We start from the raw sequence: 219116 nt of genomic DNA on the forward strand, positions 1-219116 counted from the left end.
AAATGCCAATAACCAGATAATAGCCAATCAAATCACTGGTACCGGCCACACCTCCAAAAGCCAGATTGTCGTGCAGACTGTCTATCTAACAGCTGATCCATTTGGTACCATATTACATATTAGAACCTTGACTATGATCTGTCTAAACATGTGTACCGAATATCAATATCAACACAGTCTGTTCAGTAACTTATGACTTTTTGTCCTTAACGGAAAATTTTCAGTCTGACCTCAACTCAACCCAACCCAACCACAATAACAATAACAGAATGAATTTTTTGTCATTATGTTAAAAGTCCAAAATAGCAGTATCTTTCAGCATTATTTTTACTTCCAAACTAAAACAGGTTGGTGGGACTGTACTCATTGAGGGGTGTTTATACAAGTATAATAGACTCTCCGCTGGGACTGCATGTGCAATTTTGAGCAAGATAAATAATAAACGTTTGCCCAAACATTAAATGGCGCCCTCATGCAAAGAAAGCAAAACCACTGTACATCATGTATATATGCATCGGAATCTTCACAGAAACAACAGAGTAGTCAAATATAATGCATAGTGCTGAATGTTTTCACTGGGACATCATATGCTTTGTTTTCTTTGTAAAATCAACTGTTCTTAAAAATGGCGGGAAATCAAAATAACGATTAAAAATTAAATCTACTAGTCCAATTTTTCAGTAGTGAAAGACTATACGACTATATCCTTTAAATTTGTAGAATTTATAGAAAACCAGAGAAAATAGCCCTTTTTAGGTCAACAAATTTGGAAAGTGACAGCTACAGGGGCTTTAAAAATTGCCCAAAATATAGTATTACAGGTTTCATCACAATTTGCACAAAACATAGGTCATCAAGATCATCCATTGGGTCCCTCATATCAAATTTCAAAGCAAAATGATGAGCAGTTTCAGAGATTTTTCTACAAAAACTGCAAATATTGCCCTAAAAGTGCAAAACATAAATTTCATCACGATTTAAACAAACTTGAGGAAGGTCACTCCAAGCAACCCGGATTCAAAATTTCAAAGCCATTGGACAAGGTTTCACAGCAGTGAATTTTTGACCAAAAATGGGGGAAAAATGCCCCAAAATACAAATAAGCAGCTCTTACCACAACTTGAACAAATCTGACTGAGATCACTTTAAAGAAACTACCAAACGCCAAATTCAAAGCAATCATATGTTTGGTTTCAGAAATTGCGCTAAAATGACTATGCAAATATTGACATAATTTCAATAAATATCACAAAGGTCACCCTAAGGAACCTGCGCATTAAATTTCAAAGTAATCTGATCAGCTGTTTTGGAGAAGAAGTTTGGAATGTGAAAAGTTGCCTTGCCACTGCCGATTGACAACAGACGATGGTGGACACCCACCTATTTGATAAGTTTCAAGTCGCCAATTGTGGAGCTAATAACTGTGGGTTTCCAGGTTCTGGAAAATAGCTTGATAATTAGTGAATTCCAGATGTGTTTAACTGATAAAAGCCATGAAAAGAATTCACAATATATAAAATTAGGCGGGTAAGAGACTGCCCTTATGAAACAAGATAAACTGCAATAGCCATGCCTATATCTTTTCTCTTTAGATAATGTATCGAATATATTTTGAAATTTCATAAATACAATGATAGTGATACAGTAATTGTTTCAGCTTGTTTGAACTTATGGTGAGTTTTTATCTGTGTATAGAACTACTGCATTTTTTAAAGGTTATCTATTAATGCCCCAGTGCTGCTAACTTTTGATGATAATATCACCATTTTTATTTTGAATGTGAACCATAATTCCTTGTTCTTCTCATCAAAGAATGTTGATATGCACAGTACCCAGCTTGTCAACTCAGCCCCTATGGTTGTAAAGTGCATTGTTATTGTTGAAAACTGACTTCTGGTCCGGACTAGAATTCAAATGTAAACAATATTCATGCATATGTACGCTAAGTTGACAAGCTAAATAGTGGGTGTTTCAACATTCTTTGGGGAGTAGAATAAGAAGTTATATTTTTTTATTTATAAAATAAAAATAATGAAAAAACCATCGAAAGTTAGCAGCACTGGGGCTTTAAAGCATTGAAGTACAACTTTGCTAATTGGCGGTGGCTTAGTGTCGCAATTTGTGATGTTGACAACATTGGATCAGGGGTGCAAATTCACAATCATATCTTTCATACTGTGATTTTACAAATCTTGAGTGCATCAAAATTATGCTGCTTAACAAACTTTATTTGACAAAACAAAATGTTTTTTCAGCTTCAAGATGTCTCCTAATGACAATATTATGAAAGTGAACACAAGTAATTCAAATAATCAAATGAAAATTACTCAAATGCAAGATGAAAACTTCTTTCTTGCTGTTTTCTTATGACATCATTCTGCTTGGTAATCTCATCAACCTTCCTCTGTAACATTGCTGCAATAGAAATCACATTTGTCAATTAGTTAGTGATCATCATGTTCTTATTACTGACAAGATATGATGACACAGAGCAGTAAAACACTAACATTTGAATTAAGCTTGTGTCCAAAATCACTTGCTAGGGTGTCTGGAAGACCAGCCACAGCTGCCGTACGCTGAACCACGGTCATTTTGTCGACAAAAATGGGGCGAAAACAAGCTGTAAACAACGATTTTTGGCCAATTTGGTCTTTTTTCAGTTTAAAAAATTGAAATGTTGTCACTACAAAACAATGGCACTACAAAACAATGGAGACACAGGAATTTTTTTCCATGTGTTTTTGGGATTATGTTGGACAATACAACAGCACTTTTTTTTTCTAAGAAGGCTATTTCTCGTGCTATCGGCCTTCAAACTTAATTGTCCTGATATTGATGGGTATCCATATCTTTCCGATTGTTATTAGCAGAAGGGGGACATCCACGCAAAATCTGTCCCGTAGCTAGCATTATCAAATGCCTTGGAATATATTTTTGTACAAAAACCAGGGAGAAAATGCTTGAGTAGATTTTGTTTTTGAAAATTGTAAGAAATTAATGATTTATTAATTATTAAATTAAATGGTGTCATATTTTGCAAGATTGTGACATATTGACAATTATTTCCTTTTCTACATAAAGTTGAATATGTGATTACCAAATCCTGAAATTTTTAAGTCTGTATCTTCATTTAAACTATGAAGAAATAAAAGTGAATACCATGAACCTTTGGGGTCAAAAATACCATTTCCAACCACCTTTAATACCTTTCACAGCTGATATGTATGTCTTGGTGTGATCAACATTTGTAGCAAATCTAATCAAATCGCATGTAATCGTTCCCAATGAATATCCATTTTTTTTTAATCATTAATTATGCAAATGATTAAAAAGTAAACAAGACACACCTACCAAAAACTGATAAGTTCTTGCCATTTGCAAACTGAATTTATGTACCAGATTTGATTCTGATCTGAGCCATTTTTTGAGATTTGAGCACACGGACAGACAGACAGACACACAGACAGACAGACAGACACATAGACAGACAAACAGATATCGCTGCGGCATTAGCTCACGTGTGTAAAGACATGTGAGCTAAAGAGTTTTGCAGTGTCAAAATGTATTTTTCCACTTTCTATGTTCGATTCTGCATCTTATTAACCAAAACAAATAGGTGCATTGTTCTTTGGGACATAAAAAAGCAATGCATTGGCATGAAACACAATTATTGGAGATTATAACAAAAGTGGAATCAGAATGGTTGATATTTTAGAGCAAAAAAGGCACTTCAAGCATCATTGTCCATGCATTTGTGTAAGTACATACATACAGATGCAGGAGAAAAGCCTAGATGGATGCTTATTCCGAACTTGTGTTCAGAAAGAAACTATATTGACTACATCTGTTTTTATAGCAATTTTACAAAACCCAAAGATTGTCCTGAAACCACTGCACTTCCTTCTTTTTACAGAGAAATTTTATTTATGCACAAATGCCTTGAAAGACAGGTGAAAGCACCAAATAAGAGAGTTTCATGAAATTTGATGAATTGTTTCTCGCCATATCAGCCAAATTACAAAAATTCATTAAATATGCAAATCAGCAGTTAACTGACATGATACTACTACTTATCTTTGCATGCAATAATACTACTGGAAGATCAGATCTGTATGATGTTTCTTCAAATTTGATACAGCATTTCTAGACATATCACACTAATTATAAAAGTTCATCAAATATGTTAATTGGTAATCAATTGATGTCTTTATTCAGTATAACAATACTAAGAAATCAACAGCTGTACGATGTTTCATCAACTTTGATGCAGTACTTCTGAGATAGCCCACTAATTAGGAAAGTTCATTAAATATGTAAATTAGCAATTTATTCCCATGACACTGTTAAGTGTCTTTGTACACTAATATGAGACTGTGTGCTAAAGATCTGAACCAAGTTTCATCAAATTTGCTGCACTATTTCTAGACATCACCTAATTACAAAAATTCATCAAATATGCAAATCAGCAATTAATGATGCAATGACTGTGTGCTATCAGAGTTCTGCTTTAGAAATAGAGCTCTTTTTTAAAAAAGTCATTGTCAATGACTTAGTCCCCACTTTTTAGCTCACGTGTTCACACGTGCGAGCTAATGTCATAGCGATGTCTGTCTGTCTGTCCTTGTGAGTGTGTGTGTCTGTGTGTCTGTCTCTCTTTCTCTCTGTCTGTTCACACAATAACTCAAAACGCCTGAACAGATTAAAGTCACATTTGGTAGACTGGTACCATATGCTACTCGCAAACACTGATTAGATTTTTGTTAGTGTGGCTTGCATATTAATAAAGTTATGACGTATCATTTTTTTCATATGATGGCTTCCCTATGAAGACAGTAATGACAGTGTTGACATACCGGTATATAAAGAAATACTGCACAAAATTTCATGAAACTTTTCACAGATGACAATCTCAGAACATTATGATGATACTGTGAGTGTCATATCAATTATCTGCTCATTTGCATATTTAATGAACTTTTGTAATTAGTGACATAACTCTGAAATTCCTGCACCAAATTTGATGACATCTGCTGCAGATGGTGGTCCAAAAGATATCTAACTATGGTGTAAAGCATTTAGTAGTGTGAAGTTAATTAAGAGTTCATTTACATAATTAATGAACATTGTAATTAGGTATATACCTCTGAAATAACGGCATCCAATTTGGTGAAACCTGCTACAGCTATTGATCTGATAAATATCTAATTATGCTATGAAACATTGAGCAATGTCAAGTTAATTAAGGGTTAACTTGCATATTTTATGAACTTAATCTGTGATATTACTCCAAAGTGACAGCGTTACATTTGATGAAACATGCTCCATATGTTGATCTGATATATATCTAATTGTCCCATAAAGCATTGAGCAGTGTCAAGTTTATAAACAGCTCATTTGCATATTAAATTAAGTTTTTTTAATTAGTGATTTAACTCTGAGAGTACTGTGTGAAAGTTGATGAAATCTGCTACGTATAACGATATAATAGATATCTGATTGTTCTGTGAAATGTACTACTATCAATGGCATCGTTATAAAACATGTGAGCACATTCAGTTCACATCTTGTTTAATAAAATGTCTGTCACACGGCCATATTAGATCAGATCACAAAAAAAAATAGTGACAATGTCACTGGTCGCTCCCATATAGTTATCAAAACAAGCTAAAATCAAGCTAAAAGATTTTTTTATCACAAATAGAAACAATTCCCCCAATAAAATAAAATTATGCAAATTTCACCAGAATTTGATCAAATCTTACTGACGTCACCTGTAAAAACCTCTACACTAAGTTTCAACTCAATCGGACGTGTGGTTTCAGAGTTAAAAAAAAATTTTTGATCAAAAATGAAAAAAATAGCCAAAAATGCAAATATGCAAAGTTCACCACGATTTGCCCAGATTTGGGAAAGGTCACTCCTATGCACTTCCATACCAAGTTTCAAATCAATCAGACTTGTGGTTTCAGAGAAGAAGATTTTTGACCAAAAATGGGAGAAAATTACAAAAAAATTCATGAAAAATAGCAAGTCCAAGATACTGACCCAAGATGTGCACAATCATTTCAGGTCAGCCCAAAGTACTTACATGCTAATTTTTCATCTAATCTGCTCAGTGGCTATTGAGATTTTCAATAAAATGTAAACTAGTAAACATATATACATACGGCTATAAGAGCTAACAAGCGACCCAATGGTCGACAGAGCTCTGCTGTGTTATGAGAGAGCAACGTTTTGTGACATATGTATTGATGAAGAAGGTTGAGATCTTTGATAGCTCATTTCAGGATGGCCTGACCTAAAATGGCAAAATTAGCTGCAAAAATACAAAATTGATGATTTCATCATAATTATGTATAAAAATGTATACCAAATATCAAAGCTATCACATGAGTAACTTTGAGAAACAAATATTTTGACCAAAAACGGCAAAAACTGACCCAAAAATACAAAAATTGAAGATTTCATCAAATTTCACTATATCACACTAAGAGAACCCCCAGGAACCTGTATACCAAATATCAAAGGCATCAGACAAGTAGTTTTGAGAAACACATTTTTGACCAAAAATGGCAAAAATTGCACCAAAAAATACAAAATTGCAGATTTCATCATATATTCCGTATATCATATTTAGTTTATCTGTAGGAACCTGTATACCAAATATCAAAGCTGTCAGACGAGCGGTTTTGATGAAATAAATTTTTGACCAAAAATGACAAAAAAATTCCTTAAAAATACAGATTTGCTTATTTCATCACAATTTGAACAAATCCAAGTTGGGCTATCCCTAGGGACCTGTATACCAAATATCAAAGCTGTCAGACAAGCGCTTTTGATGAAATAAATTTTTGACCAAAAATGACAAAAAAATTCCTTAAAAATACAGATTTGCTTATTTCATTACAATTTAAACAAATCCAAGTTGGGTTATCCCTAGGGACCTGTATACCAAATATCAAAGCTGTCAGACAAGCGTTTTGATGAAATAAATTTTTGACCAAAAATGACAAAAAATTCCTTAAAAATACAGATTTGCTTATTTCATTACAATTTGAACAAATCCAAGTTGGGTTATCCCTAGGGACCTGTATACCAAATATCAAAGCTGTCAGACAAGCGGTTTTGATGAAATAAATTTTTGACCAAAAATGACAAAAAATTCCTTAAAATACAGATTTGCATATTTCATCACAATTTGAACAAATCCAAGTTGGGTTATCCCTAGAGACCTGTATACCAAATATCAAAGCTGTCTGACCAGCGGTTGAGATTTTTTACCAAAAACGCCTTTTTTGGCACTAATTTGCATATTTTTGGCAATGACAACTTCATTTGAACAAAATCTCATCTACAGCCCATCATCCATGTACACACCAAATATCAAGATGAAATTGCAGCGGTTTTGGAGTTTTTGATGTTGACGGACAGACTACAGACATACAGACATACAGACATACAGACATACAGACATTTCCCTAGCCTATAAGAATAGCTTCCATTGCCATATATACATATGGCTATGGAGCTAAAAATTCGACGTGCATAGATACTAGGTATGACACAAGGACTAATCCTTGTACCAAGTTTGAATGAAACAGCTCAAGGCATCTCTGAGATATCTGCATGAACAGACAGACGGACAGACAGACAGACATGACCAAACCTGACTAATACAACTAGAGCGATATACGAGTGAAAAAAATGGTACATGGATTACAAAAACTCAAAACTGTTAAAAAAGCAAGAAAATAATCCATTTACTTATAGCTTTTGGTATCTCCGGTGATATGTGATTTGCTTCAGCAGCTAAAAATTCATACTTAAAGGCAGGGGAGCCATAAATACCCCCATCTCCCTGGGCATTCATAATCCAATATGAGTGGCGTATGGTAACAGCGTCAACGAATGCTCCCGAAAATCTGGAGCTGTCAACAACCATGGTGTAAATTAAAGCACTGTTCCAACATATTACGTTTTGTGAATACTTGTTGCATCACCTTGTCGGTGAAATTCTCTCATTTTTTCCATTTTAAGTTGATTTTTGATGCCAAAACTGCTTCGATGTTGTGTTCAAAGCGTCCACAGAACAATAGATGAAAGCATTCAAACAGCTGCCAATCACGAGGGGACGCGAAAAGGTGCAAACGATCAAACATTTGTTGTGTACATCGGATCGATTACGATGTCAACAATGAATAAACGATTCTTACCACTGAGCAAAATACTTGACCAACGGTTACTGAACACTAGTCTCAGATGAGTTCAGACACAAACGGACTGCTTCATGGTTTCAAGCAGATTGCCTCTCCCTGTTTGTTTGTTGATCTGTGTACCTGTAGGCCTATGAATGGGTGATGTGTATGTTGACCTGCAGTACGATATTTTATGATAGATCTCTTTTGGAAGTATATAGTGGCCTAGCCCTGCGTAGGATGCCGTGTGTTCCCGGTGTTATACGGCCTCCCACCCTCTGCTGATTGCCATGGACAAAACCGGCAACATGCGGATCAAATGTGGACGGAGCACGAAATACTACTTTTCTGACTGTTTTCGGCCGAAATCAACCCGAGTCCGATCCAAATCCAATTGCCTACCCAATTCACTCAACCGCTCACAGAGTGCGAAAAGAATGCTCTTGTGACGTCTAAAACCGTTGTTTGCTGGCGATGCATGGTCAATGGCCGAGGCAGTGGACGCACATTGGATACGTTCATGCCACGATTATGCAGGTGCCCATGAGCTGCATTATTTCCTGTCGGGTCGGGGCGATGAAACTAAATCGCGATTGACTCATCTCTGTCGGATTCGACCAAAAAGAGAATTTGAATAGATTATAGCATCAAATGTTGACATTTAGACTGAAACATGATGAAAGGTCTGAAGATCGCCGTGATGTCATTCTTCTCTACACGTTTTCTGAGCTTGTTTTTTACTAAATTGCTCTAATATTATCTGACGTTTTTTTGATCAATTTTTCTTTCCCAACCAGGGCACAACATTACCTTTTTTACTTTCATAGTAACCTAGGATTCATTTAATTTGCAGATTACATGTAATAGACTCTTATGTTCTTCCTCGATTGTCTGTGACTGATTTTGCTTTCCCGATATCGATATTGCGTTCGCACTCACATGTCTTGAACCTTACGTCATTCACTGAAATAGTTTTCGGACAAACTCAAGAAATTCGACAACTACTAACGAATAGTCGGCAAAATTTACAGAGACTAGCAATAATAATTATGGTCATTTTACCATCTTTAGCTAAGCGTATTCGCTTGGCGGAAGCAGCGTATAACGATCTGAGTTCCCAGTTTTACCCTACAGTGTGAGTGTAGTATTCGAACGAGTGAGATCATAATCTTACGATGTTCCGAGTGGCCTGGAGATTTTTTATAATATACAATAAATTGACCCTATCAAAATTACTCTGTTTTACATTGCTTGGATATTGATATTTTTCTATACTTTTTGACTTTTGATTTTTTGATTCTCCATTGGCGGCAGCACATGTTCGGTTACAACCGTCATGTGATGACCGGAGTGCGATTGTAAAGTTGTCGGGAACAGTTGTTGTTCAGAAGAAAAATCATTTTGTATTTAGAGGCTGCAGTTCTGGATTGTTCATGATAAACAACCAATTATACGTTTCCTACATCTTTGGAACGGGGATTACGGTAATCTTCATGTGATGAAAATTTTTTGAACGTATTTGCAATGTGTTCCCACGATAAGTGTGAACTGATTCTTTGTCAGTAAAAATCGTCAGAAATGGTCCAGTAACCATGGTAAAATAGACACATGAAAAAATCATTGCGAGGAAGATAGTAAGAAATTCAATTGCAATATTTGCTGTCGTATTTCTCAGCAGGAATAACCCATTTTTACACGTTGTGTATAAGAACAGCAAGCAGGTGTTCGGCGGTCAATTGCTTCTATCATAATGATCTTGATCGCAGCTATTTGGCGAGAAGACAGCGGGTACTTATAATCTCGCAAAATTATTGACATCATGTCTTTGTATTGACAATTTTCGATCGGAGGCAGTTCAAATCAACAGCCGTGGTATATTAGGAATCGTGTTTATCACTGGACACCGAACTACCTGCTATCAACAGTACGTTATGTACCATCGGCGGTAACACATTGGTCGTATCTTGTCTAATTCTGCCCCGCCTTTTGCACCGTCCTGAAAAAGCTAGAATGTCCAGACATATAATACAGCGACCTTGCACACTAATGATCATTCCAATGTTTCTGTTGGGGTTTGTTGGCTTTTTATTTGCTCAGTGGCCCGGTAAGATTTTTTTTCAATACGATACACAGTTTGAATTTTTTCAACGTAAATTTAGTATATTGCCAGTTTGTTGGGTAAAGTTGTCTGGAATGAAAGTTTGAGTTGTCGCTGACAGAGTAGACGTCGAGCCCGGTACAGTTGACTGAGATCCGGTCGGTTTGGGGTCGTTTAGTCCGGAAACCTGCAGAGTTCTGTATCGATCATCGTTCGGAATTTAGGTGAATTTTTTGGTCAAAGTAATTCAGTAACAATGTACGCCAGATTCCTTGTGTTGCTCTTGTCACCGTCATACACGTATACGGACGGTTTTCGATTAAAAACGGTAAAAATATCCAGTGCTCGTAAATGCGTGCACAGTTTATTCAGTGACTGTTTGCGCAGCAGTTGTTGATTCGACCAGGATTTGCCACCTCGTAACAACTGTAAACACCGCGTCAACAGTCCATACGAACATTTTGTGCTGAATAGAGTAAGATAATAATTGGCTTGCAGTGGGAAAGGTCAGTCCATCATCCGTCAAAGTTGTTGATCCAAAAAATCACCACTGTGCACCAACTACATGAGTGGCTGTTATAGTTGTACACGTAGTTCCATGGACTTTCCTCTGTCCCTTGTTACGAGCTATGTTCAAAGTGCGTCAAGCAACGAATATCGGTGAAGTACCGGGTACATTGATTTTGTTCAAAGCCACTGCCTGTTTGTTCCCCGTGTTGTTTTTTGTGTCCCTAACGTTGGCTGGCTCTATATGCGTACAAACATAGCAGTCGGGATTAAGATTTCCTGGATAAATAGATACACTCATAGTTTATTCCGCCTCTGACGCAAAGATACACACTGTTTTACATGTGCCACTCCTAGGCCCTGGGATCGATTTCCATACCTTTAAGAGTTTTTACATCTTGTATTGATACCCACTTCAATAAGTGTTAATACATAAAATTTCAACCGGAAATCTTAAAGCGTATTTGCTAAAGGGAGGAATACTCATTTTTGGAAAGTTCAGCAAAATGCTTGTCACATGACTCTTATGCAAATAATGACTATATATTGTACACGGTTGGATTTCTCTATATCAGGGCTTTCCAAAATAAGTACTTAATTGGGGTTTTGGACTTCTTCAAAATGAGAAAAATAGTGACAACATCACTGTTCGCTCCCATATAGTTATCAAACACAGTCAACAATTGTATGAAACATGGACATACATATACAGACAGACTGACATACACAGACTGGCACAGAGTGATGACATTGACCCCAAGTGTGCCTTGGCCATGGAGAGTGATAAAGATATAACAAACAGCTGAATGTAATGATAAAATAGTTAAGTATAGGCCTATACAGGCACTGAGAGTGAATATGTTACAGCAATTTGATTAGTTTCTTTTCCTTTTCTACTTCTGTGATAATCTTTAAGACAATCAATCTGCAAGGCAGTATAAGTATTGACAAATATTACAAGCACACAGTAAACTGTTCTTGATTTTTCATTTACAATATTTGACATAGACTGAAATACATAACATGCAACCAATGTTACACTTTGCCCATACACCAGATACATGGAGAAATTTCAACATACAATCATCAACTCAGAAACTCTACAGGGAACGGTAAACATTGTTTTCTTCCAGAACAGCTGGTGCATCCACATCTGGAACAACTTACAAACTTAACCAATTACACAAGGATGATGACACAAGAGATAAAGTTAATAACTGTGGTGAACTTGACTATTCCATTCAAATCCTTACCTAACTTGACATCTTATACTAAAATACACTGCATGGTTAATTGCGCACAAAATTACATCAGGGTGGACCATTTGATAAGGGGTGGTGTCTGGAAGATCGATGAGGTACATTATCTTTTTATCCGATCCATTGTACATTCTTTGTTCCCCCTCTCCCACCTTTTCTTTTTGTCAAACCTTCTCTGGCTGAATTTTTATTGGCATTTGTTTGGAATTTTTCAAAATCTGCCAGGATTTTTTTACCGCATTTCAACACCAAATCAGTTTACCATATCAAATGCTTACTAAATCACCACATTTATATACTCTGAGTTCCAGTCGATATAAAATTACCCAAAAAAATCTTAAAAATACAAAATGAAAGATATCCCAGTAAAACTGACAGTTTCGCAAAGTTGCCCCAAAAATTCAAAATTCCGGATTTCAACTTAATTTCAATATATCTTATTAACAAAAACCCTAAAAAACCGGTTTACTAAATATCAAAGCAATCAGACTGGTAAATTTTGAGAAACAAATTTTTTGACCAAATGAGAAAAATTGCCCCCCAAAATACAAAATTGCAGATTTCATCCTAATTTTGAATATATCTAATTTTAACATAAACCCTAGGAACCTGTACACTAGATATCAAAGCTACCAGATCAGATGTTTTAGGAGAAAATTTTTTGACCAAAAAAGCAAAAATTGCCCCAAAAATAAAAAAAAAATTGCCAGTTTCAACATACCTTCAATACATTATATTGAGATTAATCTTAGATACCTGTATACCAAATATCAAAGCTATCAAATCCGTAGTTTTTGGATAAAAATTTTTTTTATCAAACATTGGGAAAATTGCATCAAAATTACAAATATGACAATATCAATACAATTTGTACAAGCATGACTGAGGTCATCCTGAGGAACATGAATATTAAGTTTAATAGCAATCAGACGAGTGATTTCAGAGAACAAGATTTTTTGACTAAAAACGGAAAAAATACCCTAAAAATACAAACATGCAAATTTCATCCCAAATTTTTGCACACATAATTTAGATACCTAAAGAAATCTGCATACCAAGTTTCAACCAAATCTGACCAATGCTTACTGAGTTTTAGCCATTTGCAGGATTTTTCCTTTTTCCCCCTCATTTGCATATTTTTGGCACTGACATGTCATTTGAACAAATTCACATCTCCTGCCCTAGGTACACCTGTACACCAAATACTAAGACAGTAGGTGCTACGGTTTAGGAGTTTTTGATGTGGACGGACATACATACATACATACATACATACATACATACATACAGACGACATTTTTCCACCTTATACGAATACCTCCCATTTGCATATATACATATGCATATATGGGAGTTTAAAATGTCGAACTCTGAAAGTATCCATTTGGTATGTAGCTACCGTACGAAATCGAGTGGGACAAGTGTGATATATCTGTGTACACCCACAGACACATGCACAGAGCCTTCTTTATGAGTCCCCTGGACTTAGTATACGGGGGCTTTAAAAGACAAGATCTCCTGTTAAGGTGAAGTACTACGAATTACGTCAAAATTAAGTTGTGGTGTCATTTTCTTGAAACTTTGCACAAATATTCTTGGAAGTTGTGCAAGTGCAAAAATAAAATAAAAAATAGGGGTCACCACGCTCGTTTCCATGGAAACGGACGTTAAAATGGCGTCGTTAGAAATAAATAAAAATGATATAATTCACTTAAACTAAAGAAAGCAATTATAAAAAGCTTAGCAAATGAGTTAATTTTAATAAATACCAAGACTTAAGATCCAATCTATCGAATATATAGTTTTCATAATGTTTGTAAAGAAATTTTACATAAGTATCGATTACAAAATGACGATATTGAAAGTACATCACTACATAATTTTCGAACTTTCTTCCTGTTGCTTTGAATGGTGTCATTTTGAACAAACTTGGCGAATAAAATCCTGATATAATACCATTTAGTTTACACTTTTAATAAAAGGGTGTCACCACGCTACTTTTTACAATATCTCCAGGTGAATGGGTAATATGCGCCATGTAAATGGGAGAGAAATGTTAATTTTTCGCTCATATTGAATAAAAAGCCAGCTTCCTAGGGGGTCAAAATATGACAAGGTATAGGTCACATGTATTTCTAAGAGACTGGGTCAAAAAATTAGGTAAAAGCGCAATTTCAACAATGACAGGTGATGTTAAATACATGCGCTACAAAGTAACCCATTTGCGAAAGGCTGGAGTTAAATCTGCGCGCAGAAACGTTCTAAAGCGTGTGCGCGCGTCCGAATTCGACGCCCTTTACCTTAAAGGTCATTCTACTATACCGACTTTATATTGAACAGTATTATTGTATTTGAATGCTGTTGGGAATATATTAACCAAATGTTGAAGTCACAAAGAAAGTACTTTCTTTATATTTAGAAGTCTTTTACTATATTTGAGGATGATCTTTGCTCATTTACATATCAGCAACATGAAAGTGATCAACTTTAAAAAATACCGCAATTATACGGTGTCGCTCACATTTGATCAGAATTTGTACATACCAGTATGGGTACCAAAGATCAACAATAAATGTTTCCATCTGTTCAGTGCAGGAAAATTCTACGTTGATGTTACAACCAGGAAAACAACAAGAAATATTTAAACCAGAAAAACAAGAATGACACACTTTAGGTACTGGCGGTCAACTTTAGCAACATGCATAGCAGATACAGCTAGTCCCTCTTAGTTTGAGCAGGTCTGTTAATATGTAACAGTTCAAAAACAATGACAGGAAATGACTCAAGGTCAGTGGAGTAGCCTGTTTCAGTCACTGGCATGCCACCACTCCTTGCACATTTGCAGGATTTCCCTTTTTCTTACCTCATTTGCACATTTTTGACACTGACATGTTCATTTGAACAACGTAACATCTCAGCCCCTGCATCTACCTTTACACCAAATACTGAGATGGTAGCTTTGGCGGTATGGGAGCTTTTGTGTGTGACGGACATACATTCGTACACAACTACCCACATACATACATACATACAGATGCCACCGACTAGCCATATAAGCTCTTTTTGGTATTTATATACATACCAAATATGAGTTAAAAAACCTAAATCTGCAGCAAATTAGAAAGCTATCCACAAGATTTCAACGCCTTAGAACAAGTAGTTTCTAACTGCAAAGATTTGTACCAAACTTTCTATTTATCATTGTTTATATGCATATAAGTCACGTGATCAACATGGAACAAAATTAGATCTGCAACCTTATTGGTCAAGGTTTGGTAGTTTTGGTATTTAAGTTTTTTTCAGTTTTACATTTATTGAGCTTATTGCATATTTTTGGATCAATGACATTAAGATGAGTGGCCTTGTTTCAGATAAAGCCGAGTTTATGAACAATGAAATACAGACATACATACATTTATACAGACAGATGATGGACCCTGGACGGCTACTATCCCTAGAGATTGTTGCCATGGCAACTGAAAGTTAGTGACTGTTGTTCAGGCTTGCATGCGCAACAGTTCAGAACGTCCTGTGAAGTGAATTTAAAAGTAAGGATTTCCTTTTGTCAAACTAAACCATCAACTAACCTGTGCTTTGATCCACCCACAGAAGAGAATCCATATGTGCATTTAAGATTTTGGAGATCTGTTGTATCTGAAAGAAACCAATATAATTCAGTGTTTCATCTAGGATGCTACACCAGAGGGGGATTGGTCCCCCTCTACTGTAATTTTTGAGGGGGATTTTAAAATTTTGGGGGGGGATTTAACTGAAACATATAATGACATCTTTATACGTAAGTTGTAATGTTGCAGTGATGTTACTTGTATTATACATACTACAAGCCATAAATAACTTGCTTACACAATCCAAGCTGCTGACTGCAAACACCATCCTCTATAAGATTTTTTCAAAAGTCAACGAATTTGCGTATCACTGTTGTGAATGTATAGGGCTTCCAAGAGTGGCAGACAGCTCATTAATATTCATAAGCATTACTATTCCTGAAAAAATTGAAGCATATTCTGTATGCTAAATTATTCTGTATGTTTGTTTGTACATATTCTGTATGTTTGCTTTCTTAGGGCTTAATGTACTTTCAAACATAAAAATTAACAATAGTTGGCCATTCCCACTGTACTTTCAAGGGATTTTTTCATTTTTCACTGAACTGTCTGCACTACAAAAAGCAAGAACTCTTTTGTAGTTATAAAGGAATGTTTTGTAGCTTCTGAAAAAAATAATGTGCTTGTTTGTCACGTTTTTACTGTGCGTATATCATCCCTCACTACTGTAAGTTTGGATCAACATTGCCCTTTGCAAACCAGTGAGCTGTATTTTTCTAGTGACCTAGCTGGTCTTGTAATTTTGTGCGCAGACTCAGTAGAGTTAAAACGAACAACTCAGGGGGTCGAATATTAGTAAGCCATGCGGAGTTTCTCGATGTCAGATTCGCTCCAGTTGCTTTTTGTCAGTCATTTTAGAACGGGAAAATAACAAACAGAAAGGTTGGTTGTCACCGACAGTTAACTTTAGGGTTTATTTGCCCCGAAAAATAAGTCAGTGTCTGTTCCATGAATTCAAAAACCGGACCCATTGACACCACAGCATGCTGTGACTTTCATTGCATGCAGCATAGAGGTAGTACTACCTCCAAGCATGCATGCAGTCTGCACTGAACACGTTTCTATGACAGTAAAAGTCCAAATTTTCGTGTCAATCTTGCTATCAGATTTATTTTCAGAGTGTTATGGACACCCATACGATGCATAAAAACTTCAGTTTGTGTCCTTTTCTCAATCGTACAGAGATAATGTGACACAGAAACCTTATCGGGCTAGGGCAATGAACTTTTGTGAACGTAACTCGCAGCTGCAGCTGGCTGACAGGCTTTCATATGCAAAATCAGCGTACGGAAATTTACGTGTGGTATTGTTTCAACAGCAATTTATTGAAGTAGTTCAAAAAGTATCAAAATCGAACTAAAATTAGCCCCTTCCATGTAAATATTCTTGCAACACTATACAATGCCCGTTACCACAGGTGCCGATAATGGGTCAAATGCATCGAAGTGTGACACCCATGACTAGCAGCCATTCCAGCCAGCTCAGTGCAGTGCGCGATGGGTCGCCCCTTCCACCTGTGATTGGCGGCACGCAGCACACAGAAGAGGGGGAATCGCGCAATCGCGCAGCCTAGATGAAACACTGTAATTTTCTGGTTACTTTTTGATCAATACTTTTTGATGTGATTATTTTTTGTATAATACCTTGGCAACCTTGATACAATACAGTTTTGCAAGGGTCTGGTGTGGGCTGCCAGATAGCAGGTAATATAATCAACCATTTGCTCTGTGCAGATGGTATTGTATTGATTTGCCCTTCAGTTAAATCACTCAGAAAATTGATTAAGATATGCACACTGTATGGAAATCATCACGATATTCTCTTTCACTCTACTAAATCTGAATGCATGTACTTTCTGCCAAAGTCTTGGAAATTAGTAAGTAACCTGAAAGTGTACCTTTATGGAGAGTTGCTCACGCTTGTAAAAATAATAAGCGACCTAGCGGCCGATATAGCTCCACTGTGTTTATGTAGAGAATAACTATTTTTGACACATGTTGATGAAGAAGGGTGGAAATCTTTGATAGCTCGATGCAGTGGCCAGAAAAAAGTGGCTAAAATAAGCTGCAAAAATACGCAATTGAAGATTTCATCATACTTTGAATGTATCACATAGGATCATCCCTAAGAACATGTCAACCAAAGCTATCTGATGAGTAGTTTTTGAGAATAAATTTTTTGACCAAAAATGGCAACAATTGCCCCAAAAATAAAAATTGCAGATTTCATCATAATTTCAAAAGATCAAATTTAGTTAATCTATAGAAACCTGTATACCAAATTTCAAAGCAGTTGAAAGTGTTAGACAAGTACTTTTTGAGAAAACGCATTTTTTGACCAAAAATAGGAAAAATTGCCCCAAAATTCAAATTGCAGATTTCATCATTATTTCAATAAATATCATTTAGTTCATCTATAGGAACCTGTATACCAAATTTCAAAGCTATCAGATGAGTAGTTTTGAATATACACATTTTTTGACCAAAAATGGCAAAAATTGCCCCAAAAATACAAAATTACAGATTTCATCAGAAATTCAATATATATTACTTAGCTCATCTGTAGAAACCTGTATACCAAATTTCAAAGCTATCAGACCAGTACTTTTTGAGAAACACATGTTTTGACCAAAAATGGCAAAAATTGCCCCAAAATTACAAAATTGCAGATTTCATCATAATTTCAATAATTATCATTTAGTTCATCTGTAGGAACCTGTACACCAAATTTCTAAGCTATCGGACGAGTAGTTTTGGAAATACACATTTTTTGACCAAAAATGGCAAAAATTACCCCAAAATTACAAAATTGTAGATTTCATCATAATTTCAATAACTATCATTTAGTTAATCTGTAGGAACCTGTATACCAAATTTCAAAGCTATCGGATGAGTAGTTTTGGAAATACACATTTTTTGACCAAAAATGGCAAAAATTGCCCCAAAAATACAAAATTACAGATTTCATCAGAAATTCAATACATATTACTAAATTCATCGATAGAAACCTGTATTCCAAATTTCAAAACTATCAGACCAGTACTTTTTGAGAAATAAATTTTTTGACCAAAAATGGCAAAAATTGCCTTAAAAATGCAAATTTGCATATTTCTGCACAATTTGAACAAATCTGAAATAGATCATCCCTGGGGACCTATGTACCAAATATCAAAGCTATCTGACTGGCAGTTTTGAAGAAGAAGATTTTTAAAGATTTTTTTACCAGAAATGACAAAAATTGCCTTAAAAATACAAATATGCAAATTTCGCCACGATTTGAACAAATCTGACTGAAGTCACCCTAAGCAAACTGCATATCAAATTTCAAAGCAATCGGACAAGCGGTTTCAGAGAAGAAGATTTTTTTACCAAAAACACCAAAAAATGCCCCAAAAATACAAATATGCAAATTTCACCACGATTTGAACAAACTGAAGTGAGGTCACCTTAAGTGAACTGCATATAAAATTTCAAAGCAATTGGACTTGGGTTTCAGAGGAGAAGGCAATTGTTGACGGACGACGACGGACGACGGACGACGACGACGACGGACGACGACGGACGACGACGGAAAATCAACCTATTTGATAAGCTCCGCGTCGCTGACAGCGGAGCTAATAAAAAGGTATTTGGGCTACATGGTGTCGTCTACTGGAGATAACAATAATGACATCCAGAGATAGCTGAAGTGTATGTATGCCAGGGCAAACTATATTATCTGTAACTTCAGTCATTGTTCGTATGAGGTTAAAAATGTTCTTTTCAGAGCTTTCATGTACAGTGTATACTGCCTGAATATCTGGAGTGACTATTGTGCAAAACAGATGAATAATATGCGAGTTGCGTACAATAATTCTATGAGAATCATCTTTCAACTTAAATTTGCCTGTAGTATAAGCAACAATTGTGTGCAGAGGAGCATTCTGAATTTTACTTCACTTCAACGCCAAGCTCTTTTTAAATTCAGGGTTTGTCTGATTGAAAGTGAGATTATTTTAATTTGCACTTTTATGGATTTTGACTCGTTGCTGTTTTCATCCTTTTGGCGTCATTTCAGAAATGTTATGTACAGATAAAAATACTTTTTAATTCTTTTGTATACATGTTCTTTTATCACTGTTTCTTTGTACTCTTTTTTGATACGGGCCTATGTCTGCCTGAAATAAACAATAATAATAATAATAATTACAGGGATACTTTTCAAGAAAAAAACAAATTTTTGTGTTTTTGACATAAAATACCCCGGTAAAGGTGGAAAGCTACCTTTAGTATCATTTTTGGACTGAGTACTTGGGACATTCACTCAAAATAAGTATGGTATATATGCTTAACGTTTTGTCCTGAAAGCAGGACTCCAACAGAAGCGGAAAGGTTTAATGAGCAGATACATAGCAAATGTAAAGATAATTAGACATGGCAAATTATTTGAAAAAGAGAGAGTTCCTGCCTTTGTGTGAAATATATATTTATAATTGCACATCCTCCTTTTCCACAAGTGACACAGATCTTATAAAGACCCAAACAACTGAGGCAAATAACACTTCAGCACAGTTTATACTTTCACAAAAAGTGCAAATGTGGAGACATTGAAACAACATAATATGACATTTCTGCTTCCTTGAAACAAATATTCACGGCTGAAACAAATGAACCATTGAATCTTGTTTCAATATATGCAATCAACTGCCAATTCTGTCATTGTGAGAGGTCATATTATACTTGCAGTGTACCCTGAGTGCCAATATTTGATGTGCCAATGATTCAAGAAAGTCTTGCAGATCACATGCATTGTAATGCCTACATATCAAAGATTACATGCAATGATATCAGGTCACTTCAATGACATTTCCAGAAATTCCACAGTGGAATCAAAACCTTTACATGTTTGACGTTCCAATAGCGCTGATCGCAAAAGACGTCACTGTTCTCTCTCATTAATATGCATAAATAAATATTTGTCCGCATTTTCCGCATAAATGACGAAAATAAAACCTGCGAGTGTTAGAATGGCTATTTAGCGTCACACTTATTCATATGAATTGATGACTGAGACTACAAGCTGCAACAACAGCCGCGCATACCACGACAAAATTTGTCCGAATTTCAGCATATTTGTCCAAAAGTCACGCGCGTGCAGCTATATTTAGTAACAAACCCGAAATCACGATCAACGCTATGGATACTTATACAAATGTTTAGCTTGTAATTTGACCATTGATGATGATAGTAACCACTTATACTTACTGGATCATCTGCATCTTGTGACGTCAAATTGACGTTATTTACATGCTCAATGATTTCTCTCAAATCCTGTGACATTCTTTTCAATTGAGAATCAATATTTTCAGCTGTTTGATATCTAAAAATAGAAACACATATTTGATCCTGTTCATTCAATATACATCTGATTCACAGGCTTCTCTGAGATAGTCAGAGCAATGAGCCAGTTTTCATGGTACCTTCTTAATCCTGTCTTAGTTGAACACACATAATGTTCCCAGCATTCTTCTCACATTTCATCTCACGCATTTCCATCTGTATTTGCTATCTACAAGCAAATTTCTAAAGTAATCAACTGAATTTAAGACAAATGTATCCTAATCTCACTAACATCATAAATAGCAATGTAAAGACACCATAATTCTGCACAAGTATCTGCTGAAAATAACGCATTAACATTTGAAAATGGATTAGTTATTGGGTTAAAGGTCATGTACAGTATGTAACTATATTAGAGTATGCCATAAATAAAATATACAAATTTAATTTAACTAACTTCTTCAATTATATATTATTTATTTCTAAATCTTGAAAGAAAAGGGTTTCACACAAGGGAAGGTTATTTCAGATTTACTTACGTGTCTTCTCTTTCAAGATCTGCATGTTGAGCGTAAACTGATCCCTGCTGGCTTTTTATAGCTTCTTCTAATGGTTTCAGTATATCGTCTAATTCCCTTTGTTGACTCAAAATGAAGTCTAGTTCATGTTCCAGTCTGTTGATAAAAAGCACCTCCAAAGTATGACTAAATGTCTATTGCAATCATGAGGCAACTTTTGTTTTGTACTTATACAGTATAGCTACAGTGCAGCCAAAAAAAATGGGAATTGTTTAAAGGGTGATTGTTATTGTTGGTATCATAGACAAATATACTGTGACACAAAACTCTTCAAGTGAGAAAGATAATAATCTTTGCAGCACTGATATGGTTTTGATGGACCAAGTGTGCCAGGGCCTGTACACCATACAACCAAGATACGCAAAATTTGTATCAGGGCCGTAAAGATTTTATCACATATACCTCACAGAATGATAAATAACATTCGGTGCAATTTTGGAGATTAACATGTGAGCGACATCAAAAAATCGCCATTTATGTCAGTTTTTCCCAACAAGTGACCTTTGGACTGATAGAGCTCCCCTGTGTTATGTACAGAATAACAGACAGTGATGTATGTATCTGATCAGAAATACATGTGATTGCTACACTTTTTAGACTTTTCAATCTAGGCTTGTCTTAGCAAAGTCAACTTTGTACCTGTCTTTATAGAAAGATAATTAGTTTTGATAGTTCTCTTTACAAGAGCTGATATTTTCATACTTGTACATCAAAAAAATGTACGCATATGGTAGTCATTTGAGGAATCGCATTGTCAGTCAAATCTGGTTCACAATTATTGTTTTTCAAATATCAAATAGAAACGCAGACACTCCAAAAATTGTCAGCTGTTCCAAGTGTAACAGACGGAGTGACAAATCAAGACGGTCAATCTAAGAAGTCCACCATGTAAACAGAAAACATAGTGATGGCAATGGGGATGACACCATTTATGCGCAGGGTGGACAATGTAATTATAACCGAACATGTGCATACTAAGGTCATCAACGTTCTCAAATAGTTAACAAAATTATTTATTTTGACGAGATCGATCACAAACATTTTCAAATTTTTGTAGAATTTATTCATTTGATGACAAATATTAATTGGTATTCATGCATTACGAGGATGAACCCACCCATCAAAAACAATGATTTCTGACATGATGACGTAAATGCCAATAACCCGATAATAGCCAATCAAATCACTGGTACCGGTAACACCTCCAAAAGCCAGGTTGTCGTGCAGACTGATAGGGTATATGGGAGCTAAAAAGGTAACTGTATGGTATTTGAAATATTTCTGTCTATAAGTACATGGTCTATGAACCATAGACAGTAGAGGGGGGAACCCCTACTGTCTATGGTTAAAGCTTCGGTTAAAAGGACTAAAATGAGGTTTGGTAGTCCAATGAACAAGAAAAATATGTTCCTTTTATAAGGTATGGCTGCTAGCCTATAAATAATGAAGCTCTAACTACCTTTGCTGATCAACTTTGACTTTTTCAACATCTGTGTGGAGGGTTTTGATCTGTGAAAGTAAGTCATATATTGTTACATGGTAGAAAATAATTGTGTCTTGCGTCTGAAATATATATATATATATATATATATATATATATATATATATATATATATATATATATATATATATATATATATATATATATATGTATTATATATATGTATATATAAAGATTGTTGGTGAAATGATTTTTACAATTTCATCTCTACAATGTGGTTTTGTGAGCCAGTCCACTTCAGTCTCCTGACGAGTGAGCCTCGCGACTCACAAAACAACATTGTAGAGATGACATTGTTAAAATACCGTCAATGACACTGTAGTTTCTCCAGTGTGTGGCCAGGTCAGGGTATTGGTTTTTGGCAAAAAGTTGATGATGCAGCTACATGAGGTTGGATATCGACCCAATGAACCCAAAGAATGACTAAATATATAAATGATCAATTGGAAAAATTTAAAGCTACTTACAGGAAACTGCTTAAAGATAGTTTAACCCTTTTCCTGCCAAGTCCATATTTCACCACCAGGTCAAGATGGTTAAAATTAATAAAACACAATGTATTCCATATGATGTATTTTAACATAATACTGTACATTTGAAGGCTGTTGAAAACATAATACTGTAAAGTTGATTTTTTTTTTGGACAAAAGTTGCTATAACATACCAAGCCAAGTGGGTGAAAATACGTCATGTTTTGGCTCAATACCGCTTTTTACTGACTTGGCTGATGGGGAAGTGATACTGTCTGGTAGGAAAAGGGTTAATGTGCAAAGAAGTTAAATAATGCAGAAATACAAAAATAAATAGTGTAAACGACACTGTGCTCCCATTTTACAGAAATACTAGGTACTACTTAATTACATTCTAAACATGCCTTGCTTATAGCTCAGGTTATAAAGAATCTTCACCTGGATTCATTCTACTATAAACCAAGTACATTTTAACTCTCAAATTACCATTGCTATTTTTGACAAACTAAGTAATACTTGCTGAATGAGCTTAGACTGTAGGTACTCACAGAAAGCACACTGAAGAGACAAATGTTTGCAACTTAAGAAGTTCAAGGTAATCAAAAGCATTATAATGAATCATGTAACACTTTCATTGCACTGTTTACATGATTGCATACTTGCTATAAATAGCACATAAGGAATCTTATAGCCCAGCTTGACCATAAAAACCCTATCACTTCGACCACTCTTCTAATTTGACCACCCTGCTTTTTTCCCCTCAAAATGTAATTTTATTTTATCCTTATCAAGTTGACCGCAAATAGAAATTGGAACTTTCTCTATCTCCATTTATTCCACCAACCTATCACGACAAACTATTTTGAGCAATTCCTTTTAGATAACATACAGAGAACAATACATGACGGTACAGAATATGTCAAAGTTGGGATTCAGGAAAGTTGCCTTTTACATGTTTTAATCGTCCAAGATGGTAAGCATTTCACTATAAACTGTCAAAAAAGTTGAACTTTCTAATAATTCTACACTAAAATTATTTTGACTTTGTTGATTTCCTATTAATTCGATCATTTAAAATCATATACATTATTTTTTCTGGTCAAATTGATAGGGTTTTTACAGTAGATGAGTTACATACAATGTAACTCAACATCAGTTAAAATATCAATAACCTTCTAAAATTGCATCATTCCTATAAATAACACCTCAGCCTGGAACAGCACAATCATAATCTGCTCATAACAAAACCATTTACACAGGCAGTACCTGACTAGTACATTTCATCTGTGTATCAAATTTGAAAGCATGGCAAAAAAGTTCACAAAATTTGCAAATTTTGCCTTCAGTTCACCGAGTCATCTTCAGGTCACTCCTATAAACCTGCACACCCAATTAGAAATTAATTGCATACACAGTTTAAAAGAAGATTTTTTGGCCAAAAACGGCAAAAATTGCCCGAAAATAGAAATATGCAAATTTTTCCAAAATTTGGATGAATCCTATTTTGGGTTATCACAAGCACCTGCACATCAAATTTTAAAGTGATCGGACCATTGGTTTAAGACAAAGATTTTTTTACAGAAATGGCAAAAAAGAAAAACATTAAAAATAGAGAGCATCAAACATTGACATCAAATCTATATGTTTAAATGAGTTGGGCCTAAGGTACATAAAAACCAAATATATATGACAATGGTCAGATGAGTAGTTCCTGAGTTATTGATTTTTGACCATTTTTGCCTTTTTTCTACCTCATTTGCATATCTATGAGACTAAAAAGTTCATTTTGACAATGGCACATATGCACCATATATGGCATCACTAAACCAAAAATCAGCTTAATACAAGCAGCAGTTCGGGAGTTTTTGAGATAGATGGACAGACATCCATACATACATGTACATACATACATACCGATACATACAGACAGACATCTCACATACAGACTTTTTTCAACCATATAACCTCCCAATTGCCATATATGTACGGCAAATGGGAGCTAATAACAATCCGGAAATAGTAATGATGCACTTCCCTGCTGACCTGAGTGCATGTGAAATACACAAGCTAGTGTTTGTAAATTTAATGTACACCAAGTGAACATTTTAAGTCACTATTAAATTTTTTTATGCAATTTCCAAAGAGTGCTTTGAAAATGGTGGAAAATACTTATTTGGTCAAAATCGGTTCAGTCATGAAAAAGTTAAGAAGATTTTAGTGTTTGTAAAACCTCACGGCTGATAATTGTCATGGTATTGAAAAAATAGTGACAATATCACTGTTCGCTCCCACATAGTTATCAAAACAAGCCAAGAATTGTATGAAACATGGACATACATAGAGACAGACTGAGTAGAGTATTCCTTTGGACAGACAATGTCTCTCTTTGTTTTACTGTTTACTGCTATGATTGTTGTGATCAAGTCTGCAACGCTGCACAACATCTTGCAAATTTCAACTCATCACTAAGTTACACTATTACACAACTTCATTAACAGTTCAAAGTGTGCAATAATTGTCAAGTCATCAGTAATTGTCATTTCTTGATTACTCAGTTTGTTTGTATTCTGTCAAACTTAACATCTGTAACTCAAGTCCTTTGCATATAACCACTTAGTCAGTCACCCATGCAGAGGTCAATAACAGGTCAAGTTGATCTGTTCTGAAAATACTGAAAATTTTCTAGTGGATTTACTGGGCATCAAACATAAACCAAGTTAACATGTGTAGTAGTGTAGTGAAATGGTTCTAGAACAAGATGTCAGCCCACTATTCACCCCCATGGACCTCCATAATTATTACTCTGATAGTGACTGATTTTTTGGACCACCAACATTTTGCAATTGACTACCAATATTTAAATCTAGTGGTCAAAGTTGACCGCCAAACAAATAAATCAATTTCGAACCCTGTATATACACCAAAGTATACAATTTCTTCTAGGAAAATTACAGTGCTTAAGTCAGAAGCATAGCATTACACAAACTAGTTCAGATATCTGTCTGCAAGATGCCTGAAAATTAAGTGACGGATATCAAAATTTAGTTCTTAATTTATACTTATACATGGACATATATTTATATCCATCTATCTGTCTGTCTGTGTGTTCAAGTCTAACTTCAGAGGTCCATAAGTCCATAGGTCCATGGTCCAGAGGTCCATATATCTTTCGTGAATATGACTTTGTTTGTGTACCGTCTATTTACTGTCTGTTCTGTGCTGTTTTGTGTCTATGTTTACAACTATTGTCTTACGAATTCTGACCTACTGTCATTGGATTATGGATTGGTATGATTGCGATTATTTTTCTACAAACAACTAAATGTACACATTACCTTTTCACCATTGTCAATCAATAATCTGTCCCATGCATTGACTTGTGTTGCTTGAATCAAAAACACTTTTTCTTGGTCTTCTAAATCAACTGTCCATTTGTTGATAGCCTCTTCTAATTGTCTGTAGTTCATTGTCGTGCCTGCACTACTGTAAGACAATACAGAGTCACACTTTTTGCTGTAAAAATTTAAATTTCAACGTCGAATGTATTTCCCTAAGGGATACCACGAAAAATCTTCTTTCACTGCAATTACTTCAACTATCTATATTGACAGATATACTCCACTGTACAATATGATGAAGCAGTAAGGTTCAAAAACATAAAAAAATCGCAACGAATGGTCATCCAGTGGCCATATTGGATAGTATCGCAAAATATATTGACGTGCATATGTATGGCATAGTACTTTATCCTTGCATACAGTTTGAAGAAAATCGGCTCAGGGGTTAATACAGAGAAACAGCTGCTGACGGACGGATGGGCCGACGGGACACAATCTATAAGTCCCCATCGGACTGCGTCCGTGTGGACCAAAAATACATGACGACGGCAAAAGTACCATTACCTTCAACTTCATATTTATGAAACATATTCAAATACAAACTGAAACATTTACAAAGAAAATCTGACCAGACCGAGAAACAAGATTCTTCAACTCAAGATTTTGTCCTTCAATTGTGCGCAAGATTCTTCAACTCAAGATTTTGTCCTTCAATTGTGCGCATGCACAGACAGGGGACGACCATGGATCTCACGCAAGTTTATCGGGCGCTTCCGGTAACAGTTTGAAGTCCTCAAACTCGAGTATTTGCTGTAGCGCTCCATTGATCTTGCCAACGTTGATGTCTCTCACTGTTTCTACGCCTGGAAAGCCTTCAAATTCCTCCATTTTGTCATTGTCAAGGAAAATTCTCATGATTTCGGCGTTCGAGCGACCGACATCCGCGATATTTCAGTGAGGATTAACGCTACAGCAGGACGTGAGCAAAAATTTAAAATTCAAACTTAGCGACACGTCCGAGAAAACATTGACCGATATTGTGCATAAACTTCTAATGGCAACTTGTTTATTTATGGGCGGGAAAATGTAACCTAACATTTGCTTAGTACGTCACCAGAAAATGATGACATGTTCATCACGGAAAACCGTTATGTTTCCCACATTTTCAAATTGACCCGCATTGGCCGCACCCCTATAGGGCATTTGAGGGAGCTCTGGACTGCAAAGGTGTAAAATGATTCAATCAAAATACAAAAAAAAGACCATTTGAGATCTTTGCCTGAGTGACCATCAGACCAAATTTCAGAAAAAGTTACTGAAGTGTTTCTGAGATACCTCCATCCACGGCATATGGCACACTGTATACGGCATACGCTTCATCATACAACTATATAAATTTCACAACAATTTGAACAAATCTCACTAAAGTATCTTTAAACAACCTGCATATAAAGATTCAACCAAAACTGGCCTGTGGTTACAGATTTTTAGCTTTTTGATACTGACATCTTCATTTGAAGCAATTAATATCTCCAACCCTACGTGCAATCGTACACCAAATACTAAGATAGTATATGCTGCGGTTTTGTAGTTGTGATGTGGACATCCATACATACATACAGACATAGAGACACCGACTTACAATATAAGCTCTTTTTGGTATATATACCGGTAAATATACCAAATGTGAGTTAACAATTGAAATTTTTTGGCCGAAAATGGCAAAAATTCCCCCCAAAAATACAAAATTGAATTTTCATCATAATTTGAATACCGGTATATCACATTTCAATCATCCAAATGAACATGTATAATGGAAATCAAAGCTACCAGACGAGCAGTTATGGTAAAAATAAAATTTGACCAAATAATGAAAAAAATCGCCTTAAAAGTACAAATTGCATATTTCTTCACAATTTAAACACTTCAAAATAGGTAATTCCCTAGAGACCTATATCCTAAAATATCAAAGCAGTGTCTGACCTGCAGCTTTGAAGATGATTTTTAAAGATTTTTTGCCACTTATCTTAATGACAAGAATTGCCTTAAAAATACAAATTTGCATATTTCATCACAATTTGACCTAATCTGATTAAGTTATCCCTAGAGAACTGTACTCCAAATAAAGGAAACTTATGACCTGTTTTCAAGAAGTTTGGAATTGTAAAAAATTAACAGATGCTGAACCATGAATTTCAAGTGACACCACACATCCACCTACTAGATAAGCGTCATGTTACCTGGCTAAGGTCACCGAAAGCAACCTGCATAGCAAATTTCAAACCAATAGGACAAGCTGTCACAGAGAAGATATTTTGATCAAAAATGGGAAAGATTTTCCCCAAAATACAATAATATGTAAATTCCTGGATGATTTACACAAATCTGACAATGGTTATCTCTAACAACCTACTTGCAAAATCTGAAACAATCAGACAAGGGATTTCAAGCTTGATACACAAAAAGTTGATGAACAATAGACAACAGACAAGATGACGATGGACAACCGCCTATTTGATAAGCTCTTGGTCACTGACAGTGGAGCTCATAGATAAGATGATAACTGTTACTTTATGTTTGTGTCAGCATTACTGTTGCATGGAGAGTAGCTGGCAACATTAATCACATTAAGATTTATATCTCCCCACTAACACACTGCCAATCAGGACCTTGCCAATTGATATGATCCCCAAACATAAATTGAGATAATTCATAATACATATAAGTACATTCAGAGAGACAGCTATGATGGCTTGATGAACCAGTAGTTTTCTATCTCACACATACTGGTATAGCAACTTGGACCCAAATAATATAGTGGGGGATTGGGGCCAACAAATAACATATAACATCAATCTGTCAGAAAAAATGTATATTTATCAACTTCATGTTCTTACCTTGCAGCAGAATGAGTAGTAGTTGTTGATTTCCCTCCGGAAGTGGATTTTGAGGTTGACAATGCCAACCCACTATTAGCTGTTGTGCCTCCACTGTGACCATGTCCTTTAACAAACAAAGATATTTACCATCAATATGATTAAGCATATTTCTCTTAAAATAATTATTCAATTGTTCTGTCTTTCAAAGTGACATTTGTCGTACATTACACACCATTGACCATCAAAGTGGGTATTAATGTGTAAGTGATACAAGCAGAACTTCTATCTCTAGGTATATGAACATTAAATTATTTCAATTTTTTCTCTCTTGTCTACTACGTTGACATTCCAGCCATAATATTACAAAATTTTAGAGGTATAGAATGTCTCGGGTCAGACAATGCATGTAAGGCAAACCTTATGTTCTGAGGCAAGCGATCGCTCCGCTCACCTACCGCTTGTGCAAATCAAATTCCACGAGAGCGATTAGCCACTCGTGCCGTGGCTGGGACCCAAGTTTTTTGAGACCAAAGGCACATGTTGTATCCAAAATGTAACATACTCTAATCTCCTCCGATCGACGCGCGAAGCACAGTGTAGCAAATAAAATTATGCTTTCAATATTCAGTTCACTTCACTTCAGTATGAATTACGTTCTCGGCAAGCAGATTCTAGCAATGGAATGGATCGTTTTAGGTGCAACAATGTGATACAGTATTATAATAGTACTCGTCTAGTGATAGTGTATCGGCGGCGGGCCTAACACTTCAATATAGCACCACTACGGTTCGGAATTTACACAAATGTACAAAGTACAGCCCTTCATTCTCACATTTTCAAACCAACTCCGTTTTCTTGGCTGCTATATTCTTTCGAAGTGTTCAAAACACAAACGGTTATCCTGCCGTAGCAAGATTTCATAGGAAAAATATGCATTACAAAAGAGGATCATATTGCTTACGCTATCGAGATTGAACGTGGAGAAAATGTCTACGACATGATGGCACTACACGTCGCAACTCAAATATTTGGTGAAAAATTAGATTTTTGATGATACTTAGCCTGTTTCTTGATTAGAAATGTGGATTTTGAAAAATTAAAACCATATCATCATTCTACAACTAAATACGATTCCAATTATATACTGCATGCCTATGGTGACCCTGAAATTGAGGGAGGAGACAGAGTTTCAAAAAGGACAGTCACATTGGAATGAAAAATGTATTTCGCCATGTTATAATTTTGGCTTCTGTAAGCACATGCACTGTACTCATGTTTGCGCTCACTTGTGTTGCTACTAAAATCCTACATTACCATGCCATACCATAAGCACCGTCATACGCCGATGACTGTAATATGTATGTGCCCATGTAGATGATGTACTAGTCTTTGGTAAACCTGTATGATTTTTCGGTTGCACGAAGTTTGATTAATGCTTATTTTTGCTTGATCCGTGAACTACATGGGCCAGAGTAAAACAAGCAGGTACGTAGTTTTGCCAACTGTCGACACAGACTGTTTTGTGGTTGCTGATACTGTGTTGGCCAGTCGTATAATAACAACAAATGCCAGCTGATAGGGGTATTTCATACAGAACTTCGCGATAGCTTCAATTGAAAATTGCGACCGGTTATTTATATGCTCACAGTCTGCGTCAACAGCTTTGCTGAATTTGAAGGGGTGCCGTATCAATTCAGTGCAGCTTGAAGTTCGCCAAAATGTGTTTCTGTCTTCGCGATCAGGTATCAGAAATAACGGTGATTGTGCAAACAAGTTCAATCTTTCAACATCTGTTGAAAAACCACAAAACCGTGTCGTACATGTTCCTGGCCGGTGATAAATACATGCACGCGTGTACAAGGCGAAGTTTCCACTTGCAATGTAAATATTTTCAAGGTGACCACAATCGTGGTGACTAGACTGGCTGTACACTCTGATTGCATTGCTACTAGTTCACATTGTGGTTTATGCGTTAAGCAATATGACAAATCTGATCTCCATGTGCAAACAAATTGTATTGCATCATGGGTAATATTGCGTTCTGTGAAGTATAACTGCTGTTCTGTGTAGCCCCAAGTGTAACTTCTGTTTTGTGTAACCCCAAGTATAACTTCTGTTTTGTGTAACCTCAAGTGTAACTGCTGTTTTGTGTAACCCCAAGTGTAACTGCTGTTTTGTGTAACCCTAAGTGTAACTGCTGTTCTGTGTAACCCTAAGTGTAACTGCTGTTCTGTGTAACCCAACTAAGGGGTGTACTCAGACAAGTGCAATACTAGAAACTGTACATAATTGTGCATTTATGAGAAGATAGAGAACTTGGGAATTTTGTAACATTTACTGGATTGGATTCCCTCAAATCACAACACTAACTCAATTTGATTTTAACAAACAAGTGTGAACTTTGAGATAGAAATACCTAGTAATAGACCTGTTGTAGATGTAGTTGCTGGCTGTGTTGTAGCTGTAGATGTTGTCTTTGCTCCAAAAGTAACACCAAGCCCAGACGTTGTAGCTGCATAATGAAAATGATAGCATATATTAGTGGATTCCAGCCCGTTTATTAAGTTTTTGTAGTGTTAGGGTTAGCGGTAGGATTTTCAAGTTAGTAGCCACACTTACTTAGTGTGGCTAATTTTGGTCCTAATTTTATTAGCCACACGCAACTTTCATTAACCATACATACTAAATACTGGTAGAAACATGCTTCAGTCATCAAGTTTATAATGCGATACATTCATCAATACATATACATATACCGGTATACCGGTATATGAGATACATGAGATTGTACATTTCTTTTTTCACTGCAAAGGCTACACAGACAGTAGACATGATGTTTAAGAAAACTAAACATTTGTAAAAACACATTTAGAGACACACAAGACCTTATAAACATTTTTCAAGAACAGACAAATCATCATTATGTGATTTTGAACTCAGACAAAAAAAAAGAAAAAAAAGTAAAATATTGATGAACATGTTAATCCTCATCTACATGTATATACATGTATACTGTTTTGTCATTGATTTTGCAAAACCTGTATTGTACTTTATGATCAAGATCCCCAATTGGGATACGATTTCAATAAAGGCTTACTTCACTTTACTTTACATGTTCTTTCCCTAGTTGAACTCAGATACAGAAAGGTGATGAGCGTATAACAGATCATTACAGTTAGTAAAATTATTTTTACGATAAGAAAAACTATTAAAACGGTGTTACAACAATGGGACATTGAAGTTCCCACGACAGCATCGTTAGGAAAATGGCATGTTTTGGCAGTAACTTCATGAATCTGTGTCCCTCCGCAGCATGATCCGAGTCAGACAAGTCATGTGTGTATTTGAAGTTGCTTTGCCACATACCGAATACTTTATTTGAGACATTTTTGCACTTTGAAATACATTTCGTAATGTTCAACATCTCTTGGAGAAGCTCCGGCAGTCTTGTATACCGGTACATAAATGGTACATTCCATTACAGACCATACCGGTATAGTGATAGCGAAGACCTGAATACCGCTACGTACCAAGTACCTGTACATGTTCAGCATTCAAGGTAGAGAGAGAAACAGCATCGTGAAAGGAAGAAAACAAAAAAGGGGTCCTCTAAAGTCTAAAACAACAACATGGATGTCCACAAATGTAAAAGACAGCCTGCAAACATCAGACAAAGGATCATAACAGCCAAATTTTAACGCTGATGCTTGATGATTTGTTGTCCGCTGAGAGCATTAGTAATGATGCCGATGACACAATTTTTTGGGACACCCCTCGACGAGAACAGCAGCTCAGATGATACGACATTCTTGTCTTAATGTTTCAAGTTTCTCAAATTCTCTCCCTTGACTTTGTGGCCGCTGACTGGCATTTGGCTATGTCAGCCAAAATGACTCCAGAAACAGTCTTCACCTCAGAAATGTCGTCAAGAGCGAAGGCAAACTATTGTCTGAGAAATGCTTCGAATTGAGTAGTGTTAATCTCTTTTCAAGGTGCATGAAGTTCAAAAAAATGGCAGCTGACTGAATCACAGCATGAAGGTCTTTTTTTACCCTCATGATATCACAGACACTGCCAGTGCCAATCTCTATCTACATATAAATGCAGGTATTTTTGTTGTGTTATCAACCAATATTCCATTCGCTATGTCATTCATTATCGGGGTGGTTCAATCAGAACCTTCAGCGGCTATGAACCCTTTCCAAGATCGAATGCTGACATAAAAGTAAATTATATTTACGCTTGTGCAGACGTAGCAGTCCCGACAGTTAGGTCGAACATATAATATTCTGTCTAAATCTTACAGCTTATCCGTCAACAATTATGCATAATCCCTTCCCGGGCATTCGTCATGTTTATTAGGGACCGTCTCAGATTGTTGCATAAGATCAACAAGCGACCTAACAGCTGATATAGCTCCGCTGTGTTTATGTAGAGAATAAGTATTTTTGACACATGTTGATGAAGAAGGTGGAAATCTTTGATAGCTCATTTTAGTGGCCAGAAAAAAGTGGCTAAAATAGCTGCAAAAATACACAATTAAAGATTTCATCATAATTTGAATATATCACATCGGATCATTCCTGAGAACATGTCAACCAAAGCTATCTGACAAGTAGTTTTTTGAGAACAAAATTTTCTGACCAAAAATGGCAATAATTGCCCCCAAAAATAAAAATTGCAGATTTCACCATAATTTCAAAATATCATATATTACAATAATCCCTTGGAACCTGTATACCAAATATCAAAGCTATCGACTTGCAGTTTTTGAGAAACAAATTTTTTGACCAAAAATGGCAATAACTACCCCAAAAATACAAAATTGCAGATTTCATCATAATTTCAATAAATCACATTAAGTTATTCTGTAGGAACTTGCATATCAAATTTCAAAGCTATCAGACCAGTACTTTTTGAGAAACAAATTTTTTGACCAAAAATGGAAAAACTGCCCCAAAAATACAAAATTTCAGATTTTGTCATTACATGTATTTCAATAAATATCATTTTGTTCATCTATTGGAACCTGTATACCAAATTTCAGAGCTAACAGACCAGTACTTTTTTGAGAAACACATTTTTTGACCAAAAATGGCAAAAATTGCCTTAAAATGCATATTTGCATATTTCTGCACAATTTGGACAAATCTGAAATAGATCATCCCTAGGGACCTATGTACCAAATATCAAAGCTATCTGACTGGTCATTTTGAAGAAGAAGCTTTATTAAAGATTTTTTTACCAAAAACGACCAAAATTGCCTTAAAAATACAAATATGCAAATTTCACCACGATTTGAACAAATCTGAATGACGTCACCCTCAGTAAACTGCACATCAAATTTCAAAGCAATTGGACAAGTGGTTTCAGAGAAGATTTTTTCACTAAAAAAAGCAAAAAATGCCCAAAAAATACAAATATGCAAATTTCACCACAATTTGAAGAAACTTAAGTGAGGTCACCCCAAGTGAACTGCATATAAAATTTCAAAGCAATTGGACTTGTGCTTGCAGAGGAGAAGGCAATTGTTCAGGACAATGCAGGGATAGAAATACTTTTTAATTTCTTGTGGCAAAAGTTTGCCACCGGATATGAAATCAGGTGGCAATCATGAAAAATCTGGTGGCAGTTTAACACATCATGTGATCGGTATAATAAAACATTTTGTCATTGCCACATACTCTTTCTAAATTTATAAATTCTTGAAAATATGGTGAGTACACGTCACAAAAAGTCGACCCATACTGCAGGCCTCAAAGAAAAGTTTTAAACTTACTAGCTGTGGGTAACGTGATTTTTCATTTTTACTTGCCCGAGAGGAAAAATTACTTGCTCTAAATTTCTAATAATTGTACCGGTAATTTGTAACAGAGAACAAGAGTTTAGGCATATTAAGTGAATCCATGGAGGGAAAAAGCAGATTGAAACATGAACTACCGGTACATTTTGTTAACATGAAGGAACATTATCAAATCTGAAATGCAGCAGAAGAATACTTTTGTCTTTTCTGTAAATTTGGCCATCTATAAAACATCTTTGAATTTGAAATTTTTCCACAACCTTATCCAAATTAACATCTTTGCATAAGATTAATAAGATTGTGTGACTTTCAGATTTTCTCCATTCAATAATGTCTTTAATTTACAATGTGCATGGTTGGCTGCTGCTCTTTATTACCAAGCTGAGATCACAAACAACTGCTCTGCTAGTGTTTATCTGCCAATGCATACACACATGTACGGTACATCTGCAACCCTTTTACCTGTTTATATGTTTACTCACCGAGCACAGCCGTCTTTCAAAGTTTTATTTTGATAAATGTATTCGTCAAGAAAGCAGATTCAAGTTTCGTTTCGTTACTCTTCAGTGCAGATTTGTTTTCTGTAAGTGAGAGCCGATCCCTAACAACCAAGGTCACGTAATTTGAAACTGTCTGTATCTCACGCTCTACGTAGATGCAATATGTGGCCTCCTTGGTCGACTGAGCCCGTTTCGACTACGATGTAAACTTGTACTTTTTCAACCGGGGGGTGATTAATGCGTTTCACACTAAGCATTGCCGAGATCCATGGCTCCAAATAAAGTTTACATCCATTTACCAAGCACAAGGTGCAATTACACTCTCGAGTGAAGTTGACCGTCATACACTTGCACAAAGAGAATTGCAACCACTGTCAAGGGCATACCACTTTACGGCACACATAGAAAACAGTAAGTTCACTCCGCGTACGTTGGAGAGAACATGTCGCAAAAATCTAATTTTACGACTTTTTGTGTTTTACAACAGCAAGAACGATTATTTTGCGATGTCGGGCAGATTTTCAAGGGTTTTCCAAAAAAACAACTTCTCAGAGTTGAAGGACTTCCAATGATTGTAGGCGTGTACAGACGTAATGAAATACATTTCCAAGCTTGAATTGTCCAGAGCTTAGTTGATTCAACCGCTGGTGCACTTGCCCGTCGAACGGGAAGCATATTGATTTTACTTGCCCGACCCAAAATTCACCAGCCACGGCCAGGCGTCGGGCGATAGGAATTTTTGAGCCCTGTACTGGCTAATGAATTGCAAGTATTTATTATTATTTAAATCACGCAGGATGCGGTTTGGCTTTGTTTTCAAAAAGTCACAACACACTTTAATCTTGTGCCGTATGACTGCATATGCGGCTATCACAGAGGGCAACAACATGTAAAGTGTACAAAAGCTGCTGTCATCGATATGGAGATTAGCCAATCACAAGTTTGGATTCACGCTATGTTTTCATTCATGCCATTGCCAAAATGTCGCAATTAGTTTGTTTAATTTGCTAATGAGTTTTTCTGCCGTCAGACAACGCGTGTTCCTTCAGTATTCCTTCATTCAAGCCGTAGGATCGATGACATGATGACCCAAACTTTAGTGGCAGAAAAATACCACTCAAAAAAAATTTTGGTGGCAGATTGACAGGTTTTGGTGGCAAATGCCACCATTGCCACCGATTATTTCGAACACTGTGATGGACGGCGGACGACGACGGACAATGACGGAAAATCAACCTATTTGATAAGCTCCGCGTCGCTGACAGCAGAGCTAACAAAGTCAAAGTCAAATTCATGAAAGAAAGATTTATGGACCTCTGGCCAAAAGACGTGAAAGGAGTGATGTCAGGTGTTTTGAAAATAGTAAGCACATCCTTCCCCACATGTGGCACCTGCCATACCGGTATATCAATCTGTAATTCAAATAGGTAGTGGTCACTGACAGAGGCCCAATGTCACTGATGCCATCAGCGATCATTTGTCGAAGAGAGATATTATATTTATCTACCAGCTTGCGATACCTGCCAAAAAAGCATTTGAAGACAAATCTTTCTCTGGTGTCACCTTGATTTAACAGTTTGTAAGAGATGGCCATGTCTCTCTACAAGATCACCATATGATCTGCCTGCTCTTGCATATCGAATAAGCTAAGAAATGTATACCCCATAAGCTGGTGAGAGCAGAATATTACTGATGAGGTGTGGGAAATTGATTACACTAAAGTTGAAATCTTCTCTCTTTTCATATAGCCTAGTAGAAAGGTGACCATAAGAATCAAATTCAAGGAAAAATATTCAGATATGAAGCAGAAGAGGCTGTTTGTGTAGTTTCTTTAACCCTTTGCAGTGTTCTCCCCAGGCCGTTTAACGGGATCGGCCCCGATCCTTTATTTTTTTCGCCCGATCCTTTATTTTTTCGCCCGATCCTTTATTTTTCATGCCGACCCTGTTTCATGTCCGCTGATTCTCTTCACGGTCCCTCCACAAAAGCTCAAGACCTATTGTTTCTCGGCGGCGATTTTGTCACTTTTATTTCAGCGAGCGTATCAAGTGTGAAACGGTTCTAATGTGGCGATAACATGACGTGCCAGATGATTAAAAGGTTTATTCCATCGCCAAAATGTGTGAAATGGTTAGACTGTTCTCCTTTCATGTTGATGCTTTAGATGTTTTACACATAATGAGGCAGGGTTATCAGGTGCAAAGCACCCAAAGTCGCGCTTGTCTGTGAGGAGAATAAATGGGCCGGCCGTATTGCAAATGAACATCGGCTAAGACGGATGAAACTTAAATTCAAAAAGCATGAAATGTGTTACGCTGCCGATCGTACAGATAACGGCCATTTTATACAACGGACTTAGAGTATACTCAACGAAAGGCTCGGTGTTGCATCTTTGCCAGCGGGCACTCAGTCAAAGCATGGAGGTACCGGTAGTTCGATGGTCAAAGCACTACTATAGGCAACTGGTTGAACTGCCGTTGCCACCAATGTCTCGCACTGGTAAGAATCCGAAGGTCAGGAAAAGTGATTTCGATCAGAAGTGGCTGAGACAAAATTGATTGAGACAAAAATCAGATGCAAAAATGTATGGTACTGCCGCGTGTTCCGATCGTTGCGTGTCCGAGTTACCCATTTCGAGATCTGTGTTGCAGTACGTCAACATGACATTGAAGCCATGTGTGTCACCTCGTGTCACGCATTCGTAACTTGCATGGATTTGTTCGATTGACTTTGAGAAACAATTGCACTTGATCCAGTTTCAAAACCCATGACCCGTTTTACAATATTCAAGGCACCATGAAATGTAATAAAAAGGAACTACATGAGCTAAAATAATCATTCGCGTGATCATCTGAATACAGCAGCTATGTACGTACGGTTAGGGTAATACAGTATAGGTTCAAAGGTCGCGTGTGTTCAAGTGTGCTCCACACAATGCATGGCCGGCCTCAGCCGACGCTACGCAGGTGTCAAAGTTTCGTACGTTTGTCGAAGTAGAAGTCGATGCAATTTCAAATCTTGTTCTTGAACATACCTGGTATCAATATTTTCGGGCTTCTCTTTATTATGAATTGAGTTTTAAAGTCAACATATTTCTCTGCAGGCATGCTCCTCTGACTCCGAATTGTTAAAGTGCAATATTCAGTCCCGTATGAACTTGTCCGTGTGACTGTTTTGCCATGGATGTTTATAAAAGACGTCCATGGTTTTAGAATAGCAATCTGGCTACAGACAAACATGTACCGGTAGTAACAGAGGATCACATAAAATGTCTGATTTTGAATGTTATTCTAGAGAGAACTGGAAGACTTTGAATGAAAATATGGATGTAATATATGAAGATTTGACTTTATCCTTTTAATTTTGGGATTTTTTCTGATGCTATGAAGTGACCTGTGTATTGCATAATTAACATAAAATTTACATAGTTATTGTTATGCAAATTAGCCGATCCTGTTTCAGAAATTTCTGGGGAGAACACTGCTTTGAACCCAGCTCGGACATAAATGTCCGCATGACGTAATAGGTTACCAGGGGGTCAGGGTGCAAAGGGTTAATCTCAAGTTTCATTGATAGGCAGTGAATTTGAAGTTATTCATGGAAATAACATTGTCTATGTCTGTAAATTTTGGGTTGAAAGTTCTAGCTACAGAGACCTTTTCCTGTTTGATTAGGTTCTGGATAAATTCTGCCTCGTATGAGAACAGAACTAAGTCAGTGAGCAAGGGATTACAGTTAGTACCGATAGGAATACCTATACACTGCTGGAAAATGTGTCCTCCAAATTCAACAAATATGTTGTCAATGAGAAAATCATGCATACTGATGTCTTTCTTGGTATAAAAAACTTTAGCATTTATAGTATTTTTAACAAAATATGTAGAATTATACCCTAATACTACATATTTGTAAGGGCCTGAACTGTTTTTGTAGAAAAATGCTTGGTTGATGATGTTTTTCAAGCGATCTTTCAATTTATCATGTGGCATAGTATTTGTGAAAATTCTTTCTTTAACCCTTTTCCTGCCAGGCAGCATCACTTCCCCACCAGCCAAGTCAGTAAAAAGCGGTATTGAGCCAAAACATAACGTATTTTCACCCACTTGGCTGGGTCAGTTATAGCATCTTTAGTCCAAAAACATCAAGTTTACAGTATTTATGTTTTCAACAGCCTTCAAATGTACAGTATTATATTAAAATACACCATATGGAATATGTTGTGTTTCATTAATTCTAACCATCTTGATCTGATAGTGAAATACCGGTATGGACTTGGTAGGAAAAGGGTTAAAATCAATAGGATCTTGCCTTGTCTCTTTATGGCTTGGGCAGAAGCCGAGACTAAAAGATAGATAAAACAATGTTAGCTTTATTGTTGCATCTAAAAACAAAGAAAATAAAAACATGTTTAGTAAATACATAAATTGTACAGACCTAAAGGGCAACCCAAAATATGTGCTGCCGTATAACCTTGGGCATCCAACTCGCTGGCAATGCTAACAAGATTATCATACTATCTGGGCATATATATTTCCTGGTAGCATTTTATTTAGAGAAACTTACTTGTTGTTGTACTGGTGAATAAAGGCCCTTTGGCTCCAGCAGGTGTATTTGCACCACCTAATGACAATCCTGCTCCTCCAGTGGTTGTACCTCCTGATGACAGTCCTCCTGCACCTGTGGTGGTTCCACTTGATGATAATCCACTTCCTCCTCCAGTGGTTGTGCCACCTGACAGCTGTCCACCACTTGTGCTTATTCCACCAAGTGAAAGTCCCCCTCCGCCAATAGATGAGCCTCCAAGTGACAGCCCTCCAGACAACTTCATGGAGCTGGTTGTCGTGGTTTGAGTGGCTGATAAAGAAGAGCCAATACTGTTAGTTATTAAAGCTACATTGCATGGCATAAGATACATGTACCCTGGTATTGATGAAAGATAATGTAGCCGTGTTGATCGACAATGATATAATCTATGTTTAGCACGCTTTGATCAACTGAATGATTACTAGGGCATGAGGTTCCAAAGACGTGCAGTCTCCTTTCTCAGATGCATGGGTGGAATGAACCATAAACAGAAAGCCAAAGAAAATTCACAGTGAAAAATGTCAACGGGCAGGTGTAAGTGTAAACAAAGGGGGAGTGCTCACCCATAACTACTTCAAGTTTGATGACTCAGTTGATCACAGCATGCCACCAAACCTTAGATTACATGCTAATGTAAGTGTAAAAAATCATTACAGTTGGTAAAATAACTTTTCAGTCTAACGAAACGTGTAAAAGGTTTTGAAGGAGAAGTTCTGGAAAGCCATTTGCTGTTTCTAGCTTTTGAAGAATGTTCAGAGTTCTATTCAAAAAAATTCTGGCAAATGCAATTCAACTGGACACCGAAACATCAAGGAACTGAGTTACAGCATGGAGGTAATTCCGTGTATAACCTCCATGGTTACAGGTAGTAAGGCCTACATGAATAGGCTGCTCAAACTAAAGGCACAAAATGGGAAAAAAGGCCCGGACTATTTTCATCTTTTCTTGGAAAACAACCGGATAATATACTGTATATTATCACCTGCTGAAAATGTCTTCAACAATATGTTGATGAAATGAAATGAGAGTTCCAAAGACGTATTTATGAGCATGTTTACACTATTCGCAATAGAAAATTCACTCTGATCTCCGAACACTTCAACAAACCCGGTCACAGCCTCACTCATTTTCGAGTAAGTGGCATTTGTAAAATGCATTCTATTAGCACCCAACTTAGAAGAAACCATGAACTTTCATACATTACCACACTTGAAACACTGTCACCCATTGGAATCAACTGAAAAGAAGGATGATTTCTCTTCCACATTTCTTTAAAGGTATACAGTCACCTGTAATCTAAATATGCCCATATGTGGTCAAAGGGGTGTTCCTTGGTATTCAAAATGCCCATGAGAGGGCGCTGTTTTTAAAATGCAGCCACCCACTTAAAATTTGTGATTGGTTAGATTTTGTTTTTCCATGGTAACTGTGGCAAAATTGGAACAGGTGACAGTATACCTTAAAGCAGCCCCCCTCTCTGTTCTCCAGTTAGAGAGTCTTGTTGATCCTTCTCTTTAACATGTATCTAAGGGTTCCCCTGACAATGACATTTCATCCATCCAGACCTCACATGATCTAGGTTAGTACAGTCCCTTCTCCATTTTACCTATGTTGATTTTCACATTTTCATTTTTATTCCCGTATTTTACATCATTCCGGTGTTTTTATTCTGAGTACTGTATTTTTTAATCGCCCTTTGAAGTTTTTGTTTGGTTTTGTCATGATTTTACTTTTCTGTAGTCGTTCACTTTCCTTTGACACGTTCTATTTTATCCGCTTTTATCTATTAGAATTTACCCTGAGGAAGGCAATCTGTGCATTGCCGAAACATTGGTTTTATGATTTTAATAAAGATTGTTTGAAGATTGAAGAAAATGGCCGAGTACGTCTTTCATTTCTCCACACTGTGTCAAGACTTTGCTGTACTCCCGCTTCTTCCTGATAACTTCAATAGTTGCAGTTGGACTGACGGTATTTCTTGGAATTCTAATTTTTAACCCTGTTACACCTACATCCAAATGAAAGGCAGATACTCATCATATGTAAAGAAATAAAGAGTTAAAAACACCACAAACCTATATTTCCAAGTGTTGAACTTCCTGACAGCCTGGAGTTTGTTGTCACAGGTGTTGAAGTAAAACCATGTGATGATAAAATGGTTGTTGCTCTGGTTGATGCTGGCAATGATGTTGCAGCAGTTGTTACAGTATTTCCAAGGCTAGTTGTGCCAAGACCAAACCCAGTATTAGCACTGCTCGAAAAAAGACCACTTGATTGGATACTGGTAGCTCCTGTAGCTGGTGCAGATGATAATGCTAGGCTAGCATTTGTAGTGGTGCTAGTCACTGGTGTTTGGAATGAGAAAGGAGTACCTCCTGATCCTGTACCAAATGAAAAGCCACCTAGATTAAACAGAAAAATTATGAATACTTTTTAATTATAAAATCAACTAATTACAGAGTTACATTGATAAGTCAAAGAATTACAGCCTAAAGCCATACACAAAATTTACAAAAGGTTTTGATTTCTTTCGTAAATTTCCATGACATCAGCTCTAGTATGTTTTGTCTTTTCTATATTGTAATGCATAGTACATTCTTTTTGATACGACGTAGCTTTGAACGACCAACAAAAACAAATGAGCGACATTCTCATCGGCAGTCAACTGAAGTATGAGCCCTACTCGAATCACAACCTCACAGTATTGCCAACTGGTAACACCTATCTCCCTGCCGAAGTTTCTCAGCCTCAGCCTGTCATAACATCACAACAAGCGAGTGCTGTTGTGTGAATAATTATCATTATGTTGATCATAACACTTTCAATGAAGTTGCAAACATGTGGCAAAGGTTTAAATTTGCGCATAAATGCAATATATAATGAAACATATGAGCATTTTCAGTTCATATCTGCTGTATTCCATGTCGAAATTGAAAAAATGAAATCCGTATTTATACAAGCTGATATGCAAATTAGCAAAAATAACAACAGTAATCCAAAAAATCGAAACAGGGATGCCCAAACGTCTTTGGTTGCGGTGCAGAAATGACTTGGGGCCAGAAATTGAGAGGCCGAAACGACTTGGTGCTGAAACGACCAGTGACAGGTAGTTACTCCTATATAGTAAAATCTTTTCGGGTTGTACGGTTGTAATCTCGTATTACCAGTAATTAGTAGGACCGACCTTATCTCATGTAGCCCTACGTACAGGTCTGTGTGTTCCCGGTGTTATACGGCCTCCACAGGCAGGACTACATCTCACAGCAAGGCACACTAGACCAAAAGGGGGATTTTCTCATGATCGGGAGAAATCTCCCGATCGGGAGAAAAATTGACCACCTGATCAGGAAAATTTCTCCCGATAGGCAGACTTTTTGTGATAGAGTAACTGGTTCACAGTTTAATAGACATTTGCGCATTTAGAAAAGTGTATCAGTATGTTCATTATCAAATTTGAGGGTGGGTTTACCATTGTTCTGAAAAAGTTCACCATTGCTTTTTAGTCCCCACGGACACCGTCCGGGGGGACTTATAGGTTTGGTCATGTCCGTGCGTGCGTGCGTGCGTGCGTGCGTGCGTGCGTGCGTCCGTCCGTCCGTTCACGCAGATATCTCTGAGATGCCTGGAGCGATATCATTCAAACTTGATACAAGGATTACTTCATATGGCATACAGATGCACGTCAATTTGTTTTGTGATACGATCCAATATGGCCGCCAGGCGGCCATTTTATTACGATTTTTTCATGTACAGAGCCATAACTCAGGCATGTTCAAACCGATTTTATTCAAAGTTGGTACAAGGACATTGACCAATGTCATACAGATGCACGTCAATTTGTTTTGTGATACGATCCAATATGGCCGCCAGGCGGCCATTTTATTACGATTTTTTCATGTACAGAGCCATAACTCAGGCATGTTCCAACCGATTTTATTCAAAGTTCGTACAAGGACATTGACCAATGTCATACAGATGCACGTCAATTTGTTTTGTGATACGATCCAATATGGTCGCCAGGCGGCCATTTTATTACGATTTTTTCATGTACAGAGCCATTACTCAGGCATGTTCCAACCGATTTTATTCAAAGTTGGTACAAGGACATTGACCAATGTCATAGATATGCATATCAATTTGTTTTGTGATACAATCCAATATGGCCGCCAGGCGGCCATTTTATTACGATTTTTTCATGTACAGAGCCATTACTCAGGCATGTTTTGACCTATTTTATTCAGAGTTGGTACAAGGACATTGACCAATGTCATAGATATGCATGTCAATTTGTTTTGTGATACGATCCAATATGGCCGCCAGGCGGCCATTTTATTACGATTTTTTCATGTACAGAGCCATTACTCAGGCATGTTTTGACCGATTTTATTCAGAGTTGGTACAAGGACATTGACCAATGTCATAGATATGCATGTCAATTTGTTTTGTGATACGATCCAATATGGCCGCCAGGCGGCCATTTTATTACGATTTTTTCATGTACAGAGCCATAACTCAGGCACGTTTCAACCGATTTTTTTCAAAGTTGGTACAAGCTTATTGACAAATGTCATAGCTGTGCATGGCAATTTGTTTTGTGATACGATCCAAAATGGCTGCTGTGCGGCCATTTTATTACGATTTTTTCATGTACAGAGCCATAACTCAGGCATATCTCAACCGATTTTATTCAAATATGCACGTCAATCTGTTTTGTGATATGATCCAATATGGCTGCCAGGCGGCCATTTTATTACGATTTTTTCATGTACAGAGCCATTTCTCAGGCATATCCGCATGTTTTGACCAATTTTATTCAAAGTTGGTACAAGGACATCGACCAATGTCATAGCTATGCACATCAATTTGTTTTGTGATGCGATCCAATATGGCCGCTGTGCGACCATTTTGTTACGATTTTTTTCATGTCCTGAACCATAACTCAGACATGTATCAAGCGAATTCATTCAAAAGTATTTTTATCACAGACCTAATGAAGAGGACTCTATCCTCTTTGAGGACCTGTAATCAAAATACTGATTAACAAGTGGGGACTGTGTCATCAACGATGACTTGTTTTGTATATTTTCACATTTATTAAATAATAGTGATACCCTCTGTAGAAAAGGCATACAGCAAATTGTCACTTTATACACAGTCCCTCTGTGCTTTATATGAAAAATGTATTTCCGAAGTGTGGATCAACTCCACTTGTCCTTTTTAACGTCGAAGTCATGTCCAGGAATTCATTCATTAACATTTTGAAACGTACACACATTTTGGATATAGTCTCCCGATTGGGAGATTTCTGTCATTTTTTAGAAAAACTGTCATTGAGTAGCTGTATCTAAATACATGTAACATTTCTAGGAAGTCTCCCGATCGGGAGATTTTCTCCCGCTTGGGAGAGAATCCCCTTTTGGTCTTGTGTGCCTTGCTGTCTCATGCGGCCTTACCCTTTACCGGTCCTACTAATTACTGCCCGTCGCTGCCCGTCACTGCCCGTCAGGAAATTAACCTTCCAATTACTGTAATCTGTCGATATATCAATACCAAAGACCACTTATATAATAGAAAGCTACAAAATAAGAGTCTGTTTTACTCCAAATGCCCGAATCCTGTCTCAGAACTAACGTGAATATTGGAGCGCTAAGTTCACTACTCGACGGGCAGTGATGATAGGCAGTGTTCGGATATCGATTACGATCAGCGTTGCCACTCGTTCGCAAATCAACGTTGTGGGGGTCTGGGACGACAATTTTGTTTGGTTGTATAGTAAGTAATGTTTTTGATATGAGATATCAACTGATTACAGTCGTTGAAAGGTAAATTTCCCGACGGCAGTGACGGGCAGTGGTCGGACGTCGACGGGCAGTATGTATGGCCAATGGTGATGCATGTACGATCACACGATTAGCGTTGCTACTTGTTCGAAAATCAACATTTTTCGGATCTTGGAATATTATTTCGTTCGTTTTTACAAAGAGTAGTGGTCTTTGGTATTGAAATATCGACTGATTACAGTAATTGGAAGGCTAATTTCCTGACGGGCAGTGACGGGCATTGACGGGCATTGACGGGCAGTAATTTAATTAGTAGGACCCCTTATTTACTATTTCATTTGGTTTCCTGGGCTCAAAATTAACAAAGGTCCCCGGAACGGAATGGTAGATTTTACAGTTCAGCAGAGCACATCGTTCTACATGGAGGTAGCATCGAAACTCATTGATGGCAAAATATGATGATAAACTTTCCATCCTGAAAGACGAAATGTATGTATACCTGTACTGCTTTGTCCGAAAAGTCCCCCGCTTCCGGATGTAGTTGTTGTCACCTGGGCGGCGCTGGTAGCTGTTGTCGTCGAAGCGAAAGAAAACATTGTCGCTCTTCGACTACAGTGAATACAGCGAAAGCGAAATGAAACTTGGTACGGAGGTACTCAAATGGGATTTTGCAGATTTGCACTTCACATCTACACTCGTGCTGGACCTAACAAATTCATCACACGCGCGTACGCCACGATGCTGAAGTTAGTTTCGTATTCGTATTCGTATTTATATTGTAGTTACTGACAAAAATTTGTATTTTAAGTCCAGGTTTCAGGTATGAAATATGCAATATATGATATTTACATAGGCGCTTGACAAATTTCAAAATCACTTGTCTGTAATTTTAATGTCGAAACATGCATTTTATTAATAAATGTGCAAACAGAAATCACGCAGACTGCTTTTGAGACATACAGTGAGCAGCGCCAATAGAGTAAGGCTAGCTGTGGTCGCTCGGCTGTCATGTGGCTGGCTGTCGTTACATCCATGACCTACTGTAGTGACCTAGGTGCATGTACATGACAGCCGAGCGGCCACAGCCTTTACTATAATCATGATGCGCTGCTCATTGTATGTCTCAAAAGTCGTCCGTGTGATTTCTGTTTACACATTTATTAATAAAATGCATGTTTCGACATTAAAATTACAGACAAGTGATTTTAAAATTAGTCGTGCGCTTATGGGGTGAACAAACTCTAATATCGTAGGGTCAGAGGTCAATAAAGTCAACTGAAGGTGGCTCATCATGGTCATGATCATGGAGTGATGGTAGGCATGCCCATCAGCGGTGCGAGGTGAATGGCATGTGATACTTGTGATTCGCGACAACGATAGAGGTAAAATCGTGAATTTACCGGGTTCAATCAGCTGGCTGCAGTGCATGTAGCCCTGCGTACAGGTCTGTGTGTTCCCGGCGTGATACGGCCTCCACCACAGCCCTGCAACGGTCTGTGGATGACTGGCGACAATGCGGTCCAGATCCGGACTGCAACGAAAAGACTGTCTTTTTGGCCGAAATTCTGCTCTATCGGGGCAAAATCCCTTCCCTGCCTACCTTTACCTCCTAACCGACCCCAGAAAAGATGCGATTAACTTCTCCTAACGTCCAAAACCGCTCGTTTTCTGAAACATAACGTACTCGACAAGTTGTTTACCCATGGAGATCGCCATTTTGAATCTCGCCAGTTGTCTCTATGGGTTCCCGGACACTTCGCACCAAAACCACTTCGCACCATACCCATACCATTTCGCACCAAAACCACTTCGCACCAAAACAACCTCGTACCAAAACCTCTTCGCTCCAAAAATCACGTCGCCCAAAACCATTGCGCCCCAAAAACATTGCCACTTCACTCCTCAATTTATCGCTAACCGTTAAAAGCTGAAAATAACCAACCACTGCCTGTGAAGTTTTAATCACCTTTCTACCATCCCAGGACTGAAATCTTGAAATTGAACATATTTCGAGAAAATGACATCGCATCGTGCAATACCACGCACGGCACCTGAAATGTACCATTTAGTAGTTTGCGTGTTTCTTTTTTCTAATATACCGTATGGTTTCATGGAAGAATAAATGGTTCGTGGTAGCCAAGTTGCAGGTAAAAACATCGTTATGATACATCGTGGCATCGATGTTTTAGGACGAGTTGACGGAATTATACTTAAGTGAAGTAATTTCAGTACGAGGTGGTACTTGGGGCGAAGTGGCATTGGACGAGGTAATACTTGGGACGAGGTGATTTTGGTGCGAAATGGTTTTGGAACGAAGTTGTGTGGGGCGAAGTGGTTTTGGTGCGAAGTGTCTGGGCCCCTCTCTATGGACCCTTGCAGGGCTGTGGTGGAGGCCGTATAACGCCGGGAACACACAGACCTGTACACAGGGCTACAGTGCATGTAGATGTGTACGTATGTATTTTCTGTACGAACGAGACAGCAGCTCCGGCTCCGTTAGAGGATGCTGAAGTGCTGTAGCTCGATGTTTTGCTTAGGTATTAGCACAGTCACTCGTGAGCTATTCAGCTCTGGGACTATTCGCCCCATAGACGAGTGTACATAAGCGAGGGTTTTTTCTCGCTTATGTACACTCGTCTATGGGGCGAATGGAGGTAGTAGCAGCTCATACTACCTCCATGGTATTAGGGTCGCCGTCTTTTTTTTTACGTCCATGCATGAATCAACTCGCTGTACACACTTCACATGGATGATGTTTAGAGTGCTTTGCTTCCGGTCCTACTTAACTTTAGTTCTGTAACCAACAACATTTCATGGTCGATCAGTACGATCCGTACCCCCGACTGTGGAGATAGAAAGGGGATATAAATTTCTTATTACAGTCTAATGGAAGTGGCTATTCGCACAGCAGCGGTGCAAATAAGGAATCTAAATTTCATATTCGCAGGCTAAAAACTAGGCCTGCGTACAGGTCTGTGTTTTCCCGGCGTGGGAACTAGGCCGTATAATGCCGGGAACACACTGACCTGTACGCAGGGCTAGCTAAAAACCAATCATAAAGTGGTTTAAATGAACCCAATGACATTGTACTTTCAAAAAATACAACTTTGTTCAGTACGGCTCTGTGAACTCCCCCCCCGCTCACCAAGTCTTAGGCTAAGTGGCATACGTACCATGATGATATAGCAAGTGGTCTCCTTCCCGACTGTTAATGCACTTTTCTTTCTGGTGCTATGTTCATCTCAGCGTTCGCGGTGACTTTTTTCTCCTCGCGTACGGCATACGCATTAGTCTGCTAAAATTGCGTAATGGCTGGATATGAGTGCGTAATTTCACTTCCGCACTCGATTGATGAAAAAACTGACAGCAAAATACAATGTGCCGTTGAATAAACCTACACTACATATTCGGATTGTACGATGTAACATTATTTTAATGAAAACAGTTTAACTAACAACTTGAACAATGTTGAAACGTAACAGCGAAGGGTATACATGCAACCGTCACAACACATATCGGGCAACCCAAAAGTTAAGAGTTATGGCAGCTTATCCAGACGGTTTCTGGACGTTTCGGCGCCAAGTCGTTTCGGCCCAAGACGTTTCGGCCTTCCAATTTCAGGCCCCAAGTCCGAGTTGTTTCGGCACCGCAACCCAAGACGTTTCGGCACCGCTGAAGGCTACCTGTGGGAACTAGTGCTGCAGCGTAATGTTACAAATCAAAGCACTGAAAAGTATAGTGTCAACTAACATGAGAACATGGGAAGACACCGTAAGAAAAAACTTCATATCATTTTCAAATCTGTGACACAAGTTTATCGATATCAATAGCCGCTGACAGCCGCCGACACGGCAAAAGTTTGAAAGCGGTGAGGAAACAGCACGGCAAAATTCACACAAAATGCACATAAAGTACTGGTCAGAACGCAAAGGTCACGCTTACGAATATGACGGACCAGTCAATTACTAAATAGTTTGAAAAAAAATCGAAACACAGATGCTGAAACGTCTTGGGTTGCGGTGCCAAAGTGACTTGAGGCCGGAAATTGAGAGGCCGAAACGACTTGGTGCCTGAACGACCAGTTACCATCCAGACACTTCTGCAGTGTTCAAAATTTATCGGGATTCCGACGAGCTCTACCAATGAATCATTTTCTTCACGGACTCGTAGAGCAAAGTTGAAAGAAATTAAAACAGATTTGTCTGCTTCGACACCATGCTGCATGTGTGCTTGATCAAATTTGGGAACAGCGAGACGCGATGATCGTGCACGGTTGGCATATTTTGTCGCAAACATTTCTGTCAATCACTCACTTTCAGAAACTATCGCTCGCCTGAAAATTAGCAACGTAATAGGCACAGCTGACATGATAACGTGCCTAACGTGATAACGTGTGGACTACGATGCCGATTTTTCAGGCAACGCCCACTGAGAGAATCCGAAACTTTCCACACAAAATGAGTGATTGACAGAAATGTGTTGCAACAAATTTCGTCTGGTTGTCGCCTAAGCTCAGTCGTGGGGAGTGCTTTCGTTGTTATCCTTTGCGTATAGAAAACGCATAACGATGAAAAAAAATGCGTAGAGAGTCATTTTCAATGCGTAAATACGCACGATTTTTGCGTAAACGCGAAATCTGCATCTCCTTCTAGGTGACGAAATTTTTCCCCTTCCCCCTGTTTCTCTCTCTCTCTCTCTCTCTCTCTCTCTCTCTCTCTCTCTCTCTCTCTGCATGCCCTCAACCATTTGCCCAAGCTCTTTTCCTACCCCATGCCCCGTTTCTCCATTCCTTGTGCAAATGCATCGTTTACATGGCATTAACATCATGAATACAACATTAATTGAAAAAAGTATTGTCCCATTCACAGAACAGCACTGTGAGCGATGCTGAGGCAGCTACACTTACAGATAAAAAGTAAGTTTCTCCTATGCCACTGAAACACATGAATTACAGTCAACTCGCATCTTTTCCAACTCGCCCAGAACCAACTCGCCCGATACCAACTCGCCCGATTCTAACTCGCCGATACCAACTCGTCCGATACCAACTCGCCCGTTGCTTGAGATGTAGTTGTAGATTCCATGTACGCAAACCCGATGGCCCAAGGCCAGCTATTTTCATGCCGGGCCAGTAACTCGTGAAAGACGGTCCCGCTGTTCCTAAAGACATGAGCCAGTAACTGCTGTAACTTTCCCTATACGTAAAGAAACCGAACGAAATTTATTCTTTCAAGAGATTTGCAAAACGTGAAATTCGCAACCCGTGTTGGCACATATTTCAAGCCCTAATAGCCCGCACCTGTGGTTCTCAATGTTAGAAATATTTGTTGTAGGCTGTTTTAAGAAATGAAACGTTTTTATACGTACCAGGTACTCCTAAAATTGCAAAATAGTATCGGGCGAGTTGGCATCGGGCAAGTTGGAATCGGGCGAGTTGGTATCGGGCGAGTTGGAATTGGGCGAGTTGGTTCTGGGCGGGTTGGAAAAAGTGCGAGTTGACTGGTACCCGAAAAACAGCCTGCAGATCATTCTACCACATAGAATTTTAATCTATTATTTAGGATACATTATATGACAAAGAATTGGTACAAATGCGCATCACACTATACCCTCCCTTTACAAAAATTGTGGTTGAAGGCCTCAAATATGCTCTATGGATCAGGAAAAGAGGGAACTTTGGGCTGAGTTAAATGGCGACTGCCAAGCTTTGATACACCAAGGCTAGAAACACATTTTAATGTCATAATTTATTCAATTTTTGTGAAATCTGTAGCTGGTAAATTGGACCCAATGCCGATTGGACCCAAGTCAATTGGACCCCACCATGCCGAGTGGCTGAATAGGTGTTGTACCCCAAACCTATGTATATGATTGAAACACAGAACAGTTCTCTTCTTCCACTGTGAATTAGTGGAAGAAGAGAACTGTTCTGTGTTTCAATGTTAATGCTTCTGTTTCACAGAAGAATGTTCTAATTCACAGTGGAAGAAGAGAACTGTTCTGTGTTTCAATGTTAATGCTTCCATGATGAACATACACAGTATCATATGTATATGATATTTCAGATTGTATTGCATAGTTTGTTATTTCGATTTCAAGCAGTCGCTGGTTTTTAGCTACTATAGACTATAGTCTATAGAAGCTATTGGGATGGGTATCCGTCCGGCGTCAGTCTGTATGTATGTATATGTATGTATGTATGTATGTATGTCCGTTTGTGAGGCATCCGTCCACCCAAATATCTTGAGAACCGCAGTACTTACTGATTTGATATTTGTTTTGTAGATGAAAAATACGATTATGAGAAACTGTTTTTTTTTTTTTTTTTGATATTGTTGAAAATATGCAAATTAGCGCAAAAAAAGGCGTTTTTGGTAAAAAAATTCTTCTTCATAACCACTGATCAGACAGCTTTGTTATTTGGTATACAGGTCCCTAGGGATAATCTTACTTAGATTTGTTCAAATTGTGATAAAGTATGCAAATCTGTATTTTCAAGGAATTTTTTTGTCATTTTTGGTCAAAACTTTATTTCATCAAAACCGTTCGTCTGACAGCTTTGATATTTGGTATACAGGTTCCTACAGATGAACTAAATATGATATATTGAATATATGATGAAATCTGCAATTTTGGGTTTTTTTTGGTGCAATTTTCGCCATTTTTGGTCAAAAATGTGTTTCTCAAAAACTACTTGTCTGATGCCTTTGATATTTGGTATACAGGTTCCTAGGGATTGTCTTAGGGACGGACCATTAGATCTTGGGAGGGGGGGGTGGTCAAAAACAGAAAAAAAAAATTTTCAGAGCAGAAAGTTAGGAAAAAAAAAATCTTCAAACTAGTTTGCAAAATAAAAAAAAAATAAATAAGAAGACAAAGGCGTAAAAAAAAAATCTGCAAAAGTCTTTAAAATTTTGAATTTTTTTTAGATTTTACCGACAGAAAGCAACTTTCTGTATTTTTTAGTACATCCTCCCGGCACATTTTTAATTTTAATTTATACATTTAGAGTGACTGTATCCCTTATACTGGAAGTTGTGATTATCTTATCTTTTCAGGACTTTTGTTTTCTGATCACTTGAAAATTATGAAATTATAGAACCTGTTTTATACTTGTTTCCTGCGTACAAACCAAGCAGGTACACTAGGTAAAACATTGAAACTATGGTATGGTTGTCAAGACAGAAAGTTGTATTTGCCTTTTAAGGTCAAGGTAAACAGATGCAGGCCACATCAGTTTCATTTTTTTCACAGCATTTTATTGCAATGATGAATGCAAGAATGGGTGAACAAGTAGAAACACGTCAATAATGATAAAACAACATATCAAGTCATCATGTATTATTTTGCTTTAAAAAAGGCATTTCAGTTCTTTTTTCTCAAAAAACAGCCTCAAAAAACAACAGCAACACATGTTTTAACATTCAACAATACACTACGTAGAATGCCATCTATCCAACAAATCCCAACACAAAAACACACAAAAGGGGTTGAACTTTGAAAGTTTCTCGATAGCAAATACTGAATAAATCTGCATGAATAATCGTTTTTGTGTAGCAAATTTCAAAGAAATTGGACAAGCCCTTTCAGAGAATAAAGATTTTTTGACCATGAATGGCATAAATTGCCCTAAAAAGACAAATATTGAAATTTCAACACATCTATACACATCCAATCAATTTGGACATGCTGCTACAGAGAAATAAATGTTTTGATCAAAAAAGGGCAACAATTGCTCTAAAAACACAAATATGCAAATTTAACTATATTATTTTGCTTATTTTAGCTTCTCAGCTTGCCAAAATCAATTGTAAATCATGAGATATGCATGATGTTTGGTGGGGTGAATGTAGCCATTTCACCACGCAGTAGAAAGGGAAGCCAGAAAACCAAAATAGTCAATTTTCAAAACTATAGGAAGCTACTGAGGAGCAAGAAGACCATGTTTCAGAGGAAGATGTGTAATCCGAAAAAATGCTCCCAAAGTGCCACCAAATAACACCATTTTTATCTCTATTTTTCAAAAGCTCCAACAGCAGGAGGGGGGACACCCCCCTCCTGACCACCCCCCGCAAAAATACTCCCCAAGTGCCAAATAACACCATTTTAATCTCTATTTTTCAAAAGCTCCAACGGCAGGAGGGGGACACCCCCTCCTGACCTCCCCCCCCAAAATGCTCCCCAAGTGCCACCAAATAACACCATTGTAATCTCTATTTTTCAAAAGCTCCAATAGCAGCAGGAGGACACCCCTCTCCTGACCTCCCCCCACCCCTCGTGACGGCTTGCGTGGCTGCTTGTGGTGCTTGGCACCTCATCTTTGCCCTCTTTATCTTCAGACAGCGACGAACTACAAAAAAATTATAAATCTGAAAATTTACTCTGAAAAAAAAAATTTGCACAGCTAATCTCAATTGGAAAAAAAAAAAATTTCAGAAATTTACAATAGTAAAAAAAAAAATTTTCACAATTTCATGGTGACCACCCCCCCTCCCAAGGTCTAATGGTCCATCCCTTAGTGTTATACATTGAAATTTGATTAAATTTGATTAAATCTTCAATTTTTGTATTTTTGGGTCAATTTTTGCCATTTTTGTCTTAGTGTTATACATTGAAATTTGATTAAATCTTCAATTTTTGTATTTTTGGGTCAATTTTTGCCATTTTTGGTCAAAATATTTGTTTCTCAAAAGTTACTCGTCTGATAGCTTTGATATTTGGTATACAGGTTCCTAGGCTTTATCTTAATGTAATATATTGAAATTATGATGAAATCTTCAATTTTGTATTTTTGCAGCTAATTTTGCCATTTTTGGTCAGGCCATCCTGAAATAAGCTATCAAAGATATCCACCTTCTTCATCAATACATGTGTCATAAAAAGTTATTCTCTACATAACACAGCACAGCTCTGTCGACCGTTGGGTCGCTCGTTTTTAGCTCCCATAGCCATATGTATATATGGCAATGGAAGCTATTCTTATAGGCTAGGGAAATGTCTGTATGTCTGTATGTCTGTATGTCTGTATGTCTGTATGTCTGTCCGTCAACATCAAAAACTCCAAAACCGCTGCGCATTTCATCTTGATATTTGGTGTGTACATGGATGATGGGCTGTAGATGAGATTTTGTTCAAATGAAGTTGTCATTGCCAAAAATATGCAAATTAAGTGAAAAATGTAAAAACAGTCAAAATTGAAAATGTCAATAACCACTGAGCAGATTACATGAAAAATTAGCATGTAAGTACTTTGGGCTGACCTGAAATAATTGTGCTTTTTTTGATTTTTTGATATTGTTGAAAATATACAAATAAGTGCCAAAAAAGGCGTTTTTGGTAAAAAATCTTCTTCTTCATGAACCGCTGGTCAGACAGCTTTGATATTTGGTATACAGGTCCCTAGGGATAACCCAAATTGGATTTGTTCAAATTGTGATGAAATATGCAAATCTGTATTTTTAAGGAATTTTTTTGTCATTTTTGGTCAAAAATTTATTTCATCAAAACCGCTCGTCTGACAGCTTTGATATTTGGTATACAGGTCCCTAGGGATAACCCAATTTGGATTTGTTCAAATTGTGATGAAATATGCAAATCTGTATTTTTAAGGAATTTTTTTGTCATTTTTGGACAAAAATTTATTTCATCAAAACCGCTCGTCTGACAGCTTTGATATTTGGTATACAGGTTCCTACAGATAAACTAAATATGATATATAGAATATATGATGAAATCTGCAATTTTGTATTTTTGGTGCAATTTTTGACATTTTTGGTCAAAAAATGTGTTTCTCAAAAACTACTTGTCTGATGCCTTTGATATTTGGTATACAGGTTCCTGGGGGTTCTCCTAGTGTGATTAGTGAAATTTGATGAAATCTTCATTTTTGTATTTTTGGGTCAATTTTTGCCATTTTTGGTCAATATATTTGTTTCTCAAAAGTTACTCATGTGATAGCTTTGATATTTGGTATACATTTTTATACATAATTATGATGAAATCATCAATTTTGTATTTTTGCAGCTAATGTTGCCATTTTAGGTCAGGCCATCCTGAAATGAGCTATCAAAGATCTCAACCATCTTCATCAATACATATGTCACAAAAGTTGCTCTCTACATAACACAGCAGAGCTCTGTCGACTATTGGGTCGCTTGTTTTTTTCAAAACCGCTGGTCAGACAGCTTTAATATTTGGTTAACAGGTCCCTAGGATGACCTTAGTGAGATGATTTCATACAGTCAGGAAATACTTAATTTTGTATCCATGTCTATAGTAGCTTCAGGGACATTGGCATCTATGTTTTTAAAGATAATGTTGTGATTCAGTAAGCAGTTGAAATGGTAAACTGTATTTGGTGTTGAAATGCGGTAAAAAATAATGAGAAAACATAGCTGAGGTTATTTCAGCAGGTTTGGTTTCCAACAAATATATTCAAAGTTTTTTTCAATGTTAACCCTTTTCCTGCCGAGCGCCCCTGTCCGTTATCCTGCCAAGTCGGTCAAAACCGGCCCCCTTTTCCGTGTCTACAGAAGATAGGCTCTCCTGCACGCTTTCCTGCCAGGCATTTGGCGGGAAAATACCGCATTTTCGGGGTACGATTACCGACCATATACGTGTTAGACTTCAAAAATTTTTGCATGCCCGTATAGAGGGGCAACCGCTGATGAGGTTGTGTCCAGAAAATGACGAGGTCACGGGCGTTGTTTGCCCGGGGGACGTGCACTTTTATGCCCTTTTCTAGCTTACTTTCGCGGAAGTAAAGCTCGTTCGCCGGCACGCACGGCCACACCGGGGAAACGTCACCTCTCTCGTGGGTTAGTAGAAGACCCAGGGGTTAGTGCTATGGGTGCGGCAGCACCCTCAAACCTGTCCTGTTTCCCCTGGGTTGTGTCACTTGGCCACGTACTTTGAACGACTTGGAAGAGTCGCACAGTGCAGTCTGCTTTGACGTAGTGTAGCAGTTCAACGACATAGTTCCGCCATTGAAGGAAGGCGTGTATGTAGTTTGGCCAGTTCAGTGAACACTTAGCTCGTTAGTGTTACCGTTTCCTAACACGTTAGTTGTGCAGTTGTTACTAAGGTGCAGTTTTGTACCACCTTAGCTCTGGACAGTGCAACTGCTCTATGCACTAACCCCAACGACAGATGGTTGGTACAACGTCTACGTCGCACGAGCACAGCCTCCGTTGGGCTGTGCCCCTCCCACGTGATACAACGCACGTTCATCCATTACTATAGCGTCCTTACGGATCTGCCAAAAACGAAAGTGGGGGTAAAAACAAAACAAACGAAAATATGCGATCATAGATAGTATTTTATTCGGGAATAATTTACATTATGCCGAACAATAAATCTCGGAGTCTGTCTCGACGTCCGAGTGCATGCCGTGTTTCAAAAATTACAATCGGGGTGGCAGATCCGTGTTTCAAAAATTATAATAGGGGGAATTGTACAAAATAATCCGTCTAAACAAAACAAACGAAAATATGCGATCCATAGATAGTATTTATTCGGGAATAATTTACATTATGCCGAATAATAAATCTCAGAGTCTGTCTCGACGTCCGAGTGCATGGTCCGTGTTACAAAGATTACAATCGGGGGATTGTACAAAATAATCCGTGTTTCAATTTACAATCAGCGGGATCGTAAAGCACAAACAAACGGCACAACCGTGCTCAAAATGTGATCATGGTCCGTGTTCAGAATACAGTCAAGCCACTGTTAGGCGAAGCTGTCCCCTGTCCGTTATTTACGTCGGGTTCTCTTGCTGATGGGTGTCGTCGGGGCTGTGTGAGTAGAGGTCTGCACGCCAATGCTCCTCTTACCTCGTAGCATCATGCGATGATGAAAAGCCGCAAAACACTCGCCCTCGTGAAGATGAACCCCGCACAGACTACATCCTTTGGACGTCTCAGACAGTCGTCCGCTCGCAGTGGTCTTACCCTCTCTGCTGCATACTTTACAGCATTTCTGCCGCCCCTCCAAACGGCTGACAACGTGCATCGGCTGATTTTGTGGATTGATGTACGAGGCAAGAGAAACGGTGGCCTCGACCTCTCTCACACTGGGCTGCGATCGCCCACAATAACTGCCAATGAGTTGTTTCCCGACACGCAGATGAAACATCTTATGGGTCAGCTTACTATCAGGGTGTACATGCTTGAAGCATATACCGGTATATGCATTTACCAGGGCAACATCAATCAGGTAACATGCCAGATATGTCCACCATCTGTGGTTCTTGCGCCCAGTGTGAAAGTACTTGCGCTTCTGGTTGGCTCGGTCGACGCCTCCCATGTACCGGCGATAATTATACAGCGACAGAGGCACTTGTCGCCGCTCGTCTCCCTCCCCCACTGGCACGCACTCCAAGGGTGGATAGACCGTATTCAAGATCAGCACCTGAGCGTTACTATCCTGATAAGCAGTGATGTTAAGACGAGAGTCCGTTCTGGTCGTGGCTTTCATATCCCCAACAGACAGAGGAAGGCGCTTCCTCTTACCCGGCGGAATTAATTGAGGGGGCATGGTGCGACGATTACGGCGGTTAAAACTCCCGACCATGTAGATCCCGGTCTCCATCAGCTCTCTAGCAGTAACGACCGTGCTAAACAGGCTATCACAGATAGGCTGTGATTATATCCACAGAATGGCTGGACCAGCTCCATCGTAATTCTTTTCACCACACCTCGCTCCTGCCGTCTCCCATCAGTCCGATCCCGAAATTTCACACCTAGGTACGGTGCAAAGTTAGCGATGTATGCAGTGGTGGAGTCGCACAGCTGCCATATCTTGAAACCGTCTCGATCAGGCTTATGCGGTAATCTCTGCTTAAATTTAGAACGGCCCTTAAATCGCACCATGCCCTCGTCGATGGAGATCTCTCTACCCATCTTATAATTATTTACGCACCGGTCAACTATGGGCTCCATCCATGGATTGATTTTATACAGGGGATCCTCCTGACACCGACGTCGGCGGCGTGCCTCATCAGGATCACGACGTGGATCGTTCTCTGGGTCTGCCAGATGAAAGTATCGCATAAGCTGCTGAAAGCGACTGCGGGTAATCACAGTAGAAATACCCTGGTTTCTCAGAAAGGGATCGCTAGACCAATAATCCTCCACTGATGATTTACGGTCGACACCCATACAGACTAAGACGCCAATGAACGCCTGCACCTCTCGGTAGTCAGCGTTACGCCAGTATTTATCTATTTTCCTAGCGATATATCGCTGGTGGAATTTGGCGTATTTATTAGTCTCGTCCTTGGCCAATCTGATCAGTGTAGCTGGAATAAAAAAGTAATCGAGCTCACGGGAGTGGCTGGGCAAGGTGAAAGTCGGTCCTCTCTCATGGTCAAAATCGGTCTCCTCAAATATATTAGCATCGGTAGTCTCCGACATACGCCAGACAGGAGGGGTGTCGTCCTCCGCCAACACAGCAGCAACGTCATCATCGTCGTCAGAGCTTGCCTCACCTACATACTGCCTGTCATAAAAGTCATCGTCCTCTGCCGCATCCTCGTCAACCTCCGAGTCGGACTCAGCGGTGATATCACCGTCGTCTGGGCGTCTGGGCCTGAACTCGCCCGTAGCGGCATCAAGGATCATATCTGGCTCAAAATCAGGTGGGCTATCCTGATAACGAACCCTCCGCACTATCTTTTTCGGCGGGGACATCGCAGCACACGAAACTATGGCAGGAGCGGGCTCGGCAGCCTCTGCTGATGACGAGGACTCAAGCTCTTTCGCACTGGGCACAGGAACCTCTCCTGACGCAGGATGAGGCTCATAGTAGCAACAGGTGGTGTCTCTCCCGGAGCAGCCGGGGGAGAACCAATGGCATCAGCCGTCTCGTTACTCACTGTCTCACTAGCAGCAGCAGACGTAGTCTGTGCAGGTGAAGTATCTCCCACAAGAGCAGATGTAGTCTCTGCAGGTGAAGTAGTCTCTCCCGGAGCAGCCGGGTGAGAACCACTGGCGACCGGTGACCCGTCATCATCCTCATCGGCAGAACGATCGCTCTTACGTTTACGCTTACCACTGGGTTTTTCAGCCGGAGATGGCTTCACCTTACGGGAGCGTTTCTTGCCCGACTTCTTAGAACGTTTACTAGGGACATCACAACGATCGCTACCACTACCGCCCGGAGACTCTGCATCTTTGAGCTTCAGTCGTCTGCTCGCCTTCAGAAAATTTTTGCGGTCCGTCAAGCTCATGTCTGGAACAGTGTCGACAGACTAGCAGGTCCCTCCCTTTTAAAGCCACAGGGAAACAAAGCCCTGGACATGATTGGACGCAGGGGTGTTAATATATGCATCCACCTGTTATTATAATGGACCTACGGCAATCAGTCCACCAACACGGCGCTGACATTCCTACCCGTCATGTAAATTGCCTGTCCGCACCATTTGATATGCTAATAATACTCATTTGCGATGCAAATCCCTCGAGCACTTAGCATAACATAGTCAATGTCATTAGCATCTCAACTTGACATTCCGTCCAGCTGGGTACGTGGCATGCGCACCTGCCACCCAAGGACGTTGGCCCAAGCCCATGTTTAGTACGGGTGGGAAACCCGTATCTTTAACCTCATGTCCCTTCTAAGTACGCCTGCGCAGGGCGTATTGTCATCCAAGTCGGTGACAAGCCAACCCGACAGATCGCCCATTAAGCAGTAATGGACTGGCCGTCTCGTTCTTGTACGGCAACGAACAGTGCTTCAGCGGCTTGTTTAGGTCATAACCGTCGCCTGCCGAGCGGCTTACCCAACTAAGGCGGTCAAGATGAAGGATGCCAAAATTGTCAACGGCTGTCTCGGCCTCGTCCGTTGGGCAAACATGGCTCCTTCAAATAACGTGGCCAGCACGTCTACGTCATCAGCGGTGATGACGACCCGCATTGACGCCCGAGTGCGTAAAACTCGGAATATACCGACAGGTACCTCTACCTGAGTCGGTCATACTACGGTATAAACCAAACACAGGTCTGCCAACTCCCGTTAGACTCGGCCGTTAGCCGAACTTCACAGGGACAACATAGGCGTAACAAGTCGGTGAACATGGTTCACGCACCTAACCGCAGCCGCCAAGTCGGTGAACAATGTATCAAATTTTGAGGCCATGTTCCTGAATGGCAAGGCTGAGGCGGTGTGTTTTCGTTGCACGGCTTGAACGTCTAGAGCCAAGTGCAGCCGACAACGTCCGACATCTGAGTGGGTAGTCTTTTCAAGAAGGTAACAAGTCGGTTAAAAGCGGTGGTTACCCTTCACAAATGTCGCTCAAGTCCGTTCGATCAGTTCCATGTCAGGGACTAATCAAGCCGAGTCCGTCAAATCCGTCCGCACTTCCCGTCAATCAGGACCAAGTCCGTGATTTTCGTCTCGCACCATTGGCAAAAAATTGCACCGCCAGCTGAGGCGGTCTTAGGCGGTTGCCTTACAGAAAGCCGAGTCCGTCAAATCCGTCCGCACTTCCCGTCAATCAGGACCAAGTCCGTGATTTTCGTCTCGCACCATTGGCAAAAATTGCACCGCCAGCTGAGGCGGTCTTAGGCGGTTGCCTTACAGAAAGCCGAGTCCGTCAAATCCGTCCGCACTTCCCGTCAATCAGGACCAAGTCCGTGATTTTCGTCTCGCACCATTGGCAAAAAATTGCACCGCCAGCTGAGGCGGTCTTAGGCGGTTGCCTTACAGATTAGCGTTGCCGAGACGGTCAATTTCGGCCGCAATCTATGTAGTGCCTCAGAGCCAAGTTAACCCAAACTCCGCTAGAATACGTCAACGGGCTAACCTGCCAAGTACGCTACTCGTCCCCCCAAAAAAACCAGTCCCCCACCGGGGTGGGGACTGGCTGGGTAGCTTCCGCACCTTTCCCTGTCGTTGGACTCTCTGTGAACCCATTTCGAGAGCAAACGCCGTTCCTCGCCCAAAACCTGTCCTCGAACGACCCCTAGCGCGAGCAAGGGTTTGCTACACGTAGTTCCGTCGACTAGGCAGGAAAGGGGGTACCAAAAAGTAGCCCGATTTCCACCGCCTTGGCAGGATAACGGCCGTGGCTGCTCAGATTCTAGCTACACCGAATTTCAAGCGGATTTTCACCGACTTGGCAGGAAAAGGGTTAATTAAAGAGTGATGGAGGGGGGGGGGTCCTGAGGTCCTGGCAGATTTTGAAAAAAATCCAAACAAATGTCAATAAAAAAATCAGCCACAGAAGGTTTGTCAAAAAGAAAAGGTGGGATAGTGGGAAAAAAAGAATGTACAGTGTATCGGATAAAAAAGATGTTCCTCATCAATCTTCCAGACAACCCCCTTTTATCAAATGGTTCCACCCTGATGTATTTTTGTGTGCCATTAAACATGCAGTGTATTTTAGTTTAAGATGTCAATCAAGTTAGGTAAGGATTTGAAAGGAATAGTCAAGTTCACCACAGTTTAACTTTATCTCTTGTGTCATCATCCTTGTGTAATTGGTTAAGTTTGTAAGTTGTTCCAGATGTGGATATACCAGCTGTTCTGGAAGAAAACAATGTTTACTTTTCCCTATAGGGTTTCTGAGTTAATGATTGCATGTTGAAATCTCTCCAAGTATCTGGTGCATGGGCAAAATGTAAATATTGGTTGCATGTTATGTATTTCAGTCTATGTCAAATATTGTAAATGAAAAATCAAGAACAGTTTGCTGTGTGCTTGTAAAAGATAACATGTATGTCAATTAAATTATATAAAATAATTAAAATTAAATATTAAATTAAATTATGTCAATTAAATATTAAAACTGCCTTGCAGTTTGATTGTCTTAAAATTATCACAGAAGTAGAAAACGAAAAGAAACTAATCAAATTGCTGTAACATATTCACCCTCAGTGTCTGTAGGCCTATACTTAACTATTTTATCATTACATTCAGCTTTTTGTATATCTTTATCACTCTCCATGGGCCAAGGCACACTTGGGGTCAATGTCATCACTCTGTGCCAGTCTGTGAATGTCAGTCTGTCTGTATTTAGGCCCATGTTTCATACAATTGGTGGTTTGTTTTGATAACTATATTTGGTATATAGGGATAACCTAGCAATACAATTTTTTTGACAAAATGTGACATGACTTCGGTGACCTTTGACCTCAAATATACATACCGGTATTTGTCCATAACTCAGTAACCACAAGTGCTACACCCTTCATGTATAGTATGATGGGACACCTTATGATGCCACATATTGTACCTCATTAATTATGTGCATATCTAATTTTGAGCATGCCAATAGAGCCAGAGGTCTGATTTTTGATATATAGGGATAACTATAGGAGAGAATTTTTTTTGACAAAATGTAATGTGACCTCGGTGACCTTTGACCTCAAATATACATATTTGTCCATAACTCAGTAACCACAAGTGCTACACCCTTCATATCTGGTATGATTGGATACCTTATGATGCCACATATTGTAGCTCATTAATTATGCACATATCTCATTCTGAGCAAGCCAATAGAGCTGGATGTCTGATTTTTGGTATATAGGGATAACTATAGGAGAGAAATTTTTTGACCAAATGTCATGTGACCTTGATGACCTTTTACCTAAAATATATGTTTATGTCAATAAATAAGTAACTACGAGTGCTATGTCCTTTGTATTTAGTAGGATGGGAGACCTTATGACAACACATGCTTTACCTCATTAATTTTGTACACATCTAATTCTGGGCAAGCAAATAGCGCTAGAGGTCTGATTTTTTGGCATATACAGTGTTCTCACCAGAAAAAAAATTTTGTGGGACATTTTGTCTCGCTGACCAAAAAAAAGTGGGACAACGGATGATTTTTGTGAGACAATATATAATATGTTCAAACAGTCAAACTGCAAATACGAACCTTATTCTATGCATGGAAAAAATAAAGGACTCAACAACTCATTCAACTTAACAACTTTTTTGTAAACATTCGGTGAAAATATCAACTGATATTAAATATCAGTGCCTTTTAATGAAAAGTCTATGGGACTTTCGTTCTTTCCAGTGTGAAAGTCCATTTCGGGGCCCTCTACAATAACAGTAGTTGCTAGAGTGTCCAGCCGTTCAACTCCCAGTTGATTCCTGTCATTAGTTACTTTTTTTTTGCACACTAAACCCCCTTTCACAATCAGCAGAAGGAACAGGCCAAGTCAGCATTTATTTAGATCAGAAAACATATCCCTATGATGTTTGTAAATAATCATCAACTTTTGACGTGAAATTTTGGTCGCGTGCCAGCCAAGGCTACAAATTTTGTCAATTGATTGAAGCATGGAAAAAAGACGTCCATGTTCTCACGTATAAGTTCGCCTGAAATAATATACTTATCACATGCGCAAGCCAAGAATTGATAATTTTTTGCATAATAAGAGAACTTTCCTCCAACTATTCCACATTTAAACCTCGGAACTACTTTTGGAATAATATTATCAATCGGCAGTGGGCCAGTTGTCGATCATTTCCAGTCGTGGGTACTAGGTCGCGTGGGCGAGGAACGGAGCAAATGCCTGATAACATCACACAACACGTATCTCCCGCGAAGTTTATACATGATTCCAAACATAGCAAAGACCTAAAAATTATCTCAGACAAAGTTGCGTTATTTTTCGAGAACAAAAATTCACTGAATCTCAACGGCACAAACACTATAACGTCGTTCCCGTCAAGACACTGGTTGCCATGCGGAACTCACAGTATAATGCTACCAGCTTCGAGTTCGTTGTTTTCGAAAAATGTTCATGTAATTCCTTAGGGATATACAAGCTTTACATTCTTGTGTTTTCTAGTTCGGATTATCATTGTCGTAGCCTATGAAAATATTTATCGTGCCCATGACGCCTCCAGCTTCCGCGAATTCCGTGGACATCTACCGGTATGCATGCAAGGCGAACACGTCCAGTGCGTCAGACTACCACAGTCTCGTGTGGTTCAATACACGACGGCCGCTGTGTGGTATACGTAATGATAATGCATCCACACATCGGCCATCATGTATCGAATCACAAGTGACTGTGGCTTAAGTACGCCCTCTGACGGGTATTGCCTCCAGATTGCCTCGGTTTCAACCAGGAAGTGTAATTACTCGCGTCAATCATTTACGTCCATGGTGAGAAGTATTGGCTGTATGATACGGCCGGCCGCGCCGTACGGCTGGCACCACGAAAGTTTATAATTTCAAAGGCGCGCCACTATTGGCGCGCACGCCCAAGAAATCCGCGACAAAACAGAAAAATACGCGAGAATGTCGCGGAATCGCGGCCTGGTGAGAACGCTGCATATAGGGATTAATTAGCAATATAATTTTTTTTTCAAAATGTCATGTAACCTCAATGACCTTTGACCTTGATTGTACATATATATGCATATCTCAGTAACCACAAGTTCTATGCCCTCCAATTTTGATAGGATATTAGACCTTAAGATGTCACATCTTGTACCTCATTTATTATGCGCATATGTATTTCTTGGCTGGCCAATACTGCTAGAGCGTGGCTAGAGGTCTGATCTTTTTTCCCGATTTAGAACCATAACTTAAGACATGCCTCATGTGTTTCAAATTGGGAACAACGACATAGACCTATTTGCCCATAGATCTCAACATATACACTCCAGTGATACTTCTTAATGACCACATTTCCCTGCCCCATCAAGACTAATACTCCTATTACAAGTAGGGACTGTCATTGTCAATGACTTGTTTAGTTAATGGTTGTATCACAGTATTCGATATTTCTAATTCTGTATTTTTTCCATTTTATATTCTGAATAAATACATTAAACATATTTCACTGTCTCCAGTACATTACATTTAAGTATTTTCACTTCATGCACTTTATCCCTTTCACACATGTTCAAATATCTGACCAGAGAACAAATACTAAATAGCCCAGGATGGGAGCTACAGTGTCATTGACGCTATTTTTTCAAAACCGCTGGTCAGATAGCTTTAATATTTGGTTTTAGGTCCCTAGGATGACCTTAGTGAAATAATTTCATACAGTCAGGAAATGCTTAATTTTGTATCCATGTCTATAGTAGCTTCAGGGATTTGGCCCTATGTTTATAATTGTGCTACGAAATTCGAATTCACTTAGGGGCTGTCAATAATGAAAGCTGATGCACGACAAACGTAATTCTTTCGTTTAGGGGGGGAGGGGGTAAAAGCTCATTTCGCTTTGTGTGCGTCAAAATCGCATAAGGATTTTCATCTATGTTTTTGAAGTGCGATTTTGCAGCGAGAATTCATCGAGAACAGAATGACCACAAAATATGGAGACAGAAAAGACAACAAAAAGACATAAATGTGAAAAAATATCGCAATTATACGGTGTCGCTCAAATTTGATCAGAGTTGATATATACCAGTATGGGTACCAAAGATCAACAATAAATGTTGTTTCTATCTGTTGCTGTTTAGTGCAGGAAAACTCTACGTTGATGTTGTGACAATGATTTCTGCACAATACAACCAGAAAAACAACAACAAATATTTAAACCAGAAAAACAAGAATGACAAAAGTAAATAAGGTCTGAAACTTTAGGTACTGGAGGTGAACTTTAGCAACATGCATAGCAGAAAGGCAGCAAGCCCCCCCCTCTTAGTTTGAGCACTGACGGTCTTCCCCCTCACTGTCTATGGTTTGAGCAGGTCTGTTAATATGTAACAGTTCATAAACAATGACAGGAAATGACTCAAGGTCAGTGGAGTTAGCCTGTACAGTCACTAGCATGCCATCACTCCTGCACATTTGCAGGATTTCCCTTTTTCTTACCTCATTTGCACATTTTTGACACTGACATGTTCATTTGAACAACGTCACATCTCAACCCCTGCATCTACCTGTACACCAAATACTGAGATGGTAGCTCTGGCGGTATGGGAGCCTTTGTGTGTGACGGACATACATCCGCACATACATACCCACATACATACAGACATACAGACGCCACCGACTCATCATATAAGCTCTTTTTGGTATTTATATAAGAAACCAAATATGAGCTAATAAAAACTTGTATGCTCTATCAACGTGAAACATTTTCCTACATGCAAATATATTTAAATGTTCTATGTCTTAAAAAGTGAAACGCCTAAAGTGGAGGTTTATTTATTAATGTGCACTTTCGGTATTTTTTTCATAGGCGTATGGATTGGAGATGTGCGTGTGGGTTTGTCAGAAACGGCATCATAATAAGAAATTGATTTTGCATTAGAACTTTTGTTTTGAGGGGGAGGGAGGGGGTCTAAAGTAAAACGAAGGAATTACATTTCTTGTGCGTCAGCTTTTATTATCGATGACCCCTTGGACAGTGCTGGATACTACACTGCGTCGCCACTCAGAGATGGCAACGTGGCCCGCAGCACTGAGTAAAGTACACTAAAGTACGGTACTTTCAAGTTACGAATTTTGGGAGTTGAGGTCGATACACCGCGGTCATCTGAGAATTAGTGAATTGCTATTGAACTCCAAGCATAAGGCATACTAAATCAAAGCAATGCCTGTACAGTATACCGCAGATTGCATGAGTTCATGATTTGGTAAAAGCTCGCGATCAATCATGAGGTCCAATTGACTTGGGTCGGATCGGCATTGGGTCCAATCGACCAGAAACTTGGTTGCACAAACAACATGAAAATATAATCAATTAAAAAGTCGTCTTGTGTGCCACAGGCAGCCAGTCAAGTTAACTAAGAGTAAGCTCTGATACTCAGGCGACACTTGAGTGCCACGAAGGCAATCCCAACTTCTTTTTGGGCTTTTCATTTCCAAGCTTTCCGGGCAAGTGAAAATTCCAATGTAATTCTCTCTGGAACTTTACAACACAAAGTCATTTTGTTTTTTTAACAATTTTCCCTGATCCTTGTCGGGGGACGACAATTTCGCTGCAGGAGGCATAACTATTCTTATTTTGTTATCTGCCCCACTGTGGGGCAAATCATTCAATACCTGCATGGCAAGCCGAATAAGAAATTTACATTCCTTATCTGCATATATCTCTATAGGGCGAATATGAAATTTACTTTTATTCACACCACTGCAGGGGAATAAGAGATTTAGATTTCTTATATACACCACTGCGGTGCAAATAACATCTTCCAAATCTAATTCCATTCCTAACTCTTTGCCCTGTGGCCTTGCCCTATAAACATTCCCCACAACACTCAGAAATTTGCATAATTTTTCGCAATGCAAATATACGTGAATGGGGTTTTGTTGTTAGTGGGTAAAATGACAAGAACCTGAAGGAGTAAGGTGTAGGATTTGCAACAATGTAGTCCCACTGCTCGAGGGAGCAGGGCACCAAAGTATGTACACATAGATCAGAGTTTTGAAGTCCTTTTCGCTCGATGTAGACAAGTGTCCAAGGAAATTTTGACAAGTAAAGTGTGACTTCTGTTTTTGCCTCCATCACATGGTTTGACCAATCGTTTGTGTAGAAAATGTAGTGTTTAATAACCAAATGATGGCATATTACCGTATGATGACATATTTTCCAAATACTCATCCAAGCTAAATAATGAGCCCTCTGGAGAAGGGGGAATCTAAAAACAGTTCTCTGAATTTAAAATGCCTCCCCTAACATTAAAATGTGTTCAAATTTCCCCTACTGAGTTGGTGTAATTTTGAAATCCCCCTTAAAATATCATAGAACAGGCCTGATTTTCGAATTGGGAGATTTTTTGTTGTATTTCTGTTTCTCTTCCAGGGAAGGAAGGCACTGTTTTGACATATTTTCTCTCACAGGAAAACTTCATATTGCTGTGTTGATAAGCTATAAAAGCTGGAATTTCATCACTCTTCAGGGAGTTTGTGGAACAAGAAACTGCAGTAGACAAGATGAAGCCACAAAAAATTAGCCAAAAGTTACAGCTATAAATGGCCAACCCAAGACATATTTCATATCAATGAGAGACAATTCAAATCGTCCTCAAAGTCTTCAAATCCTTCAAATGCCTCCCATCTGACATACCCTTGATATTTTCAATTCCCCTCTGTTGATTCTCCCCCTTCAGAGGTGTTTGTGAATGCAGCCTAAATACAACTGAATAATATAAGGTAATTCCCAAAATACCAGGATTTATGTCTGAGTACATCGTGCAGCGGAAGTACTGTCCGAGACGCATACCTCTGCTGCACGATGTACTCGGACATAAATCCCGGTATTTTGGGAATAACCTTATTATTATATACCTTTTTTAGTTCAATTTTACCCCGAAAAAGTCAAAATTAAAGCTTTTTAGGATGCCCGTCCCGCACTGCAGTGAGCAATCGCGAGCAAACTGAGAACGCATTTAGCGCGTCCGCTGAGCGCACAGAACAAACTTTAAAAACCCGTGCAACTGCAGCGCAGTGTACATGATATAAATTGTAGGTCAGCAGCATAATTTCACTCAAATTCACAGGTTTTTGATTCATCACTACTAACGTTGTGAAGTACTGAATGCTAAGAAGTATATATTTTTGTGAAAAATGTAAAATTTTATCTTCCATTTCCCCGTGTTGACATGAAGGTGTTTTTGAGGTCAAAGGTCAAATAGCGTCCAATAACACCTAAAGTTATTGTACTCCGCATCAAAGGTATTGGACTCTGCGTCCCCTGATACCGAAACTTACTGTACGACAAAACTCCATAGGTTACAGACGGAGGTGTATGATAATGAAATATTAACTTAATAATGATATGCTATAATAATCATACAATGACGTAAAAATGACAAAATACACAAATAGTGGCATAATAATGATGACATAAGTTTCAAACAATAAGATCAAGCTAATTTTGGCACTGTTCTCACCCCATATGATCACACTGAGATTCAGTCATGCTGCAAGTTTGATGAGTGTCACACAGTTTTTGCTAAGGTTGGGGAATATTGGTAAATGATCTGGGAACCCGATAACATTGCTGCTGTCCCCTATTTGATTACATTGATATACCAAGGGGAACCCCAGTAAAATGACTGGGGAACCCCAGTAACATTTACCTGCTTACCACCCTTATTTATTTAAACATTGTAACATGGCCATTGGACTCACTTGTGTCTCCCCAATAATTTAGTGTAATGTATGTGTAATGCAGCATAGACTTTGAAATTGTCCTTTTTAGCTCACATTTGGTATACCAATGTGAGGTAATCGTATAAGCTGAATCAGTTCATTTGCATGCCATTTGCATGTCTGTATGTATGTATGTATGTATGTATGTATGTACGTATGTATGTGTATGTATGTATGTATATATGTATGTATGTATATATGTCCGTCCACCTCAAAAACAGCTAAACCGCAGCACCTACTGTCTTAGTATTTGGTGTACAGGTGCACCTAGGGGTGGAGATGTGAATTTGTTCAAATGAACATGTCAGTGTCAAAAGTATGCAAATGAAGGTGAAAAAAAGAAAAACACTGCAAATTGCTAAAACTCTGTAACCGTTGTTCAGATAGGGTTGAAACTTGGTGTGCAGGTTCCTTTAGGCATTCTAAAGTACTTGTTTAAAATTTGGGATGAAATTTGCATGCTTTCTATTTTTAGGGTAATTTTTTCAGTTTTTAATAAAAAAATGTTTTTCTCTGAAACCATTCATCTGATTGCTTTGAAAGTTGGTATACATGTTCCTCAGGATGACCTCAGTCAAATGTATACAAATTGAATTGAAATTTTCATATTTGTAATTTTTGGGCAATTTTCCAAACTTTTGGTCAAAAATTTTTTTTATTCAAAAATACTAATCTGATAGCTTTGATATTTGGTATACAGGTTCCTAAGGTTGATCAAAATCAGTTTAATGAATATTGTGAAGATATCTTGAATTTTGTATTTTTGCTGAATTTTTTCGTTATTTTTCTCATTTTAAGTAAAATTTCTTCATCTCTGAAACAGCTACCCCAATTGCTCTCAAATTTGGATTGGATGTTTGCAGGGTGTTACCCTTCTAATTGTTGAAATTATGACAAAATTGGAAATATTACTGTTTGGGAGCAATTTTTGTCATTTTTGGTCAAAAAATCGTAAAAAATATATTCTCTTTAAAGCCCCTGGACAGACAGCTTTTATATTTGGTGTACAGATGTCCAGAGATGACAATGGTTAGATATGTGGGAATTGTCCTGAAATATACAAATTTGTATTTTTAAGACAATTTTGTCATTTTTGGTCAAGAAAACTTGTTCTCAAAATTACTTGTTTGATAGCTTTGTAATTTGGTACAAAAGTCCCGAGGGATTTTATTAGATAGATAAATTTTCTGCTCAAAGTGTTGGGAACCCCCCAAATTTTTATATTTTAGGTAATTTTCTTTTGTGACCTTAAATGACCTACACCAACCCAGGATATTATGTGAGAGAGTTTCGAAGGCTGTGAACATAATTTTGTCATATTTAATATCAATTTGTAGTAAAATTTGATCCAGAGAATAAAGCTGTGGTGAATTTTTTCATTGGGGACCAATTTTTGCAACTTTTCTATGTAAGACACACAAGAACTTATGAGAAATTTGGATCCAGGATAATTCCAGCTGTCGTAATCACCCCCACAGTGGAAGGCATTTCACTATCTGTAACTAATTAAAGTGCTGTTTACATTCGAATGATAGCACTCATTGCATTAATTAAAACATCCCCAAAGTTGTACATTTCCAGCTGGTCGTATGTAAACATGGTCTACCAAGGGGTGGAACATTTGATATTCAGGAGGGGGTAGGGGATAGAAGATTGATGAGGTGGCATTACTTTTTACCAGATCCCTTGTACATTTTTTCCCACTCTTTACTTTTTCCCCATTCTCCCACCTTTTCTTTCTGTCAAGCTTCTCTGGCTAATTTTTTTGTTGACGTTTGCTTATGTATGTAGGATCTGCTTGTCCCATTGCTATAGAAGTTGATATGCATGTTCCTAAAGATGACCTCCAGTACCGAAGTTGCAGACTTTATTTGCTTTTGTCATTCTTGTTTTTCTGGTTTAAATATTTCTTGAATTTACCAATTGAAACCGAATGTGAGCACACTGTCCTTGACGGTATTTTTACTTTTAATCCATCTAAATAAGGCATGTGTGACATTAGCAGTCATTTGTTGCATTGTTTGCATTTACTAGCAGTCTTTCATGATCTACATTGATGTCAGAGTAATAGGTGTATGTTGCATAGTTAAGTGAGAATTGCAATTGTGTGACTGACAACTTTGGTCTCCAGACATTGAAGTCCAAGTAGCAGCAAAACTAATATGAACAGCTAACCCAGCAATAAGTTATTACTGTAACAGTGACTGCATGGTTTATCGATCTAGTTACTTCCAATGTTGACTAACATATGGCAACACCATGTCTGGAAGATTGTGTGGCATTGCCAAATTGGTCAAACTGTGTGTGGATACCGCGATATGTGTCATTTAAACGTGTTAAACAAAAAAATACTAGTTCAGTGAATGTGGTTTACCGTAGTTTGTAACAGTCAAACAGAAAAAACTAACAAAGAACTACAAACGATTACAGAATTCCCCACCCAACCCCTGTCATTTGTTGTGTGGATACTATGATATGTGTCTTTTAAACACGTTAAACAAAAAAATACCAGTTCAGTGAACAAATATTCACATTTCAGTGAAAAATGTAAACTTACACAATGTAATATTGTGTTTCAAATTTGCAGATTAAAGGAGGGTACGAGTCAGCAGGGTGTGAACAAAATTTTGACTTGCCTTGATATTTATTCTTACAATATGTTTGAGTGGTTCAGACGGTTTTGGCATCATCACAAAACAAAGGTACTGGTGACTGGAACAATTGTTGGAGGTAAGTTTCTGAAGCTATCAGCAATAATGATGCAAGATGTTACAATCTGACTTCAATTATTCAACTGTTTTAGGAGTGAAGACAAAAGTGCCATCTTTTTAAATCACAAACTGACTAGGTACATGAGAGGTTTAAGGTTGTTCTTTATCTGTTTTGGGAAAGAGGACAAAATTGATGTAATTCCTTGTGGTATGTAATTCAAAATTAAATTTGGTTTTTGTCTATCTCATAAGATGTACTGTTGACTTTAATACAGTCCATCCACACATTTGAATAAACAAGTGTGTATTCTAATCTACAATGCATTGTAGATAAGTGTACACACATGCTTTGCTTGTGAAATCAGTGTCACTCCATGTTAGGCACATGGGAGGTAGGGCAATGTTGTTACTCCTGTAGTCTGTGTTGTCAGTCACTCTGTCTGTCTGTCCATCTATCCATGTGTCAGTCTGTAAACCCAAGTTTGTGGAGTTTATAACTAAACAACACCAAAAGTGACCAACTTTGATATGTGAAATGTTTGGAGGTTATCCAAAACAGATTGGAATCTTGTGGATATGGATAGCAGAATAAGAAAAAAAATATTGTTATGATTCTTGAAAAATGACGATATTTTAATAAAAGAGAGTTATTACTTCGATATTTGGTATGATTGGTAGGTACAATGGGTATGCAGTAGTTGGTTAAAGGCCTTTGTTGGCCCCAATTGTCTCATCAGAAAATTTACTTACTAGATTACAATTTCAATGGAAAACAAAAGGCTATCACACCTCCATAATCCTTTTACGTACTAGAACAAAAGCGATCCCAAGGATCACGAACAGTTCCCTTAAAGGTAGGGGACTCCATCCCAGGGATCGAGTTTGTTCTAGTTTGTAAGAGGATTATGAAGGTGTCATAGCCTTTTGTTTTCCATTGAAATTGTAATCTAGTAAGTAATTGGCAAGACAATCTGACGCCTGAACCATGCCTTTAAATTTTACTAAAATCGGCAAATACCAGGATATATTTTAAAATTTTCTCCATTCTCTGGTCAAAAGTCTTCTTTTCAGGAATCAATTTTAGATATGTAAGTATCAAAGTTTGATTATAAGGTTTTAATATCATCTGATTATTATACACCTACGTCTGTAAATTATGGAGTTTCGTCGTACAGTAAGTTTCGGTATCAGAGGACGTGGAGTCCAATAATGTTGACACGGAGTACAATTATGTGTTATTGGACACTATTTGACCTTTGACCTCAAAACACCTTTAAGTTAACGCAAGGAAAAAGAAGAGAATATTTTACATTTTTACAACAATATATACTTCTTAACATTCACTTCACAAAGCAAATCATGGTCAGTCCAAAACCGGTGAATTTGAGTGAAATTATGCTGCTGACGTAAAATTTCTACCACATGCACTGAGCAGCGCGGGTTGAAATTTCGTTCTGTGTACGTAGCGGACGCACTGAACGCATTCCCAGTCTGCTCGCAATCGCTCCCGGGGATCGCTCAGTGCAGTGCGCAAGAAACATAAAAAAACACCTAAATTTCTACTTTTTTCAAGTAAAGTTGGACTAAAAAGGTGTATAATAATAGGGTTATTCACAAAATACCGGGATTTATGTCCTCGTACCTCGTGCTACGGTATTGTCTACAATACCTCCGCTGCACGATGTACTCTGACGTAAATCCCGGTATTTTGTGAATAACCTTATATTATCATATGTCCAAGTGATGATGAAATTTGGATAAGTAAATGTGAGCTGGCAATTGGAAGATAGAAGTTTGCTCATAATATTTAACAAGGACAGCAGACAAGGTACAAATATATGTAGCATGGAAATATCCATATGTTGTTTCTGCAAGATATTTTGGGGTACAGATCTTGTAATTAGAGACTACCGGTAATTGTTCACCTGATTTACAAGAATACAGGATGACATAAATGTGTGAATTACCAAATCTTACATCTGTGAGGATGCAGTTATGGAGTTCAATTTTGTTTAGGAAAAAATGCTAAGATTGCTTTGACATTTGGATTACAGGGCCTTTGTAATTTTTAACCATTATAGACTATACCGGTAGTCTATAGAAGCTATTGGGATGGGCTTGTTTCTTCAAAACCACTGGTCAGATAGCTTTAATGTTTGGTATACAGGTCCCTAAGGTGACCTTAGTGAGATATAGTTAGTAAATCATTTGTATTTTTAGGCAATATTTGTCAGTTTTTAGCTTCCATATGGCCATACATGTATGTGCCAATGTACTCATTGAGGGGTTTGTATGCACCTTTTGTACTCTCCCAGAAACTCTAGAATGAGTGATGCCCTCACAGGTTTTGTATCCCTTACCAAATACCCATGCTTGCCGTTTATAACCTTTGAATATTCTGTCTGTTAATTAGGTGCAGCACTGCTGGGTAAATATGCTAATTGGAAATTAAACAAGTATCAAGACCAAGAAGCTGCAGAGTTCTTAGCTTTGACAAGACGACAACATCATTTTGATAGCAATCAAAGAACATGTAACATGACTGGTAAGCTAAATTCAATATGCTATCGTAATCTAGTTACTTATACAGTTAGTCAAAGTGTAATCCTGGAAATGTGTCCCCATCAGAAATCCATCATATGGATGTCTGGATAGGAGAGACAAAATCATTTGTCACATTTTGAAGATTGTTCCTTTCACTCAATACACAACAAATCCTTCTTTCTTTCTTTAAATCCACACTAAATGATCTACCAAGAATATTGGCTGACGGAAGCAGACTACTTTTGCAAGAAGCCGATCACACTTTGGCACATTTTTAAAGGCGAAGTCACGCAAGAGGTTTTATCACCGATTTGTTTAGAGTTGTCAAAGGTGTACCATAGAAACACACTCTTGTTCACACTTGTCATAGTACCGGTACTCAAAAGCATTAAAATATGTCATATCAGTAGCTATTTCCCATTGCAGATAAGTAATGGTACCAACAGAGAAGCATTCAACTCATTCTATTCATGCATGGAGGTGAAAATGGACTAGTTTTTACCTCAGTGATTCATGTAGATGCATTTATACAGGGAAAGTGTCCACTGCACAGCCTCAGCTTACAGAGGGCAGTCAGAGTTCGCTTTCTTCTTGCACATACATGATGCAAAAAACTTTGCTGTTCGCTGATTTAGAGTCACGTATGAAATAGATAACTTACAATTTTTCCAGTAATTTTTTTCAAAAACAAACCAGTTCTCTCTTCTTGTGAAGGATTTTCAGAATATGTAGGTAGGGTACATTATCTGCATCAAGCTAAAGGACGCATAATTTCAATATCAGGAAAAAGCACAAGTTGCAAAATGTGTTTACAACCACAAAAATAGGCATAGTTATTTAAACTCTTACCTTTAAATCCCATTTAAAACATTCTTCCTAGAAATGGGCAGAATAGTTTCGCTCGTTTTATCACATGCTGCAGGTTTTCTCCCCTTCCGACTTTCCTCAGGCACTGCCTCAAGTAAGAATCTAACATTTAGAAACTGGTAAAAACTCGCTCTGTTTTTGTTTTTCCTGGAATCATTAGTGCATCCAACTGCACAACTGTAAACCATTTTGTTGGCACAGAAACATACAGAAATAATGGTAATACACAAAGTATGGATAGAATAGTGCAACTTTTTTAGTCCTAACGAACATTGTCCATGGGACTTCTAGGTTCAGTCATGTCTGTGCGTCCGTTTATGCAGATATCTCAGAGATGCCTGGAGTGATTTCATTCAAACTTAGTGGAAGGATTACTCCCTATGTCATACATACACATGTTGATTTATTTAGTGATCCAATCCAATATGGCCATATGACAGTCATTTTATTAAAAAGCGGGCACTACCGGTATATCATTGACAATCGACTTTTTGAAAAAGCGCTGTTTCTAGAGCAACTGCACTAAATTTGATAAAACATTGTAAAAATGTTCCTCACAGAGCTCTGATAGCACACAGTGAGATATGTCAGTATTGCATCAAGTAATTGCTTATTTGCATATTTGATGAATATTTGTAACTAGAGTAATATGTCTAGAAATGCTGCACAGCAAATTTGATGACACTTGGTACAGATCTTTAGCACACAGGCTCATAATAGTGTAAAAAGACGCTTAGCAGTGTCATGCAAATTAATTGCTAATTCGAATCTTTAATGAACTGTCTTAATTAGTGGGCTATCTTTAGACATACTGCGTGCATCAAATTTAATCAAACGTGGTACAGATGTTAATCTGTCAGTACTGTAATACTGTGTGAAGATTGCTACGTTGCATATTTGATGAACTTTCATAATTAGTGTGATATGTCAAGAAATGCTGCATCAAATTTGATGAAATATGGCACAGATTTTAATCATCCAGTAGTGTTTTGACATGCAAAGATATGTTGTGGTATCGTGTCAATTAACTGCTGACTTGCATATTTAATGAATTTTCGTAATTAGGCTGATATGTCAAGAAATGGTTCATCAAATTTCATTGGTACATTGGTTCAGATGTTGAGTTTACATTGCTTTAACATTTGAATGAAGACACAGTTTCATGTTAGTTACAGATGGTACAGATGTTGATCTCACAATGCTGTAATACAATTCACTGACACTTAGCAGTATTGTTTATGAAATGTGGTACAGGTGATAAGCTGTCAATGGTATGATAGAATGCAAAAATGTTTAGCAATATGTTGTCTATTAATTACTAACTGACCTATTGAATGGCCTTTTGTAATTAATGTGGCAGCCCACATTGGTTTTATGTTTTCACCACCTTTGAACTCACTCTTAATCACAGACCCATTTAATGAACAGGACTCTATCCTCTCCACGAACTTGAAATCAAATTGCCCATTAATAAGTGTGGACTATGTCATCAATGATGACTTGTTCTTAATGTACTGAGCAAAACTTGGCTAGACATACATGTACTGGGTCGACGAATACTTCTGTATCGTTGATGACATTACACCAGAAGCTCCCATGAGCCTTTTCATGCCCATAGGCTGGCTCAGCTATGTCTACTGCTATTTTGCAAGTTTTAAGCAGTGTTGTTCTCAGCAAATGTAGCCACGCATAAAGACGATTTAAGTCAGAATTTATTAGATACTTACTTGAAAAAACAGAAATCGAATAATTGACTTTAATTTTGTTCCCCTTTTAATTTAAACTTGGCTCAAACAAGTGTAACATTCAAGCAAATCTATTGCCATGTTAGTTTGTTTTTCAGTCATTGAAATGAACAAACCTTTGATTGATATGCATTGAACTTAGATTTCAAAGTTAAGCTATGTAGTCTCTATATAAACAAAACTGTCATAAAGTTAATACTAGTTTGTCAACATTAATTGATAAACTGCTCAGTACCTACCTGGACTGTGTCATCGACAATCAATGGTTTCTTGTAATTTTGCTTTCTCCCTCCAAAAAACACACACAACCTGATGAAACTTTTTCAGTTGAAAGGTGTTGTCAAATTTTTGTGTTGATTTTACAGTCTTGTCTATGATTCCAAGTCTGAAGGAGAAGTTGATGAAGTTGTTGAATTCTGAAGCTCTCACTGCAGAACTTAGGACAAAGTAAGTACCGGTAATGTTACCACATTCAATGCGGAGCTTGTATGATAGGTGGATGTATGGCGTCGTCTGTTGTGTGTCGTCCAGTGTCTGTCGTACATCAACTTATTATATTCCCAGCTTCTTCTTCTTGAAATAGTTGGTCCCATTCCTTTAATATTTAGAGTACAGGTCCCCAGGGATGAACTTGATCAGATTTGTTTAAATTGTGATGAAATACGCAAAAACAATGTTTACTTTTCCCTGTAGGGTTTCTGAGTTAATGATTGTATGTTGAAATCTCTCCATGTATCTGGTATATGGGCAAAATGCAAACATTGGTTGCATGTTGTGTATTTCAGTCTATGTCAAATATTGTTTATGAAAAATCAAGAACAATTTGCTGTGTGCCTGTAAAAGATATTATGTTTGTCAATACATAAACTGCCTTGCAGATTGATTGTCTTAAAATTATCACAGAAGTAGAAAAGGAAAAGAAACTAATCAAATTGCTGTAACATATTCACTCTCAGTGCCTGTATAAGCCTATACTTAACTATTTTATCATTACATTCAGCTGTTTGTTATCCTTATCACTCTCCACGGGCCAAGGCACACTTGAGGGCCAATGTCATCACTCTGTGCCAGTCTGTGTATGTCAGTCTGTCTGTATGTATGTCCATGTTTCATACAATTGTTGGCTTGTTTTGATGACTTATGGGAGCGAACAGTGACATTATCACTATTTTTCTTTGATACTACAATGGTTGTTTAACTGGGTGGCAGCATCATTAAGATTGAGAGCTCTAAAGAATGACCATTATTACATGTTCCCTTAATTGTAGATTGTGCAACCATAGACTGTAGAGAGACCAAATATTGTCTACATTAATTCCATGTAATACAATATTGCAAGACACCTTTATTTTGGTATCATAGAATGTGTCTACTACTTATGATGTACTAGACTACTATAATAATACAACATTATTGAAAGTTTAAGCATTTTTTCTTCAGCCAATTCCTAATTTGCATTTTCAATGATCTTTTCTAATTACGGATATACCGGTATACTGGGATTTACTTGATCAAAGTTGGCAAAACATGCTATGTACATTGATGATTATACCAGGTTAAAACAATATTGAAAGTCATTTTACATTTTCATGTCAGCTAATTTATAATTTGCATATCTTATGAACTTTCACAGTTGCCATATATAGCTTGAAGGACTTACACTTGCTAAAAGTGGTGATACAATGACAGCAGTCAAAGAAATTTAATATTTTTATTTTAGCTAATTACATATTTGTTTACTTCATGACCTTTAAGAATTAATCTACGGTGAATATTATTCATTATGTTGATCATAATACTTTCAATGAAGTTGCAAACATGTGGCAAAGGTTCAAATTTACATATAACTGCAATGCATAATGAAACATGTGAGCATTTTCATTTCATATCTGGTTCATCAGGCCATCCTGAAATGAGCTATCAAAAATTTCCACCTTCATCAATACATGTGTCACAAAATAGTTATTCTTTACATAACACAGCAGAGCTGTATCGACCATTAGGTTGCTTGTATACTTTATGTGATTGTTTCATAGACAAAAAACTAAGCTGTTAACACAACTTGTCGCAATTTAAAGTCAACAATTCTAATTATAGCATAATTCTTGCAGACCTGCTGACAAATTGAAAATCTGGGAATATTTGAAGATTACAAGTAAGTACCGTATATATCTGTCTGAATGAGTTAAGGTTATTCCACTGCAAAAACTAAATATATCACATCAACAATTTGTTCATCATTTACAAATATACATTGACAGAAATACCGGTATGTACACACAAAACAAAAATGTCTTCTCTAAAGATAGCAAACTTGTCCCCTTAATACAGCTGGGTAAGGCTATCAATCACCAAATCTTACATACCGTATGTGTGGATGCAGATAAGTCCATATCTATTAATTGTTAATTAATGAAAAAAATTCCTGAAACAAAAAATGCATGGGCTTCCAGCCACTGTCACTGGGCTACCAACTTTTAGAAAATGGTTGTCCAAGTTGACTAATGGGAAAAAAGTTTAAGTCAAAGCTTAAGTGTTCACTTTATTTCCATGTTTGCAAAATTAAAGTCAGCAATACCGTACATACTGAAAGTTATTTCTTACACACATGTTAATGCATTTCACATACCTGACTTAAAGGCCTGTTTTGTGTGCCAGATTGTCTTGCAAGGAAATGTACTTACTAGATTACAATTTCAGTTGAAAAAAAAGAGGCTGTAGGGGGGTTTACACGTGTGAGTTAAATCTGGAGTTGACACCAGAATAAATTTAAACCTGTGTCAGTTGGACGTGTGAACAGACAACACCGAACTAACAAAGAACTAAATTAATTCGGTGTCAGAGGGCTGGTCCAGGTTCGGTGCTCCGTACTAAATAATGGCCCATTTACACGTGTGACCAGAACACCGAACTAAACGCCGAACTATATCCTGTCTTCGGTTCGGTCATTACCATAACGTACGGTGTTCAAGTAAGAAGCTCTCGCGATTGCGGCAACAATTGGTCACAGGAAGAGCGGAGAGACTACTGTGACACTGCAATCCTTTGGCGCTACGTTTCGAAAACAGAGTTTTCTTCATCAGTCGCTTAAAATTCATTTTTGATGTGTTTGGCATGAGTTTCTTTGTAAGAACTGGAAAGTATCTGTTGGTTTTGTGTGTGTCTTGATGTCGAGAATATTCTCTTTGTTGTATCGACGACCTTTGTAGATAGTCAGGTCTAAATATGTTATTTCTTGAGAGGAGCTTTCAAACGAAAATTTGAAAGTAGGATGCATTTTGTTGATGTTTGATATGAATTCATTGAGTTCGTGTTGTGTTCTGATGAAAATCAGAAAAACATCGTCCCTGAACCTCAGCCAGGTCGGTATTTGTTGTTTGCATTTCAGTATTATTCTCATTTCTGTCTCGTGAAATGTAATATCTGCTATTTCTGGCGAAGAAGGCGACCCCATCAAGATTATTTCCGTATAAGAGCATCCCCATATTTGCCGGTAGAATTCATCATTGAATTCAAATGTGTTGTTTATTAAGATTATTTCTAGCAGAGCTATCATGTATTTCGTTGGTGGTTACTTGATTATGTAATTGTTTGATGATCTTTCCTATTAATGCTCTGCCGACTGATTCAATTGCCTCATTATGTGGTGTATTCGTGTACATGGAAATTACATCCAGTGTTACTAGTGTTGCATTGGCTGGAACTTTGACTGTCTCAATTTTCCGTACAAGAGTCTGATCTTAACATGAAATACCGTAGATACCGACATCAGACAGGGCGAGGCCAACAATATTATTCTCTCCTAGTAAATTTCTTCGCCGAAGGCGTCTCAATTGGTTGACAGAACACAAAAAAAGCGTAGACAGCAGCTGCATGATGTGTAGTTCGCTGATCACTGCGTCTAACGTGACTAGACGCAGCACGTAGTAAGACGCCTCTTTGTGCTTGTCACTGAGGCGGGGACCAGCCAAGATGTGTGGGTCCGCCATTGCAAGCAAGCGATTGTTCTCTAGCCCAGATATCGCTGAGAGCGCTTGACCCGAACTAAATCCATACCTTGTGTATGACGTGTAAACGTGAGATCGCTTAGATCGCTGATAAGGAATATTTACAGAGCGACTAATCAGATTCCCTCAGGTTTAAAAAAATACACGTGTAAACCCACAGTCCATAATCCTCTCACAGACTGGAACAAACTTAATCCTGGGGATGAAGTCTCTCAAAAGGAAACTAGTGTATAGTCTCTGGAAAAGTGAAAAACAAGTGTCTCTGGCAACTGAGTTACTTTAATCTATATGTGCTTTAATTTACAAATTAAAGGTTTTACCAGGACGATTGTTGCTGTGTACAGTAGCTGTATGTTGGTTGTGATGTTAAGAATTCAGCTGAACATCTTAGGTGCCTATATGTACCTTGATACTTTGAAGTCACACAGTGGAAAGGTAAGGATCTGTGGTGGATGGTATTTATGCATAGTCTATAGTTATTGTTTTCATCAATAGATACATGCATACGTGCATATTTAAGTTCACTGCAGATATGATTTCAGGTGAAATAACAAATTTTACACGTCCATCTGTCTGCAATGCATATATCTTGTAATGTAAAATATGTAACAGCTCAGTTATTTAGTATTTGGACGCCCAGTTAAAGGGACAAAGTCGGCCACTTTTTCATGAGTTTTGTTTGATGTGAGATACTACTTATATTGTTTGACATGTTGAAAGATACTGAATAAATATATTTGACATATATTCGACGGTTATACATACAATAAACGAAACCATCGCGAAAATGAATTTTTTTTTTTTAAATCTATATTTAAACTCGATAACTCCATAGGTGAAACACCTCTTTTCATGGAGGTCAAATACTTCTAAATACCCATAATCCACAACCCCAATGGAGAACAGAGGAGTAAAGTGCCTTGCTCAGCTAGAGTCTCGAGTTCACCGTCCTCCGACATTGAATCCGCTACTCTGGATCTACCAGGACTTGAACCGGGTCTCGAACTCACCATCCTCCGATAGTGAGTCCGTTACCCTAACCACTTGTCCACTGTGCCTCCTCTGAATTAATGGTCCTGACATGACCAATCCATCTCAATTGCATTAGCAAGCTTACGTATAGATAATATGTAAAATAAGTTCATTACTGCTGAAAACCATGTTGCTAACCCTTAAATAAACACTTTTTCACCCGATCACCTGATCCTGCAAACAGACCAGACGTGCTCTTTGGGCGATCTCGCAAATATGGAAATGATCGATCTCTTTGGGCGATCTCGCAAATATGGAAATGACCCAACCACTGGAACGCAGTACTGCGACGCCTAACTGAGATACGTTGACGTCCATAGAATTTGGAAGATTATTTTGTGCAAAAAGATTAGCCATGCCAAATCACTGTATTACAGTAGGGTGCCCAAAGTTCCAAAGTGATGGTGTTTTGTTTCTTAGGTTTCCAAAAACCCAGGATTATTTAAAATTTGGGTGTGAAGTGCAGCACCTGAAGCAGAACGATCTATAGACTATAGTCTAACGAAGACTATCGTCTAAAGAAGCTAAAAATCTAAGATGCACTTTGTGACAACTTGCATTCAAGGAAGTTTGAGTCAGATATTTTGAAGTATTGAGACAAAACATAGGGAAAACCGATTTTTGAAAGGTTATGCAAATTACCTTTCACGTGATAGTTATGTAAACAATGGTAACACTGTGGTTACCAAAATGTTTCCCAATATCTAGGCTTTCAGAAAGTGTATAATTTATGGGGTTCTGAGCTTAATAACCCCAAGAGAATTGTTAGACTGAAAAGGTCAATTACTTGTCTCGGAACCTTAAAAGTATACCATGGAATTGTGCATGCTCATTTTAGCACTGGTCAAAGTCCAAAGCTTTCACCTAACAGTTGCATACCCGAGACCTTCTGAATCAGTGTCAATCAATGGCCAATGATAGAGGCAGGATAGTTTTTGAAGTTCAAAAAAAATGTGACAGACTATTTCCCCAGAATTCATAATCTTAACCGAAAATCGTTGCTCAAAATTAACAAAAATGTTTGTAAATCTCTGATTGTACGTCCATTGTTTTTATAAATTTTCACTTTCTGTCATTATTTACACATATTACAAGTGACAGCAAGAGCATAATGTATGATCACCAGAAAAACAACATGCAAGGTATGATATGATATGTCTAAAAGGTGATTTCTTAGAATTTACTTCAGATAAATATTAATGTAATTTTAATTTCTCACTAGGAAATGCAGCAGAAAGCATCCCAAGATATACAGCAACGATACCTGGCAACCATTCAATATTTAGTAGAACAAGGTAAAAATTATGCAAGCTATGTTTGCAGTATTTAATGATATAATTTCCCCTGAAAAATCTTTCAGCCAACTTTTGCATACTTAATGAATTTTGTAATTAGGTATATAACTCTGAAATTATGGCACCCAATTTGATGAAACCTGCTACAGATATTGATCTGATATATATCTAATTGTACTGAGAAGGATTTTGCAGTGTTTAAGTTAATAAATAGCTCATTTGCATATTTTATGAAGTTTAGTAATTAGTCATATAACTCTGAAATAAATGCATTAAATTTGATGAAACGTCCTACATATGTTGATCATATATATATCTAATTGTCCCATAAAGCATTAGGAGTGTCAAGTTAATAAACACCTCATTTGCATATTAAATAAAGTTTTGTAATTCAATAGTGATTTAAGTCTGAGAGTATTGTGCAAAGGTTGGTGAAATCTGCTACATATAATCATGTAACAGATATCTGATTGTACTGTGAAACGTACCACTATTAATGAACTTGTTGTAAAACACGTGAGCACGTTCAGTTCATATCTGGTTTTGGAATGTCATGTGGTGGAGTTTTAGCCAATCAAGAGATAAGTGCTGTAGGTGTGATAATGCTAACATATATTCATGGCAGAGCTATATTGGCCACAAGGTAGTTTGTTCAACCCTAGAGAGGCAACATGTTAAACATAATTGTACTGAAATTACAATGTGTTTATCTGTTCTCGCAGACCTTCATAACAGTTATGATTTCTTTTTATTCTAGGACTTCATGAGTTGATCAGCAATGTCAGGGTTGCAGTTGAATCAGCAGTTAATAGGTAGGTACCATCACATAACACGCTATTTACATTAATTGAATGTATGTATTGCCTTTTAGGTCAGTACACAAATGAACTAATGCTGTACTGCTATCTACCTGTTGGTTCAAATGAAAATTTGATCTTTGCATATACTATTTTTTTATAATTTTTGCCTTGCCACACTCCTTGAGTGTGTTGTTTAAACAATAATGCACCCCCTCCTTGCCCATAATGGACGAAAGCAAACTTTGCACAACATAATGTACTCAGCTTGGCCTTGTACATTATGGAGTGCAAAGTTTGCTTTCGTCCATTATTTGCCGGGAGGGGGTGCATTATTGCTATTATTTTATAGTTTTGGCAATGCCAGTGAATTTGCAGTTGTAGAAAACGAATAAAAAAGGAAATTTAAACTGAGTTTGAAGCCAGTTAGCGTCGTCCGGCATGATCGGCCCTGACTCTGTATACTGTATACATTTACATGCACTCCACACTGCACTGCACTGAACACGCACGTTCAACACAAAAAACGAGCAGCACTTTCACAGTTCAATTTGGAATTAAAAAATGATGTATTTTTGAAGGAAATGAAAAGGAATTGCCGGACGACGCTCACTGGCTTCAAACTCAGTTTAAATTTCCTTTTTTATTTGATTTCTACAACTACAAATTCATTCGCTACTACAATACAAACTTAGGAATGAATGTTATTATGGTACTTTGGAAAAATGAGAGGAAGTTTCTCCAAAACCACAAAGTTTTTGACAAATATGATGACAAATATTTTTTTCCCAAAATATTACTCACAAGTATTAAAAGCAAATTCTTTTGTGCAAAAGAAATCAACTGAAAAAAAACAACCATGGCAAAATTAAGTGAAATTTCACATTGCTTTTACAAATGCATGCTCTTGAATATTTTTACTTATATATATCCTTGACAAATCTTTTAGCTATTATTTATTATTTAATACATTAAAAATGATGTTATTTGTTTCTACAGGTTTTCTTTAAAACAGTGTATCTCTCTGCAAGAGCTTGAAGCAATTATTGGAAACATTCGTTCAAATATTGAAAATACATGTTCAAGAGACTCTGGTAAGTTCAAAGAAGACTTAAGATATGTGTAAGTTTACTTTCTTTTGAAGCCACCTCACAATAAATTTACATCTCAATATTGTTTTCTTTACATCTCACAATTTATGTATGTATCAAAGAGAGTTCATATGGTAAGTTGGGAGCATCTGTGTGTATGTATGTATGTATGTATGTATGTATGTATGTATGTATGTCCATCAACATCATGATGTTCAAATGAACATGTCAGTGTTAAAAATATGGGACAGAGTTTCATAACTCAAATTTCCCATTTCAAAGTACACATATTCTTGATCTGTTTCCCATATATCCCAACTCCCTGTGTCCTAGCTACATGTACTTATGGCCATTACTAACCATACCTCTATTCCTACACATGTGGCACTGATCCTGATAAATGAGCAGAGAGTACAAAGTTCCAAAATTCATGTCAACTTGCGATTTTCAAGCCTAAGAAATTTCTAGCAATTGACTAAATATGCTTTCCATAACTACTGTCAATACCCAACAAGATTACATATTTTGTTCCAACAAAAGATCAACAAACATTCAAAAAAATGTTTGAAAATGTTACAAAATCAGTGACTGCATGCAAAGTTCAAGGTTCACATCAAATGATTCAATTGACTTAGCGTGAGAGGGTATAATTGTTGGTGAATGAAGTAGTCACTGCAATTCTACGTTGCAATGTTGTCATTTTGTTTAATATCATGACTGAAATGGACTTGTGTGTCTTCATTTTCGGTAACTTTTATCCCCACAGTGTATAGTGACATCTTGCTCCATCTAACAATATATGCATGTGGCATTTTTTGTAACAGGTAATATACACAGCCTGTGTAAATTTATGGTACACACAGGTGGTGAATTTGAAGACAGTGTGACGTTAACTGAGCTTTCACTTGAAACAAGAGACATGGTAGAAAGGTAGGCAATCCCAGAAACATGTACAGGTACTCAGATAGTTTTTTTAGCTCCATTGTCAGGATGTTGAGCTTACGGATAGGTAGAAGTTTGGTGTTGTCTTTCGTCTGTCAACTTCTTACATTCAAAGTTGTTCTTCAAACAGCCAGTCTGATTCCTTTTGATATTTAGAGTACAGATCTCTATGGATGACCTCTATCAGATTTGTTCAAATTCTGATGAAATATGCAAATTTGTATTTTTGTGGGTAATTAAGCTACTTTTTGGCAAAAATCTTCTCCTCCTCAGCTGATACGTCAGCTTTAATATTTGGTATACATGTTCCTAGGGATAACCCTATTCAGATTTGTTAAAACTGTGATAAAAATATGCAATTTTTTTTTGAAGGCAATTTTTGGTCATTTTTGGTGTAAAAAATCTTTAAAAATATTCTACAAAACTGCTCGTCAGACAGCTTTTATATTTAGGATTTAGGTTCCTACGGTTAACCTATTTCAAATTTGCTCAAATTGTGCGTTTTTGGAGTAATTTTTAGTACTTTGTGCCCTGTGGGCACAAGGTACTAATGTGATGGCGCGGCCCAATACGGCCAACATAGTGGGCCGTATGCTGTGGACGCAGGTATCTCAGAAACGCTTCAGTAACTTTTTCTGAAATTTGGTCTGGTGGTCACTTGGGCATGTATCTCAAACGGTCTTTTTCTTTTTTTGATTGAATCATTTTAAAGTCACTTTTTTAGCTTTTTTCTGAAAACCACTATTTTCACTTTTTCCTCAAAACCACTGATTTGATTATTGTGATGTTTGGCATGGGTGTTCGTATAGTTGAAATACCGTCAGAAATGTTCAAAATTTGGTGATACATGCCTTACATTATTTTTAAACAATATTTTTATCCATTTTATTTTATATTTACTTGATTTTGCCTCACTTTCGCTAAAGCTATCGTCTGCGCATGCGCACAACTGTAGGACAAAATCTGAGTTGAAGAATCGAAACGGACGCCATCTTGTTTCTCGGTTTGGGCACAGTTTTTACATTGTGAACGTTTCACTGTGTTTTTCAACATGTTCTATAGTTATGAAGTTGACAGTGATGCACTTTTGCAGCTGTCGTGTATTTTTTGGTACGAAAGGCGCCTTTGATCGACTGAAGAATGATGGCCTCCGTAGGCGATAAACACCGGTACTGGCAGGCATATCAGTTCTACTGAGGAAGTAATCCACTGGCCCTTATAGGTCAGGGGCTCACTTAGGGAGAACCACTTGATTTCTGGGGGGGGGGGGTATGGAGGATTTCGAGGAAAAAATTGTCACCAGGTGAAATAAAAGAAAAAATTAAGCCTGTAATGGCTTGAGAAAAAAATATTCTCATAACAGACAGAAATAAAAAAGGAATTGTCACAATGCTGTTGAAATGAGCAAATTTTGGAAACTTCATTCTCATGTATTCTTTGCTGGCATGCTGCCAAAGGCACGCTAATGTTTTTTACCACGAGTAATTCTTATGTGTTTTTTTTCCAGCACTTATGATATAAGCATTCACTACTGTACACCTCGGTGCACTTGATGTTTTCCTTCCCTTTTCTGACCCAAGAAATCATGTTTCAGGATTTCTGTTGCAATATCTCAATGGTATAGGCAATATCTAGATGGGACTATTTGACTTCTCTAAATCGTGAAAATTTAAAACACAAGATAGGAGTCAATAAACTAGTGTTAAAACCAATACATTATTCTCTCAATATAAATATGTTAGAAAGATTACAAGTTGACAATGAAAATTGAGGAACAACAAATATAATTAAATACAATGTGTGAGCCTTGTTTCTCTGACCACAAAAGATAATATCTCCCCCTGAGAACTTAAAAGGAATTGACTGTTTTAAAGAAAAGCAGGTATAGTACTGATCACAGTTGATTTGCCAAAAAAGTGTTCTATAATTTAAAGTTGTATATATAATAGACTTTCCATTTTGTTTGTCATTTGTTGGAATGTAAAATGATAAATAAAAACATCCTGTGATATGTGAAACACTGGCTTAAATTTGAAAAATTGCACTGCTACTCCATTTGAAAAAAAAATTGATGCAGGTCTGACTGTAGAAATAAAAAAATGCTGTCTCTCTAACAAAAAGAGTTCCCATACCCACTTCCTGCATACCCCCCCCCCCCCCCGAAATCAAATGGGTCTCCCCTTAATATGCGCATGCGCACATAACAAGTTAGCGTTGTTTTTCAAGGCCTGCCATCATGTTTCTCGGTCAGTTGCGGATTTTGACGTTTTAAAGGTTTTAGCGTATATTTGATTGCTGTCATGTATTTTTTGGCACGAACCGCTCCTTCGATAGACTGAAGAATGATGGGCTCCGTACTCCCCAGTACCGGCGAATCCATTGCTTTTAATAGCGAGGCAATCCCACCGGCGGCCCGTACTAATAGCTGGGTGAGAGCGAGAGAATGCTCTGTCCTTCTACCTCCGGCCTCCATGTCATAACAAACTAGCGTCTTTTTATGTTGATATACTGTCCTTTCGACACAGCGATAACTTTTAGTTTTCTGTTGCTTATTTTGGGTAATTTCGACAGTTGTGCATTGATTTTGACATCATCTTTTACTTAATAACCGTCGATGTCGGCAACTCTCTCGCTAGCCCTGCGTACGATGCTGTGTGTTAGGAACGCACACAGGGAATGCATTGCGTACACTACGTACGTACGCAGGGCTAGCGAGAGAGTTGCCGAAAAGTGAATAAAAGACTGGCATTTTTGGAAGCGATCGAGTAGCTGAGGTGGGCAGGGATACGACTTGGGCCCAAGAACGCTGAATTTCGGCAGTAATTTGGCTTTTTACGTCAAGTCCCAAAGTGGATTTGAAGTCACCGACCCTACGTACGGGTCTTTGCAGGGCTGTGGTGAGCAGGGCGAATAGCTGTAGCGGAACACACAGCATCGTACGCAGGGCTAAATCCGACATGGTAATTTGGCATGATCATCAGATCATACATGATCCGAGATTGCACTTTAGCAAGGTCACGATAACTAATGTTGTTTGTTTCACTGTCGTTTAATACCTATATTTCCACTAAAAGACCATTAGAATTTCCTCCTGGCTACTTTGAAATCGTGCACTGGCATGCATGTAGTTGTCAACATCACTATGCTTTAATGTACAGTATACTCTCATACTATGAATATATCGACTGTCACTGCATGTGTGCAAATCACTCCATATCATATCAAAAAATGTAGTATTGCGACGTTTGAGCTGCCAGAAGCCAGAATTTACAGTTTACGAGAAAGTATATCTTATATGTAAAACTCAGTTCTACTATGAACAAAATGCAAGCTATGTTGTATAACTATCGTGAATAGCATAATATTTTGTACCTATCATCACCGTGTCAGAAAATCAGAAGGAAACAACCAGTCAGACAAACTGTGGTCAGGATGATACTGTCCGATTTTAATATTTGTCTCTCCGCACACACCAGATACTCATGACTGTAAAACAACATTTCCATATAATTGTATATTCAGTTTTTATATTTAGTTTGCTTTTCACCATATTGTATGTCCTTCCCTGCACTACATAATTCAAAATTAAATATTGTTTTTGGCCTATACATACTTGAGGGGTAAGCTTATTTAGTCTCATACATTAAAGATGCACTGTTGACCTACAGAGTCCAAACTTTTTATCATTGTATTGTAGATAGGTGTACACTCCAAATACTAAGTACAAGTGTGGTGAGTGTAACAAGCAAATGTTTTTTAGTCAATGGTTCATATCAAGGTTGTTGATACTTAGAATCCACACTTGAACTTATGCTGGACCGGTAACCAACCAGTTCAAATAACTTTCATTTATGTCAAAACAATTTGACTTTTTGACAAATTTCACATTTATGGCAATTAATAAACAGTAAGGAGGTACAAAGGACGTCGGTGCCCCCGGGCCCCATGTTTACATTTTTGGTCAAAAATTTATTTCACCAAAACCACTTGTCTGAGAGCTGTGATATTTTGTGTACATGTTCATAGGGATGATCAAAATATGACGTATTTAAATCATGATGAAATCTGCAACTTTGTAATTTTAGGGCAATTTTTGCCATTTTTGATCAAAACTTTATTTCACCAAAACTACTTGTCTGAGAGCTTTCATATCTGGTAGACATGTTCTTAGGGATGATCTTAATTTGATATGGTCAAATTATGATGAAATCTGCCATTGTGTTTCTTTGTAGTTATTTTTGCCATTTTTAGCTCATGTGCACATGTGGGCCAATGTCGCAGCGATGTCTGTGTGTCTGTCTCTCTGTCTGTCTGTCTGTCCATCTGTCTGTGTACGCGATATCTCAAAAACTACTCAGATCAGAATCAAATCTGGTACATAGATTCCGTTTGCAAATGGCAAGAACTGGTTAGTTTTTGGTGGGTGTGGCTTGCTTACTTTTTTACTCATTTACATAATTAATGATTTTAGAAATAAACGGCTATACATTGAGAACGACTGCACACAATTTGATGAGATTTGCCACAAATGTTGATCACACCAAGATATATAAGCTGTGAAAGGTATTAAGGGGTGACATTAAATATAATTCCTAATTTGCATATTTAATGAACTTTCCTTATTAGGGATATATCAGATTTGACTTGATCAAAATTGACCAAACTTGGTATGTATATTGAAGATACTATGACTTAACATTATTAAAAGTCAATAAGCATTTTAACTTAAGTCTATTCCTAATTTGCATATTTTATGAACTTTACTAATTAGGGATATATCTGAATTGAGTGGACCAATGTTGATGAAACTTGCCACATATATTGAAGATACTATGATACAACATTATTGAAAATCATTATGCATTTTTACTTCAGCCAATTCCTTATTTGCATATTTAATGAACCTTCTTAATTAGGGATAGTTATCTGAATTGACTAGACCAAAATTGACGAACTTACTATGCACATTGAAGACACTGTGATTACATTGTTCAGTCATCTAGCACTTTTTCAGCCAATTCCTAATTTGTATATTTAATGAACTTTCCTAATTAGGGATATATACCAGGATTTACTTGATCAAAGTTGGTGAAACATGCTATGTACATTGGTGATACCAGGTAAAACAATATTGAAAGTCATTTCGCATTTCCATGTCAGGTAATTTATAATTTGCATATCTGATGATGATGTGGTGAACATTGTTCATGATGTTAATTATGAACACTTTCAATGAAGCTGCAAACATGTGGCAAAAGTTTAAATGTACACAAAACTGCAATATATAATGAAGCACGTGAGCATTTTCAGTTCATATCTGGTTCAACACATGTCGTAGATAGTTAGTCTCTACATAACACAGCGGAACTCCTGTGGCCACTAGGTTGCGTGTCTGTTTCGGCTATTTTAAATCAATCATGAGTACAATGTCTTCCTTCACCTCCAAACATTATGAAAGGCTGTCGATGCAGCTCATACTTCAATACAGTTGCCCATTATAATTAATGCAATCTTAATTCTTGAAAACATTACAGTGATGATTGCAAAAAGATACTTGATGTTTGTGTCCGATCAGGATTTGACAGACTAATTGACAACATGGCGGAGTTCTTCAAACCAGTTGCCAGTAGTGATGGTGTTAAGTAAGTGTGTTTTCATTATGACAAACAGATAATAACTTGAAATGTTTCAGTAGAAGATATCAATATCAGATATTTACACTTACCATACATTATTTCTATCATAGTGTACCACTATAAGACCCATCTGATGAAGCCAGGGGTCATATAACTTAATTCAGGGGTGTTTTCCCATCCAAACATTTGAATAGTACAATGCAATTTGTTTCATAGTAACATTCTGTGTAGTTATATGCAGTGGCCATTTTGTAACAAATTTTCATGCCCACTGCCAGTATACAAACACAAATGAACACATTTCCTTCAAACCTGGTAAATACATTGTGCTATTGAGTATATGTGCATGTCAAGTTTGTTTTGTTCGATAACCCAATCTACCAGACAACATGGCAGCATAGTGTACCCAGTGTGTGCATCTCGCGCAAAATCTCTACTGGCCAAGTGGGCCAGCAACTTTAAAAAATCACTGGCGCTGAAAGAAATCAACTGGTCTGATCCTCAGGTCGAATCCAAATATAATGCAGATTTTTACCTGCTCTCAGTATAGGGGCCAAGAATATGCGATTGAAAAAAATAAAAAGACACCAACATCCTAACATCAAACTGTTTTTGTGCCTTTTAATTCTTTTAAAGGAAAGCAAATGGAGATGACTATCAAAACCAAAAGTTTGGGCAACTGATCTCAGTGTCAAAAATATATGAAATCAGTGAAATGTTAATAAAAAACACATAAAACGTTTTTAACTCATATTTGGTATGTATATAAATACCTAAAAGAGCTCATACGGTGAGTCGGTGGCGTCTCTATGTCTGTGTGTATGTATGTGCGGATGTATGTCCGTCACACGCAAAAGCTCCCAAACCGCCACACCTACCATCTCAGTATTTGGTGTACAGGTAGACCCAGGGGTTGAGATGTGACTTGTTCAAATGAACATGTCAGTGTCAAAAACATACAAATGAGGTAAGAAAAAGGGAAATCCTGCAAATGTGCAGGAGTGGTGGCATTGAGTGAAACAGCCCAATATGAGTCAGAGCTTCTATGATCTCTAACCTATTTGTATGCAGTGTACCTATAGTATTATGTGAAGGAGTGGTGGCAGTAACTGAAACAGATTATGAGTAGTTTCCTGTCATTGTTCATGAACTGTTACATATTAGCAGACCTGCTCAAACTAAGAGGGACTAGCTGTGTTGAAACATTCCTCTGCTATGCATGTTGCTAAAGTTGACCTCCAGTATCTAAAGTTTCAAACCTTACTTACTTTTTTCATTCTTGAGTTTCTGGTTTAAATATTTCTTGAATGGACCGATTCATTCAAAATATGAGCACACTGTCGTTGATGGTATTTTTATTTCCTAAAACAGCCTTTCACAACAAATAGTTCTAACACTGAGAAAACGAGCACAAGCATTGGCTTGAAATATGTGCCAATACGGGAAAAGCTGAGCGCCCAGAACTCGGATTAGGGATTGGTAAGTTTTGGCACCACAAACAACAGATTACACACAAATGGAGTCATTACAACAGTTTACTTTTTCAAAAACAATCCTGGCTTCTCCTGTTTTAGGGACTTATCGTCAAATTCAAGTAAGGGAATACAAAAAATTAGGGCAACTGATGAAGAGAAATAAAACAGAAGTGTTGAAACTCATGTTAAAAGACGAATCACAAATTTAAAATGTAAGTGTAATCTTTTACAGGTGACCAAGGCAAATGGCCATCAAGGTCAAATCACAATTAATGAAGACGTGACTTTGCACAATATTTAAATATTGGACATTCACTTTCTGGTATCGAAAAATAATCGCAATCATACTAGTCCATAACCCAATAACACTAGGTCAGAATTCGTAAGACAGTACACAAACAAAGTCAAATTCATGAAAGAAAGATATATGGACCTCTGGCCAAAAGACCAAGAAGTGATGTCAGGTGTTTCGAAAATAGTAAGCGCATCCTGCCCCACATGTGGGGCAGGATGAAGTTTGACGCCCAACATATTCTGTCATACATAACAATCTATATGTCGGCTCTAATATCGAAACAAGATGATACAAGAATGAGTTCTGTCATGGCACATGGTTTGCGACATTGCCGATATGTTACCTCAGGCTGATACATATCGGCTATTTTGGAACTCTGTATAATAATCGATACTAGACAATTCTAGCACGACTTGCCTTGCGTCTTGACACGCCGGATCTCTGAAATCACAGATATTTACTCAATATTTATCAGCGATTGGGACTCTAATATCAACCCTAGAATGACTTGCCTTGTGTCTCGGGCACATCTGGTCTATGTAGAATCACCAATGTTTATCGGGGATTTAGGGACAAATGTCCGGTGTATATGTCGGAGTTTGGCCACCTCCCAGATCTTGCCAAGCCTTCCTCAATCCAGCTCCAACTTCAAAACTAGACGATCAGTGTTCTCTCCAGCATGGTGGTGCTACCAGGCTTACAGCCACACCGCCACATTGTAGACAGCACTTAAGTTACTGATAGTGAAATGCCTTCCACTGTGGGGGGTGATTATGACATCTTGCATTATCCTAGATCCAAATTTCTTATCAGTTCTTGGTTGTCTTACATGGAAAAGTTGCAAAAATTGGTCCGTAATGGAACAATTAACCTTAGCTTTATTTTCTGGATCAAATTTCGCTACAAATTGATACCAAATATGACAAAATTATGTTCACAGCCTCAAAACATATCCTGGGTTGGTATAGGTCATTTAAGGTTACAGACTAAGAAAATTACCTTAATTATACAAATTTTGGAGTTTCCCAACGTTTTGAGCAGAAGATTTATCTAATAACATTTAACTGATAACATCCTTCAGGATGTTTATACCAAATTACAAAGCTATCAGACAAGTAATTTTTGAGGACAAGTTTTCTTGACCAAAAATGAAAAATTTCTTAAAAATACAAGTTTGCATATTGCAGGACACTTTCCACATGTTCAACTATCCCTGGGCATCTGTACATCAAATATAAGAGCTGTCTGTCCAGCAGTTATAAAGGAAAAACAATTTTTACGATTTTTTGATCGAAAATAACAAAAATTGCCCAAAAATTGTGATTTTTGCCAATTAGAAAGGTAAAACCCTTGCCAATATCCAGCCAAAATTTGACAGCAATTAGGCAAGCGGTTTTAGAGAAGAAGAATTTTTACTTAAAATAAGAAAAATGATCAAAACATTCAGCAAAAATTCAAAATTCAGATATCTTCAAGATATACATTGTATAAGGTTGACCTAAGATACTTGCACACTTATTTTCAAAGCAAGCAAAACAGTGGTTCTTGAGTTATTAATGTTTGACCATTTTCACATTTTAAACTCATTTGCATAATTTGGCAATGCAAACTTCATTTGAACAAAATCCCATCTATAGCCCAGGATGCATCCACACACCAAATACTAAGCTGAAAAGTGCAGCGGTTTGCGAGTTTTTGATATTGACGTACATACTATACGTACACACATACCAGTACATACATACATACATACAGACGCCACCGACTTAAGCTTATAAGACAAACCTCACATTGGCATACCAAATCTGAGCAATAAATTGTCACTCCTGGTGTTTATTGAATACTTTAGTTTTTGATATCTTGTATACAGCTATTTTATAGGTACTCACATGTAATTGTATGCATTTTTGATACATTTTACGCAAGTAAAACAACCATTTACCACTTATGCAGGTTTGAAAGTCCTAACGAAAGGTCTGAATGATGACTGCTGAATGTTGTTCTAATCATTACTTGTTATTTTACTGTTTCAGTCAACTTCCTGTAACTTTACCCTTAGCAAAAGTAATTCCTATCATGAATGGTCAAGTCCACACCATATGCAGTGAAACACCGAATCATTTTATACAGGTAAATCTTAATCTCAACAGTAAGTGTATCTTGCCCAGCATGGTTAGCGTTAACCCTTTCACCATCGTGGTTTGGCCCGATCCCATTGTTATCAATGGTGGTAGTGGACCTGTGTACAGGGAATCGGGGGTGAACAGGTTAAAACATCAAATCAGTGTGTAGACAATTTTTTTCACCACTTTGCTCTATTAATTCTTCAAGGAGCTATGCATTAATAGAAATATATCACTTTTTTGTTTTTCCACAAGCCAAGGGAAATGGTAATATGTTTGTTGTAGTCAATTGGCATGAAGGGGTGCCACGGCCAAAATACGGACCAGGTACCAGCAAAAGGTGTTTATAACCACAGTCCCTCTATCCACCGGTCTGGAAACGTGGCTGGTTTCTTTGTGACACTCCGTGATATGAACAAACACACGATTCACACCTTAAACAAAGGACACCAACAATGTTCAACTGGCCGTTATATCAATGTCGCTACCCCACGATCCTATGACAGCCGCAATGTGATCGTTCAAAAACATGACGTTTTTGGGTTGTTATTTTCAGAATATCACAAAACATTACAACTTGTTCCCTTAAGAAACACTAAACAATTTAGTTTTTCATTAAATGGGTAACGTTGCCCCTCTAGATAAAACTTGAAAGGGACGACACATTATGGTTGCATTATAATCACGATCGAAAAACAAAATGACAACGCACTGTTCGCAAGTGTCATGGACTGTTGCCCGAAATCAAGAAGACAGGCAAAATCAGCCAAATATTTACATCGAAAGCTGAGTAGTTCATTACCAAACTTGTTATTGTGTTGACATATAGCATTTTGTAAAAGGCATTTACTGTACCTGAGCGCAAGCGTACATATCGCGAGTTCGCCATATTGACGCTACATGGGAAAATATGCGAATAAAATCTATGTGCATTCTGCAGTTGTCGTTCCCATTCTGCTCAGTTAACAGACATGATTTCACAGAATATTACACAGAAAACATATTTAGATCATATTTGGAGGCACTGACTACTAGCATTGCAAGAGAAAGGGACGACAAATTTTGCGGTGTGATTCCAGCCGTTGCTTGTGCTTTGTCAACACACTCGAAGCGATCAACCCCAGAAATTATCGCACACTTGCATCATTTACGATGGGAGAAGGATCACGAAAAACACACACCGGAATCAGGATATGGTTTTTCTGTCTTGGTTTCGAAGATAGATGCAGAGAACACTTTATAGTGCCAAAAACAGTGAAGATTCGACAGGACAAACGTCTGCCTTGACACAGAGGTCAAAACCAAGCGACGCACTGGTATCACGTGACCGTGTTGCGCTTTGGCTGTGCGGTCTAGGTCATTAACACCTTTTACAATAGGCGTTTCCAGACCGGTGGATAGAGCGACTGTGTTATAACACTCCACACGCTCATGCTGTTCAGTGTTATTGTTTGGTTTGTAAAATGCTTTGACTATGGGATGGAACATTACATTGTAAGACGTTTACCTAGCAAGATCTCCACAAAAGTGAAGCAAGTTTCTTCACAAAGAGAAGCATAAGAGTCCATAGAATACTGATTGGTAATAGCTTTCATTTGAATTATTTTAGTCCAAGCCAGACAAAGTCCAGAACAGGGACATTCAGATTGGCTCCTGTCTGTCCGTCTGGAGCTGTTTCTCGGACATGATTAGGCCAGTTTGTCTCATTGACATAATGACAACACACTATGGCATACATGTGCAGGCCAACGTATTTGCCATTGGTCCAATATGGCTGCCTGGCTGCCATTTTGTGAAATCTTTGCAACAAGGAATTTTCACAATATTGACAAAGGCGACTATTTCGCAACAACTAATTTTCATGTTCTCTTATTTCACTACAGATTTTCATTGAATCTACCGGTAGTTTGAGTATTATTTTATTAGTAACTCCATTGTACATGTGTATGATGCATCAGTTGCAGCCACAAACCACGATGTTCAAACAAACCGTGCATTGAGTAGAATGACAGCAGTGGTTGTCAGTTTCAAAACTGTAGCAAAATCACATTAAAGGGGCAAAGTCGCCCATTTTTCATGAATTTTGTTTGATCCGAGATACAACTTATATTGCTTGACATGTTGAAAGATACTGAATATTAGGGTGACAAGCATATAGTCAACCCTGGTTTTAGACAAATTGAATGAAACCAGCGCAAAAATGAATTAATGGTCATGACCATTAATTCATTTTCGCGATGGTTTCATGTATCGTGTCTAAAACTGGGGTCGTATATATGCATGGTCACCCATTCATTCAGTATCTTTCAACATGTCAAGCAATATAAGTAGTATCTCGGATCAAACAAAATTCATGAAAAATGGGCAACTTTGTCCCTTTAATTCTCATTCTAAACAGTGTATTTTTGTTTATGTTTTAGGATTTATTGCTGATGCCAATAGTTAAGGACTTTGCAGCCAATGTCTATGAAGCTTTTAGTCAAGATGATACAAGTACAGCAGTGCCTTGATTCTGTTTTATGACTTTCTAATTTTATTGAAATGATTGCTATGAGCAAACTTTTCAATTTGCCCATTTCATTACTACTACCACAACTGTATGGCAGACTTCATTCTGTAGAGAATGTCAATAAAACAATTTTCCATTTGTAATACAAATCCTTTTCTTACAAAATTCAATTGTTTGAACACATGAACGGAACTTTATCAGTTCTATATTGTCAAACTGATCATACTGATAACTGTTTCTTTGAGAAAAGATTATTTGTTTCTACTGTTTACAGGAACAATCATCCAATATGTCTTAAGTTTTGTTTAAATTTCCCTTTCAGCATTTCTGAGCAAATCAGAGCAAAAATTATGAAAATTTGACCATATTTGGCAAAGATATGCCATTTTTTGTGGTGTGAAACTGGTCAAATTTGACTGATACGAAGGTTCACTGCATTTTTTAACTTCAAGAAAATGCTATTTTCATAATGTGAACTCTAGTAAAGGTACATATTTTTTCTTGTACATGTTTTTTTCTTTCTGTGTGGTCTTAAGGATGTCTAATACAATTAGTAACTCCGTGGTATTCTATTCACCAGTTGATTAACACCATTAATAAATCCAAAAGTAGCCCATCGTTACAGATTTTTTCGTGTTTCAGTATGGACAATCAACCCAGTGTATAACTTGGTTCTAACCTATAGTTATTTTGCAAAATGCTGTTAATATCCATCGCAGGCATCTGTTAAGTACTGTGATAAAGTCTACTGTCACAAGCATCCATTCCTTTATTTTCAAAAATTAGCCAAAGACTCTGCCTAAAATTTCCCTAAAAATATGTAGTGTTCGTACCCCACCATTCAATTCTTGACCTGTATAAGGGTTTAAGCCAATAAAGATAAAATACATATTGTAGTACTTTGCATAGATGAATGACAATGTATTCATCTTAGACAATCACCATTAAAAAAATAATAATGTAAATTATATGCAAAATGTAGTGTCTGTACCCCCATGCAGTGTCTGTACCTTTTTACAGTGGATTATACTGATTTCGATTTGACTGAAGTAAAAGGTTTGATGTACCTCCAGTACACTGCTGAGTGGTCTAATTATAATGCAACCATTTATAATCAGTGTAAAGTCAAATATTGAAACTAATTTTGATTGACAGATGGGTTCAATAAGGTTATTTTGGGGTCAACACAACAAACAGTACACTCCCGTAGCTGCAATAGACATGGATGGTATGGAAGATGTACATAGTATACTACCAGATATAGTGAGTGCAGTGGTCCAATTCTTATGGCAGAAGAATTGTTTAATTTCGGCTCATACTTACAGACCCCCCTATATATACAGATATTCATCAATAGCCAACATAGAAAACTGCCATCTAGGCCCATATAGTGTCTTTGCCATCTGTCTTTCACATAAGGTGGACACTTTTACAGTCAGGCAATTGGATAAAAACAACTTGAAACATCAACGACCTATTAGACAAAGGGTTCCTGAGATGATCATTCCTTAAATATGCTAAATAGCAATTAATAGTGTCTTCATTCGGGGTTCGAACCCACAACATATGGCATCCGGTCACCTAGCGGAGAAGCAACTGACAGAACCACTCGGCCAAATCCCCTCTCTCAAAAGAGAGTGGTTCAATCACCAAGCTACGGTAAGTTGTTACATTTTTCTGACTGCTACCTCTCCACACGTTGTAGAGTTCAGAAGCACTCACGCTCGCAAACTCAACTATCACACATCACACACCAACTTTATATCAAAGCAATGAATACATACATCACTTAGGGGCAACATCAAAAGTTCAATATAATAAATCTAACTTAATTGCTTAAGTTTGGCCCCAGACCCCCCCACCCCCCCTTCTAACTTAACTGACCTAAAATTGAAAAACATTGCAGACTCATACTCTGTACTATTTCTTTCAAACGACATACCAATGTACCATTGAATGAAATAAAAATCGAAAAACCATTATAAAGTAACTAAATACTTTTATTGCAACCCAGAACACAACAACAACAACAACAACAATAAATTTGCACAGTCGCTGTGCCTTAATTCAAGGATCAGGCAGAAATCTCTGCTGGTTGCTTGCAAGAATGTCAAGACTCTGAGATTCCTGTCTCCGCGTGTTCCAGCTGATACACAGGGAAGAACCGAATGGCAGGGTCTCTTCCAGACTAATAAAGTCAGTAAGTGCTTGGACACAGCTTCACTTCGGAATTAGTCAACCAACATCAGCACCTGCACAATGCAAACAAATTAATATACAATAAATATTCAGAAATATGGTGCTTTCTGAAATGTGTGAATAGCCATGGAAATATGAATTATGTTCCTTAACTTACAGTACAGCCATTAGCTTTTCCACATGTAATTATGTCACCAAAGGAAAAGGGCCCAGGGAATTATCCTGTCTTTTCTTGAATTAGATTACTGAAAGCCTGTTCCCATGATAGACTTCCATCATTTCTACAGTGCAGGTGAAACTGGCTGTAATTTGGGAGGCAGTCAAGTGCTGCCTTCTTTTGACTGATTTGTACTCGTGTTCTGCATAACTGGTCGTCTATGACAGTTCTCAACTGTTGGAAACACAAAACCATCTGTTTCAAAAGTGCAGCCTTTTCTACAGCTGTCTGAAGCAAATATACCTTCAGAAATAGTATTTAATCTAAGCTTAGAAACGTTTGCAAATTGTTTTTTCAGATCAGATAAGCTTACTGCTGTGTCGATGGCAGTTTCATTTGTTGATACTTTTGTTGAACCCTTTCTTTTAGGGTAAAGTTGTGTGAAGTCGGCCATGGTCTCCACGTATAGAAACGTCGCTGCTATGTCCCACAATAGGGACATGAATGATTGAGCACCGACAACATTGGTGGTTAAAATTTCGGATGGATGGAATTCTAAATCTGATAGGAAACTTTGAATCAATTGCAGCCGCTCAGCGTTTCTCAAGGCTAAGTAATGTGTGCGCAACACACCGGAAACCACCTCGTCCAAGACCTCCATTTTGTAGCGCACATCTCAAATCTCGTATGCTGAACTTCGACCGGGTGGCTGGATCGATTTTAGTGTACAAGAAGCAGCCTTGAAATCATAAAATTTGCCAAAAAGACGTTAAATCGTTTTTGACGGCACAGTAATTAATTTGGTCAAAAACCCCCCACCCCCAAACTTAAAGGTATACTGTCACCTGTTCCAATTTTGCCACAGTTACCATGGAAAGAGAAAATCTAACCAATCACAGATTTTAAGCAGGTGGCCGCTTTTTAATAATAACACCCTCACATGGACATTTTGAATACCAAGGAATGCCCCTTTGACCATATATGGGCATATTTAGATCACAGGTGACTGTATAGCTTTATTTAAGTTTTTTTTCAAACATCGATCTTTTGACGGCGTCCCTTAAACTGGGCGAAAGACGGCCTCGGGGACTTGATGCTGCTCAACATTTCAACAACTGGCGTAGCATCTGAAATAACTATGCTCTCATATTTAAGAGAATTAAGAGGATATAAGTTTGAATCAGCTTTTAGCAAAACTGTAATTAATATTAATAGCATAAGTGATAAAAATTGATTATTAGATCTTCCAGTAGGCTAATATAGAAAATACCGCGAGGACACAGTGTTGTTCGCATTTAAAAAAAGATACCCTCAAGGACAGTGTGTTCATATTTGGTTTGAACTGGTCCATTCAAGAAATATTTAAACCAGGAAAACACGAAAGACAAAAGTAAATAAGGTCTTAAACTTTAGGTGCTGGAGGTCAACTTTAGCAACATGCATAGCAGAGGAATGTTTCAAACAGTTCTTAGGGGGAAATGATTGAAAAGAAGGGTCCCAATTTTTATACTTATCTTCACTCCTTTCCCTAATTTTGCAGTATCCTATTACTCTATCCATGTGGTATGCTATTAACTCTATCCATGTCCTCTTAAGCCACCCTGATACCTATGTGGAAGCAACTGTTGATGAAAGGGCCTATGACATGATTTCCAAAGTTTTTATTTTTTTCCTTCAAAAACTCAGCTAGGGGACCTGTCTATGGAGTGCATATTGTGTCAGTTCGGAAAGATGTGCGCAAAGGGCGAAGTTTGATTTGAATTGGTGATCAGGGGGCCTCTTCACACCCCAGCCAGGCAGCGGTATTTGCATATTGATCAACAGCTACAATTGACAGGGAGAGAAGTGTGTGTTTTTAGTTACACATTTTTACACATCCAATACTGCTACCGGGGCTCGAACCCAGTACCTCCAGCATGTGAAGCACTACCTATAACCTGCACTCTAAGAGAACAAGTTGCGAGAAAGGGATGCAATGTTCCATATAAACGTTAGGATGATAATGCTAAGCAGGTACTGATTAATTTATGATGTTCACTTGCAATGAATTGAAAGTCTTATACGCATTTTACTCCTTTATTGAATTTATGCTTCTGCATTGATTGCTTTATTGCCTGTCTTTATTTTTTTCTGTGCATTGTCGTGTTTGTTGTGCAGATTTGTTATTGTTTGAATATTTTTTCATATTATTTGTTGTATTTGGACAGTTAACGCATAAAATTGTCGCTTGTGTAGAATGTCTTATATGTTGAAAACTTTGTGTTTGATATTTATTGACTTTTGTCATTTGCTTCCTTTTTAAAAATACGAAACGTGGGTGTTCCGTTTTTGACACGATACAACTTGTATAAAAGTGGTTCATCACTCAACATGTATGAAATGCAATATTTCATTGCTATTGTAGATAAAAATGTGAGCAACTATCGTTGGATATGCCACGAAAATTACATTATAGTAATTCCACCGATCGACGAAGATCATTAAGTACAGAAGGAAACGAAATTCGCTGCTAATGTAATGATTTAGGGGTCATATACTGACACTAGCACAAACTCATTTCTTCGTCTGGTTTGTGAATGCATTCCCAGTGTCACACAGCAGCAGTGACCTCCTGAGCAGTAAACTTAGGTTTGACATTAGTTTTTAGACTCAGCCTTGTCCCAAAACATTTGGCACATTATGGTGTTACGTACAGTGTTGAATCGATGAAGTGGGCTGTTAACTCAAGGATAAAGAATTGAAATATGTTGAACAAGGGACATCCACGCGTGAACTTTATCGCCGAAACACCTCCGCCACATTAACTCATAAAGATAAGTTGGAAATAAGTCTGAAGATGTGAAGCCCACCCAAGTTTGCTTGGAATGGACTCCGCTGGCTTACGCTCGCTCCGTTCCAACAATTTGGTCAGCTAACCCCAATTCCTGGCCCCCACTGTGCTTCACCTGACACAAAAACTTAAAGCAGTCCGCAATTGTGACAGTGGTTTGAAGAAAGTGCAAATTTATTTTATTTTAACCATATTAATAGTTAGTCAGTGCTGCAATTACAGGGCGTCTGTGTTTAGTGTACGGCGATTTTTATGTCATCATTTTGTGGCTATACCACTTGTAAAATGAAGCCTATGACTCACAAGCTGTTTCAGTTACTGCCACCACTCCTACACATTATGGATACACTGCACACAAATAGGTTAGAGATCAGAAGCTCCAACTCAGATGAGGCTGTTTCAGTTAATACCGGTACTACCACTCCTGCACATTTGCAGGATTTCCCCTTTTTCTTACCTCATTTGCATATTTTTGACACTGACATGTTCATTTGAACAACATCACATCTCAACCCCAGGGTCTACCTGTACACCAAATACTAAGATGGTAGGTGTGGCGGTTTGGGAGCTTTTGTGTGGGACGGACATACATCGGCACATACGTACATACACACACTGACTCACCATATAAGCTCTTTTTGGTATTTATAAACATACCAAATATGAGCTAAAAATGAAGTACATGTAAATGTATTCCTGTTTTTTACTTGCATACGAAAGTGCTATTTGCAAAAAGTTTGAACTTACAATTTTTAGACAGCAGTCCATTTTAATGACCAGTTTTCGATTTTGTAGATCAACAGTAAAAATTTTGTGGCCCAAACTTGAAATTTTTGAATAATTTAATCACAATTAATTAGAGTAATACACAAAGCAGGAATAAAATGTGCAATATGGATACCAAGTAAACTGATGAGAATGAAACTACCAACAGCTTCAATGATTTCAAATATTGGACATCAGTCAAAAACAAAAAATTCATTTCCCAGTTGTGTGAGTAAATATGTGTAACATGAAATGTGAATATTTATTGGTTTCAGATAAAATGTATAGCTATATTTTGACAATTATTGTAAGAAAAATATATTCGAAGTCAACGTTATTGTCACAAAAACTTGAAAGTTGTGATCAAAAGCTTAAGACCATGGGTCATTTGTCCAATGATCACTGATAAATTCACACCTTGGAAGGAACAAATTTATAGTGTCAGAGGGATAGGTAGTCAAAATTGTTGTTTATTCAGTTTGTGTGGTGGAGTGACTAACCATCCTAAATTGTTCATCTTATTAATCCTGTGTATATGAGTTGCACTGGGCTGGCCCTAATGCTGTGATGATTTACTTAAATGAACCAATGACCTGACAACTGTCTGTATGTTTATAAAAAACACGATGATTGGACTAAGACAGATACTATGTTAGCATTCACAAAATTTGGGTCGGACCTTGGCCACGTTACAATAATCCTCTGTGGGGGAAAAGCTTTGGCTCACATTCACATTTTATAGGACCGGCCCAGGATCGCCAAAAAGAATTAATCTGACTGCTAAATGACATTTGAACCTGCACAGACATCTGTATTGGTTCGATGAACTTATGAGACGGAATTGGACTCATTGAGTGTGCAGGAATACATGTAACCAGTGCACGGTGTTATGTTAATCAGATGATGTGGTCCCACATGCAGAGCAAACCCTGGTAGAAAGATATTGTTTTGAGAACATAGAATGATAAAGACTTGAACGAAAACTGTTAGGTTCATTAGGGCGTCATCTGGGTGCAGACCTGACCCAAATTTTGGGGCAGTCCTGGATTCCCCTATTACCCAGCCAAAACTAGACCAGTTCTGGCCTGACCCAGCATGTCCACATTGACAATATTGAGTTGACTCAAAACCTGGGCTGGCCCAGGGCTGACACAAACTATTTAATGTAAAAATGATGTGTACTGGAGTCTGTATTCACAGTAGAGTGCATCTTGCCACATGGCATTCTAAGGATACAAATCTCTTATCAGTGTTAGGGTATCCTCAACGAAATATTAGCTTAAGTTGATCCACTATATTATATCATAAATAACCTCAGATTTGTTTTCTTGGTCAATTTTCACTAAAATTGATACCAAATATGACTACATTGTTTTCACAGGTTTCAAAACAGTCTTTAAAAGATATCTGGGGTTGGTATAGGTCATTAGCTCCAAAAATACAAAATTACGGCTATGGGTCCCCCCAAGTTTGAACAAATAAGTTGGCTTAGGTTGTCCCTTGAGACTCGTACACAAAATTGCAAAGCTATGAGACAAACAGTTTTTTTGAAGACTTTTTAATCAAAATTGGCAAAAATTGCCTCCAAAACACACATTTCTAATTTTTCCTGAAGCTATATGAAATTATCTAAGTTTATCCTAAGTGACCTGTATACCAAATATCAAAGCTACATTGTATCTGCGATAGATGAATTATTCAGTGAATCCAAATGATTGGTTGTGTGTTAGGTTGGTTTCCTTCAGTTGACTAATAAGATAAAACAATTTTGTTTCTCTGCACTTGACATTGACAAAATAAAGACACTTCATCTGATGAAGAGTGAATTTCATTATTTCAAGTACTAAAATGACATATTTCTACTTTTAGGAAATTTGTTGATAAAATGTTATCATGGCATTTCCACTTATTCAACTGTTAATGTTGCAACTTGACTTTTTTTCAGAATTATTGATCTGTTTTTAACAACAGTTGTCTTTTCTTCCAGTAGCATGTCATATTGACCAGTATTTGGCTTGTCAACACACATGTACAAGCATCATCATTTTTTGTTCAATGAATTTTAGTTCAGACTAAACTTCAGTTGAAAACAATTTTAATGCCTATTGTGTAGTGTCCGTACCCCACCACACAAACTAGTTACATACAACTATTAATCAGTGAGGAAAGTTCATATTTGAAATTTTATGGCTTGATGATTTTTACAGTTTTATCAAAAAAACTCAAAGTTTTCAATTTGTTCTTTTTGTTGATGCAAAATTTATATTTGAGTGTTGTTCTCTGAATGACATTAAACCATGAACCATAAATATAGTTCATCTTCAATTAGTTACACTGTGGTAAAAATTTGAATTTACTTGTCAAATGTTTCACAAAGGAATGGTTTTCTGATGCAGTAAAAGCCTATGTCCCTTCGGAGAGTAGAATTTAGAGAAAACCAGAAGAATAGGAAGATATTTTGAGGTCAACAAGTTTCAAGAGTTACAGCTACATGTAGTGGGGCTTTAAATGTTTCAGTGTTTCTACATTTTGCCAAAATATCTGAAACTCAAAGAATTTGTATGTAAGACACCCATTTGTGTTCCTGATCATGAACTGTAATGGATAACTTAATAAATTAAAGAGTTTAAACTTGTTTTTAAATAGCAAATGTCAATTTTAAAATTCAATGTCTTTTTCCCCATTACAAAATCTCTCTAAAATCCAACAGCTATGGGGATGGAATGTATACAGTAGGTATTTTGTCATAACTGTGCACATTTACATTGCTGGAAGAGTTGCGTAATACTGGAATCAAGTCATTTTTTGCAGGTGTTGACAACTGTTTACATAGAACATACATACATGACTGGGGCCATGTACACAGTATACAAAGTTGAAACGATAACCCTTTTATGTGCACATCTCCATGTACATTGTATAGCTACATATACCGGTATTTTTGGATCCCTAACAGTTCAGAAAGTGAGAGCTATTTCAAAGACAGGTTTTGCAATCAAAATTTTGAATTACTCCACATTTTGGTAAAAGTTCTTAGTGTCTCTTGTGTAATGGCAGAGTCAATGTGCTGCAAAGATGTCTTGGTTTGGTTGGAACAACTTGCTGGAGTGATAATTTCAAGCACAATCACCCATGGCAGCTTTTTATGGTGTCCTGGCAGAAAGAGAAAGAGCAACAATTATGATTTGTATTTCACATGCTGAAGGGAATCAACATAACTTGTAACAAGGAGACCAATTGATACCATTTGAGGTTTACTCTTCTACAGTACAGAAGAGCTCCAAATAGTTTTATTACCAGTATTATCATATACCCATGCCCATATTGCTTCATCTTAGAGACGTTCACCGTAAAATATCAGCCATGATATTTCACGGTAAACGACGAGATATGCACGGAGTTCTCCTGAACAACATTAGCAGTTTGTTTGTAAACAAAGTAAACAAACAAAATGGCTGCCACTACCCGCCTGTGAAGCGATGTCGCAGACGTAAAAAATTTAAAGGCTTCGAGGAACATGAGTTTTTCTGGTTGCCAAATACGGAAATAACATGTTGAGTCTTGTAATGTTTTCCCATGGTTTTCCTGTTAAAGCTCTCGTATTTTTTGGCCAAGCTCAAGCAAACATTCTGCCATTTGCATGGCGCCGGCACTGTGCACGGTCTATCCCCAAACAGGTAGTGAGAGCGTGGCATGACAGTGATGTCGCGCGCGATGACTGTTGACATGGTAACTCTCAGGGTAAACAAACAACATGGCGGCCCCTCTCCGCATGAGCTCCATGCCGTACGACGATCGAGCGTGATTGAAATCAGGATAGATTTAAAGCTGAGGATAGATTTTGATTAGTTACAATAGTAATAGCATATTGCACCATAAAAGGTTCCTCCTGTAGAACGATTTTTGAATCCTGATGTCTTTCTTCTTGGGGTTTCACTGAGATATGAAGGACTTGCACCTATGTCACGCGTGATGTTGACTTTGTTGTATACTTTATGAATGAAGCCAGTTCATATAAATATTCCGATATTTATGCGCAAGGTGTAATAAAGTAAAGCCTCAAAATTTAAGGTTTTTCGTTCTATTATTAAAATTATGGGCATGGGTATATGATAAATCGGTTATTACCCAATATCGCCTGTTCCATGTGTCCTATCAGCATTCGTGTCATTTGTGCTGTGTCAGACACTCGACTTCGTCTTGTGTCTGACGCTGCACAAATTACACCCACGGCCATGCTGATACGACACAGGTACAGGCGATATTGGGTATTATATCATACCAGTATATTGATGGCGCCAAGGCTGCGATCTGATTGGTCGAGACGCGATAACAACCATGGTATATTGGCGATATACCATGGCAGGCATGCGTGCGAGCTCTCAGCTTGAGTAAAAATCTGTTTTTGACGTTCCACGCCAGAATATCAATATACTGTAATGATATAAATGCAATAAATCACACCCAGCACCGGTATACCACTCAATTTTGACCAGTTCACTTCATATATGCACTCGCTATCGCTCGTGCATATATGTCGTGAACTGGTCAAAATCTCGTGGTATATCATCGCTGGGTGTGCTTTATTGCTTAAATAACCTCTAAATATCATATGATAAATGGCATGTATCCGTGAACACTTTTCTTATCAGAACATGTAAATGTTATTAACATGTCCAAGCACATAAAAGTAAAAAATTTGATATCCAAAGTCAATCATAGTATATGGTTATAATGCCAAAAATAATTTATCATTTTTGAAGCTCAGCTGTACTGTAGCATTTGGAACTCAAAGGGATTATTTTTAATTATAAACATGGGCTCCAATGAATTTATTTTTCAATGGCAAGGTGACCTAAATGAAGATATGAAAATATGAAAATTTCACATTTGGAGATGCATAACTTTTGGTTTTATATGCAAAAGTTGAACATTAATGCCAAATTCAGACAAGCGACCTAGCGGCCGATATAGCTCCGCTGTGTTTTATAGAGAATAACTATTTTTGACACATGTTGATGAAGGAGGTGGAAATCTTTGATAACTTAATGCAGTGGCCAGAAAAAAGTGGCAAAAATAGCTGCAAAAATACACAATCGAAGATTTCATCATACTTTGAATATATCATATAGGATCATCCCTAAGAACATGTCAACCAAAGCTATCTGATGAGTAGTTTTTTGAGAATAAAATTTTCTGACTAAAAATGGCAACAATTGCCCCCAAAAATAAAAATTGCAGATTTCATCATAATTTCAAAAGATCAAATTTAGTTCATCTATAGAAACAAGTATACCTAATTTCAAAGCTGTTAGACCAGTACTTTTTGAGAAACACATTTTTTGACCAAAAATGGCAAAAATGGCCCCAAAAATACAAAATTGCAGATTTCATCATAATTTCAATTAATATCATTTAGTTTATCTAGAGAAACCTGTATAACAAATTTCAAAGCTATCAGATGAGTAGTTTTGTAAATAAACATTTTTTGACCAAAAATTGCTAAAATTGCTCCAAAAATACAAAACTACAGATTTCATGAGAAATTATTAATATATATTACTTAGTTCATCCGTGAAAACCAGTATACCAAATTTCAAAGCTATCAGATAAGTACTTTTGGAAATACACATTTTTTGACCAAAAATTGCAAATATTGCCCAAATTACAAAATTGCAGATTTCATCATAATTTCAATATATATCATTTAGGTGATCTGTAGGAACCTGTGTACCAAATATCAAAGGCATAAGATGAGTAGTTTTGGAAATACACATTTTTTGACCAAAAATGGCATAAATGGCCCCAAAAATACAAAATTGCAGATTTCATCATAATTTCAACAAATATCATTTACTTCATCTGTAGGAACCTGTATACCAAATTTCAAAGCTATCAGATCAGTACTTTTTGAGAAACACATTTTTTGACCAAAAATGGCAAAAATTGCCCCAAAAATTCAAAATTGCAGATGTCATCATAATTTCAATAAATATTATTAAGGTGATCTGTAGGAACCTGTATACCAAATTGCAAAGCAATCAGATGAGTAGTTTTGGAAATACACATTTTTTGACCAAAAATGGCAAAAATTGCCCCAAAAATACAAAATTGCAGATTTCATCATAATTTCAATAAATATCCTTTAGCTCCTGTGTAGGAACCTGTATACAAAATTTCAAAGCTATCAGATAAGTAAATTTGGAAATACCCATTTTTTGACCAAAAATGGCAAAAATTGCCCCAAAAATACAAAATTACAGATTTCATCAGAAATTCAATATATATTACTTAGTGCATCTATAGTAACCTGTATACCAAATTTTAGGGACATATGTATCAAATATCAAAGCTATCAGACTGGTAGTTTTGAAGAAGAAGATTTTTAAAGATATTTTTACCAAAAATGACAAAAATTGCCTTAAAAATTCAAATATGCAAATTTCACCACGATTTGAACAAATCTGACTGAAGTCACCCTAAGTAAACTGCATATCAAATTTCAAAGCAATCGGACAAGAGGTTTCAGAGAAGAAGATTTTTTTACCGAAAACACCAAAAAATGCCCCAAAATACAAATATGCATATTTCACCATGATTTGAACAAACTTGAGTTAGGTCACCCCAAGTGAACTGCATATAAAATTTCAAAGCAATTGGACTTGCGGTTTCAGAGGAGAAGGCAATTGTTGACGGACGACGGACAACGACGGAAAATCAACCTATTTGATAAGCTCCGCGTCGCTGACAGCGGAGCTAAAAAGATGGCATCATGTGGTGACTATTCAATTGCTGACTATGAAATATTGTCAAATACTGACAGTGAAATGGCAGTGAAAAATTCCTGTTACTTATTTCATACATGCATATATAATGGGAATAAAATAAATTCAATAGATTGTGAGTTTCTGCTGTAATGTGTATACCTACTTTCATGACTGCATCAATATGTTTCTGTGAGATGGTATGTTCCTTTTCTTCTTTTGCCTTCTCATTAGATTTCTCAGCTAGTCTTTGAAGAAAGCTCATGTAATCAAGAAATATCTGAAAGTAAAAGAAGTACATGTACATGTATCTTTTATATATATGTTATATATATATATATATATATATATATATATATATATATATATATATATATATATATATATATATATATATATATATATATATATACACACACAAATACACACACACACATATCATATATTATATATATATATATATATATATATATATATATATATATATATATATATATATTCATAGCAAAAAATACAAATTTTGAAAGATTACGCAGAATAGTTGAGTTACGTGATTGCATGAGGAGGTAAAATTTATCATAGGTTGGCATTACATGGTAATATCTTGAGTACTTAATTTGTAATTCCTCATAAAATGAACATACAATACAAAAATGAAATTCATCTTCTATATCATTGCCATTGCAGTAGATACATATTCTATCCTCATGATTATCACGTAATCGCCTGTCAGACTCAATGCGCAGAGAATGTGCTGAAATTCTCAATCGGCATAGTGCCTCTCTAAAATGAACCTTCTCAATCACAGTGAAATACATTTCTCGTGTATAAATAAATTTAAATTTTCTGTAAGAATCTACCGGTAGTTTAGGGAATAAAAGTAGACTAGCATGCCAGTTTTGACAGTAATCAAGCTTAGAGACATTTCCTGGTCGTCATTCGTAGATATCTGTTCGGCAGATTTCATTTTCGAATGCTGCGTACGTTTACGGTACACTTCACTACCCTTACAGTACACTCGATGATTGGCAAAGCCCGAGATAGGAAGGGTGAACGTTCGCGTCTTCTGACGTAAACACAAAATTGGTCGCGCTTCGCTCTATGGGCAATCACATACACGGTCCCTCAGACAGGAGACACTACAAAAGTTTTTTTGTGATCAGTTTATTGATATCCATTTCACAGATCACGGTTCGAGCGCCTGTATCTCCAACTTGTGTATACACCACTATAATTGCTGCGAAAACATTGCCAACTGGCTACTTCGCTGTCGTATCAGACTTGTACATCTTGAGTCTATTTATAGTATTTTTATCCCTTGTCCCAGACCCGAACAACGTTGATTTGCGAACGAGTGGCATGCGCTGATCCATGGCTTATCGTATTCGATGTCCGAACACTGCACTGCCCGTCACTACCCGTCGTGTCGAGAATTTTGCGCTCCAATATTGATGTTATTGTTAGTTCTGAGACAGGACTCGGGCATTTGGAGCAAAACAGACTCTTATTTTGTAGCTTTCTACTATATTATAGGTTTTAGGTATTGATATATCGACAGATTACAGTAATTGGAAGGTTAATTTCCTGACGGGCAGTCAACGGGCAGCGACGGGCAGTAATTATTAGAACCGGGGCCCCACATAATACTTCGAAGTGTGTGTCTTGTGTACATACCAGGATTTCGATGTTCTTTTCGACAATCGTCCTATCATTTGGTCGTTTGCTTGTACTTTTCAGGGCTCTCCTAACATTTGTCCCGGCAAATCGTCTTTTCAGGATCTTCATGTTTCGCTAATGAGAATAACTGCACATCGGTCTTCGTAGGACAGGGAGAGGGTATAGTGTGATCTGGATCCCGCTTTGCTTTGCCTGATTTGAATTTCGTCTCACTTTGAGCAAGCATCCTCAGGGAATCGTGGGAAATAATTGAACTGACATTTGTGCCCGCGATTTCGCTTCAATGTATATCATATTTTTTCTCATATTCTCTCCATTGATACTTTTTTTGTCATAAAAAATATTCGTTACAATTTTTTTTAGAATTTTTTTGATAAAGACTGTCTAAAAATCCTGACTACAAGCTGAAATCGGAAACTAAACTTCTGATGAAAAGACAGAATGAAAATGTAGTAACTTTGTTCACTCTTGAACGCCTTACTTGCCTTGTGGGTTAAAGTTATATACACAAGCCGGCGTGCAAAATACACGTGTTACACTGAAAATGGCCAAATTTCGAAAGAAGATGAATTATGTAAATAAAGGAAATCACAGTCTAAATCCAGGTAAGAGTTATCATTTGTCCGTACAGTACGTCATTGAGTACGCAGTATGTCAGTTAACTACAGCATTGCACAATCAGTACAACAGTGCAGTGAGTCGTGTATGCGTACAGGTCTGTGTGTTTCCGGCGTTATCCGAACACACAGACCTGTACGCAGGGCTATGGGTCGTACTACTACCTCCAGAGGCCAAATCCGTGGTTAAGCTTGCGCGCTCACGTACACGTTTACCTACATGCGTAACCCCCAAGTTCCACCTTATACGGGCTATTATATCGAAACCCTTTCACGTGTGTACGTGGTCTACACGCCAAGGTTTAAATCGGAGTAGCTGCAAAATAGTAGCGCTACGGTGAGGCGGTCGGTGATTTTTGGTTTTTGCGACTTCGCTCACCAGTAGCGCTACAAGGCCGATGGCCCTGGGGAGTATCATATAAGCGCACCCCACTCGACCAGGCGTGTTGATGTGGAATGCAACATATTTACTGCATTTGGTTGTACCGATTTATCACTACTGAAGACTAAACAGTATACTGCACTAACTTTGTCGTTTATGGGGTTTGGAATTTGTTCAAACACGACGATCGCGTTCAGAAACATTTCTGGGAGCCTTCATTACCAACTTCCGGTAATGGCGGCTCCCACAAACACCGACGCCCCACGCTCAATGTTTTCAGAACGCGATCGTCGTGTTTGAACAAATTCCAAACCCCATAAACGACAAAGTTAGTGCAGTATACTGTTTAGTCTTCAGTAGTGATAAATCGGTACGACCAAATGCAGTAAATATGTTGCATTCCACATCAACACGCCTGGTCGAGTGGGGTGCGCTTATATGATACTCCCCAGGGCCATCGGCCTTGTAGCGCTACTGGTGAGCGAAGTCGCAAAAACCACAAATCACCGACCGCCTCACCGTAGCGCTACAATTTTGCAGCTAAAATCAGAGTAGAGACGAAATCGTTTATAAAATTGGTCAGCCATCAGATCAAGTGTGACTCGACTGAAGCTAGTAGAAGCCAAACCCATAGTGTGGAATCTAGCAGCCAAGCTTGCACGCGTCTTTATTTGCTGATGATACTAGTTTATTTCATTCTTTTGACTCAAGTGAAGTCATAATTTACATTACAATGTATGTTAATGAAAAGTTACAGCATGTAGTTGACTGGTGTAGTAATAACAAACTAACGATAAATACAAACAAGTCATCGTTGATGACACAGTCCCCACTTGTTAATGGGTACTTCGATTACAGGTTCTCAGAGAGGATAGAGTCCTCTTCATTAGGTCTGTGATAAAAACACTTTTGAATAAATTAGCTTGATACATGTCTGAGTTATAGTCCAGGACATGAAATAATCGTAATAAAATGGCCACTAGGTGGCCATATTGGATCGTATCACAAAACAAATAAATGTGCATATGTATGACATAGGTCAATGTCCTTGTAGCAAATTTGATTAAAATCGGTTGAGATATGCCTGAGTTATGGCTTGTACATGAAAAAATCATAACTAAATGGCCGCACAGCAGCCATATTGGATGGTATCACAAAACAAATTAATGTGCATATGTATGACATTGGTCAATCTCCTTGTACCAACTTTGAATAAATTTGTTTGATACATGTCTGAGTTATGGTTCTGGACATGAAAAAACGTAATAAAATGGCCACACGGCGGCCATATTGGATCGTATCACAAATCCAATCAATGTGCATGTGCATGACATAGGTCAATGTCCTTGTACCAAGTTTGAATAAAATCGGTTGAGATATGCCTGAGTTACGGCTCTGTACATGAAAAAATCGCAACAAAATGGCCGCTGTGCGGCCATATTGGATCGTATCACAAAACAAATTGATGTGCATAGCTATGACATTGGTCAATGTCCTTGTACCAACTTTGAATAAAATCTGTTGAAACATGCCTGAGTAATGGCTCTGTACATGAAAAATCGTAACAAAATGGCCGCACGGCGGCCATATTGGATCGTATCACAAAAAAAATTGACGTGCATATCTATGACATTGGTCAATGTCCTTGTACCAACTTTGAATAAAATCAGTTGAAACATGCCTGAGTTATGGCTCTGTACATGAAAAAATCGTAATAAAATGGCCGCCTGGCAGCCATATTGGATCGTATCACAAAACAAATCGACGTGCATCTGTATGACATATGAAGCAATCCTTGTACCAAGTTTGAATGAAATCGCTCCTGGCATCTCTGAGATATCTGCGTGAACGGACGGACGGACGCACGCACGCACGGACGGACGCACGCACGACGACGCACGCACGGACATGACCAACCTATAAGTCCCCCCGGACGATGTCCGTGGGGACTAAAAAGACTGAGTATGTAATATTCCGGGTAAAAATAGACTAGTACAATGCCAAGGCATAATCAATGTTAAAGGGGAACAGATTTATGAAGTTCAAAGCACTAAATATATTGGGGTTGACCTAGATGATAAACTTACCTGGAAAGAACATACAAATAAAGTTAACAAAACAATAAGTTCGAAGGCAGGTATATTATATAAAATTAAAGGGACATTATTTGTATCTTTTGACCTTATATTGTTGCAAACGAGCAGTTGATAATGTTGTTCGACTTACTGAAAGATGTCTAAAAAACGGTCGACCATAGACAACTTCCATCCCGTTTGCGTACACTGTACAGAAAAACCTTGGGTCAGGGGTTAATGGTGGGCTACTTTTAACCTCAGAGTTGGCAAGGTTGACCTAGTACCTGCGATCAGACCACACTGCTAACTGCTATCTGGGCCGCTGTAAGCATCCGCGTGTAAAAAAATAAACCACGCGAAGTGAAAGTCGAAAGCGCAGTATTGCAGTTTCGGGATTCCCTATTACGGATGCCGTTTGCTCAGTTACATTTTGACGGTCAGTTTTTCATGGAGATCTTGACAGCCAATCCTGCTCTTAGATACACTATTCTTTGCTGCTAGAGAGCACATTTTATAATGGGCATTTCAAATGCCTACAAGCTGCAAGAAGTCGACGACAAGGCCTATAGTGGCGGATTTTTTTCGTCTCGTTTGTTCCTCCATATGCATATGTAGACTTGCCCAAAGCCTGTGGGCATAGAAATGTGAAAACAGAGTAAAATGAAGGGATAAACTTCAGTAGACAGTCACGTTATTGTCGAGGTGATCAGAAATTGAAGCAATGTACTTTGGCGACTGACACGTACATCATGTCACCGTCTGCGTGGCAGGGCTGTGCAAAATCGCTGGCAGCACCTCGGTTGCGGCGTGCAGTTTCTCCACCAAAACAACCCATTTTTAATCCCAAGCTTGCATTGAGTTTCGTTTTTGAGCACACCCACCTCGGCTGGGTACACGATTAGCCCTGCGTACAGGTATGTGTGTTCCCGGCGTTATACGGCGTTATAACGCCGGGAACACACAGACCTATAAGCAGGGCTTAGGTACACGATGTGCTCAGCTGTGCTTCAATACTTACGCAAAGCCCACTTTTGGGAGTTGGTCGGAGACACGGAGGCCGTAAGCGACGTATAGGGTCTCGGCAACTGTCATTGCGATGTACTCACTTTTGGTTCGAAATGCGATTCAACTGATACAAATAATTACACAATGCACAGAGAATAACAACATTCAAACAGATCTTGTGTGTCGAGAGGTGACTCCACTCGCGAGCAGTACATCAATGACAGCACTCGCCCGGCGCGGTGTCACGATGTCACCGATGCTACACCGTGCACTGTTCAGTCCGAGTGCGATGTTTCCAAGTTCAACAAGTGATCATGTCATGTTTGTAAAACGAACCAACGTAATGGCAAGAAAATGCCCTAAAAATCTTGAAAGTTGACGAAGATTTGCCAACGATCAAATGCACAGAAAATGCATTACTCTGTACCTGTTTCACTATCACCACAGCAATCTGACATCGTTTTAGTTTTACCATTGACCCAATTGCGTCTATGGTTTTATTTGTTTAAGAGTCCGTGTCATCGATACTAAAATCAAACTTACAAGCAAATGCCCTGCTTAGTTTCACTATTTGACAGTAGATTGTGAGACGTGCATTTGTTTATGCGCGTGTGCTTCTCGATATCCATTGTGCTGAAGTTGGTGTGTAGGTCACAGGCCGTTCACGTTCCAGCTGTATTTTGATGGTTGACGTATGCGTAGTAATATTGGTCATGTGCTGGGTTCATAATGGCGGTTGGTTCAAATCGCGCGGACGCCAGGTTACCAACATTGAACCTTGCCGTAAACAGCAAGAAGGTGGTTTTACATATCCTTGAAGCCGTCCATAGTCCCAATTTAGGTCTCCTATTGATTTGACCAGGGATTTCAGTCATCGAAAAATGAAAAAAAAGTCCAAAGATACAATAATGTCCCTTTAAGCACATTGTTCCTCAACCAATATTGTTTACTACTCTATAATTGTTTCATTTTACCACATCATGCACATATCTCTTATTAGTCCCCACGGACACCGTCCGGGGGGACTTATAGGTTTGGTCATGTCCGTGCGTGCGTGCGTCCGTGTGTCCGTGCGTCCGTCCGTTCACGCAGATATCTCAGACATGCCCAGGTCAATTTCTTTCAAACTTTGCACAAGGATAGTACCCTACCCCATACAGATGCACGTCGATTTGTTTCACAATGCGATCAAATTTGGCCGTGTTAGAGGACTTTTTAGTTTTCACCTCCATAGACTCCCTTGTATAAGGCAGTCTCCATAGACTCCCATGTATAAGGCAGTCCATAGACTCCCATGTATAAGGCAGTCCATAGATTCCCATGTATAAGGCCAAGAAAAATAAAAATTTAGTTTCTCATCGTATTCATATTGCAAAAAGGATGCAGTGACACGGTTTTTAGTCCCCACGGATGAAGTCCAGGGGGCTTATAGATTGGGTCATGTCCGTCCGTGAGTCCATCCGTGAGTCCATCCGTTCACGCAGATATCTCAGATATTTTGACAAAATGTCACGTGACCTTGGTGACCTTTGACCTCAAATATACATATTTGTCCATAACTCAGTAACCACAAGTGCTACACCCTTCATGTATGGTATGATGGGACAGCTTATGACGCCACATATTGTACCTCATTAATTATGCGCATATCTAATTTTGAGCAAGCCAATAGAGCTAGAGGTCTAATTTTTGGTATATAGGGATAACTTAGCAATACAATTATTTTGACAAAATGTCACGTGACCTTGGTGACCTTTGACCTCAAATATACATATTTGTCCATAACTCAGTAACCACAAGTGGTACACCCTTCATATATGGTATGATTGGACAGCTTATGACGCCACATATTGTACCTCATTAATTATGCGCATATCTAATTTTGAGCGAGCCAATAGAGCTAGAGGTCTGATTTTTGGTATATAGGGATAACTTAGCAATACAATTATTTTGACAAAATGTCACGTGACCTCGGTGACCTTTGACCTCAAATATACATATTTGTCCATAACTCAGTAACCACAAGTGGTACACCCTTCATATATGGTATGATGGGAGACCTTATGATGCTTCATACTGTACCTCATTAATTATGCGTATATCTAATTCTGAGCAAACCCATAGAGCTTGATGTCTGATTTTTGGTATATAGGGATAACTATAGGATAGCAATTTTTTGACCAAATGTCATGTGACCTCGATGACCTTTGACCTGAAATATACGTTTATGTCGATAAATACGTAACCACAAGTGCTATGTCCTTTATATTTAGTAGGATGGGAGACCTTATGACAACACACGCTTTACCTCATTAATTATGCACACATCTAATTCTGGCCAAGGGAATAGAGCTAGAGGTCTGATTTTTGGCATATAGGGATTAATTAGCAATACAATTTTTTTTCAAAATGTCACGTGACTTTATGACCTTTGACCTTGATTATACATATATATGCATAACTCAGTAACCACAAGTTCTATACCCTCCAATTCTGATAGGATATTAGACCTTAAGATGTCACATCTTGTACCTCATTATTATGCGCATATGTATTTCTTGGCTGGCCAATACAGCTAGAGGTCTGATCTTTTTTCCCGATTTAGAACCATAACTTAGACATGCCTCATGTGTTTCAAATTGGGAACAATGACATAGATCTTGCCCATAGATCTCAACATATACACTCCAGTGATACTTCTTAATGACCACATTTCCCTGCCCCATCAAAACTAATACTAATACAAGTGGGGACTATGTCATTGTCAATGACTTGTTCGTTAGAAGTTTGGGGGAATACTTACGCAACTTACCTTAAGCCTATATATCTTACCCAAAAACGAATAGTACGTACTCTTACAAACTCCAACAGATTTGAGCACACACAACCATTGTTTCATGGGGTGGAAATTCTTGATGTTTTTTAGTCCCCACGGACACCGTCCGGGGGGACTTATAGGTTTGGTCGTGTCCGTGCGTGTGTGCGTGCGTGCGTGCGTGCGTCCGTCCGTCCGTCCATCCGTTCACGCAGATATCTCAGAGATGCCCTAAGCAATTTCATTCAAACTTGGTACAAGGATTACTTCATATGTCATACAGATGCACATCGATTTGTTTTGTGATACGATCCAATATGGCTGCCAGGCGGCCATTTTATTACGATTTTTTCATGTACAGAGCCATAATTCAGGCATGTTTCAACTGATTTTATAAAGTTGGTACAAGGACATTGACCAATGTCATAGATATGCACGTCAATTTTTTTTTTGTGATACGATCCAATATGGCCGCCGTGCGGCCATTTTGTTACAATTTTTTCATGTACAGAGCCATAACTCAGGCATATCTCAACCGATTTTATTCAAAGTTGGTACAAGGACATTGACCTATGTCATACATATGCACATCAATTTGTTTTGTGATACGATCCAATATGGCCGCCAGGCGGCCATTTTATTACGATTTTTTCATGTACAGAGCCATAACTCAGGCATGTTTCTACAGATTTTATTCAAAGTTGGTACAAGGACATTGACCAATGTCATAGCTATGCACATCAATTTTTTTTGTGATACGATCCAATATGGCCACCGTGCGGCCATTTTGTTACGATTTTTTCATGTACAGAGCCATAACTCAGGCATATCTCAACCAAATTTTATTCAAAGTTGGTACAAGGACATCAACCTATGTCATACACATGCACATTGACTTGTTTTGTGATACGATCCAATATGGCCGCCGTGTGGCCATTTTATTACGTTTTTTCATGTCCAGAACCATAACTCAGACATGTATCAAGCAAATTTATTCAAAGTTGGTACAAGGAGATTGACCAATATCATACATATGCATGTAAATTTGTTTTGTGATACGATCCAATATGGCCGCTGTGCGGCCATTTTGTTATGATTTTTTCATGTACAAAGCCATAACTCAGGCATATTTCAACCAAATTTAATCAAAGTTGGTACAAGGACATTGACCTCCCGTATGTCATACATATGCACATTGATTTGTTTTGTGATTCGATCCATTATGGCCACCATGTGGCCATTTTATTACGATTTTTTCATGTCCTGAACTACAACTCAGACATGTATCAAGCGAATTTATTCAAAAGTATTTTTATCACAGACCTAATGAAGAGGACTCTATCCTCTCTGAGGACCTGTAATCAAAGCACCCATTAACAAGTGGGGACTGTGTCATCAACGATGACTTGTTAAGCAATATACTTATCAAACTGTTCTTTTTGTTTATGATAATATAAGTGGAAATTTTCCTTCAGAAATTCCTTGTTACTTTACTTTTCAAGCATTCAACATCTGTATCCTACTCGGTCGAAAGACAAGGGAAATCTTCTCATCCCTAAATATACCACTAATAGGACAGTGTTCAATGAAATACTCTGGTGTTACACTCTGGAACCAAATCCCAGAAAGTATAAGATCTTTAAGATCTAAGTCAAAAGTTAAAAGAGACCTGAAAGATCATCTCTTGTTTATCTGACAGGTTTCTTCTCTCTTATGTATATTTTCTACCGCAAAGTTTTGTGATTTATGTACTAACATTGACATGGAATTTGTTTCAAATATCGAGGATTGGTCACAATGTTCATCATGACGCCCTATGGCAAAATGATAGATTCAGCAATTGTGAATGGTAGGGGGCTTGACTCGATTAGTGTGATACTATTTTCTAGTCCCTACCCAATTTACTAATCCTTAATGTGTCTGTATTTTTCTTTTTCTGTTCTGTTCTATTGGGAAATAAAATATCCTTATCCTTATCCTTTTCAAGGCAAGTGCACATCAATCTCACCATGGATGTAAAAAAAATAGAAGAATACAGGACAGCCCTATAATCCCTTTCACACCTATTGTTATCTCTTTGTCTATGCTAATCTTTGAAGCTGTGGGCTGGTTGCCGCGATCAGGACGGCTCAGACACAACCACTTCACTCATAATATCGTTTACATCGAAATATTGTTGCCAAATTCATAAAAAACCTTTCAAACTTGTGAAATTGCTTGCGTTGAATAACCAGACTGAAAAAAGCTCAAACAAACAAAAGACTGTGAAAATCCATGCATATTTGACCAAGTTATGACTATTCTTTTGAAGCGACTTGGATAAAGTCCCCTGATTGTAAAATTACTCTCACTTACAAAGTATCGAGCCGGGGAGTCTGATTTTTCTTAATTAGGAGGTTTTAGGTATGAACTCTTAAAAAATGTTTGTCCAGGTGCTATTTTCATAGGACATTCAATATGGTAGGATTTCAGCAAATCGTTGTTTCATATGAATGTTTTTTTAACCCATTTCACTATTCCGATTTTCGAATACGAAAATAACAAGGACGATACATGGAAAGACCATACCCTGAATTTTGATTACAGACACCTGGAAAATGCGTATCATTTTACAATATAGAGACGGTGGAGTCATATTCGGACGGACTGGGATTTATAAGCTGTAGCTTTTCGCCTTGGGGTCAAGCAGGTTCAGCAGGACGTGCATATCATTAGGTCAACCTCTATTGATTGATCAAAACATTTTATCACAATTTCGTTCAAGGTTTGCGACACCATACCAGTCTCATCCCGTAAATTACAGTGCTGTACCATGTAGACAACCCGTATTTATTTATTCTCACGGGAAACTGACAAAACATAAACATTTCTCAATGCGACATAATGTGACACAACTCTTTTACAAAGGTAAAACTGATATTTATCACGTAAATCCTTACTCTGAAAAAAATAATCTAGATACCATGATGACTGGAAGTTTGCATTTGTGTGGGCTCTGGTTCAAGCAGGATTGGCAATTGTAGCAAATCATGAAAAGATCGTTAGTGTAGCTGTAAAATGCAGCAGGAACGATGTCACTAAACGGTTTCCTTGTGCACGTCAGAGCTTGTGCGGCCGAGCGCATTAAAATACGGTCAAATGCAAAGTGTCAACTCCCTTTCACGCAGTGTAGGGTGTGCCGCACAGCTGGGGAACCTCTAAAAGTGCACCGCACTTGTGCTGGTACAATAGACAGTGCTGGTACAATGCGTCATAGACACTGACATTGTGCGATGCGCTATGCAAGGTTATACGCGGGCATAGCTGTAGTACATGTAGCTACAGGGACACTGGCCTTATGTTTTTATCTGCTATCTATCGAAGCTGTTTGGATGGGATCCATCCGGTGTCATTTACACTGCCTTTGCATAATATTGATTAAACATCTTAAGAAACAAATTTCATGATCATGCCAATTTTATTATCACACATACATTAGAAATGTGTTGTGTGGTTCATTGCTCTCACAAGTCATATGTGAATTGCTACTTTCCACAGACAGACCAATACCTGCCAAAAAGGGAAAAGGCAATAACATGAGGGATAAAAATACTATAAATAGACTCAAGATGTACAAGTCTGGTAAACCAGTCAGGTAAGTGTCATAAAAGTGGACTTACAAACTTGACAGATGGATGTATTTCTGACGTGAATTACAGCTTGACCAGTGATAGCTGAATGATTGCAAATTTTTTAGCTTACAGTTGCCATGACAACAGAAGCTCTGAGGGTAGTATCGGTCCAGTGTCTGTACATATGCATGGAAGTTATGTACACCTGCATTTATGTAGACCTGTATGTCATTTTGTGCATCTACCCAATTTCTCAGAAATGATGACATGTAACAGCCTGAACTTTGGTGTGTTAATGTATTTTGAGACAAGGATGAAACATTTAAGATCTTATTGTCAGTGCTCCAAAAATATTTAAATGAGCTCATATAAATGCAGTAATGGTAAAAATCTAAAACGCCAATACTACCAAACCCAGACCTTTGCTATTTTGCAGAACTACATGTAGCCCTTCTGGGTGGCAGATCCAGGTTTGTTCAAGCCAAGTTGATCACATGACTAATATGCAAATTAGCAAAAATTTCCCCCCCCCCTAAATGGTAAGAAATTATAAAGTGAGAAAGGATTTTCTCTGTGTCTGAAATATTTACCTAATACATTCCGAAGAGCATTTAGATACCCTTTTGTTGAAAACAAATTTTGTTGAATAAATGAATGATATGCAAGTGATCAATATAAATGTGGAAAATGATAAAACATTACAAACTAAAAATAGTAACAATGTCACTTTTCGCTCCCACACATGTAATTATAACTTGTTAATTGCATTAACAGAAATCGAGATGGTAAAATAGTTAAAGCAGCTGTCTTTCAAGGAACATTACCAAGTGGAACTGTTGCCAGAGTTGAACCAAACAGAAGATGGTTTGGTAAGTTTTACAAGAAAGTCTTTTCACTTGTTTTTAAAAATTGGAAATCACACTGAGCCATTTTGATAAAAGTATATCAGTTCTTGAGCATTGAATCAATTCCATGATAGGAGTTGCACCACAGATAACTCTTTCTTATCTTATACAGTGTTCTCACCACCAGAGAAAAAATAGTGTGGGACATTTTTTCCCGCTGGTCAAAAAAAGCAGGACATCAGATAATTTTTTTGAGACAAAGATAAATATGTTAAAAAAGTCATACTGCAAATACAACTCATATTCTATGCATGGAAAAAAAAAAGGACTCAATAAATCCTCCATCTTGACAACTGTTTTATTATCACTCGGTAAATATTTCAACTGATATTGAATATCAGTGCCTTTTAGTGAAATTGCCGTGGAACTTTTCAGTGTGAAAGGCACTGATAAAGTTGAACTTGTCCATTTCAAGGCCCTCTAGTTGCTAGAATGTCCAGCCAGCACTTTGAACATAATCAAGGCTGTGTTCAAAAAAAATGGTGAGGGGCCTGCCGAATTTTTTTTCAAAAGTATAAGACATTATACAACTTAGATGCCACTTATAAATGTTTTACAAAATTGACAATACTGGAAGGTTAAAATATTCCATGAAATTAATGTTGTAATCTCAGAAAGTTTGGATGTATTAATGGCAAATTTGATAAAAAATTAAATGATTCCACTTGGTCACACATTTTTCCATTTAAATTAGAGTCTTTACTGTTCACACAAAGTTATACTTTTGTGTTATTGGTACAATGAGATGTGAAAATTTCATTCACTGCATGAACTTGAAATGAATGGTTTTATATATTGATTTTAAGTGATTTTAGAAAAACTGACTTTTCATCGTACATTTGTATCAGATCAAGTATGGTGACCCCATCTTTTTTCTCTAATATTTGATCGTTCTCATATGCCAGAATTCAAATATCCATGGTAACTGTTAGTGCCCTAGTCTTGTATGTGTTGCTTTCTGACTGGATCTTGTGTACAAGTAGATGTATGTTTCACTGTCAATTGAATGTCCTATGACCGAAACTCTTCTTAAACTACATCAGAGTCAGAGCTACATGTATCACTGTCACTGCCAGTATGTAGTAGCAGGGCAGTAGTTGTATTAACTTTTTATTTTGACAATATTTTTGTTCAGTTTATACAATGGCGTTCTTGTTCTACTCCCTACAGCATGTTGAGCTGTCCAATATTCACCTTGCCAACACGCCTACGTGTACCGTGCATTTGTATCATTCAATTATCACCAATATTTAGACAAACGGGCTTTGTTGACAAACTGAATATTGTGTTTTTCAGCATGCTGTAGAGAGACACCAAGAAACAGTGTTTCATACATTGCATAGAAATATTGCCCCATTACAAAGCCAACTTGTTTTACGAAAATTTAATGGCATTCACACATTTTGAGATTTTTTTGAGATTGAAGACATAAAATGTGACAAAACGGTTCTAGATTTTGTTTAATTATTACTAACATTAGAATCATCGGACGACATCAAAATGTTGGGAGTCAAAATATTTTCAGGTCCCCCTATAGGCAGAGCAACACTTTCAAGTTCCCCCCCCCCCCAACTACCCCAAAAATTTTCGAATGCCCCCTGAATTCCTCCAGCCCCCCCCCCTTTTTTTTAATGCGGCCCAAGTAGTCATTATGATTAAAGGCTCTGTGTGATAGTGCCCTCAACAGCCATTTGTGTATTTCCATGTTCTGATCCCATTTGTGTATTTCCATGTTCTGATCCCATTTGTTGAAATGAACATGTGGCACGTTCAGCATGTGTCACCGTTTCTATTCAAAGAGACATAGGAAACATTCTTTTTTTTGGCACTTGTTAACTTGTAACCTGCGGTTACAATCACATTTGTACATGTTTATTTTGCTGGGACTATGTTATTGACAGTGACTTCAATATAGGCATAAGTCATATAAGAGTAGATTGTGATCAAAAGTGGAAGCCAAGTGTAAATACATTTAAGCTGCAGAGCTCAATATTAACTTTTTTCCCTGATAGTCCACTTGGGCTACCATTTTCTGAAGTTGGTAGCCCAGTGACAATGGCTGGTAGCCCATGCATTTTTAGTTCAGGGATATATTTTTCATTAAACAGACAAGAAAAAGCTGTTTTTCAAGATTATACCCATGAAGTGAATTTTCTTGTCATTTGATGTGAATATTGCACACCTTTAATACCTTAGGAAACTGGTATAATGGACTTTATGAAAATTTTGATAGTCGTCATGACAATGACACAACCTTCTCAGCACTGAGACATACTATGGCAGGGCTAAAAATAGACCATGGACTTTCTTTCTGTAGGGACAAGGCATATTTTCTATGTGCAGTAATTGTGACTGATTATGATGAAAATGCGACGAAAATACATTTTCATTGACCATCATTTCCTGTGCCTGTCATTCAAGTACAGCACTTCAGATATAGAAACTTTATTGCAAAATTCCACCACACAGTCGTCTTCGTTATTTGCATAACTAGGTCATAGTCTGGCCTTTCTGTGTATAGCTTGGTTTGACTGCATGTAGCTGGTCTCAAAGTGACAGGCCAGACATGGTCATGCCAAGTACTGACTGAATTTCAGGTCCCAGGCTTTTTGTAGTCTGTGTGGGCTACCATTTCATGGATTTGGTCGCCCCAGCCAAAAGTTGGTAGTCTGTGGAAGCGGCACTACTGCTAATTTTAAGCCCTGAGCTCTAAGGAATACACCTTTCTACTTGGGTGGCTGACAGATTTAACCCTAAATCCTCTAGCCATCCCCTCATCTTAAATTAGCTCCTACATTACCAGAAATATCGCATTTCATTTTGTCACTTTCACATAATTCTTAGATACCAAATTTAATCAATTTTAGCCATTGACAAAGTGCATCTTTGTATAGGATTTTCTTTCATTCCAGTCCGTCATTCATGAGAAATTAAACCAACCAAGTACTAATAACACACATACCAGTACATACCGATACATACATGTATGCACAAATGCACCGTACAGAGAGAGATAGCAGATACCAATACTACATGCATCACCTCTTTGTGAACACAGGAGCTCAAAAGGTATTCCTGAGGAACTACAAAACACACTCATGAAAATGTCATAGAAAGTAGTTGGAGAGAAGGCATTTAAGATCTGAAACCTCACCGTGTACAATAAGTGAATCAGGTCTACGTTAGTAGCACATTGTGCCATGAAATAAAAGGTAATGTACACCCTTTTTTTTTGGTACCAGGTGAAACATGCAACTTCAAAGCTTAACTTTCACATGACTATGATAAAAATTTTGGTCATTGTTTTATTCTAACAGGCAATACCAGAGTAGTGAGTCAGTCATCTTTACAGACTTTCCAAGAAGAACTTAGTAAAGCCATGAAGGACCCCTACCAGGTTGTTATGAGACAGACAAAGTTACCGATTTCATTGCTACAAGAGAAAGCTAAAGTAAGTTCAATATAGAGATGATCTTGACTCCATTGTTATGTATAACTTTATCAAAAGTTTAAGGGCCAAAGCCTACACAGAGAAAGCACTTACGGTTGTCTGATTGCCAGGGGCAAGTGAAAGTCGCATTCGGACAAGTGAAACGCTGATGCCACTTGCCCGATGGGACAAGTGAAAAAATAATTACCTAGAAATCAAATCCATGAGATCGATTTTCTGATGTGGGAACACCGACTTAAAGCCCCAGTATTTGTAACTTTTAACCTTTTTTTATGTTCGAAATTACATGTTATTCTCTTACATCCATCGTGAAATGTTGTTCAGTAAAGAAATAAGCCAAATTTGTGCTCCTGTAGTGACATACAAACGCTAAATATTGCCCGATCGAGTTGGATTGCCGCGCGGGTTTGTTGACAACTTGTAGGCTGTGCACGTGACCGAGAACGCCGATACTGATGACATCATTGAGCCTGCAACATTCCAGGGGCCATGCCATGCATGCCACACCGTCTGGGTAATCGCCCATGGTCGCCGGCTGAATGATCTGCGAATGGTTTTATTTCGTTCTTCTCTGTTCAAATACGTACTGCTACTGTGTTTCAGAGGATACAGAACTTTGGCAGAGGAGGCTGACATTCTATTCTGGTACCGTGTGCGTTATATACGGATTATTCAAACTGCAGTCGGCAGTGCACCGATGCATGCGCACCCTGCAGTTGGTCACTCCCGATACCGATCTACACTTGGCTCACTTCTGTAGGCAAATAGCTATCAAAATTGAGTAACTTGAAGTAATAAATTTCAGCTGATTGTTGCTTTAGCGGCAAGGTGATTGCGAAATGGAAGCAACATAGTTTGGCAATGTATGGTAGGCTGTCGAATGCAGTGAACGCGATGGCCTTTGGCAGCAAGTAAGGGAACCGTCAGTATTTACGACCTGGGGGTCATCTAAAAATTTAAAGCTAATAAGGGGGTGCTCAAAATGTTTTTTCTTTGTCTTACTCTGTGCTCAATGACATAATGATCAGTTGATAATATATATTTTACTCTGATACATGTTAAATTTAAAGAAAATAAATAACAGAACAAGAAATATCAACTAGATGAAGCAAGGCAAAAAAACTACAAGTAGCTGCTACTACTAGCAATACTTATTATGAAAGTCTTAGAGAAGATAGTGACGATGAGAATGATATCGTTGTTCATGTACTCAATGGCATCAGCGACAGTAAAGATGACGATCGACAGTGGTGATGATGATGTCACACAGTATAGTTTTCTACAATCGTTACCAGAGGTGGAAGGAGAGGCTGGGTCATGGAGAAATGTTCTTGACAGATATCACTATAAATGCACAGGATCTAGGACAAAACTGAACTGTTGTGAATTCATCCTTTATATTATCATAGAAATGTAAATATTAATTGACTTGAGTTCAACAACCATTTGGACATTTAACCATACCATTATGACATGCTACCCATCCAAAATTTAACAATATATGGTTGGAGACTGGTTATTAAGTGAGCTTTTATATCTACATATTGTTACATGGGCTCAGGTAAGCCAAAATTTCTGTTAGAGAGGGGGTTACTCAAAGTCATCATGGTTGGCTGGGGTGTGACTCAAAATTTCAGAGTATCTAATGTAATTCCTCCGACCCCCAGGTGGTAAATAATGACGTCTCCCTAAACAGCTGTGAACACCCGAGTCAGAACAATCGGGACCACTATACGCACGGCTGATATCTCAGCGAAAATTTAGAAAAAACAATGGAGCTACTGCTAAGAAATTTACAGACTCTTGGCTTTTGATGCATCAGTTTTTGAGCTTTTATACTGGTAAAAAGGCATTCTGAATACAGCGGTAAATTTCCTCCCAAACGCGAAAGGCGAACACGCGGGCATTCTGCAATGGACGCTGTCAACTTTACCTTGCTGCAGGCCCCACGCCAATCTCGGCCCGGCCCCGCTGCACTTGTACAGTCTACTACCTCCATGTAGTACAGTCTTACAGGACTAGTAGCCGGCCAAACGCAAAAAAAAACACCGCCGCAGTGTAAAATCCGTAGGTCAGAACCATTGATCATAAATTTTCAGAACCAGTGATGTTTAAAAGTTTTGTATTGATCATAGTGATAATTGGCTAGAAAGACTGCTGATAGAGACGTTCGGTTTGTGAAATTATTGAAATTTACGGGGACAGGTTTACGAAGCAGAACCTCAGTCGCGATTTTTGTGCTTCTCAGTACAATCGTTCCGTGTATCGAAAGGAAAAACCAAACCATATAAGAGTATGTGTCTTGTAGAATTTCAGTCTTTTCAGGCGTCACACAAAACAACCTCACCTGCATGTACATACCGGTAATATCATTGTGATAGAGGGACCGTGATTACTGTATATCGAGAAAGTATGACGCGCTACAGGAGAGTAAGCAACGAAACATTATTTCTGACCTCCTTGCATTTAATTGCATGGCATAAACATGATAATGTGAACCGAAAATGAGTGTCACGATTACGATTAGGCATGAAAAAGAGGAAGAAAGCCGTGAAACTGTCACAGAAGTTCAGCATTTTTAGTTCTAAATCGTCTTTTTTGACAATTGAAAAAAAGAATATGAGCTCGTATAGACTAGAGTGATTCAAGTTCACAGGCATTCACTTCTGCCATGATAAAACGTCTTCCTGTTATAAAGTACACATTTTGAAAAATAGAAAACAGATCGAGAATTTTTATTGTTGTGTTGACTTGTCTTCTACGATGCGTTACGGTTATGGCAACAACTTACATGTACCTATCGTCACCGTCACAGCCTCAGTCAGTTTCTTCAACACCACGTCTCACGACCAGTGATGTCATCTTTATTTGAGAAATTCGATAATTTACGATCGGACTCGAACTTCACAGCGCACCAAGTCAGAGAAACAATTTCACAGTAACAGCTCATGTACGTAGAGTTTTCACTTTACCCCCGCCTAAAATCGTACTAGTATAGTAAATGACACTGAACGTCGCAACTCCCACCCAATCAGCAATGGGTCAAACTCAAAGTTTGGCTGAGCCGATAAGGACAAAACCCAGCACTACAGTAGTCACTTGTACGTCCACTTGTTGCAATTTTTGTTCACAAGAATGAAACTCCAACAAGCCCAACTTACATTCACATGCAACAGCGTTCAACTCAGCCATACATTCAAGGTCAAGGTGTGAATTTGCCTCACATTGCAACAATGCCAGCACAGTGACGATGCGCGAATTGTGCCCGCACAGTGCTGGCACAGTGCACTTTATCTGCCCACATTCTGCTGGCAATGATGCTCGTTTCTGCACTTTTTATGCAGGCATTGTTCCCGCACCAGTGACGGGTTCTGCGTGGACTGTACTGTATGTAAATGACTTTCTCATCGAGCTGCGTGTATAATTGTCCCGGGCATTGTCCATGCAAATTTGGGGCCTGCCTTCGCTCCCTCCGATCGTCTGTAGACTACAGCCAAAATCACAGTCCTAAGCAAATTATACAGTTGTGAAAGTCAGATATATGTATCATGAATTTTATACAAAAAATATTTAAACAACAGAATCAAACCAAGAGGTTAGTTTGCTGTCGGGCCGGGTGCGCAGGGGACGACTTTGCAGTGAGGCAGGGATCTCTTGTGTTCAAACTTCTACCATGCTTGGAGCTCCATATCTCGCATCGCAGCTAGCTGATAATTGTACCACTGTAGTCCTTGTGAGGATTAGATGCCCGTTACGTTCGATATTATTTGGAAATACTTTTAAATTTAATAAGTAAGACTTTTGTACTGCATTCAAGATATAATTTTTCCTTTCTGAGCGTTTTCAATTATGGCAACGATATGCGAAGTTGATAGGCTGTGTTGCCTGCAGCGCGCAGCGTAGCCTGGCCGTACACAAACCTTCGTTTGAGTAGACGGAGCAGAATCAGTCCCGTCATTTATTTTCAACGAAATTTTCATTATACTCCATAATGGAAGAAACGACTAGTTCAATGATTACAATGGTGAAGTGTTGAATTTTTATTCATATATGTTTTTCTCCTGATTCTCTCTCAATTCATTCAGCAAACTTGATCTCCGTACCATCGGTCACAACGTGCAGTGCCTTGCATGAAGCTTGCAATCGACTGCCTCCGTCGTTAGTTTAGCTGTTCAAGACGTTTGTTTGCATGGCTCATTATAGTCGGAACAATCTGTAAACACTTACATATTTATATCTTTCCGGTATTTCACCCAACTTTCGCGCGTTTTTAGTTGAGTCTCCGGTTTCGATGGACCAGACCTTTTCGAAGAGCGTAAGTTTCTATGTACGCCACAGTAAAACTTGCGTAGATGTGGTTGAGCATGTGCAGTGGTGTGATTACGTTTCGTTTCGTGTGTCAACAAAGCCTGACTTCTGGTCCGGACAAGAAGTGAGGCGGGCTGGGCATGCAAACCATGCGATTCAGTATTAATTATGGTCTACTTTCACATACTGAGGATGTCATTTTAATCAAAAATATGAAAAAAATTGTTAGTAGTTACAAATGCTGGGGCTTTAAACAACAAATAATAATCATTTTATGTCATTGTGCGAACTAGCATAAAGTTTTTCACAAAATTGCATCATCGTTTTCAATAAACAATACCATCGGTTACGCTGGTTTAGCGTACGTCCACAAAGTTCCTTGCCCTCACAAGACAAGGTTATGGTGTCACATGTTTCTGTATGATCAAAAAGGAGACACACACAAAGTTTTTGTATTTTGTATGAATGTTTACAACACAATAAAAATAAAATTAGGTAGCAAAAATTAACACCAAAAAGTAGGACTTTTACTAAAACGTACTCTACAATGCAATGTTCAGTTCAGTGACTGCAATTCACGGCTGGCATTGTGGAAAGACTGCATGGTCACGAGCAAGCTTTGGTGTTAACTGGTCCAGTCTTTGAGTGTTCAATGAACACTGACTTATTTCTCAGGTCAACAAGCCAAAACTTACTTGTCCGTGGCAACCAACCTCTCTGTTTGTGAATTTTCCCATTCTAAGATGACTGTCAAGAAGCAATCGGACCCAATTTCACATCGAGAAATTCAGCCTTCAAAACACATCGCAACTCGCCGACACCCTTAAGTTGTTGATTTAAAGTTACTGAATCTGCGCATAAGCATTCAAAAGACCACCTAGGTCATCAGAAAAACAGGAGACTGGTATAGTGTAATGTAATGATAACTTCATAGTGGTTAGGGATGATATACGCAGTGTAAAAACATGACAAAGAAGTACATTATTTTCAGAAGCTTCAAAACACTCCTTTATAACTTCTAAAGATTTTTTCTTTCTGTATAGTTCAGTTAAAACGGAAAAAATACCTTGAAGGTACAGTGGAAATGGCTGTTATTATTTGTACATTATTATAGCCCTAAGAATGTAAACGTACAAGCATATTAAATATTATAATTTTTTCATGAATATTAATGATCATGAATATTAATGAGCTGTCAAGCACTCTTGGAAGTCTGGGGAGAATAGTGAGAGAGTGACTGACATTTTTCACTACATCATGAAGTTTGATGAATAACATGATAAAGTTTTTGAAATAAAGTGTGTGAAATAAAAAATCACTGCTTTTGCTTTTTTCAAAACACATAATTTTACTGGGCAAGTGGTTTTCCAATTCGGGCAAGTGAACTTGACCCCCCAAATTGCCCGAAGGGCAAGTGGATAAAAAAATAAGTGTCTTTCCCTGCTACATGTGCAGGCACCCCTATTGGTTTACTTGAGATTTTCTTCCTCTTTCTTCCACCATTTATCAGCTTTGATCGGGAAAAATGGCTGCATGTAAGCTTCTGAAACTTGGCAAAGTGCTCAGGGCCTATGAAAACTCATAAACCTAAGTTTGACATTGCACAGCTGGCTATTTGACCTGGCTGCCATATTGGATTTTCTGAAAATGTAAAATGGCTTCTTCTTAAGAACCATAGGAGCCTATTAACTCGAAATTTTCCGTGTACCATACAGGCCCTGTGCCCTTAAATGTTTGAACATAAATTGCAGGTGATGACATGATTTTGGCAGCCATATTTGGTTTTTAGTCTCCAGGGACGTTGTCCAGGGGGACTTATAGTTTGGGTTTGTGAAATATATCTTTGTCAATTTTTTTGAGACTTTTGCTGAAATTTTGATAAAAAAGTGTAGCCAGTAAAATGTAAATTTGGTCAAAAATTATCAAAAAAATTTCAGAAAAATTCATAAAGTTAATAAAATGTTGCACTAAATTTAAGTGTAAAAAAATTACAGCACTCAAAGGGTTAAGCAGATAGTTGTTGACATCTTCAGATGCATGCATACCTGTGGCTATGTTGATCAAGATATTCGAGTGTGATTCATCATTTATCTCAAAAGGATTATTCATATTATCCTTCAAGTGATGTATCAATGCATTTACATGGTCTTCATCTTGTTTCATAGCCGCTGTTTTTGCCTGATTATGTTCATTTTGCTCTCTCCTTGTCATTCCACTCCTCCCGTTCATCACCACTGAATCTTTTGCCATAATATGACCGGTTAAGGACCATCTCATCAGGGCTGATTTCTTTCGTGTCAAGCCCGCAATTCCCCTGTCACTTTTTGAATCTCTGATAACTGTTTTTTCGATCCCCATATCACTCCGTATACCATTCAACTGACCAGGAATTTCCCGAAAAGTAAATTGTCCTTCTTCAAAGGCTGACTGTAAATCTCTTGGTATTTCTAAAATATATGCTGGCATCCTACGGGAGTACTTTGTCCTATTGGTACAGAAGAAATAGGGTAACATTGCTGTAACTGTATGCAAGTGTAACGCTCAATTACTTTCTTGTTCTGCTCTTATGTTCAACAACATTATTTGCATGTTATCAAGAAAAATAATCCCAGTACTGAAAAGTTGGTGAACGTTTTCTTCCGAAATCTTCAAATCTTGCCAGAAGTGGCACAACGTATTTCAATTGTAAACAATCAAGTGCTGCAACTGAATAAGGCCGTTCACAGTTTACGTCACTGTTCTCTCATTAATATGAAATTGAAAAAATAAAATTTGTCTGCATTTTAGATAACGCTTTTGAAAATTACGCATGCAACTGATGTCTGCAAATTGTAATGAAATTGGCAATGTTTGTACAGGACTTGCAAATTTTGGATGATAAAATGTAACCATTTTCACAGTTTTCTTTTTCAGTTTGTGTTGTACAAAGTATGTGAAAGACAGTGCATGTCATTGACGTGATCTGGGAATTTCAAATAATAAGGGCATGATTGAAAAACTCACACCAAATGTCACATGATTTCAACTTTACAGCATGCAAGAGTTCACCTTCTGGATACAGAAACTTTTGAAAGTACTTTTGGAAAGAAGAAACAAAGGAAAAAGCCAAGACTGATGGATTCTGATATGCAGGTAAAGGCAACAGTAATTAAAGAATGTTTTCAAGACTCCAACAGAAATTCCCCATAATGGTACCGGTATATCCTCTCACTGAGCTTTAACCCTTTGAGTGCCAAAGTCAATTTTTGTCACCTCTAGAAAATATACTCCTGTCAATTTTTTCAGATTTTTGTTAACATTTTGATAAGAAACTGTACCAAATGAAAGGTGATGTCTATTTTGTCCAAAATTATCAAAAAATTACAGAAACATTCATAAAAATTGGTAAAAATGTTGCACTAAAATTTTGGTGGGAACAATTACAGCACTCAAAGGGTTAAACTACAGGTAGCTGACTGTTGGAATCTGTTGTCTGACATCTCTCAATCACTGCTCGCATTGCTTAACAGGTGCAATGGTATATTTTTGGGACACTTTTTGCTCAACCGTAAATTGGAATTTGTGCTAATGAAGTTATCATTTCACCGTAGTATATGCTAACGAGCAGCAAAAGTGTCAACTCGGTGAAAATGTCAATATTATTGACCTTTTACTGCAAGTCAGAATTTTACATATTGGTGATGATTTGTGCGGAAACACAACCAAAGACCTCCAAGCCAATAATAAGTTGTTTTCTTAAATATTACTGCTTGATGACTTACCAAATATTGTTTACATTAATTCCATGTGTTACAATATTACAAGAGGACATTTTTAGCTACTATAGACTTTAGTCTGTAGAAGCTATTGGGATGTGTAATCCATGCGATGTCTAGCGTTAGTCTATATGTACAGGGTTCTCCCTAGGATTTTTTATAGAGTAGCGGCAATTTGCATAATATTTGCATAATTAGTTTTTTCAGATATTTGCATAAAATTTGCATATACATGTAGTTTGTGTCCACCAAAAATTGACTAAACAGGGAACCTATGGAGTAGAGCCCCTCGACTGACTTTTTTTCAAAATTTAGTACATCCTTACTAAGTTGCATAAGCTCCTACCCTTGAAGCTCCTACCCTTGTTTAACTCCCATCTGCTACCTCCATGCTCCAATAAAGAAAGGGTAGCAGAGTAAAATATATCGTAACAGTTGGTAAAACTGCTCAGATCAAAGAAACTATTAAAAGATGTAAAACAATGAGGCATAGAAGTTCCCGTGACAGCATCGCCAGGAAAATACTACGTTTTTTCAGTACGTTTATCAGCGTTCTCTGATCCGGCGCACCCCCGGTACCAAAATAGAAGAGTCCCACTCTGATGTCACATCCGCCATTGTTTACAGTATTTTCACTCACGCACGCGATGGGTTTTCATTCTCTTCATATGCATTTTCATTTGGTTGAAAGCAATTAACACTCCATCTGTTAAGAGTTTTTACCACTGACTATAACAATTTTCATTGCTATGTTGCTGTTTTCACAAGATACTGACCGTTTGATCTTGGAAAGTTGAGTTGCTTGTACGTGCAGCAAACCCATGCCGGTGCATGCGGTGACAGACAGTGCACTATGCTACTTGCTAGGCTATGCTGTTGATTGGCAGCATACATGATCAGATGATGTCTTCGTTCCACTTTACTTTTTATTTCAAGATGTGAGACAAACAGAAATTTCACCAAATCGCCACTTCTGTAGCTAGGGATTGTGTAATCAGTTTGATTTTGATTTGAAAATATTTCGTCAATTAAGAGCGGAAATCGTCGCTGACTTTTGCTGTCAATTTTTTCTGTCCTTCAGCTTTACAATTTCTTTGGATGGGTCGGTGCCGGTACCGTCAAGGGCCCACCACAAGGGACGTGTGAACTTGTTCTGTTGTTAACACTATTCATACAAATTGAAAGGAGTAATATCTAGTGACATTGTAAAACAAAGAAGCCACGAATAATCTGTCTTCCTCTTGTGTGATCGTACGGACGTCGACCAGTAGGTGCCATTGTGAACATTTTGCCGCTGAACTTCATAGCGTTGCGGGTAACAATTATAGCGTCGCGGTGAGATCGAAAGCGTCGCGGGCTTGAACGATAGCGTCGCGGGCCGCGACGCTGTTTTGGGCTGGGGAGAACCCTGATGTATGTATGTATGTATGTATGTATGGATAACACAACTTAGATTGTTCAAATTGTGATGAAATATGCAAATCTGTATTTTTACGGAAATTTTTTGTCATTTTTGGTCAAAAATTTATTTCATCAAAACCGCTTGTCTTACAGCTTTGATATTTGGTATACCCATTCATAGGAATGATCAAATTATGATATATTGAAATTATGATGAAATCTGCAATTTTGTATTTTTGGTGCAATTTTTGCCATGTTTGGTCAAAAAATTGTTTTTCAAAAAGTACTTGTCTGATGGCTTTCATATTTGGTATACAGGTTCCTACAGATGAACTAATATGATGTATTGAAATTTTGATGAAATATGCAGTTTTGTATTTTTTTCGCAATATTTGCCGTTTTGGTCAAAAAATGTGTTTCTTAAAAACTACTTGTCTGATACCTTTGATAGTTGGTATACAGGTCTCAAGGGGTTGTCTAAGTGTGATATATATTTAAATATGGCAAAATCTTCAATTTTTGTATTTCTGGGTCAATTTTTACAATTTTTGGTCAAAATCTCTGTTTTTGGAAATGTTACTCATCTGATAGTTTTGATATTTGGTATACAGATTCCTAGGGTTTATCTTAATGTAATTGAAATTATGATGAAATCTTCAATTTTGTATTTTTGCAGCTAATTTTGCCATTTTTGGTCAGGCCATCCTGAAATGAGCTATCAAAGATATCCACCTTCGTCATCAACACATGTGTCACAAAAAGTTATTCTCTACATACACAATAGAGCTCTGTCAACTGTTAGGTCACTTGTTTTTTTCAAAACAACTGGTCAGACAGCTTTAATATTTGGTATAATACAGATCCCTAGGATGACTTAGTGAGATAATTTCATGCAGTCAGGAAAAACTTAATTTTAAGCTCATATTTGGTTTGAATATAAATACCAAAAAGAGCTTATATGGTGAGTCGATGGCGTCTGTATGTCTGTATGTATGTATGTATGTGGGTATGTATGTGTGGATGTATGTCCGCCACACGTAAAGGCTCCCATACCGCCAAAGCTACCATCTCAGTATTTGGTGTAGAGGTAGATGCAGGGGTTGAGATGTGAGGTTGTTCAAATGAACATGTCAGTGTCAAAAATATGCAAATGAGGTAAGAAAAGGGGAAATCCTGCAAATGTGCAGGAGTGGTGGCAGTAACTGAATCAGCCCACACATCTGAATAAGAGGATTTTGACCTTTAACCCTTTGCACCCTGACCCCCTGGTACTCTATGACGTCATCGGACATTTCTGTCCGAGCCGGGTTCAAAGGGTTAACCTATTTGTATGCAGGGTACCTATTATGTGTGGGAGTGGTGGCAGTAACTGAAACAGCTTATTAGTCATTTCCTGTCATTGTTTATGAACTGTGACATATCTTTAAGTTTTCATCATATATGATCTTATTGCATCGTCTTTTCTGTAAAGTCTGCTGCTTGACATTGTGTTTCGTTCATAAATGGGTAAATGCCGGTATTTCGATCAATGCAAACGAAATTATTGATCTGATCCCTGATTTGTCGATAATTTATTAGTCCTCTCTCCGTACATCGTATTTTCATTTTATTATTGTCTTTCTTTATTTTCTCGTTCATTTGTGTAATGATGAGTGCAAGTTCTGTGATCTTATGTCTTTGTATTCATGTTTATTTAACGGTATATCTCTTTTTGGAGGATGTGGTGGCCCTAAAAAGGGCCGTTTGGTTTGGGTATGACATGGTTCGTTGATGGTTTTGAGGCCCTGAAAAGGGCCTTTTTTGGCTTGAGTTAGGTGACTTATGCTGTCAACCTAATCACCATCCGACACACTTTCAAAACTCTCGAACCATGATTCTTCTTCGTTGTCCCCTGCGTCGAAGAGCTCCGTCTGCACTTCAGCGATGACTTGCTCGTCGTGGGTCAGGCCGTCCTCACTGCCGTCCAGGGCATTGGTGATGCCACAAACCTTGAATGATTTGCTCACCATAAACGGTTGACGTTTCAGCCGACGCCACGCTGCTGCAACCCAGTCCACCACAGTCTGCTTGTCCACCGGTGTCAATCTGCTGTCGTTGTCGACATTGTTGGATGCTGCAGCCTTCTCTGCAGCGGAACGGATGAAGGACGCCCGTGACTTGCGCAGCTCCGCCTTGAAAGGTTTGTTGAGACGTACAGCCTCCGGGGATCACAGCCATAACGGTGTTCGATCGACGGAGCTTGTTCTTCACCTCCTCGGTTTTATGGTCCTGGAAAGAGTCCAATACTAACATGGAATATTGGCGTTTGGTGTAAGGCACCCATATTTCGTTGAGCCATCGCAGCATCAGATCTTCGTCCATCCACCCTTTGCCTGACGAAGCCTGGCGGAGCCTCCAGGCTGAGTTCTCTCTTCGCCCTAAATATGATCATAGGAGGAAGGACGTCGCCGTTCGAGGCCAAGGTGAGAACGACGGTAAGATGTCTCTTTTTGTTCCCCATTGTACGCACCTTGATGGTCTTGGCACCGCGTCTGTCCACCGTCTTGTTCGGCACTAGGTCGAAATACACGGGGGTTTCATCCATGTTGCTGATGATGTCAAACACGTCCTCTTCCCGTTTCTTCCTCACGTACTCATGAAAACTTGCAATGAGAGCTTCTGTGCCATGGACGTTTTGGATGGCATGGTTAAGTCATGCCGATCCTTAAAACGACGGCACCAACCTTTTGACGCTTTGAAGTCGGGCCTCGTTGGCCAGATGAGCTGGAGGGCATGAGCACAGATAGCCTCTATTGAGACAGGTAACTGTAAGTCACGCTGCCTCAGTACTCATGCCAGGATTTCATCATCAATGTCTGTTTGGTTGCCTGTACGCCGTCCACCACCGAAGCGCCTACCACCAGAGGTAAAGTTTTCTACCTCGAAATTGTACTTTCTCCACGTCTTCAACGTCGAAGGCGGGATATTGTACAACTTTGCGATTGCATTGTAACCGAAAACTTTAGCTTCGTCAAATATGGCTTGGCGCTGCTTCGGCGTGTACGACTTGTACAAACCCCTTTTGGACGGCGTTGTCACCGGTGACTTGGACGGCTCAGGTGTCTGTTGGTTGACCTGCTCGGAAGCCGGTGAACCTTCGTCATTGGTGCCGGTGCCGGTCTCGAGTCGAGTCTTCTTCAGAGGACGGCCAACTGGTTGTTTCTTCGGCGTCGTTGGCTTCGTTGGCAGCGGAGCATTCAGGAGCAATGGACTGATTACAGGAATTTCTGCCATCGCCTTGGTGAAAAAAAGAGTCGATGCGCTGCATGTCGAAAGTGAAAGCTGGAGCTGTTCTTCGTAGAGACGATCGAACCAATGTACCTGACAGTGCAAATTTCATGGGTATTTATCCCTAAAACTGCACATTAATATGGAGTGCTAACAAAGTGACAATGGCACAACCAATAAACTTGTATACGATTACCCACCTGTCTTTGATCCGTATTTTCTATTCACAAACAGAGATAGTATACACTCTCACTATATTTTTTCCTATAGTTATGTACTTTCGTTTTCAAAGGTTTACACATACCGGTATTCACAACAGAAATTTATGAAAAAATGTAAATTAACATGATACATACAAGTAACTCTGTGTAACAAACAAGAAAACGCAAATCCGGTATTTATCTAGGAAAGTGAATCTATGCCGGATGACTCTCATTCATTACGTTCGTATTTACTTTTGTTTCACCAAACCGACCACTAAAAACATGAAACACAATGCAAAACTCAAAGACTTCATATAGAAGACAGAGACGACGATGTTAACTCAGAAAACAGAAACATCGATGTGTGGTTTCACTTTTAAAAAATGCAATCTTACACTGATGATGTACACAAACACAGTGCACAAACAAACAAACGACATAGGGGATGAGGTTCCCCACACAACACGGACACTCAAACACCGTCGTCAAAAGACTATAAAACACGAATAGAATGATACACTAGCTTCAAGTTCTAAATGTATATACATACCACTTTTTCACTTTTCCTTATATTCACCCAGTTAACGCAATTCTCTTTCTCTTTCACTGCTATCTCCCCGTGTAAATACAGTCTATGGCCAATACACTATCACCACCAACATTTCGTAAACTTTCAGAAATGCAGTAATGTTCACAACCGGGCTAAAATCATATCACAAAGCATCTATAATTTGAAATTGCTTTCAGGAGCGTTTTGTGAGCGTGTTCTTCAATAGCAAAGATAGTCGTTGCTACTCATCTGTCTTCATAGAGATGAGAGGATGTTACAAAATGCTAAACGAAACTGTCAAATACATCCTTTAAGTATTTTTGCCGTCTTCATGACATCGATATATAAATTTTGAACGTTTTCCCGCCTAGTACAAATTCTTTATTGTGATAACATTCAGCATTCACTTCCCTTGTACTCTACGGTATGTGAAAGATTCTATGTTGCAATAAACGTCAAGAAATTTGTATTACCGTACTGCCACGTACATATGATGTTTGTGGATGTTTTAAACGACACACTGAAAAGACTGAGGTGAAAAACAAAAAAAAAGTAAATGGAGACTTCTTCAAGTCATATTTTTTACAGTCGAATGCCTCACAAGTGATAGTTTGAAACCTTCTGATTGGTCGGTTACACAGACTGGAGTTACGAGCTGTTGCAATTGTATACCCAAGTGATAATGTGTACGCTCTATTGGTACATTACGAAGTGATAAGTACCTAGATATTCAACAAAAATATCGTTTGATAAGCTTCAGGTGGCTTGTCTTCCCAGTTATCCATTCATGTTTATACTTTCAATTCTTTAGCTTGTTCCTCCTCTTCTGATACCTACCTTATCAACGCGACATCCTGTCTGTCTTCATTTGTACCAGATTGGCGTTTGCACGTGATGAAATACTAACAGTACCGAACCACAATATCTGTTCTTGGATGGCATGTTATGATGCGACATTCGCAAATTATCAGAAAAAGTGAAAGCTGAATAAAAATGCGCTAATAGAAGTTCCTTTTATGTCATATCCACCATTGCTCAGATGCCAGTTCAGCTAACTCAGCGTCACACGACATAAGCCATTTTATCACTCACACCATGGTGCAAATGAATTAATATCGTATTCAAATAATAAGCAGTGAATACAACGAATTTCACAGCAATGTTGTTGCTGTTTCGCTCTTTTAAAGGTCTGTTTGTTTTTCATGCAGCAAAGACGTACTACGGTAACACGGCATAATACAGGAGCCAATCAGTTGAATATTCACGTAGAACCATGGTGAGGTTTTCATGCAAAATTTTCTCCCGTTTTCAGTAATGAAATTCAAACTGTGATTTATCTTAATTTTACGTTTTCTTCATCCCAGAATTGCACACGTGCTGGTACTTTGATTTTGAACCTGGGTAAATGATTTTATGTCACTTTGGTAGTCTTGGAAACTGTTTATGTCCACTTTAGCAACGAGCTCGAGGCTCTCTATTTCGTTATTTGCCTGGCGGTAAAAAAACGATCATCGTAGCTCAAAGTAGTGAATTTGCTCACACCTATGGTGAAATCTAAATTGGTTATCAGCGACAACAAAATTCGTTGTACCGTATTATGTACATTATCATCAGTTGCCAATGAGCTTTTGTACAGATTGAAAAGATCAGGATCAAGCAATATCCTAAAAATTATTAACCTAAGACATCTCCATAGTACAGTTTTTCTTTTATATCAGCGCACTAATATGTTGATAGTGCAAGTGGTTTCAGTCAGAAAGTAAACACTCAGCGACTGGTAGCTTATTGAACCGTGTCGGTTGACATAATCGACATGCTAAAGAGGCGCTGTGTATCGGTGAATCGTGATAATGTATTGTTCACGTACGCTCAATTGGTTACGAAGTGGTAACGTGTTTGATGAGCTTCAGGTGACTTGTCATCCCAGTTATCCATTCATGTTTATACTTTCGATTCTTTTTGTCCTCCTCTTCTGATACCTACCTTATCCACGCGACACCCTGTCTCTCTTCATTTGTACCAACTACAGAAACTCAGTTCTCTAGTACTTTCTATGGTCCTACATGGGACGTTATGATCCAACATTTCTTACAAAGGTACAAAGTGGAAAAAAAAACATTCTATTTTCACAACTTTTCGACATGTTGAAAAGTGCATCGTAACTTTAAATCTCTGTTCTTTTTCATATAGGGGAGGGAGAAAGTATTCGTTGATAAACAACGCTGAATTAAAAAAAAATGACAATGTCTACCTCCCGAACATGGAGACCAACCGATCACGCTTTTAATGACACAAGATATCAAGAAGCAAACAAAATCCACAGACGTGTTTGAATATTAAAGTAGAAGATACCGTTTTGTTTGCTTGATAACCACATGAGCATATGCCGAAAACCACACATTTTCCTGCGAGCGGTGACAACAATGAAAGGGCAAAAATCACGTCAGTCGCGGAGCTATGCCATCAAATATATCTATGAATTTAAAAATGTTGATGTCATCTCTGATTTTAGATGGACTGGCAGTATACAGTATATATATATATATATATATATATGTGTGTGTGTGTGTGTGTGTGTGTGTGTGTGTGTGTGTGTGTATATGTATATATATATATATATATATATCATTGTAATGGAAGTTTTATACCCAGTCAATTTGTACTGCATCACGTCTCATTCGTTCATGACTCGATATCGATTTTTCGTGTACATTTATTAAACTCGCAAGAATCGTTTTCCTTTCTGAGAAATATTCCAGTCTCCTTATTATTGCTGTTTTATTGAGTTGCTACTATCGACAATGTTTGTCTTATGTCGAAAAAAATCGACCAAGTGTGAGTTATGAAATAATACGGTAGATTTCTCCCGAGGGGAAGTGTGGCGTCTAGATGTCGCACATCATAGCGTCCCTGACTACTGAAGTCATCAAGAGTGGGCGTTTCGTAAGCTTGTTTAACCAATTAAACGTAACCAATTTTGCATACGATTGATCATCACGAGTGATCGCAACCACATTCTTGTCATGAGGGTTCCCATCTTGATGTAACAGTTCGTAGCCTTCGCCCACAGACAGCTGCCGACCACTTCCGTAGTGTTGCACACCAACAGCAAGCACACCGCTAATTATGACTTTCTTCAGAGGCATCTTTATTGACAGAACGTCACGATGACAGTGATAGATCTCACTGTTTCTTTGCTCTTTTATACATATTTTAACCAATCAGCAATCAGCATGTTTTTGTTACTATAATCGTATGCAAAATTGGTTACGTTTAAGAATGTGGTTGTGATCACTCATGATGGCGTCAAGTTCGGCAGTTTGAAAAGAGATGCTGCAAGAATAATCGCTGTCTTTATAGATGCTCGTGTTCCACGCGGCAAGATCTGCCTTAAACCCAAGAAATTGGCATTTCACCACTCCAGAAGAGTCGGCATTGCACAAGTTTGCAATGTCGGATTGTACGTAAGCGAAAATACCACATAGCTAATTGAAAAAGTTCTGAAGAGAACTGATTATGAGTGGCAAATCATTTAACTGCCTTTGGCACAAACAAAACGGCCCTTTTCAGGGCCAACACATCCTCCAAAAAGAGTTTACTGTATACATTTTAACCTCAAAGATACTTCGATTGCCGTTAAGTATGATGAGCTATGACTTCTTTCTTTCCATTGTACTGTCAGAGTCAGCTTTTGTTATGCATGTAGTCGAAGCTGCAGCAGACAAAATTCTTCTTGCTTATGTTTAAGCAGTTTGTCAAGATAGGTCGGTCGAATTAATAGAGATCGAGAAAGTCCCAATTTTAGTCGGTGGTCGAATTGAAAGGGGCAAAATAAAATTATGTTTCTTGAAAAAAATAGGGTGGTCAAATTAATAGAGTGGTCGAATTGATTGGGTTTTTATGGTAATATGGCTATGTGGTGGCCATTTGTTACAATTGTATCAGACAAAAGCCAATACCCAGACATCCTAAGACAATTTCATTTAAAGTGACTTCAGTTACATAGGATTAAATCACCTAAATTACTGGTGGGGACTGTGTCATTTACAATGATTTGCTTTTAGTGGTATTGATGTACCAGGAATGTATGTTTTCATTTGAAGAAGTGGACTTCAGATGATTTTATCACCATATTAGGGCCTTTATCCACATTAGCAGTTGTGATTAGCCTTGTCAAAAATTATAAATCTTACCGTCAAGTGACAATGATAGTAGAATATTAAAGCCCCAGTGTTGCTAACTTTTGATGATAATATCACCATTTTTATTTTGAATGTGAACCATAATTCCTTGTTCTTCTCCCCAAAGAATGTTGATATACACAGTATCCAGCTTGTCAACTCGGCCCCTATGGTTGTAAAGTGCATTGTTATTGTTGAAAACTGACTTCTGGTCCGGACTAGAATTCAAATGTAAACAATAACCATGCATTTTACACATATGTACGCTAAGTTGACAAGCTAAATAGTGGGTGTTGCAACATTCTTTGGGGAGTAGAATAAGAAGTTGCAATTGATTTATAAAATAAAAATAATGAAAAAATATCAAAAGTTAGCAGCACTGGGGCTTTAAAACAACAAGATCTTACTGCAGGTTAATAAATATTCTGTCTTTCTTTTGTCAGGCTTTAGTTGGTGTAGACCATTGCACACTGTTCAAAATTAATCTTAATTAATCTTTCTCTATGTTGAAAACTCATGCAGCTTTCTTAGTTACTCTACCGGTCTGCTGTTTTCGAGATTTTAGTTTGTATTTCTGTTTATTTGAAGATGCTCATTAAATAGTAACTGTATTTCTGTTTTGTGAAAAGCATTTATGAAATATATGTTGTTTTTTGATGATTAAAAATTGATAATGATAAAATGAAGTTAATTATACCCAGCGTGTTTTCCAATACTGCCTTCTTTACCATAAAATGTATTCTTGATCCCAGGTCTAATCTACAATAAGCCAAAGCTTACACAAGGAAAAGTTGACAAACAAGACTGTTTTAGTTTACCTATGACAATATTTTTGTGAAAATCTTTGGGATTTTCTTTGAAATGAAAGTGATATAATATGTTTCTCACAAGTACAATCATATGACATACATGTTTATCTTATTTTCTCTCCTCCTTTGATTGACTTTAAATTTTGAAATATCTATTCCAACTAAAGTAGTTCTAGCATTTGTATTCTCCTTCAAGGTCAAAAAGTAACTCTTAACAACAATACATGTATTCTAGAGTTTCCTAAAGAGTGCAGAGAGGTCTAATGAAAAGTATGATGTTGAAAAAGACCATGATCTGGAAAGAGAAGATGATGGTATTCGTACTGAAGCCAAAGAAGCAATATTTAACAAAGGAACTTCACCAAGAATATGGGGAGAACTACACAAAGTAAGTTGACATTCAATTCTCTTTGCAACTTTGATGTAGAGCTGATAAGGAAACAGTAGACTTGGTTCAAGTTGGTGAATTAAAAAAAAAATTAAAGAGTTCTGTCACAGATTTCACATTCGTTTTGGGGAGGTCTTCTTTTGCGATGAAGTAAACATTTCGCATGGTTGCAACAACAGCGTCTTTCACTGCATTGTATGATGTGGCTGCGGCTCATGGCATCTCTTCATTTCTCGCACTGTTTCTTACCAACTCAGCAAATCTGTGTTCTGCACTTCGTTCATGTTTTACAAAATCGTCTGCTTTGGGGGTGCTAGTTTTTTCCCTGTTGTGAATACATTAGTTCTCCCAGACTTGATACACCAATCACACATGAAAAGCTGTTTCTCAAATCATAACCAACTAAATCAAAGGAACCATTTGATTTTTTCTGGTCGGTAGTGCCCCAAAAGTCAGTCAAAGTTCGCTTCGCTGACTTTTAGGCCATAATAGTGTACAGTACTCAATTCAAATGCTGATGAATGCACGAATGGGGTGGGATCGGGTTCACCTGGGTCTATGTGCGTGCCACAATTCAGGTCACAGAAAGTGTAAGTACAAAGACACATTGTGTCTAAGAGTCCCGAATTCCAAACTCTGTCCTGACTGCCTTCGGGAAACATTGAATAACGTATTCCTATTACCATGATTACCGTTCCGGGCAACTATTTGATTCTTTGGGCTCAATCGCCTTTATTCAGGCACCAAGTTCACGTGAATTGTATACATGCTTTGCATGCATGATCGCTGCGGAACATTATTTTTACCGCTGCATGCATCGATCTTGCAGGCCGATGATGTGATGTCTACAGCGGGTGTATCAGGTTTTTAGCTCACATTTGGTATACCAATGTGAGGTTATCGTATAAGCTAAATCAGTTCATTTGCATCTGATTTGCATGTCTGTATATTTGTGGGTATGTATGTGCGGATGTATGTCCGTCACACACAAAGGCTCCCATACCGCCAAAGCTACCAACTCAGTATTTGGTGTACAGGTAGATGCAGGGGTTGAGATGTGAATTTGTTCAAATGAACACATCAGTGTCAAAAATGTGCAAATGAGGTAAGAAAAAGTGAAATCCTGCAAATGTGCAGGAGGCATGCCAGTGAGAAACAGGCCAACTCCACTGATCTTGACTCATTTCCTGTCATTGTTTATGAACTGTTACATATTAACAGACCAGCTGAAACCATAGACAGTAGATGGGGGAAGACCGTCTATACTAAACTAAGAGGGGCTTGTTTCTGCTATGCATGTTGCTAAAGTTGACCTCCAGTACCTAAAGTTAGACCTTAATTACTTTTGTCATTCTTGTTTTTCTGGTTTAAATATTTCTTGTTGTTTTTCTGGTTGTACTGTGCAGAAATCATTGTCATAACATCAACGTAGAATTTTCCTCCACTGAACAGATAGAAACAACATTTATTGTTGATCATTGGTAACCCATACTGGTATATACCAATTCTGATCAAATTTGAGCGACACCGTATAAATGCGGTATTTTTTGTAATTGAATAAAATGCCTTTCACCTAGGGTTTTGCCAAATGATAGATATTTTAGCGAGGTAGAATTTTTGATCGCATTTTGCTAAGTGGTGAATAGGTAGCGGGAGCCCTGACCTATCTGACTTACAGATTGATATATGGCAGGTGCCACATATGGGGCAATGCGCTTACTATTTTCGAAACACCTGACATCACTTCTTGGTCTTTTAGCCAGAGGTCCATATATCTTTCTTTCACGAATTTGACTTTGTTTGTGTACCGGTTATTTATAGTCTGTTCTATGCTGTTTTGTGTATATGTTTACAACTATTGTATTACGAAATCTGACCTAGTGTTATTGGATTATGGAAAGGTATGATTGCGATTACTTAACAAATTTAACAAATCAGTGTTTCGCTATAGTATCCATTGATAACATTGATTAACTTTGTTCATATGCGACAGTCAAATCTAATCAGATGGAAAGAGGGTTCAATGGAACATCTGTTTAGGCAGTAGAAATGAAGACGTTACACCCTTTCAATGACAGTCACTAAAGACTACTTTGGTGAATACCGGTACTTCACTGTTGTTCCAACCATCTATGATGATTCCTTCTCTAGGGCTACTGCAGTACAGGGAAATTACTCTGTAAGACATAGTCATCATGATGAGGCTGGAAAACCAATGTCAGCAGAATTACTGACTCTTGAAAACAAGGTTATGTTTAGAGTGGGAAATGAAATTGTAGACAGCCTTGAAAAACACAGACAAGATGTTTTACTTATCAGCTCCTCATTTCTCCAGAAAAGCAACGGCTGTGATAAATATATTGATTTTGAACACAGATGTGATGAACTTAGAAAAAGTGCTGGTTGTGCAGGTCTTTTCAACACACAGTCACCAGGAAGTGATAATGTGGAGTAAGCTGTATGCCAGGGGAGTAGAATACAGTGATACATGTACGTACAATTTCAGCAGGGCATTAGAAAGCACATATTTTTGGGTATAAGACAATCGTATCAGCATAAACTTACTGAATGCCCTTCTCAAAAACAAAAATCTTTATTTGTCAATATTATAGTTTATACAATGTGGAAGGTAAAGTTCACATAAGATTGCATTAATTACATGTATATCAGTGTTATTACTTACTGTGAATGTTTCACTCCCTAGGTAATTGATTCATCAGATGTTTCACTCCGTAGGTAATTGATTCATCAGTGAATGTTTCACTCCGTAGGTAATTGATTCATCAGTGAATGTTTCACTCCGTAGGTAATTGTTATTACATTCAGTGAATGTTTCACTCCGTAGGTAATTGATTCATCAGATGTTGTTATTCAAGTACTGGATGCAAGAGATCCTCAAGGTACCAGATGCAGACATATTGAAAAATTGCTCACTACTGAAAAGAAGCACAAACATCTAATTTTTGTCCTCAACAAAGTTGACCTGGTACCAACTTGGGTTACTGTAAGTATCTAAGTATGTGATAACTTGATTTCATTGAGGTAGCTTATATACCAAATAGACACTTTCAGATTTTAGTTTTTTCTCAGTGATAGAAGTCCCAAACCCTAATAAAGTATATATTTTCTGAAAGCCATATGATATTTGGAAATCCGACCGGTCACAATACACAATCATTATTTACATGATAGTCACATGACTAGCGTTTTGTTGGACATTCTAAAAGTTTGATTTTCCTCCCTTTAGCAAACCATCTGCAAGATTTTCAGTTGAAATTTGTGCATTCACAGGCCTTGGTAATATCCTTCAAATCCATGTCTGGGATTTCCTTTATATGCCTTTTGTGTTTTGTAATGCACTATTGAAGGTGTATACTAAGGTGCTTTTCAAGGAATTGTAATCGGCGCGCCATATAATTTGAATTGAGACTCGGATTTGAAGGGTATTATTGCTAAGGCTGTCAATGCATAAATTTGAACCAGAAATCTTGCAGGAGGTTCGCTAAAGGGAGGAAAAACCAATATCAGGGCTCTGATAATATATACTTCATTCATGAAACTTTGTAGAGATGTTCATACAGAACTCTGATAGCACACAATGAGATACATGTATGTCAGAATTGCATCAATTAATTGCTAATTTGCATATTTGATGAATTTTTGTAATTAGGGTGGTATGTCTAGAAATACTGCAGCAACTTTGATGAAACTTGGTACAGATCTTTAGCACACAGTCTCATATAAGGTTACAAATTAATTGCCAATTGGCATGAATGTTGCATCAAATTTGATGAAACTTAGCACAGATGTTGTTCTTTTGGTTGTGTAGTGGCATGCATTGATATGTAGTAGTATCATGTCAATTAATTACTGATCTGCATATTTACTGAATTTTCGTAATTAGGCTGATATGTCAAGAATTATTCATCAAATTTCATGAAACTTGGTACAGATGTTGAGCTCACATTGCTTTAGCATTTAAATGAAGACATTTACCAATTGTCATTCAAATTAATGGCTAATTTGCATATTTAATGAACTTTCCCATTTACCCGGCTGTGTCCAGAAATACTGTATCAAATTTGATGAAACATGGTACAGATGTTGATCTTTTAGTAATGTAAAAGTTTATAGCGACATCCTGTAGATTATTATTGATTGACTAATAATGACCTTTCTTGATTAGGGTGGCAGCCAATGGTATGGAACAACTCCATGTTTCTGTGGTTTAGTTGAGCCTCTAAACAGGGAAACATTGTTAGTAATTTGAGATCTATATTTTGAGTGACTGCACTAAATCTAATGACAGTTGCTGCAGATGTTGATCATACAAAGATTTAACAGTCAAGAAAGGCATTCAGCAGTATCAATAGCTATTTATAGGAAGTCTCTTCTGTACTGAACATTGTGGGCATTTTTGGTTCACATCTGGCATTTGTACTTTTTTATGTCCAGAAACATTACTCAGACATGCCTGGACCAGTTGCTTACATTTGCCTACACATCAGTCAACCTGCTTCTATCGTACTTCACATGCATAGTCACTGGGCAAATACAGCCATATCTAGTTACAGGGTGATGAACAATATACAGTGTCAAGTTGAAAAGTTAAACACAACTAACTACACATGATTCTAACTTTTTGATCAAAAATAATAAGTTTTGCAACAAGCTAAAATCAGTTTGAAGCCCGAAAACTCCAATGTTTGTACCACAAGGCTTTAAATAACTACTGTATGCACCCATTGTGTCATGATCTTCAGTCAACATAAACTCAAAACAATTGATCATGTATTTTGACAAGAATGCAACATAGTTGCCCATGAAATTGAAAGAAACTAAGAGATATTGCAGAAAAAAGTTTTATTTAGACCAAATAATGTGTTGTACATGTTGGAAATCTATCACGAGGTCAACAATAAGGAACGTACACAACCCAGTGACTGCCAGGGTATATCTGTCTTCATTGTCGAGCACAGCATATGGGAATGTGTCATTTACAAGGAATTGTTGAAAATATATGCCATTAGAGAGTTTTCATGTTATTTTTATAAAAAATACTGGTATTGCTTTGCAAAAAAATTATGTTGACTATAACCCTTTTCCTGCCAGACGGTATCACTTCCCCATCAGCCAAGTCAGTAAAAAGCAATATGGAGCCAAAACATGAAGTATTTTCATCCAGTTGGCTTGGTATTTTATAGCATCTTCTGTCCAAAAAAATCAAGTTTGCAGTATTTATGTTTTCAACAGCCTTCAAATGTACAGTATTATGTTAAAATACACCATATGGAATATGTTGTGTTTCATTAATTTTAACCATCTTGACCTGGTGGTGAAATATGGACTTGGCAGGAAAAGGGTTAAGTATGCAATCTTAAAAAACAAGACTTAAAATGTTGATTTCGTTGGTTTAAAGATGTTCTTTTTTCTTACAGCAAAGATGGGTTGCTACATTATCTCAAGAATTTCCCACACTTGCATTGCATGCCAGTGTCAATAATCCTTTTGGAAAAGGTGCTTTAATACAGTTGTTAAGACAGTTTGCAAAGGTGAGTGCTTTATATTGTATGCGAAAACTCAAAAAGTGCTTCATATATCACCTTAATATTTGGTGTAAAGATATATAGCTTTGATTTTAGATATGATTTTGATCAGCCGATTATAACAAGCTCACCTTAATATTTGGTGTAAAGATATATAGCTTTGATTTTAGATAAGATTTTGATCAGACGATTATAACAAGCTCAGATTATGTTTAAATGGTAACGATAAAAATGCAAGAATAAGTTGTCTAATTTATTATATATTTTTGGTTGGAATGTTGTGATTAACCTGTGTTTAAACTGGAGCAACATATGCAAAATATGCATATGTATATTTTGAGGAAGCAACTATTTGACAATTTTCTTCTTATACAGCCAAAAGACCAAAATAGCCACAGCAATGCTTTCCAAATGCAATTGTCTTGTAAAATTAATGCCATGTAAATAGTGGACAATACAGTAAGCAGTCAGCCCCTATGTTCCTCAGTTGCTCATCAAAGTCTGCATTATTGACTCAAAATTGTGAAATGTTGTTCCCTTCATTGTCGTCAATGATTTGAAACACTTGGCTGTCAATCTATGCACATTTGCACTCAGGATATAAGGACAACACAGAGTCAAGGAAATGAAACAGTACTCAGAGCCAATTTGAATGAACATATTTGGAAGGTATAGATCAAAAGAAAATCGTTCATCAAAATACTGTGAAATAATTTATTTTCGCGCAATTGAAAGAAGTGACAGTTTCACAGAAATGTATTTTTACCTGATCATATCATAGCTGTTTATGACAACTCGTACCAGTGGACAACCCCTTGCAAGCTGAAGTACCGTACGTCCTGTCAATCATTGGATAGCCTTGTCTTTTGTTTGTACTGTTCAAAACAATGTTACAGCTGATCGACTTCCCTAAAAGTATTTGAACATGTAAACTGACAAACAAGTCGGGAGTAGTTTGATGCATTGTTTTTTCAAAATATAATGGTATCTGACATATGATGTGAATAACGTTTGTCGTACTTGTTGGCAGCAATCATGAGTTTGTCAGTACAAACACAGTGATGACAAGGCTGATAAAGTGTTAATTTCTGCTGCAGGTTTGTCTTGCTGAACAATTTGGTATGATATTTTGTGAAAACTTTGACAAACGCCGAGATTTTAACATTGAATTCATTAAAACAATTCACAGCTTGCCGCCAAGATCAAAAGATTTTACTGCTTTTAAGGCCTCGATTTCAACCAAAAACTCAGTTTAGCTTTAGTCACAGTCCCTCTATTCACCGGTCTGGAAACGTGGCTAGTTTCTTTGTGACACTCCGTGATATGAACAAACACACGATTCACACCTTAAACAAAGGACAATGACAATGTTCAACTGGCCGTTATATCAATGTCGCTACCCCACGATCCTATGACAGCCGCAATGTGATCGTTCAAAAACATGACGTTTGTGGGTTGTTATTTTCAGAATATCACAAAACATTACATCTTGTTCCCTTTAGAAACACTAAACAATTTAATTTTTCATTAAATGGGTAACGTTGCCCCTCTAGATAAAGCTTGAAAGGGACGACACATTATGGTTGCATTATGATCACGATCGAAAAACAAATGGCGACGCACTGTTCGCAAGTGTCATGGACTGTTGCCCGAAATCAAGAAGACAGGCAAAATCAGCCGAATATTAACATCGACAGCTGAGTAGTTCATTACCAAACTTGTTATTGTGTTGACATATAGCATTTTGTAAAAGGCATTTACTGTGCCTGAGCGTACGTATCGAGAGTTCGCCATATTGACGCTACATGGGAAAATATGCGAATAAAATCTACGTCCATTTCTGCAGTTGTCGTTCCCATTCTGCTCAGTTAACAGACATGATTTCACAGAATATTACACAGAAAACATATTTAGATCATATTTGGAGGCACTGACTACTAGCATTGCAAGAGAAAGGGACGACAAATTTTCCGGTGTGATTCCAGCCGTTGCTTGTGTTTTGTCAACACACTCGAAGCGATCAACCCCAGAAATTATCGCACACTATCATCATTTACGATGGGAGAAGGATCACGAAAAACACACACTGGTTTCAGGATATGGTTATTTCTGTCTTGGTGTCGAAGATAGATGCAGAGAACACTTTATAGTGCCAAAAACAGTGAAGATTCGACAGGACAAACGTCTGCCTCGACACAGAGATCAAAACCAAGCAATGCAATGGTATCACGTGACCATGTTGCGCTTTGGCTGTGCAGTCTAGGTGATTAACACCTTTTACAATAGGCGTTTCCAGACCGATGGATAGAGGGACTGTGCTTTAGTCTACATAGTTACAATATGTCAGTCTTTCGCTGGTTGAAACAGACTAATCCTCCCCATATCCCCTGGTTTTTGCCCGACTATGGACTCTGCCTTTCAGAAGACGACGCTGTCCTGATGGAAGCTGCAAACAATGCCATTGAGAAGGTTGCATCAGCTTTCAATGTAAAATGAAAGCACAGTGATTATGTTTTCTACAGTGATGAACTTCACGCAAAAATTGCTAAGTCTTCATTGGAAATCGGCGTACTAAAAACTGCAAGTAAGTTCAGTAAGGAGCTGAATAGATCTGTCAATGAAAATACAGTTCGAGGAATGAAGGCTGATTACTTGAAACTGCTGAAAAACAACCTGTCATATCATTGCCAAAGAGTCGTAGAGGTCAACCACTGTTGCTCAGTGATTTGGCAGTACAGAAATGGGTCTGCAATGTCAGAATAAATGGCGGTGTGATCAACAATCATATTGTCATGGCTGCAGGCACAGGCATCGTTATGAAGCGAGACAAGACGCAGCTGAAGGAGTTTGGTGGTCACATTGGAATATCAAGTGCATGGGCCAAGTCACTGCTCCAGAGGATGAATTTTGTCATTTGCAAGGGCACTAAAGGGGTGAAGCTGTTGCCTGCTGATTATGCAGATATCAAGACATTGTGAAGAAAGTGAGGGAAGAGTTCGACATTGCCGAAGAAATGGTCATCAATTTGGACCAGACTGGTGTCAGTTTGCTACCAGGCGGTGAATGGCCACTTGATGAGAGAGGCAGCAAGCAAGTTACTCTTTCTGCACGTGACGACAAGTGACAAATAACCCTACTGCTTGCAATTTCCACGGCTGGGCAGTTACTCCCTCAGCAGCTCACCTATGCACAAAAGACAGATCACTGTCATCCGAAGGTCAATTTTCCTGATTGCTGGGATGTTGTGCATACGGAATCACATTGGAACAATGAGCAATCTATGGTCTGATATGTCAAGAATATCATAATACCCCACGTACAGGATCAGCGTCGGAGACTCAGTCTACCATCGAACAAGAAGGCTCTCGCTCTGTTTGACATATACAAGACCCACCGTGGTGAAGACCTGCTCGAACTCTTGGAGGAAAAATACATCAAAGTTGTTTTCATTCCAGCTGCCTGTACTAACAAGTTGCAACTGTTAGACCTTGCTGTAAACAAGGACTTCAAAGATCTCCTGAAGTCGTGCTTCAACACTTGGTATGCTGAGAAGATCATGGAATCACTTGGTGATCAGTCATCGACCGCCGCCAATGATGTTGAAAACCTACCACCACGGCAGATCACAATCGATGTGAGAACATCAGTGGTGAAACCGATCCATGCCAGATGGCTCATCAAGTGCCATGACAACATGACCTGTCGTACTGAATTGATATGTAGTGGTTTCCATCAAGCAAGACTTTTGTAATCAAGAACGGACATTTGTAAATAAGGCGAACTCTACAAATTTTGGGTCACTAAGTTCACATGTACACGTTTTGCTGATGAAAAATGCCTTGCATTTTTTTCAATGTCAGTTTTTTATCACAACTGGAAGTTGTGATATAGAGGTGGTTTCAACCGGTGTTTGATGTCGTCCATTTCCGTAAACGACAAAAAGTCAAAACTGCTGAACAGACTGCGTTGATATTTGATACTGATACATAGACTGGTTCCAAGGTTCCAATTCCGAAAAATGGAGCCAAACGGAGCGCTGGTTAGATAGTTTTGGGAAATTTCTAACCCCCTTTTTATCTAATTGATTTTAGGGGTCTTTCATACATGTAGTTTTGGAATGTACACCAATCCTGCATTGTGGACTGTTTTATGAGTTGTTGAACAGAAATGAGGTTTTGATGAATGTTAGAAATATGCAGGATGGCTGATTCGAAGTATAAGAGATTTCTATGGTCTTTTGGGCATCAAAAGCATTAAAAAAAACATATTTCATAGTTTAGATTCTCACTTTTGAGATGACCCTAGGCATTTGTTAAGTAAACATCCTTGATTAAATGATGCCTATACTGACAACATACAGACAGACACAAGTGTTGGGGGTCAAGGTCAACAACTTTATTCCGATGTTGACAGGCTATGAGCCGATTTCCGCCACTCTAGGCGTAATAAGATACATATTCAAAGACGAAAGCAGAAAGAAAGAAAAGAAAAAAAAAATTCAATTGCAAGCTAGTAGGATAGGGAGGGAGGGTGGGGGAACGCTCTGAGGGCGAAGCCAATACTGATTAACTATTAAGTGGCCTCGTCCGGAGACCGTCCCACTCACAGCCTCGAACCCGGCCCATTTAAACTACAATAAAACAAGTATTATTGTTCACGTCAATATACAGACTTTGACATTCCAGAGATTAAGTATCCACAACCTCACATGTTACAGTCTTTCACTACAATGGTATGGCCCAAACCCATTGTTATCAATGGAGAGTGTGGACCTGTCTACAGGAAATTGGGGTGAACAGGTTAGACAATGACGTTATAAGTTGTAGGTTAGTTATCAAGGTAGCACCAGCATAGAGTCCTGAGCATCTGTCCATGTGTTCTCACAGCAAATTACAGGAAAAAAATTATTTGAGAAGTTTCTCTCCTTTAAATAGAAGTATATTACAATTTAAACCTGTCATGGATAGATTGCTCTCAAATGATCTGAAACACAGTTATTGCCCATTAGCAACAAATCTGTAGCAAGATTTATGTAAAGTTCATGAACTTACACAAGGTATTAGACAAAAGATGACCATAACTTTGCAACTTTTCAACATTTATTTCATTCAGATTTCCTCAGTTTAGTGTATAATTTTGTAATCTTAATTACTGTCAACTTAGCTTTACTAACTTATTCATACCTCATTATTCTTACACTACTGTTATACCTTATAACCACAAAATTTCAAGAGATGCATATATGATTGTCACTTAACAAACAATTTACAAATATGTCTTCTGCTTTTTCTCCATATACATATACATGTCTCTTTTCTCATAAAAATGAGCTTAAAATCGCAATGTGAAAAATAGTCTTTCAGCTATATTGCTCATTGACTTTGTGGTCTGTCTAATTCACAGTGAGTGTGGTTGTTGATAAATGCCGATAATACTAGGAGGTCATTATGTCCAAGCGCCATTGGCGGTATTTTTTAACATAATGACCATAGGTCATTATCACAACTGAAGTTGTGATATAGGGTTAGCTTCAACCGGTGTGGGATAGTGTCCATTTTCTGTAAACGACAAAAAGTCAAAAACCGCTGAACAGACTGCATTGATATTTGGTAGAGTTATTCAGACTAATTCCAAGGTTCCGATTCAGAAAAATGGAGCCAACCGATTCAGAAAATGGAGCCAAACGGAGCAGCGGTTAGATAGTTTTTGGAAATTTCTAACCCCCCTTTAACTAATTGATTTTAGGGGTCTTTCATATATGTAGTTTTGGATGTACACCAATCCTGCATTGTGGACTATTTAATGAGTTGTGGAACAGAAATGAGGTTTTGATGAATGTTACAAATATGCAGGATGGCTGATTCAAAGTATCAGAGATTTCATGCGCTTTTGGTAATAAATTGATAAAAAACAACATATTTAATGTTTTAGATTTCTCCATTTGTTATGACCCTTAACATTACAGACTTGATGACATAACTAGCTGCTGGACCTGTTTACTGGCGCATTGATTTAAAGACAAAGATCGTTTTATTTTGTAATAAGGACGTGTGATTTCGTAAAACATAGTCTATTAGCCTGGAAATGTGATTTTTGCGAATATTGCTTACCCCACTGACAAACAGTGTGGTTTGAAAATGGCTGGAATTCGCTACTTCGGGACTTTGTTTTCTGTGTGGATTTACTGACAAACTCCAAACCCGCAGCACCTACCCATTCAGTATTTCATGTACAGGTGTACCCAGAAATAGAGTAGTTTCACAATGTGCCAGTTGTGATCAAGTGCCATTGGCGCTATTTTTTTCATGTTGAGGTTGTAAACTTCACGATTGTTTTGTGTATTTTAAAATAAAATGACTGTCTTACTGGAACTTTATTTTCCAAGCATTTTCTTTGTGTGAGAGTGTGTGTTAATATCGGTATGTGTGCATGGGATTGGAGTATCTGCCCAGCACATTCATCGCAAGGTTCATCTGCATCCTGCCAGTCTGACGCATGACATCATGGATAAGTCCCCTCTAATTATTATGTAAATGAAGCCACTTACATTACGCATGGAATTCATTTTCATAGAAAACTTGTTCCCAGAAAACTTGTTCCCGCAAATATAGCAAAAGTAAATTCCATGTGGAAATAAAGTATTCCACAGTAGTCTACAGAAAGCAAAAAAAACCTGTTTTTGCTGGGTTATCACTGAAGCTTGTACATGATCTCAGATGCTGAAAACGAATTACATACATCTATGCATACAAATAGACAACAGATAGAAAGAGAGAAAAAGTCATGCACTATATTTGTTACCATGTCAGTCTCACTTGTACATGATCCCATATGCAAATGATGTACTTTATGCATGCATAATGCAATGCTAATGGGAGACAGCTTAGGAAATTTCAGAGTTTCCATGTTTCATTCAGTTTCTAGGAAAATAAGCCCAATGTGATTAATATTAGTGTAGAGCAGCTGTTGTGCAGTGATAAATCTTTTTTCTGAATAACGGCATACTGTTATCTTTACAGTTACATCAAGACAAGAAACAAATCAGTGTTGGATTTATTGGTTATCCCAATGTTGGAAAGAGTTCAATTATAAACACTCTCAGAGCAAAGAAAGTATGTAAAGTGGCTCCAATTGCTGGTGAAACTAAAGTATGGCAGTACATAACACTAATGAGAAGAATTTTCCTCATTGATTGTCCTGGAGTGGTGTATCCTACTGGAGAGTCAGAGACACAATTGGTCCTGAAAGGAGTGGTAAGTTATCAGCAATGATGTGGACATTCAGTGTTGAATCTAGAGCGCGGCATTGCAGGATTAGAGCGTTTCAGCACAAAATGACGCATTGGAAGTTACCTAGTGCGTTAAAAATGACACACTAGCATGCACACCAGTGCAATGGGCAACCGAAAAGTCCATGGAAATAAGCAGGTTGTTCTTTTAATACATGAACATCGCAGTTTGGAGTTTATAATTCATTACATTGTGCTAACATGTTTCAACACCCAAAGAAACATTCGCAACTTTATAGTCAATAAGACATGTTAATAACAATGTTGTAATTTTGTATCTGGATATCACAAAACAATGTTATAGGAGACAATGGATGGATTAGCATTTATCTATAATGTCTGTCAAAGAAAGACAGAGAATGACATCCATGACATACAAAAGATCTGCTTATGCCTGATATCAGGAGTAACTTTTCAGCTATAGCCGTAAAAGTACTTCCTGAAAGCATATGTCATATAGCAACTGTTTTGAAATTTTGCCTAAAAGACTATCCACTATTATATCATACCAGTATATTGGTAGCGCAAATGTAGCGATCTGATTGGTCGAGACACGAAAAGAACCGTGGTATATTGGTGATATACCACGGCTGGCACACGCGCAAGCTCATAGGTTTAAGCAAAAACCTGTTTTTGACGTTCCAAACCAGACTTTCAATATACTGTTATGATATAATAGCAATTCATGTGGGTAATGTTGCCAATTAAACGATTACCTTTCTTGATCCACAGGTAAGAGTTGAAAATATCAAATGTCCAGAAGACTACATTCCAGCTGTGATAGATAGAGTGAAAGAAGAATACATACAAAGAACGTATGGAATTGCTGATTGGACAGATGCTGACGATTTCCTTGAAAAACTTGCCAGAAAAAGTGGAAAACTACTGAAGGTAAATTTACAAATACTGTTTGTTGTACGCAGTAAAATTGCTCAGCACTCTCATACATTCAGTTCCATGAAAAGAACTTGGATATTATCACGTGCAAACTACACAAAAAGCTCTGTGCTTATCCTAATATGAATAAGAAAATTGCTTGTACGCTGTTTTATAAATGAACGAATTTTGTGTCAAAAAATAAACTTGCTCTGTTACAAAGAGAACACAAATTTCACACCATAATGTTAACCCTTTGTGCCCCGATTCAGCCTGAGACGGCCCCACTAATTGTATTCACGTACGCCCGGTTAGGCCTGACACTTCCTGTGCAAACGCAGTACAGTGATCCTGTTACAGCCTCAAAAGGCCCGCATTTTTAATTAGTACACAAGGATCAACTACAACGTTAGTTAGTCCCCACGGACACCGTCTGGGGGGACTTATAGGTTTGGTCATGTCCGTGCGTGCGTGCGTCCGTCCGTGCGTGCGTCCGTCCGTCCGTTCACGCAGATATCTCAGAGATGCCTGGAGCGATTTCATTCAAACTTGGTACAAGGATTACTTCATATGTCATACAGATGCACATCGATTTGTTTTGTGATGCGATCCAATATGGCTGCCAGGCGGCCATTTTATTATGATTTTTTCATGTACAGAGCCATAACTCAGGCATGTTTCAACTGATTTTATTCAAAGTTGGTACAAGGACATTGACCAATGTCATAGATATGCACGTCAATTTTTTTGGTGATACGATCCAATATGGCCGCCGTGCAGCCATTTTATTACGATTTTTTCACGTACAGAGCCATTACTCAGGCATGTTTCAACAGATTTTATTCAAAGTTGGTACAAGGACATTGACCAATGTCATAGCTATACACATCAATTTGTTTTGTGATACAATCCAATATGGCCGCCCTGCAGCCATTTTGTTACGATTTTTACATGTACAGAGCCATAACTCAGGCATAACTCAACCGATTTTATTCAAACTTAGTACAAGGATATTGACCTATGTCATGCACATGCACATTGATTTGTTTTGTGATACGATGCAATATGGCCACCGTGTGGCCATTTTATTACATTTTTTCATGTCCAGAACCATAACTCAGACATGTATCAAGTGAATTTATTCAAAGTTGGTACAAGGAGATTGACCAATGTCATACATATGCACATTAATTTGTTTTGTGATACGATCCAATATGGCTGCTGTGCGGCCATTTTGTTTATGATTTTATCATGTACAAGCCATAACTCAGGCATATCTCAACCATTTTAATCAAATTTTGCTACAAGGACATTGACCTATGTCATACATATGCACATTTATTTGTTTTGTGATACGATCCAATATGGCCACCGTGTGGCCATTTTATTACGATTTTTCCATGTTCTGAACTACAACTCACACATGTATCAAGCGAATTTATTCAAAAGTATTTTTATCACAGACCCAATGAAGAGGACTCTATCCTCTCTGAGGACCTGTAATCAAAGTACCCATTAACAAGTGGGGACTGTGTCATCAACGATGACTTGTTTTTTGTTGTGATGACTACACAAGCCTAAATGACGTTTAACAACATCTTACCTATGACATCACACATACATGAATACATTTTCCCGCCCCTTCATGAATAAAATATTTTTTCCTGCCCCAAACACACAGACGACCTGAACTTTTCTTTGAGTGACACGACACCACACCCTGGGAAAACTGTACTGATTTTGCATCTGCGTGCCATGACCACCAAGTGGTTTGTGGGGGACAGTGTGGGATGGGGGTGTCGTCGTCGTCGTCCCCCCCCCCCCCCCCCCCCCCCCCCTCCTGGCCAAAGGCCGGAAACTCTTCGAAAATCAGCTAAAAAATTCACTTTTTACAGCTCACAGTCACTTGAAATTATAGTATTTTCAGCAGTATTGTCAGCAGTGTTTCAGGATAATTTGTGTTGATGTCATAAAAGCCATTTTCCTGGGAGATTAATTATGATAATTCATAATTACAAATGATAACAATTGGGTAATGTTGAATATATTTTGAAGAAAGAAAACTAAAATCTAGAAATAATTTGACAATATTGCTTAGTAAAGTACCTTGATGTATGGTATGAAAATCGCTATGTTAGGAACCTCTATTTGCTTTTAGAAGGTAAACTATAATAATTCATTGTTAGCTACTATAGACTATAGTCTATAGAAGCTATTGGGATGGGTATGCGTCCGTCGTCAGTCTGTATGTATGTATGTATGTATGTATGTATGTATGTATGTATGTATGTATGTCCGTTTGTGAGGCGTCCGTCCACTCAAATATCTTGAGAACCGCAGTACTTACTGATTTGATATTTGTTGTGTAGATGAAAAATATGATTTTGAGAAATTATTTTTTTTAATTTTTTGATATTGTTGAAAATAGGCAAATTAATGCCAAAAAAGGTGTTTTTGGTAAAAAATCTTCTTCTTCATAACCGCTGGTCAGACAGCTTTGTTATTTGGTATACAGGTCCCTAGGGATAACCCAACTTAGACTTGTTCAAATTGTGATGAAATATGCAAATCTGTATTTTTAAGGAATTTTTTTGTCATTTTTGGTCAAAATTTGACTTACATTGTATGTAATTCTTGTACTGTATAAACCCTATCAATTCACCCAGAAAAAATAATTAATATGATTTTAAATAATTGAATTAATTAGGAAATCATCAAACCAAAATAATTTTAGTGTAGAATTATCAGAAAGTTCAACTTTTTTTGACAGTTCATAGTGAAATGCTTACCATCTTGGAGGATTAAAACATGTAAAGGCAACTTTCCTGAATCCCAACTTTGACATATTCTGAACCGTCATTTATTGTGCCCTGTATGTTATCTAAAAGAAATTGCTCAAATAGTCAATAGAGATAGAGATAGAGATAGAGATAGAGAAAGTTCTAATTTCCATTTATGGTTGACTTGGTAAGGATAAAATAAAATTACTTTTTGAGGAAAAAAATAGAGTGGTCAATTAAAAGAGTGGTCAAAGTGATAGGGTTTTTATGGTAAAGCTGGGCTGTATAAAGATTCCTCATGTGCTATTTATAGCAATTATGCAATCTGTGTAAACAGTGCAATGAAAGTGTAACATGATTCCTTATAATGCTTTTGATGACCTTGAACTTCTTAAGTTTCAAACCTTTGTCTCTTCAGTGTGCTTTCTCTGAGTATGTACAGTCTCAACTTATTAAACAGAACTCACAATGTTAATCAAAGATATCCACCTTCTTCATCAATACATGTGTCACAAAGGTTATTCTCTACATAACTCAACAGAGCTCTGTCAACTGTTGAGTTGCTTGTTCTTTCAAAACCACTGGTCAGACAGCTTTAATATTTAGTTTACTTGTCCGTAGGATGACCTTAGTGAGATAATTTCATACAGTAAGGAAATACTTAATTTTGTATCCACGTCTATAGTAGCTTCAGGGACTTTGGCCCTATGTTTATTAAAGGAATAGTCCACCCAAAATTAATCAGCTGTATACAGGTTTATATTATGTTATTAAAGCATATATCATTACCTTTTGCACAGAAACAGTGATTTGTTGAAGTTATCCACAAAAAATAAATCTCAAAATCAGCAAAACCCAGACCTTTTTAGCTGACTGTGCGCGGCCATATTGTTTACTTCCTCCACAAAGCATGCCAGGAGAAAAGCCCGGATGATGACTTAAAGTTTTCGGGTTTTGATGCATTGGCTAGGGGATCTGATGTAGGGAGTCTCATAAATAGCTTAGACATAAACATATGCCTGCCTGTAAGTATTACAGATTTACCAATAATCATGCACGAGACTTCGATAAGGCATTTTGCATGATTCAAAACCTGAAGTGAAGACACCGCCTCTACAAATTGTTGCTGGTAAAGATTGGCACTGACATAAGTTTTCAAAATTATAAGTACAGTGCGTGTTTTTACGTATGCAAAGACTGTTTCCAAGAGAAGGACTTCGTCGGCAGTTTGAAGATCCATAATCAAATAGGGATTAGGAAAATGATACTGTACCACAAAATTACACTGGAAAGCAAATGCATTGGGTCAAAGGAGGACATCAAGGAGAGACTCTCTGTAAAAGAACAGAGGTTAATGGTCGAAAATATGTATGATTTTTCTGAACCACCAAAGAATTTGTTGTGATCATCTTTCTTACAAAAAGTTTACTTATTTATGTAAATCTGGTAACTAAGTCACGACATACATGTACCCTCAGCGCATAGGCATACCACGTGTTGGTAGCAACTGCGACACCAACAAGCACTAAAACTCAGAAGGTGAAATTGAAATCAGCACTGAGATCACACCCTTTGCCCTGAGAATTGATGTTTATCATTACCAAACCTAATGCCCATCAAAATGGCTGATACTAAAGTTGTGCAAAACATTAAATTCCATTGACAGAGCTGTCGGAGACATTGTGCACCAATGGTACAAATAAGCCCTAGTGGGAACAATGGATACAGATCATATTTATATCAATGGACTGATAAAAAATGGGAGCACAGTTTCATTTAGATTTTTATTACCCTCATTTATGATTTCTGCTATCTTTAACCCTTGCATAGCTATTATTTGGTCAAATCAATGACGAGTATGGGCCTGTGTACATGCAATCTAAAGGAGAATATGGTATCACAATGGTGTCACACAAAAATGTGCCTTTTGGACACCGAATACAGTCAATTGCACTTGACACAGCGTTTAAATGATGATATTGTTATTTGTATAAGTTAGTGAAGAACTAACTCAACTGCACAGCTATACATTTGCGGTGGATGATAACTTACAACACATAAGATACAGAACAATCATGATAAATAATGACCATATTCTCGATTTATCATCATGTTGTGGGTATATCCTTTTATTAAAGGGTGGTGAACCCGACTTCAGTACAGTGGCTAAGATGGTCTTGAATGATTGGCAAAGGGGCAAAATACCATACTTTGTGAAACCACCAAACATGGAAACAAAGGTTAGTGGTCACTTATCAGCCCAGCTGCTTTATATTGTACATTTTCTTATACCATACTCAGAGCAAATGATGAAGAAATTTGGTTGTGTAAATATTGGGTCCAAGTTTATCATTTTTGTCAAAGCATATTTTTTAGAACTGCTAATATGTCAAACATCCACATTTTCTACTAGAAGGTATTGATAGATTCTTAAGAGTGATTTAATTTTTACTTGTGAAAATCATGTCATTTGCACATGCACATTTTAGGGCAGTTTTCTCCTTCTTTGTCAGAACATATGTTTTTGTCAAAAAAATGCCTGTCCAGCAGTTTTGAAATTTAGTTCACAGGTTCCTAAGCATGTCTTTCTTGTGTTTTGAGCAAATGAGGATTAAATTTACTCAACACTTTCTTATTTTTTTTGAAAAAATTCAAGATATACCTATTTCAGCTATTTTCATATTTGATTTTTGACATCTGACTAGTTAATCCTCTTTCTACCAAGCTCCACAGACAATCCATAGAAATAAACACCACCTGGGAGAAAGAGGATAAAAGTCCAGCAAAAATCTTTTTTGATTACATCGTATTTTGTTCACCATCACAGCCATATGAAATGGGGCCATGAAAGTCTGACTTCGAAAGGCATGTCTTCTGAGTTTGGAGTTTCAGTGTTTGGCACATACCGATTTCTTTACTGTGAAGTACTAGTTGTTTTACTCTGACACACAACATCAAAGGATGTGTCGATTGCCACACATTCTCGTATCATACAAAATAAATAACTGTAGCAGGACTTTTACCTGTCAATTAAGTAATTTTTTCCTATTCAGGCATATGATTGACTCAAATTTTCACAGTCTCAATCAGCCCATGCATATTGTCTCTGCATGTCTCAGAGCAAATCTTAGACAAAATGAAAGCATGTCCATATGACGTTTGACTAACAGTTTATCGTTATACCTTCTCATATCTATTGCCTTGGAGTAATGCATTGAAAGAATGCACAATATACAGGGAAAAACTTATGTCCGTGGAAAGGCAACCAGCAGTGATCTCTGGCAATTGATATTTCACGAAATACAAAGACATTGGTGGTTATAAGGCGATCATATTAAACTCACCCTTAGAAACAGCAACTGCATTGCAGTGGTCGACAATGAGTATCACTTGATGTTGATGTTTAGTTCATAGCAAGGCATCAACACTGATGAGCTGTCCGTCACAACTAACAAAATAATCGCAATCATACCAATCCATAATCCAATGACAGTAGGTCGGAATTCGCAAGACAATAGTTGTAAACATAGACACAAAACAGCACAGAACAGACAGTAAATAGACGGTACACAAACAAAGTCATATTCATGAAAGAAAGATATATGGACCTCTGGCCAGAAGACCAAGAAGTGATGTCAGGTGTTTCGAAAATATTAAGCGCATCAAACAACAAATTAGAATTCTAACAATTCTAAAATTCTAACAAATTAGAAGCACACATTGAACTACACTTCTTGGTTCTGTACATATGTAATTTTGGCCATTTCCATAAAGACTAGCTCCAATTTTGCATTTATTTTGATGCCTTGAAATTATTATCCATACAAATAACGCCCCTTGATTTTAAAATGGTCAAACCCGGTGTGGTTGCCCATTGAGGTAGCACATTGTGAACTACGTCCATGGGTTGACCAGACTCTGAAGTTTTGAGCCAATCATAAGCCTGAATAAAAAAAAAATGCTGCAATTGTCACTGCTGCAAGAGGTAAAAACTCCGCTACAGTCATTTTATTTTGAAACAGTCGGCATGATATAGTGCTTTGCATTGACCCGTTGGCTTTTGACCAACTAAACACATTGTCTAAATGGAGGTGTTGCCAACTATCAGCTAGGTGGTATAATCAGTCAATTAAAAAGAAATCAACTCTGCGAAAGTTGAAACATTGTTTAACAGGTCAGACATAGTCAAAACAACACCACCACATGTATCCATGTATATCCATATATCCACATAAATCAATACAGTGAACTATGTTTGAGAAATTATTCTTAGCCTCAAATTTTTCATATATGCTGGAGTTGTAATGATTTGGTTGACACCTGTCTGAGGAATGATACTGATGGATAGACGGAATCCAAATTTATAAGTCCCACTGGATTATGAGGAATGATACTGACAGATGAAGGGAACTAAAATATATGAGTCCCCCTGGATACACCAGCCATTATAGTCAGTTTACGCCCATTGCTGTCTGTAAAACTTTTCCATCTGTCAATCTTGTTAAATGTTTACCGGTGAAAGGTAACTTGGCAGAGCATTACCTTTGTCCTTGAACTGTTCACTTGGCTGTTATGTGTACATATCAGTGATATCCTGTGAAATCTGCTACATCTTAAACACTTCAGCATCAATCTGTGGACATTTATGGCAGATGAAAAAACAAATCGTTTGCTATTATGATGGCAGTTTTTAAGTGTTACTTCACATTAAATTGTTTCTATCTCTTTCGCCAAAGCGAATTCCCCCCCCCCCCAAAAGAAACCAAAAACAATTGATACAAACACAATTGCTGTACAATGTAACTATTTTATATTGAATGCTGCGTTTACATATGGATGTAACTGAATATATTAATACATTGTATGTATATTGTCCATGAAGAAGCTTTGCCATCATTGACTGTATTTTTCAGGAAATCGAGACAAAGAGGCTTGATTCAACAGCCAAAGGAAAAAAAGAAGATGTCTACATCAAAAAGGATACCAGACAACATGACTCAGTCTTGGAGTCTGATGACAGTCAAAAGCTGGTCGTAACACAGGACCTCAGTCAAATATGTGTAGAACCAGATTTTCTAGGAGATGATATGGAAGGCGTTCTTTCAAATATGACATACCATGAAAATACAAATGAAGCAGAGGAGATCAATCTTAGTAAGCAGAAGGAAGAACTGTCGGAAGCAGTGTCAAAAGACATTTGTCACTTATCAAAAGGCATGCAAGGTTTCATGAGTGGAAAGAAAACTTATCTACAAAAACTTTCAGGACTCACTATCAAACCAAGAAAATTGCAAATCAAGGAGAAGAAGAGGAAACATGACGTATCCGTAAAAGATCCCTCCAAATATATGAAGTTACAAGGTAGATATTGCAGTGTGTCAGTCCTGTCAGTAATTATTGTTTTCAGTTTTTGAAACCTAAGAAACATGAATGATTTTGTACATATCATGCAAATGAGGTAAAAAAGGGAAATCCAACAAATTGTTAAAACTCTGTAACCATATGCTAGATTCGGTTGAAACTTAGTATGTCACTTCTTTATCATGACTTTAGTTGGATTTGTTCAAATTGTGAAATTCTGATAGTTGTATTTTTGGGGCAATTTTTCCCATTTTTGGTCAAAACATCTCTGAAAGCACTCATCCCATTGCCTTGAAACTTGGTATGCATGACTCTAAGGTTGGCCTCTCTTAGTTTTAAAATTGTGGTAAAATTTTCATATCCATATTTTTGGGCATTTTTCCCATTTTTTGTCAAAAAGTCATTTTCTCCAGAAGTTCATGTTGGATTACCTTGGAACTTGTTACTGTTGATCCTTCTGTTGGATTTGTTAAAATGTGGTGAAACTGTCATATTTGCATTTTGGGGAAGTTTTTCGCATTTTTGTCAAAAACTCATTTTCTCTGAATTAACTCTTCTGATTGCTTTGAAACTTGGTTTGCATGTACCTAGAGGCAACCGTAAATGAATGTCTTGAAATTGTGATGAAATTTTTATATTTGAATTTTTGGGCAGTTTTTCCATTTTTGGTCAAACAATCATTTTCCTTGAAATTGCTTGTCCGATTGCTTTGAAACTTAGATGTATTTTCAAGTAGTAAACTTAGTTAAGTATATTCATTCTCTCTTGCCTGCCTCATCAAACCAAATGTAAGGCAAGTGTCATTGACGCTACGTTTAAGACCTTGGTTTCACTTGCTTCTATGGTCTCCTTTGCCTGAAGGCCAAGGGTAACCCGCATCACAAATTGAGTCGGCGGTGTCTGTTTGTATGTGTGTATGTATGTATGTGTGGATATATGTCTGTAAACTTTAAAACTCGCAGCATCTACTGTCTTAGTATTTGGTGTACAGGTGCACCCAGGTATGGAGATGTTAATTTGTTCAAATGAATGAGGTAAAAAAGCAAAATCATGCAAATTGCTAAAACTCTGTAACCATATGTCAGATTTGGTTCAAACTTGGTATGCAGGCCTTTTAATGTGACTTTAGTTAGATTTGTTCAAATTTTGGTGATACTTTTAACAGTGAAACCTGTCTAAACCGAATCCTGTCTAAACTGAACCCTTTTCCCAGTCCCAATCCCATAGAACTCTATGTTAAAAAGACTTTATAAACCAGACACCTCTTCAAACAACAATTTTCTCAATCCTTGAACGGTTCATTTAGACAGGTTTTACTGTAGTTACACTTTTGGGCAATTTTTGGTGAAAATGATTTTCACTAAAATCACATGTCTTATTGTTTTGAAACCTGGTAACCTTAGGGGTTAACTTGGTTGAGTATGTACTGTATTTTGGTGACAATTTTTGCTGTTTGTTGTCCCAAAAAATGCCCAATATCTCATTCTTGAATTCTCTGGTCAAATTGCAAAAACTCAAGAATTGCCGCACATTACACCTTTGTATTTGGTGTGTAGGTGTGTACTAAACTGTGAATGGGAATATGTTTGAATGAGGTTATCATCTGCAAAAAGTATGCTTAATAAAAAATAATGAGCAGCAAAAGTATAAATTTGTGAAAATTTCAGTAAATGTGATTCAGAGTTTTACATGTTGATGATATTTTTAGAGAAAGGACGCTATTATAAGGTTTTCGTAAATGTTACTGCTGGATGAATTACCAAATATTGTTTACATTAATCCAATGTAATATAATAATATCACAAGAGGACAACTTTACATTGGTATGGTAGATTGTATCACTAATTATGATGTGCATGGTATTGTGTATGTGTGTGTCCATTGCAACAGTTGTCAACCATTACAAATTTTGGCTTTGTATTTGATGGATTAAGCATCAAAATATGTTCAAATCCACTTGACATTATGATTATTACAAGCTAATGCCCATAGACGCTATTATAACACGCCACATGCTCATTCTGTGTCGCAATTCGCCAGAATACGTCACTTGACGAGAAAATTGATACGTCTAGTCCCCATTGAATCGACAAAAGTGACGTCAGAGGGTATTTTTTGAAAAGCTATTTCCCTAGGGAAATAGTTCAGACCAAATTTGGAAAAGTGCTCAGTCACATGACCATAGTGTCGTCTGCAGCTTTGCAACAATGGCGGGTGACTAGAACGTGATGTGCTTCCGGGATAGGTGACAACACATTCTCTAAAACAGATTTTCCAACTTTTTCGAACATTCCAACAGCGTAGGAACTTGAACAGCTCACTGACGGAAAAGATTAAAGTGCAACTAAGGATGTCGCTAGGTATGCTTAGAATATTTTTTGAAAGAAAGTGGTATCATGTACGACTGAAACCGCTGTACATCGCCCAGTAAACTTGTCACAATGGATTGTTGCAGTGCAAAATTTCAAAACACATTAAGAAACTATATAACAATATAACATGAGCATGTTGTGTGTTATAAAACACCTGTAGCCTGGTCTTTATTCGGGCTATAGCGCTCGTCTATTACCCCTCGTGGCCGTGTGTTACCAGAAACACATCACTAAACCCCTGGGCCTATGGCCTAGGGGAATAGCGATGTGTTTCTCATAACACACGGTCCCTTGGGGTAATAGATGGCGCTAAAGCCCTCATGACCAGGCAATAGGCTTTTAATAACTGTCGTATGTACACTCACTCTAGCCTGCCACATTGAACCAAATGTGAGTCAAGTGTTATTGATGCTATGTTTATGAAACTGCTACTAGCACTTCCATGTCCTAGAATGTGTTTTGATACACATGTATATACCTGCATATTTGTATACTTAATGATGTTTGGAATTAATCTAAAGTGAATATTGTGCACGATGTTGATCATGAAATTTCAATGAAGTTGCAAACTGCAATATGTACTGAAACATGGGAGCACTTTCTCTTCGTATCTGGTATTAATTATCGTACTCAGGCCACGTACCAAAGTTCAATGAACTGAATTTAATCAGACTTGTGTTCATGTCCACACCTGCAATGGGAACCATAGGGGTTGATGTACCTGAGCAATATCAGCAGCCTAGGATGCCAGTTAGTGCCCATGGACATCGTCCAGGGTGACTTGTAGGTTTGGTCTTGTCAGTGCGTCTGTCTATTCACGCAAATTTTTCAGAGATGCCTAGAGCGATTTCATTCAAACTTGGTACAAAGAATACTCCAATGTCATACATATGCACACTGATTTGTTTTGTGATACAATCCAATATCACTGCATCGCAGCCATTTTGTTATTTTTCAAGTCAAGGGCCATAACTTAGGCACGTCTCAATCAATTTTATTAGCTCACATTTGGTTATACCAATGCGAGTGTATCGTATAAGCTGAAGTCGATGGCGTCTGTATGTATGTGTGTATGTACTTTATGAAATATGGTACAGGTGATAATTTGTCAGTGTTATAACAGGATGCAAAAATGTTTGGCAACATCCTGTAGAGTAATTTACTCATTTAATGACTTTTTTGTAATTAGAGTGTCAGCCGAGATTGGTTTTATGTTTTCAGCAACGTGGAACTCATTTTCGGCCATTTAGGCCCATATGTATCACAGCATTTTGAATCATAGACCCAATTAAAGAAGAGGACTTGTAATCAAACTACCTATTACCAAGTGTGGATTGTGTCATCAACGATGACTTGTTTCATATACGTTACTCAATATTCAGATTTTTTACTATCTTTCTGCAAACTCTATGGTATATGCAGTGTTAAAGTTGGAAGGCAAATCCAGTCGTGTATCTTGGCTTCCTTGTTATTGTACCAAACAAGTCTGCTCTTTCAAAGCAACCAGAAACGTCAAAGAATAATTACGACCATAGTTATAAAACATTAACTTGTATTCCAAATAGTTCAACAAAAAGCACTGTTATGAATATATTGCTTGTTTTATGGATGGATATGTATACTCATACCTTGTTTAATATACAACAATAGTAATTGTAAAGTTTATTTGCATAATAGGCTTCCGGCCTCATGTTCTTAACCCTTTGCACCCTGACCCCCTGGTACCCTAGACGTCATGCGGACATTTATGTCCGAGCCGGGTTAAAGGGTTAAGTAATTACAGGAAAGATATTCCAGTCAAAGGAACATGTGAAAATACATATTCAGTAACCCTTTTCCTGCCAAGTTCATGTTTCACCATCAGGTCAAGATGGTTAAAATTAATGAAACACAACATATTCCATATGGTGTATTTTAACATAATACTGTACATTTGAAAGCTGTCGAAAACAAAAATACTGTAAACTTGATTTTTTGGGACTAAGATGCTATAACAGGCCAAGCCAAGTGAGTGAAAATACGTCATGTTTTGGCTCAATACGGCTTTTTACTGACTTGACTGATGGGGAAGTGATACTGTCTGGCAGGAAAAGGGTTAATAACAGACTGAGCAATAAATAATTGTATAAAAAGTAAGTAAATAAATAATTAAGTAAAATGAACATGTAATACGTCGGTTTCGAGTTACCATAAGACCATGCGGTAATTCAAGGATTTTAAGCTTTCGCCACTAGGGGCGCTCTTCCTTTGACCGGAAGTGAGGGCTACTTTCTGGACTCTGGTCTGCGTACATTGCGGTAACACAGACTCCGTATTCGTAACCTAAGTTTAGTCTACTTTCATCTGCTCTGTTGTCACCGTAAGCGTTTGACTCTGCCAAACTTTTACTGCAAAGCCAGCAAACTCGACAAATACCAATGGATGAATAGCATGACCTTCCACCGTTTCCCCGATGTTAAGAAACGCCTGAGATCGAAATGGATAAGGATGATACCACGTGAACTTAGCTGGGTACCTAACAGTTTCCACATGTTTGTGATCTATTCCGCTCTCTGACTATGCGCCCCATAGACGTGTGTACATATGCCTGAGAAAAAGTATGTCAGGAAACCAAATGACTACCGGTATATTTCCTATATATAGGGATTATGCCAGCATGTCATCTTCTTTCGACGTTTGATTTACTGTGAAAAGTAGCAAGTTCATCTATCATGTAACCGTCGATCGTTCCCTATCATTCTCAAAATTCATACCTCGTACTTAATTTGCTTCAAATCTCTCGTTTCGTGTGATTTTCTGCCGAATTTGACGGACACATGGCCAAAACATAAGCTTGAGCGACATTATTCGACCTTATTCGAGGGCGATGATTCTTATAATACTAAACGAAACGGCAACAGTCTCGATGTCGGCGTCTTGCCAACGCATGTAAAACAGGAACTTGCCTCGCTACTCGAAGAGCAAGATCATTATAATGCATTAAAATAAATTTTCACAAACACAAACTAAGGAAAGAATCTACACTGCGACTGATGAGAAACTGCGCTCGGGTTTCGAATCGCAAGCATGAAGTGCCATTGTATTAACTTTCACACCATCATAGGCCCGGCTGCGTCTCGCCATAAGATTTCCCCACACGAACAAAACATTACCGTACACACAAATCCAAACTCCCTACAAATATCCGAAACGAAACAAACATTTTTATTAACACAAACAATCGATAAGAATGTAGGAACACATATTCAAAACGAATCAAACACAAACTCGACACAAAAAAACCCATTTTGGATAGTATGGTGGGGAGCCTCTTTCACATGTTTTACATTAGTTTCTAATCCAAGGTCAAGCTCTACCAACTCAGCCTTTTTAGCTTTGGAAAGGGGAATCTTCCTTGCGTCTAAAAATTCTCGTAGCTCTTTCATGTTCATTTTGCGGACGTCTTCACGCGTGATGTTGCGACTTCCCTCCATGACTAAAATTTTAGCCCTCACTTTTGAAAAATCTCGAGCGCCCCCATGCGACCGTTGTTAAAAATTCGTGCGTTTTCTGACAACTCGAAACCGACGTAATTCGGTTCATATAAATAATTAAGTTTGTACAGTATAAATTTGCAGTTCACTTCATGCTTTGAAGAGACCACACCCAAATATTTAAACTGAGATAGAATAACTACTGCTTTTCCTGCATCATACCCCACCATTCCTGCATCATACCCCACCATTCCTGCATCATACCCAGTGTTCTCCCTGAATAAGGTAACAGGGGCGTGGCGCCCTCTTGTAAATTCCGAGCGCCCCCTTGCCAGAAATGAAAAAAGATTTATTTTTTTGAAAAATAAAACAATAAAATGTACGGGGCAAAAAGTTGACAGTGATTTACAAGCAAAATGCAAGCCTGAGCGTCGATCCTGCAGGCTGCAAACGTAATTCTCATCGATCTTGCAAATCTCGCGAGTTTGTGATGTCATCCGAGATCATAAGCCCATGTGCAACTCATTCATTGATGCACCGTCCCTCCTCCCTCGTGGGTGGAGGGACGGTGATTGATGGCAGCCATATTTGCATGGCACAGGCCGTAACGTTAGCCACGGTCGGTCCCTCCATAGGGGCCGTGCATTAGGTAACCGACTTAGCTGTATAAACATGCCTAGGAACTTGAGGGTAACCAAGGACAGCAGAGTACTCTGAAGTTTTTATAGGAGTTAGAATTGCGCTTGTGTATTCCTTCCCAAAGCAAAACACCTATTGTGAGACTCGGTCGGACGTGTACGTGTATCAGGCTGAGAACACATAAGCGTAAGTGTTATGGTGATAATTTTGACATCGATGAATAAATGTATGTCTGTCGCTATGTTTTCGTTTTCAAAAAATACAATCTTCATTGAAATCAGTGAACTGGAATAAAAGTTAGGAACACTGTCTCAGATTTCTTTTCCTTTGAGCTTTTTTATATGAAAAAAATCTGAAAAAATACTCCCCAAGTGCCACCAAATAACACTATTTTAATCTCTGTTTTTCAAAAGCTCCAATGGCAGGAGGGGGGACAGCCCCCCCCCCCCCCCCCCCCCCCCCCGCCCGCTAGCGCGGTCGCTTGTGGTGCTTTGCACCACGTCTTTTTTAACAAAATCCTGGGGAGAACACTGATACCCCACCATTCATAGCATCATACCCCACCATTCATAGCATCATACCCCACCATTCATAGTTTGGAAATGGACCACCATTCCTGAAAATTGCAATTTTTGTACATATACATGTATATACAAACTCATAGCAAAAATGTTCTTAACAGATGAGTCAGAAGAAAAGAAGAATAGTGATGAAGAAGATGGTGAAATGATAGGAAGAAGCAGTTATCAAAATGAAGAAAGCAATCTGGTAGAAGATGATAACTGTGAGGTAAAAGAAACTAATCATGTTGCCATGGTACACATGCCAGTAAAATCAATGAAACATAGGAAGAGGATGTTTGGGGAAAATCCAAGACAGAGAAAGAGAAAGAGATACTTCGAAGAAGATAGTGATGACCATGACAAACCTTCAAAGAAGGTAAGATTCTACAAGATAGTTTACCTGCAATGTGTTGTATGCATGTACAGTAGGCACAGAATACACGGTACACAAGAAAAATGTATTTACTAGTATTTAAAGTATTTATTGACACGTTAAATTTTCAGTCACAATGAAGGATGATCCAACAGATGGTACTGACCTCATAACAAATTCACATAGAACACATTCTTGACATGCTGTGCTACATAATTACGGAAAGGAGTATCCAAATTTAGCTGGGACTATGGACCATGGTTGATGAAATTGTGAAAACAATTCAACGTATTAAATTCAGGTATACATGTGAGCAATCATTGATTGGTATAATATGTTACCACATGCAACAAGTGCTTAGTATGTTGATTCATATATGTATGAAGTCACAGTTCCTGAGAAGTTATGAGCTTATGACAACTTGGTCTGTCAATGTTACAGCTACCTGCACATGTACTAGGTCCAATGAACTCTTACAGAAGTATTTATGGCATATCTTATCACCATTTATAATGACCTTAAAAATTTTTGAGAGTTTAGACTAGACTGACCACCAGTGGATTGGCTTGTCTTGTCAGAGCAGTTGCAGTCTTGGCAGGGCCTTCATCCAATGATCTAAGCTCCAGTGTATCACCTAGCATGACAGTCTACCACAGTTCTTTTTTGATATTTATATGCCCACAGACTTGGAGTAAGTCTAGGTTGAAGTTGAAGGGGGAATTTTGAATCCCATGGATAGAACGGGGACAAAAATAATGTGTATTAAATTAGAATCCATAACATGCATTGGTTAATAATGCTTCTGCCTCCAAAATTCTTAACTTTTGATCCAAAAACAGACATGTAAGTTTTAAAATAATGTTCTCTCTTAACAAAACTGTTCCCACAATATTTATAGATTTGCTAAGGGCAACTTTTAAACCCACATCATCGTCTGTTCGGTAATAATGTACTATGATGGGGCAATCCTTTATGCTGATACCTGGAACCATTCAAATCACACAATAAACTCCTATAGTATTTGTGGCCTTTTAAAGCTGTTTTCTCACTTTAATTCTTTCACCGCCACAATTTGGTACAAACTCCTTTTCTCAATGGTGTAGTTGGACCTATATACCAGTGTTGTCCTTAGACACCGTGAGGCAGGTAAATTACCCACCTGTTCTGCATTTTGTCCCGCAAACTTTTCACTATCAAAAAAATTCTATGCTTGGCCTGTTAATTTAAAGATTGCCTGTGGCAACACCATTGCAAACGTAGATATCACATTAGAAGTTTCGTGACCCCCTTTGCCAACAATCTTTATACACGATAATAGTTTCTAAATACCTATATTGCGGCGATCGTTTAAATGTATTGCCTCATTTGATTGGCTGATGGACTCACACTGGCCTTTCCTATCAAGTAACGGATATTGTCATTTGTTAGAACTTCACATGGAAAAGTGCATCTTATGCAGGTCATCTTTGCAATAATTCCTGCCAAGAAGAGGAAAGTGATGATGCAGAATGAAGATTTCTTTTCAAAGAAAGCTTGGTCCAAAGGTGTTTTTGATTTGAAGCAGTTCATTTCTTTTATGAATTGGAAGTGGAAATATTTTTAATTTTTAGAGAAAAGCTTACATTTAATCAATTCTTTTCATCAGACTTAAGAGGTGATCAAACTGTGGAGCTACCCCCATATAATGGTATATACTGCCGGCAATATGATAGACTAACCATGGAGCTTTTAATCGTAATTGTGGGAACAGATCAAGCACATTCAGTGTGAAAGTTGAAATTTCTCAGTTTAAAGCAACCAATTATTTCAACCATTACTATTTTATTGATATTAAGAGTCATTTTGGATAGAGTGTGCTCAAATTCAGTGTTTTCAATTTACAGTAATGGAGAGTACAGTCAGCCTATTCAGTGGCATAGGGCCATACTCTGCTGGCAGTACCGCAAATAATCATTGAACAACAATTGTTCTGTCACTACTATTCCAGACAATACTTAATAATTGCTGACATGCTGTTTGGTTGAACTTGATGGGACTTATCATGATGAGATAATGTTCTGTCATATAGCAGTGATGAAAACAATATAAAATTGCTGATGAAGATTAACAGCATATACCTACTACTGAGTCAGATAGGAGAAATATGAATAACAAAACCCATGTCTAATGCTTCACCAAAAAAGGGAGCAAGTGCTGTAAAGCAAATCAAGACCAGGTAAAGAAATATACTTGACAACAGAATGCTTAACCCTTTGAGTGCTGTATTTTTTCCCGCCAAAATTTTAGTGCAAATTTTACAAATTTTTATGAACTTTTCTGTAATTTTCCTGATAATTTTAGACCAAATGAACACAACATTTCATTGGCCACAGTTTTTTATCAAAATTTTGGCAAAAATCTGACAAAAATTAACTGAAGTATATTTTATAAGGGCGACAAAAATTGACTTTGGCGCTCAAAGGGTTAATGTCCCCCTTGTGACAATAAACGGTCCTGAGGTTGACACTCCTCAATGTCAATTTTTCATAAAAGAGGAAGCCATGGAAAGAGGTGAAAAGTAAAACTGCCTGATGAACCAAGAGCAGTTGATGATGATTAGGATGCAGTACATGAAACTGTTAGTGCCATGCAAACACAATTTGAAGCCCTCCTTATTAAACTTCAGGAAGCAACAGCTGCCCTGAAACTTGGTGATTACTGTGGATACACAGGCAGTGATATTGAGGATGAAGCTGAGTGTGAATACATGGTGCAGTAGTTTTTTTGGTGTTGGACACAAACATATACAGGCTGAGTTGACAAGCTAAACAATAAATATCTCAATAAGCTTTGGGAAATAGATCAAGAAACTGTAGTTCACATTCGTTACAAAGATAGTGAAAAAAACACCAAAAGTTACAGCTAAAGGCCCTTTGATAAAACATAGAAATTACTGTTGTGAGGTAAAGCCAGAAATTCCATCACCCAATATTTGAGAAACAGACATGTCATATCATGACACCATATCTTCCTATATACGATTAAACGGAAAGTTACAGGACCGTGGGCGCACAATAGGTAAATTACTGATGATGCAGTCATTTGCGTACACTGGGCGGGAGGTTTTGAATTCTCATAGCATCGCTTTGACCGTATGATAAATTTGAATAATCCTGATGGGCACTTTCGTGACATATGCAAAGAGGGGTCAAATGGTCATACAGGGAACACATTTTGAAACATATGTGTTCTCTGACAAAAAACAGTACATTTTTTCAGTTTATTTTCAACTCAAGTTTAGTAGCTATATATTCACACACATCGTAACGCAAGATTCAGTGACAATGAACGCCTGAAACATGGCAAAATCATGGGATTCTAGGACCAAACACAGCATGTCTGATCTGTAGCGTGGCTTTTGTACATTTGCATAGATTTACGATAATCCGGCTTTTATAGGGGAAGCTCCTGTTTAAACTTCATAGGTATTATTATATTATATTATCTTCTTTCTGAAAATTAGTCTCACAGGTTGTTGAGCTGATAAGCGTTTTCTCACTGGAAAAATCTTTATGTGAGTTTCAAGGTCTCCCATATCTCAGGAATGATTCGATGTACACAGCATATGCAGGTAGTTATAGTCAAATGCCAAGGTCAATACACAGTGCAATCCAATGGCATATCGCTATTAAAGATTCACCATGCCAAATTACCAACAAAAACTGATAGGTCCATGAAGTTGCCCATATATAATTGTACATCACCATAATAAGAACAAAAGTACCGGTAACCTTATTGTCTACACATTCTTATGTAGAACAACTTTCAATGGCCAGAACACAGATGAAAAATGCTCATCTCCTGTGCATGTGTATGTTGTTTGCCAATGAAGATCATAGAGACCTGGACAGCTTTACATTGGCCAAGTTATGCATATTATGTTTGTGTTATATCAATAAACCAACAAAACAGAAACTGCCTACATAATTATATAATAAATGGATTTTAAGTGCCAATTCTTCAATGGTGATAATGTAATACTATAAATTTATTATATTTGATGAGTATTACTTTTGTAGATTTTGTTGTTATAACATTTATGGCTGCTATGTTTATCCAACTATGGTTGGTGTTTTTATTATATTTATGGATGATATTACTTTTGTTGGTGTGTTTTATTACAGTTGTGGTTGGTATTACATTTGCAATCACTAATTGACGACAAATCAACAAATTACAACAGAGTTTGATGAGATTTATGGAGATTACAGCACCACTCTGTATGATATGTACATATTCAAAGAAGGATTTTCGTTACAAGTCCAACTCATTAATTGGGGTTTTTTTTCTTTTTGTGTGGATACAAACAGGAAGTCAGAAGAGAACACAAACGGAAGATGAGAGAAAAGATTGGAGTCAGATTTTATGAAGAAGTCAATGTGAAAAATAAAAATTACAGAAAAACAAAGAAAAATTTTTGATTATAATTAGTTTTGCAAAGGCTGACAGAAAAATGGAACCTACATATCTAGTTAATTTACCCTTCAAAAGTATACTTTTTTTTTCCATTTATTCTCTTTTCAAGCAAGAATGAAAATAAAGGGGTCAGTGTGCAAAAGTTAGGATAAGTGAACCAAATTATCAGAGATGTACCAATATTTAAAGTTTAAAATGATAGCCAACTCTGTATAAATCCTATAAGGATAATTGATATGTTCAACTTTTACTGAAAACAAGATACTGAAAACTTCATTTATTCATCAGGCTGCAGTCCTTATAACAGAATAAAGTTACGTGAAATGAGTGCAAATCATCACTATGGCATTACTGGAATTTTAATTGTGTTTATACCTGTGCAAAATTGTAATCTGTATATTTTCCCTTAATCTTTTCTTGACTCCTTGATAAATGGTAGTTCATTCTCTGCAGTTCAGAAGGTTTAAGATTAGACTAAGGGAGCCATCATTATTTATGGCAAGAGGTGTCAAAGGAAGTGAAGGGTGGGGGTGACCCAAAAAGATCAAAGGTTCAAAAATGAGCTGCTCATATTTCTGAAAATTTGAGGCCTTTTTTTGCACAGAATGGGGAACCTTGTGGTGAAACATAAACAACGAAATTTGAATGAATCCATAACATGTAATCACATTGCTAGATTTTGCCCCATATTTTACATTACCAACTTCGTGTTGGTGTGTAGAAGCACAACAACATATTGACATTGTTGTAAGATATTGAGACACTTGTATGTGTATTTCAAGGTCAATGTATGATAAGCAAAGTGATTCCTTTCATGGTGATCTATAATAATGTAGCAATACTACATACTGAAGATTTGTTTTCCTAAATAATTTCCCAAATTAAAAATAAATTTGTTGTACATCTATCAAAAATGGGTGTGACTGGTTATATGTGTGTATAATACTGCTACACAAGTGTTTATGCAATAAATGTCTTTCCAGCTCCACTGTCAGCATTGCGGAGTTTATCAAATAGGCTGATGAAAGTTGGTACAGATGTTTATCTTTCAGTACTGTGATACTGTGTGAAGACATCAAGCTGTATCATGTCCAATTATTGCAAATTTGCATATTTGATGAACTGTCATAATTAGTATGATATGGCTAGAAATGCTATATCAAATTTGATGAATTATGGTACAGATGTTGATCTTCCAGTAGTGTTATGGCATGTAAAGATATGTAGAAGTATCATGTCAATTAATTGCTGATTTGCATATTTAATGAATTTACATAATTAGCTGATATGATGAGAAATGGTTCATCAAATTTCATGAAACTTGGTACAGATGTTGAGCTCACATCGCTTTAGCATTGAATAAAGACACAATGCAGTATCATGTTAATCAATATTGAATTTACATATGTAATGAACTTTCCTAATTTGAGTGATATGTCCTGAAACACTTCAGCCAATTACATGAAACACGTACAGATGTTGATCTCACAGTGTTGTAATACAATTCATTGAGGCTTGGTGGTATTGTTTATGAAATGTGGTACACTTGATAATCAGTCGGGCCACCAAGCCCTCATTTGCATGTGATTAAACATAATTTTCATTTGAATGTCGAGACTGTTACTTTCCGGCACTGAGTGCATTGCGAATTTGCCACATCTGAGTGTAATCATTTTGAAACAGCAATTTTGACCGCATGACTAGATCAATCCACATGATCTTTGCTACACAATAGGTTAGTTATCTAGTTTTGAGATTGCTAACCAACTCTAGAATATTTGGCAATTTTTTTAAAAGTACCTTATTCTCGAGTTCTGCTCAAAAACATCAGCATATCGTACACAGTGGGTGACGTCAAGTTTGACATTATAATAACAATAAGCAGAGGTCATGGCCTTCCTACCATGGTCACTAGTCAGGTCAGACAAGCATGGCGAACAGTGCGGCCACTCAGTTTGTAGGGAAATTGGATCGTTAATTTTGACACCAACCATAACGCAAGCATTAAAAAGTTTAGAAAGTACCCATTTCAATAAACCTTATATGGAACTACCTCTGTATTCATTTTGAGTTCTGCTATCTTTCTGGTTTTGCAGTAAATTGCTCAGAAGTGGCCTGATGGATTTGTATCACAGCAAGGGCTCAGTTTGACATCATTTTACAAAATAACTAACGAAAGATTTTGGGATAAAATCACCGAACGGAATAGTTCAACATATAATTTATGGTTTACAGTGTATTCAAAAGTTAACAGATGTGGCTCAGTTGATAGTGTCTATGCAAATGAGGGCTTGGCTGTCTGACTGATAATCAGTCAGTGTTATAATAAAATGCAAAAATGTTTGGCAACATTCTGTCAATTAATTACTAATTGACTTATTATGACCTTTAGTAATTACGGTGGTAGCCGACAATGGTTTTACGTTTTCACCACCATAGAACTCATTCTTAAGTGAGACCCAATTAATGAACAGGACTCTATCCTCTCCAAGGACTTGTAATCAAAGAACCCATTAACAAGTGGGGACTGTGTCATCAACAATGACTTGTTGAAATGGTGGTGTGAAATCTTTGAGTAGGTATTGTTTGGGCTATAATTCCTGAAATTCGATATGAAGGTCCTAAGTATGATCTACATGAGTTTTGTTTAAATCATAAAGAATATGGAAATATACAATATCAACCATTCTCATTCAAAATCAAGAATATAAATGTAGGGTCACTGTGCAAAATTTGGTACCAGAGAGAAACAAGCCTAACATTTTCCGATATTTGAAAATTTAAAATGGCCACCATCTCTGTGTTAACTCTATTAGGGAAAATAAATTTTTCAATTTTCAGGAAATTAAGACGGTGACATAGTCTGTTACTCCAAGGGCTTTAACATGAGCCCCAATAAATGGTACACCAGAAAATTATTGCAAAATATTTTTAGTCCGAATATCCTTAAAACATTGTTGTCGTGCCTATCGACAGCTTTGAAATACAATGTCTCTACTTAGAGATACACTTTTAACCAACTTTGCCATGGCATTCCAGGTGGGTTTGAAGAAAAGAACTCATAGTATCAAGACGATTTTGGTTTTCATATGTCTGTATATCGTCAACATGTTACATCATTGGATCTCACCGAACAAATCTGCAAATGGAAATAGTTATGTTTTTCCTTGAACAAGTAAAGTCCCATGTCATATGTCTACTAAAAACTCTTGATTTTTGTTTTAGGAAGTTTATATAAATCAACTACAGCTCATATCCAAACCGTAGGCTGAACACCAGCAGATTTTCACAATCTTTCTTCAGATGTGCTTCAGCTTTCTGTCTCATGAGGAGTTTGCACCATTTTTAAAATAGGAGGACTTTTAAGATAAATGGTACATTTAGACATATCAATTGTCCCAATTTTTTACAAAATGTTGAAGAAAAGACCTTGAAGCTTTCCGAAAAGACCGTCTCTAATTGAAAACCAATATATCTTTGCAGAATTACAAAATTATCGTGTAATCAAAGTCAACTATTTTCAACTTTTTTTTGTGTTTGTCATAAGTGCAGAGATTCTATTTGAACATATTTACAATAATTAGTTTGCAGTTTACTGTAATTAGTTTGTATACCTCATCCAAATCATGCTGTGGACTGTGTTTTTAATGAGAGATAAATTGCTGTAACTTTTGCTACTTTTTTATTATTTTGACCTAAAAACAAGTACATTTTGTGATTAGATTCCCTGAAGAATGTTGAAATACTGTAAAAGTTACCCTTGCCCATACAATGAAGAGAGAGAGAAAGATTTAATACAAAACAGACTTCAATGTAGTGCCTATTGTTAACAAATGTATTCTAATTTACACTAACACTGTTTGCTGCCACACACATTCAGGCAGGCTGTGCTGAAAAGTTGAACATAAGGCACTTGATTTTTGGAGTAGAATAAAAAGACATCAGAAGCAACAGCATATGCAGCTTAAATGAGAATCCTAATAGCAACAAAACAATAAAACCAATCTACAATGTCTTTGCAGAGAAAGTTGTCGTGTCACCATGTGATGGCGCACTACTCACTACATTAACTATTTCCTATATTATAGAAAAATCCCTAAAGACTGCTCTGGAAGCCACAATCCTGTGCAAGTATCAAAATGTTACAGACCCCTTTTGCTATAGTGATATCAGTGGCTCTATGTGACAAAGAATATCTTGAACAAAAGAATGCCACATCTTTAGATCCACCTGCTATACCTGGAGATAGTAAAAATAGGCAAACTGTGTATAAAACATTACAATATTTGAAGAAACAAGGTGGGTAAAATATTTGATCTAAACATTTATTTAATGCAATGCTGAGTTCATGATAATATGTAGAGTAAATATACATGAAACTATGATTTTATGCAGAAACAGAAAATGACAAAAAATGTCAACTGCATAACACATACTTTTTTTAATCTATCATGCTTAAGACAAATCTGGTGAAAATCTAGTCATCTTCCCGGGGTTTAACCAAAGTTTATGTCAACTGCAGTCCAACTTTGTAGAAAATACCACTCAATCTAAAATTGACGACCATTTCACCACAAAAGAGGTGGGTCTTATTGCGTCACTCAGGTTTGATCAAAATCTGGATGTCAAGTATAGCTTCACTTTTTGTGCCTGAAACTTGTCAAACCAAAATTAATTTTTAGGAATTGCTATGTTGATTGATTGACTGGTCAATCTGATCCATCGAAACAACTGAAAGGATTGGAGAACCACTCTGTATTTGAGACTTGTCTGTTACAAAGATAAAAAGTAGTTTATTTCAATCCCCATCGTCCATCTCAGAGAAGATGCGAAAAGCATGTACTATTAGCACAGCGATATGTCAAGTGGTTATGAAATATTTATCTGACATTTCAGCGTGAGACTTCCAGTGAAAATCAAACATTGTGTATGCAACTTAATTTAATTTCATGCTTGGGTGAAACGACAGTTCCAATTTAGTCACCATAACTATCCAAATGTGAAGTCATAAGATAGACGTTCGTCGAACTCTACTCGCCTCAGTATCGTGCCTGGTAAAAAAGATCAAGTTTCAATTTTTCAGAATGAGATAAGATGTTTTTGTTCGGATTCCCACTTTAACACAATTGTTCATTTGATAACAAGAGGACTATGCTGAATTTAGATTCATTGATTGATCATTAATTGTTTTGAATCAGAAAATTACTGAATACGATGTCCTTTATGATGATAGACTCGTTAAACTGGAGTCCGAAGGATTCCAAAACAATCCATGCACCAGTATTTACATGCCTAGTGTAATAGAACTATTATTGTAGTTGAGATCATAAATGTTTTGTGTTATACAGATATATACATAGATCATAGGGTTTTCATCATCGTAAAATATTTACTTGATTTTACACTATTTACAATGCACACTGCGCGCTTCGGTTGATTGGAGTGGCCTGGAGATATGGCTCTTATACTTTGACAATTAGACCATTTTACTCACTGTTGACCGAAAGCGGACGAGTGACCTATCAGTTCACTTTAGTTCAGGCTGGTGCACTCAACTTCGATATTTTAAATGACAAGTCAAGTAAGTGAACGTTACAAAAACTGGCCTGAGCTTTCCATGGAACATCGTTATCTGAAGGTAAAGCCAAAAACTACAGAAGTAATTGAGGACCTTAACAATACTTAATTCATGTTGATATTTAACCAAAAACGATTTATGTGAGATGTTTCCCAAAGAACGCTAAGTTTGGCATGAAACAACTACGAGAAAACGGAATCTTCTTACTAAAAGTCTAATTCCTCTATGCAAGTGTAGGTACAACAGACATGAGGAGATTTGAACAACATAAAACTGCTTATGTCACAAATGACGTGAATGCCATTGCAAAAAGTGAACACCTTTTAGATTAGATTGACCTCTGCAAATGAGTCTCAGGACAGAGAACATTCTTATTTGACTAGGCAAATACACAAGTCTTAGCTAAGGTAATAAATAGTCTTCACAATTATCAACTTTTGTGACAGCCAATCACTTACAATATTCATTCTCTGTGGTCATTTTTGCAATCTCTGTGTGTCTTTGTCGATTTAAATTAAACAGGAAATATGTCGGTTAATAAAAAATATCTAAATTTACCATGGTAGACTGAGTCTATTTACACACTCCATTTGTTGAAACCTGCCTCAATCCGATAGAATGTTTGTTTCAGCTGAATATTGGCAATATGTCCACATCCGTGTTTCATAGCATTTGACTGCAAACTGTAAGAGTTCAGGTGGGTCCTGCTTAAGAATCATTACTTGTCAATGCATATAACGGTTCCCTCAGTAGTGTCTTCTCTCTTGACTGTGTCTGAATTCACAGGAGAGAGCATTACAATGCCAGCTTAGCTCATATTGAATTCATCGATTTTATGACTCGTCACCTTTTTTCAATGATTCCAATGCTACAATATCCCATGAGTAAAATTCTTGATGGTTTGGCTTGACAGGCGTTTTCTTTTGCAAGCGTGGTGACATAGCGTCCATATTAAAATATAGCAATGCTCTGTAAGACTAACAAATTCTTCAGATAGAGAATACATTATTTCCCTCTTTCTCATATGATGCTACTTGAAAATGCTCGTTCAAACATGAAAACAATAATCATGTGATGAAACAAGAAGTAAAACTGGCCACTAGATACCTAAGTTAACCGTTCATCACAAGATACCTAAGTTAACCGTTCATCACAAGTGCACAGCAAAAAGGGAGGTCAGAAAGTAACTGTGTCAGAGCAAGGAAACCTCTTCAGGCTGAGGAATATAATTCCTTTTTAAATTGATTGCCTTTCTGATATATTAATCATTCAGATTGTCAAAACTTAAATGTTGCACATGCACACTCCAAACAGTAGAAATCTCTGTAGTGTTAGCGCCTATTTTGGCTGATACGTTGATGAAACAATGTACAGCATTTTACATAATATGAAAGACGAATTGATCCCTACAAAATGCCAGGCTGACCAACCCTATTGGTAGTTTGTGCCTTGGGAATGAAAGACTTAACTTTTGCTCAAACTTTCTTAAAGCAAGCTATCAGCAATTCTCTTTAAAAATCAACATCCAAATTTTGCTACCAGAGAAACAAATTACCCAATATTTAGTGATATTTGACATTTGAAATGGCCGCCATCTCTGTGTTATCTCTGTTGTGGGAAAAGAAAATTCCTGATTTTCACAAAACTAAGATGGTGAAAACTTCATTTACTCCATCAAAATGAACCCCTACAATTGGTAGGTCAAAAGACGAATGTTGTAAAAGTTTTGCTGGCACATTCTACCTTATGTTACTATGGCAGCAATACAGGATATCTCATAACTATAGAAAGATCTCATGTTGACTGATATGAAGTAAACGGAGAGCATGGCCTGTCTGTTTGACTGATACCTTCAGTTAACGATGTGAAATTCTCACCCAGCTACATTCACTGTCGCAGAAACTCAGATATTTTCGCTGAGAGGTTTTCTGAGAAAAATCACTTTTAACAAATATGTTCTGTAAACATTTCCAAAAATAAGAAATCAAAATTTACTCAGAAGGACAATTGCTGTGGCTTTCGATAATATTTTTACGATATGATTTTCTAATATTCTTCATCCTATAGTTTGTTAAAATCCAAAGCACTGTATTAGCCTCGCCGACAATTGAGTTTAAATATTCTATATACAATATTGTTTACCAATGACTTCAAGTCGAGACTAGAATAGGACTTTCGATTGCAATATAGGAAATAAGAAACATACTGGCATTGGCAATATGGCAATATGTTTGTTAATTTCTGTAAATCAATAAACTGTATGTTACAGACAGCATAAGCAAAGTTACAGCAAAAAAACATCAAAACTTATTGCTGATTGAACTTAAATTTTGAAAGACAGAGTAAATTTAGAAAGATATAGGTACAGACGGTACACGTGAGAGACTGTACTTTTATCAAGTGAGACTAAACCACATTTCAGAGAACCAGAGTCCCTGTTTGTCAGATGAAGTAAATACGCTAAATTTCATAAAATGCAGAGTCTTGTATATTGTATACTGATAATTTACAACACTAGCATTCATTCGCCTTCAATATAATCATGCTGGTTGCGTACAAAAAAGGCAGGTGCATCTTATAAAGGTTTATTAGCTTACAGTGTGACTTTACTCACATACAGTGAATTTATTCACATATATTTAAACGAAAACAGTGATAGGACATGACCCCGTTGTTATTTTCTCACAGAATGACTTTCAATTCCATGCAATGGTGTCATATGATTCTACTTCACTGATGCCTTCAAGCTAGTTTTCACTTATTATCATAAAAAGTGGCGATAATCAACATTTTTGTCTGCAAAATTGGATAATTGTTATTCAGGATACAGTATATCAGATGATATATTGTTGTGTAGTGTAACAATTACCATAATGTGGATGCTGAAGTACCTCAGAGGTTTAGATCTAAAACACAGACGAAACTAGCGTGAAATTGTGCAAACAGCTTGACTGTGTGTGTTGAAACTTTGTTCATAAAAGAGGCTGTGTACATGATTTAAGTCAGGTCATAATGTAGGTCATGAAAATGAAGGATATTGTAATTCTCACATTTCTCTCTTGCCCTGCACTTTTGAATGACAGCCAGTAAATAATAACAGAAACAGTCCTGTGAAATTTGTCAAACTTCATGTTTGAATGTCGTTACAACTTATGATAACTGATCGAAATCGGTTATTTGACACGTTCTTTTCTACAACTCATGTGTGTCTTCACATTTCATTTGACAATTGTCCCAGCCATTTTAAATCAGTAATCTGACAAACAAAGGTTTCAATAGAGTATTTGTTTTGTTAAAAAAGATAAGATTATACCGGCAAGGGTTTTCCCCGAAATGTTTCAATCAATTAAAACAATGTTAATCTTGTCTGACATCATAGACATCATAGGCATCATAGGCCAGGGGCTAGACACAGTCACTTGTGATCAGTCTATTCCGCTCAGCGTCTATTCCCCCATAGACGTGTACATGCCTGTTTGTGATCGGTCTATTCTGCTCAGCGTCTATGCCCCCATAGACGTATGTACACATGCCTGAGAAATGTACACACGTCTATGGGGGCATAGACTCCGAGCAGAATAGACCGATCACAAGTGACTGTGGGCTAGAGCAGTGGACGCATGATTACAAGATGGTGAGTTCGACCCCCAGCATGACTATGGTGTTGTGTCCTTGAGCAAGGCACTTTTTTCCTCATTGTTTCTCCCCACCCAGGAGTAGTGGGTACCTGGTAGGTCAGTGATTGTAGTGTGTGCGTTTTAAGGGAGCTAGCATTCAATTATTATGGCCAGGGGTGGGCCGTCAAATTGTTCCCCTGCATCAGTCAAAATAAGTGAAACCCCCTACCCATTCCACCAAAACTTTGATGGAACCCCCCCTTAAAGATCACAAAAATTGGCAGGCGTCACCGTCATGAGCATGTACCACTGATCAGATTGCTCCGAAATGCCCAGTAAATTCTACAGTACAGGAAGTATCATTCATAACAGTTGTGCCACTCTTGGACGTGTAAAAGTAACAAACTTCGACCGAAGCCTAATAAAATCTTTATCGCACTTATCGCACATGTGCGTTGCAAATCCAATACAGCCTTAGGCTGTATTGAATTTGCAACGCATAGTATAGTTAGGCTGCAACGCACATGAATAGTTAGGCTGTATTGAATTTTGCAGCGCATAGTATAGTAAGGCTGTATTGAATTTCGCAGCACACTTCGTTCTTTTCTGCAAATACCATCATCATCAACAACAACAACAATAAAAACAACAACAACAACAAATTTACAGAGTCCAATATATTTTTATTTTTCTCCATTTTTAAATATTTAATCATCATCATCATCAATATCGCTGTATTGAATTTTGCAGCGTATGTGTATAGCATGGAGGTAGGTTACCTCCATGTGTACAGTGAGGCTGTATTGAATTTTGCAGCGCATAATTTGTCCTTTTCTGCAAATACTATCAACTACAACAACAACAGCAATAACAACAACAACAACAACTTTACTGGGTCCAAATATATTTTTATTTTTCTTCATTTTTAAATGTTTAATCATCATCATCATCATCGGAGCTCGAGGACCCTGTGGTACGCATTCAAGCACTGCGTTCTTAGACTGCGTTTGTATGTGTTGTGCGCGTTCTCCCTATGCTGACTCCACTCTCATGTCACCTACTGCATGCTGCGTCTCGTCTGCTGATATGAGCATGTGCTTAATAGTTCAGTGTGGGTGATATCAGTCACGCGCTAGGTTGGTCTCTCGTGCACTCGCAAACCTCGACCATTCTGTTATGAAAACGAACTTAGTAAATGACAGAAATGGATGTTTACGCAAAAAGCTTGATCCCTTAGGAAATTTTAGGAATAGTCAATATTGGATATGTGCTCTCTGTCCTGGTGGAGTGACTGATTGTGGACCTATGTGGCTGTGATAGTGGCTATAAGCTACACTCGGAATATGGAATGGGGTTTCACATCGTTCTCATCTGCGATTTGCTTCAAAATTATTAGCTTTTTTCAAATGTAGAAAAGAAATGTGACAATTTGGAATGGTATGTGAAATGAGCATTGCAAAGATATCGATGTAATTTACACGACAAGATATTCGAGAACATATATAGCTGAAAGAAGTTGAACAGTGAGTTGACTTGTTCAGTAAAAATACTAACATTCCATTGTATGCGGTTATGGGTTAGGGGTTATTGGGGATGACGAGTTGAACATGTTCCTATGCAAATGTAACACTTGCCATTTCAACACCGTGTCAACCTGTAATTTGATCATGGACACACAGTGAATCAGTAAAAGAGTTTTCACCAAAAGCTGAATGGTGGGAAGAATATTTCTGTCCGTCATGTAGCTGCAGTGTGTATGCTAGTACTTGTTCGATATATCTTATCTATGTACGCTCGCACCCTATGCAATGAGAACGTTGCATCATATTCAACGGAAGGCATGTTATAGCGTATGGTAAGATTAATTCTGTAATATCTCTACAATCTTTTGTTGTATAATTAGTGGTGTACAGTACAGGTATTTACCTATGATACTAGTCGCACACTGGCAGGGTATAGAAAATTAATGTGTAGTGCACGTGCCACCTATACTGGTCTTAGAAATTCTGACAATTGATGTGGCTCTTAACTCCTCTTGAACCAAACATTAGAGTTTATCTGCTCCCACAAAATTATGTAGTGCATGAAAGAAATATCACATAATATATTAGTTGACACAGATTATTTATTTACTGTGTGATGGATCTGTATGAAATTAAGATCTATTTAGAACACATTTACTATAATATGTGTATTTGAAGTTTCAACATTAACAGCTTTCTAATTCAAATTTCGTAAGTACATACTTATGGGACATATAGGACTCAGCCTGACACCTCATACAAACGCCAACATTAAACAAAACAGTTAATAGTTGACTAAAATTATTTTTACTCCTTTGACATTTATGAAAATATATTATTTGAGGTACAGTGTTTGAGAACCAATAAGCTGTGACACATACAAACCCCTACCTCATGGCATGATCTTTAGGGTATAGAAGATATTTTCATGATATACTGCAGTTGGCTTTAGCAAGTGAAAATTACTTCTATACTTACAGATCATGTGCCGAGGTTGTGGCGTTCTGTTATTGTTGTACACATTCCCTAATATAGATGGAAATGGGCATTTCAGTCATGGAAATATGCTGTCAACTGGGACTATATATTTTCTTATATATATTTGCATAAATGTATGTGTAAATATATCACTATTTTTATTTTGCAGGCAGCATTGATGTTAGGGGAGTAAAAATGCAATAATATAGGGTTATGCTCAGTGAGCGACATATTGGACGAGCCGAAGGCGAGTCCAATACGTCACTCACTGAGCCCGAGTCCACACAGGGCCGTATTTTGTGTATAACACTATTATTATACACCTCCCTCCATTAATCGTCCGTATAAACTAATTCTATGGTAAATTTTGAGTGATGCGGCATGCGCGATATGAGTGGAACGCGCGCGATTGTTGAAATAAAATTGCTACAAACCCCTGAAAATTTGCGCGTTGCGCGTCTCCCGTATTCGGGACTCCGCGTATTAACCCTATTATACAAAATACGGAAAGTTATTGGACGGTCAAACTCCCATAGGTTACGGCAGTAGGTGTATAATAATTTGTATTACCACAGTTTATCCTTTCAGTTTTTATTTTCATCATTTAAAGTTAACAGAGTAACTCGGTAAGAATATCATCAAAACACTTTGAATACATGTCAAAAGCTAATTTGTCAAATGTTAATATAACAATGCATAACATCAGTAGGATATTATGCTGTGAGTTAAGTTATCATTTGGCCATAATACACACACCTGATTCACAGCTGTTAATGTTGAAACTTCAAATACACATATTATAGTAAATGTGTTATCCTAAATAGATCTTAATTTCATACAGATCCATCACACAGTAAATAAATAATCTGTGACAACTATCATATATTTTGTGTCATATTGCAGGACATATCTTTTGAAAATGGCAGGCAAGCTAAAATTCGCTCCCTTAGGTGAGTGATAGATGAGTGAGTCAACAGTTCCGTTGAAAAGAGCAAGGCAAGTGAAAAATGATCCAACTTTTTATTAACATTGTATGTTTGGATTGCGAGGAGACAGTCCCTTATTATGTTTTCAGAATTACATGTTTGAATGAAGACAAGTTGATAAAAATTTTATCTAAAAAATAAAGCATGAACCTGTAAGAGTTCAACCTGCTTAACAACTCATTTATTCCAAACAAAACAGCAATTTTTCATGGTAACAAATGTATACACTCACAAATGATAAATGATTATTACTTGATGGCGTACTAGTTGATTAGGGTCTAGGCGGGCAGAAAACAGCTCTCCTCGATTTTTGTTTGCGTAAGTGGTAGGTGAGCAGAGTGATCACTCTCCTCAAAACTTAAGATCTGATATTGCCTCCAATGTATAAGGTAAAGACTGAGCTATGTCTAACAGGTGAAGTCTCCCAATTTTTTTTATTTGGAGACCAGTAAAATTGGAAATTTATATAAATATAGCCCAATAAATGCATCTACTAAAAGTATCTTACTTTTTCTTGATATTATAAGATCCATCATGACGTAAATATAAAGTAATCAACTACAGTATGTCTTTGTGTCATGTAGCCCCTGTTGATTAAGCCATACAAGCCATGTCTCATCACAGGCTAATTAGATATTATTTGTGTTGATATTTCCTGTTTTGATCAAAAATTAATAATGAATATTGATAAATTATAAATATGAATGGTAAAGAATAATAAAATCTTGCTTTTTTTAAAACAATGTTGTCTTTTTAGTGTAAATACCTTCTGGAAACCCCATTGTTGTTATAATTATGATTATTAATAAATTGTGATTATGTTTAATAAATCGTATTTTACATATTGCAATCTGCTAATGTAAACAACCCTCAGAAAACCCTCATTCACAACCTATGCCAAAATATACAAGGGGCACCATGACCCATGTTCAGTCTACGGCGAAAGTGTTCAGTCTATGGCGAAAGTTACTACTCACACTGTGTAGTAACTTTCGCCATATTTAGTAATTTTTCATAATTCTGGTAATATGTCAAGAAATATTACTCAAATATGATGAATTTTGGTACAGATGTTCATATACGACAGCTGTAACTGTGTGCAAAGACATTAAGCAGGATCATGTCAATTAAGTGGTAATTTGCATATTTGATGAATTTTCGTAATTAGGGAGATATGTTTAGAATTCTGCAGCAAATTTCGTGAAACCTTGTACAGATGTTGATCTGTATGTACTCTAATACTGTGCAAAGACATTAAACACTAACTGTCAATTTATTGCTAATTTGCATATTGAATTTACTTTCATAATAAGTGTGATGTGTCCAGAAATACTGCAGCAAACTTGATAAGACTTGGTACAGGTGTTCGTTTAAAAGTGCTGTGATGGCATGCAAAGACATTGTAGCTGTATCATGTCAATTAATTGCTGATTTGCATATTCAGTGAATTTTCATAATAGGCTGACATGTCAAGATAAACTTCATCAAATTTGTTAAAACTTGGTATAGATGTTGAGTTAATGTTGCTTTAACAATAGATTGTCTCATTGTAAAACTTTTGGAGTGATCAAACCTTTTTATGGGGCCTTTAAAAAATGAATATATCTGGCCACTAAATGGGAACAGGCCATGGAAACAGGCTGCATGAGCATAAAGATCACTTTCATTAATTACAACCTATAAGAAAAAGTTTTTAGAAAGTTTGTGGCATTTAAGCAATTCTCAATGGCATTTGACTAAAATTAATAATTTGATACAAAAACAGTTGCCAAAGGAGCAGACTGCATGTGTATAAAGATAGTTTATTACAATCAATCAAAAACTTGTTTTTGAAAGTTTTGTTGCAGTCTAAGCCATTTTCAATGGCATTTGACAATAATTTGTATTTTGAACCCTAGAACGGTTGCCATGGAAACTGGCTGCATGAGTATAAGGATCACTTTTGTTTATCATAACCCATTAAAAAGCTTTTTTTGAAAATTTTGTTGCATTCGAAGCCATTTTCGATGGCATTTGATAAAAATTGATATTTTGAACCACAAAATGGTTGCCATGGAAACATGGGGCATCAAAACGGATATTATTTTCATTCGCTTCGGCCGAAAATAAATGAATGCTGAAATTTTCGTGAAAATGGGACCTATTATTATTTGGATTATGATAATCATATAATTATTTTATTATTATAACTATTATTATTTTTATTGTTTATTATTATTGAGTATATTTAAATTACACAAATCTTTGACTAAAACGAGATCGACATTACTATTTTGTGCCGTAAGTTACAGTTGATGTCCTATATGTTGAAGGGCCTTAAAAGTATTTGGGTGTCCAAGATGAATTGTGTTTCACGTTTTGGTTTGCAACTTGTGTTTTATGGAATTCATGAGTAGAGAATATGACAAGGATTTAGAATATAATTTGTGTCAATCGTAAAGCGTTGGTTCCAATATGATTTTCGATAGGTCTGGGAGACACAGGAACAAGCTCTTAAGTGCATTAGCTGTGATGTCAAGTCAAGCTCAACATTTGTTTCTGAATCATTTCAAAAACGTACATTGGCGAAATTCCTCGAGTAATTTGCAAAAACATTTGCAAATCCAAATTATTAATCTGAAACTTGTATGCAAAGTGAGCCCAGTGAAATCTTCAAACTGAGGCAATACACAAAGTACGTGCTTACACTTGATAAAACGATCCGTGACATTTCAGGCCAATCTAATTTTATATTGAAATCAAAAAAAGAGAGAATAATACTTCAAAATTGCATTTCGTCATGGGTTTCCGGTCGAATGTATGATATGCCAGACGTAAAATGACAACCACAGAAGGAAATTTGTATGATCATATTTTAGAATTATTATTCGATTTTTTTTAAAGAAAATTTCGTTGGCCTAAAATGCCACGGATTTCAAACCACGAGATAATATCACATGACATGAAAATCTTAAATACAAGAATATTTAAAATCGCATCGTGTGCGAGGCAGGAATTTTAAGCTTTTTTATGAATTTCGACAGGTTACAAATGAAATCATCTATTTACATTCAGCAAAGGGGTAATTTTGGACACCTTTGCAGTAATTCATTATACATTAGTTGACTTTTATGCAAGTATTCGATGATTTCTTGAGATCACAAAAAGGCCAAAAGAGAGCAACATCGTCCCTCATTGCATGCAAAGCAACGTTTAGGAAAATTATGAAACGTTCGAAGACAAATGACATTAAGCTGTGATTAAAGCAAATAATACGATTACCATTTTTTGGCCTTTTGTTTTTCTCCACTTCTCAAAGTGACACGATTATATTAAACATCAAAATTCAGTAAATCCTAGATGAGATTCGAACTCACAGTGTCTGGCAGCAAGTTAACTAGTGAAGATATCGCAGTCAAAACAGCTCAGGTAAATTCCTACTCATCACATGCTCTGGTTTGTGAAACTATATTCCCTCGACTCCCAGTCTCGCGGCGAGAGCTGTGATACTAGGTCACGAAATGTACATCAGTGCCTGTAATCAGATACTTCAGTCTATTCTGGCGAGTGTGGATGATTTCATGCCAGGGAATGTTTTATTAATCCAACTAAACGTCCGTCTAATTTTCCCCTTCCTATGAATATTTGAGAATTTTAAAAGCCCAGAACCATAATTATTATATAGTATTATATCAGTGGAAATCATACTTTAAATAAATTATTGACCAAAGTATATGCTTACAAACAACACAACCTTGAGTTCCGTCCAACTACTTTAATTCATTTTTTACCTATGTTACACAATTTTATATGGAGTTTTTAGCTGACAAGGTGATCTTTCCGGAAAACATATAGTGAGATGTATTCGATGAGTGATCCTGTTCTGTTATTATACCTTTACTGATCTTTAAGGTGGAGCTGCATGTAACGTTGCCCACACAGTTTTTTTCGAAGCAATAATTATCATCAAAGATGACAAGGAAACCCCTCATACTATATATTTTCAAAAAGCAGAGACTCTAAAGTTTAGTATGGTAGCAGTAGTTTACTCAAAATATGAAGTGCGTGTATATTTAGGGTAAAAACCTAATTTTTGTATTAATGATAAATATTAATTTAAGTCAATAACTTGATGCTGTAATATTTCACTTGAAAGAAGGATATATGTAGAAAAAAACGACTGTTTTATTTTGTATTATCTATCCTCATTGTAAAATGGCAAGGGTTGAAAGACTGACACTCAAAAATAGTGATTAAAATCATGATAAGCAACATTAAAATGACTGTTATTCAAAATGTAAGAAATGTATTGCCAAACAAATAGCTGTTTTGTTATGTAGCATGTAGAGAATATAATGTGAAAATTTCAGAAAATTTGACCCAACAAGAGTGAAGTTAAATTCTTTAGAAATTTGAAATTGGGAGGATAAAGAAGCCAGAAAATTGGGTGATTTGCATACATTTGCATAAATTAACACTTATTTATCACGTAACTTACAAGTGCTTGACAAGATTAAAGGTTAACCCAACCAATATTTTAAACTACGCTGTGTTAGGTGCAGCGTCCCTTTAAACATAGAATATAAGAAAAATTTAAAACTTCATTGCTAATAGGAAAACTTAGCTATCATAAGCAACTTTGGGTAAATGTCCGCAAGACATCCACAAACACTGCTGCGAATAATCTTCCATAATAGACCAAAACACTTTGTTTTTGGCATGCCTGACTCCCGTGTGGAAATAAAATGACTTGTATGGATTTATTGGTAAGATTTAAATCGGTAACTTTTTTCACCATGTGCTCCGTAGTTTCACACCAATCAGGATGATTCAGAAATTGCCAAATGGTGGAAGAGACGAATTGAGAACTATTATATCGTAGGAATCTGCTCATAGAAAGGAGCATATTTTAAAAGCCTTTTACTTTAAGGGTGAGATTTTTGTGATGCTCTTTAAAGTTTGTCTCAACATACATTGTCGGTAAGACAGACTGTGCTCCATCCGTCTCGACTCCCATACGTCTTATTGTCTGTCTTCTCTTTCTAGCGCTGAGTGCCATTACTCGGGAAAGTCATGACTGATGTCTTCAAACTTTGCGCGAGGGCAATCGTGATGGACGTGTTGATATACGCATTACCGATATGCATGTCAATTTCAATCATTTGGTGATGTTATTTAATGTAGCCACCCGGCAGCCATGGTGTTTCCTTAACCAAATCAATTACTAAGACATGCCTGAGCCGATTCCATTTAAACTTCACAAATGGACGACATACTCAAACTCACTCACTCAGTACTCCTTTAGCTCCACGTACCAAGATTTAATACAAAATGTGTTTACTTCTTTGAAGAAACAACAGAAAATAAAAAGCTAACTTTAGTTTAGCTATCTTTGTGTATGACACGTATAGAAATATCTGGAGCCAGGGTTCAATAAAATTACAGAAAATATGTTAACTTTGAACATATGTAAATCGATACTTAAATGCGATTGCGTACAAATACATTTCTTAGAAGTATACAGACTATGTTGACGAACAAAGAGTTTGCCTTCAGGAGTAGAATAAGAAGCAAATGGCATTATATGTCCAATATGCTTATCCATTCAGCAAATGAAAATCTGTCTATAAATCCACATACGGATGTCTACAACTGGTTTATCAGCCCGAGGGTTATTCTTCAAAATTTTTAATTCGGATTTGGGCGCTCTGGACTGCTTAATGTGAAATATGCGACATTGGGAGCTTCAATTTACATGTCTGATATTCTTCAATTAACTTTGGTCCAGCCACCCAGATGTTGAATGAACACTGAACATTACTGATATTATTAATCTTAAGTGTGTTAATTTACAAAAGCGTGTCTCGAATGACCTTGAACTCAGTGAGAACAGAAAAAGAATTAAGAAATTTTGTCAACTGTCTGTCATGGAAAAATGCCTCATTCAAGCAGCCTCAGATACATTCTTTCTAGTTTCGTCGTAAAGCACACAATTATCTTATTCTATGCTATGAAAGGCGTATTGGCTAATGTCGTCAGTGACATGTTACATTTATCCGGGGGACATCACGCGGACTGCACATCGAGTAATTGGTGAAAAATAACCTTTATTGCAACACGTGTATTGATCTTGGCCTATCCGAATTACAACTGCCATCATTACTGAGTCCTGTGAACAACCATCTTTGAGCCATTGACATTTCCTTAGCTCCATCGGATCACAAGGGTAAAATCAAAACGTCTTAAGAAGATGTCACGTTCGGCAGGATGTTCGCAGGGACAGTATGAATGACATTGAGTTTATTCACGATAAACCATTGATGTGTGCGAATAGAAAGCTTTACATCTGACATGCATTATAAATGATCATGTGTTATAAATAACTCTGAAATTGATACTTTTAGGCCAATGCAGTTTTATAAGGGTAACTAGGAAACAAAATTTATTTTCCAGCAATATTTAGTAAATATTTGACAATTATGAAAAACAAAATTAAAAAAAAATACAGTTAGGAACAAAGAATCACAAGACGGTCTTTAAGAGGTGTATGTTACAAACATTGTCTTTAAGGACGGAGACTTCACAGTACTATTGACTGAGAATGTTTGTTAAATAAAAACATTAATGCGATGTTTGTCTACAGTGTACAACATATTGAGAAATTGATATATAAATATTATTGACTGCTTAATAGAATGTTAATCATGTTAGTTTCTTAGTCTGTCGTGTATTTGCATATTTTTGTTGTTTTTTCGTGCGTATATTTTGCTGTAAAATTTTAATTTGTTCGTCGATCTTGCTGAAGAGCAGCGTCGTCGGCTGAAAACGTTGAGCTTTCTTGCTTGAGAGTTCATTTTATGCTAGCACTAGGCAAAGTGCCACTCCGATCCTAGTTATCGACTTTAAATATTGCTTTAAGTAAATAAAAATTAAATTCAAATCCGTATAGAAATTAAAAGGTATCAATCTTGAAATATATTTTCATGTCTGAAGTGTGGTATTGGTTATTTCAGTCAGTTTACACCCAGCGTATTATACTATAAATGCTGTTTGATCTCTTCACAACTGACTGGTATGTTGTCATTCGTCAAATATTACACAGGCATTCAAAATTTACCATTCCTGCAATATTGATAATCGATAGAGTCAAGAATATGAGGCGGCAAAAGGTTATTTCCTATGGTTGACTGTTGTATCGATGGCTGAGTATTATAATGATTAATTGATTAAGCGGTAGCTGTTGACTAAAATAACTCCTATCTGTAGTTATAATGGTACGCCGTCGGTTATTAATCTCGGCAGCTGTGTGTAAGCCCACGGAAAACGGGTGTTACCGCAGGACAAACATCTGTAATTGTGAAAATCTCCCGAACCACAATACAGTGACAGTTAAAGTTCTGCCTGCATCTATACTCTTATATTTGCATTCTTTTCCGTTCAGTTGGGGCGAATTCGACCAGTTTACCGAACTGAAGTATAATATATGTGTGATAATATTGTAATTGCGGATATTATATACGGTACAAAGTCTTTCTTTCAAGAATTCAGAGGAGTTATCTGAATATTTTCTTCCTCAGTAGTTTAATTAGCCATCATTAATCAGCCAATCATCTAAGGAAGTAGATGATCTGCTGATGGTTTAAACCAACCCTACTCTTTCAAAACGCAATGCCGATATCACAATGCTATGGCGGAAATGACAGTGGGCATAAGTTTCAGAAGCAGTATACTGATGGATACAAGGGTTCCTGCGCACGATGGTGTCGACCGTCCTTTACAGAAACGTATGAAAACCAGTGACTTAATACTTCATGTTCCTGTACAGAAATACGATATATCAACTCTATTACGAATTTCAGTATTTTAGAAGACACGTTCATTTCTATTAAAGGCCTGCGTTGGCGCAAGATTGTCCCATCAGAAAATTTACCCACATTATTACAATTTCAATGGAAAACAAAGGGTTATCACGTTGGACGTACCATATAGGTCTAGTAGGCCTTCAGTTATTGCAAGCTGAAGTTCATGGCCATTAGCAAGGTCACTTTTCAGAAAATGTCCAAGGACAGGTTACTCATTGGCAGATCACTTTACACAGGAGAGACTTTTATGGAAAATGGAAATGAAAACCATAAAGAAATACGTCAAGCCTTTTCAGGTTGGGACAAAATATACATCACAACACATTTTTCATTGATATGGACAACGGATTAGAGATGATAAATTTAGCTTCAGTGTGTGTGAGTTCACTCTCTGCTGGCAATATGCGAACTGTTAATACCGGATAATCGACGATTTGTATCAGTCAACTACTAGTACATACAATAGCTGACCAACTTGAAATTATCCCTATCACTCCAATTAAGTTTATATTATGTATGAAGGTTGTCCTCGGAATTTTTAGCGATTCCTAAAACCCTTTTCAATACTTTACGGAATACGTCAAAATTCTCCACTGTAAAATAATCCTTCAATATAAGCACATACAATACACGCATGTGACCATGTAAAGTTGGAGTATGGAGTGCAATCTTGCAGCTTCATTAAATTTTGTCCCGACTTTATTATGTATCGAGGAAGAACACTAAAAAACCAAAAGACTTTTGGTAGATCTTTACACTATTTTATGTATTTCTTGTATGTTTTAACATTTCCGTGGTAGAGCATATTCAGCTTCCATTTCACCACTTTTCCCATTATGATTATTTTCACTTTATTGTGATCTATCATTTTTGTTTTGTATGTCTTAGATCTTTTTATCCGTCCATGTTATTGTTTTAGACTCTGAAAAAAACATGTTTGTAGTCGAAACGTTGGTACTGTAAAGAAGGCGTCACCGTAAACTGACGGACTTGTTTCCTTTATCAAACCCAAGATCGTATAATCTAGGTAACCATAGTAAAATGTGAGATAATAACATGTCTGCTTGTTGTCCCATTAGAGAAAATTCAATTTACTGTGATGCGTGTCCTTATCGCCTTTGTTTATAGATATAGTTGAATCTTACCAGTTGAATGTTAACAGGGCTTCAATAAAACAAAGGGCAATCAATTCAATCTTTGAAAACTCCAAGGTAGATCAAGAACCATGAAAAATGTATGATGTCCCCGTAATTTCCGTGTGATTTCCCAAAACGATTGATAAATTCTGGACGGGCTCTTAGCCTGTGCGCTTCATTATTTAAATACATATTTAATGTTCTGCTGTAAAGTCAACAGATGTAAACAGATGTAAATCGCACGTGTGTTTGGAAGTCAACACGTTGTTACAGATACTTGGATACTTGTTTTCCAAGTAGCAAAGAATGAAACGTGTGTACATTCTGTCATCATGGGAGAGAGAGAGAGAGAGAGAGAGAGAGAGAGAGAGAGAGAGAGAGAGAGAGGACTTTGACGTCATAATATCACAAATTGTCAGAAGATTAGGATACCCGTATCGTTTATGGTACGTTTTATCATAAAGTCAACATGTAGCACTTAATACTCAAGGCAATATCACAATGCAATATTTGACTGTATTCTGTAAATGTTAGATACATCATCATCAGTAGATTGTTGTATTTTTCAGTTTTGTGAAATCCATGGGGTAAATATATCGCAAAATATTTGTATTTTAGCTTCAAAGAATGTATAGAAATAATATTCTACTAATCACTGACAGCAGCAATATCCATTAGAAATTCTAAAGGTCATAAACTGCCGGGGCAACCTGAATATGATAATCATTTGGAGGCTTAATATAGATATTCTAACCACCATTTTAATAAGAATCAATACATGACACTACGAAGAAATATATGTTCAAAAAGGTAATGAGCTGGTTATTTATGTTTTGTTGATGATTCAATTCATCGTTCAAAGGCAATTACTCAAAAATGAATCACTCTCTACCCATTACTAATTAATTAAGCAACAGGGAGAAAAATATCTTGCTAAAGGGCTCATGATACTTGAATCTCGAACTCAACATCGGTTTCCTCGAAACTGTGTCTGCTACTCTCGACTTACCGCGTCTAGAATTTATCGGATATCGAATAACAGTAATGATCTGTCGTGAATAACAATCCTGCCACTTTGCAGGGACTGTAAATACATCGGAAGAGCATACTTTGTACTGTTTTCACTGCTAAAGTTCAAAGAGGTATTTTGCTGACAGAGCTCACATGAAGGTTACTTTTCAACGAGAAAGATACACTGTAGTAGTCTACAATGCAGTACTTAAGCATATAAAACCATCAGTATAGCTTCTCTATTTCATGACATATCTGCATTCTTTGAGTCAAATCAGGAATTGCTGACATATCTGCATTCTTTGAGTCAAATCAGGAATTGCTAAAAGTTTACTTCTTTCATTCCAATACCAGTAATTGCGCTAAAGTAAAATTTACTTGCATTGAAGAGAATTCTACAGACAAAGTGACGGCTCAAAGGGGACACTGATAACCATGTTACGTGTATGTTCTAGTTTCAGCAAAATTTTTGTGTTTTTACTACAGATAGTCGCTCTTTCAATACATAACTTTCACCATGAGAATAACTCACGCTCGGTATTTTTATATTCTTATCGAGTGCCCGGTAAAGAAAATGAGGACATAATGAACATACCTGATGTGCATCAACCAGTGTTTTGTAACTACTATTTGTATCTGCTATACTCTAATTTACTGAGGTGGTTATGGCTGCCCTTGGGGTTTTTAAGGACCCTGGAAATTTTATGCACACTCGATGGCCGCTTGATTTTCCCCTGTCCCATAGAAGAAAACAATGAATATTCCCTGAGTCTAAGCCACTGCAGTCAAACCAGTCTATAATTATGATGATTAATGGCTGACCTTGTTTTGTGAATCAGAATTTTACAGTAGTAATTGAGTCAAGCCAATCCCCAGTATGGCGATTGTAATAATTTAACAATATAAAGAGATCAAAGCGGTTTACAGCTTATTCTTTGTAACATAAGAATTTTTTCTGAAATATATTTAGCGATATCCGTACAATAAATCAATGTTTGTAAATGTAATTATTATATTAAAACTAAAATAAACACAAAGTAAATGTAATATCGATGGTGAGAGCGTGAGTGCATACAGACGTAGTTATCCTACATCTCTCATCAAAATCATACGTATATGTTTTACGCATTTCCTTCAATTTGCACTTTATGATTCAACTAACATAAGCTTAGGGTCTATTTGTTATGCTGTTGTCATTGCGTTTCTCTTCTTTTTTCATTTGTTTTCAGGATTTATCATCCACACTATTTTCCCTAATCAAACAAGGATAAAGGATGTGAAAACCCGGTCAGATAATCTAGCCAAATTACACAGTCAGTAGACATAATCATCTACAAAGAACATAATGACCAGATCTTGAACCAAAATGTAATGCAGTGACCGGTACAGGCAGAGCCATATATGTAAAGATAACCTGTTACCATGCCCACCTACATCACTCCCAAAACTTCAAATCCAGCTGTATCAAGTAACATCTCAGTACTGCTATATTTCCAAAGCTACGAATTCTGTCTTTCATCATTTAAGTGACAGGTGTGACGTATTTCGATATCATCTCTCTGTCTTCTTAAAATGGAGCTTTTGAAATGCTCCCACTCGTCCGAGGGAGTCTCTGCCTCACTAACTTCGTTTTTAATGATGTACGTGTCCAACCCGAAAGTCATTGAATCAATCACAAACTTCAAATTACATTGAAGACTTGAAAGGCACGCATAGTGAGCTGTATCTGCTGGAATATTGCAGCACAAGTAAGGATAATGTATGATCTCAATAGCAAGGTCATTCATCTCTGACAGAATAGGTGGACAGTTTCTACCTATGGGAACACCCATGGCATGTCTTTGGTGCCATTATCGCAAACCTGATGAGTATGTATGATGTGAATAAGGAATGAATACAATCGTTATAATTTCCTGGTTAACGTGTTATGCTTATCTTAAATGTTGCCATCAAAAATTGACAGATGTGTGTGATGAAAATGCTGCTTAAACTGCTGTTTTAAGAGTTAAAGAAAGCTGTATCGCTCATTTAAGCAATTGATAGCCTCTTGGAAATGCCGTGTATGATATCTTGCAGCTGATTAAGCCAACAATTTTAATTATTACATCGGAATTTGATTTAGTTTACTAGTCTTTGTCATTAATAGCGAACTAGACAAATGCTATGACATTGTGCAATTGTAGTTAATAATTGGTCCCATCTGATTAAAGATCTGGCAGAACTTGCCATACATCCATGTTTATAGATTCATTTTAATTTGGTATACAACTTCGAATGCAAACTCACAAGATACAAATGACCGGTTGTAAAACATCATCTCTCCTTCAGACAAAGATATCGGTATGTAGTGTTGATGTCGTTCAAATTATCCTTAATTCATTAGCAAAGAGAGAATATAGCGTTTGAATACGTGATATTGTTTCGTCGCATCTTTATTATGCTAACCTAGACTGTTTATCTTTGTTCTTACAGAGTGAAATAAATGTAATTTGCCTTTCACGATCAGCTTAATTTAGGTCTTGACGAAGCCAGTGCACATGCTTTAGACTGTTGTCGTGTTTTAATCTGATCTGATCCTCAATGATACTACATTTGGTAAGGAATAGATGAGATCAGTGGGAAGTAAATAATAACTACTTTCCCTTGCGAGTTTGATTTCCGTCACGGTAAAGCTTTCCTAATGCGATGGTGTCGACTTACCATTTAGGAGCCTCGATGTTTTTAGCGTACTACTTTTGTCGAGATTGAATTTCAAGAATACGTGACCAGGAAAGTTCATCGTGAGTCAAAATAAGTCAACATATTGATAACGATTTGCAGCCAGACATATACACTCACAACATTGACTATATAGGTGACAAAGGTGCGGCCATTGAGAATATCCATTTAATAGAATTTGTCGTTCACGTTCTGTATGATTGTAGTAATTGTAATTGTAGTTGATTAAAGATGTAATTCCTTTATTACTTTTCTTATGGACTTGCTAATGTCGGTTCCGTGTTTGCTGCGGATCCGTTGCCCTGAGAAACAGTCAAGGAGTGGCAGGGCTACGGATCCGCAGCAAGCGCCGTGTATGCATGCATCTATCTATCTATCTATCTATCTATCTATCTATCTATCTATCTATCTATCTATCTATCTATCTATATAGGCCTATATATAAACAAATGATAGTTTAGTTTTAACATGACATTTTCGTATCAAAGACATATCGTCATTGTAATTTTGTCCACAGCAGAAAGTTTGTAGCTAGCATGCACTTTCGAAAGAACTAAAATAGTCTTTGCTAGTGCGGCATCTTGTTTTGTGCGGGTATGTGGCGTAGTCATTTTATTGTCCATATTCATTATCCACTGACACAACAATATTTTTCTGTTGATGAATAAAATTGTGCGACTCACAACGACCTTTAACCCTTTTCCTGCCAGACGGTATCACTTCCCCATCAGCCAAGTCAGTAAAAAACGGTATTGAGCCAAAACATGACGTATTTTCACCCACTTGGTTTGGTGTGTTATAGCATCAAAAGCGGTATTGAGCCAAAACACCGTATTAGTTAATCACAAATACGCAGTTACTTCTATCGATGGCGTATCCAATATGTGTGTGGGTATTTTCACCCACTTGGTTTGGTCTGTTATAGCATCTTTAGTCCAAAAAATCAAGTTTACAGTATTTATGTTTTCAACAGCTTTCAAATGAACAGTATTATGTTAAAACACACCATATGGAATATGTTGTGTTTCATTAATTTTAACCATCTTGACCTGGCGGTTAGCAGGAAAAGAGTTAAAATATTCACATTCGGTACGCAACTGACAAAGACAGTGCTAATAAATAAGAGTACGAGGAGATTAACGGAAAAAAACATGTAACCACGTGACGTCTATGGGGCGCGTAGGCGCAGAAAGGAATTTGAGCAAACGAGCGAGGTGGTCCGAGGTGATAATAAACTCGTACCATAACGACTTTATACTGCGAATTTGGCGAGTTTTGGAGTTCACTCATACATTTCTATTAGGTTCCTGCATATTAATCACTGATATGCTTACCTTTGTCAAATACACCCGATGGAGATTTTCAATAACGTGAAAAATCGTCAATTTTACGAATAAATTATTAATATTCTTTAGTTAATCACAAATACGCAGTTACTTCTATCGGTGACGTATCCAATATGTGTGCGAAATTGGCGATGTTGGCTGTCGGTGATTGCAATATTGCAATTGGTCTGCTAGAGCCAAAAAACAGTCCCGAAGGAAAAAAGATCTTCCGTTTTGTAGCAGGTTCGATTACTTTCATAAAAAATTGTTTTGTGATAATCAGATTTATATGCAAAGCAAAGTTTTCCCACGACTTGCAAGACCAGAAACAACTTCCCAAACCTATTCCAGTACTTTTAACAACATTTAGATCAACTTAGTCGTTCGTACTTCCATGAAAACAGTCGAAACACGATTGATTTGCTGCAGAAATTTGTAACAATGTACGCTAAACGAAAAAAAGAAACACAAGAAAAGACCAGATATGAACTGAAAATGCTCACGTGTTTCATACAGTTATGTGTAAATTTGAACCTTTACCACATGTTTGCAACTTCATTGAAAGTATTATGCTCAACATAATGAACAATAATCACCGCCGATTAATTCTCAAAGGTCATGAAGTATACAATATGTAATTAGTGGAAATAAAAATATTAAAGTTCTTTGACTGCTGTCATTGTATCACCATTTTATATAGCAAGTGTAATTACCGTTGGCCAAGTCCTTCAAGCCATATATGCCGAGCTGTGAAAGCTCATTAGATATGCAAATTGTAAATTAGCTGACATGAAAATGTGAAATGACTTTCGATATTGTTTTAACCAGGTATAATCATCAATGTTGTCACGTTTTGCCAACTTTGATCAAGTAAATCCCAGTATATATCCCTAATAAGCAAAGTTCATTAAATATGTAAATTAGGAATTGACTTAAGTAAAAATGCTTAATGATTGTCAATAATGTTGTATCATGGTATCTGCAATATATGTAGCAGTTTTGTCAACTTTGGTCAAGTCAATTCAGATATATATCTCTAATTAGGAAAGTTCATTAAACATGCAAATTAGGAATTGGCTGAAGAGAAAATGCTTAATGACTTTCAATAATATTGTATTACAGTGTCTGAAATGTACATAGCAAGTTACATCAATTTTGATCAAGTCAATTCAGATGAATATCCCTAAGTATGAAAATTCATTTAATATGCAAATTAGGAATTGGCTGAAGTAAAAATGTCTTTTGACTTTCAATAATGTTATATCACAGTATCTTTGATGTATATAGCAAGTTTCAATGACTAAAATCAAGTTAAATTGTGTTGCTAAGTTATCCCTATATACCAAAAATCAGACCTCTAGCTCTATTGGCTGGCTCAGAATTAGATATGCACATAATTAATGAGGTACAGGATGTGATGTCATAAGGTCTCCCATCATACCAAATATGAAGGGTGTAGCACTTGTGGTTACTGAGTTATGGACATATACTCATATTTAAGGTCAAAGGTCATCGAGATCACATGACATTCTGTCAAAAAATTGTATTGCTAAGTTATCCCTATGTACCAAAAATCAGACCTCTAGCTCTATTGACTAGCTCAAAATTAGAAATGCACATAATAAATGAGTTGCAGGAAGATGCCAAGGTCAAAGGTCAAGTGGAATCCCCAAAATTGCGGCTGACTCGCAGCGTGTTTGCAAGGTTATATCTGATTGGTCGATTGTCACTATTCACAGCAACTTAGGGAGTTTATTTGTATTGTTTTAGTTATTGGTAAGATTTAGCCAACCAATAGGATAACAGCTTCGAAATCGCTGCAAGTCGGCCCAAAATTGTGGAGAGCAATTTGGTCCCCTACTGGCCATTGTCCAATAGACGCTGGCTGTCTTGGACTTTAACATACGCCAGAATAAGCCATTGCCATAGCTTAGCTGCATAAGTATAGGGGAGGTCAAAGGTCATAGAAAAATCAGAAAAATAATACTTTAAAAATCTTCTTCTCAAAATTGGCAAGACCTGTGACTTTGATATTTGGCATGAAGGAGCAAGGCTATAAGGTCTAACCAGGGTTAGGTTGGTAGCAGGTCGAGTTGACTGGGGTCGAGTTGGTTAGGGGTCGAGATGTCCAGAAACCATGGTCATCATGCTTCCCATAGACTACCATGTATCACAAAAATTAAAACTGTGATAACTTCATTAATATGCAAGCCACGCCCACCAAAACCTTTTCAGTTCTAGCCATTTGAATTCTGAAGATGTCTACCAAATTTGACTGAAATACGTTCAGCCGTTTTTGAGATAATGGGATACAGACACACGGACACACACACAGACACACACACACACACACACACAGACAGACATGGCTAAACCATATGCTCACGTGTGTGAACACGTGAGCAAAAAATTGAGTACGAGACAATGTGATAACAAATCCATCTATAAATATATATGTGTATCTATCTATTGACCATTTTATCGAATCGATCGATCGATCTATCGATTAATTGATCTATCTTTCTATCGAATTGATAGATCTTTCGTTCTATCGATCGACCTGCCCAGTAATTTATCTATCGATCGACCGACCATCTATCAAACATCGATAGATAGATAGATCGATCTATCGATCGAGTGATCGATTTATCTATCGATACATAGATCGACCTATTTATCTATCTATTTACCTATCTAATATCTATCTATCTATAAATCGATCGATCTATCGCTCCCCGTGAATCACTTAATCAGATATTATCAGTTAATTGATACGTTATTGGTTGTTTTGATGCAGTATTGGTTGACTTTTCTACGTTATAAGTTGATTTCATCGGTTATTGCTTCATTGATACGTTATCGGTAAATTTGTTGATACGTTATCGGTTAGGAAAAATTACTACGTTATCGGTAAATTTTTACTACGTTATCGGTTAGAAAAAATACTACGTTTTCGGTTCGTTACTACGTTATCGGTAGCCCTGCGTACGATGCTGTGTGTTCCGCTACAGCTAATAGCCCCGCTCACCACACGGGGCTATTAGCTGTAGCGGAACACACAGCATCGTACGCAGGGCTACGTTATCGGTTGATTTACTACGTTATCGGTTAGAAAAATTACTACGTTATCGCGTTATCCGTTCGTTACTACGTTATCGGTAAATTTTACTACGTTATCGGGTTTGATACGTTATCGGTTAGTTACTAGGTTATCGGTTGTATTAACACGCCCTGGCAGGCCAGCCGGTTGCCTAGACCCTACACTTCGTTTACGGCCTCCGTGCCTCCGACCCGGTGGGGTCGGAGGCACCGAGGCTGTAAGCGACGTGTAGCAGGTGTAGGGTCTACCGAGGCCGTAAGCGACGTGTAGGGTCAAGGCAAGCCGGCCGGCCGCCTATGTCATACACAACTCATACACATACAGCGTTTTCATCTAGTGCCGCTCCGCAGAAAGGAAGCTCTACCCGGATAAAATACTAACTTGGTTTTCGTGATATCAGTGTTTCATAATTACAATTCATATTTTAATAATTACCAAACTAATTTCATATTTTAGACTATTAATGTCTAGTCGCCTGTGGTTATGGCTGGCGTTATATGCCCGCTGAAATCAGTCGATCAGTCTTATGTTCTCTATCTGGTCAACGAAAGCGTTTTGTAGGGATGGTCATATTATTGAAGAGAAAGTCATGTGTAATTTGTTAACCCGACATCACAAAGTATACCACAAAGTATACCACTGTGAAATGTAATTTTTCTACGGTGTAATCATAGACCTTGAGAATTGTTTCAGTTCATTTTGTGCAACGTAATGTAGTCGATGTATGTCTCTTTGTGCTTCTCATTCGCCAGCTTTCCTTACAATCCGTTTGGCTTCGGTGTATTTCGATAAATCAACAAGGCGTACTCCTAGGCTGACTTGTGACAAATTTATGTATTTATCGGCACTTTCCATGTGTCATTTCAATGAACTCCTGGTGATCACTTCATGAATATTTCAAGTTTCTCCGGTGTATTGAACAGGCTGCCAGACACTTCTTTTTATGGGTTTACCAACAGCGGACAGTTTCTCTGTCTAAAATAGTACTGACAATTCTTTTGTATATTAAAAGAATACTGATAACTTGAGCGCATAATTAATTTAAAGACGTGCTAGGCAAATTGTCCAATATCGACAGTGAGCAACATGATTAAAAAAATAGGCACGGGACAAAAGTAATATCGAGTTTGTTAGCCTTCCTGAAACGTAAACAGCGAATCTCACAGCTTCCGGGCATGACCCCGGAATGACCTGGCCCAAACAACAGCCCACAGCTACGACCATAGGGAGCCTCATTATTTGCGGCCGGGGGGTGGGGGGAGGGTCGGAAAAATTTCATTGGGAACTCCGAAATTTCGAGTTATCCCCCTTCCAACCATGACGAATTTGAGTAACCCCCCTCTCTAACACAGAAATTTTGACTGACCCCCTCACTTAGAAAAGTTAAATATTAATAGAGTTCTTTGTAAAATTTACAAAAATACTGCAATTGTAAAAACCTTTGAAATCCTGGTGTACCCTGCTAGATTATCATTGGTTATCTCATGACGGTTGAAAAAGGTGAAACCAATGGAATGGAATTCAAAGTCACAACAAAATATACTTTAAGCTTACGAAATAACCAGTATCCAACCATATAGAATTGTTTAATTTGGATGGGTATCATGACAGGGTTTTCACTAGGATATCTAAGTGGGCAGAATTTGAAAGTACAGGGGGATAACACGCGAGAGGCTGAGGGGAAGTGTCAGAGGGGAGTGCCACCTATCTTGCGTTGGAAATTTTGAGAAATTGATGTGTGCAATGGCGCAGTCTGGGTGCAATCTGAGAGGTGTTTTTAATTTGTTTTTCACTTGGAACACGATTGGAACTAATTTAGGATAATTGGATTTTCATATTTTTCAAATTTCTCAAAATTGTTAGGTGCCGTATAGCTGAATGTTGCAATATTACAAATTACTCAACAAAAATGTGTAATGTAAAAAGAAAAGCAGATGAGATTACATTTATAGATTAAATCGGCATTACATCACCATCCAATTATCCCAAATTAGTTCCAATCGTGTTTTGGTAAAACTGTTAGAACACCTCAAGGGGGAGAGCACGAAAATTTTGAGAAATTGATGTGTGTAATGGTGCAATCTGAGAGGTATTTCAATTTATTTTGCACCAAAAATTGAGTAGCCCCCTTCTTTATCTCCACATTTTGAGCAATCCCCTGTAGCTTTCAATTTTTTGAGTGACCCCTCACATTTCTTCAACCCCCCCCCCCCAGGCCGAAAATAATGACGGCACTCATTAACCGTGGCTGTGTATGCTACGACACAGCCACAGTGCCAATCAGCCACACAGACTTAATCCTATACCAGATATGAACTGAATATGCTCACGTGTTTTACAACAGGTTCATAAATAGTAGTACGCTTCACAGAACAATGATAGATATGTTATCACTGTATGTAGCAGGTTTTTTTCAACTTCGCACAGTACTCTTAGAGTTTAATCACTAATTACAAAACTTTATTTAATATGCAAATGAGCTGTTCATTAACTTGACACTGCTCAATGCTGTATGGGACAATTAGATATCCATCAGATCAACATTTGTAGCACGTTTTATTTAATTTAATGCTGTAATTTTAGAGTAATGTCACTAATTACAAAGTTCATTAAGTATGCAAATTAAATTGACAGTGTTCAATGATTCATAGCACAATTAAATATTTATCAAATCAATATCTGTAGCACGTTTCACAGAATTTTGGTGCCGAAATTTCAGAGTTATATACGTAATTACAAAGTTTATTAAATATGCAAATGAACCCTTAATTAACTTTACACTACTAAATGCTTTACAACACAGTTAGATATCTGTCGTATCAGTATGTGCAGCAGTTTTCATCACATTTGATGCAGTTATTTCGGAGTTATATGACTAATTATAAGACTTCATGAAATATGCAAATGAGCTAATTATTAACTTGACACTGCTGAATGCTTCTCAGTACAATTGGATATTTATCAGATCAACATCTGTAGCAAGTTTCATCAAATTTAACGCTGTAATTTTGGAGTAATATCACTAATTACAAAGTTCATTAAATATGCAAATGAACCCTTAATTAACTTCACACAACTAAATGCTCTACACCACAATTAGATATCTGTCGGATCAGTATCTGCAGCAGATTTCATCACATTTAGTGCAGTTATTTTGGAGTTATATCACTAATTACAAAACTTCATAAAATATGCAAATGACCTATTTGTTAACTTGACACTGCCAAATGCTTCTCAGTACAATTAGATATTTATCAAAACAATATCTTTACCCAATTTCACTGACTTGGGTGCCGTAATTTCAGAGTTATATACCTAATTACAAAGTTCATTAAATATGCAAATGAACCCTTAATTAATTTCACACTACTAAATGCTTTACACTACAGTTAGATATCAGTTGGATCAGTATCTGCAGCAGATTTCATCACATTTGGTGAAGTTATATCGGAGTTATATGACTAATTACAAACCTTCATAAAATATGCAAATGAGCTATTTATTAACTTGACACTGCCTAATGCTTCTAAGTATAATTAGATATATATCAGATCAATATTTGTTGCAAGTATCATCAAGTTTGGTGCAGGAATTTCAGAGTTATCTAACTAATAACAAAAGTTCATTAAATATGCAAATGAGAAGATAATTGACATGACACTCACAGTATCATCATAATGTTCTTATATTGTCATCTGTGAAAAGTTTCATGAAATTTGGTGCAGTATTTCTTGATATATGGCTACACTGTCATTACCGTCTCCATAGGGAAACCATTGTACGGAAAAAAACGATATTGCATAACTTCATTAATGTGCAAGCCACACTAACCAAAATCTAATCAGTTCTTGCAAGTAGCATATGGTACCTGTGTACCAAATCTGACTTGAATCCGTTCAGGCGTTTTTGAGTTATCGTGTAAACAGACAGACAGACAGACAGACAGACAGCACACACACACACACACTAACACACACACACACACACACACGGACAGACGTGTTTACACACGTGAGCTATAAAATGTGTTTAACCTTCCTGTCTATGCTTTCAAGCGTCATATAAACTGATCGATAATTGAAAATAAAGCAAAAAAGTAAGAGTTGAATAGCACCCATATGCATTCATGTTTTGGTGTTACAGATTCTTAAACAATTAAGGTCAAGGTTACATATCATTCTGGCATAAATTATCAATAACTCGATTATCAAAAACGATCATCACCATTAGATGGCTAGGATATGTGAAAACACACATGAATCTTGATATCATTGGTAACATACAATCATTACTTTTTGAGAACGCTGTTCTATCAGCTGTTAGTCATCAGTACTCCTATTGAGAAGCTAAAGTTTAAAACACTTTTTGAGAGGATCTACAAAAGGACTGAAACAACTTGAATACCAAATTTGTAACAAACGGTTAAATGTACAGCTAAGACGGAGACATAGAGACTTTGATGCAAGCAGTGACGCAAGCAGCGGCACCGTAGGATACATGAAAAAATATCCTGGTGCCTAAATAGAAAACTACTGATGTGTTTAGATAGCTGTCGAAGTGTTCGAGCTCAGACATTTATCAATTTATCTGTCGGAAACGGTGGATTTCACATAATGTAATCACCCACTTCAGAGAACGATGTGATAGAGATCAAGACCCTGCTTACGTAAAACCTGACAATGTATCAGCTGATGAAATTCATAAGGATGTTTTAACCCTGCAAAATAAAGTTGTCCACCGTTCTGAAATTCACATATGGTCGATTGTGGGCGTGAGCTTGACAGCAATCTTATTCTTATAAGATATGAAAAGAAATATTCCGGTTTCATGACGATATTGTTCAACAGCGTCCACGGAATGCAAGAGAACAGCTTTCAAATTCACGTTGATTTCCTTAATGCAGCCACGAATGAGGTGTGTATATCTTGTATCCCCTCTTTCCCCTCTCCTTTTCTCTCTCCCGTAATACAAACGAGTATCATATCACCCAAACGTGTAATAATTGACCCAACACGTAATGAAGCCTACACATAAAGCATGTTTGTGATAATATTTGATCAGTACATGTACACTAGACTTTCGTTGGGGCTGTCTGAAAAGGTTGACCATCTCTAATTGTATAACATCACTGACATTTGTCAAAACTGCACAGATAAAAATTGTATTATTAAAATTGCGAGCAGAGTTAACAGAGCTCAAACTTACATGTAACAATAACCAATTTTACGGGTCTGAATATTCAGCAGAGAATTAGACGTTTACATAATTACTATCGTGAATTGGATTTTAAGGAGAAAGCACGGTCCCTCTGCTACCTCGTGTTATGTCATTCCAGAACTGCAGTGTTTGTGCTTCTAAGATGTGTGACAGTGGGTCAAAGGTCAAACAAGGCCATCCGAGAAAATTTTCCGTGTTTGAGAACAAATTTTGTCCAATAGTGATTCACATTCAAGAAAAAAAATGATCGCTAGCTCTATTAAAGGAACAAAGTCGCCCATTTTTCATGAATTTTGTTTGATACGAGACACTTTTTATATTATTTGACATGTTGAAAGATACTAAATGGATGGGTGACCATGCATATATTCGACCCCGGTTTTAGACAAATTGAATGAAACCATCGCGAGAAAGAATAAATGGTCATGACCGTTTATTATTTCCCGCGTCTGTTTCACTTATCGTGTAAAAACGTTACACGTTCATGGCTTCCCGAATCAAGCATCCTACGTCGACATTAAATGAAAAACGATAAATCACTTATTTTTGAGTCACTGCCTTGCATGCGAAAGGAGGGATAGTGTCACGTCTGAGAAAAAAACCCAGACGATAATCGTCATTTCACCATCAAATGCCAACATTGAAGTACAGAGTCGGAGATTTAAACGGGAAGCCGTGCAAATAACTTCAACGTTCGATGATTCGCCTAATTCCCAAGCTTGACACTATATACATGTGCTGATCGCATGATCTTGTCAGGTGACTGTGCTCATTAATATGCAGTCAAAATTCTGACTGAAATGGCGACCGAAGCGTAGCCCATACCTGACCCATTGGTGCCTGGAATTGCCAGTGTGTTATACACAGAAAGAAGGCAAGGTATGGCACAGTTCTGCTGGTAGGACCTTGAATCCAATAAAATATAGTGCTTACAGTCAAATAAAAGGTCTACGAAAGGCCTCTGGTTTGGGCTATAATGTTTTTATTACATGCCTCTCTTGCACAGTTTTCACTCCAAATACTTAGTTTATTGGCAAATGATAATCAAATCGCTAAAATCGGTAAAAAGTGGAACGATTGTCATCATCAAATGGCGCATTGGCATTGATATATTTAAACCGCTATTATGCGGTCTATCAATTTTTTTAAATGCAAAATTTTCTAAAATGGGATTTCCTATGCAAAACATGTAATTTAAACATTTTTACATCGAAAAGTTTTCAAGTTGAAAATATATAGTTCCGGTGCACTTTCAGTCAAATGATGATGACTATGCGGCCCGCGACGTTATCGACGAGTTACCAATGAATCCTATGGAGTGTGCGACGTTCAGATATACGAAGCATGGAATAGAAGGGTCCCTTTGTATGAGACAATTTGCCCTCCTGGCGATGCAGTCAGTCAGGGCCGGTCATTTCAAAAATGCGCTGACTACATTTAGCATTTATTGTGCTTAAAACTAATATAAAAGTAAAGGACATTTCAAAAATGCCCTGATTCAAAAGTAATCAATTTTAGAGTTTTATGTAGTATTTAATCGTTTCATAATAAAATATACCCACAAGAGTAAAATGTTTTCAAAGAAATAAATGCGACTGAAGTGATATACATTTATCGTTGTGTATTTGTTTTTTAATCGGTGAATACAACACTTTTGTACATTTAATCTGTAAAAATTTCCATTTCATGAAACTTTTCTTATAATTCCTCACATCTAGTGGTCCCCATTTTGTTCTCGATTGAAGATGAATTTCTCTACATTAACGGTGTTGTAAATATTTAACGATTTTCCAAAGGCAACAACTGTCAGTGTAGTTAATGATATCGTGTGTAATGTTTGACAGTGACTATATGTTTCGAAGCGTATTATTAAGCGATCAGGTTATTGTTGTGTGTGTTGACTTGTTGTATGAGGGAACATGATCATATTTTTACATGATATTTCAGTTGACCTGCAAGAATTCCCCGGATGTTAGGATTTGTGGCATGTCTTAGTGCGCTGTTAACGAGATATAAGAGAAGGTTTCTGAATTAGTAGATATATGTGTCAGATGACCTAGTGATATCCATATCAATTTTGTTCGGTTTTAGCAGATGCAGGGATGACAAACACACATACCGGTTGTTGGCTAGGCAAGTCAAATTGCTACTTAAGCCTCTTAAATTCCGGTCCGTTGAAGTCCCAGAAAATATTCTTAAGGTTTTATTGACAGCCTATTACTTGTAAAATCAGTTATCTGTGGTTAAGTTTCATAAAATTACATCAGGTAAGGATTCACTATTACAACAGTTTTCATAGGACAGCGTTTCAAATCAAAACAACTCTCATCGGGTTTTTCCAGGTTACGCAACTGCTTTGTGCGCCTTTGCTTACGTCTCTTCAGCGAGCAATCAATATTTTTGTCCTGCGAACAAATTGTTGTGCGAGCAGATTATTCCCTACAATGGAAAATGAATCAATATTTAATTAATTTTCAAATCAGAACTTTGTTGCCCACGGATGCTAGCACTGCCCCTGTCCGTTTTTTAAGTTGAAAAAAAAACCGAATTGTGTGGATGAGAACATAATTTTGAACTATACGGCACGTACAGGCGACGATTGTTTTTTAAAACATGGTGACAAGGAATCTAGGAGATCCAAGACAGTGACTGACTGAT

General features: G+C 37.4%; 4 protein-coding genes across 13 annotated transcripts; 2 read left to right on the forward strand and 2 right to left on the reverse strand.

Annotated features, from left to right (window-relative positions):
* Nucleotides 1–2207: 2207 nt before the first annotated feature.
* LOC139132412 (nuclear pore glycoprotein p62-like) lies at nucleotides 2208–47196 on the reverse strand. 3 transcript variants are annotated; one of them, XM_070698762.1, is made up of 11 exons: nucleotides 46936–47196; nucleotides 42732–43058; nucleotides 40636–40926; nucleotides 32186–32281; nucleotides 29788–29893; nucleotides 26888–27035; nucleotides 23041–23090; nucleotides 21543–21677; nucleotides 20929–21043; nucleotides 15647–15713; nucleotides 2208–2415 (listed from the first exon to the last, which is right to left on the reverse strand). In XM_070698762.1, the coding sequence occupies exons 1-11, from the start codon at nucleotides 47030–47032 to the stop codon at nucleotides 2324–2326; spliced, it is 1524 nt and encodes a 507-aa protein (XP_070554863.1). In that variant the 5' UTR covers nucleotides 47033–47196; the 3' UTR covers nucleotides 2208–2323. The 3 variants fall into 3 exon arrangements, with proteins under 3 accessions (XP_070554863.1, XP_070554864.1, XP_070554865.1); XM_070698763.1 differs by having other exon boundaries at nucleotides 26888–27032; nucleotides 46936–47184; XM_070698764.1 differs by having other exon boundaries at nucleotides 42732–43037; nucleotides 46936–47177.
* Nucleotides 47197–47236: 40 nt separating this feature from the next.
* Nucleotides 47237–100662, forward strand: LOC139132414 (peroxisomal biogenesis factor 3-like). 6 transcript variants are annotated; one of them, XM_070698765.1, is made up of 15 exons: nucleotides 47678–47818; nucleotides 51305–51351; nucleotides 52210–52279; nucleotides 73106–73248; nucleotides 75643–75774; nucleotides 78751–78832; nucleotides 80497–80540; nucleotides 82706–82827; nucleotides 84647–84719; nucleotides 85477–85531; nucleotides 86516–86610; nucleotides 87432–87537; nucleotides 93084–93191; nucleotides 96989–97085; nucleotides 99499–100662. In XM_070698765.1, exons 2-15 carry the CDS (start codon nucleotides 51321–51323, stop codon nucleotides 99586–99588), a joined length of 1248 nt encoding a protein of 415 aa, XP_070554866.1. In that variant the 5' UTR covers nucleotides 47678–47818; nucleotides 51305–51320; the 3' UTR covers nucleotides 99589–100662. The 6 variants fall into 6 exon arrangements, with proteins under 6 accessions (XP_070554869.1, XP_070554866.1, XP_070554867.1 ...); XM_070698768.1 differs by lacking the exon at nucleotides 52210–52279 and having other exon boundaries at nucleotides 47237–47818; XM_070698766.1 differs by lacking the exon at nucleotides 93084–93191 and having other exon boundaries at nucleotides 99499–99736.
* A 996-nt stretch (nucleotides 100663–101658) lies between these two features.
* LOC139132416 (centromere protein W-like) lies at nucleotides 101659–114235 on the reverse strand. Of its 2 annotated transcripts, none has more exons than XM_070698773.1 (3): nucleotides 113977–114213; nucleotides 112469–112582; nucleotides 101659–101839 (listed from the first exon to the last, which is right to left on the reverse strand). In XM_070698773.1, the coding sequence occupies exons 1-3, from the start codon at nucleotides 114085–114087 to the stop codon at nucleotides 101819–101821; spliced, it is 246 nt and encodes an 81-aa protein (XP_070554874.1). In that variant the 5' UTR covers nucleotides 114088–114213; the 3' UTR covers nucleotides 101659–101818. The 2 variants fall into 2 exon arrangements, with proteins under 2 accessions (XP_070554874.1, XP_070554873.1); XM_070698772.1 differs by lacking the exon at nucleotides 101659–101839 and adding an exon at nucleotides 105510–108691 and having other exon boundaries at nucleotides 113977–114235.
* A 191-nt stretch (nucleotides 114236–114426) lies between these two features.
* LOC139132411 (uncharacterized) lies at nucleotides 114427–182342 on the forward strand. 2 transcript variants are annotated; one of them, XM_070698760.1, is made up of 14 exons: nucleotides 114427–114584; nucleotides 124411–124507; nucleotides 125259–125353; nucleotides 128707–128840; nucleotides 136182–136280; nucleotides 147550–147702; nucleotides 150548–150706; nucleotides 153141–153254; nucleotides 160268–160501; nucleotides 161269–161427; nucleotides 166331–166432; nucleotides 169106–169553; nucleotides 176720–176976; nucleotides 181323–182342. In XM_070698760.1, the coding sequence occupies exons 1-14, from the start codon at nucleotides 114524–114526 to the stop codon at nucleotides 181431–181433; spliced, it is 2223 nt and encodes a 740-aa protein (XP_070554861.1). In that variant the 5' UTR covers nucleotides 114427–114523; the 3' UTR covers nucleotides 181434–182342. The 2 variants fall into 2 exon arrangements, with proteins under 2 accessions (XP_070554861.1, XP_070554862.1); XM_070698761.1 differs by lacking the exon at nucleotides 166331–166432.
* Nucleotides 182343–219116: the final 36774 nt, after the last annotated feature.

This window comes from Ptychodera flava, chromosome 5 (assembly GCF_041260155.1).
Source record: "Ptychodera flava strain L36383 chromosome 5, AS_Pfla_20210202, whole genome shotgun sequence".
NCBI lineage: Eukaryota > Metazoa > Hemichordata > Enteropneusta > Ptychoderidae > Ptychodera > Ptychodera flava.

Bases quoted from the DNA above. Each gene is read 5' to 3' on its own strand.
- LOC139132412 (XM_070698762.1), bottom strand. From the start codon at position 47,032: ATGTTTTCTTTCGCTTCGACGACAACAGCTACCAGCGCCGCCCAGGTG. The intron at 23,091-26,887 runs GTAATGTGTACA...TTACTTTCACAG, and splicing joins TGATTGACAATGGTGAAAAG to ATCAAAACCCTCCACACAGA. The intron at 2,416-15,646 runs GTTAGTTGATGG...TTTCTATTGCAG, and splicing joins GTGGGTGGATCAAAGCACAG to CAATGTTACAGAGGAAGGTT.
- LOC139132416 (XM_070698772.1), bottom strand. From the start codon at position 114,087: ATGAAGATCCTGAAAAGACGATTTGCCGGGACAAATGTTAGGAGAGCC. The intron at 112,583-113,976 runs GTATGTACACAA...TTTTACTTTCAG, and splicing joins AAAAGAACATCGAAATCCTG to ATATTTCTTGATTACATGAG. The intron at 108,692-112,468 runs GTAGGTATACAC...TCTTTCTGCCAG, and splicing joins ATATTGATGCAGTCATGAAA to GACACCATAAAAAGCTGCCA.
- LOC139132414 (XM_070698765.1), top strand. From the start codon at position 51,321: ATGCTGAGGCAGCTACACTTACAGATAAAAA. The intron at 85,532-86,515 runs GTAGGTACCATC...TTGTTTCTACAG, and splicing joins GTTGAATCAGCAGTTAATAG to GTTTTCTTTAAAACAGTGTA. The intron at 93,192-96,988 runs GTAAGTGTGTTT...TTACTGTTTCAG, and splicing joins GCCAGTAGTGATGGTGTTAA to TCAACTTCCTGTAACTTTAC.
- LOC139132411 (XM_070698760.1), top strand. From the start codon at position 114,524: ATGGCCAAATTTCGAAAGAAGATGAATTATGTAAATAAAGGAAATCAC. The intron at 114,585-124,410 runs GTAAGAGTTATC...TACTTTCCACAG, and splicing joins AAATCACAGTCTAAATCCAG to ACAGACCAATACCTGCCAAA. The intron at 161,428-166,330 runs GTAAATTTACAA...CTTTTATTAAAG, and splicing joins AAAGTGGAAAACTACTGAAG to GGTGGTGAACCCGACTTCAG.